This window comes from Aedes albopictus, chromosome 2 (genome assembly GCF_035046485.1).
Source record: "Aedes albopictus strain Foshan chromosome 2, AalbF5, whole genome shotgun sequence".
Lineage (NCBI taxonomy): Eukaryota > Metazoa > Arthropoda > Insecta > Diptera > Culicidae > Aedes > Aedes albopictus.
In genome coordinates, this window is record NC_085137.1 from 498991923 (window position 1) to 499259055 (window position 267133).

General features: G+C 39.4%; 6 protein-coding genes across 20 annotated transcripts; 2 read left to right on the top strand and 4 right to left on the bottom strand.

Annotated features, from left to right (window-relative positions):
* Positions 1-1653: 1653 nt before the first annotated feature.
* Positions 1654-22487, bottom strand: LOC109622510 (uncharacterized). Of its 4 annotated transcripts, none has more exons than XM_062854374.1 (5): positions 22426-22487; positions 16436-16588; positions 12449-12655; positions 12086-12190; positions 1654-5835 (listed from the first exon to the last, which is right to left on the bottom strand). In XM_062854374.1, exons 2-5 carry the CDS (start codon positions 16579-16581, stop codon positions 1704-1706), a joined length of 4590 nt encoding a protein of 1529 aa, XP_062710358.1. In that variant the 5' UTR covers positions 16582-16588; positions 22426-22487; the 3' UTR covers positions 1654-1703. The 4 variants fall into 4 exon arrangements, with proteins under 4 accessions (XP_062710358.1, XP_062710359.1, XP_029716635.2 ...); XM_062854375.1 differs by having other exon boundaries at positions 22348-22468; XM_029860775.2 differs by having other exon boundaries at positions 22296-22453.
* A 2581-nt stretch (positions 22488-25068) lies between these two features.
* On the top strand, positions 25069-90749 carry LOC109410295 (uncharacterized). 6 transcript variants are annotated; one of them, XM_062854379.1, is made up of 24 exons: positions 25069-25374; positions 52207-52375; positions 52449-52643; positions 52738-52968; positions 53097-53249; positions 58599-58778; positions 58833-59030; positions 59088-59225; positions 59364-59423; positions 59481-59567; positions 59636-59824; positions 59889-60086; positions 75424-75612; positions 75676-75864; positions 76620-76808; positions 76870-77058; positions 80867-81055; positions 81119-81307; positions 83710-83898; positions 83962-84150; positions 84241-84586; positions 84644-85096; positions 90368-90556; positions 90620-90749. In XM_062854379.1, exons 2-21 carry the CDS (start codon positions 52230-52232, stop codon positions 84380-84382), a joined length of 3429 nt encoding a protein of 1142 aa, XP_062710363.1. In that variant the 5' UTR covers positions 25069-25374; positions 52207-52229; the 3' UTR covers positions 84383-84586; positions 84644-85096; positions 90368-90556; positions 90620-90749. The 6 variants fall into 6 exon arrangements, with proteins under 6 accessions (XP_062710363.1, XP_062710362.1, XP_062710364.1 ...); XM_062854378.1 differs by having other exon boundaries at positions 52750-52968; positions 59277-59423; XM_062854377.1 differs by having other exon boundaries at positions 25070-25374; positions 59277-59423.
* Positions 90750-90752: 3 nt separating this feature from the next.
* Positions 90753-91742, top strand: LOC134288708 (uncharacterized). Its single transcript, XM_062854383.1, has 3 exons — positions 90753-90805; positions 90896-91120; positions 91184-91742. Exons 1-3 carry the CDS (start codon positions 90774-90776, stop codon positions 91482-91484), a joined length of 558 nt encoding a protein of 185 aa, XP_062710367.1. The 5' UTR covers positions 90753-90773; the 3' UTR covers positions 91485-91742.
* A 10723-nt stretch (positions 91743-102465) lies between these two features.
* On the bottom strand, positions 102466-214839 carry LOC109622511 (uncharacterized). Of its 7 annotated transcripts, none has more exons than XM_062854384.1 (6): positions 214709-214839; positions 157988-158334; positions 128964-129096; positions 124723-125546; positions 103002-103283; positions 102466-102936 (listed from the first exon to the last, which is right to left on the bottom strand). In XM_062854384.1, exons 2-6 carry the CDS (start codon positions 158023-158025, stop codon positions 102558-102560), a joined length of 1656 nt encoding a protein of 551 aa, XP_062710368.1. In that variant the 5' UTR covers positions 158026-158334; positions 214709-214839; the 3' UTR covers positions 102466-102557. The 7 variants fall into 7 exon arrangements, with proteins under 7 accessions (XP_062710368.1, XP_062710371.1, XP_062710369.1 ...); XM_062854387.1 differs by having other exon boundaries at positions 157988-158318; positions 214709-214828; XM_062854385.1 differs by having other exon boundaries at positions 214688-214811.
* LOC109408862 (uncharacterized) lies at positions 180481-185781 on the bottom strand. Its single transcript, XM_019682234.4, has 2 exons — positions 184864-185781; positions 180481-184783 (listed from the first exon to the last, which is right to left on the bottom strand). Exon 2 carries the CDS (start codon positions 184770-184772, stop codon positions 180537-180539), a length of 4236 nt encoding a protein of 1411 aa, XP_019537779.4. The 5' UTR covers positions 184773-184783; positions 184864-185781; the 3' UTR covers positions 180481-180536.
* Positions 214840-261550: 46711 nt separating the features above from the next.
* On the bottom strand, positions 261551-262349 carry LOC109622580 (Golgi-associated plant pathogenesis-related protein 1). The gene is made up of 3 exons (XM_020076972.3): positions 262015-262349; positions 261705-261943; positions 261551-261632 (listed from the first exon to the last, which is right to left on the bottom strand). The coding sequence occupies exons 1-3, from the start codon at positions 262234-262236 to the stop codon at positions 261551-261553; spliced, it is 543 nt and encodes a 180-aa protein (XP_019932531.3). The 5' UTR covers positions 262237-262349.
* Positions 262350-267133: the final 4784 nt, after the last annotated feature.

Sequence of the window (267133 nt, forward strand, 5' to 3'; positions counted from 1 at the left end):
GAGATGTCATTTCACGAACTAGTGGGGTCGGAACCTGCTAGAGGCACCGGCCATCCTCGTTGTCGATCTCACTAATGTCGGTACTACAAGCATCGTTAGGTGGAACGGAGCGGAGTCGATCATCGACTTAACTTTTCCTGGCTTACAAGTTATTCGAACAAGAGGGTAACGTGGGGTGTGAACAAAGATTAGTGACATTCCCTTTGAGTGTCCTTCCCCTTGCATGCGTCGATGACAGCGAGCATCAAGACGAGTTGCGCAATGTGATGCTACCTTAATGAGGAGTGGAGCTTTGGCGGAGCAAGTCGCCTGCATCGCGAGGTCCCATATCACGCCAAGTGATTCTATTGTAGTTTGCTAAGATGGCTGGGAACGGATTGTTCCGGTGAGTTATTGGCGATTGGTAAAGCAAAACTTTCACGCATTTGAGCCACCCGCGAGCATACGCGCACACTTGTTGTTGGTAGGCCGCGAGAGTGCGGGAGATTGGCATCTAAGAGCCGAAAGAGAGATAAAGTTGTGAAAGACGGACCCGGTTTAGGGTGGTGCTTCGAATCCAGTTTGACTTTCTATTCTGCAGAGTTGTAACTTGTTCTGTAGCTTAGTTGGTTAAAGCGCCGGACTAGCGATAACGGAGTCGTGGGTTCGAATCCCACCAAAACAAGTGGTAATTTTTTCACAAATTTATCTCTCAATTTGCCAATTAAACGTACTTTGCCTAAAATACTTCAAGTTTTTACGCCTATCTCAGTGCGTGGAAAATTCAGGCAAGGAATCGCTCAAGAAGTAAGCAAGCGCTGCATTTTGCTTGATCCCAGTGCGGAGCTGAGAAGAAACGTCGAATCATATGGAGTCTGTGCAAAATTTCTTGATCATTTTGGTCCAGATAAAATTAAGAATGCACTGAACGGAAACTATTTGAGCTATTGACCTAGCATTAAGGATGAGCATCTATGGATTGAAGCAATCGGACCTATGCTGGAACCACTGGCCACATTCCCTTCTCCGACGCATCTAGATATCGACGACACTTCAAGTCTTGCGAAAGTTACAGCACAGGTGTTATTTGTTTTTTTTTTTACGATTACAGTGGGACCATCAAAGATAAAAAAGAGCAATATCGTGGATTTGGGGCACATTTTGGAAGCAAATAATAAGAAGATAACAAGACTGCTAGTAGGAATACTTTTTTTTTCGGGGAAGAAGGAGAATTTTGGGTGTGAGCAAAGATTAGTGTTATTCCCTTTGGGTGTCCTTCCCCTAGCAAGCATCGATGACAGCAAGCATCATGACGAGATGGGCAGGGTGATGCTAGCTCAATGAAGAGTGGAGCAAGTTGCCTACATCGCGAGGTCTCGTGATTCTATTGTAGTTTGCTAAGATGGCTGGAAATGGATTGTTCCGGTGAGTTACGCAATATTCACATGTAGATAATGCCCTCTACGTTGCTGATAATTCGCTACAGTATACAATTAGGTCTAAGCGGTGATCAACTGGTAGCGGTGACCAGTTTGTAACGGTGCTCTCGTGTGGCGGCAAGGTGGAAAGTGAGGGGTTTTTCTTAAGGTGTTTAACCCCCAAAACCCCTCCCTTGTGAATGGGCTTGATCCAACGTACAAACTCTGAATTTCTTTCATAAGACAAATATTCTAATAAAAGACAGATTTATAATATTTATTTCTCTTAAACCCTCTTCAACGGCTTCAAACGTCAATGTTCATCCAGAAATCAACTGACTTCTGATGCGCTGCATTCGATTGTTCCCATTGCTTAACTCTTACAGCCACGCTCAACTCTGCTAGCCGTTTTCTGGCCTTGTCCAGTGTTCTATAGTCCAAATTCCCTACGTCCTTGCTTATCAACTGTAATGCGATGAGATGTGACCGGCAAACGATCAGCTCGTATGTACCCGGGATGCCAGAACGTGTCATCCGTTCCTGAATAAGCGATTCTTCCTTATCGTCGAGTCCGAAGAAAGTCTGAATAACGTGAACTCCACCATTCGACTGCACCGACATGGCACACCGGAAATCGACGACGGTTATCATTTCACGCGTAAGAAGATATGCAGAGCTGCTTGGCAAAACTATATCGATGAAGTATTTGACCTGGGTAGGAGCCAGTCCGTTGAAGTTAGCTAGCTGGAACTGGAAGCACTTCCTGAATTGAGCAATCTCCGCTTCGTTCTGGAAAAATACTACAACGGAACGGTTGGCACTGGCAACAGTGATAATTTGATCAATTATCGCCTTTCGCCATTCATTCACGTCTGCGTGACATTCGAACTTTCGATGATTATCAAGTTCGAGACTTGACTGCCCGCAAATGGAAGGCATGACGGTCGTATGGGAAATCCCGAATTGCTGTTCCAAGACTTTGTTCTCGTACGGATCAAATTCTGTGTGCAGTCCAGCAACCCCTAGGATAAATGGATAGTTTTGCAGAAGTTTCCCATATGATAATGATACCACTTTAAGCTTTAAATAACCAAAGTTATCAGAGCCGTTGAAATGCTGTGTAAAGTTTTCTCCACGTTGTTTAAAGTAAACAAATGTGTTGATGTATTCCGTAGCTTCACCTGTTTGACAAATTGTTTGGTTTTCGCCAATCGAGTGATTGTGAACATATTCAGCTGCCTTTATCATAAGCTTAAAATGGATTGAAAATAATTTTTCGTTGGTGTACTGAACAGCTGAAGGATCAGAATCAACATCGAGCAATTTATAGGACTTCTGTTGGTGGACTAACGATCTGAGTTGAACGATTTCAGTGTCTTCCGAATAGCGTATGAAGGAGTAAACACGTTGCTCAACATCATGTATGTTTTCTTGAACAAGCTTCCAAATCATTTGTTGAACTTGACCCAACCCTGGAACGACCGGTGGATACCAGTGATGGAATAAGTTTTCATGCAAAGTGTCCACGAAGAATCTGTCAAACTCGTCGATCAAAAGAACTGTTTTGCTTGTATCGTTTGAATCCTCAATGATGCTGTCCTTCGCAAGTACAAGACCGATACAGCTACCGATATGTTGCTCGTAATTTCGCGTATAGTTCTGGGTCATATATAATGCCATTTTTTCCAAGGTTTTGTAACTTATTTTTGAGTCAACCGTCAACGATCTGTAAAGCATGCGAGTTTTCGTATGTTCACGTTTTGCGAAGTTTTCGTTCCGGCAAATTACGACAACCTTGTATCCAAGTAAAGCTTTTACCGCCGCTATCATACCGAGAATAGTGGTTTTTCCTTGACCGCTACCAATCGTCGCGAGATGATTTTCAGCAAGGTTCTGATCTACTCCCAACAAAGCCAACGCACTGAGCACTTGCTGCGCATGTGGTTTCAAATCTACTCCTGAGCTGCAGACGGCCTCATTAATTCGGATGGACCACAAGGCTCCCACTACAGCCAACAGATTCGGTATCTTTGCGCAATTATTCTCATCCAGAATACGTTTGACTGTTTGTTCGATCTTAGCGGAATTATCAAACTTACTCAAAATAAGCAGAATGTCTTCAAACTGATTGTTGTATAATTCAAAGCTTGTCTTCAAATGCTCTGCATTCAAATGCTTATTCTTTAGACAGAACGACTGTAGTGCCTCTTCATTTTCAGCCGGATCGATAAAGCGAAAATACCAGCACGACTCAACGATTCGTCCTATTCGAAGGGAAAAGTTCTCCGATGAGTGACTACGCATAACAATTCTGGCAAAAGTTTCGACGCGTTCTTTGTAAATTTGTTCAAAAATGAAATAATTCGGTTGCTCTTGGAGATACGGAAGGGAAACTCGCACGGCATCAACCAGTTGTGTTGTGGCATCCAGTTGATCTTTCTCGGTTAATACGTCATTGCTGTTCCACTGCTTGATTTTGGCCAACTCGCCGATGGTATCAAGAAGCGCTTTAATTATTTCCACTAGATAGTATTTTGGTATGCCGTATGGACCACATGCTTCAACAAACCTGTCAAACATTCCATTTTCTACTTGATAGCATGCACGTTTTGTACAATCGACCTTGTTGTATGCCCATTTGATGATTTGATTCTTAGTAAGAACGAATCGAAGTTTTTCATATGGAATCCGCACGAACCAAACAAACGGTAAATGGTTTAGGTCAAGCAAAAGCTCATTGAATGATCGAAAAAAGCTTATGATGTCTTCCAAATGAACCTGTTTGTTTAGTATATTCGAAACAACAGACAGGATTTTTTGTCGAAGGTCATCTCTAAACGGTTTGCAGTAGTCTCCTTCGAGCTTCCTGGAAAGTATTTGTTGCAGATCATCGAACCGGCTACAAAATTGTATCAATACATCCGTGGCATCTTTGTATTGGTTGATTTCCAAATGTTCGTTAAGAAATGGCTTTGAAATGAAACACGCTCGATGCAGTTCTAACTTCTCCAGTTGAGCTACGAGATCCAACATATTGTGCGTTACTATGCGGAGACACTCATGCGATGCTGTTGGAAGATTTTTGGACGTCATAAAATTTATGAAAGGCTTCAAAACTGTCTCGTAATCTGCTATACGTTCACGTTTCCCTAGCAAAATGTCCATCATTGTTGAATCTGCCAAATAAAGCCACAAATGTTGTTCGCATTGGTCGAAATACACATCTTCAAACATGTTCAGCTGGAATTTATAGACGAATTTTTCCCTTAGAGTTGATTGACCGGGCTCGAAATGGTTTGCGAATTCAATTAGCATTCGAAGCTGACTGGCGAAACTTCTTTTCACAAGCGTGTCGATTTTGCTGTTTTCTATATCCACCATTTCCCATTTGTTTAGCTTGTACTCAACAGCTGTCATCAGAGAAAACTCCATCTCAACACATCGGGCCACTTGGCTTAAACTTTTACAAATGTACATGTATATATTGCTTACAACCGGAAGCGATTGACAGTAATCAGGTGCTTCGCGATCGGTAATCTTCCTGAAGAAGTTGCTTCTAATGCTGGACAATACGGACTCAGGAAGAACACCTTCCAATTCCATGAAAAGTCGTATGTCGCTCTTTCTCAGTTGCATAAATTGGTGTAGTTTCAAGTTTGTCAGAGAAGGTTTCATGGCAGATGAACAAACATCCATCAAATTTTGTTTATGCTTCTCAAAAATGTTTTCCAAACAATCTTTCATAATGTTTCTTTCGGTTTCGGAACTATCAACACTTTGAAATAAATTTCTCCTTCGTAGTTTTGTCGATGTTTCATCAAACTCGCTAAAAGCACGTTGCAGCCGACTGCTTTCCACGAATTTACTCTCACGAAGTTCTTTGAAAAAGTTGGTCTGCTTGAAGTACTTGCAGATTTTTCTTATTTCAAGCAAGCATCTTGCACTACTGGAATCTGTTGCACATTTCGATCCAAGCTCTCCCAACTCCTCCTCAATCACTTTAATGATGCCAGACATTACCCCTTGCAGCTCATCTCGCCATACTTCCACAACTTTCAGATTCTGGATCAATATGTCCTTCCCCATGTCAAAGTCAGTTGCATTGTCTAGTTCAGCGATTCGTTCTATGGTAACCTCGGCCACATAGCCAGATCCGATTGTCAGCAAGCGTGTATCTCCGTGTAACTTCCAGCGCGTATCGTTGACGTTTAACAGTGCCGCATACGGTAATCCTGCATTATTGTCGCCACTTCGCAGCCTGATATAACATTTACCACGAATCAACTTCGTTGCATCTGTTAGAGTTGATTTCGAAACGCCTTCAGTGCTATTTCCGGGAGGGCATGCCAACGAACATAACTCTCTGGGGCTACGATCCGAAAATACACTGGAACTGTCCGAATCGGTACCACGGGAATTGTTGGGCCATTGCGATTTACTGGAAAACGAAAACGATTAACTCATTCAGTATACATTTATAAAGTAATTTGAGCTCTATTGAATGAAGAATATTGCAGCAGAATCGATTGACATATGCAAAGTTCAAAAGTAGCAAGTATATTTTCGCACGTACACACTTACAGACATACAGACAGATATTTGCTCAGTTGATCTAGCTCATTCTAGCGATTCTTCAACTTCAGCATAATCAACTTGCACAGTCCTCATAGGGCTGCAAAATGGTGAGTCGATAAGGAGAGCGTCCAACATAGCTCTGGCCATCACAAGTTCCTACCTCATGTTTCCACGGGTCAATCGATGACAAAGACCGTCAGCTAAGAGTTATGTGCTTAGCTGGTAGTGTAGCCGGGGCCAGGCCCGTGCACAGACAAGGCGACAAGGGAGGGGTTTTTCATAATTTTGGCCAAGGGCGGAGGGACGCCTAGTGTATGGAACAACGACAATGGGAGGGGTTTAACTTCATCCACCCCCCACCCCTCCCTTCTGACTTCAGCTAGATTGAGGAGATACGTCCTGAGCGTCTGTTCACCAAGGAGTTGCGGCTCAAACAGCGTCTGTACTGGCATCCAGCGGCTTAATATGAAATGCTCCTCCACCGGAAGCTATACCTAAGATGGAAGCCCCACCACGGTGGATAGGGGAACTTAGGACAACAACCTACTGCCCCCGAATCTCTACAAACAGTTCAAGAAACCAACAGGGAAAGATCACAAACTGATTTAACAGTAGGTATCGACTTTCAGCATGAAACAACATAGGGGCCGTTCATTAACCACGTAGACTTTATGGAGGGGGGATCTGGCCAAAGTCTACGGTCCATACAAATTTCAAAATTATTGTATGGCCGAAAGTCTACGAGGGGGAGGGGGGGGGGGGGTGTCTGAGATTTCCAAATTTTGGTCTACGTGGTTTATGAACAGTCCCTTTACAAGAATTGGAACATAGAATGTTCAGCCAAGCTAAGCAGGCACAACTCACCACTGAGGCACGGTGCATGAAGCTCGAAATTCTGCGACTAAGTGAAATCCGTTGGCCAAATTTTGGATAACACAAGCTTTCCAGGTGCCAGCCCCAGTACAACCTAGTGAGCGACTGAATCAACCGGATGCCGCCTCAGAATACGCACAGAATCTCGAAGCAGCATTGCCAGACGAGAGCGAACTCGATGCGGCTCCTCTAGAGGACTGCTGGAGTGCATTGAAATCAGCTATCAACAATGCAACCGAGAGCGTCATCGGGTACGTGGAACGTACCTACTCGACGAATCGAATGCTTCAACAAGGAGTGCAGAGCGATTTTGAGTGGGAAAAATGTAGCGTGGGTGGCGATGCTTCAGCAAGGATCCTGACAGATCATGGAATGATACAAATAGAAACGGAAACAGTAGACCCACCATTTTCGGAAGACAAAAGAAATGCCACCTTGAAGAGAGTTCGTGCGAAATTATCAAGCCGGCTTCATTGATGGCCGGTAGACAATAGACCAGATCTTCACCGTATGGCAAATTTTCCAGAAATGCCCTCAATACCAGGTCTCCATGTATAATATTTTCATCGATTTCAGGGCGGCATACGATAGTATCGACTGCACAGGGAGCTCTGTGCAGTCGATACTATCGTATACCGCCCTGAAATCGATGAAAAGATTATACATGGAGACCTGGTATTGAGGGCATTTCTGGAAGATTTGCCATACGGTGCAAATCATGAACGAAACCGGCTTTCCTGAAAAGCTTTTTTTTTTATTTCTTTGTATTTGTAAGTTTTAACTTAATGCTAATTCTTCACACCCTGAAAAGCTGACCAGACTGGTCTCAGCAACAATGAACAACGTATAAAGGGTATTTGATTCGTATCTCATTGCGGGATCTGTGAAAAGATGACGCACTCCCATGCCTACACTTCAACTTCTGGAATATGAAATGCGACGAACTGGGATAATCAGCCGGGTCAATCTTCACGGAAGTTTGCCGAGACAGTTAGTGTTATATACGAATGAGATATAATTTATGCACGGTAAAGGCTGGGTATGCTGCGCAATTCAGATCCCATTGTGATCCACTAGCCTATGCCCAGCAACTCCTATCCCTACCTCCTCGCGGTACCGGCCGGAAACTATGAGCAACCTTAGGGAAGATCGGGAACTTTGTTCGTAGGCTGACAGGGAAGGGGGGGGGGGGGTTTGCTTCGCCAAACCTGAGCGTCTGTTCTCCAGGAGGAGCGGCTCACAACAGCGTCTGATTCCCATGTTAGGGGCGGCTGATCTACGTCCGAGTACCAGGGAAGGACTCTAAGCTCAACTGTGCACTATGGTCCTCCGGAAAGTAGTGGGTTGGTGCCTACGAGCCAGCCATAAAAACCCATTGTAACGGAAAATCAGCAACAGAATAATATGAACCGAGACCAACGGCAACGACCCCAGCGAACGAAAAGGACTTGCGATTGGAAACTCGGTACGTGGAACTGCCGATCTCTCAACTTCATTGGGAGCACCCGCATACTCGCCGATCTACTGAAGGACCACGGGTTCGGCATCGTAGCGCTGCAGGAGGTGTGTTGGACAGGATCCATGGTGCGAACGTTTAGAGGTAATCATACCATCTACCAGAGCTGCGTCAACACACGCGAGCTCGGAACAGCTTTCATCGTGATGGGTGATATGAAGAGGTGCGTGATCGGTTGGTGGCCGATCGACGAAAGAATGTGCAGGTTGAGGATCAAGGGCCGATTCTTCAACTTCAGCATAATAAACGTGCACAGCCCACACTCCGGAAGCACTGATGATGACAAGGACGCATTTTACGCGCAGCTCGAACGCGAGTACGATCGCTGCCCAAGCCACGACGTCAAGATCATCATAGGAGATTTGAACGCTCAGGTAGGCCAGGAGGAGCAATTCAGACCGACGATTGGTAAGTTCAGCGCCCACCAGCAAACGAAGCATACGTAGCACCTTTTTCCAACACAGCCTCCCTTATCGTTACACATGGAGATCACCACAGCAGACGGAATCTCAAATCGACCACGTTCTGATTGACGGACGGCACTTCTCCGACATTATCGACGTCAGGACCTATCGTGGCGCCAACATCGACTCCGACCACTATCTGGTGATGGTCAAACTGCGCCCAAAACTCTCCGTCATCAACAATGTACGGTACCGGCGACCGCCACGGTACAACCTAGAGCAACTGAAACAACTAGATGTCGCCTCAGCATTCGTGCAGAATCTCGAGGCCACGTTGCCAGACGAGGGCGAGCTAGATGAGGCCCCTCTAGAGGACTGCTGGAGTACAGTGAAAGCAGTCATCAACGACGCAGCCGAGAGCACCATCGGGTACGTGAAACGGAATCGACGGAACGAATGGTTCGACGAAGAGTGCAGAACGGTTTTGGAGGAGAAGAACGCAGCGAGGGCGGTAATGCTGCAGCAAGGGACTCGACAGAACGTGGAACGTTATAAACAGAAGCGGAAACAGCAGACCCGCCTCTTTCGGGAGAAAAAGCGCCGCCTGGAAGAAGCGGAGTGTGAAAAAATGGAACTGCTGTGCCGTTCCCAAGAAACACGGAAGTTCTATCAGAAGCTCAACGCATCCTGCAACAGCTTCGTGCCGCGAGCCAAAATATGCAGGGATAAAGACGGAGGCCTCTTGACGGACGGACGTGAGGTGATCGAAAGGTGGAAGCAGCACTTCGATCAGCACCTGAACGGCGTGGAGAACGTAGGCACGGGAGCCCACGGCAACGGAGGAAACGAAGACACCAGCTCAAAACCAACAAAGCAGCTGGTAAGGATAGTATCGCAGCTGAACTCAGCAAGATGGGCCCAGAAAAGTTGGCCACCTGTCTGCATCGGCTGATAGTCAGGATCTGGAAAACTGAACAACTACCGGAGGAGTGGAAGGAAGGAGTAATCTGCCCCATACACAAGAAAGGCGACCATTTGGAATGTGAGAACTTCAGGGCGATCACTATTTTGAATGCTGCCTACAAAGTGCTATCCCAGATCATCTTCCGTCGTCTGTCACCTAAAACGAATGAGTTCGTGGGAAGTTATCAAGCCGGTTTCATCGACGGCCGCCGGTCGACAACGGACCAGATCTTCACCGTACGGCAAATCCTCCAGAAATGCCGTGAATACCAGGTCCCAACGCATCACCTGTTCATCGACTTCAAAGCGGCATACGACAGTATCGACCGCGCAGAGCTATGGAGAATCATGGACGAAAACGACTTTCCTGGGAAGCTGACTAGACTGATTAAACCAGCGATGGATGGTGTTCAAAACTGCGTAAGGGTTTCGGGTGAACTATCCAGTTCATTCGAATCTCGCCGGGGACTGCGACAAGGTGATGGACTCTCATGCCTACTCTTCAACATCGCGCTGGAAGGTGTGATGCGACGAGCCGGGCTCAACAGCCGGGGAACGATTTTCACAAAATCCTGACAATTTGTTTGCTTCGCGAACGACATGGACATTATCGCTAGAACATTTGGAACGGTGGCAGAGCTGTACACCCACCTGAAACGCGAGGCAGCAAATGTCGGACTGGTGATGAATGCCTCAAAAACAAAGTACATGCTGGTAGGCGGAACCGAACACGACCGGATCCGTCTGGGTAGTAATGTTACGATAGACGGGGATACCCGAGCAGAGGAGAATATCAAAATGATAACAACGGAATCACAAAATCTGTGTTTATATCTTGGTTTGTTATTATTAACTTATTGAGGCATTACCTTTCCATAACATGTTTTATTGGACAAACTTATTTTGTTATGATCGTGCTATTAATATATATTCTTCAAATAACATTTCAATAACATGTTTTGTTGTAGAACAAATTCAGTTGTCATTGAATTATTGGGACTTTGCAAATATTTGATCATCAGTAATACATCAATAAAAAGTTTTGCAATATTGCGTGCGAGATTGACGTTGTTCATAGCATTTCGCAGGGAACTGTTGAGAAAATCATGTTTTCTTGTCAGTTCCTTTTCCTCTTATTTCTTACATTACATTCTAACTGTGTCAGTAGGGAGCATCCATTGAGTACGTCACGCTAAAATTGGGGATTTTCGTCCCCCCTCTCAACTTCGTACGGGGTTTTCCTATACTTAACACATTGCTTGTCATATTTTCACAAACCCCCCTTCCTCCTTAGATCTTTTGACACATTTTGCTTTAAAATTGTTATCAATAACTTGTTAATTTCAAAATTTGTTATTGAAATATTTTACAAATTCACTATTATTAAGTTGTTATTGAAACAAACAAAACGTGTTATTCAACTGGTCTTCCAGAACATTTTTTTGTTATGATTTTTGTTATTTTGCCGCTTATGACAGACAAGTATATAACATGATATGTTATGTTAATAACACAAAAATAACTCTTTCCGTTTCTCAGTTATTTTGCCAAAATAACATATTTTGTTATGCTGTAGATATTCTCTACTGCTCGGGTACCTTCGAGGTGGTGGAGTCTACCTCGGATCCTTAATGATGGCTGACAACAACGCTAGCCATTAAATACGAAGACGCAAGTCGGGCCCCAGAAAAAGCTGCAGTCTTGAAAGATTCGCCCACACCAAATGAACCATGTATAAAACGCTAATAAGATCGGTGGTCCTCTATGGACACGAGACTTGGATCATGCTCGAGGAGGACCTGCAAACACTCGGAGTTTTCGAGCGACGCGTGCTAAGGGCGATCTTCGGCGGTGTGCAGGAGAACGGTGTGTGGCGGAGAAGGATGAACCACGAGCTCGCTGCACTTTACGGCGAACCCAGCATCCAGAAGGTGGCCAAAGCCGGAAGGATACGGTGGGCAGGGCATGTTGCAAGAATGCCGGCCTGCAAAGCTGGTGTTTGCAACTGATCCGGTTGGCACAAGAAGGCGTGGAGCGCAGAGAGCACGATGGGCGGACCAGGTGGAGCGTGACTTGGCGAGCATTGGGCGCGACCGAAGATGGAGAGCGGCAGCCACAAACCGAGTATTGTTGCGTACTATTGTTGATTATGTCTTGTCTTAAATGTGATGTTGAACAAATAAATGTATGTATAATTTATGCAATGGATTACTGTCTGCTTACTCTCACACGAAATTTGACGTTTTAGCGGTGTCGGCACCTCTCAAACGTCAAAATTTCTGTTAGAGTAAGCAGGCCAGCATAAATTCGTGCCGTGGACCATATTCAGTAAATTTTAAAAATAACGTCTCACTTACTTGATGCAGTTTAAAGCTGAAGGAACCACGTTCTGCGGGAGCTTCGGAGAGTTCGTTTGTTCTCCATGTATTATAGCAGGAGCTTGAGCTTTAACGGAACTATGCCTGTTATATAAAAAAAAGAACAATTTCTCAAGATTTTACTGGGCTATTGATAATGCTTTCCAAGGAAATTGAACTCTCAGTCGCAGAAGAAAGTCAATTATTTCAAATCATTGCAAACGTTTTGATCCACTGGTGCATCTTTAGCACTCGGTTCTGAATCAACCATGGTAAATGTACGTAGATCATACGCTTCGCTAGTAAAGCCGAATTTCCGAAGAAAGCATTAGAATCAGTTCGATATGCGTGAGCAAGATTTACCTCTGCAAATACGCAGACAAACTGGAACTGGTCTGTTCTGCAAGTTTTTTGATTTCGTTGTTTTGGAGGGTCTGGTATTTATTAGTTTGAGAATCCGCATGTTTTGATACAATGAATTCAGGTGATTCTTTAGATGTGATAGGATGGTGTGAATATATAGTTCCGTCCTGGTGTTGATGTATGCTTTTACCACATGAATCAGGTTTGCTGGAATGTAAATTTAAAGGTGGATCATTGGGAATTTTCTCAATGATTTATTTGAAACTAAGCTTTCATCGTGATGTGCGCTGCCGGTGGATGCACAAATATTCCATGTGCATTTTTAACCCTTATGTGGCCGACAGGGTACCCGGGTACAGCCCAGACAACCAATTTGCACGTATAATGAAGTTTATGTTCATGTTATACGAACTTTTATGCGTTAAAGTTACATCGCATAAGATGCAGCAAAAGTGGAGGCGCTATACGTGCACTGACGGAACAATAATAACGCTATATGACTTGATGTGATATCTTATGCGATGCACCGTGTGCACTATTGCGACGTAATTCAGCATCTTATACGACTTAATATTATTTAAAAAAAAAAACAATTCTTGCAAGATCTATATCGAACTGATGACCTCTGGATAATCGAGCCACACTTCACACACAACACAAAACGCTACTTTTGAAACAAGTTGATTAATTTTAATTATATTCTAACTCACCTCAATGTTTGATGGAATGCACTAGACTAACTTGAGCTGTGCGTGTTTGGCAGGCTAAAAACGACGAAACAACATTTCCCACACAGTTTTCACTACCATTCTTCGGCTAGCGCCTTCCATTGTTGATTATCAGGCCAACAAAGCAAATAATGATGACTTTGTAACCATAATTATGGCTGTTCACTTTCTTGTAACTTTTTGGCAATGCATCCAAAGTCCAACAGAAACTTTTTAATTGTTATCACATATCAAATCGCATTATGTCAACAATAACGCTTCTAGCTTATGCGAGTATGTATGCACGCTTCAACGAGTTTATTTGTACTTTTATGCGATTTCATCCATACACCAATGCGAGTTAAACTGACACAACAAGAAAAGCACCAAGCGAAATCTTATAATCATTGCAGTACGCAATTATGCAAATTCATTTGACACTTTGCGAGTTCGCTCGCACGCTTTTGCGATTAAGTAAAGTTCATCGCAATAAAACATCAGAATATCATCTACTACGATGTACCCATACCTTATGAAAGTTAATTTGTAATCTTATATGACTTTACGTGATACTTCGTAATAAGTTCAAAAAATAACATCATATGTGATAAAAATTGTCAGTCAGCCGTACATATATGCGATAGTGACTTAAAATAGTACTTTATACGATGTACAGCGTGGTTTCTTATGCGACTACTGGTTGTCTGGGAGAAGAATGTCGATCATTTCAAACCAAAGCCGACGTTTCGATCCGCTGCGCTGGTGCTTCTTTAGGACTCGGTTCTTATTCAATCACGGTAAGTGCAGACTAAATAGTATGAAACAAAAATCAAATTATCGCTCCAGTTGACTGTTTTGATTCCATTTCGGTCCCATATAAAGCGTGCAAAATTTCAGCGCAATCGGTGAAAGTATAATTTAGCGCAAGCGTTTCAAAGTTTTCATAGGATTTACTAAATATGGGAACTGTTAAACTTTCAGATAAAAAATCTCAGAGATCGCCCATTGTCTCCTTAATTCAAATCGATCAAGAATTTATGAAACTTTCCTTCGAAGACCGCAAATCAATTGGATGCTTGTGGAAAAAGTTATTGATTTATTACCGATTAGTGATCCAACGAACGGCTTTTTATTTTGTTTTATTTTATTCTTCAATCACTTAACCTAATTTACAGCTCTTTTTGTCCACTGGGGCACTGCGTCAGAAGAGGGTCAGTGTCAGCTGCTCTCAGGGTGAAAGAGCATCTGACGAAAGTGCCGGGGCTGGAATGACCATTTGCTTATGAAGCAAACGTGTGAACAATTGCGCCACGGGCCCCGGCCATTTTTGTTTTATTGGCAGCACTGTAGCTGCTGCCTTGGCTACTGCTGTTTCTGGAGGTGGTGATGCCTCCCGCCACCCCTTGCAACAACGGCAGCAGCAGTGCTGCTGATAAAACAAAACAAAAAGCCGTTCGTTGGATCACTAATCGGTAATATGTAAATCAATATCCTTTTCCACAAGCTTCCAATCGTTTTGCGGTCTTCGAAAGAAAGTTTCACAAATGATAGTTCTACAAGATGCATTGATCGATTTGAATTAAGGAGACAAAGGGCGACCTCTAGGATTTTTTTGTTTGATAGTGTAAATTATAGTTTCACCGATTGCGCTGAAATTTTGCACAGTTCATATGGGACCGGGGGTGTTCAAATGGAGTTCAAAAAGTCGACCGGAGTGAGGATATTTTTTTTTTCATACAAGCGTGTCCCATACTAGTGTACACTTCGCTAGTAAAGCCCAATTTTCGAAGAAAGCATTAGAATCAGCTGCACGTGCGTAAAAAAATTTTTTGCAATTTCTCATCATTTTAGGATGTTTACAGCACTGATTTGCGTTGCGTAATAAACCATTACAGCTCTGTTTTCAGTTGTGATCAACTTCGGGATGTTTTCTGGACGCCGGTTTGAAAAATGGTGACAACTGCACACTAAAACCTGCTATGATCATACTTTCTCAAACATGGCTGTGAACATCAGTGTGCAGTTACTGCAGTTTGAGGAAAAATTTTGTATAAAACTGTCCTCAAGTGGTAATTTATGAAATTGTAAAAAACGTTGCACGCAACTTGGCGCAGAACTCGTTTTTTTTTTTAAATCTTCCTTCTGCACCTTGTTGCGTAAACTACTATTACCTCTGCATATTTTGAATCGGAACTGATCTGAGCAGCAAGTTTTTTTTTTCATTTCGTTGTTTTGGATCTGGTTTTTATTAGTTTGAGAATCAGCTGGTTTTGATTCAATGGCTTCAGGTGATTCCTGATATCTACTAGGATGGAGAGAATGTGTAGTTTCATCCTGATGTTGATATATGCTTTAACCACATGAATCACGTTTGCTGGAATTTAAATTAAAATATAGATCATTGGGAAAACTTTATGAATTTGTTCCTTCTGAAGATCTGGCTTTCTCAGACTTGAACTATTTAAAACGGTGTGTTTTGCTTTGCCCGACGTTTCGGCTCTTTTATTGGGCCTTTTTCTAGGTGATAGCTGTCAATAAAAAAAATTCGTAATTTTCGTTACAGCGATACGAAATAAGCTATTCCCACGGCGACGGGAGAGCTTATTTTCATTATTTTGAATGAGAAACACTTTTCCCCTTCAGCACTTCTATCAAGAGTAGCGATTATTGATAACTGAAAATCGCTCCAACTTGCGGATAATTTCTTTTCGTTCTGTTAAATTTTCACTCACCAGATTCTCTCGAAAATCTTTTCAAAGCAGATTAACAAAAATTGTACCTGCGACGGGATTCGAACCTGGAACATTACTAAAAACAACCGCGACACGCGTACTCTGTCCACACCACCACTCCTACCACACAGAGGGAGTAGAAAATTTACTGCGTAAAGCCAATCATCGTCGGTGTCATAGGAGTCAAGAGAAGACAACATGATCGGCCGACGAAGGGCAAACGAAATTCTCGCTGCTTTGGGAGTGAGTGAAAAAATATTTTCACTCTCCTTTTTGTGCGGGAGAATTCTCAAGCCAGATTCTTGATGAAAATTGCCGTGAGGGAGAATACTATTTTCGTAAGAATAAGCAAAAGTTCCGAACGCTGGATGTATCACATGATGGCGTATGGTTCAGTTGTATGTATGGTCAGTTTCACACAAAGTAGGAGGAAAGGAACGGTCTAGAGATTGAACCCAGGACTTTCTGCTGTCCGTTAAATTTTCAAATTCAATAGCTATTTTCAGACATTTACAGCCAAGTCATTTATCTAATGCTACAGTACTTACCCAGCTTTCAGGATCTCTAGTCCATTTTCTTCATTGAAATTTGTTTGGATAAAGCCCATAGAGGTCTGTTCGTCACCAGGTTCTGCATGTTTAATTCTTCCTTTGTCCTGCTTATATCTAGTGATATGGTTTTCTCGATTGTACATCTTGGCACTGAAGTAAGAATATGATTAACAAAAACATACCGATAGATAACACTTTTATTTTCGAATGTTATTTGTTTATTATCAATACAAAAAAGTTATGAAAATGGATTCTTTCCGAAAATACCATAACCATAAGTGGGAAAACCGCTACTATTGAGTTGCCTCAATAGCGTATCTGCTACGAGACTCTACAAAAGTGGTATGTACAAGACTCCCCCTTGGGGGCATCCACAAACACTCAATTTCCTAATCGCCGCTTGACGTAATGTCGAGAAGAGATATCGGTTTTCGGTGAATCCAATTAGCTTTTGGTGATTCCAATTGGAAATCATTGGATATATACCATGACCCCGTGCGACTTCCAATATGGCATCGAAAGGCACGTCGTCAAATGCACCCTCGATATCTAAAAAACACCCTAGCAGGATCGCTTTTGAGCGAATGCCTTCTCGATATCTTAAACAACTGATGATAAATCGACTGATTTGGTGGAATTGATTATGTTTGGCTACGCAGTCATTTATTGAACAAACGACGTTCTTTATTTGCCCGACGTTTCGACACGGGGATTGTGTCTTCCTCAGGGGGTAAATATTTGTGTCGTTATTTGTCCTATGTTTAGTCTAACTATAACTGTCGGGTTTAGCGGTTTTTGGTACATGACTTTGAAATTTCTAATTTTTTCCCGCACAACTTGTACTGCTCAATGGCGCAATCTTTCAGAACTGGATTCTCCTGCGTGATAGCCTGCCGACATACCGTTGCGCTGCTAAAGACACTTGACAAAGTCAAGCTAACTTCACTACTGTACAAATGTGCAAAACTAGCTGCCGACAGAAAATCGATTCAAGTTAGACTTTACCTGCTGCTCACTCTATCGCATCTGCAGTACTGTGGTAGAGCGTAGGGTTCTCACGCAGCGACTATCGGTTCGAATCCGAAGGGTGGCAGTTTTTTCTTGCTCAAGCTTAGTATTCATTGATTTGATAAATTCATATTTGTCTTTTTTTCGTTTATGCTTAAACAGTTGTTTTCTGTAAAAGAAATAAATTTAATCCTCATTGAAACACTGATCGAGCAAGTGGTAGGTGGATGGCTCGATTCCGTACGGCAAAGACATTAAATTCACAATAGTTCACATATTTATTTACGTAAAAACAACATACAAAAAGAACGTGTCAAACTAGGTCTACGTTGTGTTACTGATTATTAATTGTAGTGGTTGATGATGGTAGGGCTCTGCACCGGTAACGTTTTGCCCGAACAAACACAATGCTACTGAACTGAACTTCTATGAACTTGAAAGTTCCGACAAAGTTCCGAGTAGCATCTTAAGCAGCTTTAAAGTTCCGCTAAGTTCAGATAAAGTTCCGAATGGAACTTTCTGGCTGCTTAAGAGGCTAACAGTGTGCCTTGCCGGAGCTTCCGACCGAAGTTCCAGCATGGCTATGGCTCATCTTTAGCCTCTTAAGCAGCCAGAAAGTTCCATTTGGAACTTTATCTGAACTTCGCGGAACTTGAAAGTGCATTTTGTCAAGGGAAGCGGAACTATTGGTTACTTGGAATATCCCGCCATGATTTGGGAATTAACCCTGTAGCAATACTGCAAAAAAGTAGTTTTTTTTTTCAAAACATGTTTGAAATGATCAAGCAAGGAGGGATTTAAGCAAAATTGGAAAAATCACAGCTGCCCCACGAGATTTCGAAGGAGCATAGCTATTTAGCGCCCACTCAATCGATTCTAACGTTATGATACTCCGAGCCGAAGCCAGAGAGTCATAACTGCAAGAAAAAACATCAGGTTCATCCGAAGATCTAATATCCACACATCCGGGGAAGTGTATACTGAATAAACATTCCAAAACTTCCTCATCAGAGGAAGTCAGATCGCCATTTGGCAAACGAAGTTCATTCACTTGAAAATCCTTAGATTTTGCAAGGATTTTGTTCAACCGACTGACTTCACTCACACTGGAAACATTTGTACAAAGGTTTTTTTTTTCAGTCGGATCATTCAGCAGACCGAAGAGCTTTCTGGTAGGCCTTGCGAGCCGACCTGAAAGCCTCCGATTCAGCCAAATGTTGTCTGTTCCAATTCTTTATACATTATTTTCTGAGCTTCGCCAGATCGAAGTTTCACCTTCCTCTTGTAGTTTTCACAGACCGCCGAGGACAAGCTTCTTAGAAAGCTTCCATGATGAAGGTTGTTGTATTATCAAAGGCATCATCTAAATCACTTGGAGTGTCAATGGATGGTGAGTATCCATGAAATTTGGCTGCAACAAAATCGATGAAGAGATCCCAGTTGGTTGACCGGGGGTTCCCGAAACGCGAAGTTTGCGAAACAACATTCAAGTTTTAATAAAGAGATGTAGCGATAGTCCGATAAATATTTTTCTTCTCGCACATGCCAATTGGTCAACTCGTGACTTATTCTGCTAGAGCAAAGCGTTATGTCTAATATTTCCTCACTAGCAGATGCCAAAAAGATTGGGCGGTTGCCTATGTTAAGTAATCCAAGTTCTGTACTACTTAAGTATTCCATCAAACCGGAGCCTCTCAAATTAATGTCTGAGCTGACCCAGATGATATGGTGAGCATAAACGGCACTGCCAACAATTAGCAAAAGGCCTTTTGGAGTGCAGTATGCGATTACTTGCTTGAAAGCATTTGTAGGGGATGGTTCATCATGCGGTAAACAAACCAAACAATAAACGTATTTCCTGTTGAGGTTTCCAACAGATACACCGAATGTGATAACACTTACATCTCTAGTGGTTAGTTTAGAGATGAGTGTAGCAACGATTGCGTTGTTGACAAACACACATGCTCGAGGCATGACACGCGAGTTTGCTATTGCCTTTTTTCTGAAAGTAACAAACAAGTTCCCCTTACGAAAGTAAGGTTCTTGGACTAACGCCACTTGGGCTGTACCATTTTGCATAAGTCTGCAAGTATTGATCGTTGCTGTTGTTTTGTGCTGAAGATTGATCTGAGCTATCCTAACCGTAGCCACTACCCAAACTAGGCAAGATTAAAGTCTTAACAAACACAGTACAAAAAAGAACAGTAAAATTTAAACTTCATAATCCCGCCCTTATTCAGCCTCAAGTATGAGATTATAGAAGGGCAGCTAATTGTCTCTGAGAAACACAAGTTCCACCGCGCTATTGCTCCGGTTAGCGTAGTAAGGGCAAACTACTGTGGAGGGTGCCCTGGTACTCCACAGGCTCCGTTTACGATTAGATTTTTTTAAGACCCCCTAACCATTCTATCCCAGGCTCGGTAAGCATAAAGCCACATAACAACTTGAATTAGGGGTCACCTGATTAGTAGACTCCTACCACTGGAACAGGCGGTCCATAGTACTATTCTAAGCCAGTTGAACCAACCACTACCGACTCTACACAGCTATCTAGGCTGGTCGGGAAAGGAAATTAATATTGACGATCAACTTCATACGGGCCTTAAAAGCCGACAAGAAAGGGCCTAATGCCAACTCGATACAATGGATAGTTTTATGAGGATATACTGCATCAGACAATTTCGGTATACTGTGGAACCTCTTTTTATGCACATGGCTAGGTCTGCATTAATTAAAAATGTGCATAAATTTTAAAAAAAGGAAATTTAAGCATAAATTGAGTTTGACCTTTAATGAGGGAATCTAGTTCGCGAGAACAGGTCTTGCACCTGGGCATTTGAGGTGGGGCTAAGGGGGTTTCCAGAAAGTACCCAGAGTGCCCAAAAAAGGGGGTTCCAACGGGATTCATGGGCGTTTTAAGGGGTTGTTTCAGGGAATTTGATGAGACTTCTATGGGCGTTCTGCTTTGTTGGCGTTCTAATGGGATTACGGGGAATTCAGGGGTATTTCGATAGTATTAAGGGGGTTTCAAGGAAGTTTTAAGGGGCTTTAAGGGATCTCAGGAGCCTTTAAAGGGTGTTGCAAGGGGTTTGAGGCACGTTTCAAGGTATTTAAGAGTCATTTTATAAATGTTTGCTGTGTTTCAGGAACATTTTAACACTTCTTGGGCATTAGAGTCATTTTTGACCCAAACCGTATACTACGCCAGCGAGCTGTTGCCAACGTGATGCAATAAGAAGGTTAAAGTTGTTCTTAAAGATTGTAGGGGCGTTTGATACCATTTCAGGGGCGATTCAAAGGGTTTTCAGGTGTGTTTTAGGGGGTTTCTGGACCTTATTTAAGACGTCCACAGAGGTTTAGAAGGCATTTCAAATTGAATACGATGATTTCATGGCGTTTCAATGGGATTACGGAGGTTTCAGTTGCGTTTCGAGACATTTTAGGTCAGAGTCGTATAAAGGGGTTTCCACAACACCTTCAAATCAAAGGGTATTTCCGTAAATCCCCCTCGGACCCCATGTAATGCACCTGAGATTCTCCGTGAGTCCTTCGGAAACCCCCGCAAACGTACCTGTAACGCCTACAAAATCCGTTGGAAATCCTTTGAAACTCTCTACAATGCTTTTGTAAACCTCTCAGACCCTCGAAACCACACCCCCCACCCTGACATCTCCTGGTACCCCACTGTAACCCCTTGAGACGCCCTGAAACGCCCCTGTAACCTTTCTTTTCTCTTCCCTATGAACGCCACCAAGCCATCGTTGCAATAGTTCCCATCATTAGTAAATATTCTTATGCAAAATATTGGCCCTTTGTAGCTTTCCCTCTTTTTATGCAAGGCATAAAAAAGTGCATAAAAATAACATGCATAAATAGAGGTTTTAATGTTATAAAATATATGGCTTTCTATGATCAAAAAATATCTCAAAAAGTACAAAACGTACATCGCTACATTGATACAATACACTAAATTTTCTGAATTCAGGTTTCTGGTTTCGCTACCATAAAAACGTTCAAAAAATATATTTACATATGTGTTGCAGCTAAACACGATAAGGCCATTTTATTTATTTTTTTTTTCTGAAAATGACAATTCAATATTATTTTTTTTATATATATATCTGTATTAACGAGATTTTTAGCCTGGTGGAGCGGACCTGGTGTGATGGTTAGAACACTAGACTATCACGCCAAAGACCTGGGATCGAATCCCACTCCCGACAAACTCGGCCTGAGGCTAAAAATCTCGTTAATACAGATAAAAAAAAAAAAGATTTTTAGCCCTAGGCTAGTTCATCTCGGGACCCACGCTTTACTTCCCTTCCGAAGGAAGAACTCACATTTTGTGAGTTTGTCGGGAGTGGGATTCGATCCCAGGTCCTCGGCGTGATAGTCAAGTGTTGAAAACACCAGTTCTCGTACAATTCAATATCTTTTCAACGATGAAAAAACCGGTCAACTGATTCAGAAGTATTTGATTTTTGAAATTAGTAAAACTTGGATTTCTTGGATCACCTTATTATAAGTTAGTCACCCTAATGACGAAATAAGAAAGATGCAGATCTAATTTTCTTCGTTGAATAAAATATTCGGTGTTCCATTATATCGGTTTTCTATGGAATCGTTGTATATTGAAAGAAAGTCAAATGGTTCAAAAGCTAGGAAATAAAAAAACTTTTTAGAAACATGTTTTTCAAGCACTCGATTATGGAATTTTTCACCCTAATATTTTCTTTTCTTAATTTTTATTATTGTGTATTTAAACTTATGCTAATTCTACACTTGGTATTCACCCTAATACCCAAACATACGAATTGGATATTGGAATACTTTCCGACGGACAACATACCCACCAAGTGTCACAACAATATAAAATCCACTACATATATCAAATTGCTTACAGTTATACAACACCAAAACAATTTTTTATTATATGAGCAATCGAATAAAGAGCGAGAAAATTAAATAAAATCACTTACTCCAACCGTACGTCAAAGCTGAACTGAAATTCAGCAGCTGACGGAAAAGAGTATCAAAAGCCAGAATAAGAGATCACTAAGATAAGTCAAACCTGTGTTGGAAGGCATACCTGATAAGGTTTCAAAGTAAGAAGTAACTGTAAACCTATGCAGAAAAAGCTGATATAATACTGTGGTGTAACTCGTTTATCAGCAAACATCTTCCGTGTTGTGAATTCAACTTATATCCCGTTATTGTTTTTATTTTTCAATTTTATGATACATGCGTCAAGCCTATTGATAACCGGCAACGGTTGATAGTAAGATTTCTTAGAAATTTCGGCACTGACTAATATTTTTCGGCGGTAGCTAATCGAGTTCGCAAAACATCCAACAGGTAAGGTTTGGGACCATTTGGGAATTTGCGGCTACAACTCACTCAATTTCAATCCAATTGACATGAATTTTCAATCATGGCTAGATACTGTGCGTATCTGATTGTGTCCCAACAATCGAGTCAATCGGTTAAAAACCGACTGAGCAAATGCCCAAAATAGGTCCCCCTGCCCAAAAGGTCCCAGACCCTAGTATGTGTAATTCAACTCCGACTAAAATATAAACGGCACATGAGAAAGTGCTTGTTTCCCAGAACAAAACTGAAATTGCGAATGAGAGCAATCGAGGTAGGGGTAGAAATAGGGTAACATAACATAAAAATTGTATAAACAATTCGAAAATTGTTAAATAACTCGTTAATGATTACCCTAGTTTACAAAATAAAACGATAGTCGTGAACTTCTGTCAAGGACCAACATTTTTGAAGCATAATTTAGCGCTGATTTCGAAACCGTACTTCAAAAATTTTAAAGTAGAACAGTTTTTGAGTTCTACCTCAATATCGAGTTTCACAACTTTTTAAAATATGGAATTTATTAAAATTCAAATATCTTGCGTTTTGTTCAACCAATTTTAAAATCTTTTTCCATAAATTAAAAGCTGAATATAATACCATTCAATCATCAGAATGCAGGTTTTGCATCAGATTGATGAAAATCAAGATATTGGCGAGTTTTGGGGGCAATCTGCTTATATTTTAGTAAAATTTCCAAAAAATTATGAAGAAATGTATTTGTTTCAATAAGAAAAAACAAATTTAAAAAATCTTTCTCAACGTTTATTTGACGTATCATATGTGGGTGAGTAACAGTAAAAAATTCAGCTCAATCGGAGTATTGATTACGGAGAATGAGATGTGTGAAGTGAGCGAATTTGCTTAAAAATAGAACATAAATCGATTTCATATCATCAACCTTGTATGGAAAGTCGAAAAAATGTCCGCTCTACTGTATTTGTTTTCCTTCGCATTTTCGAACTCAGGGCATGATTCTACACCAAAAACGATCATCAGCTTACCGAGTTCAAAAATGCTGTAAACTAGTGTTGAATTTTAAGCTAAGAGCTAGAAAATAGTTAGCATATATTTTCAGAATATGAAACAAAGTTTTTTCCCCTAATCTAGTAACAAATCGAGCCTGCATAACTTTTAGAAAGGTTTAACAAAAAAAAGACAAAAAATCCAAACACCAAAGCCATCTCCAACCACCTCCTCTCCGCCCGTAGTCTCATATCCCCACAAACACCTCAAAATTTATGCTGATGAATCTGAGCGTGTTAGTAGAATACAGTGAAAGTAAAAAAAATCTGGTAAAGTACTGTTTCTTCTAATTCCCTGTAACTTGAGTTCGAGTTTGAAACACTGAAGACGACCTTAGAGTTGAGGTCGAAATACGTATCTGTCGTAGGATGCAAATACTTAGTTGGAATTGAAAGGAACAGTACTTAACCCAATTTTGTTTTACTTAATTAAATATTTGTTTGGATCGTCGACTCTGGTTCTGTTTGATGATATGTATATTATTCTTACCCGATCAGAAGCGCATAACAAGATCATAACAAAATTATGACAACTGTTGTTAGAAATAACAATAGTTAATATAATTCTGTTATAAGGATTTTTCCATGTAAATACCCATAACAAAATCATATTAACATTTGTTATAATTTTAGTAACTAAATTATAACAAAATTTGTTTCATTTATTCAAACAGATGTATAACAACATTTGTTAAATTATGCATTAGAATATAATTGCCTCTAACATAATTGCGTAACAGGTTTATTGCAATCTTTGTAATATTTTTTTGTTACAATAACATTTCTAAATTTATAAGATTACTTGAGATGTCGCGAAAGATATTGATAATGTTTGTTATTTTGGTCACTCGAGCCAAGAGATTAATAACAAAACTTGTAACAAATTTGTTCTAATATATATATATCAGAAGTTGTGATAATTTTGTTATGATTTCGCAAGCTAAGTCTAACAAAATTTGATATAATCTTGTTATGATTATATCTCAACTTGTTATATTTTTGTTTTAATTGAAGCGAGTTTGTTAGAATTTTTGTTATTTTAACCACTAACGGTACACGATTTATAACAACCGTTGTTACAAAGATCATTGTAACAAAATAACACAACCTGTAATAACTGTGTTTTTCCCATCTAGTCGGGTAGTGCATATTTGTATTGCGTAAATGTCCAAGATTATTCAAGATGGCGAAATTACACCCCGATACGGGTATTTCCCGACGGCAGAAATATAAATGTGACATATGTTGTTGGCCAGACTATAAAAAATGTACATATTTGATAATTTTCAATTATTGCAATTAGATGCATTTTTATAAAAGTCATTAGCCTAAATAATGTAATCAATTTCAAGTCCCCAGGCATTTTTGTGGGCTGTTTTTGGGATGACCGTTTGCTCTGCATTGCGCCGTTTTTGCAACCTAGATATCATTGGTATTCTTATCTCTCCTTTCACCGGGGCTACCACAGTCGGCATTGTACCAAACGCTTTTCAACCTTTATTGGATTCAGTGCATATGTGAACTGCTCCGTCTAAGGTATGTAGTAATTGAGCAATTTAATTGCAACAGTGCTTAGTTCTAGATGTTTCTGTAATGCTTTGACCAGTACTTCAGTCTTACTCATTGCTTTATATTGATGTGCCCAATAGATATACATTGGATTGCAAATGGCGCAGATCTCCAAAGGTTGATACAGTGTGTAACGAATAAGCTCAAGTTAAAATTCACAAATAAAAAAAATAAAAAAAAATAATCATTTAAAAAAAAAGTTACAGTACATTTAGTAGTGAAAGTGTGTAATGATTTGTTCTTATCACTAAAATTTATTGGCACATATTTATTAGGTGCACTGGTAGTTCAAAATTTGAATAAAATCGAGGAAGAAGAACGTGCAAAAGTTGAGTTTCGAAGTCACGGGGCTATAATGTCACTTGTCTGATTCAAAATATCGTACGTGACTTCGACACTACTGCAACTTTGCTGGTATTGTGTACGACCAACGTGGATGCGATGCCAAATACCCGTCAACTTAATACAGGAAGTTTTAAATTTTATTGTGTGTTTTTTTTATGAATATAAACGAGAAGTCAAGCCCAAGGCTGGCTCATCTCAGGGCCCACGGCTTTGCCTCCTTTCCAAATGAAGAACTCACATTTTAAAGGGATTGCCGACAGCGAGATTCGATCACAGGTCCTCGGCATGAAAAACATGCGCTTCAAACCGGTCCCATTTGAATGTTTCCACATTCATTAGAAGGGTGAAATATCGCTTGGAAAACCCACTTTCGATTCAAGGTGCAAGAAATAAAAAAAAAAAGTGCTGGAGTTTTCAACATCGTACAGGTATGAAGCTATTCATGGCAGCTTATCGCGATGACAGCTTAGCCAAGCTTAGCTTATCATAGACTGACTGCGCATACCGGGGATAGACAAAATGATCGAGACAAGCAAAATTTTCACTTTTCAAAAAATGCTCAACTTGCTGTAACTTTATGAAAAATATATAAAAAATCTCAATGTTTTACTGTAGGTTGATCAACTAGTTGTCTATCAATGGTGAAAGATCGGACTATTCTACAAGAAGTTCGAAAAATTCTGGTAAAAGGCATAATTATCCGATAGCCAACTTTGAACTGTTATATCTCCGTGTTCGTGTGATGGATGTTATTGAGGGTGAGATTATTATACTACTACTAGCGCACTGTTAAGTATTTGGAAGCTGACCTCTTCGGTCAGTATCTAGCCGGACGGTAGAACACGACTAGTAGTCCTCCTAAGAGGTGGCGCGTGCATAAGCCACTGGTTTGAAAACTGACCGGAAGTAGAAAACAGACTCCAAGCCGCCTTATGGCCGCTACAATCGCATGGTGATCGCTGTGGAAGTACTTTTCACTAGAGATAGTAGAGTAAACATAGATCCGCGGAGATGAATCCGTTGTATCCAAACGAACTGTCAACATCTGTATCCAAACGAGCATGACCTCGTGATTCCAACAACACCAATGGACCGGATGACGTCATATTCAACCGTCGCACTCTTGAAAAATACTATTCACACGCTTGAAACATTTCACCCAGCGATGTCCACGTATCTATCTGTACTCTACTATCTATACTTTTCACTGGCTCTTCAGTACATGTCCTCCGTTAACTACAGATTCCAGAACGTGACATCTGTTAAAGATTATCAGCCATCTCTGCGGAATGTTACGATCGTTACATAGCCCTACATCCAGCTATGCCAGAGCTTGAAGTCAGCAGTAGCCACTTGATTTTTACAGGAATTCCTTCAAAGCTTCCAACAGAAATTCATCCAGAGATTCATCCAGGAAATCATCCAGGGATTCCTGCAGGGAATTCCTTCAATGCTTACCGCAAGGATTCCCCCAGAATTCCAGGAATATTCCGAGAACTCCTCCAAGGATTCATCCAACAATTCCTCCACTAATCAGAAATGTTACACATATCGTTTTGCTCTAGCTGAATTAGCCACGAGTTGAAAATTGGCATGTGTCGGATGAAGAATCTTAAGATAAATTTATCTGACCATCGTTGCATCTTTTTTGACCCAATCGGTCTGAGTTCACTACCAGCTATGCCAATGTGTATTCTATTGTAACATTGTGACCAGATTAACTAAAAGTCCCCTTTCCACTGTATTCTTACAGGAAATTCTGCATGAAGTCGACTCGAAACACTAATCGTGGTTCAACCACGTACATGCCTACTGGCGACAGAATTCCCAAACCTCTGCCAGAATGCATTGGTCCATCTTTGAAGCAGTGCAAGATGTTGACGGATGGTACCCAGCATCAATTCATCAAACTTCATGGCCCCGGTGCTAGCGGCTTGCCCTATTCAGCAAAATTTCGACGCGGTCACTTGTTTTGGAAGCTACACGGTGAGGAGTGCTTGGTGACTATCGGGTCCAGCTATGTAGCGCAAGTTACGATCGACAACATTCCTGAGCTGGATGACCAGACTAGCTTCGTCAAAGCAAAACGGACATTAATGAGACGTTTGAAAATCAGGAGGGTGTTACTGGATGAGTATCAACAGGAAATAGGGAAACTTATCGATATGATTCATGAACGACTGGAAGAAATAGGCGAACAAAGTGCGTCTGACTTGGAAAAAGCCAAATGTTTGCTAGAAATAATCAGAATTGCCGAGAAGCATAACCATCATGCTGGATTCAACTTTTGTAAAGATTTATGTAAGAGCAAATTCATCTACGATATTCAACTGAAAAGAGCGGTCGTCATGTATGTTTCAACCAAATCCTACCTAAGAAGCACACACACTTATCAGCGAAAAGCTAAAATGTTTGACGAATGGAACAAAAAGAACAGCTTTTTGCAGAAGTTGCTAAACAGAATATTGGACCAACACAAGAACAAACTGTTGGATAGTCACTCACCTAGAATTGTGGATTTGACAATACTTGAGCCAGGACACTGTTTATTGATCAGAGCTGTTGACATAAATCTTTTCAGTAGTCTGGATTCTGTACTTAAAGAGACCATTTTCGTAACAGTGCTACCCGAAATAGCAAATAATTTTATCAACCGAATTACGGCCTTCAAACTGGAAGACTTTGACGAATTACTGCCCGTAACCAATGAGATCTACTTTTATGTGTGCAGAAGTTTAATGGAGATTGCAATGCGTGTTGAAACGACCTTAGGTATTGTAAACGTCATTAAATATGCAGGAGATCATTGGGAAATAACTGTCTCAGTAAACCATTCATCACAGTCTGCAATGGAAAAGTGCCTGAAGAAGCAACTCCAAGTGCTCGTTGAATTGGCAAATCATTTCGAGCCCGGGAAGGCAACCGCTAAACAGAATTACCCTTATCGGTTCCAAAGCAAGCTGTTTCAGAGTTCAGACGCTGTCCACTACGGGCAACACTTATGGATGTGTTTGGCGGACGCAACTATGGTTAGCATTTTCGAAAACAATGTAGCTAACATGGAAAAGTTTTCGACAGTTTTTGACATGTTTTGTAAATTCTTGACATCTGAGTGCGTAAGAGATAATTCGCAAGAATCTTGGCGTATTTTGACCCATAACATGCTGGAGTTTGTAGCTCAAGTCGAGCAATCAGAATTTACTACCACCGAAATGGAAAAGAAGATATTAATGATGCAGATCAACTGCATGAAAGATGGAAGCGCAACGTTTGAAATGTTTCGTGATGCTATGGACGTTTTCAAAGAATATCAGAAATGGATCAACAAAATTTTATCCCAACTTCCTCTTAAATTAAAGGGGAATCACATGGCGAATATAGTCAAAGAGCTTCAAAACAGGCTCCTAGATATACCATTTCTAGCATTGCAAAAGAAAGTTCCTCTGAAAGTTGTCACAAGTTTTTTTAGAGCTTACAGTGAGCTTCTAATAGATTTAGAAGGTCTACCATTGGAGTGGTATGTGCGAGTTAGCGATAATGACAACAAAAAACGCCTCATCGAAAATGAATACATTGAAGGTGTGCAAAATCGCTTGAAACATACGGTCCATGAATGTTATTCAGTGCTTGAACATGATGTTTTTGCGCAAATACACGAAGCAGAAGGTATACCGCAACACTATCAAGCAGAAACACTGATGTCGTTATTCAAGTATATTGCCGACTTGATAGAAAAACATAGATGGAAACAACACGAAACCTTGTCAGAACAGCAGCAGCTGCAGGTTTCGATACTTCTGATCAGTGCCGTTAGAAGTACGCTTCCGTATGTTAAAGAGCAACCAGAATACTTGAACTTTGCCAAGTATTATGAAGAACGCACCACTCCATTCCACAGTGTTATCGAGGAGAGTGCATCGCTGGAAAATTTCACAAAGCGTGTATCGCAGATCAAAAAATCATTCCGTTACAGTCGCAACCAGAGAGCTATTGGAATCGAAAAAGCATTGGATCTATCCAACACAAACAATACGGGCTTCAACGAACGGTTGTTGGCAAATATTTTCAATCGTTACAACGATCAGTATGAGAAGTACATGCGCGATTACGCCGACAAGGATGATACCGACATGATAGACCTTATTTTTCAGGACACTCAGAACAAAGTATACAACAAACTGCACCCTGAGTGGTCTCCTGAATTCAAACGGAACGAAATACCGAACATTCTGGCCGGTCCGGTGGCCGTGTGGTCCATCTTGGTGTCGGAAGATGTCTCTCAGACTGGTCAGTACCTTAAACCACATACTATTCAAGTGCTCAGCATCCTGAGATTGCTCTCCTTGGACAACTACAATGTCGGCGTAGAAAATCATCTAGCACAAATACTTACCGGTCAGGGAAAATCGGTCATCCTTGGACTGACGGCAGCAGTTCTAGCATTATTGGGACACAATGTAGAGATTGTATGCTACAGCGAATACTTGGTTGAACGAGATGCGAACGATTTCCGAAGCTTGTTTCAAAAGTTTTCAATTGATAAGAAAATTTCGTACAAGACGTTTCATGATACGGCGAGTGAACAGTTTGAACCACTGTGGAAGAAAGCAGAGCAACACGTTGCGAAATCCATAGGAATCGAATACGACTCTAAGTCAGTACATCGCGTTGCAAATGAATTTGGCAAAACTGTGCTGTTGATTGACGAGGTAGATGTCTTCTTTATGGACAAGTTTTATGGGATCACTCTTGATCCAATATGCAGTCCGTCTATTCCTGGTCTGGGAATAGTGCAGCAATGGATTTGGAAACGAGTTCAACAAGCTACGGTAATCCCAGACGTTGTGTCTGAGGTAGAACATTTCATCAACAATTCGGATCATCCGGATGTGCAGAAATTGAATGCACTCATGGAGCGTTCGGACCGATACAATTTATTTGATAAAGAATCATTTATTGTGGGTCATACCAATAGAACACTACTTCTAGAGCATTTTAAGAGCATGCTAGACACGGCTGTGGACATACGCAGTAGACTGAAAAACGACGACTGGATTTCTGAATTCAGAATTGATCCCAGTGGCATCATTACAATGAAAGATGATGTAGGGGTCTATCAAAGAAACTTGCTAAGCGGATATAGCAACATCTTTGTCTATTTTAAACTACGAAAAGCACATTTCAAAGAAATAGTTGATGGGCATCGTAATTTTGGTTATCTGAATTTACCTCTCGCGGCATTTTCCTACGCAAAGATGCCGGAAAAGTATCCCCTAATTCTTGGTGTTACAGGCACACTGACAAGTTTGAACGATTATGAAAAAGACGTAATTGAAAACCAATACAAAATCTACCGTAAATCCATCATGCCATCATTTTTTGGTAGTTCTAATCTGAAGTTTGATCCGCAACTCAATTTCCGCTGTGTTTCGGATGAGGCAAGTTGGCGGCACGCGATATTCACCAGGATCAACAAAATTGTTCAAGACCACAGGTCCGTAATCGTATTTTTCGACGAGGACAACGAGCTATCTTCGTTCAAGCAAGAATTCAAGTCGAAATTAGATCGGTTGAATGAAATCACAATCAATACCGACAACGATACTAAGAACCGTTACATCGCTGATGCAGGTATCGCTAGAACGGTCACTTTGGCCACCAGCGAGATGGGACGAGGCGTTGATTATAAGTCGTCCACGGTGGTGGAGATGAATGGTGGAATACATGTGATTCAAACGTTCTTCCTGACTGACGAGAAAGAGGAGACACAAATCAAGGGACGCACCGCTCGCAAGGATAACCACGGAAGTTACGAGCTGATTGTTTGTCGTTCCCACCTGGTGCAGTTGAAATTGATTGAACAGAATGCCATACACGAAGAAATTTGCTATGAAATGCTACACAAATCCAGAGTACGCTTGGTTGCAGATACCAGCAAAGAATTGGCAAAGAGAGTTGAATTGGCTAATCAGCAACACGAGGAGTGTATTAAATTTTGTAATGGTTTGTAAGTTAGCAATGAAATTATTATGTATAAGATATTTTTTTGTTTTCATACTGGAATAAATAGTTGTAAAGAATAGAAAATGAATAAAAACGTTTATTTAAAAAAAAAAATCAAGATATTTCACACGAGAAGGCAAAAGTCTACTGTGTGGCCCGGGGCCTTCCAAGGAATATCACTTCCTACTCTGCTGATGATAGAACTTTGAGCACGAAGATGATGATGTAAAGATGTAAAGAAATCCGGATGGTAAAAGACGACGTGGAGCACAGCGGACAAAGTGGGCTGACCAAGTCGAGAGTGATTTGGCAAGTGTAAAACATTCCCGGGGTCTCCCAGCTAGCCTAGTGGTTAAGGCTATGGATCGTCAGTCCGGAGACGACGGGTTCGATTCCCATTCCAGTCTGGAAAATACTCTCGACTCCCTGTGGGCAAATGTAGTGTATCATAGTGCTTGTCTCACAATAAACAACTTCATGCAATGGCAGGCAAAGAAAGCCCTTCAATGAATAACTGTGGAAGCGATCTAAGAACACTAAGTTGAAGCGCGGCAGGCCAGGTATCAAATATCAATAGGTCGGCTGCAGAGGCACGTTCTCCATTTAAGAAAATTTGTGCCATCGCCATGAACACGAGCCTATTCATCATTTACCTGAAAGAGAAAAGAAGGAAAAGAAGATGGGACAGGTAAGCCGAGCACAGTCTGATAGCAAATTGAAAACTAATTTTGATGTTGTGATATTGCAAATTTTTATAACTCAGGTTGTTGTCGTTTTGGTCGTTCTAACGGTTAAAACATCAAAAATGAGAGCAGAAAAATGTTCCTGTTACAACAAATTGAAAACAATTCCTGCTATCGATGATAGCAAATTGATAACTGTTTTTGTTATCAGCGCAAGAAAAATGAAAAATCGTAAAATGTAGAGTTTTTCGGTTGATATCAAATCATGAATGCAATACATAGTATAATTGCACTAATGATATATCCCTAGAATTGATTTACATACTTTACTAAAAAGAGTTAAAACTATTCTAACACTAAACATTTGCATTAATTTAAAATGACAGCAAACTGAAAACAAAATTTGAAATCAAATTAAGTAAAGATCAACTGATATCAAAATGTGATATCAGTTTGTTGCTAAATACAAAACATGTTTTCAATTTGCTGTAATTTTGTTGTTGGACTTTGCTCGGGAAGGGAATAGGATCGTCATACACACATAAGCGTGCCACAATGGGTTCAAACAGCGTCCTGAAAGGGCACTGTAATAACACACAAAGCGTAAAGAGAGCTTATAGCTCTTTACCACAGCAGGTCAAGAACAACAGAACATCCTGAAGATTCCGTTTCTGAAGTCTATTTCACTTAATAAGTGTTTACCGAGTACTCGGAAACGCAGTTGGGCAAAAACTGAACAGTTACATATCGGATTCACAGCTATCACATACAAATAAATCAGCTTGCTGAATATTCGCCATGTGATACCTGAGTCGCCAGTGACCAGTCAATGCTTTGACCAGCATGCTGCAGTTCTGCAATTCGCCACCCCTGGAGATGGCTCAGTACAATACAATTTTGTTTGACGGTATGACTCCAAACTATTCCAATATTGTCTGTGCCGAGTGGCAGCCCAGGTGCCAATCTGAAGCTTCACCTATTTTTTTTTTTCCTCCCCTGTTGGGGAAATTGAGCCAGTGCGTCCAACAAACTGAACATTTGTGGCATGTCCGGTTTAGATATTCGCATCGCCTAAAATTTCCAAAATCACATTTTATTGTATCGACAATATTTGCGCCAATACTGAACCGATTTTGATGAAATTTTTAGGGCATTAACTACACATAACATGCTATCACATAACATAAGTGGAACTCCATAGTCAGATCAAAGGAAAAAGTTGTATCCTTTTTCCAGCACGCAAAACTGTTATATCTTTTATAGAAGGCGTCGAACTGTCATGTATTTTGGTAAACAAAAAACATCTGATCCAACCGGTATTCCAGTTTTGGCAAAGAATACAGGAACGAAGATTGGCATCTGAGACATGCGCAAAACTAGCTGCTGGAAATTCACTTATTCATTTTGTCATGAATTTATTGAAATCTTCGAAATAACGCATCCACGTTTCACATATCGATCTTCCTTTATAGTTAAGGCTAGAAAACGTGTTTTTAACTTGAGGTTACATAATTTCATCACAATTTATGTCCTTTTTTACATCTCCACGTGCTGCCAGTCTAGATCTTTGAAGTCTTTGTTTTACTTCACAGCCATGAAAAATGGTATGGCAATAATGTTATAACGCATTTGACATTTCGATGCCCTGTATACCAGTGTACGAAATCGGAAAGGCATCAACTTATTGAGCCAGAGTTCCACTCATGTTATGTGATGCTATTCCTGGTTAAAAAAATCAGCTATTTTTGTGAACGCAATCAAAAGTTATACATTATTTTGAGTGTCTCATTTTTTTTCGAGTCCAGCCTTTAGCCAGCTAATTACCATGTGTCAAGTAATCAGCTTCTGCCACGACGCGTCGTATCCCAGTCAGGTGCAATGGAATTTATAAACTCCAAGATCTTGCCAGGCTCTGCAGATCAAATCTCACTGGGTTTAGAAATCTTCGCCTGCGCATGTATAAAGCACCACAACTGCAAAGCATATGTTCTAAGGTTTCACGTTCCGTATTACATAAACGACAGATATCACTCTGAATCTGGCCAATATTATTCAAGTGATACCTGCTCGGTCAGTGTCCAGTTACTAGGCCAGTGTATGTACAAAGAGCACTCTTGTTGAGCTCTAACAGCTTTTTGGTTTTATAAGCATTTGGTTTATGAATAGTTTTGACTGATTGCAATTTTTGACATCCATCCAATTGGATGTCACCCTCTGCTCAGCCTAGCATTTCAGGTCCATTTTTATTGTACAGTTTGATATACCGCAGAAAGGTTCTGGGCCAGCAAACTGTAAATAAGAACCACTTTTAGCAAGCTCGTCTGCCATTTCATTCCCTTTAATTCCACAGTGACCTGGAACCCAGTATAAGTTTACTAAGTACTCTTGGCACAACCTGCGCAGTGAAAGAATGCATTCCCAGACAAGCATTGAAGTACATTTGTAAGTGCAGCTTGACTATCTGAGAAAATCTGTATTTTCTCTCAAGGCAGATATTTGCGCAAGAATCTCTGCTGTAATATAGTGTCCCATCGCCACTGAAATTTGTATTCCAGGGCCGTAGATTCCTGCTCCCGTTTTTATTCCAACTTTTGAGCCATCTGTATAGAATTTGATTGATCCTTGACGAACAGTGGGACCTCCGACTTCCCAATCTGCACGAGTTGTTTCGTGCAACTTGTAAGGAACATTATGGTTCTCCACAGGTTTCATCCAGTCTTTAATCATTTTCATTACTGGCCTATTTTGAAAGTATTGTGAAATGCTCAGGTGACCTACAAGATCACCTGACATAAACTTTTCAACTCGTTGAAGTCTCAGCAATTCCTTTTCTGCTTCTAATTGCACGTACTCGTGCAAAGGTAGCAGATTGAGAATCGCATCTAAAGGTTTTGAAGGAGTACTTCGCATCCCTCCTGTAACAGCAATGGACGTCTTACGTAGCCTCTTTTGTTTTTGGCCACCAGACAACCGAAGCATACGTCACTTTTGAGCAGATTATGACAGTATAAATCCACATTATCATTTTTGGTTTCAAGCCCCACTTTCTGCCAATAGCTTTGGAGCATAACTAGAACGCACTTGTTGCCTTAGCGATCGCGGACTCAATTTCAGCATTCCAGTTCAGTCTGGCATCCAGAATCAAACCTAAGTATTTGACTTCATCACTAGGATGAATTTGTATCCCTCCAAGCCGAAGAGCTCTTAAGTTGATCTTCCTTCTCCTAGTGAAAGGGACAATTACGACTTTTGACGGGTTGATGCTAAGGCCCTCCTTAATCCCGAGCAGAGGAAAATATCAAAATAATAACAACGGAATCACAAAACCAGTTTTTATATCTCGGTTTGTTATTATTAACCTATAAAGTCATCACCGTTCCATAACATGTTCTGTTGGGCAGTCTTATTTTGTTATGATCGTGCTCTTGGTATATTTTCTTTAAATTACATTTCAATAACATGTTTTGTTGTAGCACAAGTTCAGTTATTATTGTGTCATTGAGACTGTACAAATATTTGATCATTGATATTACAACATAACTAGCTTTGCAATCAAAACTACACCATTCGAGATTTTCGTTGTACACAGCATTCCGTGAGGAACTGTAAGAGAAAATATTATTTTGTCATCAGTTCCTCTTCTTACTGACATTACGTTTTAACTGTGACAGTGCCAACTTATCAGCCTTTTTGTTTTATAAGCGCTTTGAAAAGTATACCTGTTTTTTTTGTCCCAGTTTCAGTAAGATATGAATACGAAAATAGAAAGTGTAATAGAGTGTTAGGCATTTTATGAAACATTTTGGATCAACTGGTGGAATTCAACGACGAACAACACATTTTCGACAAAAATGTAAAAATATAAGTCATCAAGAGCTCCATTGATTATTTTTAGACATTTTATTTTTATTGATTTCACTGCCCTATTAGATTCACTTGGATAAATGTGTCAATAAATGAGGTAATAATGTAAATTAATCTTATAAACAATGAACCACCTAATAAAGGGTTTCAAAACGACGGCAGTTTTTCATCGTAAGTTGTTTGGAAAATAAACGAAAACTATTGTTTCTCTCTGTTTTCGATAATAAACCGTTTGCGACAACAATAGCGTCCCAATTATGAATGAAAAATTTAACAATAAATCCTATTGTTGCGTATCCCATTGAATGCATATGGGACTTTGGAGGAGTTCCTATCCGAATCAGAAAAAAAGCAAATTTTGTTTTCGGATTGTTATCAATAACGTAATCATATCAAAATTTGTTATTGAACTATTTTAAAAATTCGCTATTATTAAGTTGTTATTGAAACTAACAAAACATGTTATTACACAGGTCTTCCAGGAACATTTTTTTGTTATAATTTTTGTTATTTTGCCGCTTATGACATACAAGTTTATAACAGGATGTGTTATGTAAATAACATGAAAATAACTCTTTCCGCTACTCAGTTATTTTTCCAAAATAACACATTTCGTTATGCTGTTGCTATTCCCTTCTGCTCGGGATACACCATGAATGTGTATAGTTTAGGGCCCTTTGCATTCTCTCCGAAACAACTTCGCCATACTTTCCTCTCACTATTATGACTATATCGTCTGCAAAGCCCACAACTTGGAAACCACTTTCCTTCAAGCTTCTTAGAAGATCGTCTACAACTAAGGACCACATTAGTGGTGAGAGGACTCCTCCTTGAGGGGAACCTTTCGTTGCCTTTACTGTTATAGAAGAACTTCCCAGGTCAGAGGTGATTTCTCTTTTTGCAAGCACAGTATAAATCCAATGTATGATACATTAGTCGAAGTTTTTGTTCTCCATGGTACGCTTCATAGATGAATAGGAGGCACTATCAAATGCTTCTTCTATGTCTAAAAATGCGCATACCCGATCAGAAAGGCATAACAAAAACATAACATAATTATATCAACGGTTGATATCTATATCAAGGTTTGTTATATTTAGATATATTTGTTGGAATCGGTACGAAAACTAGTTTGCATTATTTCAAGGTTCTAACTAAGTCAGTTACAATAAATGAATATGTGATTTGATCATCATTACATCAACATTATAACAAACTCAGTAATAATTTTTAAAATGGAATGTGTAACTAATCAATATTTTTTTGTAGTGCTTAGTGCATAAATTAACCGCTGTATGGCGCCATTGTGTTAGAAAATACACAATTCTAGATTGAGTTTAAATAAGGGCGAAAGTAACAGGAGAGAGTTCTCTTCATCGACTCTCTCTTTTGCAAATTAAAGTGACAAGATGCAAATTCAATCGATCTTTTTTACACTTAGACGCTACACGGTGTGTTGAAACAGGATTATTATCGCACTTTCATGAACCTAAAATATTTTTTCGTTATAAGTTAGCCTTACCTGTATATATTAAGATTCTGGAGGTTAAAAAATCTTTCATCGGGGAAAATTAAAATAAATTCGATTTTAGTAGTTTACCACTTTTCTCATATAATATGGTATTACGCAAAACTAATAAACCTGAACTCCGCTAGAAAAAGTCCCCTTCCTAATAATAAATTTGAAACCATTTGGAGAGAAACAAATGCAAAAGTCTTTACAACGAGTTTAAATTCATTTGGCGTTCGTTTCATGTGTCCAGCCCACTACAGTCTGCCGAAAGTCATAAATCATAAAAGTCAACATTAGATATTTGTAATGGAGGTAAACAAATACTTTGCACTAATGCGACTCATACATTGGAAGGAAACATCATACACCTGTGGCTCGCATCTTTTGCAGCACATACTCTTCATGAAATGGCGGGTATTAGTTGCACATACTTTGCATGCCAACCCATGTAACGATACACCAAAACGACGATCACACGGACACGAAAGATGCTTCGATTGTGACATAATTAAACAAATATAGCATAGCATAGCATAGCCGACCGTACACATCCTGGGGTGGCTGTCGATAGAGAAGTTTAATGCGCCAGAAAAGTTGCCTGGGACTTGACAAACCTTTCATTTAACGAACTCTCGACACCTGGCCAGGTCCTTACGATCAGCGGGGATGGGGAGGAAATGTTGATTAGATATCTACTCAGAATATGTCCAAGAACTTGGCCCACTTCATAGATATCTGGAGTTGGAAATTGGATAGGGTTTAATGGGGTGCTTTCCTTGGCGAAAAAGCGTACGAGAAATTGTCTTGGTTTAATCATTTACCTGGTTACCACTGAAAAAGTAAAAATAAGCATTAATCAAGTCGCACAAATTTCGTAGGTAGTACAGCCATAGACCACAGTTGTGAGGATTGCCTCCTTCCCGTCGGATATCAAACACAAAGATTGGAGACTTCTCTCTGACTTCTCATCAAGACTGACGCAATCCTCCAACAGTCTAGAGTTGCCCTGGCCTCGTTCTTGCGACTGCTGAGGAATATGAAAGGATGGTTAGTTAGACACCTAAAGAAAGATGTAGAAAGTTCTACGACCTCTCGGGCCTAGGTGTGAAGGGGATATGGGTGTTGTTCTAGGTGTTGTTAGTGGAAGGGTACTCCAAAGGATGCGGTTGGTCAACGTTCAGGTACACCATTATTAGACTGCTCCGAAATAGTTATCTGCCGAATACGTCTTGGTTTCCTCGTCATCTTAATGGCATTTAATTGTATTACTTGAATTTTCGGTTGAGAATCTGAAATCTATATATATAAAAATGAGTTTGAAGTTCCTTTGAGGCAACAAAACTCACGAACGGCTGAACCGATCAGGATGACTCTTGCATGATTAGATTCGTATTCGTGGTGGCTGTGTTTATATGTACAAAAAGTTACGAAAATCGTCTAGAAAAGTAAGAAAATTGATGAAGTACTGATTTTTCATGAGCTGGGAAGAAAAACAAAACGATAGAAATAAAACCAATCTAGAGCGCGGTGCTATTTTGAGCTCAACAGTTGTCAAACAGCCACAAGAAGGCAAGAAAAAGTTTGCCGGGACAGCTAGTATTACATAATATTAACATTGACGCCGAATAAGCTACATATTAGTGATACGCTCGCCACAGTTACACATTTGTACAATATAATTTGTATCATACAATAAATTGACATGAATCCTGCTGAAATAAAATATTGATTAGCAGCAAAATTGAAACAAAAATATTACATAATTAAACAAATATGGTGACTTAATCACGCGTATTTTTTAACATTCATGTTAAATGGAAAATAAGTTGTTTTGAGCTAGTTTAGCCGAAATACTGATAGCTCTTCGAATATAATGAGAACTTTTATGTATATTATGCTCTGAATTTTGCAATGCTCGATGTTTTACTAAGTGAAAATTTATCCTATGAATACTTTTATTCGCATGTTGGACACATAGGGCCGATTTCTTTACCCTGGATTAAGTGTTAAACTTGGTTTAACTATATGGATAAGCCTGGTTTACCAGTTAACCCGAGGTGAATAAATCAGCCCTTAGAGAATACCTTTAAATTACTCTCTCGACACACGCCCTTGATATACGTACTTTGAGGGAAGCATATGTAATCATTTTTTTTATTGTGAAATCAATCAATGTTTAATTGAAACAGTTTTAGATATGATGGTGATTGAATCATGTATATAAATATGTACGTAAAAAGAATTTCGGATTAAGTACGAGACACTGAAGATGACCTAACAGTTGAGGTCGAAATACGTGTCTGTCAAAGAATGCAAAATCGTAGTGCAATTAAAAGGAACAGTACTTAACTCTATTAACTTTTAACTTAGTATAATATATGTTCATTGTTGTTTATGCTGAGAACAAATTCAACTAAATTAACAGATAAATAAAAATTGAAAATGTAGATCAAGATTCAGAAGACATCAATATTATGACAACATTATATAAACAACAAACAGTGGTGTGCAAAATAAGGAAAGATTGACACAATTTGAGCTTTCACTACAACTTTTTAAGTTTTTCTCAGTTATTTTATTCTTAATTTCGGAATCATTGAATAAATTTTGATTGCTAAATAGTTATAACACATAGAAGATGGTTGGAAGGTATCGAATGCACGGGTGACTTTTTAAATCAACTCTAATGGATAGTTTCCACTTTGTAAGTACAGTGCAGTGGTTTTTCAGTTTTATTACTAGTCGTCTTTATCACTTTTGCTTTTCATTTCGTTTTTATCACGCTCTGCAAGGACAAGTGCCATTTCTCCCCATACTGAATCTTTTGTCAAACTCACTTTGCAAAAAAGAAGGAATTTTACTTGTTAAAAAGAATGCTTATATTATGCAATCATAACATTGAAACCATTAAAATGCATGATGCTTTTATCAAGACCAAAGTGTCTTATAAAATAAAACTACAGATAACCCAGACGATCATAGAAAAATCTCTGCACGAGATTACTATTATTGTTTGTTTGTTTATTTATTAACGACCCTTTAATTAAAAATGATCATTCGGGTCGGACTACTATTATTGAAATATAAGAGATTCCTTGAAATTGATATGTTTCCAATATAGTTTAGGCTTATACTATAAACTGTCATTGACATATATTAAGCATGCGTTGCATTCGGTAAGGTCAAGTCTTAATAAAAAAACTTGAGATGTTTTGAAAAAAAAAATCAATACAATTTGTGTAATTATTCTTGACCAAATGATTGTTTGATTGAAAAAATGTTATGACATTGAAATAGCTTTTCATGACTAGATAAAATCACGTTAACCCGCTGTTTCATCTTACCCCACCCGTTTCAACTTGCCCCTGTGTACCTTATTTTAAACCAAATGTTGAATAATCATTTTTGAATGCATTAACACAACATGACAACGCCAATCTTATATATTTTGTGTCAACTTTTTGTTATTTGAGACTCAAAAGTCCACTGAAACCTTAAGGTATTTAGGTATTTTATAAGTCTTTGAAACTTTTAAAATTTTGTATGGACAAAAGTCCTCAACAGATCACAGGCAGAACTTTTACAAATAATTCACGCTCGCTCAGTATAGTTGACTCATACTTTTTGGCAAATATCCATGTGGATGTGGTTTGACATGCAAAGTATGTGCAACTAATACCCGCCATTTCAAGCAAATTAACACATGCAGGGTATGTGCTGCAAATGGTATGAGTCACAGGTGTATGGTGCTTCCGCAAATGTAGCACAAATGTATTCGCACTAATGGGAAGTATTTGTTTACCTCCATAACAAATATCTATGTGCCAGACAAATGGAAGGAATGTAGACTTTTATGATTTATGACTTTCGGCAGACTGTAGACTCGCTGTAAAGACTTTTGCATTCGTTTCTCTCCAAATGGTTTCAAATTTATTATTAGAAAGGGGAATTTTTCTAGCGGAGTTAAGGTTCATCAGATTTGCGAAATATCATATCATATGGGAAAAGTGGTAAAATACTAAAATCGAATTTATTTTAATTTTCCCCGATGAAAGATTTTTTAACCTCCAGAATCTTAATATATACAGCTCAGGCTAACTTATAACGAAAAAATATTTCAGGTTCATGAAAGTGCGATAATAATCCTGTTTCAACACACCGTGCGCTAGATTGCATTGCAACTTAGCAATTTATGATCAAAAAGTGCAATCATACTTGCATCTTGTCACTTTAATTTGAAAAAGAGAGAGTCGATGAAGAGAACTCTCTCATGTTACTTTCGCCCTTATTTAAACTAAATCTCCTTTATTATATGAACTACCAAGAAGCTCATGTCTTCATCAAATTTGTACAGAAAGCTTATGATTTTGGAAGGTGGAAAATGAGGTAAGCAACTCCACCAATACGTGATGATATTGGGTAATTTTAAATGTTTCTTATCATGATCCAGATCACTTGCACAATTCGTATGTTCAGCAAAGTTGTTCATGATTCTGAAATTCTCGTATGGTGTAAAATTTTATGCACAATTTCACTACTGCGAGATATTTGATATGTTAAATCTCATTATTCTGCTGTCCTAGAAAGTTCGGGTCATCACTCATCAGCGAAGTTGTCGAGAAGTCCTTGGCTCTCAAGTGGAAAATGTTATATGTAATTGAACCGAGGCGTTTACATTTGTTTACAGGATTTTGTACATGTCTTACAGGTTGTCTGTTTATTATGGATGACCACGAGGTACTTTCAGAGAATATTCCTAGAGATATTAAAAGTATTTCTCTTGTAGGTATTCTAGGGAGCTCACTAGAAGTTCTTCCAGAGATCTCTCCGAGAGTTTTCTCAACGATTTCTACGTGAATTCTTACTGACGATCCTCCAGTCAAATATTCAAATATTTCTCCAAAAGTTCTTAAAGAGATTTCCCCTAGAGTTCCTCTAGAAATTGTGGTTGGAGAATTCCTCAGCAACTTCTCCAAGGATTTCTTAAGAAAGGCTTCCGATGATTCCTACAAAAAATACTCTAAAGATTCTTACGGTAATTCCTCCAAGGAATTCCTCTAGAGATTTTTTCCAATATTTTTCAAAGGATTCCTCCATGAATTTCTGCAAAAAAAATCATAAGAAAATCCTCCACGTATTCTTCCGGGTAATCCTCTAAGGAATTCGTCAACAATTCCTCCATGATTTTTTCCATGACCTCTTCTTTGAATTCTTCAAAGAACTTGGCCCCAAGGATTTGTTGAAAGATTATTTCATATACATGTTGGAATCCCAAGTAAACCACTCCTATGAACCATCATCTCTGATCATAGATCACGAAAACACTTTCCAATTCACCAATTATATTTCACCAACCAGATCTTTGTCGCCTTTGATCTGTCGGAGCTCTCAACTTAAACTACTAATATGAATTCAATTGTACAGTATACAGATCATTCGTGATAAGGATTTTCCGCAAGGTTTAACTTAAGTTTAAAATCCAACATACATTTCCTCCCTTGAGAATTTCTTCAGAGAATCCAAAAGGGAGATTCTTTAAGACATTCTTAGCAAATTACATACTTAAGCCTATGCATCACAAATTCCTTAAAGGATTCTTCATCAGGGAAAATCAATTAGAAATTCTGAAGGATCTCAGTAATTGATTATTAAGTTCTAGTTTTAGAGTTAAACTTTTCAATCCAATTCTAATTTTTTCGAAATTTCTTAGTATGTGGTCACTCAGTCTCTGTTGTGAATATCACTACAATTTCCTACAGCTTTTTACCGCATAGATAATCTGTGTATGCAAATCATAGTTATGTACTACCAAATGAAGTGTAGTTGTTTTGTAAGAGTTATTAAAATGTTTAGTTCAACAGCGAAACGAAGTGTTTTGATACCCCTTTGGATTACTTGAACGCTCTGTGTTCGAAAACAAATTACTTCCAGTATTTATCAAAAGGTTTCTTTACAAATTTTATCGACAATTACACCAATGACTCATGGAAATGGTTTTTTCTAAGCTTTTAAAAATTCATTCATAAATACCTTCAAGGGAATATTCCTGCAAGAATTTGCGGTGGATATTCCTACCGAAACATTCACCATTTAAGCGCAATAATACTACTGGACAACTTTGCAGAAGGCATATCATGAACGCATAACATGCGTAACAAACACTTTAAACATTTAAATAAACGCTGGCGCAACTAGTGCTTAGTTCCACACTTTTCACTATTTGAAAGTCATTAGCTATCTGTTCACGTTAGTTAATAACACGAAGATATAATTGCTATCAATTGTATTAGGAACAGTTTCGTGTGACGTCCATTCGCGTAAGTACAGCGATGCGAGCTCCAACTCCGAAGTAGTGAACGCTGGCTCTAGTGCACAACAAGCGCGCACGACATTGAAGCTGAGGAACCAAATGGGCAGTAGTAACGTGCATGGTGACGTCATAACTGGATATGGTGACGTCATACTTTCCCTCTCTGGTTTGTTGGATCAGCGAGTCTATTTATAGAGGAGCTACCAATATGAAGAACCATTTCAGCTTATATCGCCCCTCACTTCAAGTGCTGCGATGGCCTCACTGGTAAAAACGACGAGCTCCTGTTCTAGGTTCTAGCCGTCGTAGGTTCGAATCCCTGGGTTTTATGTATACTATGTGGAGAAGTTTTTTGATGCCAGTAACTTTTTACTAAAAATAAAATTTCACTCTAAAAATTGACTACCCAAAAATGAGTTAATTTTTACACTACTTAATTTTTACCCAATATATTTATAACTGCTTTATAACAACATGTGATATAATTTGATTGATTTTTTATATCTCATTTTGTTATAAGCTTGTTATAATTGTATCAAGACCTGTTATAATTATGTTATGACTAGAGCAATTTTAGTTATAATTTTTGTTATTTTAACACCTAACCGGCGAATTTTATAACTCATTCTGTTATGAAAAATCTTTGAAATAAATAACTTCGGTTATAAATTTGTTATGCCTTTCTGATCGGGTAGAGCTATTTATTTTGCTGAACACGTTTTTTCCACCTTTGTTACTTGCGAATGAAGTGCCGTAACCGTTGACTTACCAGATTGATGAGCAAACTGAAAGTCAGATAGGGGATGCTCTTTTATGTAAGAAGAATTGATAAAATCCTTCAAAACCTTTTCCATAGTCTTCAACAAAACTGAAGAAAGACAAATTGGCCTGTATGCTTTCGAATGTGTCTTGTATCGCTTCCACTTTTTTTGTATAAAGATAACTTTTACAAGTCTCTATTTTGATGGAACGTAATTCAATCTTAATCTAGCCTTTAACATCTCAATTAGTGATGGAACCAACTCCGCTTCTCGGGCTGCAAAACGGTGAGTCGATAAGGAGAGCGTCCAAAACATAGCTCTGGTCCTCACAAGTTCCTACCTCATGCTTCCACGAGTCAAGCGATGACAAAGACCGCCAGCTAAGAGTTGTGTGCTTAGCTGGTAGTGCAGCCTGGGCACTGTTGTCCTTCTGACTTCAGCTACATTGAGGAGGTACGACCCGAGCGTCTGATCACCAAGAAGGTGCGGCTCAAACAGCGTCTGTTCTGGCATCCAGCGGCTGAGTAAGAAACGCTGCACCACGCCCAGCCAGATCCAAGGTGGTAGCCCCATCAGCGTGGTCGTCCCAGTGTTGGTTGGGACGTTAAACAGAACTGGCACGATGGCCCTACGGTGAGACAGGAGTGTTGGCGTAGGCCCAATAAGCCACCCGTAAAAATCCCCATTGCGAATAACATAGGAGAAAATACGACTCGATACAATCGACAGAGACCCACGCGACGAAACAAGGACTACGATTGGAAACTTGGAACATGGAATTGCAAGTCACTAGGTTTCGCAGGATGTGACAGAATAATTTACAACAAACTACATCCCCGCAACTTCGACATCGTGGCGTACCAGGAACTTTGTTGGACTGGACAGAAAGTGTGGGAAAAACGGGCATCGAGCGGCTACCTTCTACCAAAGCTGTGGCACCACCAATGAACTGGGAACAGGATTTATAGTGTTGGGCAAGATGCGACAACGTGTGATCGGGTGGCAGCCGATCAACGCAAGGATGTGCATGTTGAGAGTTAAGGGCCGTTTCTTCAACTACCTACCTTGCCTTACCTTGTTGGCTACAAAGTAACTTTACTCCAATGCCGAGCGTATAGTAGAGCACCATCTTCGTCGGTCTTGGGCGATGTTCCTCCAGTTTCCCCGAACGTGTAGGGATCGTAGATCTTCTTCAACCGCGTGCAGCCAGCGAGTTCGCGGCCGCCCACGAAGTCGCCTACCTCTACCGGGTTCTCTGCTGAATATTGTTTTCGCTATTCTTTCTTCCGACATTCGCACTACGTGTCCAGCCCACTGAAGTCTGCCGTATTTTATACGTTTCACAATATTCGCATCTTCGTACACTTGGTACAACTCGTGATTCATGCGTCTGCGCCACACTCCATTTTCTTGTTTCCCACCGAGAATTGTCCGCAGCACTTTGCGCTCAAAAACTCCAAAAGCTTTTCGGTCTACCTCCTTTAACGTCCACGCTTCGTGACCGTAGAGGGCAACCGGAAGAATCAGCGTCTTATACAGAGCGAATTTTGTTTGCGTTTGCAAGTTACGGGACCTAAGCTGGCTACGCAATCCGTAAAAGGCCCTATTCGCAGCTGCAATACGCCTTTTCACTTCACGGGAAACGTCATTGTCACATGTCACAAGTGTTCCAAGATAAACAAATTCTTCAACAACTTCAAACACTTCCCCATCAATCACTACCTCAGCACTAACACCACTAGGCCTGCTTCTGTCTCTACCCGCTATCATGTACTTCGTCTTGGTAGAGTTAATCGTCAAGCCTATCCTCGCTGTCTCTCTCTTCAGAGGAGCATAAGCTTCCTCCACTGCCCTACGATCGATGCCGATGAGATCAATATCGTCCGCAAAACCGAGGAGCATGTGCGACCGTGTGATGATAGAGCCATTCCTCTGCACGCCTGACCTCCTAATCGCTCCTTCGAGTGCAATGTTGAACAATAAATTTGAAAGAGCATTTCTTCAACTACAGCATCATTAACGTCCACTGCCCACACGAAGGGAGATCCGATGACGAGAAAGAAGCGTTCTACGCGCAGTTAGAGCAAACATACGATGGTTGCTCGCCGCGTGACGTGAAAATCGTTGTCGGCGACATGAACGCGCAGGTAGAAAGGGAGGAAATGTACAGACCGGTAATCGGGCGAAACAGCCTGCACGCCGTATCGAATGATAACGGCCAGCGATGCGTAAACTTTGCAGCCTACCGTGGTATGGTAGTCCGAAGCACCTTCTTCCCCCGTAAAGATATCCACAAAGCCACCTGGAGATCACCCGACCATCAAACAGAAAACTAAATCAACCACGTTCTAATCGACGGTAAATTCTTCTCGGATATAACCAACGTCCGCACATACCGCAGTCACATAACATAAGTGGAACTCTGGTTCAAAAAGTTGATGCCTTTCCGATTCCGTACGCTGGTATACAGGGCACCGAAATGTCAAATGCGTTATAACAGGTTATAACATTATTTCCATACCATTTTTCAGCATGTATACCATTTTTCATTGCTGTGAAGTAAAACAAAGACCTCATAGATCTAGACTGGCAGCACATGGAGATCTAAAATATGATATAAATTGTGATGAAACTTTGTAAACTCAAGTCAAAAATACGTTTTCTAGCCTTAAATATAAAGGGAGATCAATGTGTAAAACGTGGATGTGTTATTTCGAAGATTCCAATAGATATATGACAAAATAAGTAAGTGGATTTACAGCAACTAGTTTTGCGCATGTCTCAGATGCCAATCTTCGTTCCTGTATTCTTTACCAAAACTGGAATACTGGTTGGATCAGATGTTTTTTGTTTACCAAAACAAATGACAGTTCGACGCCTTTTATAAAAGATATACCAGTTTCGCGTGCTGGAAAAGGATACAACTTTTTCCTTCGCTGTGACTATGAAGTTCCACTTATGTTATGTGCCGCAGTGTTACGTACGACAGTTATCACCACGCGTCGAAGTCGACCGCCGCGGCTCAACATCGAGCAACTTCGTAACGTAGAAATGGCTCAAGACTACGCCCAGCAGTTAGCAGTGGCCCTACCAACGGAAGAGCAGCTTGGCGCAGCTACACTTGAAGATGGCTGGAGGGACATCCGATCCGCCTCGGCTACAGCACTAGGCTTCGCGACTCCGAATCACAGAAACGACTGCCTGGTACGACGGCGAATGTGAACAGTTGAAAAACGAGAAGAATGCAGCATGGGCGAGAATGCTGTAACACCGTAGGGGAACTGGGGGTAAGACGCCCACGTTAAGGAAGAGTCCAATTTTAACCACGAAACACTTTATAATACACATTTTTTTGACACTAACATGAAGCACCAACATATTTCCTTCCAAATGGAAGAAACCATAAACCAGTTTTATGTATTACTACTGAAAAATTCAAATTTGAAAAAAGTTAGATTTTCAGAATTTTAGTTTTAATGCGGGGTAAAACGCGCCACTAGCCGAAGCTAACGCCAGGATGCCAAATTATGTCTATATACTTGCGCGCCTGGTTTATTGTCAACTGTTATTGTTCGTGAATGGTAAACAGACATTACATAATTATGGATCACCTGTAATTATGGGTCTATTCCATGTAAACGTCATAGTGAGCTGTTTTATCAATGATTACCACAAAATGACGCATGGCTGTGTGATTAGTGAACTCATTTATAGTAAAAATGTGCTGTTGCTTGGTTCCAACTTGTGTTCTATATAATTTGTGCCAGAATTTGGATCTAAATGGCTATTTTAATGTAAATAACTAGGGGTGGGCATTTTACCCCACATATGCCTCAGAAGTTTGGACTCTTGTAAAAACGTTGTAAGGGTCAAATTCGATACTTTTTCCGCTTGGTATACAAATAATGGGAGTGTGCAAAACAGTATGTGGGGATAGCGAGAAAAAAATCTTTTAAATTATGTAAAAAAGTGCAAACATTTGACAGGCTAAAATTACATCAAAAGTCTAGTCTAGTCTAGTCTAGTCTACACATACACAGCCATTCATTGAAAGAATCCTGGAAAATGATAGAATCGACTTATTCTATCATTTTTCTTGTCATTATTAATGTTTGGAGCACATCGGAGATGTATTTCAAACATTAAAGCGGCCAGGCCTACTGTGCAGCGTTGTTGATTTTTTTAAGCCATAGAACGGGGACATCTCGTACCAACCGTTCAGCATATATAGTTTGGGTTATAAATATTCGATATTCGTTGGGAGTGACTTGGCTAAGAGGGTTAGTGTACACTCCATGAGTTCTCCTGGGAAGGGACACAGGTATTTCCCCCTTGTGCCCTGGCTAATGTAAGCCTAGGTTTAAGCGCCATTACTCGCCCTCTGAAACGAAACAAAACTAAAGCTTATCCCCAACAAATAATGCAAGGAAACAATGTTCAGGGAAGTTTTTGCATTAAGTATGTTTTGAGTTATTTAATATGATACGATCTCACCAAATCCATCCTCACGTCCACTCGATTGATGTCAGCTGCTTTCAATAATCAGAAATTTGTTAAATTTCTACTGCTTCATGATTCAGCACCGTCACTAATAAACCCTTTTCACAATAAAAAAAATATATCACAGCAAGCCATATGTGGTTGACGACAACTGTCAAAACGCTTCTAGTGCGTTGGTACCCATTAGCCAAAGTCTAGGCCAAAATAACACTTGCAGTACCTCGAATGAGCTACGTAAATTTTCACCATTTTCGTTGCATAAGCACCACTACACCACACTCTTAACCCTACTACACTACTCCTCAGCGCAATAAAAACGATTTCGGAAGCATTTGTGATGCACCTATTCATACAGGTTCTTCACTCACTATTAACTCTTTCTTCATGCACAACTTTTTGAACCGACGAACTGCAAGCAACGTTTAAAACTCACTAGAACCACACTTAAACCAATTTGCAATTTGAAATACGTAATAAAATTATCCAGATTGCAGTTATTTCATCAGCCAAAATTTGGAAAATTGACGGACAGCGCGAGAAAACACGAGGAGCGAAAATTTTTGCGACCGTCTCGGGCGCAGCACACTACGATCCATCAGTTTATCTCACAGGCTAAAATTACATCAAAAGTAACCAAAATCTTTTTTCGATGTTTTTGTACAATTTTTTAAGTAAAAATATGTAAACTCAAATGTGAAGAAGCATTTTTATTCCTATTTTAGCGATTGCAATTGACAAAAGTACTGAAAATAACGTGGTTTGCCTAAAACAAGGGTGGCGCAACTTGCCCCCTATGGGCGTTATGGCCGCAGTTCCCCTACGAGAGCGAATGAGGCACGTTACAAACAGGCGCGGAACAGGCAGAACTCAGTCTTCCGGATGAAGAAGCGCCAGCAGGAAGAACGAGAACGCGAAGCGATGGAAGAGCTGTACCGCGCTAAGGACAAACGAAAGTTCTATGGCAAGCTGAACCGCTCGCGCAGAGGCTTTGTGCCACAAGCCGACATGTGCCGAGATAATCACGGGAATATTCTCACGAGCGAGCGTGAGGTGGTCGAGAGGTGGCGGCAACATTACGATGAGCACCTCAATAGCGACGTTGCAAGTACCGAAGGTGGCGTGGTAACAGATCTTGGAGTATGTGCACAGGACGAAAGACTTCCGGCCCCTGACCTTCAAGAGATTGAGGAGGAGGTTGGCCGGTTGAAAAACAGCAAAGCCGCTGGAGCTTCTAAAATACGGTGGAGAAGCACTGGTGAGAGCACTACACTGGGTCATTACCAAGATTTGGGAGGAGGAAGTATTACCTCGAGGAATGGATGGAAGGTATCGTGTGTCCCATCTACAAAAAGGGCGACAAGTTGGATTGCGGGAACTACCGCGCGATCACACTACTGAGCGCTGTCTACAAGATACTCTCTCGAATTTTATGCCGCCGTCTATCACCGATTGCAAGAGAGTTCGTGGGGCAATATCAGGCTGGATTTATGGGTTAACGCGCTACAACGGACCAGATGTTCGCCATCCGCCAGGTGTTGCAGAAATGCCGCGAATACAACGTGCCCACACATTCACTTGTTCATCGATTTCAAATTGGCGTGTGATACAACGATCGAGAACAGCTATGGCAGATTATGCACGAATACGGATTCCCGGATAAACTGACACGGTTGATCAAGGCGATGATGGATTGAGTGATGTGCGTAGTTCGAGTATCAGGGATACTCTCGAGTCCCTTCGAATCTCGCAGAGGGTTACGGCAAGGTGATGGTCTTTCGTGCTTGCTGTTCAACATTGCTTTAGAGTGTATAATTAGGAGAGTGAGTGAAACGATTTTCACGAAGTCCGTTCAGCTGCTTGGTTTCGCTGATGATATTGATATTATTTCTCGTAAATTTGAGATGATGGCGGAAACGTACATCGCGAATCGGATTAGTCATTATTGTGTCTAAGACAAAGTACATGATGGCAAAGGGCCAGAAAAGCCTGGAATCAAAAATTCCACATTTCAGTCACATAGATTTCGGAATCATAGAGACGCAAAAGTCGAACGACATTACGGTTTCGCCTTTCCGTAAAAAGAATAATAGATGTTTAACTCGGCCATATTGACACTCAATTTCCTAATCGCTGCGTGGCGTAATGTCCAAAAGTGGTGTCGGTTTTTGAGCATTTGATGAAACCAACAGCAAATCATTGGAGATATACATACAATGAATCCGTGTGATTTCCAATATGGCATCGAATGGCACATTGTCAAAAGCACCCTCGATATATTAAAAAAACATCCAAGCATGATTGCTTTTGAGCGTGTGCCCTCTCGATATCGTAAACAACCTTGTGTAAAAGAGTCACAGTGGACTTACCAGATTGGTAGGCATGTTGGTTCACATAAAGAGACAAGTTGGCCAGATGAACATCACGGATATTATGATCCACAATGCGTTCTAAGCATTTCATATGTATTCATATGGGGCATATGTAGTGTATCATTGTGCTTGCCTCACAATATACAAATGCATGCAATGACAGGCAAAAAATGCCCTCCAATTGATAGCTGTGGAAGTGCTCAAAGAACACTAAGCTGAAGCGAGGCATTCTAAGTCCTAGTAGGGACATATAACCATAAAGAAGAAGAATAAGATGAAGGACATTCGCGAGGTTGAAGTTAAACAATAGTGAACAGAAAAGTATGGCGTACAGTTGAGGACTCTGCCTTATCTATGTAGAAATGTCGAACTACATAAATGAAATCAATAAGTTAATCAATCACCAACCATTAAGCTAACATGATTATGCTTGATTTTGTTTCTCTTGCAGACATGCAATCCGATCGTTGAGCAATGGCCTTTTACAACCGAGATAATGTGTTCACAAGAGCCAAACAAGCGAAGAAGCGAATTCACATTGATTTTAAACAAGATGACCAAGCTGCGGACATTTTAAGCGCTCCTCACATACCACACCGCGAAGCAGAAAGCGAAAAAGCGTGAGTTGTTTCTCTGATTTCAGTCAAATTTGATCGAAACGGGGAAAAAATAAGCGAAGTGTTCTTATTTTAGGCTGAACCATACACCCAAGCATGAAGCTCTATTCGACACTGATGACCCGATTCATTGCAAACGGAAACGAGGTGAGGACACCACAGTGAAGCCCGCGGATGATTCGAGTGAGGATTTAAAAAACTCATTGCCAACTTCTTCTCATCAAGAGGAGTATTTGGAACCAAAAATTGAAACGGTTATCGAAAGCACAGTGTAAGTTCCAAAAATGTGTGGAAATTCAATTGCAAAGCGTGTTGCATATGCTATTTTATAAAATACAATAAAAAATACTTATTCTTCAATTTAGGGAAACAATAAGACCATTTAACGATAATTTCGAAGTTCGGGTCCAGTTCAATCAGGAAAATGTTTTCACGAAGATCACACAGGCGATGAAACGGAAAGAGGATGATTCAAAACAAGATATTCAACTACTACAGCAAAATGCTGACACAGCAACCAGCACAGAACTGCATCTACGTGCATCAGTCATAGGAAAAAATTCCGAGGACATACAGTCGAATGTTCTAAGGGCCGGGTATGTATGTCGTAACTGCTTTAGATCACATTTATTTAAAAAATACGTCATTTGGTTGTTCTCTTTTTCCGTGACGGTATTTACTTCGTAAGTCATGACGCTCATTTTAAAATCCATCATTCTTCTAGCTCAAGCACAGAAAAACGAGTCGAAGGCATCGCTCACAGGCCTGCAGAAGATTCGGTTCAAGAAACACTGCCGACAAGGATCAATCCAAATAGTCGATTACATCCGCCAGACTCAGAAGTTCATAGTACTACACGGACAACGTATGGCAGCGGGTAAGTATGATCAAACTCTAAATGTAGATAAATCTCTGAAACGGGTTGGGTCGATCCACACAGACGGGCTTGGTGGTCTTGTGACTACTGATTCCCATGCAGAATATCCTGGGTTCAATCCTTGGAGAATTTCTCAAGCATTTTTTAAAAGTCTCAAATTTGTTATTTTATTTTGTAGCCGTTTCTCTGCAATTTCTTTGGTAATGGCTTTAGTAATTAATTCGACGAAATTGCGGAAATGTCTATAGCAGTTTTTTGGGAACTCCTTTGAAATCTTTTTCGGCATTTTCTTAAGCTTTTTATACTTTTTATTTTCGTGAATTTTAACTAGGTGAATTTTACGCTAGTTTTTCAAAAAAATATGTCGATAAACTCCTTTGGCAATTCTTTTGGGAATTCATTTGGCAAATTCTAGGGAAAATTCTTCTGTAACTCTTTTGGAAATACCTATTGAAAATTCTATTGAAATTTATTCGGAAATTCTTTTGGAAAGTTTATGAGAAATTTCTTCTGATTTTCGTGTGAGAATCCATTTGTTAATCTCAATTTCAGTTGACATCGGGTATTTGTTTGGATATCATTTTTTTATGCCTTTGTGAATTCCAGTGAATCTTTTTAAATACTTTTGCCTGATAAAATTACAAATGAATTTCAATGGGAATTGCGGAAAATATAATTATTGAAAGTATTTTACTTTTAAATTTCAAAAGCAATTTACAAAAAGATAGGGTACTGTACCATTTGGGCAAGTGTACCTACACACCCAGAAAAAAATACGTAATTTTAGGTGTCCTGAACCTGACATATACGAGCGTCTACAAAGACACAAATTTAGAGGTCAAAACATGTAAATTTACGTCTTCGAGGACATCCCAAAATAAAATGTATTTGTTCTTAGCGTCAAGCAATCACTAGAACCGAATCGATAGATAAAGCATATAAAAATAAAATATTGAACTAGATTTGAACACAAGTCCTCTGATTGAGAGGCACGGACTACTATACCTCTCGGCTATGTCACCAAGTTGAGAGTTATATGATAAATTTGAAACTGTTTCTGCGTACCAGGTCAACTGACATCTTGTGCAACCAATTCGAATTTACAGGATAGATGTAAAATTGAGGCATATTCGCCATCCAATCTTGGAATGTTTACGTACGTTGATAGTTTAAGTCACGTGGAAATTTCAGATTTTTCATGTGTGTATTTTAGGCACTTGCGGTTATAACTAAGCCAAGTTTATACCTAATAACCTAACTTTTGGTACACGGTGAGATACATACAGTAGCTTGATCTATACAAAAATTGAAACTGCCACAATGGTCAACTTGGACAGTGAGAATACTCAAGTTTTCAAGAACACCAATCTTGAAAATTCGTAAACAAATGTGCTCCACTTGGAAAAGCTGCCTCCTTTTGCTAGTGAGCAAAGCCAGAATAAACAAGTGCGGCTTGGCTCGATGCTTCGTTCATCAGATTCGTGCCTCTAAGTTCATATGCAAATTTGCAATGGGATTTCTTGATGTTTCACCTTAAGGACAAGGTATTTGGAGTACATTGCTCAAAATTTCTAGAGCACCGTTTTTTAGAACCGTTGAACGGATTTGGATGAAAATGCATCGCGCTAATTGTTCAGTGGTTGTCAACAGCGTGATGCATTTTAATCCAAATATGTTCAACGGTTCTTAAAAACGGTGCTCTAGAAATTTTGAGCAATGTATTCCAAATACCTTGTCCTTAAACCGTACGTCAGACGTACGTCGGGCATAGTGCGCTAGATAGAGGGCCAAATCCACCGTCCAGCGCACTACGTCCGACGTTAGGTTTGCCATATGGATTAAGATTAGATTAAGAGAGTAAAATCGAATATCGCGTGTGGGGTAACTTCGCGTTTCAACCACGACATCAACAGCACAAATTACAATTGCCTCCGTCCTAAAAACGATATTATCAATCATCACTATCACAATCATCCTCATTTCCAACCACCTTCTTTGTCATTTTTAATTAAGTTTTACATATTGGTTTAACCTTCACCACAGTAATACCAATCTCTCATTTCTCATCATAAAAATCATCATCATCATCATCATTATCCCAAGAGACGAACCAGCCCCAGGCTGAAAGTCTCTATAATAAAGACAAAAAAAAAAAAAAAAATCATTATCCCTCGAGCAGTCGCGTCTTTGACTACCTGCAATGGCACTACGTTCACGCTGTGTATCACAAGCGTGCATTACCATGAAAAATGCGCAGTACACGACGCGACCGCTCCCGGGTTATATTTCATCTCTCATGCCTCATCCCGCATGTCTCATCTATCATCTCTTATCTATCATCTCTCATCCCTCATCTATCATCTCTTATCTATCATCTCTCATCCCTCATCTATCATATATCATCGCTCATCACCATCTCATTTTGATCGCTCATCTCTCACCTCTCATCTCTCATCTCTTACCGGTCATCTTTCATTACTCATCACCATCTCAACTCTCAGCTTTCATCTCTTACCTCTTCTCTCTCATTTCTCATCTTTTATCTCTGATCTCTCATATGTCATCTTTCATATCTCATCTCTCATCTTTTACCTCATCACATCATCTCATCGCTCATCATCATCTATCATATCTTATCTATCATCTCTCACCTTTCATCTCTTATCTCTCATCTCTCATCACTCACCTCTCATCTCTCATTCCGAAACTCTCCCGTCACCTCTCATCTGTCATCGATCACCTCTCATCTCTCATCCTTCACCTCTCATCTCTCATCTCTTACCGCTCATGTCTCATTACTCGTCTCTCATCTCTCATCTACGATCATTCTTCTCTCATCTCTACTCTATCATTACTCATCACTCTTTATTATCTCATCTCTCATCATCATCATTTTCAACATCCTCATCATTATCTTCATCATCATCATCATCATCATCATCATCATCATCATCATCATCATCATCATCATCATCATCATCATCATCATCATTATCATCATTAACATCATCAGTTTAACCTCTTGGGATTCGAGTGTTCGCTATTTATGTAAAAAAAATCTTATCAGTGTTATGATTTTTTTTTTCATACATTTTTGCATGAAAAAAAAAAGATTTTTCTGAAAAAAAAACAGTCCTCGTTCGAAAACCAAAAACACTTTTAAATATTCTGATCGTTCAAGGACACGACACATAAATAGTGAACACTAAAAAAAAATGGTTGCAATCGGTTGAGAACTGTTGCCGCAATCGTAGTCACCGCATCGACGTTTTTGAAAAACATAATTCCGCGATAATCACGTTTAAAGTTTAAAGTTTGCACTACGCGCCTTTAAGGGAGCGAGGCGCAAAACGCTACATCTTTGCTTGTACTGCTTGGATCTCTATGCAAATTTGGCATAGCATTCTTAAGAACCCATACTTCAAGATAAAAGAATGAATAAAAAATCGGTTTCGTGCTCGACCTCATCATATATAACCCCTTAAATCAGCAACTGTACAATAAAGTATGTAGTTGGATTCTTTGCGTTCAATATAAGAAATCCTCAAAATATAATTTTGTAAGAGCACCGTTTCTTGGATTTTCAGGTATCCAGTAGGTCGGCTCAAGAGGCACGTTCTCCTCCATTTGTGAAATAATTCCTGGATTTTAGACCGCCATGTTGGATATGCTGGTCGCCATTTTTGGACTCTGGACAATTCCCCCATACAAAATATACCTAAAACTCTATTTAACAGAAGCCACTGGTGGAATGAAAATTGAATGTTGAGGCAGAGCAATTCGGCTAGCTGCTGCGTTGGTGTGCTCTCGTCGTACGCAAACCGAGTAAATTTAAGTAAACCTGAAATTTAGTTTAATTATTCGGTATACAGTGCCAAAGAGGCTGGTTATAGATAATGTATATCTTTCTGCTTCCAGCTACACTGAAATAAATTTTGTTGTTGTTTCCACCGAATCCATGGTAAAATTAAGAACTGTACCAACAATTTTCAACCGAATGCAAAATTCTGTTAATTGTACTGAAACATTGTCAATATTACCATGCGTGAAGTACCATTGATTAAAAACATTCTTGATATTAGGTACTATTTTGACATTGTATATTTGACCATGTTTATTTAAGACGCGCAACATATGTAGACTTGAATGTCGAAATTACAATGCCCAAATAGTAGAACCAAGAATGTTTTTAGTCAACAGTAATACACGCATGGTAATATTGACAATGTTTCAGTACAATTAACAGAATTTTGCATTCGGTTGAAAATTGTTGGTACAGTTCTTAATTCTACCATGGATTCGGTGGAAACGACAACAAAATTTATTTCAGTGTAATAAGGTATTGGCAAAGGTAAGTCGGAATATCTGTAATAATTGGGTATTTTCCGTCTGATGTGACAGGAATTACCGCAAATGACGAAGTCAATTTTTACCCTACGTTCTCAACAGTAATATATTTTTAAAAATTGTGTTATACAATAAAGTATCATGGACCTCCAGAAACCGAATGTCCATTTGCGGTTCAAAATCGCAATTATCAAAGATAATTGGCAAAAACAAATTAAAATACACTGCTTTTGAGCTATTTTGCTCTAGAAAACTTAGTTATTTAACTAAACCAATCGATTCAAAGATGCCATTCGATAGAAAATTCAATAATCTTTCGAATAAGGGTAAAAAAAGCTGCGATAAGTTTGACCATTTTAAAGTTATAGCAATAATAATCAACAACATGGAAAGTTCAATAACTACGTAACGGTTGAGATTTGACCATATGCGTAGAACAATTTTTTTCACCATTTATGGTCCACTATCACCCTTTAAAAAGTTTGCACTCAGAAACCTAACACACTGTATATGAATACTGGATCCTAGAATGCTCTTACATTTAAAGCAACCAAGCAGAAAAACAGCTGGATCAAATTTTAATAAGGTTAGGGTCACCAAGCTTATAATCGCACCATGATATGGGGTGAGGGTTCGATTCCCGATTCGGGCGTTGAAACTTTTCGTGAGAATAGTTTCTTCCCCGTTTCCACTGGTGCATGCTCCGTTGTTTTTTTTTTAGATCTTACGCCGCAGCGTAAGGTGATCTACCAGTGTTACGGGATTATGTCAACATCATGGTCCACTGCACAAAACAATAGATGGTGCCATTATCGTATCGTATCGTTATCGTATCCACATAACTATGAACGACACATTCATTCAAAATGGCACAAATGTCCCAAATGGAGGATAACGTGCCTCTGGAGCCGGCCTTCTGATACCTATATATAATGTTCAGTTTGAACAGCTGCATCTTTATCACATGCTACTTCAACAAGAAAATCTTCATTTTTATCTTAGGGAAACAGTGGGTAATACTTACGTCAACCGTGTCTCGTACAACCGTGACAATGTTTTCACAAAGGCCAAACAGGAAAAACGACGGAATCAGAGCAATTTGGAAGGAAAAGATCAAATACACCACCGACCTGTTGACATTCCAACTGGTTCAGGGTTGCACCTCGATGCGGTTGCCAATGAGTAATGCCTGACAAAGAACTTATTTCTTCGCATGAATAATGTTGTCGATTTCAGATTAATTCATACTTCTTATCTGGGAATGCAATATGACATTGATAACCAAACATCTTTGAAGAAACAAGCATGCGAAGTTGACGACTCGGTGAACTCTGTTGATTCAAGGTTAACTTTTTCCTCAGTAGTACCGACAGATCCAGGCTTAAAGATAGTTGCTAACAAAATGAGTTCGTCTTCCGATACCCCCAGTACCATGTAAGTGACAATGTTGATCAGAATACATCTTACTAATTTTCGAATTTGCTGATCCAGACATGAGCAGATAGTTGATGGATGCGGGTACAGTTACAAGAAAACGGAAAACTGCTCACTACACGTATCGGTTGAACCAACACATTTAGAGAACAGTCAAATATGTGATGATTGGTCCCTCATCTCATTAAGCAACGTGTAAGTTGATAAACATTTTCGTTTTCATTTACCCAAGGAAACTAATTGCAGACCTTCCCTGTACACGGAACGAATGGATACTTCAAAAACTGTGGATTCGTTAAAGCCAGAAATTGAAAACGTTGACTATTTTATTAGAACGACGAAATCGAAATGCCAAGATCCTACGGATATGATTGATTTTGAATCGGATTCTAGGTGAGCTGATTCCAAATATCTGGTAACATCCGATTTTGTAAAGTCTTTCATCCGTAGTCTGCAACCACAAAACACTACTCCTACTTTGAACAATGCAGAGACGCAGCTCCAGATACGTAACAGCAATGTGTTTGGCGAAGAAACGTAAGTAAACAGTAATCTAGTTTTACCCGGCAAATAAGGAGTTTTTGTGGTAATTTTTTTCACCTTAGGAATACAACTATGTCTTCAGGAAATACTAAGGCCAACCGTGTTTTATACAACCGTGACAATGTTTTCACAAAGGCCAAACAGCAGAAACGACGGAATCAGAGCAATTTGGAAGGACAAGATCAAATACACCACCGAATTGCTGAAGTTCCAACTGGTTCTGGGATGCACTTCGATGCGGTTGACAATGAGTAATCCCTTTAAAAAAACTTATTTCATCGCAGAATGGACAATAATCATGTCTTCATTTTTTAGATTTAAACATACTACTTATCTGGAAGGGCAATATGGTATCAATGGTCGATCATCCATGACGCAACATGCAAGGGAAGTTGACGACTCGGCGAACACTGTTGGGTCAAGGTTAACTTCTTCCTCTGTACTGACGAAAGATCCAGTCGTAGTGAAAGTTCCAAATGATATGAGTTCGCCTTCCAACACCGCCAATATCATGTAAGTAACAAAGTTGAATCTCAGACTAGGGACACCGGCCTGGAACAAACCACACGCATATAAACGAGTACCAAGAGTCATGACACAAACACTAACACTAACCCGACACTTATCTCCTACATTTAAAAATAATGAAACTTACGCCACTTACCGTTTTGAATCTACTTGGAAATCTTTGAATACAAAATTAGCAGAGAACTCATCGGGTCATGTAGGCACGTTCGGCAGAATCGGCATCTCTGGTAGATTCCTGTGGGCTTGCAAGTTCGATTCGACTTCGCGTAGTGGTCGATGTGACGCTTCCATACACGATCATCGTCCACGTAGTGCAACTTTCCCAACTTCTCTATTACCTTAACATACTTCCATTTCTCAAGCTCCAGGAAATCACGCCAAGCGACTCTTCCTTCCTCTTATTCTTCTTTCTGGCCAACTAGCACCGTTCAGCGCCAGTTGTGCATTGGCGTAACTAGGATTTTTTCCTGGAGGGGGCCCAGGGGGGGCCTGACTTGAGATGAATTTTAAGCGGGATGGGCGCCCGATATGTGAATATGCAAAACAGTATTGTAGTTTTAAGTAATAAAAATGACTGTTTCAGATTTGTTCATAGTTTTGTAAACTATATGAGTACGAACAATTCCTTCAAGATTTTTTTCCATAGCTTAATTCAGTGATTCCATCTTGGCTTCTTCCAGAAATTCAATCAAGAATTCATCTAGGGATTCCACTAGTCATTTTTTCGGGGATTTGTCCTGGGATATCTTTAGAGGTTCCTCCAGTAATTGTTCCAGTGCTTTTTTCGAAGTTTCCTTCAGGTATTTCTGCAGGTATTCAGAGATTTCTACAGGGATATCTCCATATATGCCTTCCAAAATTCCACTATAGATTGCTCCAATAATTACATCTGGAATGATTCGAAGTATTTCTGCAGGAATGTATTCCAGAAATTCTTTTAGAAAATTTTACTTAGAGATTCTTAAAAAACACTCCAAGAATTGCTTGAAAAATTTGTACAAAAAACCTTTAGGGATCCTAGTTTTTTGTTTTTTTTTATGTGTATTAACGAGATTTTTAGCCCTAGGCTAGTTCATCGCGGAACCCACGCTTTACTTCCCTTCCGAAATAAGAACTCACATTTTGCGAGTTTGTCGGGAGTGGGATTCGATCCCAGGTCCTCGGTGTGATAGTCAAGTGTTCTAACCATCCTACCAGGTCCGCTTCACTAGGGATCCTAGTATTCCTTCAACAGTTACTGCAGACATTGATTTCTTCATTTTTTTATCCAGGAATATTCCTACAAAAATTCTTCCAGGTATTGGCTAAGAAAGCTCTCCTGAGATTCCATAAAGAGTTCCTAATGGGGCTTGCTTCCGGAATTCCTCATCGGGTTTCTTCAGAAATTACTTCAAGAGTTCCTCCAGGGATTCACCGGAAATTTCTTCTGTTATTCTTACAAAAACGAAATCCGAGATTATTTTAAACATTTCTAGAAGAACTCTTATTGGGATTCCTTCAGAAACTCCCGCAGGAATTAATCCAGGATTTCAGGATTTCCTCAGGAATTTCAGCGGTTTCTTCAGTAGTTCCCCTAAGAGTTCTTCAGAAAATCCTCCTGGAATTCCCTCAGAAATCGAACTTTGTATTTCATCAGGAATGAATCTTGAGATTGCTCCAGGAACTCCTTTTGAAATTCCTCCCGGATTTTTTTTTTCAAGAATTATTCCAGGTATTCCTTCTGGCATGCCTCTAAGATTTCATTCAGGCATTTCTCCAGAGACTTCTGCAAGAGTTCTACCAAGAATTTCTCCAGGAATTACCCCAGGTATTTCCTCAGGAATTACTCCAGGAATTTTTTCAAGTTTGGATCCAGGAATTCTTCCATGAATTCCTCCGAAAATTCTTCCAGGAATTTCTTCTCTAGGGTTTCCTCTGCACATCCCTCCAGGATTTATTTCATGGATCCCTCCAGGAATTCCAACGATGATTCCTGCAGTAATTCCTTCAGAAAATCCTCCTGGAACTCCACCAGAAATTCCTTTCTGAATTCCTCTAAAAATTTCTCCAGGAATTCCTTCAGAAATTTCTCCATGGATTCCTTCCAGAATTCCTCTAGAGATTCTTCCAGGAATTCATTCAGGGATTTGGAGTGGAGATGAACCAGCCTCGGGCTGAAAATCTCCCTAATAAAGCTAATAATAATAATAATTCAGGGATTCTCAAGATATTCATTTAGGGATTCCTCCTGCAGTTCTTCCATGAATAGATCCACGGATTTTCCCCCAGATTTACTATAGAGATTTGTCCAGGAATTCCTCCTGAGGTTCTCCCAGAAATTGTTTCAGGGATTCCCCCAGGTTTTTTTTTTCAAGAATTCCCCCAGGGATTCTTCCAAGTAATTCTCTAAAAATGCCTCTAAGGATGCCTCCAGGAATTTCTCAAGAGGTTACTTAAGTATTACCCCAAGAATCCCTTCGGAAAGTCCTCCAGGAATTGATCCAGGAACTCCCATAGCAATTCCTTCAGAAATTACTACCGCAATTCCTTCAGAAATTACTACCGCAATTCCTTCAGGAATTCCTCTACAAATTTCTCTTGGATTTTCTTCAGAAATTTCTCTTGAAGTTTCTTCAGAAATTTCTCTTGGAATTTCTTCAGAAATTTCTTTTGGAATTTCTTCAGAAATTCCTCCATTAACTGCTTCCAGAATTTCTCTCGAGATTCCTCCAGGAATTCATTCAAGAATTCTTCCAGGGATAGTTCAAAGGAATTTCCACAAAAATTCCTTTACAGATTAATCCAGGAATTCTTCCTGGGATTCCGCAAGGAGTCTATCCAGAACTTCCTGCAGGAATTTGTCCAGAACTTTCCAGGCATTCCTTCTGAGGTTTCTCCAGAAATTGCTTCAGGGATTCCTCCAGGGATTTTTCAAAGAATTTTCCCAGGGATTCTTCCAAGAATTTCTCTAGAAATTTCTCTAAGGATTCCTCTAGGAATTTTTCAAGAGGTTTCTTTAGAAATTTCTCCTGGGAGTTTCTCCAGCAATTCATCTAGAGATTGCTTCGGGAGTTTTTCTAAAAACTCCAAACTCCACTAGATTGCTCCCAGAATTCTTCTGAAAACTCCACCACGAACTCATCTAGAAATGTATCCAGAGATTACTCCAGGCATTAGTCCAGGAATTTCTCCAGGGATTTTTAAAGGAAATTCCCCAGGGATTTCTTAAGGAATTTTTCGAGATTCCTCCAGGAATTGATACAGGCATGTCTCCAGGAATTTATCCAGGGGTTACTCCAGGCATTCCTTCAGAAGTTCCTCCAGAGGTTTCTATAGGGATTCCTCCAGGCATTAATCCAGGATTCCTTCAGAAATTACTACCACAATGTCTCCAAGAATTTATCTAGAAAATCCTCCAGGGATTCATTTAGAAATTACCCCAAGAATTCCTCCCGGAGTTTATCCAAGAAATATTCCAATAGTTCTTCCTGGGATTCCTGAATGATTTCCTCCTGAGATATCTCTAGGAATTCCTTCAAATATTTTTTCAGGAATCCTCCAGGAAATCCTCAAGGGTTTCTTTTAAAAATTTCCCCACAAATTCTTTCTGGAATTTATTCAAGAATTATTCCAGGTATTCCTCCTGGCATTCTTCCAGGATTTCATCCAGGCATTTCTCCACGGACTCCTCCAGGAGTTCTACCACGAATTTCACCAAAAATTACCCCAGGTATTTCTTCAGTAATACTTTCGGTAATTTATTCAGGAATGGATCCAGGAATTCCTCCAGGAATTTCTTCGGAAATTCGTACAGCATTTCCTTCAGGAATTGTTCCAGGAATTCCTCCAGAAATCCTTCCAGGGTTTCCCCCAAGAATTAATCCAGGAATTTTTTCTCCGAGGTTTCCTCTACACATTCCTCCAGAAATTATTTCATGGATTCCTCCAGAAATTCCTCCGATGATTTCTCCAGTAATTCTTCTAGAAATTCCTTCTGAAGTTGCTCCTGTAAGTCCTCTAGAAATTCCTCTGGAAATTTCTCCTGGAACTCCATTAGAATTTCCTCTCTGGATTCCTCTAGGAATTTCTCTAGGAATTTCTTTAGGAATTTCTCTATGAATATATTCAGAAATTTCTCCATGGATTGATTAAGGGATTCCTCCTGGAATTCATCCATGAATAGTTCCATGGAATTTTCCCAAGATTTCCTATAAAGATTTGTCTAGAAATTCCTCCTGAAATTCCACCTGGAACTTGTCCGGAAGTTCCTCCAGGAATCCCTCCTAAGGTTCCTCCAGAAATTTGTTTCAGGGATTTCTCCAGGGTTCTTTCCAAGAATATCTCCAGGGATTCTTTCAAGAATTTTTGTAGAAATTTCTCTAAGAAATTTTGCGGGAATTCCTTATGAGGTTTCTTCAGAAATACTCCAGGAATTCCTTCAGAAAGTCCTTTAGGAATTCATATAGGAATTCCTTCAGGAATTCCTCTGGGAATTCCTCAGAAATTACTACCGCAGTGTCTCCAGGGGCTCCTCAAGAAATTCCACCAAGATTTACCGTAGGTATTTCTTCAGGAATTTCTTCAGAAATTGATCCAGGAATCTCTCCAGGAATTTCTGCAGGAAATCCTTTAGAGATTGCTTCCGATATTCTTTCAGGAGATTCTTCAGGAAATTCTATAGGAATTTTTCCAAGGGATTCCTCCGGAAATTGTTTCAGGTTTCCTCTAGGAATTAATCCATGAATTTCAACTTCAGGGATTCCTCTAGAAATCCGTGCAGGAGTTATTTCACGGGTTCTTCTAGAAATTCCACCAGGAATTCCTCCAAGAATATACCAGAAATTCCTGCAGGGATTCCTCTAAGGATTCTTCCCAGAAATTCCTCTGGGAATTCTTCTAGAAATTTATCTTGGAATTTCATCAGAAATTTCTCTAATGCTCCAGAAATTTATCCATTAACTTTGGAGCCAAGGGCTGAAAGTCTCTTTAAAAAAGACAAATCAATCAATCAATCCATTAACTTTTCCAGGGAATCCGCCAGGAATTTGTCCAAAAAATTTTCTAGGATTTCCTCCAGAAATCCATCTTGGAATTGCTGAGTAAATTTGCTTATGTTTTCACAAAAAAAATGTGCCTATGATGCTTCGTTCTATGATTTTTCACAGTAGGTGGTGTCTGTGGAAAATGTTTGATTTTCACTGGAGTTTTCCGGAAATTAGGCGACCCTGATTTTTTTCAATTTAGTTTTTCAAATATATATGATCCCTACCTAATTTCATTAACCTTCAGAAACTTCATACCAATTTGTACGATAATAAAAAAAAATCCCCTAATGGCATTAGTCCAGGAACTTTTCCAGAGATTCCGCATGGAATTTTTCCAGAAGGTTCTCCCGGATATCCTCCAGAAATACATCTAGGAACACCTCCTGCGATTTCTTGAAGAATTACTCTAAGGATTCCTCCAGAAATGCATCCAGAAATTCCTCAAAGGATTCATCTAAAAAAATTTCTAGTAATTTCTACAGGGATTTCTGATGCAGATTCTTCAGATTTTTTTTCCTGAAATTCTCTGAAGGTATACATTTACAAATAACTCCAGGGATTCCTGCAGGTATTGCTCCGAGAATTCTTGTAACGATTTCTTCCGAAATTTCTCTCAGGATTTTTTTTTAAATTTATACAGCGGTTAGTTAAACAATTACAGTATTCCGTTAATAATGTTTTTCAGGGATTCACCCCAGGGTTTTTTTAAGATTACTTGTAGATTTTTTGAATAATTTGAAGGATTTCTAGAGGAATTCCTCCAGCGGTTTGTATTGAAATTCTTTTAGATGATTTTAGAGGTACATAGAAGCCAAGAAATTCTCCAAGAAGTCATCCAGGAACTCTTTCACAATTATCTCATGAATACCAAGTCTTTTACAAGCCCAATCATGAATACCTTCAAACTTACGATTACATCTTGCAGCACCAGCTTTTGAATATATTAAAACTTCCTCAATGACCATTTGAATTTGTGCGTTGTTTGATACACGCAAAAATACCCCTTCCCCACGAAATAAAAGAAATTAATAGTGACCGACTAGAAATCACTTCCACCATGGTTTTAATGAATACACTCGCGTTTACGTTTCAGCTACGTACATCTATTCTCACTAGGAATTCACAAACTTTTGCTGGAATTCCATTGCAAATTCAACCAGAGTTTTTTCCCACATGATACTTGATTTCCATAAAGAATCACTTAACCATATTTTGCAGTAATGTTGCTAGAAAATTCAAAAATTCTTAAAGATACCCATCCAGGAATTCCTGGAAATTATCATTTAGATTTAATTTCTCAACGATTTAAAAAAGAAGATGTACAAAGTATTGCTTTTTATATAATTCTGATTAAATAATATTTCCAAACAAAACTAACTAATTACATAGACCATTTTGGACAATGATCTGGTAAAGAGTGACAAGTTGAGAATTGTCTCCAATAACTGCCAATTTAAATACATATTATGCCAAATAAATTGCTATTACTGTACGTGCAGTTGAAACCCGGAATTTTTGACTAGCGAAGTTGGATTTTTCTCCAAATCCAACTTCGCTAGTCGAAAACTCCGATTTTCAACTAAATTAAGAATATAGATCTATGTTTGTCACCACGACAGTGGCTTTCAGATTTTTTTTTCTAATTTCCATATATAAAGTCATGAAAAATTTCTGGGGGGGGGCCTGGCGGATTCTGGGGGGGGCCTGGCCCCCCTGGCCCCCCCTCTAGTTACGCCAATGGTTGTGTTTTACGTCGGCTGGGTCTATGAGCTAAGCCTTAAATTCCGACGCACAGAGAGGCAGCCACCGTACCTGGGACCCTACATATCGAACCCATCTACACATGGGCCGGGACATACGGCTTAACTTCCTATCAGAGCGATGTCGTGATCACGGATTTTATGTCTCAGAAAATCCCATCGCCGTTGCCGGGAATCAAACCCCGACCGAATAAGGTTAGACGTAAGAGGCAACCACGCTTACCACCACCGACGCCAACCTTCCTCAGGAATCGAGCGAACTTTGTGGTTGACCTTCTCCGAATACTTAGGGCCAGGCAACATCAAATCAAGACGGTAGCGAATTTGGCGATTAAAGTGCATCGAGGAAGGTGACTTCAATCTTCCCCATTGACCCCTTTTCGTTTCCTGGGACTTCGCAATGTCCAGGGATCCACGTAAAACTGTGTCAACGAGCGCATACTCCAGTATTCCCTGAATCCAACTATGGGTCGGGTTTTCAGAGTGTAGTGCTAATATTATGCTAGCTGAGTCAGTTAGAACTAAGATGGACCCATCAGAAGGGGTTGTAGCTGCGATGAAAGCTGCTGCTGCTTCGGCTGAGAATACTGAATACTGTGGGGACAGTGTCATACTGACTTCCGGGATACCGCCTATCGGCTACCCCTATGCAGACAGCGGAGCGAGAATCGAGAAAGAAATCCATCAGAGTATCGAGTAGCAAAACTGGGATAAGATGTTCGTAAAAGTTCAGCGACTGATCGTTGGAGGGCAACAGAATTGCTGCCTGCAGGAAGCTGTTTTTATCCTGCTCCTGTAATTTGGTGGAGCGGAGCTCCAGCTTTTCGCTCCATGCCAATGGACCCTGTTTTGCAGCAGATGAAGTAGCGAATAAAGATACGAAACGGAAGATGGACTGCTTCCACGAAAGCAGAATCGGAAGGTGCAAATCAGATATGACCCTGAGGTCTGAGGACTTCGATTCACCCCAGGACTCGATTAACATGGCTATTTTTGTTTTCTTTTAAACCATAGGGGAGAAATCTGCTCAACAGACCCAAACCCCCGGGTAGTATGAGGTTAAGGCCGTCTTCTACAACAAAAGTAAAAGCCAAAACTACTCTATCCTCGACCCACTAAACAACATTCCTATGGTCGCCAAACCCTTCGTCTCTCCGGAACCACCAAGAAGGCATTGCTTCAGAGAGGGGCTAGTGCATCCTCAAGGATAGCTACGTAGCCTGCAGCAACGAACATCGATAACTCGCTTTTTAGAGTCCATCAGGGGAGCACCCTGGCGCTTAGTCAGTTTCCCGAGTGGTCCTCACCACTCCCTTTGTCCTCGAAAGGCGGGCAGAGTCAACCCCACGCCCGTGCCCAACTGTTTTGCAGACATCAAGAACTGAGGCCTACGTGCATCCAGATCTGACCTGCTGAAGGCTAGGGTATCACTACGATTCAGCTGCACCAGAAGCATGCTGACAGTAGGATCTCCACCTGCCCCGGTCCTTACCGGGGACCCCTTTCCAACCGCGGGTTTGGATCCAATCCAGTAGACCGACACCACGACAGCAACGCTATCAGAACGTTCTCTTCGCGGCCACTTAATCGCAGTAAGGGTTGATTTCGACCGCAGGGCATCGGCATGACCTACGAAGCCGACTCCAAACCCCTGGACCATCTCTTGTACCGCATCTGAACTAACCATTCTCCGAGTCCACGCACCACCTCCTCTGTAGCTCCAAGACGATGTGGGTGGTAGCCGTTGATACGGCATTCTTCATCCCTATACATCCTCTGGACAAGATTATCCGGAGTTGTGTCCTCCCTGTATGTAGCAAGCATGCGGTCACGCATTGTGTTCCGACGTAGCGACCATGACCTGAAAGGACCTGTGTCAGGTGGAATGTAACTTCCCCATGACGCCTGTTAATCCAACTATCTACCCTCGGAATCAACCTATGGGTCCACCTCCTTTCCGCGCTACCATTTGACCATGGAGACCATCAGGGCAGTCCTGCGTATGCCTCTTGTGCAGCGCTTTTCGAAGCACTGCATGTCCTCCTTGATAAGGATGCCAATTGGCACCATACCAGTGATGACGCAGAGCGTGTCGTGGGAGACGCCCAGACAACCAGTCATCGTATAAGATGTTGTATAAGATGATAAAGTGGAGGCGATATGCGTACATTTTACATGCACCTGAATGGAGGCATACACGCATATGGCCTCCACTTTATCATCTTATGCAACATCTTATACGATGACTGGTTGTCTGGGCGGTACGGTACGCGCTCGTAACCCTCAGGCAAGTACGTTCCAGCTTACCACGGTTGCTTTCGATGCTTAGCGCGGTACCCTATGCCGGGCCTCCATACCTAATAGTACGGACGTAGCGACACTAGCCAGAAGCTTTTGTTTATTGGCGTACACCGCAGAGCTTTTGGACATCATCCGGGACAGTGCCGCAATAGCTGTGGAGGCTCTTTTACAGGCGTTATCATCGTGGCTCCTGAAAGTGAGCTTATCGTCGATCATCACCCCAAGTGTTTGACGAAGCGCTTCGAAGTTATAGTGCAATCGCCTACATTGATCATTGCTTGCTGCTCCGACTTCCGGTTGTTTACAACCATCACCTCATTGGAGTTGTTTCCTGGTCCTCAACCAAGCCTCCACAACCTTGATCGAGTGGGTGGTATTCACTGCACTTCTTCGATCGACTCACCGTAGACTTCGAGCGTAATGTCGTCAGCAAAGCCGACAATCTCTACTCCCACCGGGAACTCTAACCTCAACGCCTCGTCCTACATGACAATCCATAACACCGCACCCAGGATGGTACCTTGCGGGATTCCGGTGGTTGTGTTAAAGCATTTCCGGCCCACCTCTGTGTCGTAAACTAGTACTCGATTCGGAAAGAAACTTCCGAGAATCTAGGTACCCCAGACGCAAGAGCGCATCGGCAATAGCTGGCCAACTGGCGCTATTAAACGCTTTCCTTACATCCAGAGTCACTACTGCACAGTAGCGAATTTCCCATCTCTTAAGCTCCAGTGCTTTCCCGGCGGTTCTTGTAACCGACAGGATAGCGGCTACGGTCGACCTCCCCTTTCGGAAGCCTTATTGGCTACTCGAGAGACCATTTACACCCTCGGTGTGCCTCGACATTCTATTAAGGATGATCTTTTGGAGCACCTTCCCTGACGTGTAAATCATGCATATTGGTCTATATGCCGACGGGTCTCCGGGTGATTTCCTCGCCTTTGGCTCTGCCTCTTGCATACTTCTGGGAAAACTCCCTCGTCCAAGCATTGCTGCATAGCAGACCTTAACATCTTGGGAGCCTCTGCTATAGCTACTTTTAAGGCCAGGTCCACAATCGCGTCAGTTCACCAGTAAGCTGGTGGCCTCCCATTGTTAGGGTGGACTTGCCTAGGCATGGTCGCATCGTACGCACGCTTTGTTGGTTAAGAGCTGTCCATGTCCTATTAAAAGACTTAGACATGTCGAGTAGAATGACTTCAGCATTTTTATCGTAAGTCACATTAAGGACAAATGTCTTGACATCCCGCTTCAACAGTGCCAATCAAAATTTCAAACGCACAAATCTCAAGAAGCAAGCTTCACTCAACAAAGCATTTTATTATTCTGTTTTTGCTCACTTGTAATATGATTAAAATAAGAAGATCAGGTGCGCTGGTTTTGTTTACGAAGCGATTTGTGCCCTCGAAACCGTGGGTAGGTACCAAAGTCGGCCATTGTGGCGGCCATTTTGTGATTCTAACAAGTCTGTCCTTAAGAACATCACTGAGACTAGCCAACTATGTGGACTGTGAAGATTCTATAGCCTTGGCGATGCGCATGCTAAAACGAAACCGATCAGGCTAAGGCCGGGGTGGCCTCTGCTGTACATAGTAGCCGCCCAGCCAGCAATTTGGTTGCTATATCCAAATTGCAACTGAAATAGTCACACATATATAGCACCAAACAAATCGTATTCAATGCACGAAACAGGCATATACATACTAAAGTGGAGGCCATATCGAAACATATATACGATTACTGCGATTCCATGCAACATGATTTACGATTTCTCGAAAAATTGCTACGATTTCGCCGATTTTATCCGCCTAAATATACGATTATGCATGATCTTATTACAATTGAGTGTTCCAATATACGACTCAAGATTTCCAAATAAAAAAAAACAATTGGCGTTCAGTGGGAATCGAACTTAGGTCCTTTGATTGAGAACTGCGCGTTATTTCTATTGGCTGTATTGCCAAGTTGGAAGTAGAGAGTTCAAAGTGAATGGCATGAAACGAATAAAAATTAGCATTATACGGTACGAGACTTGTGGTGGGAGCGATGTTGTTGTGCATTGAGTGGCACCAAAAGTGGTGCCGTGCAAGAGGCCCGGAATTGACTTCGTTGTTGGAATCTATGCATCACTTATTGCAAGTGATCTGCTGTATATAAATAGTATGAAAACCTATATATTTGGTTGAATTTATTGCTGCCATGGTAGGAATGTATGAACAGCAACAAAAATACAAATTTGTGATGAATACCATGTTCCCTTTTTTTCCCCTCATACAAATATGTAAACAAAACCATTAACGATTTCCGAGATTAAGATACGACTATTAAAAGTGCAGTAACAATCATATGCGACTGTAAACATGAATATACGATTTCTAAGATTTCGTTCACTTCGTATACGATGCAACTATGACGCAAACGATCAATATACAACATTGTTATAGTTGTATACGATTTCACCGATTTTCATCATACCTTTAGGTAGCAAGCTCTATTTAGCAGATTCATATACGATGTGAAGCGACGATTTCCACGATTCAGAGAAATCATATAAACGATGCTAGCGAACTTGCAGCTTGACACTAAGAATGTATTTTTTTTTCACGATTCTATACGATTCTACCGATAGTATCTCGCACCTTTAATGATCGGAAACGACTATATGAAACAAAATCGCAATTGAATCTTAATTTGGCATGAAATGCGATTTTACGCAATCATTGTCAACAAATATACATATTCACACAATTCTGATTGAATATATGAAAATATACGATTTTTTCCACACAATGATTTACGATATGTGGTTGGCTGGGCGTCTCCATTCCACTCGGCCCATGGCTGTTTGTCTCCAGTTCCGCACTCTGCGTAGGGTCCGCAGATCGTCCTCCACTTGGTCGACCCACCTAGCTCGCTGCGCTCCACCTCTTCTTGTACCGGTCGGATGATTCTCGAGAACCAGTTTAGTCGGGTTGCTATCCGACACCCTGATGGCGTGACCCGCCCACCGTAGCCTCCCGATTTTCGCGGTATGGACGATGGTTGGTTCTCCCAGCAGCTGATGCAGCTCGTGGTTCATTCGCCTTCTCCAAGTCCCGTCTTCCATCTGCACTCCGCCGTAGATGGTACGCAACACCTTCCGTTCGAAAACTCCAAGGGCGCGTTGGTCCTCTGCACGTAGGGTCCATGTTTCGTGCCCATAGAGGACGACCGGTCTAATCAACGTTTTGTAGATGGTTAACTTCTTGTTACGGCGAACTTTATTCGATCGTAGAGTTCTGCGGAGTCCAAAGTAAGCACGATTTCCTGCTACAATGCGCCTCTGAATTTCTCTGCTGGTTGTTGTCGGCGTTGTCGGCGGTCACCAGTGAGCCCAAGTACACGAATTCTTCAACCGCCTCGATTTCATCACCGTCGATATGAATTCGGGGTGGCGGGCGCGCTATTCCTCCCTAGAGCCCTTTGCCATCATGTACTTTGTCTTCGACACATTAATGACTAATCCGATTCGTCTGGCTTCACTCTTTAGTCGGATGTACGTTTCCGCCATCGTCTCAAATTTACGAGCAATAATATCAATATCATCGGCGAAACCAAGCAGCTGAACGGACTTCGTGAAAATCGTCCCACTCGTGTTTATCCCCGCTCTTCTTATTACACCCTCCAAAGCAATATTGAACAGCAAGCACGAATGACCATCATCATGCCGTAACCCTCTGCGAGATTCGAAGGGCCTCGAGGGTGTCCCTGATACTCGAACTACGCACATCACTCGATCCATCGTCGCCTTGATCAACCGTGTCAGTTTATCCGGGAATCCGTATTCGTGCATAATCTGCCATAGCTGTTCTCGACCGATTGTATCATACGCCGATTTGAAATCGATGAACAAGTGATGTGGGGACACGTTGTATTCGCGGCATTTCTGCAATACCTGGCGGATGGTGAACATCTGGTCCGTTGTAGCGCGTTAACCCATAAAATCCAGCCTTATATTGCCCCACGAACTCTCTTGCAATCGGTGATAGACAGCGGCATAAAATTTGAGAGAGTATCTTGTAGGCAGCGCTCAGTAGTGTGATCGCGCGGTAGTTCCCGCAATCCAACTTGTCGCCCTTTTTGTAGATGGGACACACGATACCTTCCATCCATTCCTCCGGTAATACTTCCTCCTCCCAAATCTTGGTAATGACCCAGTGTAGTGCTCTCAGTAAAGCTTCTCCACCGTATTTTAGAAGCTCGCTTGGTGGTTGATCTGCTCCAGCGGCTTTGCTGTTTTTCAACCGGCCAACCTCCTCCTCAATCTCCTGGAGGTTAGGGGCCGGAATTTTTTCCCCCTGTGCACATACTCCTAGATCTGTTACCACGCCACCTTCGGTACTTGCAACGTCGCCATTGAGGTGCTCATCGTAATGCTGTCGCCACCTCTCGACCACCTCACGCTCGCTCGTGAGAATATTCCCGTGATTATCTCGGCACATGTCGGCTTGTGGCACAAAGCCTCTGCGCGAGCGGTTCAGCTTCTCGTCGAACTTTCGTGTGTCCTTAGCGTCTTCCTAATGGCGCTTTTTCATCCGGAAGACTTCGTTCTGCCTGTTCCGCGCCTGTCTGTAACGTACCTCATTCGCTCTCGTGCGGTGTTGCAGCATTCTCGCCCATGCTGCATTCTTCTCGTTTTTTCAACTGTTCACATTCGCCGTCGTACCAGTCGTTTCTGTGATTCGGAGTCGCGAAGCCTAGTGCTGTAGCCGAGGTACTACCTATGGCGGATCGGATGTCCCTCCAGCCATCTTCAAGTGTAGCTGCGCCAAGCTGCTCTTCCGTTGGTAGGGCCACTGCTAACTGCTGCGCGTAGTCTTGAGCCACTTCTACGTTACGAAGTTGCTCGATGTTGAGCCACGGCGTTCGACTTCGACGCGTGGTGATAACTGTCGAAAGTTTTGAGCGCATGCATACAGCGACTAAGTAGTGATCCGAATCTATATTCGCACTGCGGTATGTGCGGACGTTGGTTATATCCGAGAAGAATGTACCGTCGATTAGAACGTGGTCGATTTGATTTTCTGTTTGATGGTCGGGTGATCTCCAGGTGGCTTTGTGGATATCTTTGCGGGGGAAGAAGGTGCTTCGGACTACCATACCACGGGAGGCTGCAAAGTTTACGCATCGCTGGCCGTTATCATTCGATACGGCGTGGAGGCTGTTTCGCCCGATTACCGGTCTGTACATTTCCTCCCTTCCTACCTGCGCGTTCATGTCGCCGACAACGATTTTCACGTCACGCGGCGAGCAACCATCGTATGTTTGCTCTAACTGCGCGTAGAACGCTTCTTTCTCGTCATCAGGTCTCCTTTCGTGTGGACAGTGGACGTTAATGATTCTGTAGTTGAAGAAACGGCCCTTAACTCTCAACATGCATTGCACATCCTTGCGTTGATCGGCTGCCACCCGATTACACGTTGTTGCATCTTGCCCAACACTATAAATCCTGTTTCCAGTTCATTGGTGGTGCCACAGCTTTGGTAGAAGGTAGCCGCTCGATGCCCGCTTTTCCACGCTTTCTGTCCAGTCCAACAAAGTTCCTGCAACGCCACGATGTCGAAGTTGAGGGGATGTAGTTTGTCGTAGATTATCCTGTCACATCCTGCGAAACCTAGTTACTTGCAGTTCCATGTTCCAAGTTTCCAATCGTAGTCCTTATTTCGTCGCGTGGGTCTTTGCCGATTGTATCGAGTCATATTTTCTCCTATGTTATTCGCAATGGGGATTTTTACGGGTGGCTTATTGGGCCTACGCCAACATTCCTGTCTCGCCGGAGGGCCATCGTGCCAGTTCTGGTGCAGCGTTTCTTACTCAGCCACTGGAAGCCAGAACAGACGCTGTTTGAGCCGCATCTCCTTGGTGAACAGACGCTCGGGTCGTACCTCCTCAATCTAGCTGAAGTCAGAAGGACAACAGTGCCCAGGCTGCACTACCAGCTAAGCACACAACTCTTAGCTGGCGGTCTTTGTCATCGCTTGACCCGTGGAAGCATGAGGTAGGAACTTGTGAGGACCAGAGCTATGTTGGACGCTCTCCTTATCGACTGATCGTTTTCCAGCCCCGATGCGCATGCTGGCGAAAACCCAATAGTCCGTTTGCTGTCAAGTGTTGCTTCAACCTCCGGTTGACCATCCATTGCTGATGGTTCCAGTACAATCCGTATTTTTTCACTTTTTTAAACATTTTTTATTTTAGGAATGCAACTACGTCATCCGGAAATACTTCTGTTAACCGTGTTTTATACAACCGTGACAATGTTTTCACAAGAGCCAAACAGGAGAAACGACGGAATCAGAGGAATTTGGAAGAAAAACCTCAAATACACCACCAAACAGCTGACATTCCAACTGGTTCAGGGTTGCATCTCGATGCGGTGGACAATGAGTAATGCCTAACAAAGAACTTATTTCATCGCAGAAAGGACAATGGTTATGTGTTTTTTTTTAGATTTATGCATACTTCATATCTGGGAGTGCAACCTGATATATCATCCATAAAGAAACAAAAAATGGAAGTTGACGACTCGGTGAACTCTATTGACCCAAGGTTAAATATTTCCTCAGTAGTGCCGACAGATGCAGTCTTTGATAAAGTTCAAAATGAAACGGGCTTGTCTTTCGAAACCGGCAGTATCATGTAAGTTATAAAATTGATCGGAATATGAACTGTAGATTTTTCAGCTGGATACGCATGGACTCTTACTATTTTGGATGTTTATTAAACCAGATAGTTTTCCATATATTTTCATCAACCATGCAAAGATAGACTCGATAAAATCCTCAATGGAGTCCATTTTTTTTATTTTTTAAATGCAAACGTTAAGAGGAATTCCTCGAGGATTTTCTGAAGGAATCCCTAAAGGAATCTCAAGAGGAATTCCTGAAGAAATCCTTTGTATAATTCCTGGAGGAAGCTCTGGAATATTCCTAGAGAGATATCTGATAGAAACCCTGGAGATATTTATGCAGGAATTCGTGAAGGATCTTCTGAAGGAATTCATGAAGGAATCACTGGACAAATCTCTTTAGGAATTCCTGGAAGTATTTCTGTAGGAGCTCCTGAAGCTCTTCTGGAGAAATTTCTGGAAGAATTCTTTGAAGAATTTCTACATACATTTTTGAAGCTTTTCTAAAGGAATTCCTGTCGGGTTCTTGTTCCTTCGGCGACCGTTCTAATTCCAGCGGTCAGCCAGAATCCGTATTTTTATTTCACTATCTTTATTCACTAACACAAAGCAACGCGGATCGACCATATATTTGAACTGTTATTTCGTACTGGCTATTTACGATATGCACATCTTCTCCTACCTACTCAACAGTCCACAGAAAGTGGACAAAGACTAATGTGCGCGAGATGGGTCCGGCTCCAACATCTTCTTTTTTTTATTTCAGGAATGCAACTACGTCATCCGGAAATACTTCTGTCAACCGTGTTTTATACAACCGTGACAATGTTTTCACAAGAGCCAAACAGGAGAAACGACGGAATCAGAGGAATTTGGAAGAAAAACCTGAAATACACCACCAAACAGCTGACATTCCAACTGGTTCAGGGTTGCACCTCGATGCGGTAGACAATGAGTAATGCCTGACAAAGAACTTATATCATCGCAGAAAGGACAATGATTATGTTTTTTTTTAGATTTATGCATACTTCATATCTGGGAGTGCAACCTGATATATCATCCATGAAGAAACAGAAAATGGAAGTTGACGACTCGGTGAACTCTATTGACTCAAGGTTAAATCTTTCCTCAGTAGTGCCGAGAGATGCAGTCTTTGATAAAGTTCAAAATGAAACGGACTTGTCTTTCAAAACCGGCAGTATCATGTAAGTTATAAAATTGATCGGAATATGAACTGTAGATTTTGCAGCTGGATACGCATGGACTCTTACTAATTTGGATGTTTATTAAACCAGATTGAAACAAAATTCCTGGAAATTCCTGGGGAAATAACTAAGAAAATTCCTGAAGAAATCATCGGAGAAATTCCAGGATGTATCCCTGTAGGAAATTCAGGAGGAGTCTACGGAGGAATTTCTGGGGGAATCTGTAAAAGAAATCCTGGAGGAATTCGTAGGGCAATTTGTGGATGAATACGTGTAGGAATTTAAGAGGACTTCCTCGCGGATTTTCTGAAGGAATCCCTAAAGGAATCTCAAGAGGAATTCCTGAAGAAATCCTTTGTATAATTCCTGGAGGAAGCTCTGGAATATTCTTAGAGAGATATCTGATAGAAACCCTGGAGATATTCCTGAAGGAATTCGTGAAGGATCTTCTGGAGGAATTCATGAAGGGATCACTGGACAAATCTCTATAGGAATTCCTGGAGATTTCATCGGAGGAATTCCAGGACGAAACTCTGGATAAGTTTAGAAGTTTGGAGTTTTGGAGAAATTTCTGGAAGAATCCGTAAAAGAATTCTTGCAAGTATCCGCGGAGGAATCCGTGAAGGAATTTCTTGAGGAATTCCTGGAGGAATCTCTGGGGGCATTCTTTGAGGAATCCCAGGAAGAATTCCTGAAGGAAGGCGTGGAGGATTTCCTGGATGAATTGCTTAACGATTTCCTGGAGGAATTCCAGGAGGAGCTCATTGACGAATACGTGTTAAAAGTTCAGGAATTACTGAAGGGATCGCAGAAGATTTTCCTGCAGAAATACTTGCTGGAATACCTGGAGGTATCCGTATCAGGTATCAGAAGGCCGGCTCCAGAAGCACGTTATCCTCCATTTGGGACATTTGTGCCATCGCCATACATATAAGCCTATTTCATCATTTACCTGAGGGAGCATGGGACAAGGGATGAGAATTAGGAAATTGAAACGGAAAGGTGATGAAATAGGAAGGAGTACCCTAGAAGAGGGAATGAACGCATAAGCGCAACGAGAGCTCATAGCCCATACCACAACGGGTTTAATCAATGCCCTGAAAAGGACAGTGTAAAACGCATAAGCGTAAAGACAGCCTATACCTCATTGGAGGTAGCTTGTGACGTCATGCGACCTTCAATATGACATTGAAAGGCAGGGCATCGAAAGCATCGTCAATTTTCAAGAAACCACCCAAGCACAAACTACGTTTGAGCGAGAACTATCTTGAAAACGTATACAACTTTGTGTAAAAGAGTCACTGTGGACATCCTAAATTGGGAGGCATGTGAGTTCACATGAATAGCCATGTCAGCCAGACGAACATCACAGATGTGATAATAATCGACAATGCGTTTCAAGAATTTCAGAAAGAACGAGATAGCCAGGAACTCATTCCTTCTTTATACAACGCACGCACCCTTTCGGGATAAAACTACGTGGTCATTTCACGCCATGAAAATATCCCATAGAAAACTATAAGAGCTCAAAACATGTTTGAAATACTCAAATCCCTCTGGAGAAAAATAAGACGTAACACCATTTGCTCCTGGAGATTTGAAGTAAACAGAGCATTTTAGTGCCCACTAGGTCAATTATATAGCTATAATTCTCTGGCGAAAGCTAATGATCCGTAACTATACAAAAGACTGGTGTATCCGAAGATGTTTTGAACTTGAACAGATCAGAGTTCCATTCAGGAATACCTCTTGCGGTCCGCACAAACCGCAGCAGGACAAGCTTCTTTCAAAGCAATAGTTATGGTATACCACAATAATGGTGGGCGTTGTAGGTAAAAAAACCACAATGAAACTCTCTTGGAGTAGCAATGGAAGCGAGTTATCTATAAAATGTCGTCGCAACCAATTAGTACAGGTTCCCTGAGCAGGGACGCCTGAATAAGCAAATTTTGCGAAGGTTAGTGTGTAAAGTGCAAAGAAGGTCAAATGGAGACTCCTCATCTGACACATGCCATTCAGTCAACTCATGACAAATTCTGCTAATGCAAAGTTGGATTAGGTGCAATGCTATGTTAAGTTATCGATGAACTGTACTATGTACCTAAGTAATCCATCAAACTGAAGCATCTCAAATTTATGTTTGAGCTATTTCAGATGATGTAACCATCGTAGCAATACTGCCAAATATCAGCGAAAAGATGCTGAATACAAGAGCTTGCTTGAAGGCATCCATAAGGAAACATACTAAGATATAGCATGCTCGAGGCACGACACTTCATTTATAATGCAAGAAGCAAAACTGGGTTCACAAGGTAAACTATACAGAAGTTACCTCACGAAAATGAACTTTTTGAAGTAGAGCCACTTGGGCTACGCACGCTTTTTACGCAGAAAATTGATCTGAGGTTTCCTAGCCGTAGCCACTACCCAAACTAGACAGGATTACACTCTTCACAATCACAGCACAAAAAAGAAACATCAACGACAAACCAAATCGGTGTCAATTGAAAAACGTCACTGGCGAAAACGCATTTAGCGAACCCATATAGGTGGTAATGTGAGCTAATTTACAACATTTGAATAATCCCGCCCTTATTTAGCCTCAAATTTGAGACTTAAGAAGGGCAACTGATTATCTCGGAGAAACGCAAGGTCCACTGCACTATTGCTCCGGTTAGCGCAGTAAGGGCGTAATACAGTGGAGGACGCCCCAATTCTCCACAGGCTCCGTTTGTGGTTAGGTTTTTATTAGACCCCCCCCCCCCCCTAACCATGCATTCCTTGGCACGGTAAGCATAAAGCCGCATAACACCATGAATTAGGGGTCACCTGTTTAGTGGACTCTTACCACTGGATCAGGCGATCCGTAGTGTTATTCTTAGCCAATTGAGACAGCCGCTACCAACACTACACAGCTATCTAGGCTGATCGGGAAAAGAAGTTAACATTGATGGTTAACTTCCAAGCGAGCTCGAACAACCCAGGAGGTATCCGTGGATGAATTCCTGGAGAAGTTCGTGCAGGAATTCCTGGAGGAATTCTTGGAGGAATTCCTGAAGAAATTCCTGAAGAAATCATCGAACGAATTCCAGGTTGAGGAATTTCAGGAGGAATCTACGGAGGAATTTCTGGGGGTAAAAAAAAATCCTGGAGAATTCCATATAGCAATTCCTGGGGGAATTTGTGGATGGATTTTATGGATGGATTTTATGGAATCCCTAAAGGAATCTCAAGAGGAAATGCCTAAAGACATGCTTGGTAGAATTCCTGGAGGAAGCTCTGGAATATTCCTAGAGGAATATCTGATAGAAACCCTGGAGATATTCCTGAAGGAATCCGTGAAGCATCCCTGGAGGAATTCCTTGAGGGATCTCTGGAGGAATTTCTGGAGGAATTCTTGAAGGAACTTCTGGAGGAATTCATGGAGGAATCACTGGACAAATCTCTTTAGGAATTCCTGGAAGTATTTCTGTAGGAGTTCCTGAAGCTCTTTCTGCAGAAATTTCTGGAAGAATTCTTTGAAGAATTTCTAAATACATTTTTGAAGCTTTTCTAAGGGAATTCCTGCCGGGTTCTTGTTCTTTCGGCGACCGTTCTAATTCCAACGGTCAGCCAGAATCCGTATTTTTATTTCACTTTTTTAAACACAAAGCAACGCGGATCGACCATATATTTGAAGTGTTATTTCGTACTGGCTATTTACGATATGCACATCTTCTCCTACCTACTCAACAGTCCACAGAAAGTGGACAAAGACTAATGTGCGCGTGATGGGTCCGGCTCCAACATCTTCTTTTTTTTATTTCAGGAATGCAACTACGTCATCCGGAAATACTTCTGCCAACCGTGTTTTATACAACCGTGACAATGTTTTCACAAGAGCCAAACAGGAGAAACGACGGAATCAGATGAATTTGGAAGAAAGACCTCAAATACATTACCAAACAGCTGACATTCCAACTGGTTCAGGCTTGCATCTCGATGCGGTAGACAATGAGTAATGCCTGACAAAGAACTTATATCATCGCAGAAAGGACAATGATTATGTTTTTGATTTTAGATTTATGCATACTTCTTATCTGGGAGTGCAACCTGATATATCATCCATGAAGGAACAAAAAATGGAAGTTGACGACTCGGTGAACTCTATTGACCCAAGGTTAAATCTTTCTTCAGTAGTGCCGACAGATGCAGTCTTTGATAAAGCTCAAAATGAAACGGGCTTGTCTTTCAAAACCGGCAGTATCATGTAAGTTATAAAATTGATCGGAATATGAACTCTAAATTTTACAGCTGAATACACATGGACTCTCACTAATTTGGATGTTTATTAAACCAGATTGAAACAAAATTTCTGGAAATTCCTGGGGAAATAACTAAGAAAATTCCTGAAGAAATCATCGAAGAAATTTCAGGAGGAGTCTATGGAGGAATTTCTGGGGGAATCTGTAAAAGAAATCCTGGAGGAATTCGTAGGGGAATTTGTGGATGAATACGTGTAGGCATTTAAGAGAACTTCCTCGAGGATTTTCTGAAGGAATCCCTAAAGGAATCTCAAGAGGAATTCCTGAAGAAATCCTTTGTATAATTCCTGGAGGAAGCTCTGGAATATTCCTAGAGAGATATCTGATAGAAACCCTGGAGATATTCCTGAAGGAATTCGTGAAGGATCTTCTGGAGGAATTCATGAAGGAATCACTGGACAAATCTCTATAGGAATTCCTGGAGATTTCATCGGAGGATTTCCAGGACGAAACTCTGGAAAAGTTTAGAAGTTTGGAGTTTTGGAGAAATTTCTGGAAGAATCCGTAAAAGAATCCTTGCAAGTATCCGTGGAGGAATCCGTGAAGGAATTTCTTGAGGAACTCCTGGAGGAATCTCTGGGGGGCATTCTTTAAGGAATCCCTGGAAGAATTCTTGGAGGAAGGCGTGGAGGAATTCCCGGATGAATTGCTAAACGATTTCCTGGAGGTATTCTAGGAGGAGTTCATTGACGAATCCGTGTTAAAAGTTCAGGAGGAATCTTTGAAGGAATTACTGAAGGGACCGCAGAAGATTTTCCTGAAGAAATACTTGCAAGAATACCTGGAGGTATTCGTATCAGGAATCAGGTATCAGAAGGCCGGCTCCAGAGGCACGTTATCCTCCATTTGGGACATTTGTGCCATCGCCATACATATAAGCCTATTTCATCATTTACCTGAGAGAGCATGGGACAAGGGATGGGAATTAGGAAATTGAAAGGGAAAGGTGATGAAATAGGAAGGAGTACCCTAGAAGAGGGAATGAACGCACAAGCGCAACGAGAGCTCATAGCCCATACCACAACGGGTTTAATCAATGCCCTGAAAAGGACACTGTAAAACGCATATGCGTAAAGAGAGCCTATAGCTCATTGGAGGTAGCTTGTGACGTCATGCGACTTTCAATATGGCATTGAAAGGCACGGCATCGAAAGCATCCTCAATATTCAAGAAATCACCCAAGCACAAACTATGTTTGAGCGAGAACTATCTTGAAAACGTATACAACTTTGTGTAAAAGAGTCACTGTGGACATCCTGAATTGGGAGGCATGTGAGTTCACATGAATAACCATGTCAGCCAGACGAACATCACAGATGTGATAATAATCGACAATGCGATTAAAGAATTTCAGAAATAACGATATAGCCAGGAACTCATTCCTTCTTTATACAACGCACGCACCCTTTCGGGATAAAACTATGTAGTGATTTCACGCCATGAAAATATCCCATAGAAAACTACAAGAGTTCAAAACATGTTTGAAATAGGTACTCAAATCCTTCTGGAGAAAAATAGGACAATTTACCATTTGCTCCTTGAGATTTGAAGTAAACAGAGCGTTTTAGTGCCCACTAAGTCAATTATATAGCTATAATTCTCTGGCGGAAGCTAAAGATCCGTAACTATACAAAAGACTGGTGTATCCGAAGATGTTTTGAACTTGAACATATCAGAGTTCCATTCAGGAATACCTCTTGCGGTCCGCACAGACCGCAGCAGGACAAGCTTCTTTCAAAGCAATAGTTATGGTATACCACAATAATTGTGGGTGTTGTAGATAAAAAACCACAATGAAACTCTCTTGGAGTAGCAATGGAAGCGAGTTATCTATAAAATGTCGTCGCCACCAATTATTACTGGTTCCCTTAAGGAATCCGTGAAGCATCCCTGGAGGAATTCCTTGAGGGATCTCTGGAGGAATTTCTGGAGGAATTCTTGAAGGAACTTCTGGAGGAATTCATGGAGGAATCACTGGACAAATCTCTTTAGGAATTCCTGGAAGTATTTCTGTAGGAGTTCCTGAAGCTCTTTCTTGAGGAGTTTCTGGAAGAATTCTTTGAAGAATTTCCAAATACATTTTTGAAGCTTTTCTAAAGGAAATCCTGTCGGGTTCTTGTTCCTTCGGCGATTGTTCTAATTCCAGCGGTCGGCCAGAATCCGTATTTTTATTTCACTTTTATATACACAAAGCAACGCGAATCGACCATATATTTGAACTGTTATTTCGTACTGGCTATTTACGATATGCACATGTTGTCCTACCCACACAACAGTCCACAGAAAGTGGACAAAGACTATGTGCGCGTGATGGGTCCGGCTCCAACATCTTCTTTTTGTATTTCAGGAATGCAACTACGTCATCCGGAAATACTTCTGTCAACCGTGTTTTATACAACCGTGACAATGTTTTCACAAGAGCCAAACAGGAGAAACGACGGAATCAGAGGAATTTGGAAGAAAGACCTCAAATACACCACCAAACAGCTGACATTCCAACTGGTTCAGGGTTGCACCTCGATGCGGTAGACAATGAGTAATGCCTGACAAAGAACTTATTTCACCGCAGAAAGGACAATGATTATGTTTTTGCTTTTAGATATATGCATACTTCATATCTGGGAGTCCAATCTGATATATCATCCATGAAGAAACAAAAAATGGAAGTTGACGACTCGGTGAACTCTATTGACCCAAGGTTAAATCTTTCCTCAGTAGTGCCGACAGATGCAGTCTTTGATAAAGTTCAAAATGAAACGGGCTTGTCTTGCAAAACCGGCAGTATCATGTAAGTGACAAAATTGATCGGAATATGCACAGTAGATTTTGCAGCTGGATACGCCTGGATTCTTACTAATTTGAATGTTTATTGAACCAGATTGAAACAGATAACTGTTGGATGTGAGGGCCATTACAGGGAAGCCGAGAACTGCTCACAACATGAGTCATTTGAACAAGCAAATTTAGAGAACAGTCCAAACTGTGATGATTGGTCTCTCATCTCATTAAGCAACGTGTAAGTTGATATATGTACATTTTCAATTTCATTTACTCAAGGAAACTAATTGCAGTCCTTCCCTGTACACTGGACGAATGGATACTTCAAAACCTGTGGATCCGGTTAAGCCAGAAGTGGAAAACTTTGACTCTTTTGTTCATATTAGAACGACGAAATCGAAATGCCAAGATCCTACGGATTTGATTGCATTTGATTCGGATTCTAGGTGAGCTGATTCCAAATATCTGGTAATATCCGAATTTGTAAATTCTTCCATCCGTAGTCTACCTTATGACATGAATCATCGAATCAAAGAAAACCTTCGAAGCAACGAGCAAGAAACGCCTGAAAAAATGGATTTTTCGCAGATCTACATGCAACAAACAGAAAACCATACCACAATCGCTGCAGGAGTAATAATGAATTTGAACTCAGTACCTATCATAGGACATTTTCAAACGGAGATCCTGGCTTTACCCCCTACTCCTTACAGACATTTAGTTACACCACAGATCGATGTTACCGAAAGTCAGGTCAAATCCAACAGCAATAGTGCTTACACGAAAGTCAAACAGCAGAGAAATCCAAATCATTCCAATATGCCGCCGATATGGGACTACGGACTACATCCGCAAAACATTACTGCTACTTTGGATAATGCAGACACGCAGCTCCAACCGTCAACCGCAGAAAAGCGTACTAATGCGGTACGTGGCACAGTGTTAAGCGGAGCAACGTAAGTAATTAGCACCTGCAACTAAAGTGGAAATGATCATCGTTGCAACTGAGTTTTCATGAAACAAACAAAATTAAAACCTAATAAAATCCTGTTGTTTATGACAAACTGAGGTATAACATTTTTATAACAGCTAGCGAAATGAAAACAAACATCATCATTAGTCGAAACTTGCGAAACCAATTTGTAACTGAAGTATAATCTTATTGTTTCAGCGAATCTTAGTTACAACCGTTTAAAAACTAAATCAACCAAAACATTGATTCTGATTGTTATAAACATGTTGCACCTGGAACTTATTTAGAACATAACGAACAATTTTGACAGGAGAGGTAGAAGTTCCAAAATGTGCGGCAAAATGTTTTTGTGATCATGAAAAATATAAAATGCACTATAAAAAACCAAAATGTTTCAAAAATTATGAAATCATGTACAAATAAAATGTAACCTTTTCTTCATAAATTTATCGACATATTCCAAATTTTATAAAATTTAAGGTGTAAAATAGAAAAATAAATCTGATTGGAAGTATATTATTGACCCAATGGAAAAAAAAATCTGCCTCATTTTCGCAGTACTGAACGACTGGTACCTACCACTGGGAATATATGAGGCTTTGAGAAATCTAACGTAACATACAAAAATATTAGAAGTTTCCCACGAAAAGTTTTACAATGGGTTTACTTTTTTTTATAAAAAAAACCAGATTAATCCACCTAGTGGTGATAGTGCCTTTATCGTCGAATATGTACTCATGAACTTTTCTTCGACGTTAGCCAAAATGTTCCTGAATCCTGACAACACTTTACATAGAAAAGCAACAATTTTAACAAAGCCATCATCGATTTTCGAAACTTATTAATGATACATATCCCGATGCTATGTTCAACAACAAAACAGATATCAGACCTCTCAGTTGGCTGCTTGACCACCTTAACCCTAGTCGTGTATTGGGGTCATTATGACCCCATTCTATCCACTACGGTAGCGGGGTGAGCGTCAGCTCATGCGTGAAGAAGGTTAACTTTATTCACAATCACAAATCACTTTGTGATCTTCGCCAATGTTTATTTCAGCACACTTTAGGCTATATTTTATTATCATTGGTAACACGATTCATGTAAAATTTGATCTTCTCTCGAAAAAAAATGCAGAAAATGTAAATTTTCCATTCAAATTTCAATCGCAATAAGAAGAGTGAGGACTCAACCAGCCGCACCCAAATTGTGAGTAGTAATTTTAGAAGCATAAGGAGATTGAAGATTAAAAAACTGTATAAAGTTGAAGCGATTAAATTATATTTTTCCATAAAACGTTGATCCTTCCTACTATACATTTACACCGCAGGAATCTGAAATGGTGTGATTTGAAGAGATCGCTTTGGTCACGATTTCGTTCTCTTGCATATATGAAGACTTTGACCATTTCTTCACTTATAATCTTACCCAACGTTTACCCAACGCTTTAACATTTATTTTGTTCACTTTTATAATTTCGCTATTTGATGTGCAGTTTGCATGGGTTTTGTTAAATTTTACGTTTGACCACTTCCGGCGGGACACCTGGAACCGATTCCGGTTGTCTCAAATATGGTCTTAGACTATGTTTTTGTCAACTGTTCATCACGTTACCTGAAAAGCCGAAAATTAATGTGATTTGAGACTATTTTCTTGCTAACCGCTCGGCAAATTTTTGAAATACATGATTTTGGTTCACTTCTATAGACTGTTTCAGAAATAATAAATACACTAACGATCGACTGCCATTTCAATTTGAGCACAATATTTAAAAAAGTTTCTTATAGCTCTTATAGCAAACATACTAACGAAGTAAATAATACCAATTTTGTTGATGTTTCATGTAAAAGTTTAAAAACAGGGCTCTGTAACCTAGATGATTAAAATGATAAGTTGCACAAAGTGTCAAAAACTGTAGCATAGTAGAGAAGAAAAAAATCTCACAAATAAAATATTTAATTTCCCAACATAATAAAAATTACTGTATCGATAAGAAAAGATGTTTTTCGATTGGTAATAGTAATTTTCACTGGAATATGTAATCAAGAAACACCATTACGGGCCTTCTCAATGCAAAAGTTTTTGTTTCAAATTTCTCAACAACACCAGTAGCAACTAACGATAAATAAGCGAATGACTTAATCACTGTTTAATGCATTCGTTTATATGGTATAACAAGCTTTGCTATCTGAAGGATCGAATAAGCTGAAAAAATAAATTTGTTTTAATTAAATGCGTTCCGGAAAGCTGAGAAACTGTGTGGTAGTTCTTATGTTCCGTAGAAAATCTTAAAAAATAAGAAACATGAACTCAGATAAAATGTTGTGGAACTGCCTTTATCGATTTTTCAAAGATTTTGATCAAGGCATTCCTTAGATAACTTGTTAAGAAAGCAAATGTGATAAAAATTTAGATATTTTTTGGTATTTAGTGATATACAATGTTGAAATCATTAAAAAACACCTTTGTGCAAATGCAAATTTGGAGAATGAAGTTAATTGTTTGAGAACTCGACCGTTCTTCAAAATATCAAGACAATTGAAAGGAAATACAAAAATATGTAGTACAATATGCTATATTCTGAAAGAAGTTGGTAAAAATCATTAGAACAGTTCATTTTTTTTAATAAACAAAGTGTATTTATAATTTCTGAAACAGTCTATATTAAATCATTTCCGATGGAACACCCGCAACCGATTCCGAAATATTATTACAAGTTCTAGATGGGGCCTGAGACTTTTTTCTTGTAAACCGTTCATCAGATTATCAAAAACTCCGCTATGGTTTAGTTCCCTTCTAAATTTTACCACTTCCGACGCGTTACTCGTCTTGTCACCAGTTCTGGAACACTACCGGTTCTCCCAAATATGTTCTGAGATTATTTGTTGGTTAACCGTTTATCTTGTTACTGAATAAGTCATTGATATGTCGCATGTATTAGTTCTCTTTTACATTTGACCATTTCTGGCGGGACACCCGTAGTCGGTTACGTAACACACTGATAGAGCTTGCGTCTATTTTCTTGCAAATGTTCATCATGTAACCTAAAAAGCCGTGATTTGAGGTATCGCATGCATGGGTTTGGCGTCACTTCCGGCCTGGAACCGGTTGCGGAACACTACCGATAGTCTCTAAAATAGTCTGAGCCTATTTGTTTGCTAAAGTTCATTAGGTTATCAAAACAGCCTTGAGTTTAGTTCAATTTTATTATTAGCCGCTCCCGGAGGGAAACCCGGAACTAGTTTCGGCACTACTGACAGTCCATAAAGTGGTCTTAGCCTACTTCCTCAATAACCGGTCATCAAGTTGTCGAAAAAGCCGTGATTTGATGTGCCGCATGCAAAAGTTTTGTCAACTTTTATATACGGCCACTTCCGGCGGAACACCCGGAACCGGTTCTAAAACACTATCGGTTCAGATATGGTCTGAGACTGTTTTCTTGCTAACTGCTCATCAGGTTATCGAAAATGCCGTAGTTTGATGTGTCACATGCATGGGTTTGGATCACTTTTATATTTGACCACTTCCGGCGGGACTCCCGGGACCGATTCAGGAACACTATCGGTTCAGATATGGTCTGAGACTGTTTTCTTGCTGACTGTTCATCAGGTTATCCAAAACGCCGCAATTTGATGTGTCGCATGTATGTGTTTGTTACATTTTTATGCATGGCCCCTTCCAAGGGTACTGGTCCGGAACACGTAAATGGCCATAACTCCGGAACGGCTAGACCGATCCGAACCATTTTCAATAGGAAACAATGGGACCAGATTCCGCGTCGAATGAACCGTCGGTCATTAAAATCGGTTGAGGTTTACTGCCGAAAAGTGATGTGAGTTTTTTTGTACACATACACACATACACACATACACACATACACACACAGACATCACCTCAATTCGTCGAGCTGAATCGATTGGTACATATGACTCGACCCTCCGGGCATTCTATTAAAAAGTCGTTTTTGGAGTGAACATATAGCCTTTCCAGTACACTTTGTGTACGAGAAAAGCAAAAAACGTGAAATTTTCCTTACGTAATAAATGGACAGCCTCTTGTCGACGTAAATGGGAAGTACACGTCCAAGTGTCTGCTATTTTCGTTACTTTGAAGCCAATAAGCCAATTTTAGGTAAATATAAATTTACCCAAATTTGAGTTAAATGAAGGGGGTCTTGGGTTGAAGTTACCTACTCTTGAGTAGGTTTTAAACTGGAGGTAAAGGCAATTTACCTAGCGTAAGTTTATTCGATTCACTTATTGTCAGATTTCTTGAAACGTAAACATCGCGCGGTCGTTGAAATGTTTCAAAAAGGGGCTTTGCACAAAAGTTCACGCGGTCTATCGTTGTCGAAAGGAACAGCCGCACCGTAGGAAACGCCGCAATGTTATTTCTCATAAAGATGAAGTAAACAGGGAGTGAAAACCGCGGCCGTACCTTTCGGAAGCGATAGGCCGCGTGCACTTTTGTGCAAATCCCTCAATACATATTGGGCCAAGCTATGGGATTGCGTCAAAACAATCCAATTTTGGGTAGTTTGGCGGTTCCGTTTACCGCGTGCAGCATTGTTGTACTTTGTCAATACGGATTCCCATAGACATGATTTAGCAAATAGTATCTTTCTAAATTTTAGAAATAACTTTCAGCATTTTACGGGTGCATTAAACAAGCTGCTGAAATGTACTCCGTCAAATCAATATGGCGAGTTAACTTTTATCACAAATGCTTAAATTTTCACTCGCAAAATGATAGGTAGACTGAGGCGCGTTGGGAATACGGAGCCAAAATGCGTGACTTACCGATAAATCTGAAGCGGCACACAAATTAACGTTCTCGGTCAGCCTTATTTGCGGTACATTTGTGCACACAATTATTGATCACATGAACGAAACTGTGGGTGTTGTCACTGGCAGTGACGAATGTGGTGACTAGCTGACTAGTTGTCGAATCGGTCACAGTTTGTAAATCGACTATAAGTTATATCTTGGTCATAATTCGATTGCGTATTAAAACCGTTTATATCACGAACGGATGTTTTATATTGGCTCCACCTCTTGCGCTTTTTTGGTTGTAATTTAGTCGTTAAGATGACGATTGGTTCAAATGGCATAACTTTCAATATAGCTGCATACAAATTACAGGAACTTATTAATGTCCAAGTGTGTTGCTTGTTTAAACAGTAATGAAAGTTAGATGTACCCGAAAGTTAAGATAAGCGCAAGTGCAAGTAAATATTCATTTTTTTTTATTTTAGGAATGCAGCTATGCCATCGGGAAATACCTATGTCAACCGTGTCTTATACAACCGTGATAATGTTTTCACAAGAGCCAAACAGGAGAAGCGACAAAATCAGAGCAATTTGGAAGGAAGAGATCAAATACACCACCAAACTGTTGACATTCCAGCTGGTTCAGAGATGCAGCACGATACGATTCACAATGAGTAATTTCTGATACACGACTTATTCAACCACTGAATGGGCTATAATAATGATTGCTGTTTTAGATTTAAGCATACTCCTTATCTGGATGTGCAGTATGACATTGGTGGCCGATCATCCATGATGAAACCAGAATGGAATGTGGACAACTCGATTAAACATAACAGCTCACTAACGTTTTCCTCAATGGAACCAGCCATAGATAAAGTTCCAAATGAAATGGGTTCGTCTTCCAAAAACGCCAGTACCATGTAAGTGACAATGTAAACCGAGAATGTGAACAGTTGAATTCTGAGTATAAACAGCACTATACTCAATCTTACGTGTCACGGCTTTTCCAGAAACTCAGTGGCGCTACCGATCAATGTTAACGACAATCAGGCCAACTTCAATCATGATGTTGGCTACACGAAAGTTAACCAGCCAAGAAATCGATATCCCAATATGACGAAATGGGACAACAGACTACAGCCACAAAACAATGCTATTACTTTGGGTAATGCACAGACGCCAACCGCCGGACAGCATACCGAAGGAGTGCGTTCCAATGCACAAGGAGAAGCTACGTAAGTAAACTGTAACAATAGTTAGATTGCTATCAGAGTTGACTTACATTTGGATCTTTTCAGGTCAACTAAACATATTAAAATACGAGATAATTGGACATCCGGAGCCAAATTGGAACATCCACGCAAACAAACGGACATAACGAATGCACCCCGACCGCAACAACAACCATCACCAAGTAGGAAAATACGCTCCAACGACCCACAATCACGGACCCGTCTGGATCCCAACCGTGGCCATGCAGACCAGAATCGTCCTTCAAGTTCCAGTGTTCCACCCAGGTCAACGAATTATATAACGGAAACCAGGGCATCGAATCGAGAGCGAAGGAAAGTGGGATGCTTTCAGTGTACTATTTTATGAATGGAAACATTCGGAATTGTCAAACTTGTTGATGTTTTAGATATTTTAATAAATGAATTTGAAAATAGATAGTAATGCTCCACTACTGTTCTACAATCGATGCCGATCGTCGTTCACAAAGCCGAAGAACATGTACACTCCCGATCAAAAGTTTGGGGTCACCCCCTCAAAAACGTGTAATTTTTTTAGGCCCATATCTCCGCCAATTTGCGTCCGATTTCAAAACCCTAGGCTTCATTCAAAAGATAATAAGTGAAAGAAGCTTTGAACATGATTTAAAAGAAACGTTTTTAAAAAAAATTGTATGTAAACTTAACCCAAAGTTGCCAAATTTTCGAAAAAATGAATATAATCTTACGGCAGTGTCGCTGGAAATTGGGTCGACCAAATATTAAGATGAGAGCGGTAATATGACCCATTAGCTATTAGCTTTCAACTGCTTTTTACAGAACTTAGCTTAAAAATCTAAAAAAAAAAGTTATTAAGTAAATTAACTCTTCATGTCATCGACCAAAAGTTTGGGGTCACCCCTCAAAATGATGTATCAGCCAAAAGTTTTGGGTCACTTTCGTAAAACATGGAAAAGTGATTTGATGATATCTTCGTCAGCTATAGTTCAATTTTAATTCTTTTTGGCTCATATCAAACACAATTAACTGTATTTACGTTTGATCTCTTTAACTTAACGTATTTAACGATTTTTGTATATAAAAATGTTATGCAAAATTTACATATTTCACCACACTTCATAAAATGAGGCAACTTTACGTTAAATGTCAGTATGTAAATTTCAATATGTGTGGTTCAATGTCTATGCAGTAAGTATCATTCATTTTGTTTCAAATAAGCCAAGAAGAATTAAAATTGAATGAAAGATGACAAAGATATCAACAAATCACTTTTCCATGTTTTACGAAAGTGACCCCAAACTTTTGGCCGATACATCATTTTGAGGGGTGACCCCAAACTTTTGGTCGATGACATCAAGGAATAATTTACTTAACAACTTTTTTTCTAGATTTTTTAGCTAAGTTCTGTAAAAAGCAGTCGAAAGCTAATAGAAAATGGGTTATATTACCGCTCTCATCTTTGAATTTGGTCGACCCAATTTTTAGCGACACTGCCGTAAGTTTATATTCATTTTTTAGAAAATTTGGTAACTTTGGTTTAATTTTACATACAATTTTTTTTGAAAAACTTTTAAATAATGTTTAAAGTTTCTTTGACTCATTAGCCTTTGAATGAGACCTAGGGTTTTGAAATCGGACGCAAATTGGCGGAGATATGGGCCTAAAAAAATTACGTGTTTTTAAGGGGGTGACCCCAAACTTTTGATCGGGAGTGTATGACCGTGTGTTGATAAATCCTCAGATAAGAGACACTCCCTAATCGCTCCTTCGAATGCAATGTAGAACAGTAAATTTGAAAAACCATCACACGACTTTAATTTATCCAAGGTCACAAATGAAATAGGTTTTTTTTATTATCAAATTGGTACGAAGGTTGCAAATCTAGTACTCCAGCGATCGTGTCCTTATACAGCAGGCGAATTGTTTTCGCCTTTGGGCTTGCCTTTGGGCAAGTTTGCAATGCTCAGATTGCACATTTTTAGGGCTTTGTGGTCTACTGGTTACCGCTTCTGATTCATAAGCAGAAGTTCCTGGGTTCAATCCCTGGCCCGTCCATTTCCTTCTACGTGGTATCTTTCTATCCACTTTCTGTATACTCTCCTCTCTCTCTCTCTACATATACAACTCATGTATATTCATATGTTCCTTCCTTCCAGCTTTCACAGCACAGTGTCAATCTATCAGATAACGCCTACGAGCTATGCAATCAAGCGAACTGTGCCGCTTCAGCTTTATAGTAATATCCGCACTAATCTATCACTTTACGCCTGGCCTCTACGCACCAATGTGTGAACCCTCTACCAACCATATCCCACCAACTCTCCGACATCCGCATGAGTTTGTGCAGACGCAGACGTATATTCGATTTGATATAGATACAAACGATTGTAATTATTACTTCCTTCCTCTTCCCCACATTAACCTGAGACCTGACGACTATAAATTGAAGATCACCAACGCTCACACACTGAATATGCCTGCTAGTTCCCAGCAGGTATCTCATTGGTTCCTTGTGTTAGTGTAGCTGGTCTGGCGGTACTGGAGTAGCATCTACGGGCGGTCAATCAGTCAGCTCAAGCTCCAGCTCAGTTTACACATTTTAGGGGATTATAAAAAAACCTTTTTTTTTGGTTTCTACACATCAACTTTATTGCTCTACACATTAACTGCAGATTGCCTTATTCTACACATTAACTTCAGATTGTTCAAATACATACTGTTTGAAAAGATAGAAAATTTGTTTGATCATTGCTTCTACATCCGCTGGTGCACCGGGCCCCAACAATCCTTAATCTGGGCCAAACAATATTCAACATTAAAGAATCAGAGTATTTAATGCAAATGCTTCACTCATGAATCGTTCGGTCACTTCTGCCAAACCAAGCAGATTGTTTTGTTTTGCAAAGCATTTACTACTATGCAAATGCTGGAGAAGGGATAAGTACCAAAAGGTAACCTTCCTCAAAGGACTTCTCCGAGAATGACTCCTTCCTAAATTCCTCCATGAACGCCTTGCGGGGTTCCGATAGTGATTGTAGCAGTGCTTGTTCCACGAAATGCTTCAGGAATTCCTCCCACGATTCCTTCAGAAATTATTACTGATACTTCTGCAAGGATGCATCGACGAATCCGGGAATATTCCCATATTTCCCTTCAGTGATACCAGTATGGAATTCATTGCTACAGATTTCACCAGACATTCTTCCGGAATTTCTCTTGGGATACCTTTTAATTAAAAATTTAATTCAGGATTTCCTCAAACATTATGTTAAACATATCTTTAAGAAGTTCATCCAATGATTCCTTCAAATATTCCTCCAGAATAAACTGCAGATATGGATTCCTTAAGATTTTTTTTTCAGGAATTCCTACAGAAATTCTCCCAGGAATTCGTTCAAAAAGCCCTCCTGGGATTTCCTAAGTAATTCCTCATGGAATTGATTGCGGGATTCCTCAAGGGGTTTCTTCAGGAGTTCCATCTATGATTCTTTCAGAAACAAACCCAGGGATTATTTTAGGAATTCCTCCAAGGATTCCTCCAGGAACTCTTCTTGGGATTCCTTCAGGAATTCTTCCAGGAAATCTTTCAGGAACTCCTTCATGAGTTAATCCAGCACTTTCTCCAGGAATGGGGCACGTTCGGTGTAGTACTAGATTTGTAGTAATGAGCTGAATTTTAGTATGGTGAGAAGGTCAGTTCTCTGTTTCTGCAATGAAATGGTACAAAAAAGTGGGTATTATGATTCCTTGCCTAATTTGATGCTGTTTGAGCAAAACTTTGGATAACTATATTGTTTATGTTGCAAGAAATGGAGAAAACAACAACACTGTTGCCCAAAGTTTTGCTCAAACAGCATCAAATTAGGCAAGGAACCATAATACCCACACTTTTTGCACTATTTTATTGCAGAAACAGAGGATTGACCTTCTCACCATACTAAAATTCAGCTCATTACTACAAATCTAGTACTTCACCGATCTGTTCTATTGTCTAGGGATTTTCTTACAAATTCTTCTTGGGATTGCTTCCGGGATTCCTCCTGGGATTTCGCCAGGGATTCCTTCAGGAACTGCTACAGCGATTCCTCCAGGAGTTTCTCAACGAACTCTTTTAAGGATGCCTTCGGGATTTCTCCAAGATTTTTTCCTGTGATTTCTTTAATACTTCTTTCAGGGATTCGTTCAGATACTCCTCCTGAAATTTCCTCAGGAATTCCTACTAGAGTTCATTCAGAAATTATACCTGGAATTCCTCCAGTGATTCCTTACGGAATTTCTCAAGAAATTCATACTGAAATTCTTTCGTAGATTCCTCCAGGAATTTCGTCGAAGATTCCTCCAGGAATTCCTCTAGAGATTCCTCCGAGAATATCTCTAGAGAATCCTCCAGGAATTTCTCAAGACATTCCTCCAGGAATTGCCCCAGAAATTTGTCCAGGGATTCCTCTTGGGATTGCTCCAGTGATTGTTCGAGGAATTCCTCTAGAGATTTATCTAGGGATTCCTCCACAGATTCCTCCAGTAATTCCTACAGGGGTTCCTACAAGAATTTCTCCAGGTTACCAACATGAATGTATGCCGAAATTTTTCGGGCAATTCCTCCAGAGATTCCTCCATGCATTATTCTATAAGTTCCTCTAGGGATTGCTCTATAAATTCCTCCAGCATTCCTCCAGAAATTTCTCCAGGAATTCCATCAGGCTTTATTTTAAGATTTCTTCCAGGACATCCTCCAAAAATTTCTACAACAATTTCTCCAGTAATTTTTCCAGGAAATCCTCCAGAGATCCCTTTAGAAATTTCCTCAGAAACTCCTCCCGAAATTTGTCCAGATATTCCTTCAGGATTTCTTCCAGAGATTCTTCCTTCCTTCAGGTATTCCTATAGGAACACCTACAGGAATTCCTCCAGGCATTCCTCCAGGAATTTCTGCAAGTATTCCTCGAGGAGTTCTTCCAGGATTTCCTCCAGGAATACCTTCAGAGATGCCTCTAGGGATTCCTTTAGAAATTCCTCAAGGGATTTTTCTAGGGATTCCTCCAAGGATTTCTCCAGGGACATCATCAGGGCATTCCGTCAGGAATTCTTCCTGACATTCCTCCAAGAATTCCTCCAGAAATTTCCCCAGAAATCCTCCATGAATTTCTCCAGGAATTCTTCCTGGAATTACCCCAGGAATTTCCCCAAGATTTTGTCCAGGAATTCCTCCAGGAATTTCTCCAGAAATTCCTACAGCCAATCCTGCAGGAATTTCTTTAGAAATACTTCAATGATTTCTTTCAGGAATTTCTCCAAGATTTTTTTTTTTCAAAGATTCCTTCAGAAATTCCTGTATGAATTCTGGTAAACAATTATCTCAGAAATTGCTCCAGGGATTCCTCCACGAATTTCTTTACAAGCTCCCACAGCAATTCTTCCGGAAAGTTCTCCAGAAATCCTCCAGAGATTTCTTCAGAAATTATTCCCAGAATTTCTACAGGAACTCGTACAGCAATTCCTCCAGAAATTTCTCCAGAAATCCTCCAAGGAATTCTTTAGAAATTCTGCCTTGAATTTCTCCAGGAATTCCTCCAGGATTTTTCCAGGGATTGCTCCAGGAATTCTTTCTGAAATTCCTCCAGGGATTCCTTCAAGGATTTCTCCAGGGATTCCTCTAAATCCAGAAATCCACCAGTTTCCTTCAGAAACTCCAGTAATTTCCCCAGGACTTTTTTCTCCAAAGATTCCTCCAAGAATTCTCTCAGAAATTCTCTCAGGAATTGCTCCAAGAATTCCTCCACGAATTTCTTTAGAAGCTTTTACAGCAATTTCTCCAGAATTTCCTCACGAACTCTTACAGCAATTCCTCCAGGAATCCTCCAGGAAATCCTCCAAGGATTTCTTCGGAAAATCTGCCTTGAATTTCTCCAGGAATTCCTTCTGGATTTTTTCCAGGAATTCTTCCACAAATTTGCCTGGGAATTTCTCCAGGTATGTTTAAGAAATTGCTACCACAAATCCTCCAGGAATTTCTCCAGAAATTCCTACAGCCAGCCCTGCAGGAATTTTCCAGAAATTCTTCAGAAATTTCTCCAGGATTTTTTTTCTTCAGAAATTCCTCAAGGAATTCCTCTAAGAATTCTTTCAGAATTTTTTTTCAGGAATTACTCCAGGAATTCCAATACAAATATCTTTAGAAGCTTTTACAGCATTCCTCCGGAATTTTCCCAGGAACTATTACAGCAATTCCTCCAGGAATTTCTCCAGATATTCTCCAGGAATTTCACCAGAAATCCTCTAAGGATTTCTGCTTATAAATTCTGCCTTTATTTTCTCCAGGAAATCCTCCTGGATTTTTACCAGGAATTTTTCCGGGAATTTCTCCAAGAATCTCTTAAGAAATTGTGACAACTCCAGAAATTTTTCCAGGAATCTGTTTAGAAATTACTACAAGAATTTCTCCAGGAATCCTCCAGGGATTCCTTCAGAATTTTTTCCAGAAATTTCCCCGGGAATTCCTCCAGAAACGTTTTCAAACAATTTGACGGGAAATTCTTCAGGAGTTCAAAAAATCTTCGGCCGGGTTTCCACTATGTTCCACTGGAGAAAACGTTGAAGGAAATCCTGTAAGAATATTCTGGATTAGTTCTAAAAAGAGTACGTAAATTCCAAAAGAGTTCATCTAAGATTTCTTACAAAAGCTTTGTAGATATTAACCATAAAAATATTATGAGCTCCAGCAGAAATAATGCACGAGTGAGGAAAAATCCTGAACAGGCGAGCTTTTCCCAACCAGCAATCATTCATTTTACGATCACCTTTACGACGAATTGATTCAGCACGATGCTGAATAACATTTGGATAATTTTCAGGCACAACCATTGTTCGGGTTTTGTTATCACAAATTTGGAGAAACTATCAAGCACAACACAACACACCAACTGAATTGTTTGTTGTTAAATCGTTTTACAACTATATAGTACAGCTGTTATTTAGCTTTAGCATAAATGATTAAAAATAATAAATATGCAAAAAATTTCAATTTCCACGAGAGTTTATGATTGGAACTTAACGCTGTGAACTAATATTGTGAAATAATAACTACATTTAAATTTACCTAAATCCAGATTCGAACTCGAGACTCGTCGATTGCCAGCCGTATGCCTTCCTATCTGCGCCATCCTCGAGATGATGAATTGCATAATAATAATGAATTGCATGAATATGATCAGACTTCGACTCCAATTCAGCAGTGGTGAATTAGCATAAAATTATGGTAAACGACTGAACAACAGATTAATTCAGCTGTTGTTCAGTAAAAATACGTGTTTTTCATCATGTACTTTGAGTCGAAATGTGATGAAACGACAGCGCTTATTTGACTTGTGAAAAACACATTATACAGATACATGTCCTAATTTGTATATGAACTTAACAAGAAGCAGAAAAAAGTCTTGTTAAACTATGTTGTAAAGGAAGTACTGCGAGCCGAAAAAAATCTTATTAAACGCTAGAAAAGTCTTGTACCGACTTTTCGAACCCTCTAAGCAGAATACCCTCTTCGAATGAGTGTAATCAGTTTCGTACCTTTTAATTCCGCCCTATGTTGCTTATCCTTGGACAGATACGCGTATTTCGACTAATACTTGTAATCTTCCTCAGTGTCAGTTATCCACTGATATACTGACACTGAGGAAGATTACAAGTGGTAGTCGAAATACGCGTATCTGTCAAAGGATAAGCAACATAGGGCGGAATTAAAAGGTACGAAACTGATTACACTCATTGGAAGGCTAGAAAAGTGTTTTACATTGTCTTTGTGAATACCAATACGAAAAGTTGAACATTGGCTACTTTTTCCATTGAAATAGCATTTGTACAGTAATGTGTACAACATAATTTTAGTTTAGCTATAATTACTATTATAAAACAACAACTCAGCATGCATGCTTGTTTGCGGCTGGCGATTGTTAGTTGGGTTTTCAACGTATTGTACAAAAAACAATAGGGTTACTGTTGAAGAGTTAAAAAAATGCTTATAGAATATAATGTTTAGTCTTTAAAGTTAGTACAGATCAGCCTCGATTATCCAGAGTCAGGTTCTGAAGCATCCCAATTTATCAGGCAAACGAAATGATGTACAAAGCTGAAATTTTTACTGGATACTAACCAAAGTTAGCTTGACAAAATGTCAAAATTTCAGCTTTATACAGCAACTCGTTTCCGAGATATATGCTTACAAAGCTTCATAACCCGACTCCGGATAATCGAGTTCGACCTGTACGTATAAATTAGCCAAAGGTGATTGCACCCAAAATACAAACCCCCAATGAAACACTTTAATCATAAGGTACGTATCTTTATTCAAATTTTACACGAATTTGTATGTAGGTATGTAATGACACAAAATGTATGGCGAATCAAGTGCTACGTCATCGTATGCGTTTTTTTGTTTTCAATAAATATAAACTGGTAACCATGGCCAAGAATGTTACGAACTAACACTTATTTGTATGTATGCTCTTTAAGTTAAGTATTTAAGTGGATCAAATTCATCAATATAAAATTATTACCATTCAAACGCGAAGCGCTTATTAAGTCTGGTCGAGATGTAAACTTTACGAAATTTTAGGTACACTGAAAAAAGATGTGCTTGGCATTTTACCGTATGTGAAGCTTTCGACGGATTATGGTGATTTCAGGATAGCTGAAACTTTTTCGCTGCGGTTTAAAAATGCTACGGTAAAATACGAAGGCGCATGTGCCAGCTTGTATGCAGCATTTAGCTTTTGTCGGTACAAACGAGGAGTTTTTTTCTATGAGTGAAGGCAACTTGTCTCAGGTTGGTGTGAATTTGTTCGTTATGTGCGTGTAATTGTAAGTGATGTACATGTACAAACGTTTGGGGGAAGGAATAGTAGGGTAAAAGCCCCCTTCTTCGGCCTAGTACCTATATTCATCTCATTTTGTCTCAAGGACTAGAGATGTGCGCCGTCGAGATTTATTACTTCACGCCGCCGGATGTTTTGATTTTCTAGCACGCCGCCAGCTTAAAACTCACCACGCCGCCGAACTTAGAATTTCCCCAATAATCTTCAGAAAATAATCGATTTAAGTTTAAACGCTCCCAAAATGAATGCATGTCATTCATTGCCGAATAAACAAAATATTTCGTTCAATGATCCTGTTGAGATTTTAGTTACTTTTTAGTCACTTATATATCATCATATAAAAATCCTAGCAAATATCATATTCTTCACACAAGGTGTATAAAGCATGCAATGACAGCATGCATGATTTTCCCCGCGTGACGTCATAACGACGTTCGTTTATAATTGAGGGGGTCAATTTTTCATTACATACATACAAAATGTGAGGAATTTCAAAATCAACCCAATTCTCTCCGATGTAATGAAATCTGAAGAATTCAGGTTCTAATAATTCAATTCATGCCATAACTTAAGAATTATTTAGGCAGCATCCATTTATTACGTAACGCTAAAATTTATATTTTTGCGACCCCCCCCCCCCTCCCCCTCCGTAACGCTTTTTTGTATGGAAATCCAAAAATTTTTGTATGGGCCGTAACGCTTGGTCATACTACCCCCCTCCCCCAAGAGCGTTACGTAATTTGTGGACTGCGCCTTATAGATTTTTTTATTTATTATGGAACGTTTAATTGTCTGCCGCACTATATACGAGTGCGCAATTACAAGTTACTACACTAAAACCTCAATTTATGCACATGGCTGGGGGTGCATAAATTAAAAAAAGCATAAAATGAGGGAAATTTGTGCATAAAAAAAAACGCTTCCGTAACGCCTCTGAATCCCGCCGAAAATGCTCTGAAACTTCCTGAAATGGCTCCAAAATTCCCCTTAAACCGCCTCGTACCCCATGTAACGCACCTGCGACGCTCCGAAACCCCCGAAAACGCCTCCATAAGGCCTCTGAATCCCGCCAAAAATGCTCTGAAACTTCCTGAAATGCCTCCAAAATCCCTCTAAAATCCCCTCGGACCCAATGTAACGCATCTGAACCCCCAAAAACGCCTGCCTAACGCCTCCGAATCCATCTAAGACCCACTTGCACCCGTTTAACGCACGTGATATCCTCGGAAACCCCCGAAAACGTACCAGTAACGCCTCCAAACCCCGTCGAAAATCCTCTGAAACTCTCTGCAATGCTTTCGAAAATCCCCTCAGACCCCCGAAAACCCCCCGGAGATCTCCTGGTATCTCGCGGAAACCCCTGGGAACCCCCTGAAACTCCCCTGTGACTTCCATTTGCTCATCCTTATAAACACCCTTTAGCCGCCGTTGCAATAGTTACCGTCATTATTAAATATTCTTATGCACAATATTGGTTCTGAGTAGCTTTCCCTTAATTTATGCAGGTCATAAAAAAGGTGCATAAATTAAAAAGTGCATTAAAATAACATGCATAAATTGAGGTTTTAGTGTATTTACATTCTCATATGCAAAGTATAGTTTGTTAAAATGTTTCGCTATATGAGATGTAAAAGAGCGAAATATTGAATTCTCATTTTTAACGCCGCCGCCGCCGACGACCAAAAATGATGTTTTAACCGCGGCGCACATCTCTGCCGAAGCACCAAAGCAAGCATCACAGCGGTGCCAGACATCAAGAAACAAGTAGTTAATTGAATGAGATTTGGTCACTACAAATACGATGTTTTTTCAATCAGAATATGGTCGTTTCTTGGTTTAACATCTTGGTAATCGAACTTCTACGCAAATCGATCAATAATTTCATTTTCCAACGCCATTTCTTTCAAAATATTTGGTTTGGTTTTCATCTAAATATGCTGCTACCGCTCAAGCTTTACGAACTATCATCCAGTTCGGCAGCACTGATTTGCCAATCAGCTGTGAATGTATGCGAGTGCAAAATGTGGGGAGCGAGCATAGACGATTCGTCGCGCCGCACATTGTTATGACTTCTCCTTTGCGAGAGAGAAAAACAATCACAATGAAACTGTCACCTGCTAGGGAAAGGGAGTGCGTTAGTGGGTGAGTGCAGAATGCTCTACGATGAGAAAATGTGAGAGTGGTTGTGGATTTGCTGTAAATACTGTTGAGATGAATAAGGGGCCACCCGGTGGACCGCGATGAGATGAAAATTTTACGGTGTGCTGAAGATAGGTGCGAGTGGCTCGCGATTTGTGATCGCAATTAAATCAAATATTGAAGGTAAATCCCACTCTAGTGCATCGTAAGATCAACAGTGGAAGTGAGCACGTGTGTTAAAGGTTTGTATCATTAAGTTTGAAGCGTATACATTGCGCTGTGAGTGATTTTTCATGTTGCACATCCTTAATGAGACTAAGATAGGCACAAATACCCTATGTTCGAAGGCTTCAATCGAGACCTGAATGCTGCGTTGCAGTGTATCTAACTAAGCGTATGTTCAAAATGGGAAAGTTATTCTGTAAATATGCACTCTAAATGCACCGTTTTTGAACGTTCGCCATGAACTGTCCCAAAACGTTACCCCTCGGATAATACGTGCAAACCACTATGACTTTTCCGCTCCGCGTTTGTCCAACGCCCACGCCGAGCTCTTTGGTGCCCTTCCAGACCATCTGGGTGAACTGACCACCCTTGATCACTCCCCGAGGTTCCTGGTTGAAGGCGTACTGTTTTACCTCCTCGTACCAAGACCGGCAGACGTCTTTGGCGCTCGGCTTGGCGTGTCTATCCGACGACCACAGACAATACAGATTCTCGCCGTACTTGGAATTCTGCCGGTAGGTGAACCGATCGTCCCGCGCCAGAATTTCCGCCCACTGTTGCGCATCCCGGACCAGTTCCTTGTGCAAACTAAAATTAAAGGATTGCGTTAGTACAAAATCCGGATCGAAAAAAAGCCCTAATTTCACCCTTACACTAGATCGGGAGCGCCATGCCGGCGACGATGTTCATTGTGATGTCGGAGCATTGCCTGCGAAAACTCATCGAACTGATCCGGATCGTTTTCGTCCACTATCCGGACATGTTTCTCCACCTTGGTGGCCGTGGTCTTGCCATTCTCAGCACCGGCCGCCGTCGGTTTATCCACGATTATCTTTGGTATCTCGAAGCCTCCCGGTGGTGGCACATTCTTCGCAAAGCTACCGATGTAGTTTCCCGGGGGGTCATAGTTGGCCACCACGAACACCTGGCCGGATCTGAAAAATGACATTGAAAAAAATGCTAGATTAATTATATTCAGTTTGGACATATGGAATTTATTCTACAAACACCTGGCCTTTAGCCCCACAGTCTAAGGGGGAATGGAAAATGCTAGCTTTTTATTTTTTCCTGACGTTGCGTTTTGTTTTGGAACTTTTTCAAGGGTTAAGGAACAAAAACCCCTTATTATTGAATCCTTAAAAATGATTCAAAACGGACCGAAACGTCTAAAATATTCATTCCCCTTGGGTCTGCTAGGCCAAACAATTATAATACACATAACCTCACACGGGTCCCAGAAAGTATGCATGAGAAATGTTAAAAAGAATTTCTGTGGATATTTCTAGGAAATATTTCTGGACAAATTTCGAAATGAATTCCTGCTAGAAGATAGATTGCTTCAAAAATGTCTGCATGGATTTCTTCAGTAATCCTTCAGATATTGCTTCAGTAATTCTCCGTGAAATTTCTCCAGATACGTATCAAAGGATTCATTTGGCACACTTTCCAAATTCCACCATGGACTTCTGTAAAAAATCTTCAGATTTTTTTCCCAGCTTTTCCTTCGGATGGTCTTCCATACAATTTCTAAGAAATTCAGCCAAATATTTCATCGGTGAGATTTCTCTGATAATACTTACTGAGAATCCTCTAGTAAATCTTTTTTTTTTTCTTTAAAATTTCTCATTTTTTTAAGTTTACTTCAGAAGTTAATTGGATAACTGATTTTGCTGGGACTTCTAGAGGTTTCGGCTTGCACTCACAGAAATAAGCGTTAACCTTCCGTAACTCGCGCGGTTGACCACCACCGTCAGCACCACGCTATTGCTGAGTACTAAAACCGAGATTTTTTTCAACGTGTTGTACAAAATACAACAGCGCGATCGCTCGAGGGTTAATTCTTTTAATTCACCGCCAACGTTTCGATCCTCGGGGTTGGATCTGTGACTGCAAACTTCATAGAAAATTGCTGCATGGATTCCTTTAGAACATCCTCTTGAAATTAAATCCAGGAAGGCTTTCACGGTTTTCTTGTGAAAATGCATTTAGAACATCGTCCATGCTGCAAAAATTCCTCTAGATTTTCCTTTAGAGGATCCTCCAGAAATTTGTCAAAGAATTCCTCTAGAAACACTCCCATGGATTACCTCAGAAATTCGTCCAGGAAATCATGTAAGGATTCAGAAATGCTTTCAGCGGTATCTACAGATAATCAAAACTTCAGAATACGTCAAGAAAATACACTTAAGGGTTTCTTTAGAAAATAAGCCATAATTCTTCCAAAATTCCCTTCAGAAATTCTTCCAGGGATTCTTTAGGACATTTCCCTGGAGATCCCTTCAAATTTTTTTATAAGATTGCTCTATAAATTTGTTCAAGGATTCCTTCTAGCACTCTGCTGTGGATTCCTTCCACAATTGCTTCATGGGTCCCGTCTTAAAATTTACCAAGGTTTTTTTCAGAAACTTATCGGTTTCTTCAGAAATTCCTTCAGGGAAACGTTAGGGAATTGTTCCACGGCAACCTTCAAATATTCCCACAAAAATTCTCCAAGAATTCCCATAGGCAACTTCACCAGGAATTATTCAAAAATTCTTCTAGGATTTGTTCAGAAAACCCATTGGGAATTTCTCTTAAGATTCCTTCAAAGGCTTGTTTCAGAAGTTCTTTCAAAGCTCCTCTAATAAGTTCTTCTAGCGGTTTCTTCAAAAAATCTGCATTCCTTTCTTCCTTCATTCTTTTCTAATTTGTAAAAGAAGTCCATCAGTGCAGTGATTTGCTCAGGAATTTCTCAGTTACACAGGAATATGTCCAGGAGCTTCTTAGGAGTTCATTCAAAAGTTCCTGCATTGGCGTAGCTAGGGGGGTTCCAGGGGCACCCCCTAGAATTTTGCCTTGATATTAGCCTTGATATTCGTTGATATGAAATTAAAACTTCACACGATATTTCCAGTATTTATTGATGGCGCATTTAAACAAAACTAAAGCTACAAACGCAATGACTTCATTTATAATTTTACGTATATTAGCGTTTTGGACTTATATTCTATAATTTAAGCACTAAAAATATGGTTTTTCTGATTAATTAGTTCAAGACCCTTCAAATAGGATTATCCTAAGATGCTATATGAAATGTGTTTCAGTTTTTCGATTCTGGCAGTGGTTTGGGTGATTAATTTTAATTTAACCATTGACCCAAAAACTGCACCACGCTCGCGCTGTATGCGACGAGCTTGGTTTTTTGATCAGCAATTTCATTGGAAATTTCTTCTGAAATTTCAATGGCAACTCATCTAAATTTCCTTCCACAATTCCTTTTTCAGTTTCTTTGCAAACTTCTTTGGCAATTCGATGGCAATTTCTTTTGTTGTTATTTATGATTTCAGTGTATTTATAAATATTGCTTCCGAAAATTGCCTCGGCAATATGTCTATAATTTTATTCTACATTGATTTTTTTTTAATTAATTCAGAAATTTCTTAAGGAATTCCTTTGGCTGCATCATCGATAATTTTTTCGGCGATTCCTTTGTGAATTACTTCGGTGTTCAGCACTTTCTTTGAGAATTCCTTTTATTATTTATGTGCAAAATCTTACAGTAATGCCTTTCAGATCTTCGGCAATTTCATTGGAAGCTTTTTCGGTAATTCCTCTGAAAATTCCCTTGGCAGTAAATTTGGAAGTTTCGCAAACAATTATTTTTATAATTCCATGGGAACTCATTTCACAATTTCTTTTGTATATTATTTGGGGATTTTTCGGCTATTTCTTTGCGAATCTCTTCGGCCATTCCTTTGCAAATTCTCTGATAGTTCCTTTGGAAATTCAAAAATTCATAATTTACAACGAAATTGTGATGTTGCGGAATGGTGTTGCCGAATCAATTTGCAAAGAAAAACTCAAAAAGATTCTCAAAAAAAACCATTAAAAATCCAAAAAAATCCTGAAAAATTCCCAGAGAAATTGCAGGATACATTTCCTTCAAAATTAAATAAGAAGTTTCCAAACAATTGGCAACTGTTTTAGAAACTTCTTAGGTAATTTTGATTGCAATTTATCCAGAATTTTTTTGGGAATATATTAGGAACTCTTAGAAGAACTATTAAAGGCATCCTTGAAGAAACTATGGAAGCTTTCCGAAGAAAATTTCCATGAAACTTGCCACAAGTAATAAAAACATTTTTTTTTCAAAGGGGTTCTCAAAAAATATGCTAAAAAATTTTTGAAAAAAGTTTTCAAAGAATTGCTTGGGTTTTTTTCTAAGAAATTACCGAACAATTTTCCAAATACCATGCCGGCGAAATTCTTAAAGGAATTATTGGCAAAATCATCAAAGAAATTTCTGATGGAATTTTAGAATGAGTTCCAAAAGGAATTGCCGAAGGAATTTTCAAGCAAATTCTGAAGGGATGTTCGAAATAATTCTGAAATAATTACCGAAGATTTTTTCAAAGAAATTCCTGAGGGATTTCTATAAGGAATTTGCCGAAAAAGATTCCAAAGCAGTAACAGAGCCGTAGCGTGATCCCATGGAAATATTTCACTAGCGCACCTTTAATTTTCCTACTCAGAGACTGTGCTGTATTTGCTCAAATAACAAGATGTTCATGATTATTTCACTAATTCAACAATAAATTTTGAGAAACCCATTGATAATTAGTTTCACCAATTTCAATTAGAAATGAGTTGAGCAACAATACAATTATTGTTTTCCTAATAAAACCAACACATTTCCTCGGTGGAACTATACTGGGCTGCACACCTGGAAACACTAGCGCCAAAAGCAAAGCAATGCCAAATTTGTACCCCTATTCGTAATGTGTCAGCGCCGCGTAATGGCCACTTTCCCAGTTATTTCAAAACAACCGTTTCAATGCTTTACACAACCGCACTGCTTGAGTTTGGACGTCTGTTCTCTGTGTTTTTATGAAGAAATCCCTGGAGGAAGTTTCGAAGGAATCCATGAAGAGCTTTCAAAAGAAACCATTACAGACATTTTGGAATCAAAGGCAGACCCAGTCAACCACATATCGTAAATCATTGTGTGGGAAAAATCGTATATTTTGATATATAGAATCAGAATTGTATAATAATATGTATATTTGTTGACAATGATTGCGTAGAACCGCATTTCATGCCAAATTAAATTTCAATTGCGATTTTGTTTCATATAGTCGTCTCCGATCATAAAAGGTGCGAGATACTATCGGTAGGATCGCACAGAATCGGATAGAATCGTGAAAAAAACATACATTCTTAGTGTCAAGCTGCAAGTTCGCTAGCATCGTATATACGATTTCTTTGAATCGTGGAAATCGTCGCTTCACATCGTATATGAATCTGCTAAATCGAGCTTGCTACCTAAAGGTATGATGAAAATCGGTGAAATCGTATACAACTTTAACAATGTTGTATATTGATCGTTTGCGTCACACTTGCGTCGTATACGACATGAATGAAATCGTAGAAATCGTATATTCATTTTTACAGTCGCATATGATTGTTACTGCACTTTCAATAGTCGAATTTTAATCTCGGAAATCGTAAATGGTTTTGTTTACATATTTGCATGATGGAAAAAAGAAAAAAATGGTATTCATCACAAATTTGTATTTTTGTTGTTGTTGACACATTCCAACCATGGTAGCAATAATTTCAACCAAATATATAGGTTTTCATACTAGCAGGTGACTTACAATAAGTGATGAATAGATTCCAACATCGATGTTAATTCTGGGCCTCTTGCACGGCACCACTTTTGGTGCCACTCAATGCACAACAACAACGCTCCCACCACAAGTCTCGCACCGTATCCTGCTAATTTTTATTCGTTTCATGCCATTCACTTTGAACTCTCTATTTTCAACTTGGCAATATAGCCAATAGAGATAACGCGCAGTTATCAATCAAAGGACCTAAGTTCGACTCCCACTGAATACCATCTGGTTTTTTTTATCTGAAAATCTTGAGTCGTATATTGGTACTCTCAATCGTAATAAGATCATGCATAATCGTATATATAGACGGATAAAATCGGTGAAATCGTAGAAATTTTTCGAGAAATCGTAAATTATGTTGGATGGAATCGCAGTAATCGTATATATGTTTCGATATGGCCTCCACTTTAGTATGTATATGCCTGTTTCGTGCATTGAATACGATTTCTTTGGTGCTATATATGTGTGACTATAACAGTTGCAATTTCGATATAGCAATCAAATTGCTGGCTGGGGATTTTCTAACGGAATATCTGGAGAAATTCTGATTGAATTTAAAATTTACGGTTTTCTGGTAGAGTTTATTACGAAATTCATGAAAAATTTGTTAGCGGAATTCTAGCAGAAATATGTGGAACAATGCTTAGTAAGCATGGAAGAATTTCGGAATGGAAGACTTTCTAAGCGATGTGATAGTTTTTTTTTTAATCTATAGCTGACTTTCAGAAGGATACTTTAAGGACTGTTCAATTTATAAAACGGACAACTTGCTTGTGCGATATCTTTTTTATTTTTCAATAAAATCATTACCAGTTTTTTGCATACCTTTCTATAGCTGTTCTCAATTGTAGGAAAAATATAACATTGAGCAATATGTTCTTTATTGTGTATCTGTAGCGGTTTTCGTAAAACTTCAATAAAAACCCATTTCTCAAAATTCGACATATTTTTCCACATACTAAACATGCATATTTTCATGAAGTTTTTAATGTATTGGAATCTTATACTATTCTACTAAAGGTAAAGCTCAATAGTTGGTCAGTAATAATGGACCAAGCCAGCCTTCAGCTTGATAAAGTGAGTTGCCTTGCTTACAAAGAAATTATTAAAAAATCTTTATTTAAGCCCTGTGATGCAATAGCACAACGGATTCGGCTGAAAATTTGTCCAGAGTAGTAGAAGTGTTAGTGTTTTCTGAATGATGCTGAAGAAAAAAATACTTTAATTGCATTCTTCATAAAACAAATATTCCATAAAGATGGTCATTGTAAAAAAATTGCATTCTTTTTGCTCCATCGATGCAAATTTTTGACTCTAGCGAATCTTGTTATTATTTATTTTCAACAAAGTTGATCCTATGTTATTGTACACCTTATTTAATAACAATCGGATGAAAAAAAAATTGTTTCCAACATCAATGTTATGTAAAATTTGCATTAGGCTGCATTGTTATTTGGAAGAACCTTCAAAGAACGAAACTGTTTTGATTACTGTGCCTGTAATGGCGCACAGTAACCAAACCAGCAATGCTATTAAGAATCAGTTTTCTGCATTTGAATCCACATCATTCCTACTTTCGACTGGATGCATAAAAAAATGTTTATTGAATATTTTCATGTCCTTTTTGCTTTACAATTGAATTTTAATCAAAAAATCGAATCTCACTTGAGACTTTAATATTTCAACAACTAATTTTCCAATTGAGTTTAAACTTAACCAGAATGTATATTACTCATGCTGCTGCAGCATGGCACCTACTTATCTGATATTAAAAACGATATACCATATGTGAACAGTAATTTTATATATATTTTCAATTTTCAGGAATCGTAAAATCCACCGCATTTATCACCTGGCCGATTTTCTATGAATTAAAACTATTTTTATTCGATTCAAAAATCATTACTATAATGAAAAATGATGTACTGAACAACGATGCAAGGGTGGTTAAATTTGAACAACGCGTCTTCTTTTTATAACCTTGTAAAGTTGTCCGTTTTATAAATTGAACAGTCCTTAGTGGAATTCGTAAAGAAAGCTGTAGAAGATTTTCTAAAAAAAAAACCTGGAAGAATTTCTGACGGAATTCTTTGGATTTCTTACGGAATCTCTGCAGGGTTTTCCATAGGAGTTTATGGAGGAATTACTGCAAAAATCTATTGAAGAGTTTCTAGGTACCTAATCCTTAAAGATACTTTTGCAGGAATAGCCATAAGAATTCCAAAGAAAACTTTGGAACTCTGAAGAAATTGTGGAAGATTATTCAATAAAATTCTTGGAAAGATATCGGGACAATTCCTATGACTAATTTCTGAATAAACTCCTAGATAACTGCCTGAAAGACTCCTTGGAAGAATTTCTGATGGAATTTAGAAACTCCGAAATTTCAAGAAAAGCTGGAGAAGAATTTATTTTTTTAAGGATCCCTAAATGAGTTTCTGAGAATTTTTTTAAAGTAATTCTTAAAGAATTTTTCAAAGAAATCCCTTGAGAAAATTTCTGAAATATTTTTTGAAAGATTGAAAGATTTTCTGATGGCAACCTAGCAAAAAAATCTAAAAAAAATGCTTGGTGAAATCGATGAAGTAATTTCTGGAATACAATATTTTATTTGGGGAAGAGGAATAAAAAAAACACTCAATGGTAGTTTTTTTGGTGAGAACGACCTAAAAATTCTGCTAGATTTGCAATAGATTAAGCGCAAACAAAAATTAACTGGAAATAACAGTTGTATGGACTGAAAGATTTTTTTTTCAAAGGAATTGTTAATGAAATTCCAAAAAAAATACTCGAAATAAGTAACATTGGAATTGGCGAATGTTTTCTGAAAGAATCGGCTGTATGAATTCCTTAAATAATTACTGAAGAAATCTTGAAGAAAATACCGAAGTAAAACTGAATAGCACATTAAAAAAGTTCCGACGAAATTCTCGAAAAAAAAATAGATGGAATTTCCGAATATATTTGCAAAATAATTCGCGAGGAAGTTGTTAGAGTCATTGTCGAATGAATTACCAAAAAAAAAACTGCTGACGTAATTGATAATGTTTGAGAGACTACTAAAAAATTCCGAATAATTTGTTGATGGAATTAAAAAAAAAACGCCAAACAAACTTCTTAAGGGATTGCCGCAGAAGTTTTCATGGTAATTACCGATGAAATTGTCAAAAGATGTGCCGATAGTTATTTTGTAGTTAATTAAAATAAAAAAAATAATTTAATTAAAATTTAAAAAAAATCTAAACGTATTACCGAAGAAATTCTCAAAGAAATTGCCGAAGGGAGTCCAATGAAAATGCAAAAAAAATTATCCAATTCCAAAGAAATTACTGATAAAAATTTCAAAATGTATCTAAATTGGCGTACAAATGGTAATACAATTTTCAAATAAATTGCCGGGAATATTCCCTGAGGAATTGCCGAAAGAATGTTTTGCCGTCAACAAAAAAAAACTCGATTATCCGGTCGAGTTTTGGAACTTCCGAAAACATGTTTCTTGCTTACAGAATGCTGTTAGAAGTTGAAATTTCGACACTGATTACTAATCAAAGTTTCACGAAAGTGAAAATTTCAGTTTCATACAGCAATTCATTTACCAGATATATGTTTGTGAAGCTTGACAACGCGACTCAGGATTGATTTAAATTTGGTGTCTTTTACAAAAAGTTTGTAATTTAGCTCAAGAATAATGCGTTGATGTCCTCAACATGATTTGCCGCAGTCGTGCACATCTGTTTATGATTGCGATTAAATTAACGGTATAGTCAGGGTTAGTTCTTCCCGCGCCGCAGTATATTATTAAACTAGGAAATTGAGGGTAGATCGGTATTCCTTTAACAAAAAAAAGCAAACTCGAAGCTTCTGAAACTGGCACCCCTATAGTGCGGAAGTAACAACACGTATCATCAGGTTGATGGTTTATTACAGAATGATCGTGATGATTCCTACGTCAGTCTACTCTCAGATGTCAATGACTACTATGTTAAGTATGTTGATGTGATGTGGGAGGTTTAGTGATATACTCTACTTAATTACTACAACCCCCTAGGCACCCCTTAGGAAAAAATCCTAGATACGCCAATGAGTTCCTGCAGGAATTCCTCCAGAGATTCTAACATTATTCTTTTCAGTAATACAGGAAGGAATTCTACTAGAGATTCCTTCTGTTTTTCCCAAAAGCTTTTCTGGCATTTCCTTTAATTAACTCAGAAATATTTCTTAGGCATTTCCACAGGAACTCCTTTAGAAATATTACATGAGTTTTTTCTAGGCATCTTTACGGAAGCTTATCTAAGACATGTCTTAGATTCCGTTTGAAATATCTGCACTGAGCGATCCAGGAATACTGTAAGAAAATAATTTAATTCATGCAGAAATGCCTTCAATAGTTCTTTTTAGAAATCGCACCTGCGATTCCGTTAGAAATTTCTCCTCGGATTCCTTCAGAGATTTCTGCAGAATATGTTTCAGATATTCCTACAGGGATTTTTTTTTTCAATACTCTCGCAGAAATTGCACAACCATACTGGAAGAGATCTTGGAAGAATTTCTTAAGGATTTTTAAGAAAATCTCAGGAAGATTATCTGAAGAAATCTTTTAAAAATTGTCAGGTGTTACTTTTGGAAATTCCTAGCAGACATTTTTTAAAAAATAATCTGGAGGGAAATCCCTTTTTTATCTGTATTAACGAGATTTCTAGAGGAACATCCGCAAGAATTTTTGAAATAAGGCCGTTACAAATATTTATTTCACTTTTTGTCCCACCACTCTTTGGCTGGTCGAGGGGGGGGGGATAAAAATAATAAAGCATTTAATCTGAAAAATATTTAAAACTCATCGGATTTGTTAAAGAATTTTCACCAATCCCCGAAATTTTGATAAAAATGTTTTAATCTGCCCTCTCAAAATGCAAAATCCAGCCAAAAATTTTAGAAGGGGGGAGGGGAGACAAAAAGTCAAAATATAATTTGTATCAGCCTAATCTCTTAATCTTCGTGGAAAAAAAATTCCTTGAAAATCATAGCATATTCTAAAGAAATCCTGGAGAATTACCTGGAGAAACCGCTGGAGTAATTTCTACAAGAATGTCTGGAGAAATCCCAAAGGAATACTCCGGGCGAAAATATGAAAATATACCTGGAGGAATTTTCAAAAAATATTTGAAGAATAACATGTAAGAATGCATACACGAACTTCTGTAGCATTATTGTAAGAATTCTGCTAAAATTGGTCTAGAAAGTTTGGCGAAAATCTTTTTTCTTTCCAAAATTAGGAGAACGTTTGATAAATCCTTCAAGAACCCCAAATGCATTTCTGGCGATATCCCTTGAGGATTTAAATAAGTAAATAGGAAGGAGTATATTCTAAACCCGTTTCACACAAACTACGTGAACAAATAATTTATGGAGGGGTTTCACTGGAATAGTTTTTAATTTAGCGCAATGTTCGAGTAATTTCTATGGCGGCGTTCTAGTAGAGGGGGCGCAGCTTTTCGAAAGCTTTAAGAAACCATGATTTTACTATGGCAGCACTGGTCTCAGAAGGAGTTCGTAAATCTCCACAAAAGCAATTCCCGAAATAATTCTTGGAAGAGTTTCTTTAAAAAAATAATCTTGATGAATCTCTAGGAATTTTTTTTATGCGATTCCGGCAAGATTTTCTAAAGACATCCCTAGAATATTTTCTATAATAATCATTGGAAGATTTTAAGAAAGAGTTTCTGGAGGAATTTCTAAAGCAATCCGTTAAACAATATTGCATTGGCCGCAATCAATAGTAGGTTTTCTACAGGAATCCTTGCAAAAACTTCTGAACTCTGAAGGAATTCGTAGAAAATTTCTTGAGGAACTTCGGAACCATTCGTTGAATATTTTCAAAAGTAAACTCAGAAAATAATATGAAAGAAGCTTTGAAGAATTTTATGAAAGAATTCTGAATTTCTTATTGATAGGGCAGGATCGTGGCTTCCGGCTGGGATTGGGATCACACACGGGCAGAACACTACCGGGGCCGGTCACTATCGGCGGAACTGGGCACCACAAGAATTCACCACACAAAAACTACTAGTTTTACACTTCTGGATCACTTTATTTAGCGTTTTGGAAAAGAACTTTATTTCTCGAAGGTTCGATTCTTACTGACTAACTTTATTCTATTTCGTTCTAGTTTTACCCTACGTTGTGTGAAATATTTCCATTTGAATGTGCTATAAAAAAACTACTATAAAATTAAACATTTCAAATTGCTACCAACTAAACTGACAGCACGGTTACTGTAGCGTACCTGCTTTCGACAGCTAACAGTTTGAGAACTGTCATCGCCGCCACCTGAAATTCAACAATTTCACTACCACTACTACAAACTTAATCTTACGAATTCAATGAGCTTGAAACAAATGTTGACAATTAACTTTTAGCATTTCTAGATTTCATTAGGACATTCCAGGGGTAGCAGGCAAATTTTCGTTATTGGTCGACGGATAATCCCTCTGCTGGTTCGTAGATCCACGACTCGGATGAGCCCATCTGGTCCAGGGATGACATCGACGATTCTCGCTAACGGCCACTTCACAGGAGCGAGAAACTCATCGACCACGACGACCATTCTTCCAGGTTGTATTTCGGTGTTCGGGATGATTTGTTTGGTTTCCTTCTGCAGCTCTTGCAGATACTCAGCCTGCCATTGATGCCAGAATTGTTGGATGCGATGACGTAGCCTCCGATAATGATCCAGCCGGTTGATGGGAGTCTGACTACAGTCGTCTTCAGGGAGAGCGGTTGCTGTAGTCCCAATGAGGAAGTGTGCCGGTGTGAGGACGGCCAAGTCATTCGGATCCTCGGTGAGCGGTATCAACGGACGGGAGTTCATTGATGACTCGATTTCTGCCAGCGCTGTAGTCATTTCTTCAAAGGACAGCCTTGAGTCACCGAACTGTCGGTGCAAGTGTTTCTTCGCGACCTTAACTGCCGCCTCCCACAATCCACCAAAGTGCGGAGCTTTCGGAGGAGTCATGTGCCATTGGATGCCCTGATTCGCACAGTAGGTGGCCACATCTCCGGACGATTCTTCCTCCTGTAGCAGCTGGTACAGTTCGCGAAGTTCGTTGCGAGCACCTTCGAAGTTTTTTCCGTTATCGGAATGGATATGTGCCGGACAACCTCGACGAGCGATGAATCTTCGAAGTGCGGTGATGAAAGCTGGGGTAGATAAATCGCTCACAAGCTCCAGATGCACTGCTTTTGTGGCGAAGCAGACAAACACGCTAATGTAGGCCTTGGTTGGAGACGCTCGTTTGTGGATCGCTCTGATGTATACTGGTCCGGCGTAGTCAATGCCGGTGACGGAGAACGGACGACTTGGAGTTATTCTCTGTATGGGCAGCTGCCCAATCTGCTGCCTGGCAGGAACGGGAGAGGCACGAGCGCATCGGAAGCAGTTTCGCATGACGCTGTTGACTACTCGTCGACCTTGTATGGGCCAATATTCTTGACGGATGGCTGCTAGAGTCACACGGCCGCCACCGTGGAATAGTCGCAGGTGGTAATGTTTGGCAACTAACCGTGTAAGTGGATGGGAACTGGGAAGGAGGATGGGATGTTTGGACAAGTAAGGCTGCTCGGAGAGGCGCAATCTACCACCGACTCTTAGGATTCCGTCCGAGTCAACGAAAGGACTCAAAAGGCGCAAAGTTGAGTGTTTGGATACTGATTTCCCCTTCCCCAAGTACCTTATCTCCTCTGTGAATGCATCGGCTTGGGCTAATTTTATCAGACGCATTCGGGCTATCGACATTTCATCCACAGTGATCGATTTTGTAATCGTTCCCAACTCGGGCTGTGACGACGTTGACGTTTTGCGACGACAGGCGTTGATGAAGCGAAGACAATATGCTGTCACTCGAGACAAACGATTGTAGGAGGATGACGTGCTGAAGATTGGGTTCGCTTCGGGTTTGTTTTGGATCGCCGCCACCATCTTTCGCCGTTCTAGGACATCTTCAGGTGTATTCTGTTGCTTCGCTGTTACAGGCCACTCAGTTTCAGGTTGTTCGAGCCAGGATGGTCCCCAGTAAACCACATATCGTATTAACATGTGTATCTAATATCGCTTATCTATTCTTCAAAAATCAGAATCGCAAAAGATGTTATAGTTTGTCAACGTACTGGCAAATACAGTTGTATATTGATCATCATTGCGATTCGTTTACAACAGTCTGAACCATAAACAAAACAAGCTGTAAATATCGTAATAAAAACTCGCTTCAAGTTGTATAGATTAACATCATATATCATGTCAGAGAAGTTTTGAACAAAATCTCAACGACTCGTTGCAAACTACCACCCAAACTTGTATTTAAAAATAAAATCAACACCTTTAGGCTGAAAGCATGAAGGCAAGTGCTACCACAAAAAAAAACCGTAAGTGCAATACAGTCTACGCTGTCTCTACTGGCAAAATTAAACATAATATGATTAATCTAATTGAAGCACCTTGCTACTACCATTCCTCAATAATTCAAATAGGCTATGTGGCGTTTGGTGCCAAGGCGGTGATTGAAATTAAAGGACATCATGGTAGTTTCCCCTTGCCAATGAAAGTCGGTTATTCAGGATTGATTTAGACAAGCTTCCTTGCCTTTCCGTTGGGGTGTCCGTTGGGGATGACACCAAAATGATTGTACTTACTCTTTGTGGTATTTCCAGGAATACAAATCCACCAGTACTGCACCAGCAAGCAGCACACATTTTTCTGCATTGGCCGTTTCCCAGTACTCGCGGTACGATGTATGCCGCTCCGTGACCACTTCCTGTTTTTTGGCACCCGCTGGATGTGTGCTATAGCATTGTAATTTCAAGCTATTCCTGTTCCGGGATGCCTTCTCTAGCTCCGGATTGGTATCGATCCGTCATCTACCTGTACGAATCGTTTCCTTCTGCACGCTCCTAGAGATGTTTCAAAAAGATGTTTCGCATATCTTGGCGTTCGATCCGATTGTTTTCCTGGTGGTTCAGAGCTGATGTCGAACGAAGCACTGGGTGATATACCCATATCGGAACACATTACCACCGACCGGACAACGCAATAATTCGCGGTCAAAGATAATTTCGCAAACTTTATTTCGCGATGGCGGCGGCGGCGGCGGCGACGACGACGACGACGATGTGAACGGGATATAACTAAAATGTAAACAAGGCTAGTCGGAAATAGCGTGATTCAAACTCACTACAAGTTGTATAATGTGACAGTTCTATGGTATTTATATATCAGTTCAGAAAGATAACAAATGAAATCGCAAGTACTTAGGAAAAATTGTCTCCAGTTTTCGTATCAGCAATGGTATAATTACAATTCAAGTGTCATGAGCCAAAGAGCTTGAGCTTTTATTGGACTGAAATTATTACCTACTTAAGCAAGATGAGTTAGTCCAGTAGTATGATAGCGATCTTGAGAAACACGAGGTCTCGAGTTCGAGGCTGGATGTCAACTTTTTTTTATTTATAGCAAAAGTTTGAATCATCGTATTAGCAATCGGAAGAAATCATTGTTTGATTTTTCTTTGGTTATTTTGGACATCGTATTACTGATCATTTGAAGTCAAGCATTGTCGCCAGAAGTACGTATATGGCCTCCACTTTGGTACGTATATAGCAGTTATGTGCAGTTTATACGATTGAATTGGTTTTTATATGAAGATGTATATCAAAAATTATACAGACCAAAATGTTTACTGGGTCCACGATGCCACAGTTCACTACCGAGAAAGTCGTCCACCTTCATCCCTCTGGTGATAAGGTCCGCAGGATTGTGTTTACCGGCGACGTGATGCCAACGAGATCCCTGGGTGGTGTTTTGTATTTCCGAGACCCTGTTCGCAACGAAGGTGTTCCAGGTGTACGGGGGTGAACGCAACCATTCCAAAGTGACGGTAGAATCAGACCAGAAATGCGATTCGGAGATAGGCATATCGAGTGCAACGACAACCTTTTGGTGCAATCGTGCAGCGATGACGGCAGCAGACAGTTCCAGGCGGGGGAGAGAAATTCGTTTTAGTGGTGCTACCCTCGATTTCGAAGCCATTAATTGAACCTTAGTTCTGCCCTCGGTGTCGGTGGATCGAGCATATATGCAAGCGCCGTAAGCTTGCTGGGATGCATCCGCGAACGTATGCAATTGGACGGTGGAATTTGGTAGGAGGGCATAACGGTCAGTTCGGTAGGAGGATATTCTAGGCAATTCGATACGGTAGCTTTCCCATTTCGCTCGTATGGTATCGGAAACTTCCTCGTCCCAGCCGCAGGGTTGCAGCCAGAGCTCCTGTAGTAGGATTTTCGCTCGTATGATGACAGGTGCAGTAAGCCCTAGTGGATCGAAATGTTTGGATACTGCAGACAGAATCGATCTTTTTGTGGGTGGGCCGCTGCTGATATCAGGAGTGGAGTCGAAGAGCAGCTGATCAGTTCCGGGTTCCCAGCTCACTCCCAGCGCCTTGGTACATTCGTTGTTGTCGAACTTTAGGGTTGGCTGAGTACCAATTTGTGACGGATCCAGTCCCTCAAGCACATTTGGGTTGTTCGATGTCCACTTTCGCAGTTGGAATCCCCCTTTGGCCAGCAGCTCGTCCAGTTCTTCTCGGGTTTGGATTGCCTCTTCCTCTGTGTTTGCTCCCCCTATGTAGTCGTCCACGTAAAATCCCTTCTTGACCGCCGGTCTACCAAGTGGGTAGGCATCTCCCTCGTCCGTAGCCAGCTGCTGCAAGGTACGGGTGGCCAGGAATGATGATGGCGCTAGCCCGTAAGTAACCGTGGTCAACTCATATGTATCGATGGGGTCGTTTGGGTCAAATCTCCATAGAATCCGTTGCAGTGGAGTATCGTCAGGATGGAGTAACACTTGTCGGTACATTTTTGCAATGTCCGCTACTAAGGCAACGGGATATTTCCGGAAACGGAGGACGAGGGTCAGTAATTCTTCCTGAACGATCGGACCAACTTGGAGGGCATCATTAAGGGAATATCCGGTGGAATTTTTGGCTGATCCATCAAATACCACACGGACTTTCGTGGTAGTACTGGCCTCTTTTAGGACAGCATGGTGAGGTAAGTAGTGGACCTGTTGCGGTTCTGGTTCGCTTGGTGGGACAAGTCTCATGTGGCCAAGTAGAAGATACTCTTCCAGGAAGGTGTGGTATTCTTCTTTCAGATGCGGCTCTCTGCTCAGCCGTTTCTCAAGGCAATGAAAACGACGAAGGGCCGCGGATTTCGATTCACCAAGCATGTGGTCGAAGTTCGGATGGCGAGGCAGACGGACCACATATCTCCCCTCGGGAGTGCGGGAAACGTGGGAGGAATAGTGAGATTCACACTGCTGTTCTTCCACGGAGTAGCTTGGTTGCTTTTCCACTTCTTCGATGCGCCAAAAGCGTTCCAGTGCTTCTTGGAGGGGATCGGAAAGTGAGACGTGGCAAGCTACGGGGGGCAATGTGATGGGTTTTTGTTTTCTACCGGTCACAATCCAACCGAAAACGCTTTCGACAAGGACGGGATTTTCACCTTCTTCGACTCGGGTACCAGGGTTAATGTAGGTGAAAAAGTGCTCGGCTCCGAGTAGCATATCGATAGCGCCGGTCTTGTTGAAGGTGGGGTCGGCTAGGGACAGATCTTTGGGGGCATGCCAGTCATCGGCAGAAGAGGAAACCACAGGCAAGTCAATCGTAATACGGGGCATGACCAGAAAATCTAATCCGATTTCGAAGTTCGAGGTTCGCGATCGGATGGTGGCACTGACGGAGTGGTTCACGTTGGAGGAGGACTCACCGACACCGAACACAGGGATGCTGATCTTTCTCCGCTTCAGTCGTAGAAGTTGGCATAGCCGATCGCTGATAATATTGGATTGCGAGCCATTATCCAATAATGCTCGGGCGGGATGCGCTTGCCCATTGCAATCAATTACCATCAACACGACCGTCGACAACAAAACATTCGCGTTCGATGTTTGGGACGAATTGGTTGTCTGAGTAGTGACAGCATTCGTGGATGTGGGTGATCGTTTGCTGTTGTTTGTTATGGCTACCTGCTTCGTGATGGGCTTCGTTGAGCATGATGCGATGCTGTGTTAGACGAGGTAAACGATTGATCGGCGTTGAGTGGGTGGTAGCCGGGGTGGAGCAATGAATGGTGTCGTTTCTTGCAGTGACGGCAGGAGAATTTCGACTGACAATTGCGAGCGAGGTGGTCTTGGCGAAAACAATTGTGGCAGAGATGATGTTCATTCACAACTTGCAGTCGTTCGGCAGTGGACATTTTCTCGAATTTCGGGCATTGGAAGAGTGGGTGATGTTGATCGCAGGAGTGGCATTTTCGAGGGGTGGCTTCGGTTACAGCATGGGAAACGGTTTTGTGGAACGATTGACGACGAAACATTGGTGGTTGGTGATTCGATGCTGGCTGTGCTTGGTGGTTCACAGACATGGATTCCAGCACCCTGATGCGACGTTGGAGGAACTCGATAAGACAAGCGTAATCGGGGTTGTCGGTGGTTGTAGCGAAGTCTTCCCAAGCTTTTTGTGTAGCGTCGTCGAGTCGGAGGCATAGAAGATGCTCCAACATAGTGCTCCACGAGTCGATTGGCTCACCAAGTTGGCGGAGGGTTTTGGTGTGGCGCTCATACTCGTCAACGACGGAATGCAGTGCGGCGGCGGATTCTTTCTTCATTCGGGGGCAGTCGAGAAGGGCTTGTAGGTGACGTTTCTTCAGAAGGTAGTCGTTAGCATAGCGAGAGACGAGTGTTTGCTATGCAATGTTGTAGTTGGCGGAGCTGATACCGATCGACTCAATGAGTTGAGCTGCTTCCCCTTTCAGAGCAGCGCGAAGGTAGTGGAATTTCTGAATGTCGTGAACTTCGGGATTAGAATGAATGAGGGCGACGAAGGTGTCGTGGAATGCTAGCCAATTATTATAATCGCCGTCGAATTCCGGCAAAGTGATGGTTGGCAACTTGATACCGGAGAGCCCGGAGAGAGACGATTGGGGGATTGCGCTAGTAGATGTAGGTACATTGGGGAGGAAAGATTGGAGAGCAGCCTTGATTTGGAAGTAGCGGGTTTCGTTGTGGGAACGGAAAGCTAGGTTCTGTGCCATACCTTGATTGGTTACTTCCATGTCCTCGAGCTGGGTCTGCACATCCTCCAGTCCCATCCACACGGTATCGAGGTTCTCGAGTCGCAGTTTCACCTGGCCTTGGTCCCGTTCCGCCTCGTACTTCTCGACGAACTGCTCGGCTCGTCCCAGTGCAGCGATGAGGGTCGTACGGCGGTTGATGAGCTGTTGCCTCGAGCGATCGTCCGCCATTGCGGAGGCAGGTTATCGTTGGTCGCACTTCTCAAGGCTAGGTTTGAGCCTTGTATTTTATTCAAAAACGGCAGTTGGCTTGCGGATTCGGCGATTTGGTTTCACGGTTGATACTCTGTTGGCGGTTGGCAATGGCGTAGGTCACTTGCTAGGTGTAGCAGTTAACGGTTGATCACACTTCCAGAAGGTTCGAGATTCTCCGGATCGGACACGTGGTTGGAGAAAAAGAGGAAAAAATCTCAAGGCACCCGCGGTAAACTTCTGCGCACTTCGGAATTATACGTACCGAGTGCCTAATTAGATTAGGCCTTGTATTAAAATTCAAGCGGGAACTCCGGAGAAGCTTCTCGATGGCGTCGGAGTACAAAAGGCTCCGGGGAAGATGGCGATCTTGTGAATACCCTTGGGGCACACAATGGTGCGGAACGATGGCGGTAGATAGCGTCGATGTCCGTTATGCGATGGCGGGAATTCTGGGAGGAAACCTGATCCTGGTCACGGCACCAAGATGATAGGGCAGGATCGTGGCTTCCGGCTGGGATTGGGATCACACACGGGCAGAACACTACCGGGGCCGGTCACTATCGGCGGAACTGGGCACCACAAGAATTCACCACACAAAAACTACTAGTTTTACACTTCTGGATCACTTTATTTAGCGTTTTGGAAAAGAACTTTATTTCTCGAAGGTTCGATTCTTACTGACTAACTTTATTCTATTTCGTTCTAGTTTTACCCTACGTTGTGTGAAATATTTCCATTTGAATGTGCTATAAAAAAACTACTATAAAATTAAACATTTCAAATTGCTACCAACTAAACTGACAGCACGGTTACTGTAGCGTACCTGCTTTTGACAGCTAACAGTTTGAGAACTGTCACTTATTTTTTAAAATGAATTGCTGGAGGAATTTCTGAAAGAATTCGTGGAAGATTTTCTGAATTGAGTCCCTACAGGCTATTCCAGAAGTATCCATGTGGAAATTCTAAAAACAATCCATGGGAAATATTTAAAGACGTTCTGAAAGATTCTGATATCAAGAAGATTTTATGAAAGAAGACATTAAAATTGTTTAAGGAATCTGGGATCTCCAGTTAGCCTAGTGGTTAAGAATATGGATCGCCAATCCAGAGACGGCGGGTTTGATTCCCGTTTCGGTCGGGAAAATTTTCGCGACTCCCTTGGCATAATGTATCATTGTACTTGCCTCACAATATACAAGTTCATGCAATGGCAGGCAAAGAAAGTCCTTCAATTAATAACTGTAGAAGTGCTCAAAGAACACTAAGTTGAAGCGAAGCAGGCCAAGTCCCAGTGAGGACGTCGAGCCATAAAAAAGAAGAAGAAAAACCTTCAAATACTAGAATAGTATTTTCGTTTTATTTTTTTTATTTTCCCTCCCAAAATCTGCCCAAAATTCTTAAATATACTTCTTAAAAATAAGTTATAATATATAAAATATCTCTTAGAATTCTACCTGGAACTTTTCCAGGGTTTTCATATCAATGTAAAGTAAATCATAAAAGATTTCTCCCGAATAAATCACATTTCCAAAAGCTATGATTGGACAAAAGTGGGCTAATAGTCAAATCGAACTCAAACTGGAAGAAGACAAGCACTTCGGGTTAAAAAAATCAAATATCTAAAAAAATTCGATTTTTTATCTATTTTAATGTACTTTTTGAACAGTGATGGGCCGTTTTTGTTAGTCCCTGGTTTTATCGACCCCCAATTTTGTCAGCCTTTTGAACAAAAAAAATGAAATTGTTGCTGTGAGTCCTCTAGGAATTTTCACTTCGATTTTTCAAGGGATATCTAATGATGTCCCTTCTGGAATTTCTCTGAGACTTCCTCCATAAAATCTTCCAGATATTTCTATAAGAATCGTTTCAAATATTTCACTACGATTTTTCAAGCATTCTGCCTGCAGTACCTCCGAGAGTTTTTCTTAAGATTCCTTCAGGAACTCTTGCTGGAATTCCTCTAGAAATTCTTGCGGTATTTCTGCAGGATTTTTTCCAGAAATTGCTACAGGAGCTCCGTTAGGAATGTTTACAGATTGATTGTAACGATTTCTTTAATACTTCCTCCTATGTTCAAGAATTTATCCTAGAATTTTCCAAAAAATCCCCTTAGGATTCCTTAAGAAACTCCTGCTAGGGTTTCTCCAGAAATTCTACAGGAGATATATCCAGGGATTTCTCTAGGACTTTCTCTAGGGATTTCCCCAGAATTCTTTTATAGATTTACATGTGCGGCTTCCTCTATGGATTTCCCGGGGTTTCTTCTTATGAATGTTTCAATATTTCTTCTTGGTATTCTACTTGGAATATCGTGGTATTGCTTCAGGGTTTTCTCTTATAATTTCAGAGTTCTTGAATTAATGATAGATTGCCATTTCTGCTGGGATTCCTGGAGGAAGCGCTGCGGATATTTCTCCAGAACTTTTGCAGGAATTCCTCCAACTTTTTTAGAAATTTTGTCTGAAATCCTAACAGGGATTGACTCAGAGATTTTAATAGGTAGTCCTCCAATGGTTCTTCTAGTAGTTACTTCAGGGATTTATTCAGGAATTCCACTAGGGATGCCTCTGGAAATTTCTTCGGATATTGCAATACAGATTCATTCAGTAATTAGCCAAAGGACTTATCCGGGAATTCCTGTATAGATTTCTGCAAAAAAAAACTACTTACAGGATCCTTCAACAAATCTTAAGAGGGTGTCGTCATGTAACTCTCCAGGAATTCCTAATTGCACCAAGGTTTTTCAGGGGTTTCTGTTGGGATTTTTAGAGCACTATCTAGGAATTGTTCCACAGAGATTCTTTCAAGTTTTTTTTCTTCAAGGATTTCTTTAGGACCAGGACTATTCCAGAAGTTTCCTCATGAACTCCTCAAGGCATGTATCCGGTAATTTTTGTAGGCAATAATACTTCCCAAAATTACATCATGGATTTATCCAAATATTTATCTTGGTGTTTTTCTCTAGGAATTCTTCTAAGGATTCACTCTATGACCAGCTCAGAACCATTTTTATGAGTAAAGAAGTAATTTTGAAAAATGTACCGATTTTGTCAGTCTCAAATTCTACTTGGGGCTGGAAAATAGGGATCTCACTGTATTCTGATCTTGCGTTAAAGGCGATCTTAAACTACCTCCCAGTCAACACACGATCGCATATGATGTTGGATAGGATGCTAAAGTGGAGGCGATATATGCACATTTTACACGTGGTTAAATGGGAGCAGGTACGCATATGGCCTCCAGTTTAGCATCCTATTCAACATCATATAAGCCTTTGTGTTGACTGGGCTGAGCCTCCATAAAAAAAATCTCTGCTACGCCTAACTATGCAGACATAACTTACCGATTTCGCGCCACTCCAATGCCCAGCTCTCGACTGTCCTTCCAGACGACCTGCGTGAAGTGGCCAGTCTTCAGCGTGGACGGCTCCTTCCCGTAGACGTGCGTCGACTCCTCGCTGTACCAGTTCTCAACCGGTTCCCGCCCGGTGATCACTACCGTAGCGTTAGGCGAGCTCCACGAGCAGAAAATGTTCTCCCCATACTGTGAATTGCTTCGGTGAACCAGGACCCCCCGTGCCGCTATGACCTTGGCCCATTCTTCGGCGTACCGGCAGAGGCGCTTGTTCAACTTCAGCGGCAGTACTCCGTGCTTGGTTCGGTACTCATTGTGGGCCTTCAGACACTCCAGCTCGAAGTCGTTGAACAGCGACCTCCGCAGGGAGCTTTGGGAAGCCGACAGGGACGGAGACTTGTGCCGCAGGTTACCGATTGAGGGACTCTTGGAGCACCTGGTCGGCTTTGGTGTGGACGATGCGAACTCCGTGCGATTGTTATTGCTCCGATCCAGCGATTTGTGCCGCTGCTGTTCCTTCAGTATCGAATGGCTTGTGACCGTGGTGGTCGTGGTGCAGTTGTTGTTCCGATCGCTCTTTGCCGAGGAAGTTGCCGAGGCAGTCTGCTGTTCCAGCTCGGTCGTGGTAGTGAGAACCGTCCTAAGCGGGCTTATCGAGAGCCGAGGAGATCCCATCAACTTGCTGGTGGAGAGCGATTTAGTCATATCGTTGCCGGTGAGGTCGAACTTCTCCTTGAAGACCACCGTGCGATCGGGTTTGTGGCCCTTGTACGTCTGGATGGTTTCCATCGTGATAACCTCGCATAGTGGGTCCTGGGGAGTTGGAAAAAATGAAATACCCATGATAGTGAGGAATGAAATTATTGTGCACTTGGTGTTCCTTCAATTCTTTCTTGACGTAGGATGTGTTATTCTTAAGAGTATCTTTATACGGGGATAACTGGCTGTTTGTCTATTTATTATATAAAACTTTTTTATATATTTCCAATACCCTTCTCATGACAGAAAGTTAATTTTGTACGAATAACGGAGAAATACAGTAACTAACGAGCGCCAAAAGAGCCGTTCATAAACCACGTAGACTTTTCGAATAAACAACGATATCTACATGACGGAAGGGGGACCAGAAATGGGTAAAAGTTGATCTGCGTGGTTTATGAACAGCCCTAAAGCCCTTTATCCCCATAACTTTGCTGATTGCTTACTAAACCATTTGAAGCCGGAATTTTCCCACGCGTTATTATAGAGTATTTTCTACGTAATGCTGTGGTTTTGGTGCGCAATAGCGTGAAAAGGGTAGAATATGAGGCAAAATATTTTTTTCTGGATTTCCTAGGTCATCCAAACTGTACTTGAGTTTAAACCCTGAAGTCTACGGGTGTGACGGGGATTTCTGTCATTATACAAAGCTACGATTTGTAATCTATCATGTCCAGTAAGTCTTCTGAATGTTCAATAGACAGTATCAGATTTGTCGGGATAATCTAGGTCATCCAAATTACTCTTGAGTTTAGATTCTAAAGTCTTCGGAAGTAACAGTAACTTTTTTCATTATATAAAGCTACCATTTGTGTTCTATCATGTTCAGTAAGTCTTTTGAAAGTTCAATAGTCAGTATCAGATCAGTCAGAATATCCTAGGTCATCCAAACTGTTCTTGAGCTTAGATCATAAAGTCTACGGGAGAAACAGTACCTTTTTTCCATTATACAAAGCTACGATTTGTATTCTATCATGTCCAGTAAGTCCTCTGAAAGTTCAATAGAGTAGTTCAGATCTGTTGGGATATCCTAGGTCATCCAAACCGTTATCTATTATGTCCAGTAAATCTTCTAAATGTTCAATGAACATCATGAGATCAACTGGGGTCATCTAAACTATCATGATGTTTAAAATTTAGCATCTACAACAGTTGAAGTTTCTGCTTTGGCTATATAGAGTTTATGTTTCTATTATCCTCACTGGAACTTACAGAATACAATCAGAGACTATGACATAGTTTCAGGATATTCAGAATCGTACACACTGCTCTGTGATAAATTACATGGAGTCTACAGTAGAGTGGGTCATCGTTTATATGGAAAATTGAAAAATTCAATGGCATCCCATCAGATCAAAGCTAGTTTGACCCCATTTCAGGACCCAAATAAGTGTGCAAAATTTGGGCACGATCGGTTATGTCTACGTTTTGTGCATCGCGTTTGAAGTTAGTATGGGGTTTTACATGGGAAAACACACTTTTTTGCATTTCTCTCATAATAAGCTCGAATTTTCTAAAACCATGTAACCGATAAAGTAAAAAGATAGCCTAGGGTGTCCTGAAAAACTTTGTCAAAGACCGCAAAATCGCTTTGCGGTCTTCAACAAAGTTTTTCAGAACATCCTAGGCTATCATTTTACAGTATCGGTTAAAAAGTTTCAGACAAACTTTTTCAACTTATGACAAAAATGCAAAAAAGCATGTTTTCCATGATGTTTTCCCATACAAAATCCCATACAAATTTCAATTGCAATGCGTAAAGTGTAGACGCAATTGATCGTGCTCAAATTTTGCACAGATACTCAGGACCCTAAACGGAACCAAAAAAGCTTTGATCTGAGAAAACGGTTCCGATGACCCACGCTAGTCTACAGCCGTAATAACAACTTTTTTGCTGTTTTGAGTTACACAACATTACCAACCATTTCATTAATTTAGCGTTGATTACAATTATATTAAAACAGAATCAACAATTCTTCAACACAACAATTGATTCGTGGCTGCAGTCCTTATATTCGGTCGCGTCACACATTTGCCTTCAGAGTTGTGCTCGAGATGTGGATTCGTCATATCTTCACCTTAGATGGATGTTCTTAGTTGTAGGGAAGTTTAGTAATCCTGAAATAACTCAAAGGTATTTTGGAATGGCTCTGAGTTTCACAAAAGTTCACGGATCTGAGTGGGTTAGACTAGGTAACGTAATTTTTTATTGCATAAATAATGCCTACAACGAACGCAAATTAAAAAAAAAAGTTTTATAAAAATTCGAGCAAGCAAAGGTACAGAACAACACCTACAAATCTTTGAAGAATATTAGTAAACATGATTCATTACACAGCGTAACAAAAAATAACTTTTGGTCTGTCTCAAGAGCCAACTTATGTGTCACTGACAGCTATACCCCAATTTATAGGGCAAAATATGCAATTTTGGGCTTTTTTGACTGCCAGCCAATAAGCATGGAAATATTTTTTTAAGCTATCAAAAGGTTAATTAGTCAATTTAAATCTATATTAACAACTCATGTAAAATATTTTGTTTGTGAACATCTGTACTCCAAGGTAGTTTGGCAGAACTGGAATATCCCTATATTGTCTATAAATAGCAATCTAGACTTCAAGAGCTTCACGGATTCCAGTAGATCATGCAATGCTATTATTTATGGCAAAAACACATAAAATTATTCTTGTATATTTGAAGGATTTCATTGTTGGACAGTTTGGACGATCCTAAATGTCCCAAAGGTTTATAATAATATTTAGCATACTTCATATTGGTCCAGTAACCGCGATTGATAGAGCAACGTTACTCAGTACAGCAGATATGGCTACTATTACGAGTGTAGGCCTGAAGTTCTGAACTCCAAAACAGTTTGGCTGACTTGGAATACCCCTATAGTATCTATAAATGGCATTATAGACTTCAAGAGCTTCACGGATCCCAGTAGATTACGCAAGGCTATTATTAATGGTTAAACCACATAAAACTATTTTTGTAGATTTGAAGGACTTCACTCTAGGAATACCTAGAGCATCTCAGACTACAAAACACCTTTCGATATTCTTGACGAAGGTTAAATGAATACATATGAACGTAACCCATATTCAAATTCAGCTTTTAGACCAAACTTTATGGTGTTCAGGATGTTCTAGGTTCTCGATAAAGTATCATATACAAATTTTCCCATTTTTTCTTAATAGAAGACTCAATTTACAACAACATTGCCGAAGACAGTGTTCTGGTTTATTGAATGTGTGAATTTATGCATCCGTTTCTATGTTAGGGTCATATGTATATGACCTCTCCGAAAGAAATCAATTTAGAACCATCTGGAAAGACGACTTTTGATTTATGCCTACACAACTTTCAGGAGGAAATCTGAGTTAGCTCTGAGACTAAAAACCATGTCACGCTCATTGGTCTGCACGTCTGCACTATAACTATCACTGTCAATCGATCGAAAACACCTACCTTCTGGCTGCCCTTGTGATTGATGACGCGTTGATCGGTTTTCCGCACCATCACGACCCGGGACAGTGAGCCGCAGTCGTGCGAGGAGCCAGCCGTCGCCAACTGCGTGATGTCCTTGATGGTTCTGGTAGGTCTGGAAAAACAGAAAATTTAGACAGAAAAAAAACATAGTTACCATCATCAGTTAGAACCTAGGATGATAGAAGCATGGTTAGAGGAGTTAGAGCATAGGGTATGTGTGCCATCCGTAATCTCATGCTCCCATATTCATCCTATTCGAAAACAAGCGATTACAGCATTGATTGATTCCGTTCTTTTTGTTTTCATGGGTGCTCACTTCTAACAAAAAATATAATAATAAGAAACAAAACAAACAGCGCTTCAATCCTTTGTTTTTCGTAGGATGAAAATGGGAGCCACATGCTTAATAAGGGAACCAATACCCTATATAAAATGGTGAGCTCCCGCCGAAACCGCACGCAAAACTGGAAATAGCATATGTAGGGTCTGGGACCATTTGGGCAGGAGCACCTATTTTGGGCACTTGCTGCTAGAACTCAGTCAATTTCAAATCGATTGACTTGAATTTTTGTTCACGGCTAGATACTGTGCCTAGCTGACCGTGTCTCAAAAATCAAGTCAATCGGTTGAAAATTGACTGAGTTATAGCAGCAAGTGCCCAAAATAGGTGCTCCTGCCCAAATGGTCCCAGACCCTACATTCACGATTTTTCATTCAGTTCCAAAAGCTGCAAATGCGTTTAAACTCAAACCTGATAGCACGTCGTTGCCCGGAATCACTCCGGAAACTGTCTAACTTAAAAGGACGAAGCTACATATTGCCAAAAGTAGTAGTGTGTCAACCGTGACTGTGTTGAAAGAGAGCTGTTTTTTACCATTTTCCACGATATTATACGGTGATTACAAGTGGGCGGAACGTGTCCATCAAATCTGAGTTCGACAATGGCCCCAGTTCAGAAAACGTTGTGGGTTTCGAAACCGTTGTATCTAGGCATCAACTGCTAAACCAATGTAATGATAGACTTCCCTAGAGACCGACAAACAAGCCCATGTTTGTTTCACCCGTTAAGCCGAGCTTTTACAGCTTTTTGACACGTTCGTCCATTATGCTAATGCAGGTGTAACGATAAGTGACAGGTTGTAAGAAATGTGTGCATTGAGGTTTTAGATAAACCCCTTATGACGAATAGAGCAACGCTATAAAAAATAGGATGAGATACCCCTATGTTCTTCCATTCGTCGAGAAAAATCACCAAAATATTTCTCAAGAAGCATTACAGGATCATATACGTACATCTCCGGGGTTTTCATCCATGCGATGTGGGCCTGCGAATCACTGCTTCAGAGAATCCACCTGGGATTCCCTCAGGAACTCCCCTGGGATTTCTGGAGAAATTAATTCTTTGTTGACTCATTATTACTCTTGGAATTTTTTCGGGATGCCTCATGGAATTTTTTTAGAAATTCTTTCAGGAGTTCTTTTTGGGACACCTCTAGCAGTTCCTTTAGGTGTTCCAGGAGTTCCTTCTAGGATTGTTGCAGTATAGTAGTTCTTTCAAGGAGGATTCAGGAATGCCTCCCGGTGTTTTATCAGGGATTCCTACAGAAGTTCCCTCGGTTATTTCAAAAGGAATTCCCTTAGGTATCCCTCCAGAAGCTCTTTTGAAAATTCCTACAGAAGGACGTCCTTTATAGATTAGCCTAGAACAGTGTTTCCCAAACTTTTTAGTGGCATCGCCCCCTTGGAGCTGAAGAAAACTGTTTTCGCCCAAAACTCTAGGAGTTCCTCTAGGTGTTTCAGGAATTCGTGTAGATGTTTCTTCAGAGATTTCTGCTGGAATTCCTCCAGAAGTTCTCTCAGAGATCTCTCCAGGAGTCCCTTCAGAGATTCTTCCAGCATGATCCAAGGATACCTCCAGGAGAATTCAGGGATTCTTCAGAATTTTCTTCTGGGATTCCAACACAAGATCATTCAGGGGTTAGTCCAGGAGTCCTTTTTAAGAATCGTTCAGGAGATTTTTCAAGGATTCCTACAGAAGTTTCTTAAGGGAATCTTCCAGGAGTTTTTCCAGGGATCGCTCCTGAAGTTCATTCGAAGATTTGCCCGGAATAATTCAGGGATGCCTACAGGAGTCACATCAGAGATTTCTCCAGAAGTTGCTTTAGAAACTCCTACAAGAGTTCATGCAGGGATTCTTCTAGGAGTTCCTCATGGAGTTTCTACAAGAATTCCTGCAGAATCTTTGAAGATTCCTCCTGGAAATCCTGGATTCCTCCAGAAAACTTTCAAGGTTTTCTCCTAGAATTTCTTCGGAGAATCCTCCCGGAAATACTTCCGAGTTTTGTTCTGGACAACTTTCAGGCATACCTCCACAATTCTTTCAGGGATTCTTCCTAGAATTCCTTCGGCGATTCATCCTGGCACTCCTCTGGGGATCCCTTCTGGAATTCCTTCAGGGATTTCTCCTGGACTTGCTTCGAAAATTCCTCTTGAAAAGTCTTCGAGGATTTCGCCGGAAAATCCTTTTAAGATTTGTCCTGAAAATCTATTGAAGATATGTCCTGGAAATTCTTTGAGGATTTGTCCAGGATTTTCTTTGATAGTTTATCCTGGAATTCCTTCAGGGATTAGTCCTGGGGTTCCTTCGAAGGTCCTCTTGAAAATTCTACGGGGATTCCGCCTGGGAATCCTTCGGAGATTTCTCCTGCAAATCCTTTGGGATTCCTCCTGGATTTTTTCCTGTGATTTCTTTAAGAATTACTCCAGCAAATCTTTCAGGAAATCCTCCAAGAAATCCTTCGGGGATTCTTCAACGGAAATCTTTCGGGGATTCCTCCTGGAATTCTTTCAGAGATTCCACCTAGAACTCCTACGTGGCCTCTTTCGAGGATTTCTGAAACTTTCGCTGGAATTCATAAGAGGATTCATGCTGGAATTTCTTTGAGGATTCCTGCTGGAGTTCTTTAGAGGATGTTTGCCGGAGTTCTTTCAGGGACTCCTTCAAGAATTCCTCCGGGGTATCTTCCTGGAATTTCTCTTCAATTCCAATCAGGGATTTCTTCGGAAGTTTCTGCAGAGATATTTCTCAGAGAGATTGTTGAACCAGGGATTCCTGCAGAGCTTCCTTCAGGGTTTCATTAAGAAGTTCCTTATGAGATTCCTCCACGAGTTTTTTTTTTTTTAGAGATCACCCTTCAATGACAATGAAGTAAAGATGATCAATTTCTCACGTCCATCGTTTTTCAAAATCTCTAGACCTCCTACCCCTTCTGTAACGCCATTTTCCTATACCTATAATATAGGGTGTCCCAGAAAGTATGGGCACAACTTTGCAGTTCTGCCATTTGGGAATGGATGCATAAACAAACTTTATTTTCACACATATCCTGCCTTAAATGCCAATCATTAAAATTTGCATTTTACACTTCGTTTGGATGTGGTGGAGCATTCCTTAAAAGACCATTTAAAGCTTCTGCACAAATTGCTATATTTTTCAATATCATCGCTTAACAAATTGTTTTCTACGCATGAAATAAGGCTCAATAAAAATTTCAAAAAATATATCCGTGTATTTCAACATGCGTATCTATTATACAATCCTTAGTTTGAATTGAAAACATATATTTTTGAATCTGAAAAATAAATATAAACACCAAAATCGATATTTATGAAAACCCGTTTTTCTAATAGTTGAAAACAAGCTTCTGAATATCTATCACAGCATGCAGAAAATTGCTATTTAATTTCACGATAAATAAAACAAATGCTCTAGCTTTATGAAGTGTAGTATAAATTATTTTTATTCTCCTTAAAACATGTTTCAAAACTCGAATATCTGTGGGCACGTCTTATCCAAAAATACACGGAGACAAATTTCGTTCGATTGAAACAAAAATATTCATGTTTATGCGGTAAACTGATAAAATTTTTAAAACTAAAATATTAATTTTTAAAACTAACTCAATTACATATTGATTTTTACAACACCCATTGAAGAGCCCCCCGTTCCGCCGTCGAAAACATAAACAAAACTCTCAAGTTCCAGCTGCAGCACCAACCAAGATTTCCTCTTGCAAAAAAAGGCAAGTTTCACCAAAAGTTTCCACGAAATCCCATTGATTTCGGGAGCGTATGTTATCTACATGATGCTGGCATTGAAAGTGCCACGCGGGAAGTGGGCTTTCCTAGAGAACGAAATGACTTTGTAAATTTAATTGGAAAACAAATATTTCCGTAGGGCCGACCTGCCACAAAAAACAAAAATGTTTACATTTGTTTCTAACATAACCTGTCAGAAGATGCATGTTTGTTTCAAAAATGGATTGAATTTGCTTCAAATGTGACGTTCGATTTGCTCCAAACAGTTTTATTTTTGTTGCCAGAACAAATTGACAATTTATTTGAGTTTACCTGAAATATTTTTGATTTTACCATGCTTTTTTCTGCGTGTAGAAAAGGCGAATTTTTCAGTTTTCTCAAAATTTTAAAATACCCAAACGCACAGGCAAAACATATTTTTATGAAAAATTCAAATCAACCATCTGAGGAAACATGTTTTCGAATATATCATGCGAAAAAAATTCAAAAAAATTGTTTCGAATTGGGGTATTTGGCAAAACCGTAAAAAAGTAGTTTGTGCAGAAGTTTTAAAAGTTGTTTTTTCATTTCAAACATTCTGCATATAAAAACCTTTTTTAATGTATAAACTCTCTACAGGTATCAATGAAAATACTTTGAATATAAGTACAAAAATATAAAAATTGTCGTTTGTTAAGAAAATCCTTGTATTTTCGCTATACAAAGTTGTGCCCATACTTTCTGGGACACCCTATACACATTCCTGGGCATTAGGGCAGTTCAGACTTCAAATATGTTAAAAATTCAAAGCTCCCATATGTTCATTGCAATCCTTGGTGCAAAACTAGAGCCCTGGCAAATTTTCAGCCATTTCGGTGGTGATTTAATGGTGGCCCAAAAGCAAAAAAGGTTTATATGGGAATTACTATGGAGAATTTTTGAAAAAGGTTCTACACGCTGTAGAGCATTAACACGTGGATAAAGTTATAGGGTCAAAGACAAATTGAATTCTTCAGATCTCAATGATGAATGTTGCTGAATACCGCAACTCATTTCGACTCATGAAAAAGAAGTAATTAATCAATATTCATCCATGCATGCTTGAACAGAAGACCACAGCTCGACCGACATGCTTGACACACAATCATAGTACATATGCGTGTTAGCTTCTTGCACACCTTGAAGGACATCATGTATGAAGATGCTCAATCGAGTGAAAATTTGTTAAATATTTTTTTGCCAATTGTCGAAATAAGTTCCGGTCTTCGGCAATATTCATCACTGAGATCTGAAGAATTCAATTTGACTTTGACCCTATGACTTCATCCATGTGTGAATGCTCTACAACGCGGAGAGCTTTTTTTGAAAATTCTCCATAGTAATTCCCATACAAACCTATTTTGCTCTTGGGCCACCATTAAATCAACACCGAAATGACTGAAAATTTGACAGGACTCTAGTTTTGCACTAAGGATTGTAATGAACATATGGGAGCTTTGAATTTTCAACATGTTTGAAATCTGAACTGCCCTACTGGGCATCCTTGTTCATTGGAATTTAACATCATTTTCCATTGAAATTTGTTCGTAGAATCTATTTTCGATAACAAAAACAAAATAAAAAAACTGCTTCCATCTGCTTGTTTACAAAATCGACGAAAAATTAAAATTTTACAAAAAATAGTTGGAAGCATTTGACCAAGCATTTACACTCAGTGTATTTTTAATTTTTTTTATCTGTATTAACGAGATTTTTATCCCTAGGCTAGTTCATCTCGGGACCCACGCTGTACTTCCATTCCGAAGGAAGAACCCACATTTTGTGTGTTTGTCGCGAGTAGGATTCGATCCCAGGTCCTCGGCATGATAGTCAAGTGTTCTAACCATCACACCAGGTCCGCTCCATTTTTAATTTAAAAGTTCAAAAGTTCAAATGGTTCACGAAATCCAGTGCATGAAAAATATCATTCAAATTGAAAAATATCGAGTCAATAATGACATATTTTTTCGTGTTTTATGCTGGAAATGCTCTATATGACTTCTAAGAATGTTGTGAAACTTGGCAGGTTCGAAATTCATAGCTTCTGGAAGAGTCATGGTAAATATAGTCTTAAACACTATACCAAACGAACTTAACCCGTTGTTAAGGGGAAACATCAAAGAATACAAATATGGCTGCCACAATGCACAATGGGAAAAAAATAGATATAAAACACCAATAAATTCAATATCTCTGCTCGGAGTGGATGGATTCGAATGAGTTTTTGACACAAACTGCAAAAATCTCTACAGTTTCAGATAAGGAGGGTGTCATTCGCCGCACAATGCTGTAAATCAGTGTATCGGGCCCGTTTTACCCCACTCTCTCTATGTTTCACCTTTTAAGAAAAATCCTGGAGTGTAAAATAAATGATTTATTATCTTCGTGCTTGTGTAAAAACTTCCGTAGTATCGAATGGAGCTGGTTTGGCTCACCGTACGGCCTTAAAAATTGAAATATCTGTGGAGCGGACCTGGTGTGATGGTTAGAACACTTGACTATCACGCAGAGGACCTGGGATCGAATCCCACTCCCGACAAACTCACAAAAAACGTGAGTTCTTCATTCGGAAGGGAAGTAAAGCGTGGGTCCCAAGATGAACTAGCCTAGGGCTAAAAATCTCGTTATTACAGACAAAAAAAATTGAAATATCTTCAAATAACCCCGACATCCCCTATTTCTTTGAAATTTCACATGCTACTTCGCCCGGAGTGGAACGCATTCTAAATACGAGTAAAATGAGTCATTTATTTTGCACGCCAGTCAGAAATTGATGAGGATTTACTTAAAAAAGTGTGTGAGAGTGAGATAGCGGGGTAAAACGAGCTCAATGCACTTATTTTCAGCATCGTGTGGAGAATGGCACCCTCCTTATCTGAAACTATAGAGATTTTTAAGTTTGTGTCAAAAATTCATTCGAATCCATCCACTCCGAGCAAAAATATTGAATTTATTCGCGTTTTATACTTCTTTTTTGCCACTGTGCAATGGCCGACTTGGTCCCCTACTCACGTTTTCAAGAACACCAATCATGAAAATTCGTAAACAAATGCTCTCGATTTGGAAAACTGCCTCTTTTTGCAAGTGAGCAAAGCTGGGATAAACAAGTGCGGCTTGGTTCGATGCTTCGCTCGTCAGATTTGTGCCTCTAAAGTTTGTATGCAAAATTGCAATGGAATTTCTTGATGTTTCACATTAGGTACCCACATCTACTGCGATTCACTATCAAAGACGACAAAATTGTCAAAAAAGCTTCTTTAACATGTACCTTATTCCCAACAAAACATCGAATGACCGCTCAATACGACTTCCCGAGTTGTTTGACTTGAGCAAATAAGCACATCACCGAAACGCACTATCAGCCGACCAAATATTTGTATTTGCTTCTTGACGCTGCTGTTGACACGTTGTTATGTCTCGTGGAAGCACGCCCGCCGGCTGCCGTCTCAAGTGCCAACACTTGCCGGTTAATCAGCCATCAGACGAAACGAAACGAGCAAACATTCTGTCCTTGCCCAACTATGGGTTTTTTCATGAATTTTAATCGATCTCCGAGCGCATATAGTAGGTATATACGAATGCCTACAAATTGCTACACAGAGAACGCAGGAGATTCGAGCGGCCCCTTGGGCTGCCCTCCGATGGAAACATTATTCTCGTTCGGTGTTTGCGCTTGTCTTTTTCCATAATTGAACTCTCACTCGTATCGTTCTGATCCGCTAATAATTAATTCATCAATTGAGGTTGGCCATTTATTTTACGGGCCAACTAACGACATACATACATATATGCCGGACCGTGTTGATCAGGCTGTAAACGCACAGCAATATTATGCACAGCGCAGAGTGGCTGGGTTCGAAGCCCTTAGGAGCTCTCGGTAGCCTGCAGAAGTGTCCATTGCACACTCAGTTGAGAAACAGTCTAAATCTCAGTTGCGGTGTAACGCCACAGAGGAAATATAGCATACACGGCGTTGAGGTCGGGTTGTACCCCGTCTCGCAAGAGAGAGGACCGAATCAAAGCCACATGTTGACACCGCGCGCACTTGCCTGGTCGACATGTGGCTATGGCGAAAGCGAGTGTACCCGCTGGTTTTATTCGCAAACGCACTGCCCAGCTGCTACAAAGCGCACATAATTATGGTCGTCCGTCAGTCCATCAGTGCGCCACTGCTGCGTGTGGGGAATCCACCGACTTGACGACGCTCTGAGCATAAGAATCATGTCATGCTGAGGCTGAGCACTCACTTTTTACTCCTTCAGTACATATTTAGCAAAACGGTTCGGATCAATGCCATAATGTGCGGTGCGAGGAAAGGAGTGGCTCCATCCATATTACTTATTAGGGAGATTTATGATCGATAATGATGGGTGCGGCAAGACGGTATCCGATTGCATGTGGATTTGCACGAACCGTTTCCACCGAAGGATTGGTAAATCTTCTAATGTGCATTAGTTGGCATAGGGAATGAAAATTGCAAAAATTACCTACAAGAAAATTAGTACGATGTTTTCATGATCTGAATAGATTTGTATAATTTATGGAGCAATCGAAGTTATTCTCGATGACCGAACAACCCAAACGAAAACGGCCTACGATGCATCGATTTTGCCGCCTTTAAAAACATGGCCATTAGCATGGGACAAACATCAAATTCTCGCTCCAGTCGACTTTTTTAATTCCATTTAGGTCCCATATGAACTGTGCAAAATTTCAGCGCAATCGGTGAAACTATAATTTAGCGCAAGCGGTTCAAAGTTTTCATAGGATTTACTATGGGAAAAGTTACACTTTTAGATAAAAAATCCCAGAGGTTCCCTTTTGTCTCCTTAATTCAAATCGATCAACGCTTCTTGTAGAAAAATCATTTATGAAACTTTCCTTCGAAGACCGCAAAACGATTGGATGCTTGTGGAAAAAGTTATTGATTTATTACCGATTAGTGAACCAACGAACGGCTTTTTGATTTGTTTTATTAGCAGCACTGCAGCTGCTGCCTTGGCTGCTGCTGTTTCTGGGGGTGGTGATGCCTCCCGCCACCCTATGCAACAACGGCAGCAGCAGTGCTGCTAATAAAACAAAATAAAAAGCCGTTTGTTAGATCACTAATCGGTAATAAATCAATAACGTTTTCCACAAGCATCCAATCGTTTTGCGGTCTTCGAAAGAAAGTTTTATAAATGATTTTTCTACAAGAAACGTTGATCGATTTGAATTAAGGAGACAAAGGGCGACCTGTGGGTTTTTTTGTTTGAAAGTGTAACTTTTCTCATAGTGAATTCTATGCAAACTCTGAACTGCTTGCGCTAATTTATAGTTTCACCGAATGCGCTGAAATTTTGTACACTTCATATGGAACCTAAATGGAATCCAAAAAATCGACTGGAGTGAGGATTTATTTTTTCCATACAAGCGTGTCCCATACTAATGGTCATACGTAGTATCTTTTTCCAACACAGCCTTCCTTATCGTTACACCTAGAGATCACCACAGCAAACGGAATCGCAAATCGACCACGTTCTGATTGATAAGCGGCAGCTGTCCGACATTGTCGATGTCAGGACGAATCTTGGCGGTAACATCGACTTCGATCACTACATGGTGATGGTCAAACTGCGTCCAAAACTTTCCGTCATGAACAATGTACGATACCGGCGACCACCACGGTACATCCTAGAGCGACTAAGTCAACCGGATTCACGCAGAACCTAGAGGCAGCATTCCCAGTCGAAGATGAGCTCGAGTGGAGTAGAGTAATAGCAGCCATCAACGACGCAGCCGAGAGCACCCTCGGGTATGCGGAACAGGGTTGACGGAACAAATTGACGAGGAGTGCAGAGCGATTCTGGACGAGAATAATGCAGAGCGGACGGTAATGCTACAGCATGGAAACCGGCAGAATGTGAAACAATACAAGCAGGAGCGGAAACCCGTCTCTTCCAAAAAAAAATCGCCGCCTTGAAGAAGCGGAGTGCAAGGTAATGGAGCTGATGTGCCGTTCTCGAGAAATACCGAGGTTCTACCAGAAGCTCAACGCTTCTTACAGCGGGTTTATGCCGAAATATGCAGAAATAAGCGTGGAGGCATCTTGAGGGACGAACGTGAAGTGATCGATAGGTGAAAGCAGCACTTCGATGAGTACCAGAATTGCGTGAAGCACCAAATATCTACCGGAGGAGTACAAGGAAGGTACTATCTGCAACATTCACAAGGAAGGTGACCATTTGGAATGTTAGAACTTCAGAGCGATAGCAATTTTGAATGCCGGTTACAAACCCCTATCCCAGATCATCAGCGAAAATCATGGCGAAAACCGAATGAGCTCGTGGGAAGTTCTAAAGCCGGCTTCATCGACGGCCGGTCGACAACGGACCAGATCTTCAAATCCTATGTATTTACGGCATCACCTATCCGTCGACTTCAAGGCTGCATGCGACAGCATTGGTCGTACAGAGCTTGGAAAATCATGTACGAAGAAAACGGCTTTCCTTTCAAGGGAAAGTGTGGCCTTCATCTCCGATCCGCCTTGAACACGCTTTGTAAGATTGCTTCTGTCAGGGCTTTAACTTTACCACGACTTGTGTTCAGCTAGATCGGCCAACCCTGAGACTCCCTACTTTTACAGACTTTGGCGAATGCCACAGGTAGGTAGATTAACCAAGGTCAGCTGTGTCTTTGCTAGGCCTTTTCGTAGATAAACAGAGCCACGGTGGTCACCTGCATCTCACACTCTTCGTCTTCTTCTTCGACTTATACTTCTTCTTTGTGTACACTACAGTCCACGGGGCTGCCAAGTAACCAAAAGTTCTGCTTCCCATGACAAACTGCACTTCAGAAGTTCAGATAAAGTTCCGAATGGAACATTCTGGTTGCTTAAGAGGCTAACGATGAGCCTTGCTGGAACTTCGCAAATAAGTTCAATTTTTGTAGAAAACTCAAGCATGCTCAAATAAAAGACAAATATAAATTTATCAAATTAATGAATTGAGATGTGCGAGAGTTCGACTGTTAGATCTATGTTCTAGGTTATGCACAATCGTTTCCGAATCGTAGGGACGAATCATAAACGTTTCGTTCTAGAAAGTCAAGAATTGATAAGCCGAATTTCCTATCCTAGAATAACCTAGAATTTCGCGGAAGCCGCGAAATCCCCGAAATGAGACCATGGCCGCGAAATGTCGCAAAATTTGACAACATTGAGAAAATACTGAACAAATTTCCAACAATTTCATAGTCTCCAGCTTGAAATGGTCTTATCGACAGTGTACAGTAGGCTGCGGCTTATTTTTGAAAAGTTGTTGAAACCAGGAATTCGTGAGCTCTTTTGGATTCAAATGACACAAAAAGAGAAACCTCTGAGTTTAAGCCAAAAATATTGTGATTTAGAGGTCGCGCAATCGCTTCAAAGTTGAATTTTCGAGTAATAAAAAGGTGTTTTCACTTCAAGTGCCATAACTTTCTCAATTTTCAATCGATTTTCAATCTTTTTTTATGAATTTCTCACAAATTAAATTTCGAATAAACTCGTAGAACATCATTTTTTTCCAAAGTCACGCAAAATATGAGTTTTTGAAGATTTAATTCATTTTTTTCTTCTTTTTATAAAATTTTTTGACTTTAGAGTCCTATAACTATAATTCAATGGTATCCCATCAGATCAAAGCTTTTTTGATCCCATTTCAGGACCCAAATAAGTGTGCAAAATTTGAGCACGATCGGTTATGCCTACATTTTGCGCATCGCGTTTAAAGTTCGTATGGGACTTTACATGGGAAAACACACTTTTTTACATTTCTCTCATGACAAGCTCAAATTTTTCTAAAACCATGTAACCAATTAAGTGAAAACATAGCCTAGGGTGTCCTGAAAAACTTTGTCAAAGACCGCGAAGTGATCTGATGCTTATGAAAAAACTTATAGCGTTGGCATTGCTTGGCGAAATAGCATAATTTTGTTGCTATTGTTATTCCTTTATATGTTAAAACATAAACACATGCATGCGGTTCGTTGGTTATAACTATTTTCACAAACATCGGATCGCTTTCCAGTCTTCAACAAAGTTTTTCAGAACATCCTAGGCTATCATTTTACAGTATCGGTTAAACAGTTTCAGACAAACTTTTTCAACTTATGGCTAAAATGCAAAAAAGTATGTTTTCCCATACAAAATCCCATACAAATTTCAATTGCAATGCGCAAAGTGTAGACGCACCCGATCGTGCTCAAATTTTGCACAGATACTCAGAACCCGAAACGGAACCAAAAAAGCTTTGATCTGAGAAAACGGTTCCGATGACCCACACTATTGTACAGCAGTGAAGATAGCTAGTTAGCAGTCTATCACGCAGGAGAATCCAGTTCAAATCTACATAGCAGGCAATATGTGTGAAAATATAGTTATCACAGGCAATTTTAGACATGAATCACAATACCAACTAGGTTATGATAAATCTGAAAAATTTTTTTTTTTTGTTTCTGCATGTATTTTGGCAAAGCTCCATCAGAAGCTGCTAAGAAGGCTATCCAGCTACCTTATGTGAAACTTTGAATAAGCTGCTTAGCTTCGGCATGACTTGCGAAGCCTCAACAAGGCCTGTTTGATGTCCTTTCTGAAATTCGACTTCGATGACGCAAAGTCGACGATGTAGCTGTAGTCAAGCAGCTGTGCAGCCATCTCCATGGCAGAAAGCCACCCCTTTTTATATTTACGGCCCTCATCTACCACGCTCTATCTATGAACACTTCCGGCGTTATTTTTTTTTTCAGATATTTCTCCAATGATTCCCTCAAGAAACTTTAAGGAACCTCCAAGGATTCCATCTGAAGTTCTGTCATGTATTCTTCCAGGAATTTTTCCACAGATCGCTCGAGAAATTCCTCCAGTGATTGCTTCGGCATGGACTTTTTTCCAGGAACTCCTCCAAGAATAACCTCAGGAATTCTTCCATATAATCCTTGAAAATTCCGAAAATCCCTCTAGCCATTACTCCATATATTTCTTCAGGAATTAGTTCAAGGATTCCTTCAGGAATTTCCTATAGGTTATTTTTAAAATTCCTCCAAAAATTTACTCGAAGCAGGATTCCTGCTTCCCATTCTATATCTTAAATTGGAACATATTCAGCAGCGAACGGTTGTCGCTTTTGTTCGTGTGCCTGCTTGTCAGTGACGAAAGAAACCTTCGGCAAATAGTTAGAAGTCACTCTGGGAAATTATTCATTCACATATTCGCATCACAACCGATCAACCGGCGATGCGATTCGTGAGTAATAGGAGTGATACTGTGTATACGATTCATTTATGTTTTTAAAAGATATGTATTATTTTTATTTTATTTTTTTTGCTTTTCCAGAGTTTTATTATCAATACACTAAAAATCTACGCATTATCGTTTCCTATCAACCTTCGCCATTTATGACAACAACAACAAACACAATGAATAACGATGCCAAATGACTAGCGCGTCGCAGCACATTGGGATACGGTTTTGCGTGTTCTTTGAGTACAATCCGCTTTCTGCATCTTTCTCGACTCGCCTCAGCAAGGGGGAGTGAATATGATTGAAATGAGGCGGATATACTGATCCTTGCCTCGAAGTGTTGTTTTGAAAATTCCTTCAGTAGGAATGAACCAGTAATTCCTTCAAGTATCCATCAGAAACTTCTCCAAGTGTGCTTTCAAGAATTCTTACAGCCATATCTGCACCAATCCCTCCAAGGATTTCTTCAGGAATGCTTCCAAAGCATTCCATCTAGAATGCATCCCAAGGTCCATTCTGGAATTCCTTTAAAGATTTCAATCAAAAATTAAACCAAAGATTCGTTCCGAAATTTCCTACCAGCATTCCTTCAGATATTTCTCTAAGGAGTCCTTAAGGAATATCTCCATATGTTCATCCATAAATTTCTCCACGTATTCTGCCAAGAAGTAATTCATAAATTCTATCAGAAATTGCTTCAACAATTTACTCAGAATTTTGATGAATTTTTTTACATTTTATAGTATTTTTTTTTTTATTTACAATGTTTACAATTTTTCAATGATTCTTTCGAAAACACGTTCAAAGATTGCTTTGAAAATTCCTCCAAGGGGTCCCAAGGGGATTTTCTAAAATTCCTGCTTTAGGAATTCCTCCAAGAATTTTGTTTTGTGTTACTAATTTTTCTAAGGTTTCGGTCTTAAAATCTACCAAGGTTTCATACATGACTCTTTTGAAGATTTTTTTTTCTGAAATTATTCCAGAGATTTTTTAAGAACTTCATAAAGGAGTTCCTAAAGATATTCCCTCATGAATTCCTACAAGAACTCTTCCTGGTAAATTTCAATGGGATCCTTTTGAAGTTTACCAGGAATAACTTCAGGATGGTAGAACTTCGGGATTTCTTCGGGAAGTTCATCAGAAATTTGTTAAACATTGTCCATTAAACAGCTTCCAGAGGTTTTTTTCATTACTTATTACTTTAGTGATTCAGGCAGGAATTCCTCCAGGGATTCCCACAGTATTTCATACAGAGATTCCTTCAGAATTTCCTCCAGATATTCCTCAATGTACTATCCCAGAAATTTATCCGGTATTTCCTCAAAGATAACTCCAATTCTTAGAAAAATTTATTCAAAATAAATACGTCATAGAAATGTCTACGGAAATTTCTTTAGAAACATCTACAGATTTTATGCAAAAGAATTTTTGATGACGCTGGATTTCTCCAAGAATACATAAAAAACATCCAAAAATTTAATTCAAAAAATTATCAGAAACTTTCCTATAAATTCCTTGAAATTTGTTTTCTCAAGGAATTTTACAAATGGTTTCCTGAGAAGTTTCTCCAGGTAGTTCTCAGTAAATTCCTCCTGGAATTTCTTCAATAGTTTCTCTGATACTTTTCACGGATATTCCTCCAGACATTCATTCAAAAGTGCATCCTACGATTTCTACAGGGATTCTATTGAAGATATCTTTAAAAAATCTTTCAGGGTTTTTCTCAGAAATTCCTGCCGAGTTTTCTTCCAAAATTTCTCTAACGATATTTTTTATATTTCCAAATACTTCTTCAGAATCTTAGGCATTCAGGCGTTCGATTTGAATAGGTTGGCTCTACATAGGAATGACAGAAACTTCGGACCTTTTTAAATCGAACGCCAGGATTTCTTTAAGAATTTCAGCAAGGGATATCTTTAAAAGTTCTTCCATGGAGTTATTCAAAAATTCTTCTTAAAAATTTTATTCAAATCCTACAGGGATTGCTTTGAAACTACTTTCCAAGGTTTCTCTAAAAATTCTTTGCAGAATTCATTCAGTGGTTTTTGCAGAAAGTCATGCAGATATTTTTTGGACAATATTCTTGCGGAATGCGTAAAGGAATCACTTGAAAATGTGTGCAGAAATTGCAGACAAAGATACTGGTGGAGTTATTGAATAAATCCCTCAATAAATTTCTGAGGAATCCCTGGAGAAATCCTTGGAGAACTCCTAGAGATACACCTAAAGAATTCTCAGAAACATATCTATATATATAAAAATGCGTTTGAAGTCTCTTTGAGGCAACAAAACTCATAAATGGGTGGACCGGTCAGGATGATTCTTGCATGGTTTCATTCGTAGGTGACTGTGTTTATAAGTAGTAAAAGAACTTAACAACTAGAAAAGTAGGAAAATTGTGAAATTACTGATTTTTTATTAGTTGGGAAGAAATTCAATACGATCGAAATACAACCAATCTAGAGTGCGGTGCTGCAATGACCTCAACAATTGTCAAACCACCACAACCAGGCAAGACAAAGTTTGTTGGGACAGCTAGTTTTACATAATTTCTGAGTATAAACACAAATATCCTGGATGAGATTCTTAAACAAATCCTGAAGAAATTCTTCAGTGAATCAATGATACATATTGCCCATTTTACTGGCATTTTACCAGATTAGCTGGTATGTCTGAAACATACTGGAAAAACTTGTAATTAAGAAGGCACGAAAAGTTGCTAATTGGCAAATTGGGAGATGAAATTTGTGAAAAAAATCGCGTTCTGGTGGGATTCGAGCCCACGACTCCGTATTCGCTAGACCGGCGCTTCAACCAACTAAGCCACAGAACAGGTAATGGTTCTGCGGAATAGAAAGCCAAACTGACTCCGAAGCCGCACCATGAACACTCCTATTTCACAAACTCATCTCTCTTTTCGGCTTGGATGCCAATCCACAACACACTCCTATTTGTGCCCACTAACTACAAGTGCGAGCGAATTATTTATATGAAGCCGAGACTTATGTCGAATTCGTTTATTTGCACCGCCTGCACCGCTTTGCCACCGGGTGTAGCAAACTTGCACCGAAACCGTTCGTTTATTCGCAGGTACTGTTCTGTTTTGACACCCGATTGGCACCGGTGCAAGAAAATGCTACACCCAGTTTGAGCACGGTGTAGCAGGTACAAAGCTAGTTTTACCAATACATGCATATCGCTGAACTTGTATCGTGGTTTTGTTTTGGTAGGAATGATGATTTTCTTTTCGGTATTAGGTAAACAGTTTTCTTGGATATTGATTTAACAGCAAACAGCAAAACAGCAAATCAAAATTATTTAAACTTGATCGATGATTATCACGTCTTTCAATCAACTTCTGAGGAATCTTCAAAATTTATCGGTAACATGAATTTTCAAAGAATTGATTCAACGTATATTTTTCCCATTACTTTTTTTTTTTTGATTATCGCAAATATGTGGATTACTTTCAATGATTTTAATCATTAGAATTTTCTGTCGCATAGTGAACTATTATTTATGAAAAAAATTGACGTAATAAAGTTTTGATAAGCGCAGAATAGAATAAAAATTTATTCATTTAAATTGGACTGAAATATTACTGAAGTAACATTTTGTAGGTACAAACAGTTTCAAAAACCGTAAATTCTATATTTTTTTTCTTACAACAAATATTGAATTTTTGAATTATATCAAACAAATGTCACTTAAGGATGGTTAAAGCGTTTTTAATATGAGTTACCTTTCAATAACGTTATCTTCTAAAAAGCATTTATTTATTTTTCTTTTTACGTTGTAGCTAAACGTTTTCTATTGAACTGCCTTTAACATTTTTTGTGTTAAATTTGTGCACGCAGATCGCTTACAATTGTATGTTAGCATCCTTTTTATTGGTCAACGGAAATTGTTGAATTCTAAAGAGTTGCTTTTTATTGAAAAATTATGATATCACGAGAATTTGAAGAAGATAAATAATGTAGGAGTGTTAAAACATTGGAAAACTATTTTCAAATAATATTTATTATTACAAGTTTATCATGTACAAGTAGATTATTGAAAACTTTTAAAATTGTTAAATTGGATATAGAAAGTATAAAATAAAAATAAATTAAAATAATCACGGAAATCATGAAAACATTGATTATGTTTATTTTTGTTATCCTTTATTGTTTTCATTGACGCTCTCACGCGCTCTTACTAATACCATCATAAGCTGTCAACAAATTGCACCTAAACCATTCGTTTTTCCGGTGTCAATTGCTACACCGGTGCAGTGCACCGTCGGGAATAAACGAATTCGACATTACTCTCGCACTCCGCATACCTAGCCACCAGGCAGTTTGTTTTGCTGGACCCCCCGTTAGTTGGAGCCACAAAAATTTCTGCAGACCCCTTGATTTTGGTCAAATGGTGGTTTCGAGTTATAACGGTTCAACTGTTATAACTCGAAAGTTTCTCGAAAAAACATCTCAAAACTAAATGTTGTTGAAAAGAGGAAAGATAGAGCTACTATTTACAGTTACAAAAAGTTGGGTCGGCCATATTGATTTTGGCCGCCATCTTGGATTTTTATACTGAAACACTTTTTTCACCATGTTGGCAACCATCGATTTTCAAAATTTATGCATCAATTGAAAGCCAAGACATTTATACACAACATATCAAAAAATTAGAGATGTCTTTTTTCCTAGCAAAAGTTATCTGCCTTTTTGTAAATCATTGCCACATGGTTCAAATGAACCACCATTTGACCAAAATCGAGGGATTTGCAGATATAAATAAATAAATAAATAAATAAATAAATAAAATAAATAATGATTACTTTGAGCATTTTTAAAGACAAGGTGTAAAATAGTGGGCCGAGAATTACCCAATACAAACACAAAAATCCTGGAGGATTTTCTGAAGTGAATCCTGCCGAAAAAAAGAAAAACCCTGAAGAAATTCTTCAGAGAACGGCTAAGGAAATACAAAAAAAATAAATAATAAATGCTAATAAATAGACTCTGGTGTAATTGTTGAGAGAATACTCAAAAAAAAATCTGAAATGCAGGTCTGAATCAATTCAAAGCAATGCCAGGAGGAATAGTAGAAAGGACAATTGGAGAGACCTTTTAAGGATTTTTCAGAGGAATATCCAAATAAATGCCCAAGAAAATCCCGGAATAAATGGAATAATATCTGAAGGAAACTTTGGAGGAATTCTTGGATAAAACACGAGAACCCATGGCATGGCAAGGATCTTAAAAAGTTTTCAAATAAAAATCCCAAAGAAAAACTCTTGAAAAAGTGTGCAGTAATCGCAGACAAAGATACTGGTGGAATTATTGAAAAAATTTCTCAATAAATTTCTGAGGAATCCCTTGGGGATTCATTGGAGAAATTCTTGAAGAACTCCTACAGATGCACCAGATACAAGGAATTCTCAGAAACATTTTTTATATAATTTCTGATTAAAAAACACAAAAATTCTGGAGGATTTTCTGAAAAAAATCCTGTCGAAAAAATTATAAACCCTGGAGAAATTCTTCAGAGAACGACTAAGGAAATACAAAAAAAGGAAAAATGCTAAGGAATAAATTCTGGTGTAATTGTTGAAAGAGAATAAAATCTGAAAGATTCACTGAGGAATGTCTGGATAAATTCAAAGCAATGTCTGGAGGAATACCAGAAAGGATAATTGGAGGAACAACATTGACAATTGGAGAGTTTTTTAGGAAATTTCCAAATAAATGCCAGAGAAAATCCCTGAATAAATGGAATAATACCTCTAGAAATAAATCGTTAAAGAAATGCATGAAGCAATGCCAGCATCAACTTATGTAACAATCCTTGCAATAATTTCCTATAGAATCTCTTAAGAAATCTCAGGAGGAATTACGAAAGATATTTCTGAGGAAACCAATGAACCAGTTTCGAGATGAACCTTTTGAGAAACATCTTGTGAAAATCTTGTATGTATATTGTATATTTTGAGAAATTTTTGGCCAAAGTATACGCTCCATACAAAATTTCGATACATATTGCCCATTTTTTACTGGCATATTACCAGGTTTGCTGGTATGTCTGAAACATACTGGGAAAACTTGCTTGCGTCACATGGCGCAGTTCGGTCGTCCGAGCGTCCGACCGTGCCGAGCTCTCGACGCATACTAATTAGACACCAGCAAAACAAACTGCCTGGTGGCTAGGTATGCGGAGTGCGAGAGTAAGTCTCGGCTTCATATAAATAATTCGCTCGCACTTGTCGTTAGTGGGCACAAACAGGAGTGTGTTGTGGATTGGCATCTAAGCCGAAAAGAGAAATGAGTTTGTGAAATAGGAGTGTTCACGGTGCGGCTTCGGAGTCAGTTTGGCTTTCTATTCCGCAGAACCATTACCTGTTCTGTGGCTTAGTTGGTTAAAGCGCCGGTCTAGCGAATACGGAGTCGTGGGTTCGAATCCCACCAGAACGCGATTTTTTTCACAAATTTCATCTCTCAATTTGTCAATTAGCAACATTTCGTGCCTTCTAATTACGAGTTTCCCCAGTAGGTAACAATCATCTTTTTCAATTTTTTATTATTTTTTTTATTATTTTATTGTAAAGCGATTTTGAACGACTAATGGTAAATGGGTCTAACGTGGCGTTGTTGATTTCGAGTTTTTGCTAATTGTCTGAAAGTTTCAGAAATTCAAAAAGTTTCTCCCATTTTACGAAGTATTTGTAAATTAATTTCAATAAATCACAAACATTTTTTTTGCAAATACCCTGGCACAGCTCGACTTGGCAAGAACCGTTCCAATAAATCAACCACGACGACCTGTAACCAACTCGACACCGTATCTGTGCATATAATGCCTTTTTATATCCACATTCATCGCCCTGTTGATGAATTGTTGTGTCAGTCAGCCATAGCCCTGCACCCGAACGATTGTTATCTGATAAATGAAGCACTACGACGTTGTTGACGACGACAACGACTACGTCTACTATGTTAGCATATGATGAACAGACAGATTCAGGCAGTGCCTACTGTAGAGTAGAACCGCGTAGAACATGTCATCTAGGTATGTAGCCTACTGCGACGACGAGAGCGATCTATCAGCTCAATTAGATCTGGTTATTTCCCCAGAGCTTTACAGAGCTGCGATCATCCACTGCAATACGAACGGAGACTGTACGATGATTCTATTTCTATATTGTCGCGTTTGATGGGCCCAATTGGCGATCAATTATCTTTTGATTAATAAATCGATTGCACCATGAGAGTAGGTCATCGGTAATGGTCTTCCTATAGCTCACACTTCGAAATCCAGTTGCTGATTTGCAAAAGAATTAGATTTGATTACACTTTGACATGCAAAGCAAGCTCTTTAGCTTGCTGTGGCATCATGACACAATTTATTGGGGCGATTGTTAGTTAGTAGTTGAAGTGCCATAAAACAAGCTTGTAAAACTAGCGCCATTAAACCAAATTTCACTGGTCGCTAACAAATGGATGCGCTCTGTCCCACCGTGTTGAGGTGAAAAATGGGGAAAGAGTACGATGTTAATTTGAAAAATCGTTTTATGATTGTTTTCAGAATAAATGTTAAAAAAATTAAAAAAAAAACAGGTTACGAATTTTTAATGAATAAAATGTTTTTCCGTGAATTGAATTTTGGAAGATTCCTTGTTAAGAGTGCATTGCTCGTTGTGTAAAATAAACAGTGAGCAGAGCACGATTTCATCGAGAATCGAGAATGATTTTTGCCCCACATTACCTTACACAACTTTTTTACCTCTACTGCCGAACAAGTGGAAAGTCCCACGGGACGGATGAGTAGGTTGGTACTTATGCGCACCGGAACATGAATGCCAAGGTCAAAGGCGAAGCTTGTTTCCACCGCACCGTTGTTGTTGCATTGTTCGTAGCTTATCTGTCGCAAACAAAACATCCAAATTGTTTTCGACGTTCCCAAAACAAAGTTGTATTACCTGCCACATTAAACGAATGCCGTGACAAGATAGCAAAATAAAAAAACACATTCCCTTCCAGTCGAGCTGCCGTTGAATCATTTTACCTGTTTGGGAGGGTAGAGAAACAATTTTCCGCGAGCGCACGGACAGTGGGGAAATCGTGATTTACATGCTTTGCTGAGCTGTAGATAGTTACCCACAGGCTGGCCGTTGTTGAAACGGTTTCGGGTAATTTGCTTACTTCCGGTCAGCTTCGACCTTGAACGCGTTACGCCCTGTAGCCGTATAGTGTGGTCTACCGCTGGACAGTACCGGAAGTTTTCTCTCCGCGCGTTAGAACACCTATAGATATAGAGTGCACTGGAATCCACGTTTCTATTAAGTGATGAAATAGCTTCGGAAAACATATGACCCCCTGGGGAGAACAGAGCTAATTGTGGTGTGAATTGGATCGTTCTGATTTGTGTTTATGAGTTCAGCTTCTGGAATTGCTCGAACACAAAATTTATTTAATAAGGAAAACATTAATTGTATGTTATAATCAGGGATGGCTCATGAATTTATCGAATGCTATTCAAACTGTAATTTTGAAACTTAAATTAAATAAAATTACTATTGTTTTTTTATTCTGCTGTCATTTTCTCATGTTTCAAAGGATGGTTCACATTGCTTGTAGTTTTGTTTTTTCGGAACTAATGCCGTTTTTCTTTTTGATTCAGTTCCAACCTGGGTTGGAACTGGATGAGATCACAGTTTCAACCCCAACCCGACTTCAGTTTCGCTTGTACTAAAGTTTGTTTGAGTTTGTTTGACGTTTGTTTGTTTACCCATTTTCCGCCAATCCAGTTCCTACCCAGGTTCAAAAAGAAAAACGACATAAGCAAAGAATTTGAACTAGGCTCTGTTCAAATTGAGAAATCTTTTTTTCTTCCTCCAGTTTATTTAAAAGTACAGCTATGCTGTATCAGTCCCTGAAGGAGTTACTTTGTAAATCATTCCCAGAATTCCTTAAGGAATTCATTGAGAATGTTCTACAGGAATTTTATCAGAAATCTTTCTAGAAGACTCAGGAATCTCTTCCAAGAGTTTCTCTAGAAATACCAGCAGGAATTCAAGGCAGTCAATCCGGAGATCTTCTGCTGAAAGCAGTTTATTAGGCAAGTCATCCACAGATTGCTACAAAAGCTCATACAGAGATTACTTTAAGAGTTTCCAGAAAATCCCCCAGAATTAACTTCAGGAATTCCTTTGAGAGTCTACATCAATATCGTTCCTGCAGGTGTTTCTTCAGCAGTTCTTTCTGGAATGTCTCTAGAATAATTTTGAACTTTTTTATATATTTAAACCACCGTCGTCGTCGCTTTGTTTGTAGTCGTGCTTCCCCGTTTGCAGCTTGTAGCAGTTCCGTATGATTTACTGTTATGATGCCAGTTAATAATATTCTTATTTTATTTTTTTTTTTGCATTTTCTACATATTTTGAACGAGTTCGTTATCTTAGGTGTCGAAATGTGTTATATTCTTATTAAAATAAAACATAGCGTTTTGATTTAGATTGTGGTTGTATGAATCACACACATCCCTCATCAAAGTGAAGACAGCCCAATGTTTGCACTGTTAAACTTATAAGACGATCCATGAAAAGTTGCCCAATGATCCAATGATAACTTTTCAAACTTCTTTATAGGGTCTTGTACCATTTGAGCAGGTGCACCTATTTTGGGCACTTGCCGTTATAACTAAGTCAATTTCAAACCGATTGATTTGAATTTTTTTATAGAGTTAGGCACGTACATTATCTAAGTCTGTACAAAAAATCAAATCAATCGATTTGAAATTGATTTGGTTATTGCGGCAAGTGCCCAAAATAGATACACCTACCCAAATGGTGCAAGACCCTATATAAAAATGCAGTGGCATACGTGGGACCGCGCATAACTGGAGTGCGGAATGTCGGATTTGAAAATTTTCTATGTATTTGGAACGGTCAGAGTGAAAAAAAAGCAGTAGGCAAGACAAAGTTTGCCGGGCCAGCTAGTATTCCATAGAAGCGTACCTGCAAACCATAAAGCTGTCGTTTGGATCCATGAACCATTGTCAAATGCTCCGTCGTCAAATGCCTTTCGTAAAATTTAGCAATAAAAAATCCAGAATTTCATATACTACTCCTTGAAATGATTGGAATGATCCATAAAAAATAGGAAACAATCCATAGAAAATATGGAAAATGATCCAAAAAAATAAGAGAACGATCCATGAAACACGCTTTATGTTTCCCAATTTTATGGATTATTTCTTATATTGTATGGATCGTTTTCCAATTTTCTATATTTTATGGATCGTTTTGATATGTGTTATGAATCATGTTTCTATTTTCTATGGATCATTTTTGTATTTTAGGGATCGTTTCCTATTTTTCAAGGATTATTCTATGGATCGTTTCAGCCATGTCATGGTGCGGTTCATGAAATTCTGGATTTTTTATTGCTAAATTTTACAAAAAGAAATTCGACAATGTTTCATGGATCCAAATGATTGCTTTATGGATTTTTGGTACGCTTCTCTGGAATATTGGTAAGTTATCAATGGATCATTTGGCAATTTTTCATGGACTATTCGTGGCTTTTTATATGAAGAAGAATATTTTCCCTCAAATTGAATACAAATCATGTGAGTTTTCTCCAGTCATGTGGGTCTTCAGTTAGCCTCGTGGTTAAGGCTATGGATCGCCAATCCGGAGACGGCGGGTTCGATTCCCGTTCCGGTCGGGAAAATTTTCTCGACTCCCTGGGCGTAGTGTATCATTGTCATTGCCTCACAATAAACAAATTCATGCAATGGCAGGCAAAGAAAGCCCGTCAATTAATAACTGTGGAAGTGCTCAAAGAACACTAAGTTGAAGCGAGGCAGGCCAGGTATCAAATATCAATAGGTCGGCTGCAGAGGCACGTTCTCCATTTAAGAAAATTTGTGCCATCGCCATGAACACGAGCCTATTCATCATTTACCTGAAAAAGAAAAGAAGGAAAAAAACCTTCGATCTTTTGGTTATTTTTTATATCGTGCACTAAGCCGAATTGGCGATCGAAAAACCTCAAATATTTTCAACTTTTCAAAATTTTAAACCAATGCCCCGCTCCTCTGCCAGAAGAGAGGTAAAAACTTCAGATTTATGAGTTTATAGTCGGGATCAATCAGAAAAGGTGAGCTGGGCAGAAAATTTGACGAATTGGTTTAAGAATGTAAATTGAAATTATTCTCGCGTTTATTAATCCGAAGAGAAAATCTATGAAGAGAAATCGATCATTGTAGATACGCCCGAATGATACTAAACGCGAGAATTGTAATTGAAAGTAATTCTTGATGTATTTCACGGAAGAACTCATGAAAAAAAAATCCATAGCAACTCCTAGTTTAACTCCCGAAGGATTTTTTTTCGAAAATACTTGGTAGAATTCATGCAGAAACTCATTGTTAAGTTTGTGGCGGAAGAGATGAAATTCAATGAAAAAAAAATGAATGCATATCTTGGGAAACTTTCATAAAAATAATGATAAAATCTTAGAAGGTATTCCATCAGAAATACCCAAACAACCTATTCGAAATGCTCTCGGAGGCATTCCTGAAGCTCTTGGACAAACCCCTGGGTAAATTTCTTCTGGAAAGCATCTGGAAGAATTCAAGGGTTTACTGGAAAACATCTGATCCTTTGACATACTTTGACTTTTGTTGTTTTTTAAAGAGTTCTCATTAAAATCACAGGAAAAATAAACGATTGAAAAATGTCTGTAAACATCATTAAAGAACTTCATGGAGACGCACCTATTGAAACAGCAGTATTAGAAGCTGCTCTGCAATTTCCTGCAACGAATTCTCACCTGAATTTTATCCAGGTTTTCAGAAAAGAACCCATTTGCAGGGTATTGTAGAGCCACAGACAAACAGACGTATTTTCCATCGACCACGCTGTTATCGATCATAACATATTTATAGTTGTGGCTTTCACAACCAGAGGCACGCGCATCGTTTTTCTTTGCGTTTGACGTTTCACATGAGCGCCTTCTGTTGACGATATTGCACAACGCAGTGTTTCGTGAAACATTTGCACCAGATGATTGCAATGTGAAGTGGGCGATGAATTTTCACGAAAATTGTTCTAGGTGTTACGTCTGTTTGTCTGTGGTAGAGCTGTTATTAAAGAAATTCTGAGCGATTTAAAAAAAAGATTCTTCGGCATATCCCTGATCGAATTCCTGGAAATTTTCCATTCATATGCCTGGAGTAATTTATGAAGCACTCTCTACACTTTGTTTTCAATTTAGGAAAACTTGAAAATAACATAAGTGAAATTTCAAGAAGTACTCGTAGAAGGTATGTGGAGGATTCCAGGGGGCATATTCTTATAAGATCCTGGGGAACAATCCTTGGAAATTCAATGCAGAATAAGCTGCATCCTGGGGTATGTTTTTTATTTAATATTACATTTCCGAGTGTGACAAGTTTGGGGAAAACGATAACACTGGACCGGAAAAAAAATTCAAATATTATTTGGAAATCTCAGGGGGTTATTTCTGAAAAACTTCCCAGTGAAAATTATAAAGCGAAGATCCAGAAAAGTGTTTGTGGCAGAATCACAAGAAAAATTGTCGCTCAGAATCCAAAAATAATCAATATTTAAATAATGTTATACTGGCAATTTCAATTAAAAAAACCGGTTATTCAACTGAATGTGCTAGAAACGTTCTTGTGGGTTTCGTTAATTCGCTATAAAAAAATCCTCACACACTTGAGGGAGTTTGCACGAGACTCATTTCCTCGTTGAGACATTATTTAGCTGTAATCACAAAAGTTCGCCAACAAAGCCAAAATAGACATGTTGGTGTTGGTATGCCTTAAGTAGCTTTTCAAAAACATCCTTCAATAATAGCACTAAGTTTTGAAAACTCTTAATTGAATTTTTAAAATCAAAAATTTGTTCACAAATATGAATGTTTTCAAATTCAAGACATGCCTTTACATCTGCCGTTAATGGCTATAACTACAAATTCACACAGAGAGTAGATTTCATTTTTATTAGACTGGATGTTTCCAAGTTTTTATTTTTATCAAACTAAGCATGTGCCATAAGACGGGCTTGGTGGTCTAGTGGCTACCGCTTCTGATTCGTATGCAGAAGATCATGGGTTAAATCCCTGGTCCGTCCCTTTCATCCTGCTTTGTATCTTTCTATCCACTCTCTTCTCTTGTACAACTCATGTATATTCATATGTTCATAGCCATCGCTAGAACCAGAAACAAATTGCAAAAACTCGTTTTCCTTCCTTCCAATTTCCACAGCACAGTGTATATAACACCTACAAGTTATGCAACCAAAGCGAACTGTGTCGCTTGACCTTCAAAGTATTCATCACACAATCTATCACCTTACGAACACTATAAATATCCCCTATCGATGGATCGCATCACAGACCCACGGTGACTCCCAGATCTCCCATCCTATCCATCTAACAATTACCCCAGTCCGTGCTGGTTGTGGGGATGCAGATGTGGTCTCGGTCTTTAGTAGCAACAACCAGTACACTCTAACATTCCTTTCCCTTCCCAACTGACTATAAGGACGTGGCCGGCGCCGTTATTGATAAAAAATGTATGAGCTGCTTAAATTGCAATTTGAGAATTAGTGGAGTGTCCCAGCCCTTATTCATTTGGATCTCAGTGCAATTGGTACCAGCTCAGATCAATCTCGGAGGAGCAACCATTGACATGTATAGTCAGATTTGATCGTGATCGTTTTTTATCCAACTAAGCATGTGCCAGTTGCATTGTTGGTAAAGACATTTTACCAGAAAAAAAAACAGTGGCGTAGCCACGAGGAGGATTTAAGGTTGAAACCCCCCAGAGCCAAAATTTGTGGAACTAATTTTCAGTATAAAACGCTTTTTGGCGAACAAATTTGTCACCTGCGTCGCTACTTCAACACATAACGGCTGAAGTTAAATATTAATGCCCTCATTATACATTGCTGTTTACGAAATGTAAGTGTCAAACTATGAAAAGGGTATTATTGATCGTCAAAAACCCCTCACATAGTTAATTTCTGGCTGCGCTACTGATGTAATGTAATTATTATTTAACAATAATTGTTCACAGCATAAGTGCCAGTTTTTAACTCTCGTGGGATTTGAAAAAAATAATATTTTTTTAAATTTTTTATCATTTTTGCTAAAGCTGAATAACAGCTTTACTATAAAGTTGTAAAACAATTTAACAACAAACAGTTCAGTTGATACACAACACTATGCTTTATAGTTTCTCCAAATTTGTGTGAGCAAAACCCGAACAAAGGTTGTGTCTGAAAATTATCCAAATGTTATTCAGTATCATGCTGAATTTTAATTCGCCGTAAAGGTGCTTGTAAAATGAGTGATTGTTAGTTGGGGAGTACTACTAAAAATGCACCCTGAGAATTCTAGGTTGGCCTTTAAAAGGTTGGCCTTTTTGAGGCCAACCAACCAAGAAGGGTTGAAAGCCTCATCAATGAAAACAATAATAATAACAATATTCTGGACCAACATGGACAACCGCTGCACAAATCAGCTTCTTTTTTCCCTCCTAGGCGCATTTCAATTTATTTATGCAAACTATTCCCCTTTTCAGATATAGGGAACTCTGCTCTATTTGTTACTCTCTCTCTTCTTGGCGTAACGTCCTCATTGGGACAAAGCCTGCTTCTCAGCTTAGTGTTCTATAAGCACTTCCACAGTTATTAACTGAGAGCTTCCTCTGCCAATGACCATTTTGCATGTGTATATCGTGTGGCAGGCACGAAGATACTCTATGCCCAAGGAAGTCAAGGAAATTTCCTTTACGAAAAGATCCTGGACCGACCGGGAATCGAACCCGTCACCCTCAGCATGGTCATGCTGAATACCCGTGCGTTTACCGCCTCGGCTATATGGGCCCTCTATCTGTTACTGTACAGATTAAATACATGAATAATTGCAAATACGCCTAGGAGGAGCAGAAGAAGCAAAATTTCGCAATGGTTCTAACGCCTTTTCGCATGTTGGTCTACAATTAGTCCCAACCCCTATTCAATTGGATAAAATCCATACCAGCTCCATATCATGCCAGAAGTATTCCAGGAATTTCTTTTTATAAATTTCGCATAAATCACTTCCTGAAAATCCTACAAAAATTCATCTGAATTCCAATCAAAAATGTTATCGAAACCCCTAGGGAATTCTTAAAACCATTCTGACTCTTTGTGGCCACTGAAAGTTGTTGCATATATTTAGTTACCCTTAAAATACTTCTTGAAGTTCCTCTTGAATTCTTCTGAACATCAGGAACTTGTCCTACTAAGGGGAAACGGAACGCCTGCAAAAGATCTCAACATGCACCACAATCTGTCCAAAAGTCGTTAGAATTCTTTCACAAACTTCTCGTAGCAAAACTTTCAGAAAATATCTCATGCGCACATTGTCTTCATAAGTCTAAACTTCCAGGAAAATCTAGCAGGAAAATGTACAAATAAACCAATCAATTCTACTGCGTGTGCAAACATGTTATGATAACCATGTGTCGTTTTGAATTGGGCACTATTGCTTGACCACCACGAGCACCGATTACCGGCTCTGATTTGTCACTAAAAATGTTTTTGGAGCAAAACAAAACCGTTACTCACCTGCATCTGGATGCCATTTTCAAGCAGCACACTTCCATCGTTGATATCCTCTAAAAACGTCTTAACGGCTTCTAGTTGCCTCTTCTTCGGCTCTTATTCGTCACTTTTAATCCAAATGAAACAAAACAAAAAAAAATCACTTCAAATTCACCTCCAATCACTTTCGATTCAGCAGTGGTCTAGTTTCGTTATCCTCTTCTCGGTGATAGCAGCAGCAGCAGCAGCCCTGACACACTTCCACCATGTTCACTGAATATTTCACCTGCCTGTCTGCTTGCCTGCAAACCGATGCGTTTGCGGAAGAAGTCCACCTAGTAGGTATACCGGACGCCTACGAGAAACGTGTTCTGTTTTGACAATTAGCAATTCGCCGGTGCACATTCAAATAGAACAAATCGACAAATCGGCGGCACACTACCTATCACTAGTACGGGCAGGCACTACTGGCTGGTTGCGAGTGGATGGGGCAAGATGAGCTTCAAAGGACAAAAGGTCGAACGACGACAAATCGTCGCAAACGAAGAAGCTAAAACGTCATAAGATTGAGAAAGTCGCAAGACGAAATTGTGAAAAAAGAAATTTATTTGCAGTTTCCATTCCATAAAAAATGGTCGACACCTAGGCAGTTTCGACCTTTTCTCTCATTTTATATTACCATACCAATGTATTTTCGTTTTTTTTTGTGTTTTGTTTTTTTTTTCGCATGTATTTTTCTAAGAAACCGATCAACTCCTACGTTGGTAATGATGACTTGATGGTTTGTCGGTCAGAAAAAATAACACATGAACCCTTTGGACGCTCATCTTGCCCCATCTTCCCCATGGCAGCTTTACGCAAAATCAGTCCACGGTACCACATGTGTGCGTTTTTCGTCTCAATACGGTGTGCGACCGACATAATCGGGACTGGAGACTGGGACCCATCGAGTTTCCCTAATTCGATGCACGTGCTCGGCGGTTTGAATTTGGATTGGATATTCTTGCGAGTGAGCTAATTACCGATTCACTCACGGTGGTGCGAGGATCGAGTTGGGATAATGCGGCGAGTGCTGCACACACTGCACTGCACTGAAGACGGACGGTTAAGCAGGTATGAGCTATATGAGGTGAGTAGACAGTCCAGTGCGCTGGATTCCGAAATTGGGTGGATAGACGGTTTGCGGAATTTATGGTGATAGATTGATGTTTATTACTCTGTGAAGTACGGGAGAATCGTGACCGAAAAAGGGGATTTTATTTAAGTTGGAGGGCATTAACCTCAAAAGCAATGGAACAGTTTGTGGAAATAAAAATTGGATCGAGGATTGTAATCAATTTTCTATCATCTATCATCTGTCTTCTATCTTCTGTCTTATGTCTTCTGTCTTCTGTCTTCTGTCTTCTGTCTTCTGTCTTCTGTCTTCTGTCTTCTGTCTTCTGTCTTCTGTCTTCTGTCTTCTGTCTTCTGTCTTCTGTCTTCTGTCTTCTGTCTTCTGTCTTCTGTCTTCTGTCTTCTGTCTTCTGTCTTCTGTCTTCTGTCTTCTGTCTTCTGTCTTCTGTCTTCTGTCTTCTGTCTTCTGTCTTCTGTCTTCTGTCTTCTGTCTTCTGTCTTCTGTCTTCTGTCTTCTGTCTTCTGTCTTCTGTCTTCTGTCTTCTGTCTTCTGTCTTCTGTCTTCTGTCTTCTGTCTTCTGTCTTCTGTCTTCTGTCTTCTGTCTTCTGTCTTCTGTCTTCTGTCTTCTGTCTTCTGTCTTCTGTCTTCTGTCTTCTGTCTTCTGTCTTCTGTCTTCTGTCTTCTGTCTTCTGTCTTCTGTCTTCTGTCTTCTGTCTTCTGTCTTCTGTCTTCTGTCTTCTGTCTTCTGTCTTCTGTCTTCTGTCTTCTGTCTTCTGTCTTCTGTCTTCTGTCTTCTGTCTTCTGTCTTCTGTCTTCTGTCTTCTGTCTTCTGTCTTCTGTCTTCTGTCTTCTGTCTTCTGTCTTCTGTCTTCTGTCTTCTGTCTTCTGTCTTCTGTCTTCTGTCTTCTGTCTTCTGTCTTCTGTCTTCTGTCTTCTGTCTTCTGTCTTCTGTCTTCTGTCTTCTGTCTTCTGTCTTCTGTCTTCTGTCTTCTGTCTTCTGTCTTCTGTCTTCTGTCTTCTGTCTTCTGTCTTCTGTCTTCTGTCTTCTGTCTTCTGTCTTCTGTCTTCTGTCTTCTGTCTTCTGTCTTCTGTCTTCTGTCTTCTGTCTTCTGTCTTCTGTCTTCTGTCTTCTGTCTTCTGTCTTCTGTCTTCTGTCTTCTGTCTTCTGTCTTCTGTCTTCTGTCTTCTGTCTTCTGTCTTCTGTCTTCTGTCTTCTGTCTTCTGTCTTCTGTCTTCTGTCTTCTGTCTTCTGTCTTCTGTCTTCTGTCTTCTGTCTTCTGTCTTCTGTCTTCTGTCTTCTGTCTTCTGTCTTCTGTCTTCTGTCTTCTGTCTTCTGTCTTCTGTCTTCTGTCTTCTGTCTTCTGTCTTCTGTCTTCTGTCTTCTGTCTTCTGTCTTCTGTCTTCTGTCTTCTGTCTTCTGTCTTCTGTCTTCTGTCTTCTGTCTTCTGTCTTCTGTCTTCTGTCTTCTGTCTTCTGTCTTCTGTCTTCTGTCTTCTGTCTTCTGTCTTCTGTCTTCTGTCTTCTGTCTTCTGTCTTCTGTCTTCTGTCTTCTGTCTTCTGTCTTCTGTCTTCTATCTTCTGTTTTCTATCTTCTATCTTCCATCGACAATCTTCCACAACCCTAGTCACGATCTCCACCTGTTCATCGTCACTTTTCCCATCTACCTGGCTGCACACACAACTGTGACAAAACGATAATGCGCTGATGCTGATGTTGATACAGTGACGTGTGCCAGCAGCAGCAGTTAAGCCCAAGCCGAGAGAGCCTTCACACGGTAACTCAATTAGCCCAGCTGACGGGCGGCGCTATCTGATAACATCGCACTAAATGCGTCTCTGCAGTCGGCCCTATAGCGAGCAAGCAAGCAAAGTAAGCAAGCGATCGCCTGTAACTGATATGAGCATGTAATTATTGCTCTCGATGAACTGTGTCGTCGTCGTTGTCGTTGTCGTCGGTTTAAACGCTGTTCAACGCAAACTTGTTTCGCGTCTCGCTTCGAGTTTCGTTTCTCGAGTTGGTGCTGGGAACGATATGTGTGGTTGGTCACGATTCAGAATTTGAATAATTGAAGGGAGTTGATGAAAGACACGTGCACGCTCATGGGTAGACGACTTGAGAAAAAACTAATCTAAATCTAAGCATTTTACTTTTCATGATCTTGGTACAGATGCTATGATTAGAATCTTTGAAATGTTGAAGTATTCTCCGTAATTTTTAAGTTCTTAATGTTCTCTGTCTTCCCTGTGTTCACCGTTCCTTCTATATGTTCGGTGTTCTCAGATTTTCTTGTCTTCTCTATGTTCTCAATGTTCCCAGTGTTCTCTGTGTTCTCTGTGTTCTCTGTGTTCGCTATATGTTCTCTGTGTTCTCTGTGTTCTCTGTGTTCTCTGTGTTCTCTGTGTTCTCTGTGTTCTCTGTGTTCTCTGTGTTCTCTGTGTTCTCTGTGTTCTCTGTGTTCTCTGTGTTCTCTGTGTTCTCTGTGTTCTCTGTGTTCTCTGTGTTCTCTGTGTTCTCTGTGTTCTCTGTGTTCTCTGTGTTCTCTGTGTTCTCTGTGTTCTCTGTGTTCTCTGTGTTCTCTGTGTTCTCTGTGTTCTCTGTGTTCTCTGTGTTCTCTGTGTTCTCTGTGTTCTCTGTGTTCTCTGTGTTCTCTGTGTTCTCTGTGTTCTCTGTGTTCTCTGTGTTCTCTGTGTTCTCTGTGTTCTCTGTGTTCTCTGTGTTCTCTATGTTCTCTGTGTTCTCTGTGTTCTCTGTGTTCTCTGTGTTCTCTGTGTTCTCTGTGTTCTCTGTGTTCTCTGTGTTCTCTGTGTTCTCTGTGTTCTCTGTGTTCTCTGTGTTCTCTGTGTTCTCTGTGTTCTCTGTGTTCTCTGTGTTCTCTGTGTTCTCTGTGTTCTCTGTGTTCTCTGTGTTCTCTGTGTTCTCTGTGTTCTCTGTGTTCTCTGTGTTCTCTGTGTTCTCTGTGTTCTCTGTGTTCTCTGTGTTCTCTGTGTTCTCTGTGTTCTCTGTGTTCTCTGTGTTCTCTGTGTTCTCTGTGTTCTCTGTGTTCTCTGTGTTCTCTGTGTTCTCTGTGTTCTCTGTGTTCTCTGTGTTCTCTGTGTTCTCTGTGTTCTCTGTGTTCTCTGTGTTCTCTGTGTTGTCTGTGTTCTCTGTGTTCTCTGTGCTCGCTGTGTTCTCTGTCTTCTTTTACATAATCATAACTCAAACCAAAAAAACTGCATCATAGTTTCTCACAGGTTCATTTCGAATAATCTAGGACAAAATTTCAACCACACGAACGACTTTTCTGGTAAAAGAAAAACGAAGCGACAATCCTATGGGATTGCAATGTTCATCCCTGTCTCTGCCAGCTCGTTTGTTACAGACAGTAGCAGTAGTGTGCATGCGGAACATAAACACCAATTGTTCCAGTTTGGTACCGGTGCCGGTCCCGGTGCCAAAGGGATGTGACCTGTCGTCGACACGAGTTTCAAGCCGTCTGGAACGTGCCAAAAGTGTCGCCGCAAGGCAGAGAACCATAAATCGACCCCAATGATGACGGCAGTTTTGCGGTGAAAAAGTTTCTCACATCTCTCCAGTCGCCACTACAGATGGTTCACTGGTTGTCACTAGTTCTTTTCGCCAGGAAGTGGGAGCGATTGTGGGCCATGGGTGGATGCAAACCAAAAAAATATGATAATCATGGAGATGAAACATTGGATGAAAAAAATATCGTTTGTCAGAAAGAGATAAAAATATCTACAAAAAAAGACATAAATTAAACACCACACATAGGAATCCTGCATTTGTTACGAGATGAACCAATAGAGCCAAAAATCTCTATGATGAAGATAAATAATAATCTACATTGGTATACTTTAGCTCGGAGTCTCATATTTTCGTTGTTAGTTGTTAGTATTGCAAAGTACAATGAACGATCTATTATCTTCTGAAGCTTCTCTGGCAAAATAGAAAATAAAAAGTGTTCAAACTGACACCATAGCCGCAATAGATAAAAATAACACTTAAATAGATTGATTCATTAGAACGCAACTGCTTTCACTTAATACTAATCAAACTCCTCATCCCCCTAACAAGCAGCTTACGAAGCAAAATGCAACGCAAATCATAATCACCATCTCATTCCCATCAGCTTATCGCCTCTGAGCCATCATCGTTCTCCGTTCTCGAATGCTGCCGTCTTGGTCGCGTGTCTGCCGTCATCGAGAACAAAATACCGCGAAACAAAAGCCAGTAGTCGTGCCAGCGAAGAAAACTCTCATCGACAAAGAATAATTTGCCACACTAACTGTTAGTTAGTTGATGTAAAGAACAGAACAGTCAGAGCTCTAGCTAGGTGGTGGCGTCACGACCCCATCATCCGCACCAAACGGACGATGAGAATCAGAAACAAAAGCCAACACAACACTTTACAAATTAGAATTAATGGCACAACCCCAAATAGATGGCCCTGCTATAATGCGGGTCAACCCGCGCGGGTAAGCTGCATTCCGTTCGGCGGTGGTGGTGACCGAAAACAATTGACTAGCTGAACTGACCTTGACAGTGGCATTTCGATACAGTTTACGACGTGTTGGTAGTCTTTGTGAAGTCTTGTTCATAAATGGGAAAAGCAATTCTTTTAATATCCAGGAATGTCCTAGGTCGTCCCAATTGTTGTGCAGATCTGTCCTTGACAACTTCATACGAAAAATTGGATGTTTTTGATATTAGCAGTAGTTTTCAAGCATTCATAAACGCTTAGAATTTACAAAATTATTCAAAGATATTAGTCACGCTACTTAACCAACCAAGTTCACAGAACCCTCTTGTAGATTAATAGGCGCTGTCCATTAACTCCATTAACTCCGTAGACTCATTTTGGTCATCTCAGACCTCTCTCCTTCCTCGTAGACTGTTGTTCATACAAACTTGTCGAAATTCGTATGGAGCGTAGACTTTGACCAGACCTCCTTCCCCTAAGAGTCTACGTAGTAGAAGAACGGCCCCTAAGTATTGTCATGTACTTTTAAGATATTCTGATTCACTCAAAATGTTTTGGAGTTTGGTCCTTGAATTCTTAAAATCCATGACCCTTGGAAAAACTCAGAAAACATTTCAAGTACAGTCTGGATTTGCTGGTTGGGTCATGACCCAAGTATAGATGACAGCTCTAAGGTATGCTAGATCGCCATTTTTTCCACCTATACATCAAAAATAGTTATGAAATCCCATTTGAGCTCTGTGCAAAACTATTTACCACTACTGATGCAATGTAGGATCTAGCACACCTAAGAGAACTGTCATGCATACTTGGAGGTGATGATTGCGCCCCGATTAGCGAATCGAATTCGCTCACATACACTACCCGCCATAAATATGGAATCGCATCGTCTAGTATTGCAACACCCCAATTGAATATTGCAGCACCCCCCAGAAAATTTGGCATCACCTGAAGACTTTATCATTTTCTAAACTGTATCGCAAAAACCGTATCCCCTGCATAGTTTAGAGACCTTCAGCAAAGTTGATCAGTAGGTTTATGGCTATCAAATGGTGGTAAGTTTAGTGCGTAATTCCGCCGCTATGTGGCGCCAGTGTGCATTTAAAACGAAGTACTTTGACATGCTTTATCTCATGATTCTGACCACCTAGGCCAGCCTAAGTCTGCATAAAGTTGAACTAAAAATTCCTCACGATCACTATCATAAGAGTTTTCATCATCGATTTTCTTATCTGTAAAGCCTGGAGGCATCCCTGATGAATTTTCTGGAGGAATCCCTGGTGGATCTTCTGTAGGCATCACTGAATCCTTCTAGAAAAATCTCTGAAGAGACTTCGGGAGAGATATGAATGATGAATAATGAATTAAATTTAATGAAAAGTGACAGGAGTACCTTCAGAATTTCTTTCAGAAGATTTCCCATAGGAAGTCCTTCAGAGATTAATATGAGGTTCAGAGGGATTTCTTCTGAAATTCCTTCAGGAATTCGCATCGCACAGGAGTTTCCTCTAGAATTCCAAGAAGGGCTTTCTCCTGACATTCTGTAGAGTTCGCTCAGGGAGATCCTTCAGGGATCACCCAGAGAGTTTCATCAAGGTTTGCTACAGGAATTCCTTCTAGCATCCCTCCTAAAATTTATTTAGGAACTCATCCTGAAATTTCTTCGAGAATTCCTCTTAGAATTACTGCGTTCCGAACTAAATGAAAGTTTTCAAAGATTCTATCAGGAGTTTTTTCCTTCGGTGATTTCTCCAGGAGTTCGTTCAGGGATCTCCCGAATAGCTCCAGGAGGGATGCCTCCAGGTGATAATTAGCAATTCCTTCAGAAGATCCCTAAGCTATTTCAACAAAACTTCGCTTCCAGAAGTCCCTTCAGAGATTTTTTCGGGAGGATTCATAAATGCCTCCTGGAGATCCATCAAAAATTCCGTAAGAAGCTTCTTCAGAAATTCCTGCAGTAGTTCTTTAAAAACCAGTCTTTGAGCTTCTGCAGTGATTTATTCTGAAATTTCTTTAGAAATTCCTACAGAAGTTCTTTAAGAAATTAGTCCAGGAGTTTTCAGGGATTCTTGCAGATGTTTCTTCAGAGATTCCTCCTGAATATCTTCAGAAATTCCTACGAAAGTTTCTTCAGAAATCTCTCCTGGAGTTCCTTCAGAGAATCTTATATGAGGATCCAAGGTTACGTTCAGTAGAATTCAAAGAATCTCCCAGAAAATTATATAAGAGTTCCTTATAAGATTACTTCAGGTATCCTTAGGGGATTCCTTGTGAAGTTCCTTTATGGATTCTTTCAGGAGTTCTTCAAAGGATCGCACCTGGGGTTCTTTCAGATTGTAGATTGAGATCGAGATTTTTCCAGGAGGACTCATGGATGCCTTCACGAGTTAGATCAGACATTTCTCCAGAAGCTCATTCAGTAATTTCTACAGGAGTTCTTTCAGGGAATCTTGTAGGAGTTCCTTAAATAATTTTCTTTAGGATTATAATCATGCATATCTCCTGCATACACTTGAGGGATCCTTCATGGAGTTTTTACAACAATTCATCCTGGATTTTCATCCGTAATTTCTCGAGAAATTCTTTTGGGGATACCTCCTGCAAATCCTTCCCCCTACTCGAAAAGATTTTTTTTGAGAGATTCCGCTGAAAATCCTTCGAGGATTCCACCTGAAATTCCTTCGGACATTCCTACCGGAATTCTTTCGGGAGTTCCCCATGGAAATCCTGCAGTGATTTTGCTTTTAATTTTTTCAGGAATTCTTCCTAGAGTTCTATCGGGAAATTCGCCTGGAATTATTTCAGGGATTCCTTTTAGAATTCCTTTGAGGATTCTTCTTTCTTTCGAAGTTTCCTCCAACGAGGATTCTTCCTGAAAATCTTTCGGGGTTTCCGACGGATTATCAGTCGTACATTAATCCTGGATTCTTACGCGGCTTCATCCTGGAATTCCTTTGATGATTCCTGTTCCAGAGGTTCCTCTTGTAATAACTTCGGGGATTCCTCAAGGAATTCATCCGAGGATTTCTCCTGGACTTCCTTTGGGAATTCTTCCAGGAATACTTTCGGGGATTCCTTTTGGAATTCTTTCGGAGATTCCTCTTAGAATTCATTCTGGAATTTCTCTTGGAATTGTTATCGAAGATTCCACCTGGACTTCCTGCAAAGATTCCTCTTGAATTTTTTTCGGGGATTTCTCCTAATATACTGTCGTGGATTTCTCCTGAAATTTCCTGAGAGGAAATTACATTTCAATTTCACTGGGCAAAGTCAAGTAACTGTATGTATGTATACAATTCAACACCCCCTGTCTGTGTTGTCTGTGCGATTTTTACTGAATTTCACACTAAAACTGAAATCATCTATAGCCCGGGAGTAGAAAGGTGAAAGCTCTGTTGGGATCCAGAGACCCGTTTCAGAATGCCTAGTTATTTACTCGCGACCATTCCGAAGTCACTTTCACTTACAACAAACCCCGCGTGAGTGCTTTACCATTATTAAACGGATAATGATATTGCAAACACACTTCCTGCTTCAAAGATAATCTTCAAAGCTGGCGCGTATTTAATTCAATTTGTTGTAGTAATATGTATGTAGTCAGAACAATCTCGCCAGAAATTATCCAAGGTAGCGCTGCTATCGCCATGGAAACGTCTTTACAGCATTGGCGTAACTAGAGGGGGGGCCAGGGGGGCCAGGCCCCCCCCAGAATCCGCCAGGCCCCCCCCCCCAGAAATTTGTCATGACTTTATACATGGAAATTAGAAAAAATCCAAAAACCACTGTCGTGGTGACAAACATAGATCTATAATAGACATTTATTTGACATAATATGTGTTTAAATTGACAGTTATTGGAGACAATTCTCAACTGAGAAATTAAATCTAAATGATAATTTCCAGGAAACCCTGGATGGGTATCTTTAAGAATCTTTGAATTTTTTAGCAGCATTACTGCAAAATGTGGTTAAGTGCTTCTTTATGGCAATCAAGTGTAATGTGGGAAAAAAAATCTGGTTGAATTTGTAATGGAATTCCAGCAAAGCTTTTGAATTCCTAGTGAGAATAGATGTACGTAGCTGAAGCATAAACGCGAGTGTATTCATTAAAACCATGCTGGAGGAGACTATTAATTTCTTTTATTTCGTGGGCCAGGGGTATTTTTGCATCTATCAAACAACGCACAAATTCAAATGGTCATTGAGGAAGTTTTAATATATTTAAAAGCTGGTGCTGCAAGGGGTAATCGTAATCTTGAAGATATTCATGATTGGACTTGTAAAAGACTTGGTATTCATGAGATAATTGTGAAAGAATTCCTGGATGACTTCTTGGAGAATTTTTTGGCTTCTATGTCCCTCTAAAATTATCTAAAAGAATTTCAATACAAATCGCTGGAGGAATTCCTCTAGAAATCATTCAAATTATTCAACAAATCTACAAGTAATCCTAAAAAAATCCTGGGGTGAATCTCTGCAAAACATTATGAACGGAATACAGTAATTTTTTAACTAACCGCTGAATAAATTTAAAAAAAAATCCCGAGAGAAATTTCGGAAGAAATCATTACAAGAATTCTCGGAGCAATACCTGCAGGAATCCCTGGAGTAATTTCTGAAAGTATACCTGGAGGAATCCCTGGATGAATTCCTGGAGGAATCCGAAGAGCAATTATGCTAGGAATTTCAGGAAGAAAAATCTGATGAATCCGCATCAAAAATCCCTCTAGAAATTACTAGAAATTTTTTTAGATGAATCTGGATGCATTGCTGGAGGAATCCCTAGAGGAATTCTTCAAGAATTCAAGAAATCCTAGAAAATTTTCTGGACAAATTCCTGGCGGATTCCCTGGAAAAGTTAATGGATAAATTTCTGAAGGAGGCATCCCTGGAGAAGTTCGTGGAGTAATGCCTGGAGCATTAGAGAAATTTCTGATGAAATTCCAATATAGATTTTTAGAAGAATTCCCAGAGTAATTTCTGGAGGAATTCCAGGAAGAATTCTTGGAGGAATCTCACGGAAAAATCCTTAGAGGAATCCCTGCAGGAATTTCTGGTATATTCTTGGAGGAATTCCTGGTGGAATTTCTAGAAGAACCCGTGAAATAACTCCTGGACGGATTTCTAGAGGTATCCCTGGAGTTGAATTTCATGGATTAATTCCTAGAGGAAACCTGTAAGAATTTCCGGAGGAATCCCTTGGAAAAATTTCTATAGAATTTCCTGAAGAATCTCGTGAAAGAATATCGGAAGCAATCTCTGAAGGATTTCCTGCAGAATTTGCTGAAGGAATGCTGTAGGATTTTCCGAAGAAATTACTGGAGGGATTCCTGGATCAATTTCTGAAGAAATTCCTGTACGAATTTCTGAAGAAATGCCTGCGGTAAATCTTGGTGGAATTTCTTGAGGAGCCCCTGGAGACATTGCGGTTGTAATTTCTCAGGAATTCCAAGAGGAATTCCTATATGAATTCCTGAAGGACTTTCTGAAGGAATTCCTGGGGTATGTGTGAAGAAACCTCATAAGGAATTCCCGCAAAAATTCTTAGAGAAATTTCTACAGAAATTCTTGAACGAATCCCTGGAGATATTCTTGGAAAGAACCCTGGAGAAATCCCCGAAACAAATTTCTGGAGTAACCTTAGGAGGGATTCCTGGAGGAACTTCCGGACAAGTTCTAGGTGGAATCTCAGGAGGACAAATCTCTATAGGTAATCTTGGGGAAATTCAATGGAACTATTCATGGATGAATTCCAGGAGGAATCTCTTAATCAATTCTTAGAGGAATCCTTCAATGAATTCCTAGAAGAATCTCTAGAGGAATTCTGGAAGGAATCCATGGAGAAATTTCTGAATATATTCCTAGAGAAATTCCTAGAGGGATTCTGAGAAGAATTTCTAATGGAGTTCCAGGAGAAATTTCCAGAGGAATTTCTGGAGGACTTACAGGAGCAATTTCAGAAGGAATTTCTGGAAGAATTACTGGAGAAATCATCGGTGGAATTTCTGGAGGAATCCATGAAATAATTCCTGGAGGAATGTGTAGAGGAAACCGTGGAGAAGAAATTCCTGGATTAATTCTTGGGGGAAACCCTGGAAGAATTTCTGGAGGAATTCCTGGAACAATTCCTAAAGTAATTGCTGTACGAATTTCCGAAGAAATTCCTGGAGGAATTCCTGAAGAAAAACCTGGGGTAATTTTTGGTGAAATTCGTGGTAGAACTCCTGGAGGAATCCCTGGAGTAATGCCTGGATGAAATCCTGGTAGAATGCCAGGAGGAATACCTGAATTAATTCTTGAATAAATTCCAGAAAGAATTTCTGGGGAAATTTTTAAAAGAATAACTTGAGGATTTCCTGGAGGATTCCTGAAAAATATTTGAAGGAATTCCTAGAGACGTGGTCACCGGTGTGGTCACCGGCAAAATCGATTGCAGCTGTCTTCTTAGCAACTTGCACTTCCACGCTCCAGCCCGCCGCCTTCGTAATTCAAGATAGCTGTGGATTCCCATTGATCGTTCGGATTACGGATATCACAGCCCGTTTGAATCGTGTTGTAGGTTGTTTAATGATGTGTGTGACTCGTTTGAATTTAATATAAGTAAATTAGTGTTTAAAAATATAATTAAGTCTAGCTAATCAGTCTGTGCGGCATTCAGCCGAAGATGTTGTCAAATAAATAAATAAAAATAAATAGATATCTCAGGAGGAAATCATTCAGGAATCCCAGGAAGAATTATTGGAATATTTCTTGGATAAACTCCGGGAGGAATTCTTGGGGTAATTTCTAAATGACTCCCTGGAGGATTTTTTAGACAAGTTCTTGGAGAAATTGCGGTGATAATTTCTGAAGGAATCCTGGATTAATGCCTGGGGGAATCCCTATAGAAATCTCTGGAGGAACTTCTGGAGGAATGCCTGGAGGAACCCCTGGATAAATTCCTGGAGACATGCCTGTATCAATTCCTGGAGGAATCTCTCGAAAAATTCCTTAAGAAATCCCTGGAGGAAACCCTGGGGAATTTCCTTGAAAAATCCCTGGAGACATTCCTGGACTAGATGAGTTCCTGGTGGAGTTTTCAGAAGAATTCTGGGAGCAATCTAGTGGAGTTTGGAGTTTTTAGAAGAACTCCCGAAGCAATCTCTAGATGAATTGTTGGAGAAATCCCGGGATGAGTCCATGGAGAAACTTCCAGGAGAAATTTCTAAAGAAAACTCTTGAAAAATTCCTAGAGGAATCCTTAGAGAAATTTCTAGAGAAATTCTTGGAAGAATCCTTGGGAAAATTCTTGGAAAAATCCCTGGAGGAATCCCTGAAGCAATTTCTGGAGAAACCGCAGGAGGAATGCCTGGAAAGTTCTTGAATGAACTCCTGGAGGAATCTTGAGAAAAATTTTGATAGCAATTAATGGAGGAATTTCTTAAGAAATTCCAAAAGAAATTTCTGAAGAAATTCCAAGAGAAATTTATGAAGAAACTCCAAGAGAAATTTCTGAAAAAATTCCAAGAGAAATTTCTAGAGAAATTCCCAGAGGAATTTTTTGATGAATTCCAGGAGGAATTCCTGAAGGAATTGCGGTAGTAATTGCTGAAGGAATTCCTATGGGAGTTCCAGGATAAATTCCTGGAGGACTTTCTGAAGGGATTCTTGGGGTAATTCTTAAGTAACCTCTTGAGGAATTCCTGGAGGCATCCTTAGAAGAATTTCTAGAGAATTACTTGGAAGAATCCCTGGGGGAATTCTTGCAAAAAAACCTGGAAGAATCCCTGAAACAATTTCTGGGAGAACCTCAGGAGGAACTCCTGGACGAATCACTATTGGAAATCTTAGGGAAATTCCGAGGAACTATTCATGGAAGAACTCCAGGAGGAATCCCTAAATGAATATCTTGAGAATCCCTGAATGAATTCCTGGAAGAATCTCTAGAGGAATTCTGGAAGGAATCCATGGAGAAATTTCTGAAGGAATTCCTGGAGAAATTTTTAGAGGAATTCAGAAAGGAATTACTGCAGGAATCATCGGTGGAATTCCTGGAGGGATCCATGATATAAATCCTGGAGGAATGTGCAAAGGAAACCCTAGAGAAGAAATTCCTGGTTTAATTCTTGGAAGAAACCCTGGAAGAATTTTTGGAGGAATTCATGGAAGAATTTCTGGATCCAAACTTGAATAAATTCCTGGAGTAAATCCTGAGGAAATACCTGGGGTAATACCTGAAGAAATTCCTGGAGAACTCTTGCAGAAGTCTCTGGAGAAAGCCTTAATGAAATCCTAGAGGCATGCCAGAAGGAATACCTGGTATAATTCTTGAAAAAAATCCGGGAGGAATTTCCGAAGGACTTCCTGGAGGAATCTCAAGATTCATTCCTGATGAAATACAAAGTTCAATATCTGAGGGAATTCCAGGAGGATTTTCTGAAGAATTCTCAGGGGAAATACTGAAGAAACAGCTGAAATTCCTGAGGAAACCCTGAAATCCTGGATTAATTCCTGCGGGAGTTTCTGAAGGAATCCCCTTTATGAGTTCTTCTAGAAATGTTTAAAATAATCTCGGAATTCGTTTTTGTAAGAATAACAAAAGAAATTTCCGGTGAATCCCTGGAGGAACTCTTGAAGTAATTTCTGAAGAAACCCGATGAGGAATCCCGGAAGCAAGCCCCATGAGGAACTCTAAATGGAATCTCAGGAGAGCTTTCTTAGCGAATACCTGGAAGAATTTTTGTAGGAATATTCCTGGATAAAAAAAATGAAGAAATCAATGTCTACAGTAATTGTTGAAGGAAAACTAGGATCCCTAAAGGTTTTTTGAACAAATTTTTCAAGCAATTCTTGGAGTATTTTTTTAACAATCGCTAAGTAAAACTTTCTAAGATAATTTCAGGAATACTTTTCTGCAAAAATACTTCGAATCATTCCAGATGTAATTATTAGGGCAATCTCTAGTGGAATTCTGAAAGGCATATATGGAGAAATTCCTGTAGAAATCTCTGAATACTTGCAGAAATACCTTAAAGGATTTCTGGTAAAATTCCTGAAGGAAACCTCGAAAAAAGCTCTGGAACAATCACTGGAGGAACCACTAAAGATATCCCAGGAAAAATCCTCGAAAAAATGTCTAGTGGAATCCCTAGATGAATTCTTGATTGAATTTCTGGAAGAAGCCATGATGGAATCACTGAAGCAAGCAATGGAAAAAAATCTTGGAAGAATTGTTCGTACTCATATAGTTTACGAAACTATGAACAAATCTAAAACAGTCATTTTGATTACTCAAAACTACAATACTGATTTGCATATTCACATATCGGGCGCCCATCCCGCTTAAAATTCATCTCAAGTCAGGCCCCCCCTGGGCCCCCTCCAGGAAAAATCCTAGTTACGCCAATGCTTTACAGCGCAGTCACGCTTACTCCTTGCCTTGGGCAAAGTCAAGTACAGTATGCGGCAGGAAAAAAATGCGAAAGTGTTTTTCAACTTCAAGCCTCATTTTTGTCCATTAGACGTTAACCAATTTATGTTGCAACGTTCCATGATCTCTAACATGCTAATTTTCTGAAAAGTTTTTTTTTTCAAATCCCATTTTGGTCACTGACGTTTACAAGACGGTGCCTGAAGCTGAAGACAATTAGAATTTTCAAACCAATAAAATGTACGCGGCCTGTGTAAATTTCATATGCGATGAAACAAAAATTTTAATTTTCTCTATAATATCATAAAATATATGTGCTTATTTCATCTGGTATGTGAAACTACATTGCTCTGGATTAGTATGGCCTGTTTGGTCATCGAATTATAGCAAATTTTTTGCAATTTTAGCCATTTTCTCTTATGACCATTGGGCGTGCAGTTTATCGATACCAACTTTTAAGGCTTGCATTATCACATGTTAAAAATCAAATATGTTCATTTTTATTCTGTAGTGCTAGAATATAGACATTGACTGATACACTGTCTTGAAAAAATAGTCATATATCCCATATTTAACGTGTGATAGCGCCTTGAACTTTTCGCATTTTTTCCTGCCGCACCCCGTAACTGTTCGAAAATGAATTTTTCAGAGGGTTTACATAAGCGGCTTTCTCTGGACTGGGTAAAAAAGTAAAAGCAGGACAAAGTCCAGTTCGATATAGTAGAAAGCACAATTCAGGAGCGGTACAAACTGTAAGTGCTGAAGCTACCAGTAATCACTCTCGCAGTGCTGCAGTGGATAAACGAGCTGCAAATTAGAACGAGTGGTTAACCCTTCAAAGTCCTAAACGAACTCCTTTTTTTTTCAAACGATTACTACTCAAAGACTATACAATCAAAAAAATTGAAACCAATTTTAAATTAAATGCGGTAGTTGGTCTTACAATATTTGGGTATGGCATCCTCCCTGATCCCTCCTCCTATTTTTCGGCAATTTGGCCATAAAATGATCGCTATGTGCTATGAACATGCCGTCGCTACGGAACCGGTTCCGGATGTTCCGGATTTCGGTTCTACGTAGTCATTTAGAAGCGTGGCGGCCTGAGTCAGCACAAACGAACTAAAAATCTCGTCGTACAGAAGCGAATATGGAACGAATTTAAATAATTTGTTTACATTATACTCGAACACATGTATAGTTTGTAAAAAAGGACAGAAAACTTCGGAATGGTTCCAAACGTTCGGTGGGTCACTGGGTCAGATTCTCATGAAAAGCTGTTTTATTTTTGGTACATAGAGTGGTTTTCATTATGATCCGCAATCAAACTCTCTCTCTATTTCTATTATAACTTACACGCAGAAATTCCTGTAGGAATCATGCAAGAATTTTTAAAAGAATTCCTGGAATGATACTAATACTCCTCCAGAAACTATTGCAGAATCGCTCATGCAATTACAGCTCAAATTCCTACGTACAAAAATTAGTGCTGTGATTTCTACGAGGATTCCTCCAAAAACTCTTCTTAGTATTTACCCAGTAATTTCTGCCGGAAATCCACTTGAGATTCCTTCAGGAATTCTTGCTGAAATAACTTCTAGGATCCATTCAGGAAATCTTAGCTGATGCTGTTTAAAAAATTCCAGCAAGAATTCTTGAAAAAAATTAAGTAGAAATATCTGTAGGTATCCTGGCAAGTATTTCAGTTGATGTTACAAGAAAATCTCTCCAAGAAAAGCTTCAGGAACTCCTTCAGCAAATACTCTAGGAGGGCCCACAGAGATTTCTGCAGAAGTTCCTTTCGTTATTTTTACAGGGATTTTTCAAAAGACTACACAAACTCCACTTCAAATTTCCCCAAAAATATCTGCTGGGTTTTCTCCAGGAAATCCTCCTCTCGTTGATCTAGTAATACATCTTGGAACAATATACAGTAATACAATCTTGGAATCCAAGAATATTCCTGGAATTACGTCTAGACATTCTTGATGGGATTTCTCGAATTTTCTTGATAGGCTTCATCCGGCAACTACTGCTGTCACTTCTTTATGGGTTCTTCCAGATATTCATCCGGAGAATTTTTTTTGCAGGAATTCCTTTCGAATTTCTCTAGGGATTCTTCCAAGAATGCCTCTAGGGATTCTTCTAAGTATTACTCTTCGTGTTCTTTGAGAAGTTATGCTGAAATTGCTCTTAGAATGCTGATAGGATTTCTCCAGGAATTCGTGGTCGGAATTCTCTAGGAAGTCTTGCTGGGAATCCTCACACAATTCCTGACGTAAATTCTTAAATAATTCCTGGAGGATTCCTAAGGACTTCAATAGCTGCAAAAAAAATCTGGCGATGCTTGTGAAATCCTAGCAAGAATGCTTGAAAAAATCCTAGTTAGTGTCTTGAAGAAATCCAGCGAAAATTCTCGAAGGTATTCCGAGATAAATTACTGGAGGAATCATTGAAAAAATCCCTAAAGGAATCATCGGAACCATTTCTCGAGAAATCTCTTGCAGAATTTCATCAGGCATTCATGAAGGAATCCTTGCATGAATCTTTGAATGAATTCCACCTGAATCTCAAGAAATATACGTAGCGAAACTCGTAGAAAAAATATCTTAGAAGGAATTACTGAAGATTTTCTGGAAAAATAACAGCTAGAATTGCTGAATAAATTCCTGAAGGACTGTCATCAGAATGTCTTTGAAAAACCCCATCAGATATTTCTGACGAAATCCCAAGAGAATTCTTGGAGAAACCTCAGCAGAAATCTATGAAAAAAAAACGCAAATTTAGTATTTTTACTGAGATAATATCGTACTTCTTACACATTTTAGTGCTGAGTGGTTTCAGCGAGAAAGGTAATTTCTCAAAAAAGCTGATAGAACGGACAAATCAAGCCTAACTTTACCAAATACCGTATATAACATATGTAAACAAAAAAGAAATTTTCACATCGGGCGCTGAATTGCGATAAGGACTACAATTTGTTCTTTGGGGATGATTTGTTAAAAAAAACATCCGGATTTTTTTACGTTTCTGAAATGCTCAATGTACGAGTTGCAATGGGAACAGCGATCTTTCCCTTCGATTTCCTTTGTTCGTGTATTTTGTTAGATATGGTGTTTGGTAAAGTTAGGCTTGATCTCGAACTAACCACTCCGCATAGAATACGATATAAATATTAACCCTCGAGCAGTCGCGTCTTTGACTACCCGCAGCGACGCTCCGCTCACGCTGTGTACCACATGCGAGCATTTTTCATGGTGGGTGTACCCAGTACACGACGCGACCGCTCCCGGGTTAAGCAACACTATCGGAGGTGGCGTTGCCAAGAAAATGAATGTCACTCCGTTGAAGCACTTCTTCTGGGATGGAACGCATGATTCATAAGTTTGTACAGTATGCGGCAGGAAAAAATGCGAAAGTGTTTTCCAACTTCAAACCTCATTTTTGTCCATTTAACGTTAACCAATCTATGTTTCAACGTTCCATGATTTAACCTTCCAGGACGCGCGCCATCAATCGACCAAAACTGCACCGCGCTAGCGCTGTATACGAAAAGCGAGTTTTTTTGGTAGTGTTGTACTTTTTACAACAGCGCGCGCGCTGAAGGGTTAAAATAAAATAAGTTTTTTGAAAAAGTAATTAAAAATTATCCTATTTTGATTACTAACCTTTACAGGACAGTGCCTGAAGCTGAAGACAATTAGAATTTTCAAACCGCAAAAAAGTACACAGCTCGTTAAATTTCGTATCTGATAAAACAAATTTTTTAATTTGCTCTACAATATCATCAAATATATGGTAAGTTGGGGCAGGATGGGTCACCTAAGAAATGGATCCCTATAACATTCTGAATATAAATAGCATTTCTCTGTTTTCTATCACGACTTCCAGATACACTAGTCAGCTATGATATAAGGGTATAGAAAGGTCATACAGTTTGAAACCTGCTTCTTGACAAACAATTGTCAAAACATGACCCATCTTGCCCCACCTCATTTCTACGGGGGCAAGATGGGTCAGCTATCAGAAATTCGATTTTTCTCCAACAAAAAATACTAGATCTTCTATTTTTTCTCTATACATCTAAGCTTCACATACGTACAGATTACATGAAAGAAGTGTTGAAACATATCGGTAGATTATTCTCAGAACTAGAAGATTTTTATTCAGGTAGCCATAAAAAAACTTCGAAAACTTATATTTTTTGTAGAAAAATATTAAAAATATGTTCACAAATTTTCAGCGCTCTAGTCGCTTTGATAATGTAGGTCACATAATAGCCTTTCTATGAAAAATAAAACATTTTTAAAAACTATGCAAACATACCGAAAAATTAGGGTGACCCATCTTGCCCCGTCTACACATTAGGGGCTGTTCATAAACCACGTAGACCAAAATTTGGTCATCTCAGACCCCCCCTCCCCCCTCGTAGACTTTCGTCCATACAAAAAATTTAAAATTTGTATGGATCGTAGACTTTGGCCAGATCCCCCCCCCCCCCAAAGTCTACGTGGTTTATGAACGGCCCCTTAGACGTAGTTATATGAAATGTATAGCATAAGGAGTATAACGAAAAAAAATTTTTTTTTTCTGCGGAAGGAACGTAAATAATTTTAAAAACAATATAAGGTACACCGGGGCAAGTTGAAACGGGTGGGGCAAGATGAAACACGAAGTTTTGAAATAGTTTTCATTTTAATTTGGAAAATTTTCTAACGCCAAAAGATTGTTTGAATCAAAAACTATGTGTTATGGCATTTAAGCTGTTTACCATCATTAGATAACATCATGTTAACCCGCTGTTTCATCTTGCCCCACCCGTTTCAACTTGCCCCGGTGTACCTTATTACTTTTTTGTGTATCCACGTCGTTCATCTGGGAAAATTATAGAAAGATTCAAAAAATAAATAGTACGGTTGAAAACGGTACTGACCCATCTTGCCCCCTGACCCATCTTGCCCCCACATACCATATGTACAGGGGATGGCCAAAATGTGTGGGATAGGCAACTTTTTTTCTCACACAAAAAAATTCAACATGCTATAACTTTTCGTAGAGTGCATTAAAAAATCTCAAATTTTGACTGTTTATCAACCTGTTAGGGTAAACAAGTATAATATGCCCCCCCTTAAGCAGAAATGGCAATATATCTAAAATTGGCGCCTTATTCCATCTATTGTCCACTGCAAATCGTTGTTTCTAAAGTCAGTGAAGTGTTGCATGAGAACTTTACCTCTGGAGGGGCGGCTATGGAAGCTTTGAAACGTTTTCCGAAAACGTTCCAAAAGTTACCTTATCAAAACAAACGGGGCAATACGCCCCATCAAAAGAAAAACGTCCAGCCCCGTGATAAAACTGTACCAGGGGATAATTCTACCACATGCTTACCCTAGGAGGCCCTTTTAACAAGTGTTTAACTGCATAAAAGTAGCAAAATAACATAAGCGAACAGAACTAGCTTCGTTTACAATGAAGCCAGCTTGCAAGAGGTAAAATATTATGCCAAAAGCCTCGATTTCAGATTTTTTGATATTTTTATTGCTTTTCTATACCAATCAACTAACGGATCAGCTTGATGGCAATTAATCATCAATATTTAAGATTTCCAATCGATCCCGCATGCAAAAAGCGCTTGAATCGCTAGAAAATGAAGGGGGGCGTTTTGCCCCGGTGGGGCGTATTATACCCTTTTACCCTATATGTGCATCACTGGTACAAATTTGTGCTCGATTGATTAAACTTTCGCAAAGTTATAACCGTTCGGGTGAAACACTATTTTTAGACAACTCATTTTTGAGCTGTCATATCTCGGAAACAAGTGAACCGAATTGAATGAAATTTTGAACGTACACTAACAATATATAGATGCTTCACAAACTATTAAAACATAGATAGTTTTTGAACGTTTGAAAAAAGTTATCATGGATTGACACTTTTTGGATTTTTCTCGAAAAAAGGCAATTTTTTTACGTCAATGTCAATAAATTTTAGTGTTGATGTCCAAAGATTTTCCACTTCTGTTCTCAAGTTATCTCTAATCAGATATATTAGAGCCTATTTAGATTGAAGAAAGAACACATTTAGCAATTTTTGTATGGTATTGTAAATTTGACTTATTTTCCTCTATATGGGTAAAAATTTCAACCCGGTATAACTTAATTCGTCATGAGAAAATATTACATTTTATAACGTTGTATATTGTTCATAAACGTTAAAAAAATTCATTCAATTCGGTTCACTGGTTTCCGAGATATGACAGCTCAAAAATGAGTTGTCTAAAAAATAGTGTTTTACCCGAACGGTTCTAACTTCGCGAAAAATTATTCAATCGAGCCCAATTTTGTACCAATCATGCACATATAACAGGTTGACGAACAGTCAAAATTTGAGATTTTTTGATGCACTCTATGAAAAGTTACAACATGTTGAATTTTTTTGTGGGAGAAAAAAAAGTTGCCTATCCCAAACATTTTGGCAACCCCCTGTGCTTATTTAATCTAGTATGTGAAGCTACATGGCTTTGGATCAGTGTGGTGTAGTTGTTCATCGAATTTAAGGACAAACGTATTGAAATCCCGCTTCCTCAGTGCATCAGAACTTCAAACGCACAAATCTCAAGAAGCAAGCTTCAAACAACAGTGCATATTATTATTCTGTTCTTGCTCACTTGTAATAAGCTTAAAATAAGAAGCTCAGGTGCGCTGGTTTTGTTTACGAAGAGATTTGTGCTTTAGAAATCGTGAGTAGGTGCAAAAGTAGGCCATTGTGGTGGCCATTTTGGGATTCTAACAAGTCTGTCTTTAAGCTATTTTTTTATTGTTATAGTCATTTTGTTCAATGACCATTGGGCGCGCAGTTTTTTGATACCCGCTTATTTGGCTTACATTATCACATGTTAAACATCAAATATGTTCATTTTTAATTTGCAGTGCTAGAATATAGACATTGACTGATACACCGTCATGAAAAAATAATCAAAAAAAATAATCCCATATTTAGCGTGTAATAGTGCCTTAAACTTTTCGCATTTTTTCCTGCCGCACCCTGTATTTTCCGGAAAAAAAACCGGACCCTTCATTCTCTCGTTGTTTTCAAACCAACATCAATAACAAGATTTTGTTACAAAAACGCATCATCTCGTTTCTAATTATATGAATATGTTCATTTCTAGCTAGGTATAGAAAAGGAATATTCATATTTGACACAGCAATTTGACACATGCAAATTCGTAGAAAAGCAGAAATTTGTTTGTCTACAAAAGTGTTAGGTCCTTGTCAAATGTTAGACGAGATTTTCGTAAGTAAACTGTATAAGCCACCAAAAGTAATAAACTTGAGTTGATTATGTTAAGCAAACGCTCAGTACATCACTTTAACTGACAGTACAGTATATGAAATTAAAAAAAAAATAACCAAACGATGTAGTCAGTATAAGCATTCGATAGAAGGAAATGCACTTGAAATAAAGTCAAATTTTAACAGAAATTCAAGGATTACTCAATAAACAATATAAGACAATTCGTTCAATGTTACACTCTAACACATTTATCTAGTTCATCATTTATTTAGTTCATCAATTTAAATGGTTTCATAAAAGTTTTCCGCCATAGTATGCTTCTGATTAGCCGACCTGAGATAATCAGCTCTCTGTTCATTAAGATTTTTCGTCATGTTCTTCCTGTACTTGTCCAGCTGCGCATAGCTGAGCACACTGTTCGCCGCATCGTTGCCCATCAGACACGTAAACAGATGCGGCCTGGCGACGATCAATTCGTAACTTCCGGCGTTACCCATCCGGGCGGTTCGCCCCCTGTAGCGAGACTCCGAATGTTCCATCAATGAGAAGAATGTTTGAATCACATGAATTCCACCGTTTTCCTCCACTGCCAGACTGGGCTCGAAGTCCACTGCACGTGCCATTTCACGGGTCGCCAGGGTGACGGTGCGAGGTACGCCTGCTTCATGGACGTAACGTTCCCAGTTCGAATCTTCTGTTATCACGGTGAGCTCGTTTAAGCGATCAATCTGCTGCTTGAATTCCAGGCTGAACTGTTTCAATACGGTATAGTTGCCGAAGAATACGACCACCGATCGGTTTTCCTTGATAATGTCGTTGATGCGAGTGAATATCGCTTTTCTCCACTCGGATGGGCTGGAGAGACATTGGAAATGTTCCTGCTGATTGAACTTCAGCTTGGATGATCCAAAGAAAGACGGCAGTAGGGTGTTTTGCGTTATTGGTTTGAAATCTTCCAACCTTTCCGTGCAACAAAGAACGAGGGGGTAGTAATCCAATATTTTTGCGTACGAAAATGTTGAGAAATCCAAGGGCAAATATCCAAAGTTGGCGAAACCATTTACATTCTGCACGAAGTTATCCTTTTTCAGTTGGAAATATTTGAAAGCGTTGAAGTATTGGCAGTAATAGTTGGAACAAAACTCGCCCAGTTCCTTTTGACATTGAAAAGCACCGTTGGAATCAAGGTTGCAGTTTGGGGAATATTTGTAATCTTCATGTCCGCTGTGGACGTCTTTGGCAGTTTTCACCATTTCACTTAACTGAAGTGCAAAGAACGTTTTATTGGTGAACATTAACTCCTTCGGGCCGTGATGATCAATTGAGAGCAGTTTATAGGAACCTGGACGCTCGATGAGAGCCTTTAGTGTTTCGATATCTGGATCGCTCGATGACTGCACAAAGGATTCTATTTGACACTCAATGTCCTCTCTACCAGCTTGGACAAACTCCCAAATTTTTTGCTGGATCTTTCCAAGTCCTGTGATCTCCGGGGCGAACACATTATAATTCATTAGTCCACAGTGCTTGTCCAAAAAGACGTCAAACTCGTTCATCAACAAAACGGTATTACTCAGATCAGCACTGCCTTGAGTGTCGATGCCTGCCGATTCGTAAGGGATTCCAATACATTTGCTCACATACAGCCACGCCTTCTCGGAATAAGAGCGCATCCGCTCATCCGCCAGGTCGTCGATAGTTCTATAATAAATCTTCGATTTGATAGCAAATGCGTCATATAAATCTCCGAGCTGAGCAGCATCGCGTTTGGCCAAATGTTCACTGTGATACGCTATTTCCACTTTATGGCCAAATAAGGCCAGAACTGTTGCAACCAGCCCCAGTACCAACGATTTTCCTTGTTCGGTCAATACTTGCGCTAGGTGATTTTCAACGCCAAGGACCTTATTGTCCACACACAAAAGTCTTAAAATGGTGAGAATTTGAAGCGAATGTGACATCACAAACTTTCCTGTGTTGAAGGAATCCACCGTTGTTAGTACAGACCACACAGCTCTTACACCAGCAAGGATCAACGGAATAGAGTTCTGCTTAAATCCCGCAGTCCACTTGGTAGTCTCCATAGGGCAAATCTTATCCTTAACGTGGCGGACTATGCGCTTGATCTTGTCGGCATATTCCAAGTCATTGCACTCACGAATGTGCTTCTCGAATTGTCCAACATACAGCTTGAAAGCATTCTTCAGTAAATCCTCTTGGCAGTTTTTATTAAGAGTGGTGAACAGACCAATCGCCTTATCGACATCGATGATGTGCTGGTTACGAGTGTATCTGAATGATTGCTTCAAGAGAGCCAAACGCTTTGTAAGGCTAGAAATCGAACCACATTCCTTAATGATGCTTTTGAACGGCTTCGTCCTTTCCTTGTAGAACTGCATGAAGTTTGGATAGTTCGGTTGCTCCTTTAGGTGAAAAAGAGAAGTTCTGATGGCGTCGATCAATGCTATTGAAACATTCAATTGGTCAGTTGCTGTTAAAGGTACTCCGTTGTTCCAACTACGCTTTTCCAGACTAAGAGCAATGTAATCCAGGAGCGTTTTTACGATTTCCACCTGATAATGCTTCGGAATGACTTCATTGGTACAAATTTCTATGAATTCATCGTATTTATCTTCGATCACCAAAAAGCAATCGTTGTCAGGTCCACGTTGTGCTTGGATCGCTTTCTTCTCGAATAGCGTTTTACAAATCTTCTCATTGTGCACACGTACGTACCATTCGAAACTAAGGGCCTCCAAATCCATGGCAAGTTCGTTGAATGCTCTGAAGAATGTGGTTACTTCGTCCACGGAAACATCTCTATCCAAAGCACACAAAACAATGTGAAGAAGCTTCGATTGCAGTTCATTCAGATGGACAGCAAGATACTTTCCGTTCAGCTTATTCATCAGTTTGGAAAATCCACTTTTGCTCCAAGTCCAGCAGTCCTGGAATACACTTGCCAAATCTTTAAGTCCAGCGTAATCTGTCTGACTTTGTCGGATTGCTTGGCATATGAAGGGTAACTGTTTCCGAAGAATGTCTTTACCAATCTCGTCTTGTTCTGCTCCGAATTTGTTCTGCTCAACCACCGCTGCAAAATCCAAAATGATGTGCGCTACCATGCGCATGGAGTCCTGCACTTCCGTTTGTTGACCGATCGATACAAGAAACTGGAGGAATGTTGTAAGCATTTCTGAAAACTCATCGATGCGCTTAAAGTCACGCCGAAAGATACAAATCATCCCTGCGTCCACCATACATGACCATACGGTTTGTTCACTTTGAGAAAATGTAAAACTTTTGAAGAGCTTGATCTTGCGGTCGTAGATTGACAAGGTATCAGTTGGATTTCCCGGTTCAAAGCAAGCTGCAAAGACAACCAGCATGTGCAGTTGATTGACTAAACATTTTTCTACGGGAGTTTTGGTGGTAATTATTGCATCCGGTGAAATTTTCCAATGCGTGCGTTCAAATGCGATGGAGTTTTGTATAGCTAGTTTTGATTCAACACGGGTTGATATCTCAATTAAGCTTTTGCATACATAGAAATAGATTTCATTTACTGCTGGCAACGATTGGCTACAATCGAAAGCTCTTATCCTTTTTATATAATTTCGGATGATGACTGGCAACGCTTCTTGCAGCACTTTTCCTTTCAGTTTGAACTCCATATCACTGAAAATTTTCACGTCAGCCATTGTAAGCAATAAAAAGCGATCAGCGTCCATTTTTTTCAGCTCGTTTTCCATTAGGGGTGAACACGATCCCAGCAGAAGATTTCTATGTTTCTCCATCACTGCTTTGAAAAAGTCCTCCAGCATCTGCTTTTCTTTATCCAAACCAATCGCCCATTTATCATCCCTAAGGAAGATGCTTCGATCCCTCAGGCAGTTTTGCATAGCAGAATACATCACGATGTCCACTTTTAAGCTTTTGCAGAACATAGATTTATTGGAACACATTTCTTTGCAAAAGTCAAAACCGACGTCATAGCAATGCTTTTCGGCCAGACGTCTTATCTCAAACAATTGTCCACTTTTAGAGCACTGTCCACATTCATCACCATGTTCAGCAAGCTTCTTTTGAATAGAGCTTGCCAAATCACAAATTTTTCGTCGCAGTTTATCTTCATGTACTTTTTCAGTTATCACTAGTCCTAACAGAATCTTCTTCGCCTGTTGAAAATCACTGACACTGTTCAGCTCGGCGGACGGTTCAACCGATACCTGAGCCACATAGTCCGACCCGATGGTGACCAAACGTTGCTCCCCGTGCAACTTCCAATAAGTGCTTCCGTAGCGAATCTTGGCCGAATACGGTAATCCTTCGTCACTTGAACTTCGCAACTTTATGTACTGATCTTTGGTAGGACTCATCAGCATTTTGCGCTGCATTAAACACTTGTCCGGGCTAGCTTCATTTGTAGAAGCTTCCATATCCGACTGCAAAATGGTCCAATTGTCGCCCGACGTTGTCCCATCGGGGCTTTGAGCATCGCGATCAACCGAAGCCATTGTTATGTTATCTGGAAGCGCAGAATTCAACTCGTTATGAGCAAGTTCGAGCATTTGTTTTGATTTTAAAAGGTAAACAACAGCAACCTACCGTCAGCGTTTTCACTGGATTTGAAATTGAAAATGATTTTTTTTCTTTTGCGTATCACACTCACTCCGTACGATATGTTAATCAGAACTGATGCCGAGAAGCGCAGACTCGCCAGTTATATCCTTTGCACTGTTTATACCCATACAACTTCAAAAAGGTACCCCAAGTCGGTAGAGAGAATTTGTTGTCGCTTTCTCTGCCCTGTTCTTCTTGTGATTCTTTCTCTTTTTGTTTGAGGCGAAACGGTTGGTCCTTACGCAGATACCTATCCCGCACAAAAAGGCACCTATATACGAAGGGTGAGCGAGCAGTACCTACACAATCTGGACTTCACTGGAAATAAAGATTCGAAGTGAAAACGACCATTTTGCTTCTTATCTGCGCGGAAACACCAAGAATGACAGAATGAAAATGCCCGTTCCGGAGTGTGTTTGGAAGTCTGAATTCTTGCTGGATGCCAAACTCAAATCCAATTCGAATTCCAACTGAACGCACACTATGAAGCGAAAGCAGTCGTTTGAAGATGTTTGCAACTCATCAGTGAGACCCGCGAGAACGGGAGCTTCTTTTTTCCATGCTGGTAGTCGTCTTCCATTTTCTGTTTCGGTCAATGTTTACGACCAGATGATAGGATTCGCGCGCAATCACTTTGGCGCATATTAATTGCGCTAGTGTCGTATGCTGAAGTTTGCGTTTGGGGGTTACTTTCATGATGTCGAAGCATTGTCGGCTTGTATCATTTTGTTAGTTTTAAATGGTGGACGTGACTCGTTGGGTAGGACATTTCTCATTGATTTGCATTGAATAGAAGATTCCAATCGGATAATACTTCCAATGTATATGTATGACAATTTCTTGTTTAGATCATTGATGCTTTAGGCCATTTTATTTGCGATACTTTAGAAGTGCCTATGTCTATGAGTTTTATTAGTACAGGTATACCTCGATTTAGTGGACATTTCAATTTTTGAAATGTCTATAAAATCGAATTTTACATAAAATTGAAGCATTTTTTTTAATTTTATTTAAATTTTATACCAAAATGTGCCAAAACATATAAAAACTGCATGAAAGTTGAGTTTTCGATAAAAGGCTCGGAGTTTTTGGCATATATTAGTAATTCTCGCTAAGTAACGAATAAACCACTATCTCGCTATTTTGTTACGATCGAAATCTTTTGTCCAAAACTACGTGGGATATAGACAAAATGATCGGGACAGGCAAAATTTTCACTTTTCAAAAAATGTTCAACTAGCTGTAATTTTTCGAAAAGTACATCAAATATTCTCAAATTTTCACTTAAGTTGATCAACACTGTAAGTTGATCCATTAGTGGTCAAAATTTGGAAACGTTCAAGCTATTCCGCACGAAGTTATGAAGTTTCTAGAAAAAGGTAGAATCAGCCGATAGCTAACTTTAAGCTGTTATATCTCCGAATTCAATGAACCGAATGCAATGATTTTTTTTACCATTTATGACTCATAAAATGAGCTCTGAAAAACAAGAGAAAAAGTTATAGCGATTTCATTTATTTCATGGTTTCTTTCCTTCAAAACATAGCTATATTGAAGTCAATTGGAGGGAATTGGAATGAACTATAATTAGCATCTTGAAATTTGAAACGATTTTGAAATTTTGGATAATTTGGTGTTTTATGAGAAAAATAATCTAATCGTTATAATTTTCTTTCGTGTCAAGAATTTTATTGTAAGTCAAAAGTATTTTAAAGCTTATTCCTCTCTCTCCTCTTCTTGGCGTAACGTCCTCACTGGGACAAAGCCTGCTTCTCAGCTTAGTGGTCTACGAGCACTTCCACAGTTTTTAACTGAGAGCTTGCTCTGCCAATGACCATTTTGCATGTGCATATCGTGTGGCAGGCACGAAGATACTCTATGCCTAAGGAAGTCAAGGAAATTTCCTTTACGAAAAGATGCTGGACCGACCGGGAATCGAACCCGTCACCCTCAGCATGGTCATGCTGAATACCCGTGCATTTACCTCCTCGGCTATACGGGCCCTTCACTATATTATTATATAAGTCATATACAGGGGATAGACAAAATGATCGCGACAGGCAAAGTTTTCACTTTTCGAAAAATGTTTAACTAGCTATAACGTTTCGAAAAGTGCATCAAATATTCTCAATTTTTTACTGTAAGTTCATCAACTAGTTGTGTATCAGTGGTTCATGATTGGAAAAGATCGGACCATTCTTCACGAAGTTATAAAGATTATTGGAAAAGGTAAAATTATCCGACAGCCTACTTTGAGCTGTTATATTTCCGGATTCAATGAACCGAATGCAATGAAATTTTGACCATTTATGACTTATGTAATGAGCAATGAAAAACCATTGACTTAACTGAATATTCTTGACACGGAAGAAAACCATAACGATTAGATTATTTTTCTAATGAAACACCAAATTATCCAAAATATCAACATCGTGCAAATTATAGTCTATTTAATTGCCCTCTAATAAACTTATATATAAATGTATTTTGAAGAAAAGTAACTACTTAGCCGCCAATAAATTGAAAAAGTAAAGGAATGCATATTAAAAATATACCAATTTATTAAAAAATCATGAAAGAAATAAAATCGCTATAGCTTTTTCTCTTGTTCAAAATTTAACAGCTCAAAGTTGACATAATTAAATTAATTAATTATCGATTTTTGCGGCTTAACCAGCCGAATGAAAGTTTTACTTTATTCCAAAAGCTAGACTTTACATATACTGGCGTGAGTGAGAAATGGACAAATTGAGGTGAAATTTGCGAAAAAGTTACTCGTCCTCTCGGTGAGACTCGAACTCACGAGTAGGAGTCGTGAGTTCGAGTCTCACCGAGAGGACGAGTAACTTTTTCGCAAATTTCACCTCAATTTGTCCATTTCTCACTCACGCCAGTATATGTAAAGTCTAGCTTTTGGAGCTCAAAGTTGACTATCGGATAATTTTACCTTTTTCAAGAATCTTTATAACTTCGTGGAGAATGGCCCGATCTTTTCCAAATTTGAACCACTGATACACAACTAGTTGATGAACTTACAGTAAAAATTTGAGAATAATTGATGCACTTTTCGAAAAGTTACAGCTAGCTGAACATTTTTTGAAAAGTGAAAATTTTGCCTGTCCCGATCATTTTGTCTATCCCCTGTATGCTCAAAATTTCATTGCAAAATTCATTGAATCCGGAGGTATAAAGTTGGCAGTCGGATAAGTCTACCTTTTTCTAGAACCTTCATAACTTTGTACAGAATAGCCCAATCTTTTCCAAATTTTGACCGAAAAGTTACAGCTAGTTGAACTTTTTTTTATCCTGGAGTTTCTTTACGAATTTATTCATAAATTCCTCCAAGGATCCCATCTGAAATTCCTCAAGGGGTTCGGAAGTTTAGAGATTCTTGACAAGCACTCGATAGAGCGTGGTTACTGGTTGTGCTATATTTGCCGAACGATCTTTCTGTATGAGTAGTGTAGTCTGCTCGGTCGCCTTTTGTTACAATTCTGAGATGTTTAATAAAATTAGGTGAACCCAGAATTATCAACTCTACTACGGCGGTCTCCAAATAAAACTTTCCACACCGATGATATGTTACAGAATATTTAAGAAAATCTTCCATGTGTTCCTCCAGAAGGGTCACAAAGAATTATTTAACGAAATTTGGCAAGAATTGCTTCAAAAATTTCTACATGATTTTTCACAAATCATTTCAGAGATGTTTTGAGCAATTCACCCAGGCATAACTTCAGAAACTCCTCTAGTCATTTATTTATAAATTTCTCTAGGCATTCGATTGGAGAATCGTTTGGAGATTTCTTTGGAAATTCTTCCTAAATTCTTGTAAATCATCTTTCTATTTTTGTTTGCAGAAACTTGTCCGAGTATTCGGCCGAAAAATGCCTTAAGGATTCTTTCAAAAAATATTCCATGGATTTATTTGGAAATTTTCTTCAGAGATTTGTTTAGAAATTCTTTTTATTCTACATTTATTCAGAAATTTCTCCAGAGATTCCTCAAATAAAAATTTCTGCGATGCCTTCATATACTATTTTTCAGAAAGTGTTTCAAAAGTTGCTTCAAAAATATGAACTGGGGTTACTTTGGAAAATCTGCGAAGGATTTCACCAAAAAATCCTACAGCAATTTCTACCGAAATTCCACTAGTGATTTCTCCAGAAGTTTCAGAAAGAGTTGTGTATGATTTTTTTTGTAGAAGTTCTTCCAGGGATTTTCAGGATTTTCAGAAATTTTCCATTTTTCGAGACTTTTTTAGATTTTTTCCGAACAGTCCTACGGAAATTCCTTTAAGCATTCTCTCAAACGATCCCCCTAGAATTTATTTCAAAACTTTCTCCGAGGTTTGCTTCAGAAATTGCTCTCGAGAGTTTTTTTTTAATCTGAATTTCTGTCAGAAAAACTTCCTGGGATTTCTCTAGAAATTACTCCAGGGACTCTTTAAAAAATGTGAAAATCCCTGAATGGGTCGATTTTCTGCTGGGATTCCTGTAGAAACTACCCTGAGGGTTCCTTCAGAAAATCTCCCATGGCTTTTGTCATAAATTCGACTGGTATGCAATTTCTTCAAAAATATCTCCAGATTTTCCTCCAGAGATTTCTTTACAAATTTATCCATTACTTTGAAAAACACTTCCACAGATTTTTTTGATAATTCTTTCATAGAGCCTAGCTGAAATCCGTCCAAGGATTCTTTAAAAAAATCTTTCACGAGTTCCTAAAAAACTTTTTAAAACTGCTCATAGATTAACTTCACAAATTCATCCAGGAAATCCGAAAGAAATTCAGTCAGATTTTTTTTACAAAATCTTCTAGGGATTCCTTTAGATTTTAGAATGTCATTTTAAAACTTTTCCAAGTACTCCTAAAGAAAGTATCCATGCAGTTTCCAAAAATGTTGCATGGGTTCGAAAAATCTTGCATAGATTATCCCAGAAATTCAGCAACGAATTTCTTCGGATTGCTTTAATAGAGATTCCTTCAGATATTTTTCAAAGCATTCGTCTAGAAAACCTTCCATGAAGTTTTTCAAAAAAATCCATGAATATTTTTATAGAATATGATTCAAATTTTGAAGAAGTTTTGAGTTTCTGATTCTCAATGTACAAGAGATTATTAAGGAAATTCCTTAAGTTTCTTCACATTCTTTTAGATATTGCTTCAAGACATTTCTCTTCCAGAAATTGCTCCAAGGATTTCTTAAAATAAAAAAAGGCTTAGGAAATATTCCAAGGATTACTTCCAAAATTTTTCTACAAATTTTGCAGACTTCTACAGAGGATTGCTATGGAAAGGCTAGACACTCGTGCAGAGATTCCTGCAGAAATTGGCACAGAGTTTTCATCAGAAATTCCGCCTGGTGTTCCTCTATATATTTTATCAGAAATTCCTCCAGGATTTTCTCCGAGCATCTCTAAGAATTCCTCTATGGGTTTCTCATGAAATTCATTTAAAAAAATGTGATGTAAAATTTTGTTTTGGGGATTTCTCCAGGATTTATTTTTTCAAAAATATCTCAAAGGTTTTGTGGATTATTCCAGCAGGAGTTTCCAGGTATTCCTTCCGGAACTTCTTCAGAAAATCCATCCTTGAATTTGAAAAAATATTCCTTTTTTTAAGAATTTATTTAGAATTTTCTTCAGATTTTTTTTCAATGCCTCTGACATTTCTTCAGCGATTCTTTCTGAATTATGTTTAGATACTTGTTCAATGTTACTAGAATTACTTCAGAAATTTCGGCAGGGATTTCTTCAAAAGTTGTTCCATTATTTATTTTAGATTATTTTAGAAGTTTTTCCAACAGTTCCTCAAGAAAGATTCCTCCAGGAACTCATCCTTGGGAATGTGCACCTGAAGGGACGCTGAAATCGGGGAACCTCTTGACTAACTAGCTCTGATTCTACCATGACAGCACTGGAAATAATTTATCACACATCTTACCAGTAATCAGCCGAAGCATTACAATGACCTTTTTGTGGAATTTGCTACAAATTTTGGAATTCAATCAGCAGGCATCTACCAAAAAATCTCAGGAATATAGTACAATTCTCGGTGAGGAAGTCATTCGAAATGTTGAAAAAAGTTTGTTAGAAATTTTTGAGGGAAGATCTGGTGAATGAGCCGTTAGCATGCATCCGCCAAAAATGTTGTCATTTCTAAGAGATCTGGGAATGATCTCCAGGATCAATTTAAGAAAGAACTGCTGGAGTCTTCCTATACATCCTAGAGGAATTCAGGAAAGAATTCCTGGAAGAATCCCAGAAGGTACTCCAGGAGGAATCTCGGAATTTTAAGAAGAAGGAATCTCAGAAGAAGCTCCTTGAAAAATCCCAGAAGACTCTTGAAGAAATCCTAATCGGACGGAGTGAATTCCGAAAGTAACTTCTGGAAGAATACCGGTAGAAATTACGGATGAAATTTCTGAAAGGGAATATCTTTGAAGAACTCTTGGATAAATCCCATAAGCAACTCCTGGTCAATCTTAGAAAAATTTGGAGGAATCCCAGAAGAAACTCCGGGAGGTATCCGTGAAAAAAGACTTCAAGACTTCAACACCTTGAGGAATCTCAGAAAGAACTCCTCAAAAAAACCAGAAAAAAACTTTTAAATAAAAAAAATAAAACTGCTGAAGGAATTCTTAAAAAAAGGGAAATCATTAAATGAACTTCTTGACGAATCCAAGAAGAAACTGCTTTAGGATTCCCAGAATTAATTCCCGGAGAAACACCTAAAGAAACTGCTGAATTAATTTCAGTAGGAGCTCCTGGGAGTCGTCGAAGGAACCACCCGAGAATCTTAGGAAGAACTTTTAGATTAATCTCTGAAGACACTCCTGGAGGAATTTCAGAAAGAGCTCCTAAATGAATCTCAGAAAAAAAACTCTAAGAAGAATCTGAAAAATAATTTCCGTAAGAAAATAAAAAGAAATTTATGGGGGAGTTCACAAGGAATATCTGAAGGGATGCCTGACGAAATTTATGGAGGATTATCACTCTGCAACAGGCGAATTTGCTACTAGCTGAAGTTCACCTAGTTGCCTATGGCTGTATATATAAAAATAAATAAACAAAAAAAAAATTATCAGTTATTTTATAGTGATGAAGACGTATGGTCATTACATACAAAAACGGCTTGAAGAACATTTCTAATTTTTCGATATGTTAGATTTGTTATGTAAAAATAGTTCAATAGCGGATGTTTTATGTAACTGTCAATGAAGCACGGCAAAAGATTACGCCAATGCATTTCATGTTCAATAACAGGGAAGGAGACTTGTTGACTAGGTTGCTAAGAATGGCGAGATCCTGATCGAACTTTAACACTCCTACGATGTTACCTAGGGGCACCATTATGATGTAGCGCACGTTCAGTGAGCCTATCTGGGTCATATTAACCGCAAAATCTTACTTGAATTAAACCTAAAGTGACCAGACGTTCCGCGTTTCGCGGGACAGTCCCGCATTTTGACCAAATGTCCCGCGACAAATTATGTCCCGCGAAATGTCCCGCGTTCGTCTCAAATCGTAAAAATGTCCCGCGTTTGAATAAAATTCAACAAGCTTTCAAAATATTGTAGTAACTTCAAAGCCAAAATAGTCAAACCGGTTTTGTACAAAGCACAAGTCACATCAAACATATTAACGAAACTTTCAACATCAGAGTTCAAAAACTGAAAGATTTTTGCAAGAAAGTACATAAAGATTCTGGGTTACAGTAAAGTTTGAACTGTTGAAAGTTTTTATTATCGAGCGATAGCAGTCCAGCATTTTTTTTATTTTTAAAGAAAAAAATTCGAATACATATTTGGTTGGTTTTTATGCACAGTCAGGCAGCATCATTATACAGTTCGGTGAAGAAAATAGAGAGTGACAAGAGTACAATTACAAAAGTAGTAGACGAAACTGTCTCAAGTTCAAACTTCAGGGTAGAAAACTGCTTTCAATACTATGTAAGTGCGCAATGCGTACAGTTAGATGAACAATCTGGAGGGATATCGTTGCCCAAAGTTAAAATCTTTCCAAGCTCATAGTAAACTTTTATCGGAAATTTATTTTGACTGTGTTATTTTTTTTTTTTTCAAATGGGTGAATATCTAAACCTTCATTGACTGGCAGGCGGTTCAAACGAGTACGCCCGTAAATTAAATTCATTCAAAAAGTTAATCAATGTTGACAGAGAAGCATTCGTGCTACTAAAGGAAATAGTACGCAAATGACAAAATTGGACAAGCAGAAGCTAGATTGGTTAACATTTTCAGACACTTTGAGGGTAATAATAACCTCAAAAAATTGTAGAGTTCTCGTCATGCTTGTCAGACAAAAATGCTGTAATAAACGATTTTTGTTTCAGTTGTGTACGAAGTTCGAACCACCTTGATTTTAATTTTTAAAGCAATTGAGAGTTGAAAAATTAAATCCATGATTAAATCCATTTTTGACAGCTAGATTTGATTATCAGGTTTCTTTTAAAGACTGTAGAAAAATGTTTATGAGTTCCACTTCTGCGAAGCTCACAACGCAGAAAAATATGCTTGGTAGAAGAAATGAGTGCTTCGTATTCTACGAACAAAAAAAAATCGCTATGTTATTCGTTAACAAAAAAAAAAAAAGATCATGATTTCACCTTACCATCTTTCCAAATCAATGTCCCGCGTTGGAGCTCTGATCATCTGGTCACTTTAATTAAACCATTAAACTGTGCAACCAAAACATGCGCAACAGTGACTCTTCTTGTACATGTTGCTTGGGGTAACGCTATAACACGGTTTTCCGGTGAAAGTATTAAGACTGAATTAAATATTAAGTGTTCGGATCACAAACAAGATCCCAACTAACATTTTCAGCGCTATAAGCTTCAGCCATTTGCTTTCTGCTGTGTAACAGTCGAATTAAAGCAGTGAACGATGAATAAAAATGAAGCTAGTCAAATATAAGCCATAATGTAATACACAGCTGCAAAGCAAGGACCATACAACTACCCAACTCGGTTTTCTGAAACCAATCACTAGTTGGTGGAGCTGCTTTTACTATACTCTATTATAACTCCGGAAAATGTTCCGGAAGATATTAAAGTTCGAACTAATAGATAGAAGTCGCCACTAATAAAAATAGCTGCTACTATACAGTACAATGTGTTATGCTGACAAATCCACAAACCAACAGTGCCGTTATGCGATATCATTACAGCTAGAAGCTGTAATAAAGAAACTGTTGGTATACCAAATCGGCATGTCGGATGTAAACATTATTGTCAAAACAAACTTTAAGCGGGACATATAGCTACTACACAAATATTTTACTGCTATCCATCTCTTCGCTGTGGAATTATTTGGGTTACTTTTATTGCTCTTTAATCCGGCTCCGAAAGATTTACCGGAGAAGTGCAAATCGAATAAGAGTCCCAACCTAGGTCCCAACTGCTCATAATCGCATAGTTGACGTAACCACCATTGACAATGGCAGCACTCACAAGCTAATATCTATGAAATGTGCATAATTTTGACCAGTTTTATTCAATAGAGCACAATTAGATCACTATACACTCAATCCTGAATTGCTTGTTCAGCACTTTTTTGACGAAAATAGAACAGCAGAACTATTTCGGTAGCTTTGGTAATCGATTTTACTGAGGCTCAGTACACAAACTGTCAAAACCGGGTGCAAAAGGTAAACAAAGCAGTTTAGCTGTATTGAGCTGTTCTATTTTTGTCAAAAAATTATCGAACACGGTATTCCAAATTAAGTGTGTAGCTAGATATCAACGTAAAAAAATCAACTTTTTATTAATCATTGTTAAAATTTAAAAAGTGTGCTGAAAACTACAGTGCGCTTACGTCAACTATGCGATTATGGGCAGCCAACCAGCTGCTTTTATTCAGTACGTTTTGTAAAGTTGCCAAATACACAAAACAGCAGCACGCCGTAGCTGTTTAAAGAACATTCTTTCAGCTAGAAGCTGTGACGAAGAACCTGTTCACTGAAAAGCGGCTTGCAGTAATGACAAGCATAAAAATGTTTTTAAATTTACCATGGAAAAACATTATCATCGACCCACCAACGCTTCTTGTGTGCGTTTTGTTTCTTCTTACATCAACCGGTTCGATAGCCGTGTGGTAGCATGCGAGCCTGGTGATGTCAAGGTTCTTGGTACGAATCCGGTTGCCAACAGAAACTTTTTTTAATTGAAAATCGAGTCCATGGTAAAATTGAAAACATAATTCTGTTGAATTGAAACGAAATTCAGTCTGCAGAAATTTAGTGGCGTTGTGTATTTAAATTGAGCCTCAGAATAGTAATTTTCACCGCAAGCTGCCGTTCAGTGTTGGCGCAACCACACAGCTTGTTCAATGTAAACATAACTGCGTATGACGATTCACAAGCTTTTGCAGCAAGATCATGTTGGGTGAGGTTTCTTGTGACACAATTATAAAGCCTTGTCTGGAGTTAAAAAAGTACTATTTTCTATGATTACATACAGCAGATCGGGAGTTCGATTCCAAGCAGCGGCAAGTACTTCAAGCAATAGTTCCAGTTCCACATGTCGTGTCACGGTATCCATAACCTAACTATATTTAATCGACTAATTTGGGGGTGCCGTATGACTATTATTTAACAACTGAGAAAAGGCTGAAAAAGCGCCTTCTCAAGATGTTATTCAGTTAGCGGTTACATAGGGGTCGAGAAAAGAGCTATGATTCGGTGGCATAGAAGCTCGCACAGCATTATACATACATGTGGATTAGGTTCGCCAGATTCATTGGCATAGGTCTTGCATAGAAGCTTCCGTCCATATGTACAACACAGTAACTCAGCATCAAGCCGTATTGAGGACGCTTAGTTGACGTTTGCATTCACAATAAATGTTAGTTGGGTTATTCGTGACCTTAAAAGGATTGAAGCAGCTTGAGGCACTTATATTTACTGTTTAAAATGTCCCTCGAAGTAACAATTTGAAGATCTAGCGTACTGAGAAACGGAACTAGGGTGACGATGGGTATTATCGGTAGGTTTGTTCTCTTCGTCATGGGGAGTTTGTGTCGGCCAAATTTTCTGAAACTTGGTCATATAATTCAACTTGGTTGGGAAGTATTTGAGGCCAACTCTGAGTTCAATAGCTTAAAAAAAAACCATGACGAAGAGAACAAAACTGCCGAAAATAAACATTTTCCCCTATTTCCACACAATCACGTATGCTCTTTGGCTTGACGGACGAAATAACGTAGGACAGTGGAGGAACCTGCCCTTGAGCTCCGACAGTATTCAGTAATTCCTCGCATGGTTCAAACAACTATTCTCCCGAAAATGTAAACAATTTGAATGTGCTGCACCATCCACGGGAGGCAAAGTGGGTTTCCTCCTCTCGGGATCCACATTGCAATGCAGCAGCGTAACGAACAAACGAACTCCCCCAGCCCACCAACCATCACCCACCCGGTTTTGGGATGTAACCGCATTCCGTATTCATATTCAACCTTGGCCCCCAACCCATTTTTCAATGCATGGTACCTTGCTGGTTCATAGGGTAAGGGAGGTATTTTGGACCCCTTTAGGAAGTGGATGAACAATTCAGCGAAAAAAGAAGGTTCCCACTTCAAAATATGGATAATTTCAGTAGGCATTACGTAGAGCAACAAGTTTTCTGTCGAAAAAGGCCAAACAGAACTCAAAATTGGTGTAGTAAATACAAGAAATATCAAAACTCCTGAAGGATCTCGGGCTTCTATTTTGGACCACCTGATTTTATTTTGGACCACCAAGTGCACATATTTTGGCCCACCAAATTAAACTTCAATTGATTCATGAAATGAAAGCCACCTCAGCAAAAATTTAAAAATAGTTAAAACTACGTGAAGTTTACATCTTTTCTATTAATTTTTTGAGGCAGGGAACGTTTAAAAATTACGTAACGGTAAAAAAAGATGAAATTTTGTTGCAATTGCCAGTTTTTACGCATTGTACTATTATGTTTCATAAAAAAAATGTGACGCGAAACGTGTATTTATTAACTATTGCATGACGTCAGTCACTATGTATAAATTACGTAACGCTTAATAGGAAGTGTGGAAGTCTAGTGATTTTGCTAAGTATAAAGACGTTCCACACATATTTAATGAGTGGAAAGGCCATCAAAAATAAAGTAATTTGAATGATACGTAATTTGTCAAACATACATTAGATAACACATTGTCGCAGTCATCAACTGATTGCCGAGAAGGACAACTTTTCTAAACTGGATGTCTAAACACCTGAAAATTTCAACTTGTCGACAAGTTGTTAGGACACAAACCGAATCGAAATTTTTAACTTGGCGAAAAGTTGTTAGAACAAATCGAACCCACAACAATCTCATTGTAAAATAAACGTATAATAACCCAGATCACGGGAGGTCCCAACTTATTCTATTTATATGTTTTTAGAGTACATTACATTGGCATGAATATTTTGTCCCTTAAGGAGGAACTGGAGAGATGGATCTGACAGGTGGTCCAAAATATGTCCACATCTGATTATGTTGAACATATTTTGGCCATACCTCAAACCACCATTTTAGTGAATATTATCACTCCACCGAGGTTAAGAACAGTTTATTTTGAGTTCTTACAAGGCCCTAACTACATTCACATGAAATAAATATTTACTTGTAAAATTTAATACCTCTTAGAAGCCGACTACAAATTTGTCACCTTCTTTGTTTTTGGTGCTTTTCCGTGCGTTTCATTGGAAGTGAAAACATTTTCTCTATTTTTGATACTGAACAGCATATTTAACTGACATCCAAAATAAAGGTCATCACATAATTGAATACTTTTCGTGTTCCAATAAAAAATACCAAGATTTAGTAGAGATTATGTGATAAATATCATAAAACTCCCTAGGTGGGCCAAAATACCTGCCCGGTCCAAAATACCTCCACTACACTGAACGGCGGCATGCGGTGAAAATTACTATTCTGAGGGTCAATTTAAATGCACAACGCCACTAAATTTGTGCAGACTGAGTTTCGTTTTAATTCAACAGAATTATGTTTTCAATTTTACCATGGACTCGATTTTCAATTAAAAAAAGTTTCTGTTGGCAACCGGATTCGAACCAAGAATCTTGACATCACCAGGCTCGCACGCTACCACTCGGCTATCGAACCGGTTGATGTGAGAAGAAACAAAACGCACACAAGAAGCGTTGGTGGGTCGATGATCATGTTTTGCCATGGTAAATTTAAAAACATTTTTGTGCTTTTCATTACTGCAAGGCTCCTTTCAGTGTACCCTATGCACTCAAAATGTTCTCTTGCTGCGAAAGCTTCACCATAATTTCGTGCCAGAATCTCAGCGAAAGTATAAATCACTATTTGGGTGGATTTGAGTGGGGCCTTGAGCGTTGCTCGTATCCATTATGTTACGGCTTTTTATGATATAACTAACGATGCGATTGCACTTTCATTCAAAATGAGTAGGACCGGTGGAAATGGGGATGGGTAACCTTCTTTTTAAAGCTTTCATGACTATTTAAAGAGACCACGTGGCTTGTACAGCACTTCACATTGGTCTATTTCCAAAAACGCTGATGGTCAGAAATACGAACTATCAATCAGTAGAACCTAAACCACAATATTTCGCCATGATACAATGTTCACCGAGTGCTCACTAGATGCGATCTGTCCGTCCAGACCCACAATCCACAAGACAACAAACTCAAACATCGCCCGGTAAGCTAGAGGCAGAACGTGAAGCTCAAATAAACAATCTGCTAATTGTTTGAACACGTCTGTCATCAACGCGAGCGGTGTTCGCTCGTGGTTATCTCGCCGGCTGGATCGGTTTCTTCGGTTTTCACCTCGTTCTTGTCGTGCGATCTCATGATGATGATGCACTAGTACTACTACCTTCTATCGATGGGGTTACCAACAAGCTGAAAGTGAAGCCCGTCTGCATCGCACAATGTGTGTTTAACCCACGAGCGATCGCGCTGTTGTATTTTGTACAACACGTTGAAAAAATCTCGCTTTTTGTACTCAGCATTAGCGTGGTGCTGACGCAGGTAGTCAACCGCGCGAGTTACGGAAGGTTAATAGAAGCAGGTGGGTCAAATGTGGTTGTGTAGTTGTTGTATTCTTCTTTCAGTTTCATGGTCCAACTCAAAGTGACTCGAGTATACCAAAGTGGCGATTCCTTGTCGTTTTGACCATTCTCCTCGGGGACGACACAAGTTTTCACAAACCCAAAAAAGTCTTTCTTGTACACTAAGTGTACTAAGTTCACTCAAAAAACGATTTTTCGAAAAAAGACTCGGAGGATCAAGTCGCATATAGTCTAGTCTAATCTACACATACACAGCCATCACTTGGAAAACTCGGAGGATCAAGTCGCATATACCAATAAACTCACTTCGACGAATTGAGATTGTCTGCATGTGTGTAAGTATGTGTGTATGTATGTATGTCTGTGCGCAAAATAAGTTCACTCATTTTTAAGGCACTTCCCATTGGCCGATTATGACTCGAATCGAACCGGAATTTTACCGCATTGTTTGCTATTGAAAATAGTTCGGATCGGTCAAGGCGTGCCGGAGTAATGTTAATTTCAGTGAGCACTTCCACAGTTATTAATTGAAGTGCTTCCTTTGCCTGCCATTGCATGAATTTGTACTTTGCGAAGCATGTACAATGATACACTATGCCCAGGGAGTCGAGAATTTTTTCCCGGCTGGAACGGGAATCGATCCCGCCTTCTCCGGATTGGCGATCCATAGGCGGCACTAGGCTAACTGGAGACTCGGCGTGTTACAAAGAACAAATTATGATTTTAATTATCGTCACAGAAACTTGAGCGCTCAATGTTGATGATCACGCTATATTTTTCAAAGGTGGTGGTAGTGAGCAAACGTCAAATGACGACAAAAACGATGCGGGTGTTGTGCGTTTTTTTTTAACAATAGAGTATTTGAACATACAGTTAAGTTAAAAAAAAAAACGATAAGAAAGGTGTAGAGACGTCTGTTTGTCTGTGGCAGTAATACAGGAAATACCTTTTCACCACTTTCACCTCAGATTGCTCCCATTGTGCATGGCTTCTGGTTGGATGCCGTGAATAATTTAAGAGGCAATGTAAACATAAGTAACTTCTCGAGTTAGCTCCCATAGAAGAGGCAGGCAATCACGCCCGCCGCCCAGCTCGTTTGTCACAGATTGGCGATTGGCTGGAACTGAGCTGCGATTGATTAATTCAGGATGCGCACAGTAATTTGTGAAGGCTTTATCGAATGCGTGTGAGATGTTGCTTATCCTGACATTTGTAGCGTAAGATGGATTACCTTTATATTCGTAATAAAAACCAATATGAAAATCGCATAAAGGGTGAGTCGATCATTATTGTGCCATTTTCAAACTAACGTAACTTTTTTCCTACTTCACCAAAATCAACCAAACTTTGCACAGTTTCTCCTTATAGTATATTGTTTACATATAATTAATTGAGCAGTTATCGATGAGATTCCGGTCGATATAGAAAAAATTTAGTTAACAGTTCTAAAAAAGATGTTGTACAATCACATGCTAAAATAAAAAATCATGGTACTACGCCAATTAATGATTATACATTATCAGATCTTCTTAATGTTCGTCAATAGGTTTCAGGAACGGTTGTCAGTGAAACATAAGCTTGGAGCTGGGTGAAAACCAGGCACGATACGCATAAACAAACCAGAGAGCTTTAATTATTTGTTTCAAGTGGAGCCTGAACATGTCCACATGGAGGGCGTTAATTGAAAATGTCGTGAATTTTATCAAAACGGATCCAAAATTTGAACCTATACCAAAATGTTGAAATACATACATATACTAAAGTACTGTAAAAATTTGGTTTCATTTCGTTAACTGTAGACAATTTGCGAGTCAGTTGAAGGTAGGGTGGCACAATAATTAACGACTCACCCTTTAATACACGATATTACAAGTGATTCAACCACAGACAAACAGACACTACACTCAGTTCTCGCGATTAGTATCATAAGGACGTTACAGTAGTGATCAACTGCTTTTCGTCGTTTTTTTTTTGTTATTTTTTGTTTCTTCCAAGTATTGGGCAATAATGGCCAAATCGGCAAATTTCAATTTAAAGGCCTTACACTTCCAATGATAAACCCAAAACATTATCATCAGTTCTCTGTTTGGGGATTTTGCTCATAATTGAGCTATTTTACCATTCACTTCGAGAAAATTTGATCTAAAGCCTACCTATGACCAGTTAATGAGAACATATTTCTCGTTAGTAATTACCTGCTCATGGTTATAAGTATTGATCAACCGCTCATTGATGCAGAAATTTACGATGTTAGAAATTCTACGCATAGAGTTATGAATACAAGCTATCTGACACGTGATTCGACATGTTTTTCATAGGTCGGATAGAGCAATCCCAAGAAGTTGTTTCGTACAGGGTGACTTCGGAAAATGCCAATTGATATTCACCATGAATATCATTCGTGTTTTTCGAAGGTAATGCGTGACATTTATATTGAATATTCGAAAAAGATCGGGGTTTCCGTTGCTTTCTTGTAGAGTTGATCTAGCCGCACAAGTTTTTCATATACCATATTCTCAGAATAAGCTTCTAAAATGAGCTGGATGTGGTTGAATTTAGAAATGTCAAAATTATAATTTCAGGACTGCTGGTAACTAGTGTTACTCCCGAGAAGAGGTGAAGGTAGATTTCACTTCACATGAATGTTTTTATTTTTGGTCAGCCCATGTTGTGTGATTATTATACGTTAATGTACGTTAATATACGTTAGGCACAAATATGTCGAAAAATGGATAAATTGAGTTAAAAATGCGAAAAAAAAGTAGCGTTGTTCTTGTGGAAATTGAACCCACGACTCCCATATGAGCTAAACAGAGCGCGTTAACCATCTATGCCACATAACAGGTAACGATTCTGTAGGCAGAAATTCAACATGATTTTAATGAGCACCACACAACATGCTTTTCTTCGCAACTCTTCATCTGCTTCTGTCCTAAGAGCTCATTAGCAGTCTGAAATTAGACGGCATCAAATTCTTCCTTACTTGCGTCTCTGTAATCCTGGGGTGGCTGTCAATAGAGACGTGCGCCTGAAAAGTAGCCTGGGGAGTTGACAAACCTTTAATTGAACGATGTTTTTGTTTGACACCTGGCCAGGTCCGTACGATCAGCGTGGATGGAAGGAAATGTTGGTTAGATATCTATGATCAGATAATGTCCAAGAACTTGGGCCACCTCGAAGGTATCTGGAGTTGGAAGATGGATGGGGAGGTATGGGAAGCTTTCCATGGTGGAGATGAACCAGCCTCGGGCTGAAAATCTCCCTAATAAAGCTAATAACAATAATAATAGCTTTCCATGGCGAATAAGCGTATACGCGTTGTTGATGAACATTTGAGAATTTTTATTTTTCTAATTACCGCTCGAAAAGTAAACATTTGTAGCACAAAATAAGGGTTGTTCAATCTCATATCAATAATAATTAGACTACGCTAAATCGTCATCCGGAACGATTTGGCTTTGAAGGACCAACACCAGAATATTAACAGCACTGAGGAAAGTTCGGAAAACGAGCTCATCTAATCAAATATGATAATAATAAATATTGATAACTCCTTACTGATTAACTGTACAGATGGATGTGTGAAATTATGAAAAAAAACCACAGCTCAGAAGAGATTTGTGCTCACGGCCGTTGTACGCTAGATGAATGCTTTACCAAGTAATCAACTAAGCCAATCAATGACACAGTATCTTAGTTGTTAAGGAAATTCAAATCTCATCAACCATTCTTCATGTTCCCATAACCGGGAAAGCTATCCGAAATAAATGCAAAATAATCACGATACTGTGGGTTTTAGATGGACAATCTCGTGTAACTTATAAAATAAGTCAAATACGAGTTGTTTTCTTAAGTTTTTATTTTAAAGTAAAGTAAAGTCGATGACTAAGAGTGTTTTAAATGAAACTTACTGTTTAATGAATGCGGCACTCGTGGAGCGGACCTGGTGTGATGGTTAGAGCACTTGACTATCACGCCGAGGACCTGGGATCGAATCCCACTCCAGACAAACTCGCAAAAATGTGAGTTCTTCCTTCGGAAGGGAAGTAAAGCGTGGGTCCCGAGATGAACTGGCCTAGGGCCAGTTAATACAGATAAAAAAAAATGCGGCACTCTATGTTCCCAAAACGTGTTTTTTTATCCCCATCGGGTTCCAAGCTACCTTTTTTTAGTGAATTGGAACGAACGCACTTAGGACCATTGAAAAAATACTTTTAAGTCGATTTTTTTCATTAGTGGACCTTTTTTTGGTTCCTTTTTTTAAATAGGGTATGAGTAACATCTGTAATCTCACGCTCCCATGTTCATCCTATTCGAAAACAAGCGATTACGGCACCGATTGATTTCGTTCATTTTGTTCTCATGCGTGCTCACTTCTAACAAAAAAAAAAGAAACAAAACAAACAGAGCTTCAATCCTTTGTTTTTTGTAGGATGAAAATGGGAACCACATGCTTAATAAGGGAACCAATACCATATTTGTCATCAAGTTTGGTCGATCCGTGATTTGGCGTCGAATCAGTCTTTAGTTAATATGTTGACGATTGGGTGAATTTCGGAAAGTATACCTGGAGGAATTCCTGGAGAAATCGCAAGCGAAATTCTTAGAGAAATCCCTGGACAAATGCCTGGAGCAATTCCTGGATATATTCCTGGATGAATTCCTGCTGGGATCACTAAAGGAATTCTAAGGGGGACCTCTGGTAAAATTCCCGGAGAAATCCCTAGATGAATTCCCGTGGATGAATCCATGGAGGCATTCCTAAAGGAATTCCTGCAGAAATACCTGAAGGAATCCTTGAAGGTGTTCCAGGAGAAATGCCTGGAGGACTTTCTGAAGAAATACTTAAAGAAATTCCTAGCGGAATTGCCAGTGGAATTTCTGGAGGAATTCCAGAAGAAATTATTAGAGGAATTTCTGGATGAATCATCGGAGGAATCTCTGGAAGAATCCTTATAGGAATTCCAGGAGAAATTCCTGATTTCCAGGAAGAATTTTTGGAGGAGTTTTTGGAGGAATTTTTGGATGAATTTCTGGAGGAAGCATAAGAGGATTCCTGGAGGAATCTCTGGAAGAATCCTAAGAGGAATCCCTGAAAAATTCTTTGATTTCTGAATAAATAGCTGTAGGAATCTCTGGTGGAGAAATTCCTGGATAAATCCCTGGATGAAACCCTGGAAAAATATCCGGAGAAAGAATTCCTGAAGGAAGCCATGCGGGATTTCCTGGAAAAAAACCTGGGGTAATTCCTGGAGAAGTCCCTGAAGAAATGCCTGGATGAAATCTTTGAGGAATACCTGTAATAACTACTAAATAGTTTCCGGGAGTAATTTCTGGGGGAATTTCTGGAGAATTCCTGAAGAAATCTTTGAAGGAATTCCTAGAGAAATCTCAAGAGGAATTCATGCTGGAATCCCTGGAGGTATTTTATGAATAATTTCTGGATAAACTCCGGGAGGAATTCCTGGGAAAATTTCTGAAGGAATCTCTAGAGGATTTCTTGGAGTAATTGCTGTGGTTCTTCAAAACAATCCTTCAGGAATTCCTTCAAGGACTTCTCTAGGGATTCTTCCAGGGATTCCTCATGGAATTAATGAAGGGATTGCGCCAGGAATTCCTCTAGATATTTCTCAAGGAATTTCTCAAGAGATAGCACCAGGAATTCCTACAGGCATGTCTCCAGGATTTCATTCATGAACTCCTCCAGAAATAGCTTTAAGAATTCCATAAGGAATGCCTTCAGAAACTACCACAAATAATTGCAGATGGAATTATTGGAGCAATCTCTAGCGGAATTCTGAAAGAAACCTCTGAAGGAATACCTGCGGAAATACCTTTTTTTTTTATTTATTTATCAAATAACTTATCGTAACGTAAGGCATTGCCTTTTAAAATGTTACAATATGAAAATAATAGATTTTACATAACTCTTAATACTTCTTACAACTACTGTAACTTGTAAACCTGTAACTGTACTACCTTAAAGGATATCTGGAGAAAATCCAGGGAAGTTTCGAAGAGGTTTTTGGAGGGGGTTTCAAAGGGTCTCAAGACATCCCGGAAAACCTTTTTAGAATGTTTTTCATGGTAATTTCCATATAGACCAATTTTGCTTTTGGACCACCATCAAACCACCATCGAAATGGCTGAAAATTTGACAGTACTCTAGCTTTGCACCAAGAATTATTATGAAGATATAAGACTTTTAAATTTGAATGGGACCTCTGAAATGCCCTAGTGGACACCCTTTACGGAGGGTATTTTTTCAATGGATCACTAAAATAACTAAAACAGCCACTATGGAATGAACAGATAGCGCCACCGTAGCCTTATGTGTTTGACGATCAGAATAACTAGCCACAGAAGTCCAGTGTCGTGATTGTTCGTGTGACTAACATCTAGTGTGCCACGCCCTCATTGCGTCAGTAGTGGTACTAGAAGTGTCAAATAAATTTTGTTTCCCAAAACAAAAGATCACCTACAAGCTGGTTACCTTTAAACAATCAATAGTTACAATAAGGTGGCATCCATTAAATACGTCACGGTCCTAGGGGGGAAAGAGGTTTGTGAAACCGTGACAAGCAATGTATTAAGTATAGGAAACACCCGTACGAAGGGGGGAGGGGGGTCTAATACTCCCAATTTTAGCGTGACGTACTTAATGGATGCGCCCTAAAAGATATTAATTTAAATAAATAGGAAAAGTGACTACAGCGCCATTGGAATTCTAGTGTATTTCTACTATCCACTGATGTTACAATGCAATTTTTTTTATATGTATTAACGAGATTTTTAGCCCGAAGAGATGAACCAGCCCCATGCTGAAAGTCTCTATAATAAAGACAAAAAAAAAACAAAAAAAAAAGTTTTTAGCCCTAGGCTAGTTCATCTCGGAACCCACGCTTAAGAACTCATATTTTGTGAGTTTGTCGGGAGTGGGATTCGATCGCAGGTCCTCGGCGTGAAGTGTTCTAACCATCACACCAGGTCTGCTCCACACAATGCTAATGTCCATATACGGTGGCGCCTTTGCTTACATGCGGCGAACGCTAGAAAAATTTGCTTCATTGATCCATTAAATAAAAACCAGATATAAGTGCTATCACACTTTTTCTCAAAATTGAATTTTATCTGTTTTGAGGATCATAACGATTTTGAGACTAATTGCCCAAATTTCATTGGCTTTTCCTAGTTTTTTTTTGTTTTTTAATGCTATATTTTCCACAAAATGCATTTATCCCATATGTTCAGTAGTTAATGTGTATTTGTTGGTCATAGTAACCCTTGAATTATTTAAGTAAAATAAATCATTCTAGTTTGTCATTCCGTTGCAACCACACGTGTTTTCCTTCAGGTTATGGGCCTGTGGCACCATAGCAACGGACAAACAATTGAAGAAAATTTTTCGCCGATGTGAAGAACTGAAACTTTCAAGATTTTTATACAAGAAGAAAATTGATGTCGCTCCAGAGAACTCCAACACGAAGCATGAACGGTAGCAGCTCAGAAGCACTTCCAGGCGCCGGAGGTCCGGCCGGAACAGCAGGAGCAGGAAGCCAGCAAGCGGATTTCGTTGGAGGAGCACCGGTGGCGACGAATTCAAGAATCCTACCAGCGGGAGGAAGCCTATCGTTGCCATTGACGGAGCGATTACGAGGGCAGGAAAACTACAGCTCCTGGTCCTTCGCAATCAAAATGGTGATGATCCGAGAAGGTACATGGGCAGCAATCAAGACACCAAATCCGTCGGAAGAGCTATCGGAGCGGGCGCTCGCAACAATTTGTCTGAGCATCGACCCGACGAACTACAGTCTCGTCCAGAACGCAGCTACAGCCAAGGAAGCATGGGACAGTCTGCAGGCGGCTTTCCAGGACAGCGGATACATCCGGGAATTCGGACTACTTCGGCAACTGACCGGAGTAAAGTTAGTGGATTGTGCTACGGTGGAGGACTACGTCAACCAGCTGATGTCCACCAGGCACAAACTGTCGCAGATTGGCTTCGAGGTGAACGATCGGTGGATGTCCAGCATTCTGCTGATGGGCTTGCCGAAACAGTATGAGCCCATGATCATGGGCCTGGAAGCGTCCGGGATCCAGATGCGAGCTGATACGATACGGGCGAAGATTCTCCAGGACGTGAAGTGGCCTGACGACTCTGTTGGAAGCGAGTCGAGTCGGGCATTCTATGGACAATCCAGGACGAAGCCGAAGTCATCCAAGCCGGACAAGAGCCATGTGAAATGTTTCCGATGCAACCAGCCGGGCCATTACGCATCCGAGTGCCAACGAGAAGGCAAGTCGGAGCCAAAGGGAGAGCGTAGAGGCAGCCAGCAAGCACCGAAGAAATTCGACAGACACTCGGCCTTCATGGTACAGCACCAGCGCGCCAGTACAGATGAATGGATTTTCGACTCTGGCACGTCGTCCCACATGTGTCGGGACAAATCGGATCTGAAAGAAGCAGAAGAGGTGAGTGATAGTGTCATAGTTGCAAACAACATGGAGACACCAGTCGTTGCTAAGGGCAACGTGGTAATCAAAGCCGACTTGGGTGATGCAACCGAAGTGCTCGATGTTTCGGAAGTGCTGTGCATTCCGGAACTGGCGATGAATCTTTTATCCGTGCACAAGATCTGCAGTCGTGGTCATCAGGTGGTGTTTTCCAAGGACGTGTGTGAAGTTTTCGACCAGACCGGTCGGATTGTGGCTGTTGGTGATCAGCAAGGCGGACTATATCGTCTCCGCCAAACCGGAAGAAATGTATCGTGCATCGCGACGCCCAAGGAGGACATCGGATTATGGCATCGCCGCATGGGGCACTTGAATGCACACAGTTTGAAGCAACTTCGCAGTATGGTCTGTGGTGTGCAATTCGACGAATCCGATATGCCGGCGTGCATTCCGTGCTTGGAAGGGAAGCATCAACGTCAACCGTTCAAATTCAAAGGGGCCAGAGCAGCAGAGGTGTTGGATCTCGTCCACAGTGATCTGTGTGGTCCCATGGAAACGACTTCCGTAGGAGGCAGCAAGTACTTCCTTACCTTCGTCGACGATTGCAGCAGGAAGTGCTTCATCTACTTCATTCGATCGAAGACGGAAGTGCTGGAATGCTTCAAAGATTTTCAAGCGTATGCAGAGACCCAAACAGGTAGGCGAGTGAAGCGATTGAGAAGTGACAACGGGACGGAGTACGTGAATCATGACATGAAGCGATATTTGCGGCAATGTGGAATCCGACACGAAACCAGTGTGCCGCATAATCCGGAGCAAAATGGTCTGGCAGAACGGATGAACCGGACCCTCGTGGAACGTGCTCGTTGTCTACTATTTGATGCAGGATTGGACAAATCGTTTTGGGCCGAAGCGGTTGGAACAGCGTGCTACCTCGTGAACCGTTCACCATCGAAAGGTCTTCAAGTGACCCCGGAAGAAAAGTTCAGCGGAAAGAAGCCGGACCTATTCAATCTGCACGTTTTCGGTACGAGAGTGATGACGCACATACCGAAGATAAGAAGGAAGAAATGGGATCCGAAATCGGAGCAAGGCATCTTTGTCGGATACGCAGCGGGGACGAAAGGCTATCGAGTCTACAATCCGAAATCCAGGAAGGTGTATGTGAGTCGGGACGTTGTGTTCCTGAACGAAGGCAGCAGCGAAGAACGACTGGAAGCTCCCGAACCAGAGATGCTACAGTTTCGGATGGCATCAGTGGAAACCGACCCAGAATCCGAGCAAGGCGGAGAAGCTACCGTAGCAGAACCATTACCAGCGAATGAAACTGGCGGCGAAGTGCTGTCGGACCCATCACAAATTGCGCTCCCTCCACAACCAGAGGACCCCCAATGTGTGGTAAGGCGCAGTGGCAGGGAGCGCCGTATCCCAGGCAAGTACAATGATTTTCAGTTGAGCTTCAGTGCCGTCCCTCAAAGCATTTCCCCATCTCAGGTATTTCTTGATGAGCCGAAAACGTTTGCGGAAGCAATGCAGCGTGACGACAGCAACCGGTGGCATGAAGCCATGGAGGCAGAGATGAAATCCCACAGCGACAATGGGACCTGGGAGCTCTGTGCCCTACCGGCGGGGCGGAAAGCCCTAAAATCGAAATGGGTGTTCAAGCTGAAGACGAAAGCGGACGGCTCGATCGAGCGGTACAAAGCGCGATTTGTGACGAAGGGCTACTCGCAAATCAAAGGAGTCGACTATGGAGAAACCTATTCACCAGTGGTCCGATACTCCACGGTCCGCTACCTGATGGCAGTAGCAGCGAGATTAGGATTGAAGATCCACCAACTCGACGCAGTGACGGCCTTTCTTCAAGGCGACTTGACGGATGAGGAGATCTACGTGGAGCAACCAGAAGGCTTCGCAATTCCCGGCGGCCAGGTGTGTCGTTTGAAGAAAGCGCTCTACGGACTCAAGCAAGCGAGTCGCGTATGGAACAAAAAGCTCGATAATGTACTCAGGGAAATCGGTCTGCAGCAATCGAAGATGGACTCGTGCGTGTATTTCCTGATCGACGGCGACAAGATTCTCATCGTGGCCGTGTATGTGGACGATATGTTGGTGTTCGCCAACGATGATGAAATAGTCGACGCGTTGAAACAGCAGCTAATGGTCAGATTCCAGATGAAAGATCTTGGCTACGCGGAGCAGATCCTCGGAATGCGGGTAACACAAGTTGACGGGAGGATCACATTGGACCAGGAAAAGTACATCGAGCAACTGCTCGAGCGGTTTGGAATGAATGACTGCAATCCCGTTTCCACGCCGTTCGATGCAAGCCAGAAACTGAGCAAGGAAATGAGCCCGAAATCGCCCGCTGACGTCGAGAGGATGGCGAATGTACCTTTTCGCGAACTCGTCGGTGGATTGCAGTTCGTGGCTCAGTGCACCAGACCGGATATAGCATTCGCGGTCAATGCAGTCAGCAGTTTCAACAGCAACCCGGGAGAAGCTCACTGGACGGCAGCCAAACGCATTCTGCGGTACCTGAAAGGAACGAAGGATATGAAGTTAATCTACAGTAGCGAAAGTGAAGAATCGTTCCACGGGTATTCCGATGCAGACTGGGGAAACGATCCAGAGACCAGACGATCCGTAACAGGCTACGTTTTCAAGCACTCGGGCGGTGCAGTTGCATGGAGCTGCAGAAGACAACCCACCGTTGCTCTCTCCACGACGGAAGCAGAGTACATGGCGATCGCAGCCGCGGGCCAGGAAGCTCTATGGTGGCGCTCATTCCGAGCAGAGCTCAGTGGCCTCACTACCACAGTTGAAATGCGTTGCGACAACAGAAGTGCAATGTGTTTAGCCGAAAAAGAAGTCGGTTACTCGGCGCGGACGAAACACATCGATCTGCGTCATCATTTCGTCAAGGAGCAGTTGGAGCAGAAAACTATTGCCCTTCAACACGTTCCATCCGAAGGTCAACTGGCGGATGTCCTAACGAAGCCGGTTCCGTATCCGAAACTCCGAGAAGCAAGAAAATCACTTGGGGTTTCTCAAATTCAGGGTTAAGGGGGGATGTTGGTCATAGTAACCCTTGAATTATTTAAGTAAAATAAATCATTCTAGTTTGTCATTCCGTTGCAACCACACGTGTTTTCCTTCAGTATTAATGGTTGGTATATGAGTTTTGAGGGGAGTAAGAGTTAAAAAGCAATTTAAATATCTATGCAAGATATATGTTGTGGAAAAAATAACATCATGCATTTTTGTTCTAAAATTTCTATTTGTTTTTTTAATTGGCCTTTACAAATATTTATTTCACTTTTTGTCCCACCACCCTTTGGCTGGGGATAAAAATAATAAAGCATTTAATCTGAAAAATATTAAAAACTCATCAGATTTGTTAAAGACATTTGGACAAGAGCCGATATAGGTCGGACTCGATTATTCGGGTGACTCAAAAATTATTTCACCCCGGATAATCGAATCACCCGGATAATCGAGCCATGCTTCTTTTCCTTTATTTTTGATGTTCTTCAATCAAAAACTGTTCGTAAAACATAGAAGCTAACATACATGACGTTGTAGTGCCTAAACTCAACGACTGGTATTATTATCACCATGTTTTTTGAAAATGAAATTTTAGCTGAAAAATGTGAAAAAATAAAAGCAATTTCCTAATGGGCTAAATTCTATTTACAGGTGTTGTATTTGATGTTTATCACGTTTTTTGTAAAATGGTAATCTAAAAATTTGTAAACAAAGCAAAAACAAATTTTCCCCGGGTAATCGAGCTATTTTTTCCGGATAATCGAGCCCCGGATAATCGGGCCCCCGGTTAATTGAATCCCCGGATAATCGAGTCCGACCTGTATTTTGATAAATATTTTTTATCTGCCCCCTCAAAATGCAAAATCCAGCCAGAATTTTTTCATGGGGGGGAGACAAAAAGACAAAATTAAATTTGTATCTGCCAGGCTGATGCACATATTATTTTTCATTTATATCCGAGACATTCTTATCAGGCACGAGGAGGAATGGATAAAAATTTATAAGAAACAAAAAAACGAAAAAAAATATTGAAAAATGAATAATTATGTGCACAATTGAAAAAAGACAATTTTTAACTATTGAAGTTGTTTTAAAAAGACACTACGCCGTCTTCAGCCAAAGGCTGCACAGACTAAACACCCATCAATATTTTGGGATTTTCAAATAGATGAAGACATAATTTTTATTAAACACTAGCTGTCCCGGCAAACGTCGTACTGCCTGCCTACTTTGTTTTCTGACATACTGCTCTATAGGGACGCTCCCGCAAGGTAATCTGTGTGGGACTGGGAGAACATCTCAGGTGGAATTCATCCCTAATTCTTGAAGCATAATTTAGCGCTGATTTCGAAACCGTGCTTCAAAAAAATTTAAGTAGAACAGTTATTAAGTTTTAGCTCAAAATCGAGCTTAACAACTTTTAAAAATATAGAATTTACTAAAATTCAAATATCTTGCGTTTTTTTTTTTTTTTTTCAACCAATTTTAAATCTTTTTCCATAAATTAAGAGCTGAATATAATACCATTCGATCATCTGAATGAAGGTTTTGCGTTGGATTGATGGAATTCAAGATATTGGCGAGTTTCAGGGACAATCTCCTTAAATTTGAGCAAAAATTCCAAAAATATATGAAGAAATGTATTTTTTTTTTCAATAAGAAAAAAACAATTTAAAATTTCTTTCTTAACGTTTATCACATGTAGGCGAGTTACAGTAAAAGAATCAGCTCAATCAGAGCATTGATTACGAAGAACGAGATGTGTGAAGTGAGCGACTTTGCTTAAAAATAGAACAAAAATCGATTTCAAATCATCAACCTTGTATGGAAAGTCGAAAAAATTTCCACTCTACTATAATTTTTTTCTTTCGAGTTTTCGAACTCAGGGCATGATTCTACACCGAAAATGATCATCAGCTTACCGAGTTCAAAAATGCTGTAAACTAGTGTTATTAACCTGCCCGTGCATGAGCTAACGAGGGTCAAGAAGTATCTGCAGTGTTTTTATTTCTCAGCAAAATGAGCGTTTTTACTGCATAGATCATATTCTGGTCAATATACTTGAAGTGCGAGGAAAGCAAAACAACAAAGTTGAACAACTTTCAATCCAAATAATAACTTGTTTACTCATCCAATCGACAATGAATCTAAACAAACCGTTGAAACAGTGTAATAAAGTCTTACCAACCGCCACCATCATCGTCGTCATCGTCATCGAGTCAAGAGCCCTCCAGTCAAGATAATCCCAAACCCCAAACAAATATGAACTCACGCCAAGCTCAATGTCGCTTATCGCCCATCGATAATTGGGTATTTCAATTTCGTCATAACGTGCTAATACCAATCCGTCTCTGCCTTCTAGTGCACACCTGAATATCCAACGCCAAATATCAACACACACCGAGACAAAACACTGCTGGCTGCAATCAACTCATTATCACTGCGGCATCTTCTACCAACAACCATCATCATCACAAGCATCAACGCCGCGCGAATCGCCCATCACCGGCTGCGTTATCAGTAGAAATCCCACGATTTGTCCACGTCAATATCACACCTATGGGTTTGATGAAACCGTTTCTATGTGGTGATACACAGCACTTCTGAATCACCTGGTGAAGAATCCTGTTTGTTCTTAGCTGCGAAACACTTTTTATTCACGTAACTCTCCGGACGTTCCGTGCATTACAATCACATTACGAAAATCTTCCTTGTTGCATCCGTTTTCCGCCTGCAACACAGTATTGGTCAAAACATTAGTAACATCATTGAGTATTCATTCAAAACAATCAACTTGGGAGCAGAACTTGGATCGTAAGACTGCCAAATTAACCCTCTAATACCCAATCCCGCCTTTAGACGGGGTATAGTTTGAGCATTTTTGTAATTTTTGTTTCGTGGAAAATCAATTTTTTTTATATTTTTGGCTGATATTTAGGACTGTTCTGTATATCTTAAAAAGGTTTTTGGTGTATTTTAAAGCGTATTTACATTTTTTTTAAAATCATTGAAAATTTGATGTTTTAGTCACCTTTTAGAAGTCATTGTTTATTTTGTATTGAATCGCTACAATTAACATATTTTAAAATTTTCCCAAATCATTCTATCCTTGTTTAATAGTTTAAGGGAATCGAATACACTCTAAAATTATTTTCCTTGAAATAACACGGAAAATAAATTTTTCTGCGAAAAAAATTTTAAATAATAATATTTCAACAAGAATCATAAAATCTCAAAATGTTTTCATCTCAAAAAATCCGTTCCCTAAATAGGCTTCCAGGAAAAATATAAAAGTGTGGGGATGTTCAAAAATAAAAATTAGAAAAATCAGAAACTGAAATTCACGAAATCGAGAATTAAAAAGAATCATCTACCAAAACATGTTTAAATCGATTTTAGATGACGAAAAATGATATTTAGATCAAAATCAAAAATTTGGGTATTAGAGGGTTAAACACTGTGTATGTCTACCTCGCTCTACTTGTCTTCAATAGAGTAGTAAATTTTAAAAGTATGGTTTACAATTTTCGACTGAATTATGATCACTATTGAAAGAATATTTTCAACTATTCAAAAGAAACAATATGAATGTAAAATATCTAATTCCTAATATCCTGTTATAATACCCTTGAAGAAAGTGCAATAAACATTGAAACGTCGGATGTAGAGCAATATTAAATCGTGTGATAGTTTTTGGTGACTGCCCAAAAAATTCTTCGGTTTTTTTTAATATCATAAATGACCATTTGTAAAGCTATTTGCAAAAATTAAAGTAGTTCGAAAACTTTTTCGTGGTAGCTTAGCAGTCTTGACAACAACAAAAAAAACTATTTATTTTATTTAGTCCGACGTTTCGGTCCGTTTGGTACCTTCTTCAGGGACTCTATAGTTACAATGTTCTAAACTACTAAAACTTCTAAAACAATAACTAAACAGTGTTTTGACCAACACTGTTGAGTAGGCAATAGTCCCGATAAAAAACACCCTCCGACCAGCACGGCACTAACTTTTCCTCTCCCCGTATCAATTGCCGATTATTAGACAGCAATGTTTGCCTCGACGAGCCCATAAAAGTGATAAAATGACTTCTTGCCAAAAACAAATTTCACACACGAAAAAACACCCGCGGAATTTCTTCCTTCCCGCCGTGCACAAACATTGTTCCGGCGGCGGGGGACCTTCGTCGTCGATAGAGGAGGAAAACTTCGAACGACGAATAGGTACGATAGCGCAAAAAATACACACCAACAAGATATACAAAAAAACTCTCGTCACTGAACCTCGAAGCGAACGGACTTCTGCCACCCGAAGCGCGCAAATGCTCGACGAGCACTGGCTGGCTGGATCCAGAAGTTCGCTACCGGACGACTGTGCTAAACGGCAGCGGCAGTCATAGAGCGTCGTCGCATCACTGATGCTAATGGCGAAAGGTTTTTGCGACAATTGAATGGCTTTTCAATCACTATAACAAATCGATAATAACTTCTTAGAAGAATTTACGAAGGATCCACAGGAATTGCAATACAGTCAAGTTTTTTTTACGCGGGGGATACGTAGCGCGTAAAAAAAAACTCAGTTCAAAATTCAAAAAAACCGCGTATAAAAAGACCTGACTGTATGTATTTTTCTCCAAAAAGTAAATCTTAGATAAAAAAATCTCATAGAAACTTGTCTAAGACTTGTATGGTTGTGCAAGGAATCTTCGTAATTCAGTAAGGACTCGATTTTGTCAGCCCCTGGTAGCCTTTTGGGCGGAACAAAATCGGGTACCTGACAAAATCGGGACATTTTTTAAAAGCATTTTTATTCATGAAAAATTGTTCTGAGCACGACAATCTCAATGCCCAAATTTACTACGTTTCCGCTGCATTTCCACTTTAATTTCTAAAAAAATCTCAGGAAAAATCTTTGAACAAATGTATGGGGGAATTTCTGGAAAAATTACCCGAGAAATTTCGGAACGTAACCCTCACGGCATTCCCGAAGGAATCCCGTAGGTAGTTTCTGCAAAAACTTTTACAGGAGCTTTGGATAAATCCCGTAACCTTTCGCTAGTCGCGTGGTTGGCCACCGCCATCAGCACCACGCCAGCGCTGAGTACGAAAAGCGTGATTTTTTGAACGTGTTGTACAAAATACAACAGCGCGATCACTCGAGAGTTAAGTAATTTCTGAAAGAATCCTTAATCTCCGTAAAAATCCATAGAGGCATCCCTTGAGGGATTCCTGGAGCATTTCCTGAAAAAATCATTGATAGAATCCCTATTGCAATCTTTGAAGAAATCTCCTTGAAAAATCCATGGAGGAACTCCTGAAAAAAGTACTGTGGAAATATCTGGAGCAGTTTAGGGAGAAATCACAGCAGAAATGGGTTGACCTAAATTCCAGGAGAATTTCTATCGAGATTTTCTTAAGGAATTTCAGAAGCAACACCAAGAGATTTTCGAATAGGAATACCAAGAGGTAACCCTGGAAAAATCTCAAAAGGGACCCCCGAGAAATCCATAGAGCATGCCCGCCCAATTGGGAAATCTAACAGAGGAATCATAGTGAAATCTCTAGAAGAATTCTATTAGAGTAATAACTGAAGGCATTAAGGACAAGGTATTTGGAGTACATTGCTCAAAACTTCTAGAGCACCGTTTTTTAGAACCGTTGAACGGATTTGGATTAAAATGCATCACGCTGTTGACAACCACTGACCAATTAGCGTGATGCATTTTGATCCAAATCCGTTCAACGGTTCTAAAAAACGGTGCTCTAGAAATTTTGAGCTATGTACTCCAAATACCTTGTCCTTAATAGAGAAACATTTTGAGAAATTTCTAGAAGGATCCCTGAAGGAATCCCAAGAGGAATTCTTGAAAAAAAAAACATAGGAAAATCGCTAGATTTATTCATCAGTAGGTTGGTTCCAGAGGCACGTTCTCCTTCATTTAAATAAATTGTGCCTTCCGTAGATTTATTCATGGACTAATAGTTCTAGTCTAGTAGTTCATATAGGAATTATTGCAGAAATATCTACGGAATTCTCTGAATACGTCACTAGAGAAGTTTCTGTGGAAGTTACAGGATAAAGTCATACAGAAATATTAGCAAGAATTCCTGGAGGAATCTCTGCAGGAGTAACTGAATAATTCTTAGGAAAATATCTGAAAGGGTTCTTATAGAAATTTCCAGAAAAAATCTTGGAGGAGCTCCGGCAGAAGTCCGATCAAGGAAGATATGTATGGAGAAATCCCAGCAGGAAAATTGCTAGAAAAATCCCTGGATAAATCCACGTATCAATTGTAGGTAGGAGGAATTATTGGAAAAAATCTTGGAGAAACCCCTGGATACATCGCTGTAAGAGTTCCGGTGGAATTCACCAGCAAAAATACTTACAACAAACGAAGCAAAAATTCTTGAAGGAATCGCAGTAATTTCTTAAGGGTTTCTAATGGATAAATCTCTGGAAGAATTCCGACAGCGATTTATGAAGCAATCCAACCAAGAAATCTACAACACAAATCTCTTAATAAATATCTGGAGCAATCCTAAACCTAGAGGTGTCCCAGAGATGCCGAAAAAAAGTAAATTGGTTGACTTGTAATGACAACAACAACAGGCAGCGCTTATTGTTTTTCTGTTCCAGACAAAATTCAGAAGAATAGTCTTTAAGCCCATATAGCCGATTTGGTAAGTGCTCGTGCAATCAGCAAAACCATGCCGGCGGTGGCGAGTTTGATTCCTGGTTAGTCCAGAATCGTTTCAAAATCGACATTTCTTTTTCTACCTATTGTATAAAATATCTTCATGACTAGGGCCCATATAGCCGAGGCGGTAAACGCACGGGTATTCAGCATGACCATGCTGAGGGTGACGGGTTCGATTCCCGAGTATCTTCGTGCCTGCCACACGATATACACATGCAAAATGGTCATTGGCAGAGGAAGCTCTCAGTTAAAAACTGTGGAAGTGCTCATTGAACACTAAGCTGAGAAGCAGGCTTTGTCCCAGTGAGGACGTTACGCCAAGAAGAGGAGGATCTTCATGACTACCACACGATATACATACATATGCAAAATAAACATTGGCTGTGGGGGATCTCAGTAAAAAATGGTGAAAGTTCTCATAAAATAAGCTGAGGAGCAGGCTGTGTCCCAGTTGAAACGTTACGCCAAGAAGAGCGAGAGCGGGAATCTTTTAGCAATTTAAACAACATTGGTTTAAAACATTTGATAGAGTTGGGTGCTAAAATGGTATAAATGTGTTTGTTTGCAAAAAAAAAGTTAGGCCGTTTTCAAAAGTTACACGAGCTATTTTCGTTGCGTAATTTTTCTATGACGCCTAAAGACATCAACTGCATCAATATTGATTATAAAATTGAAATTAAAATTGAAAAGCTCATTTATTTTTCTATTTCAAAAAAATGCTGACAAAATCGGAGGCTGACAAAATCGGGTCCCCACTGTATCCCATTGTGAATTCGTTCAAAGTTCGCAACAAACAAAATTTACGCTTATCCAAAAATTTTGCATGTCACGGTTTTCAAAAATCATACAGATATTTCGACTTCACTCTGAAAATCAAACATGGCTCTATTAGGGAATTTTTATAACAATCTTTCTACCATTTTTTTTTTCGAGAGTCCATTTAGGAATTCCTTTTGAAATTTAAGCAAATTTAGAAACATTTATGATTATTGCTTTGATAAGTTCACCAGATTTTTTAGATTATGTATAGAAAAAAAATAATTCCAAGAGGAATGCTAAAATAATAAAAAAGCTTGCCTACTTGCAAGAATCTTCTTTTAAAAAAAAATCTTTCATCGAGTTTACTTAAAAGTTCTTTTGCTTAAAGTTACATAAAGATTCCTATTTTTTAATGTCTTCATGATTTATAGAAATTTTCGTAGATTTTCTTCAGATTTTTTTTTTCTTTTTTTAGATTTTTTTTTTTAATTTTTAAACAAAAACCCATAGAGTAATTTCTGACCATTCAATTAGACGAGTGCGCCGCCGTCGAATAAAATTTCCCACGTCGATGTGAAAACAACAAAGTTTTTTTTTCTTTTCTCGCCAGCACTTTACGAACCACTTATTCATTAGTTTGTATTTTTTTTTCTTGTGTATATAAGGCGTATTTTTTTTGAGTTCTTTTTGTGAATCATTAGTAATATTTTGTATGATTTCTTATGGGCAATATGTACTTTGAAGCCCTTATGCTTTTTTAAGTACTAAGCGAATCTCTTTTGTAAACCTTAACTGATTATCAACGAAATTCTGGGCGGTATTCTCATGAGGTTCATATTCGCACATTATCGTACATATTCTTGGTATATCTCTTGGAAGATTTTTATGGAAATTTACGAATGAAATTTTTGGATTTTGGATACATTCCATGAAATGTTCTTCAGAAATTCCTATAGAGGACCCTTCAGAAATTTCCTCAACTTCCAGAAAACCTTCGATTCTCAAGAAATTCCTCCTTATGAAATTGAATATTAAGAAAATTTCACCGGGGATTCTTTTAGAAAACCATCCACGGATTCCAGACATTCTAATTGTGTTTTATTTTTAGAAAATGAAGAGTCCAGAATTCCTTCAGAAATTTCTCCAAGGATTTCTTAAAAAAATCCAAATATTCCTTCAGTGGTATTTTTTGGAGATGCAGTGCTGAAAATGTCATATCGATATATCTAATTTCAATCACCTACAGTTCATTCCAGAAACTGAACCTGAAATATGGTAAATGAAAAAAAAAATGAATATTATTTGGCATTTTTCGAAGATAGTCTATCGAAGTTGACCTTAAATATTAAAGTGGGAGCGGTTCCTATGATTTATTTGTAGAACTGGTCTAGCTTCACAATTTTTTTTTTCAAATACCATATTATCAGATTCAGCTTCACAAAAGGAGCTGCAGATGATTGAATCCAGATATGTCGAAATGGCATTTTCAGCATTAGCCATAGATTTTCTAAAGAATTCCTCTACATAACCACCTGAAGTGGCTTCATGAATTTCGAAGAAATTCCACAAATTATGTCACACAACAAATGTCCATTCCCAACAAACACTTGACTATCACGCCAAGGACCTGAGATCGAATCCCATTCCCGAAAAACTCACAAAGTGTGAGTTCTTCCTTCGGAAGGGAAGTAAAGCGTGGGTCCCGAGATGAACTAGCCTAGGGCTAAAAATCTCATTAACACAGATAAAAAAAAAGAAAAAAAATACAGAAGTATCTGTTCTTCCAGGGTTTGTTCCAAATCATCCTCCACCGATTCATTCAGAAATTTATTAAGAGATTTATTAAGGACAAACGTCTTGAAATCCCGCTTCAACAGTGCATCAGAACTTCAAACGCACAAATCTCAAGAAGCAAGTTTCACACAACAGTGCATTTCATTATTCTGTTTTTGCTCACCCGTAATAAGCTTAAAATAAGAAGATCAGGCGCGCTGGTTTTGTCTACGAAGAGAATTGTGCCCTCAAAATCGTGAGTAGGTGCCAAAGTCGGCCATTGTAGCGGCCATTTTGGGATTCTAACAAGTCTGTCCTTAAAGATTATTTTCAGCACCTTTGTCAGTAATTCCTAAACGTATTCTCGAAGAATATTTTTGGAAAATTCATCAAGAAACTTCTTCAAGATATAATTCAGAAATTCCTCCAGGATGTCCTCTAGGAAGCCTTTCAGGAATTTTGTCAGAAACTCCTCAATGTTTTTTTCTTTAAATTTCTCAGAAAATTACACATAAAATTCGTCTAGAAATTCCTCCAAAGCCATATTAGAAGTTCCAATTCACTAAAAATAAAAAAAATTACAAGCTCACGCCGATTACGCCGCCAAATTACTGTAAACGCCGCCGGTAAAATTTGCTTCGGTGCCCACGTCTACAATCAATGTACATGAAAATTAGTTGTCCATATTTTCGAAGAACCAAACTTTCTTTTTACTTTACTATTACTTTAGAGCTTTTAGTAGAACTTGTTACTTCAGACTCTAGTTTAATTTAAAAACACTTCACTAATACTTTACTTTTGCAAAAGAAAATGAAAAATGAATAACTCTTTTAAAGAAAAACTAGAAAGGACGAGCAAATTCCTTTTAATTCTACTACTGTGCTTATCTTCGGACAGATAGGCCTATTTCGTCTGTGACTTACAGACTTCTTCAGTGTCAAGTGCTCGACTGAAGAAAACCTCGCATTCGTTGTGGTATTTATACTAGGAGTGTATGTGTAGGTAAAAGTGTAGGTATAAAAATGTAGGTACAAAATTGTAGGTACATATTTGTAAAAAAGGGGGTGTATCTGCCTGTTAGAAAACAGGGTGTCAATAAGATACCTAAAGCTAGGAAAATTCCTACCGATTTGGTAGGTAGTCAATTGGTGTTTGTTGTGTTATTTTTTCCTGCCGATTTGGTAGGTAGTCAATTTGTGTTTTGTGTACTGTGTAATGTTTTGTGTGTGTTAGGTAAAAATTTAAACAGCCACGTGTACCCATTGCCCTGATCCTTGTTAAGTAGTTTTTTATTGTTTTGTTTGTAAATTTCTAAACTTTCTGCAACATCAAGTTTCCATGGGTTTGTAATGTGTCGTAAGAGTTTAATATTTGAAGTATTCATAAAATGTCCTTCATTGAAAATATGTTCAGCAACTTTAGATTTAAAATGATGAATGAGTCCCTTGTCTGTGTCTTTGTGTGCTTTTGATACTTCCGTTATGTGTTCTTTGAATCGTGTGTTGAGTGTGCGTTTTGTTTGTCCTATGTATATTTTGTCACAGTGATTACATGATACTTTGTAAACACCAGATTTTGTTAAGTTGTCCAACGGGTCTTTCGTAGATCCTAAGAGAGTTTGAAGTTGGTTAGCTTTGCTTGTGAAAACTAATTCAAAACCAAACTTTCTGAGAATTGGTCGGAGTTTTTTGGTGTCATTGTTGTAGTTCACAGTTATCCGTTTAAGTGTAGGTTCTGTCCGTGTCAGTGTAGTCAAAGAACGTCTGTATTGTTGTTGTGTCTTTTTGTTGATGATCTGTTGTATTGTTTGTTTTGTGTAACCGTTCAACTGTGCTGTTTCGAAAATGTAATTAAGTTCTTTCGTTTTTCCTGTTTCACTAAGTGGAAGTGTCTGCATTCGGTGTATCATGTGATTGAAGGATGCAATTTTGTGTTGATGTGAGTGATTTGATGAATTTGGAATAGTGCGTTGAGTGTGTGTCGGTTTTCTGTAAATTTCGAAGGAAAGTGTTGATTCTTGTTTTACGATGAGTATGTCCAAAAATGGTAGTTGGTTATTCTGTTCAATTTCACAAGTGAATTCGATGTTTTTGTGTGCATTATTGATATTGTTCAAGATTTCAGGTAAAAGATGTTTCTTAACAATGCTAAACACGTCGTCAACGTATCTCCACCAGACTTCAGGAAGCTGTTTGTTGTTTTCTAAGCGTTTTTCCAAATTTGCCATAAAAATTTCACTTAAAAATGGGGAAAGTGGATTGCCCATGGGGGCACCATTAAGTTGTTTGTAGGTTTCATTTCTGAACGAAAAATAATTTTCTTCCATACAAAGTTTGGTTAATTTGATGTATGTACGAACTTTCTTAATCCAATCTGAATTTGAATCTTCATATTGGTTCAGAAGCCAATCTTCTAGTAGGTTAATGGCCTCTTTAACTGGAATGCTTGGAAATAGTGATTTAACGTCGAATGAAACTAAAATTTCATCGTCGTTAACGGATAAATTCTGTACTAGTTCTGTGAATTGTTCGGAATTCTTGACAGATCTACTGTGAAATTTTTTAGGCATGTTTTGGAATTCTTGTACTAAATATTTGGCAATTTTGTGTGTAGGTGAACCAATGGCTGAAACAATCTCACGCATTTCATTTCCAGGTTTATGAACTTTGGGAAGTCCTTTTATTCTTGGCAATGAAGGGTTAGATTCTTTCAGGCTTTTAATGACGCTTCCTAAAACTGGTGTAGACTCTTTGAGAGTTTTGTCAACACGTCTTACTAATCCTGGAAGAGGATCAGTACGTTGTTTTCGGTAAGGTCCATTTTGAATCTTGTTATTCATTATTTCATCATAGTCCTCTTTGTTCATGATTACTGTTTTGTTTCCTTTGTCAGCTTTCAGATAGAAAACTGGTTTCTGGTTAAGTTCTTTGATTATTCGTTGTTCTTTCAGGTGTTCTTTGTTCAATTTGTTTTGTTGTGTGTTTTGAATAGTGTTAGCTGTTTGTGTTCTGATTTCTTGAATCTGTGGTGTCTGTAAATTGTTCGTGTTGATAGCTGTTTCAATGTCGATTATGGTTTGTGTTGAATCTGGTTTAGAGTGTACTGCGTAGTTAAGACCTTTGTTCAGAAGGGTCAACTGTTCTTCCGTAAACTGTTCGGAAGAGCGATTGACCACTAACCCAGTTAGTTCTTGTGTTGTGTTTTGTGGTTGTGTAGAAGAACATGTAAACTTCGGATTTTGCATCTTTAATGCTTTAAGTTTTTTATCTAGTAATTTCCTTTTTCTTTCTGATTCACAAAATTCTGCAACTTTTACTTTTGTTAGAAAATTAGGGAAAGATTCAGGATAATCTTTCGCTAACTTTAAATGGAGAGAATAACATTCCAAAGTTTTCATGTTGATCTTGCTGTGTAGTTTTTTGATGCTTTCTTTGGCCTATCTGTCCGAAGATAAGCACAGTAGTAGAATTAAAAGGAATTTGCTCGTCCTTTCTAGTTTTTCTTTAAAAGAGTTATTCATTTTTCATTTTCTTTTGCAAAAGTAAAGTATTAGTGAAGTGTTTTTAAATTAAACTAGAGTCTGAAGTAACAAGTTCTACTAAAAGCTCTAAAGTAATAGTAAAGTGAAGATGGCAACCAAGCCAAAGTCAGAGCCGAATAAGTTCATCGAGTTGAAGAAGACCATCGCAGGATTACACAAGGATATCGCGTTTCTCAAGAAGTGTATAGAGTACAGGCTTACTCCCGTAAGTCACAAGGTAAAAGTTAAAACAGCCACAAACCCCAACATAGTAAAGACACTTGAACAAACACTCATCAAAGAAAGCATCAAAAAACTACACAGCAAGATCAACATGAAAACTTTGGAATGTTATTCTCTCCATTTAAAGTTAGCGAAAGATTATCCTGAATCTTTCCCTAATTTTCTAACAAAAGTAAAAGTTGCAGAATTTTGTGAATCAGAAAGAAAAAGGAAATTACTAGATAAAAAACTTAAAGCATTAAAGATGCAAAATCCGAAGTTTACATGTTCTTCTACACAACCACAAAACACAACACAAGAACTAACTGGGTTAGTGGTCAATCGCTCTTCCGAACAGTTTACGGAAGAACAGTTGACCCTTCTGAACAAAGGTCTTAACTACGCAGTACACTCTAAACCAGATTCAACACAAACCATAATCGACATTGAAACAGCTATCAACACGAACAATTTACAGACACCACAGATTCAAGAAATCAGAACACAAACAGCTAACACTATTCAAAACACACAACAAAACAAATTGAACAAAGAACACCTGAAAGAACAACGAATAATCAAAGAACTTAACCAGAAACCAGTTTTCTATCTGAAAGCTGACAAAGGAAACAAAACAGTAATCATGAACAAAGAGGACTATGATGAAATAATGAATAACAAGATTCAAAATGGACCTTACCGAAAACAACGTACTGATCCTCTTCCAGGATTAGTAAGACGTGTTGACAAAACTCTCAAAGAGTCTACACCAGTTTTAGGAAGCGTCATTAAAAGCCTGAAAGAATCTAACCCTTCATTGCCAAGAATAAAAGGACTTCCCAAAGTTCATAAACCTGGAAATGAAATGCGTGAGATTGTTTCAGCCATTGGTTCACCTACACACAAAATTGCCAAATATTTAGTACAAGAATTCCAAAACATGCCTAAAAAATTTCACAGTAGATCTGTCAAGAATTCCGAACAATTCACAGAACTAGTACAGAATTTATCCGTTAACGACGATGAAATTTTAGTTTCATTCGACGTTAAATCACTATTTCCAAGCATTCCAGTTAAAGAGGCCATTAACCTACTAGAAGATTGGCTTCTGAACCAATATGAAGATTCAAATTCAGATTGGATTAAGAAAGTTCGTACATACATCAAATTAACCAAACTTTGTATGGAAGAAAATTATTTTTCGTTCAGAAATGAAACCTACAAACAACTTAATGGTGCCCCCATGGGCAATCCACTTTCCCCATTTTTAAGTGAAATTTTTATGGCAAATTTGGAAAAACGCTTAGAAAACAACAAACAGCTTCCTGAAGTCTGGTGGAGATACGTTGACGACGTGTTTAGCATTGTTAAGAAACATCTTTTACCTGAAATCTTGAACAATATCAATAATGCACACAAAAACATCGAATTCACTTGTGAAATTGAACAGAATAACCAACTACCATTTTTGGACATACTCATCGTAAAACAAGAATCAACACTTTCCTTCGAAATTTACAGAAAACCGACACACACTCAACGCACTATTCCAAATTCATCAAATCACTCACATCAACACAAAATTGCATCCTTCAATCACATGATACACCGAATGCAGACACTTCCACTTAGTGAAACAGGAAAAACGAAAGAACTTAATTACATTTTCGAAACAGCACAGTTGAACGGTTACACAAAACAAACAATACAACAGATCATCAACAAAAAGACACAACAACAATACAGACGTTCTTTGACTACACTGACACGGACAGAACCTACACTTAAACGGATAACTGTGAACTACAACAATGACACCAAAAAACTCCGACCAATTCTCAGAAAGTTTGGTTTTGAATTAGTTTTCACAAGCAAAGCTAACCAACTTCAAACTCTCTTAGGATCTACGAAAGACCCGTTGGACAACTTAACAAAATCTGGTGTTTACAAAGTATCATGTAATCACTGTGACAAAATATACATAGGACAAACAAAACGCACACTCAACACACGATTCAAAGAACACATAACGGAAGTATCAAAAGCACACAAAGACACAGACAAGGGACTCATTCATCATTTTAAATCTAAAGTTGCTGAACATATTTTCAATGAAGGACATTTTATGAATACTTCAAATATTAAACTCTTACGACACATTACAAACCCATGGAAACTTGATGTTGCAGAAAGTTTAGAAATTTACAAACAAAACAATAAAAAACTACTTAACAAGGATCAGGGCAATGGGTACACGTGGCTGTTTAAAAATTTTTACCTAACACACACAAAACATTACACAGTACACAAAACACAAATTGACTACCTACCAAATCGGCAGGAAAAAATAACACAACAAACACCAATTGACTACCTACCAAATCGGTAGGAATTTTCCTAGCTTTAGGTATCTTATTGACACCCTGTTTTCTAACAGGCAGATACACCCCCTTTTTTACAAATATGTACCTACAATTTTGTACCTACATTTTTATACCTACACTTTTACCTACACATACACTCCTAGTATAAATACCACAACGAATGCGAGGTTTTCTTCAGTCGAGCACTTGACACTGAAGAAGTCTGTAAGTCACAGACGAAATAGGCCTATCTGTCCGAAGATAAGCACAGTAGTAGAATTAAAAGGAATTTGCTCGTCCTTTCTAGTTTTTCTTTAAAAGAGTTATTCATTTTTCATTTTCTTTTGCAAAAGTAAAGTATTAGTGAAGTGTTTTTAAATTAAACTAGAGTCTGAAGCAAACTTTCTTATTTGCAAATAGTTTCTCATTTACAACGGGTTTTCAAATGCTCAACAAGTGTTTCTTGGGTGACTTTCATAAGAAACTGAAACGGCAAAAGCCACAAAACCGATTTTTCTTGAACCACCCTAAGCTGATACACAAAAATATCATAGATCGGTCAATTTTCAAGCAACATAAAAACTGTCTTCAGCAATTTTGCTCAAAATTGATAGATCTATAACTTTGACGAATAATGTATATAGATATTCTAGCAAATAAAAAAGTTTGATTTTCAATTTCTTCGAAAATAGAGCCCACCCTAGTTTTCATGTATATTGGAAAGAGGTCCTTATTTTTAGAAACAATTTTGTAGAAGTCGATAATTGTCTAAAAATCCATTTGAGTGCGCTGAATGCATCTTTTCTCGTAAATCCAGATCGTGGACCACTGTGCATTTTTAAGCATTTTATGAGCGCATGCCCTAAGCTGCCGCAGCCAATAGTCAGCGAGCGAGTTCTATGTGTGACCCGCTACTGATCGCTCCACCGTGTAATCAGCAGTCTGCCCCGGCTGGAGCTAGTAGATACGGCGGGGCAATCAGCGAGATCCAAATTGCACCACATTGCTGCTTCTGCATGGGTTGGATTTGGTTACTCACTTTCCGCGCGTGAGAGAGTAACTCACGTCGCTCCGTTCCGTAGGTATGATTGTTTTGCGCGCGTGATCTGCTGCAGCAACTCTACACCACGTTGCGTTGGGATATCGCGATAGAGAGGGCGAAATTTTGCGGATGCGCCTCCGTTTGCGGAGGAGATGTATGCTGGGGAGAACTTCCTATCTCTTACGAGAGAATCATTGATTGCTGCTGCTGGGGAACCGGACCCACCGGGATACAATAGCGGGTGAGTCATCGGAGGGAGGAAAACTGGGCGGTTTGTTGATGTTTGTTTGTTCGAGGGGTCACCGAAAAGTATCTATTTGTCGGCGTAACATCCTAACTGAAACAGAACTTACCACTCAACTTATAGCGTTCGCTGAGAGTTATTGTACTACATAGCTGAACGTTTCCTTTGCCATTAATGATGTTTTACATCAGCAGGCACGACAACACTCTGTTTAGATAATCCGAAAAAATCTGATGCTATTGCTATAAGTTTCAAAACGAAGATTTCTCCAGCACGAAAGTTAGACGATTGTTTTTGTTGTTACTGTTACTGTTACTGTTACTGTTACTGTTACTGTTACTGTTACTGTTACTGTTACTGTTACTGTTACTGTTACTGTTACTGTTACTGTTACTGTTACTGTTACTGTTACTGTTACTGTTACTGTTACTGTTACTGTTACTGTTACTGTTACTGTTACTGTTACTGTTACTGTTACTGTTACTGTTACTGTTACTGTTACTGTTACTGTTACTGTTACTGTTACTGTTACTGTTACTGTTACTGTTACTGTTACTGTTACTGTTACTGTTACTGTTACTGTTACTGTTACTGTTACTGTTACTGTTACTGTTACTGTTACTGTTACTGTTACTGTTACTGTTACTGTTACTGTTACTGTTACTGTTACTGTTACTGTTACTGTTTGGAATTGTAATCACATTCACAAAGTAAAGAATTCTTCAGAAATTTGGAAAGAATTTCCCAGATTTTTTTCTAAATCAATTGACTTATCCCCCGTCACATGGTGACCTTAACCTCTGTTACGCCTACACGTTATACACTGAATTGTATTTTGCCGCATCCATTGAATCATTCATTCAGTATTGTGTTTGGCTGGGAGTGTGTGACTCTCATCATTTTGCTTTTCCCCCAGTCCAGCTCAGTCCTGAGGTACTCTTCTCTCAACTGCATCCCACTTGAAAACTTCTCTCCCACAACGGAAGCATCCTTTTTTATAAGTTTATAGCTCGTCCGCAATCACTTCTTCACAGTTTCCGCTGCCGCCACGCATCCGAGTGGACTCCAAAACATGGCAACCCTCGTCGTTACTCACCTACCTCAGACCTCGGAGTTTCCACTCCTGGAAGCTTTCACTCGTAGCAGACTGACAGGTTTCTCAAACACAACTTAGAAACAGTACCAAAAACAAAACAAAAATAAACCAAACATATTACTTGTTTTTCGGTTTTTTTTACGCGGAGGATACGTACCGCGTAAAAAAAAAACTCAGTTCAAAATTTAAAAAAAAAAAACTCAGTTCAAAATTTAAAAAACCGCGTAAAAAAAGTCTCACTATTTCTCGACGAATCATCCAAAAATAAGACGATGAACTTTTTTCTGTAGGGAGTTTTACGCAGCCGCGTAAATGAAATCCGCGTAAAAAAATCTGATTGTATCACAAAACTATGTTATCCAAGAGTAACCGTTTTCATTTCAAGCTCACTGCTCCCATGTTCACCCTACAAAAAAAAAACAATAATTCATGTTTTCTATGTTTCGTTTCTAAGTTTTTGCATTTGACGATAGAAATGAACAAATATGATAACTTGCTAATTTTAACGTTATGTTAACGTAATGGACACATTCTACGGGCCCCGTATCATCAATACCGATTTTTCAAAGTTGAGTTATGGCATATTTAACATTTTTATCACATTCTACATTACTTTTGTCATCCAAAAATGTATTCGATATGATATTAGTGTGACAATAAATATAAATTGAATGTCGATTAAGATTAACATTAAAATCGTGATTTTAAGTCTTTTAGGCACACTTTTCATCCAAACTATCGTATTTTAAACACCAACACACTGATTTTTCAAAAGTCTTCCATCATTTGTAGATAAATGTATGTAGATTTTTTAGCATAAAAAGATTTTTAATCGGAAGACTTTACAACTCTGAAATATAGCTGATCATAGTATGGGTTTTTATTGCGTTGTAACGTCACGAAAAATCAACATTTTTAAATTTTATTCAACTACGGAAAACGTTACAAATAAGAAATTTTGTATGCTCTTTGTACTCGAAAAGATCTTTCAAATGAGACTAAAAAAAAGAAAATCGGTTCACGGAAGCCTGAGTTTCACCTGGTTGAAGTTTGCGTTGTAACGTCACGAAAAAAAGTTCTGTGGAAAAGACCAAATCTTTCTGGCTTGGACGGCTTCTGAATTGGACAAACGTAGTTCTATATTCAAAACAGTTTCGTTCTCGTTGTGTATGAGCTCTTTTTCGAGATATCGTTTATAAATTGCATACCATTGCCGGTTAATAAACTACGTAGACTTTTGAAAAACGGAGGAGATGGCGTTTGGCCAAAATCTACGATGTAATTGTGCTGCGATATAGTAAATTTTTTTTAGTCGTAATATAATACCACTCAAACCGAAAATTTCTGTGATATGAGTGGCCAAAAGACGAAGCACTGACGAAATGACAAAGTTATTAAGTTGGTCAAAGACTTACAGTTGATGAATAGTTTGATTTAAAGTTCCACCAACAGACGGCGCTAGAGAACTTACAAATTTTAAATGTCATACATCTCAGGATCCCTTTTACATAGAAATACGATTTCTTCGGCAAAGCTGTTTGGTAAGTAATGAACTTGCAGTTGATTTACCAATAGATGCGAGATTTTGCCACTAGAAGACGTTAGTTTCCATTTTGCAAAAGCAGGCAAGGGATTAGAATTTCTTGAAAAGTATTCTACAAGCTGGAACTTTTTTCACTTTGGACATATTATATTCAAATCAAATTGTAATCAAAGATCAATATATAATTCTTAACTTTCAAAATTTTATTTGATTTGATTCACTTATTCCTTAGAAATAAGAGTTAATAGAACACAGTCAAAAATATGAATCTGCTTAAAGCGCTCCATCTTTGTGTAGAGCCAACCAATCAAGTCCAAAATTGTAGAAATTACAGATAACAAGATGAGGAACTATGAAGCAACCATCTTTCCAATTAATCACGATCCTGAGATAAGTAAAACTAAAATTGTGTATGCCCTCTAGCGCCTCCTAGTGGAAGGATTTGAAATCATACGGCCCATCAATTGAAAGTTCTTGACCAGCCAAACAATTTTGTCGAGGACACCAACTGTCTAAATTTTAGGATCTTGAAATATATGGGATTGATATTACATACGTTAGTGTTATAGTGTTATTTTTGATATAACAAGAATCACCGACAAATAGACGTAACACCTACGAAATTGAAACTCATATGTATCTCGGGATAATTATTTAGACTTTAGACTTTTAGAATGTTGATGTCTTTGGAAAAGTTGTTTATCTTGTCAAGAATTTTCAGTTGAAGACGTTTGATTCAAGTTTCTAACTGACTAGTGGTAGTTGAAATTTTGAAAAATAATGTACTTTATATTTATTCAAAAAATATTCAACATGTTGTAACTTCTTATAAAGTGCCCAAAGATTTTGCCAAAAAATAGTTTCTCAACTAATCAAAATTTGTTGAAAACTTTTTGAGAAATTCTTAACTATTGTAAACTTTTAATAAGCGTCACCCAGTGTGCCTGAGTCTCACACCCAATAGTAAATCAGCTGTAAGTTTTTGACTTATCAAACAATTTTGCCAAAGACACTAATTCTCTAAGTAATTATGACTCTGAAACATATAGGATGGATTTTTTTTGTCAGAATTAGGTCTATTTGTCTCTGGAATCACAGAAATTGATGCCTTTAAGTGGTATGCAAATCCTATGTATGTCTTTGGTTCAATAACTGCTCGCACAGCGTTTTCAATTGAATCAATGACATTGCATAAATTATTGAAAAAATGTTTAATTCGACGGCGTGATTAGTTTTATGCTGCAAAATCTAAATATCTGGCGGTGCGAAGTATTGAATATCAACGGTTTAGTCTTTGGGACAATATTAGATGAATATGGGTGGTACTAGGCCGAAGATGGGTACCATTAACCTTCATTAAGGAGTTTTCATACTGCTGATAGCAATAACTTGGCCCTCCGAGCCATTTATCACAAAACGGATTTTCAATAGAATAAAGTTCCCCTTGAAGCAGTGAAGATGATGCAATGATATATTCACAAATTCGGGCAAATTTGGCTGATTATTCTGATTCTAACATGATGTGCATTTTCGTGACGTTACAACGCGAGCAGAACCCTGTTTGAAACTGAACGGGCGTTGTAACGTCACGAAATGTAAAAGTCGATTATTCAAAAACAAATCCGAAATTTATTGCTGTGTGCGTTCAAGATGCAAACGGTGCCCAAATGCGCTTCAAATGCGGTAACACATGTTACCAAAGGCAACGTAGCAACCATAGCCAATATCACCGCCAACCTAGGATTCGAAAGCTCCCACTGACATCGGGTTACTTGTTAGAAAATCTTACCGCATTTGGTGCTCCCGCATTTGATATTTGCATTTTGAATGCACACAGCAATAAATGTTTTATTCCATTGAATTGAAGAACAAACCAATAAATTTCAATGGTGGAAAAAAAAATCAGAATATCATAAAAATCCGAGCAGATTTTTCAAGATGTCGGTAGCGCGTTAGAGAGGGTCGGATTCTAGCGCGTTGTAACGTCACGCTACAAATACGCATTTTGAACACGTTTTTCTAATGAAAACTAAATGTTCAATAGGTCAAATATATCAAAAATTTTACAAGGAATCCGAATATGAAAAAATATTTTGCGGTTTACGCTCGTTTTCATGAGTTATAGAGGAAAATCTGACTACGAATGCGTCAAAACGTTGTAACGTCACGGTAGAATGTGTCAATGTAATGAAAAATAGAAAAATTCTGACATATTATTTCCTGATCACACAGCGCAACATTTTTTTGTCTCAAGAGCAAACTTATGTGTCTCCGAAGGATTTTGGGCCGCTGAATCTGAATCCGGGCTCAGATTTGCTCTAACACGTCACAATTTTGAGCTATACTTCAATTTATAGGACAAAATATGCGATTTTGGCCTTTTCTGACTGCAAGCCATTAAGCAAGGAAATTTTTTTTTTAAGCAATCAAAAGGTTAATTGGTCAAATAACATCTAAATTAACAACACATGCAAAATATTTCGTTTTACCTAATCAAATTTGATAGATTTAAGCATTTTATGTTAGTATGAAAACTTGCATGCAACTTTTGGAGGATGACTTGTATGGGAAATATCGTACCTATCATAAATCGCTTAAAACTATCAAATTCGATTAGGTAAAACGAAATATTTTGCATGAGTCGTTAATTTACATAGATATTAATAGACCAATTAACCTTTTGATTGCTTAAAAAAAATATTTCCTTGCTTAATGGCTTGCAGTCAAAAAAGCCCAAAATCACATATTTTGCCCTATAAATTAAGGTATAGCTCAAAATTGTGACGTGTTAGAGCAAATCTAAGCCCGGATTCGGATTCAGCAGCCCAAAAACCTTCGGAGACACATAAGTTTGCTCTTGAGACAGACAAAAAGTTATTTTTTTGTTACGCTGTGTCATTTGAATTAAATAACAAATAATTTAACAAAATTAGTTTTATCTCACCTATTTTGATTTCCAATTAAAATCAATTGGATTCCATGTATGTAAATATTGCAAATTGAATGAACTTGTTCTAAAAAAACTTCCAGGATTATTATAAAATTTATTTTCAATTCAAAATAACACGAAACCAACTCTCGTTATTGTTTAGGAACCACTACTGGGCGGGCTAAATTCAACCCGCATCCAGTCTCTTTGGAGGCCAATCCCATAATAAAACTTGAAAAACAACCATCATCACGATATGCAATCAGCATCGAAAAGATGACGCCAAGAATGGTGGCTAAGAATAACTGAAGTCTGACTATTATGGAGTAAAAAACATTGAAAATAAAACAGCATAGTGAAATTTGAACTCTTCGAATGCACATCGGTGCCGCATACTATAAATTATCATCCCGCTAGTTGACAATACCTACAAATGCCAATCGACTAATAACCAACTGCATTCTGATGTAATGAAACTGAATCCGTAGCATCTGATGACATTCGATCCCATCGGCATTCAGGCGCCGCCTCATGCCACATCAGAAAAGACTTACACCTAATGCTGCCTCGAGGGATGATATACAAAATGTGAATTCATTCAAGCAAATCCCCCTTCTCGAGCGAGCTGGAAAACAGGTTGCTTCGTTTGCTCTGGGGGTGTCGTCACCAGCCAGCAGACTGGCGCGAGATAAAAATCGAAGCAAGCCTCCGCAAAAGCCAATATCAAATGTCAATCCCGAGATCAAGTGTTGTTGTATCAACCAACACCCTATCGAATGGGGATTAACCGGTCATTTTCGTCAAGCTTTTGACATCGGGATAAGAGCGTCATCATTGCTTTGATTGAACAATTTCCGATGCCGTACACCGGATGGAAGAGAAATTATTGAAAGGAAAAGGGAAATGAAAGACGGGGTTATAGTCGCCATTGCGAAGCGTTCGTAGTATTTTATCACATCACGTATCTGCTGGTGTATACGTAGTAGGCGTTCGCCGTATTTCGTCCCTCTCTTCTGCAAACCATCTAACAATCATCTCCCTACGAATCCGTATGAAAAAATAAGATACGCCGGAGTAAACTAAAAAGTTATTATGGATGATTAAATTGCAATTCACTAACTGGCAACACTGCATAATCACATGGTAACAGAATTCACTTATTTTCGACCTTCTTACCTAAGGGGGTAAGCCTTCCCCACTTTTTCAAGATGGATGTTGAAGGCGCGCTTTGCTGAAAAATATTGCAAATGCCTATAGATTTTGTACAATGATTACAAAAATATTGCATACGTTGTATACCGTCGTTGGGGGTGAGAATGGGTCAAAAAAGGATACTCAAAGATTGTTTGTTAAATAACAAATGCAATTAAAGTCGGAATAACTTTTTATTTGGTATGTGTACTCTTCTATGTGGTAATGATAGTTTAGCAAGAAAGTATCACATTATATGAATTGTCTACTAAACTACAAATGATTGAAAATTGACCCAATCTCACCCCTTAGAGGGGGTGAGAATGGGTCAAAGTATTCGAAGTCGCCTATCTAAGAATACAAGTTAATTTTATTGATCATATCTATTAAACCTACTTGAAATACAATGTAACCATGACGAATAAAAACATAGGTAATTTTAAAAGATGATTAATCCACCTAAAAGGGCTAATACAATCGAAAAAATGGTTGAAATTTGATAAAATAAGGTTTGTATGTTGTATCGCCATTTTTAGCCACCATAACCATCCTGATTTAAAGTTTCAACCTCCATGGGAGGAGGGGGGTTTTCAATTAGGGAGAGGCGCATTGAAAGAATTATTGAAAAAAAAATCATGATATTTTTCGTTGTTCTTCGTCTTCCGATATTTTGTCATGTTACCGGTTTTATGGCCCCAGTATTTCCTGAAGGCCACTACCGTCTGAAAGTTTCACGATATTTACCTAAAATTTAATAAATGAGTGGAGGAGAAAAACACTATCAAGTCTATTTTGTGAGCTTACGATATTGCAGTACACTAGAGATTAGCTGATGATCAGAGGAGCTGTCCAAACGCATGGGTTTATTGTTATAAATGATTTTAGGCACCAAACGTATGAACAAACTCGCTTGACACTTCCTCGACATATTTTCGAAAAAATCGTGCATTTTTGAAGATACGGCAAACATGTTACCACTCTAACGTCAAATAACATATTGATGATAACAAGTTGAATTTTTAGTTAAGCTTATGTGCACTCGATATTTTGCTTGACCCAATCTCACCCCCATTTTAAATATTTAGACATAGGGTCGAAAAAATTGAATTTTTAAATAAAAAGTGCATTGACAGCCCGCTTTTTTCGTTGCATCAACCAGGTAATACCTACAGCTAACCACTTTTAAGATAATTTATGGTTGGGTACTTGTGTGAAACATTATGAAGGAGAATTTTTTTCAGAATGATTTACTAGTAGTTTCATCATATAAGTTTAGCCACAAATTTAACAAAAATACGATTATTGATAAACATCTTATTCTGCATTATGACGTGTAAAAACATCTTCTCTTCGAAATAATATAAAGTTATCAATATAAATTAGCGATAGTTGATGAGCTATTTCCAATTTTATGTTTCTCCGTTTTGACCCAATCTCACCCCCCAGACCCATTGTCACCCCCATCGACGGTACTTATGGTACTTGGATTGAATCAGATTTCTATAAGTAATTGAATTATATATCAGTATATCTTAAACGATCATTTACCATTGGTATTTCTGTAAAAACAAGAGACTAGACCCTTGTGTTCACCACGTCAATCTGACTGTATAGAGATGAAAAGCTACTGTATGTCTCTAGTAAAGAGTTTAAATTTTCTCCGCTATGCCCTAAACTCCTCCATACAATATTACAACATCATGACTCTAACTGGCAGGCACCCTTTTCGCCAATTTAACATCCGTCCCGACTCAGTGAAAGTGATTCAAACTCAGAACTTGTCTGCCCCTTCAGCCGGATTCGAAAGCCCATTCCACCAAATCAAAAAACCTCGCTGGTAGGGTCTGGGACCATTTGGGCAGGAGCACCTATTTTGGGCACTTGCTGCTTTAACTCAGTGGATTTTGAACCGATTGACTTGATTTTTGAGACACGATCAGATAGGCACAGTATCTAGCCATGTTCAAAAATTCAAGTCAATCGGTTTGAAATTGACTGAGCTATAGCAACAAGTGCCCAAAATAGGTGCTCCTGCCCAAATGGTCCCAGACCCTATTAGTATTCTAGTGTGGTTTTCACCATTTCTTCTGTTTCTTCCGTTCTTTCCCAGCGCGTCCATAGGTACCTATTGCAATGCGAGGCCACAAACTTTATGTACGATTTGCGGAAGTTCTCGTTGTGTTCCATTTGAATAAGACTCATGAACCTACAGGGAATGGGGATAGACGGTGCAGCACACGAAATGCTTCTGCCGGCATTATTCGTCATGTGCATAGGAATGTCTGTCTAATTATACGAAGAATTAAAGTTTGTCCAATGCCAATGCCATGGTCATACTCGAACAGAAGTGCATACCTTACAAATACCATGCGAAGAGCAGCATGTACTGTAATACCTAAAATTGTTATTGCTTCGTTATTCTACGAAATGTTATGGAAACATCACAATAACAGTTGGAGGTATTAGAGCAGAGTTTGGTATTGATGTAGTATTTGTTGGTTTAGCAGTGAAAATAACCAAAGAACAAGATTTGATATTAAATTATGAAGTTATCGAATAAATGAAACATTTAATAACAAGAAATGTTATTAGTTTGTTATTCAATAACTTTGGGATAACAAAAACAGCACTTGAAATTTTAGGTATGCATTCGTTATTGAAATAATAAGACTTGTTATTTTCTAGGTGTTATTTAAACAAAATTTTGGTATTCGTTGTTGTTATTTTGCCTCTTATTACCACCTAATGAAGGGCATACCAAGGTATGGTAGTATTTAAGATAAATACCTTGATATGTTATTCTCTTGTTATTTTCTTCTGCTCGGGTATGCTGTCTGCTCGCTGGCTGCACCAACGACGACGACACCGCGGTGTAGTATAGTTTGATCAATTATTTGGTTGGGATTTGCCAGATTGTTGGATGGTTAAATTCTGGATCTGCAACGAATGTTTTGGTGTTGTCGTTATGAGAGGTTCGTAGATTTTCATTATCGGTGTCGCATAGCGTCGTTTAGTTATGGTAGGAGTTCAGGTATTCTGTTCGACAGAATGGCAGGCATTCAAAAAGCATTTTAGAATTTTAAAGCAACTGTTTTTGATGGCCTACACTTATATAAAAAAAAACATAAAATTTCCTCAACGGCACTCAACAATCTCGAAGTTAGTATGGGAATACTTGGCCAAATGTATGCAAAAATCACAAATTTTCAGTGAACAAAAAATAACATATGGTCTGTCTCAAAAGCAAACTTGTGTGTCTCTGAAGAATTTTAGATTGCTGAATCCGAATGTGGACATAGATTTACTTCAGCACATCACATTTTTGAGCTACACCTCATTTTATATGACAAAATGTATTATTTTGGACGTATTACAGTCGACTCTCCATGTCTCGATCTTGAAGGGACCATCGAGATAGGGAGAGATCGAATTGAAGAAGCAATTCGTAATGCACGCTAGATTAAAAAATCGTCCGTAACTAGGAAAACCGGCAACAAACAGATGTCACATCGCCTTCGCAGAATGTTTTGCACCTAGGAAACGAGATCAGGGCATATCGACATATAGAGAGAAATTCTGAAACAAAAACGAACGCGATCGCATCGAGATAGGGAGATATCGAGATAAGGAGATATCGAGATATACAGATATCGATGTATGGAGAGGAAAAATGTATGCAGATGTAGAACATCGAGACATGGAGAGTCGACTGTAACTGCAATATTTCGCATATATATAGGGTGACGATGGGTATTATCGGCATGTTTGTTCTCTTCGTCATGGGGGATTTTTGTGGGCCGAATTGTCTGAAATTGGGGCATATAACTCAGCGTGGTTGGGAAGGATTTGAGGCCAAATTTGAGACCCACAGGTTTAAAACAAAACCATGACGAAGAGAACAAAACTGCCGAGAATACATAAGTTCCCCTATATATATTTTTTTTGAATTTTATGGATCACTAGCTGTTCTGGCAAACGTCGTACTGCCTGCCTACTGTGTTTTTAGACATACAGCTCCTAAGGGACGTCCCCGGCGAAGTCATCTGTATGAGAGCCCCTTCCCCGGCCCCCAAAATACCCACATACAAAATTTCACACCGATCGGTTCAGTAGTTTCCGAAAGCATAACGGTCGTTAAGAAAATTTGAACAAATGATCAAAGGAGTTTGTTAAGAAATCCTTGGTGGAATTCCAAGCAAATTTTTAGAAGAATTTCCGGGAGGAATTTATGGAGAAATTAATGACGGAGTCCTCAAAGATTTTTTAAAGAAATATCGTGACGAATTTCTGCAATAGTTATCGGAGAAATTTCTGAAAAAAAAACATCAGCGGAATCACTGGAGAAAACAAAAAAAGGATTGCTGACGAAATGCATAGAGAAAGCGATGTAGGAATTTCAGGAAAGAAATAGAGGCGTGGATACGATCGTCCGACGAAATGGCACTGATATTTCCGACGAAATGGCACTGAGATATTTCTGATTAATACTTTGTACACTATATTGTTACAGGGGATAGACAAAATGATCGGGACAGGGACAGGCAAAAATTTCACTTTTCAACAAATGTTAAACTAGCTGTAACTTTTCGAAAAGTGCATCAAATATTCTCAAATTTTTACTGTAAGTTCATCAACTAGTTGTGTATTCAGTGTCCGCTCCACATTTCCCCATACTATTTTTGCCCCCAGTAGTCGATATTTCCATTACTCGATGCCTTCTTTGAGGTTTCCAGTGCATTTTCTCAATGGTGCTCTCAATGGATGTTGAGTGGGGTGACGAAACACAGGTATCTTATTCAGCAGAAAAAAAGCAGGCGGCAATGGTCGGAATTTGTGACAACAAGCATGTCACTTGGTGACGTATCGATCAGCTGGCGGTTTTTGGGGACCCCGGGAAACGGAGATGCTCCGGCTCACAGCTGGTTGTTAGATAAAGGTCCAACCAAGATAGTCAATTCCAGCAATTCCATTTGGCGACGTTCATGGTGGGCGACCTGATTCCCAGAGTCGTAGCGTGAGGTTGGCCCACGTCAAGGGCGCTAGCCGTAGAGAAGCGCCGACAAGGCCTAAAGGTAGTAGGAAACAGGAAGATACTATTGTTTTCTTCAATGTTATCAAAATTTCATTATTTAATTATTTTTAATTATTTTGTAATTCAAGATTGATCATGTGATTTTACATTCATACAGGGAAAGGTTATTATTATTAGCTTTATTAGGGAGATTTTCAGCCCGAGGCTGGTTCATCTCCACCGAAGGGAAAGGTCTTGAGGCTACGTCCGAGGATTTTCTTTGCATTTAATGAAATATTTTACAGTGTTTAAAAAAGTGTTTTAAACGTAGAAGAATTCAGACGATGCTTTTTCAGTTCATCCAATTGGTATTTCCAATATTTTCTTCTAGACATATCTGCTTTAAAGTCATATCACCAAAACAACTACATGTGATTAATTTTTATTCTTATTTCCCTTAAACAAATTCAATATTCCAGAAATTTATCAATTGACCAGGCATGTTTCAAGAATTTTTTGCTGCTTTATAAAAAAAATAAATAGAATTTCCGAAGCTCCTCAAGAGTTTTCTTTGAAGAAAATCTCTAAGATTTATTCTATAAATTATCTTAGCAACATTTTTTGGGATCCCATAAAAAATAAAAATAAAAAGTTCTGATGGTTCTTCATGAAATTTCTTGACGAATTTCTAAATTGTTCCAGAAATTTCTCCAGGGAGGTTTTCAGGTAGTTATCTAGGGATTAACTCAGAAATTATACATAGGATTTGTTCGCGAAAATGCGCTCCCAACGTGGGCAGCAGCATACTGATATGCGCAACCAAGACCAACCATCGCATCGGAACCGTCATCGAAGATCGTTACGAAGCACGCGCACTCACCCGAGTCGACGGGACAGCAGCGACCAGCAGCGAGAGAGTGAGTGCCGTGAGAGCCAGCTGCGAGCGCCGCCGCCGTAGCCATCATCATCATCATCGACTCTCGTCGTCGTCGCCCTGCAGGTAGCGTACTGATGATGATTTGTTCCATACACGTCGCGTGGGTTCTACGCGCGCGTAGAACCTTCCACGTGGTTCTGGTACGTTAGATTTTGGGTATATATATGCGACCCGTTCGCGGTCGCAAGTCAGTTGTAATTTAATGCCGTTTTTCTTTATTATCCAGTTCAAACCTGGGTTGGAACTGGATCAGATCACAGTTTCAACCTCAACCCGATTTCGGTTTCGCTTGTACTAAAGTTTGTTTGACGTTGTTTGTTTACACATTTTCCGCCAATCCAGTTCCAACCCAGGTTAAAAAAGAAATACGGCATAAGTGTGGAATACTTACGAGCGTTCGCGTGGCTCGAACAACGCGAAGTGTAAAGTGAAATTATCAAAGTGTAAATAGTAAGCAAAGAGAGAAATAAAGTGTTAAGTGTAGTGAAAGTGATTTTTCCCTCGCGGTCCGAAATTCCCCGTTCTCTCTTCTGCCGTGTTATAACCCCCCCGATACAGTCCAGTGTTCTACGACTTAAGCTCTTGTGTTCATTGCCGAACAGGATTCGTCCCGAATTTTTTCAAGAATCTTATTTAATAATCATCCACAATTTCTTCAAAGTTCCAAAATTTTCTTTTAATTTCTTCTAGAGGCTCAGTAATTCCTCCATCGATTCCTGTGATAAATCCTACAGAGATCCCGTTTGAAATCCAAAGAGTTCAAAAATTCTTCCAGGGATTTTTTTAGAAAATCTTCTAAGGATTTCTTTAGAATTTCGACCAAAGTTTCTTCAGAGAGTCATCTTTAGATTCTTTTAAAAAGAAGAAATCTATCATATGTATCGCTTTGAAACTCTTCCATTGATACCTTCCGAAATTGTTCCATGCTTACTAGGGATTGCTCCATACACTCCCGTTCAAAAGTTTGGGGTCACCCCCTCAAAAACATGTCATTTTTTTAGGCCCATATCTCCGCCAATTTGCGTCCGATTTCAAAACCCTAGGTTTCATTCGAAAGATAATAAGTCAAAGAAACTTTGAACATGATTTAAAAGAAACTTTTTTCAAAAAAAATTGTATGTAAACTTAACCCAAAGTTGCCAAATTTTCTAAAAAATGAATATAAACTTACGGCAGTGTCGCTGGAAGTTGGGTCGACCAAATTTTAAGATGAGAGCGGTAATATGACCCATTTTCTATTAGCTTTCAACTGCTTTTTACAGAACTTAGCTAAAAAATCTAGAAAAAAAAGTTATTAAGTAAATTAATCCTTGATGTCATCGACCAAAAGTTTGGGGTCACCCCTCAATATGCTGTATCGGCCAAAAGTTTGGGGTCACTATCGTAAAACATGGAAAAGTGATTTGTTGATATCTTTGTCATCTTTCATTCAATTTTAATTCTTCTTGGCTTATTTGAAACATAATGAATGATACTTACTGCATAGACATTGAACCACACATATTTGTTGAAATTTACGTACTAAAACTTAACGTAAAGTTGCCTCATTTTTTGAAGCGTGGTAAAATGTGCTAACTTTACATAACATTTTTATATACAAAAATCGTTAAATACGTTAAGTTGAAGACATCAAACGTAAATTTAGTTAATTGTCTTTGAAAATGATGCCAAAAATGAGCCAAAAATAATTAAAATTGAACTATAGATGACGAAGATATCATCAAATCACTTTTCCATGTTTTACGAAAGTGACCCCAAACTTTTGGCCGATACATCATATTGAGGGGTGACCCCAAACTTTTGGTCGATGACATCAAGGATTAATTCACTTAATAACTTTTTTTCTAGACTTTTTAGCTAAGTTCTGTAAAAAGCAGTTGAAAGCTAATAGAAAATGGGTCATATTACCGCTCTCATCTTAAAATTTGGTCGACCCAACTTCCAGCGACACTGCCGTAAGTTTATATTCATTTTTTAGAAAATTTGGCAACTTTGGGTTAAGTTTACATACAAATTTTTTTGAAAAAGTTTCTTTTAAATCATGTTCAAAGTTTCTTTGACTTATTATCTTTTGAATGAAACCTAGGGTTTTGAAATCGGACGCAAATTGGCGGAGATATGGGCCTAAAAAAATGACATGTTTTTGAGGGGGTGACCCCAAACTTTTGAACGGGAGTGTATATATCTGCTAGAATTGCGCTAGGAAACCTTTCAAGAATTTCCTTAAAAACTGCTCCAGAAAATCATGAATTTGTAATTTATTTAGGAAATCTCTCCAGGTATTCCGTTAGAAAATCTGCCATTGATTTCATTCAAAATTTCTCTAAAAGGTTTCTTTCGAAAACCTTCCATGGATTCCTGCAGAGCTTTTTCCAGGGAGTTCTTCATAAAACCTTCTCGGACTTTTCTTCCAAATTCCCAAAAGATTGTTCAAGAATTCCTTTGAAATTCTTTCAAGCATTGTTTCAGGAATTCCTGCAAGAGTTACTCCATGGATTCCATTGGAAATTCTTGCGGAAATTTCACCAGGGTTTCCATCCAGATATTTTGCTCCAGAGATTCTTAAATAATTTAATCCAGTGGATTCAGCAGGAATTCTTCAAGAGATTCCTACAAAAATTTATGCAGATTCCTTCAGGAATTCCTTCTGGTATTCGTTCATGTTTATGGTTCGTCTAATAATTACTGAAAATTTTCTTACAGATCTGCTAAATAACAATTTATTAAACTTAAGAAGAAGCCTTTGGTAAAGTTATTAAAAATTTCTGGTAAAACCAGTTAACCAATTAATCTCCAGAAATTGGTGAAATTGGTGAAGGATTCCTGAAAATCCGTGAAACTCAAATAAGTACAAACGAGCAATATTTTGCTAACATTTTCCACCTCAAAAAAATTCAGAAGATACCTTGATCCATACTCTACATGTGCACGAAAACCGATTTTGAAAATATTTCTTCGTTATTTAATAAAAAATCAAAACCCGAAAAAATGAGAAATTGCTTCCAGTTTCGCCTTAACAGCAACATGTGCGATGCCAACTATCGCATACAATCAGGTCACCCTTCTGAGTACCTCTACTACTGTGTGGTTCTTCCTCCAGTCGATGGATCCTGGCAATGCGCAGCCGGTTCTCGCCGATTAAGAGATGATGGTCGGACTCAATGTTGGCACTTCGTTTGTTCCGTACATCAAGCATGCTCCGTCTCCATTTTCGGCTGATTTAGATGTGGTAGATATGATTTTCTGTGCTGCCATTACGGATAACCCATGTCACTTTGTGCACTGGTCGATGGAAAAAAACCATCCCCCAATCACTAGGGTAGCGAAGCACTTGGGCAGCGGCCGGTATTTTGGGCGCTCTTCGCTATAACTCAGTCAATTACAAACCAATTGACTTGACATTTTGTACACGGCTAGATACTTTACGTATATCATCGAATTCCAAAAATGATGTCAATTGGTTCAGAATTGGCTGAGTTATAGCAGAAAAGTGCCCAAAATAGGACCCCTGCCGAGATGGTTCCACTTTCCTATGTCATTGTTGCCACAAAACTCTGCAACAGCTCTCCGTTTTCGCTCATTTCCCCGTACTTCTGTAGTTCTATCAATGTGAACAATAACATGTGTTGAAAACTCCCTATTCAATTCAAAATTATTATGAATATCTTTAATCACTCCATAGACCACCTCACGGCGAAATTCTATCTCTTTTGCTCCTTCAGAGAGTTTGAAAACAACAGGACCAGTACCTGTCAAATTTGACAGGTGTTGGTCCTGTTGTTTTATAATTTCCCGTAGGAGAGAAAGAGAGCGATTTCTTGATGACGTCACCGTGCAATGGGCAATAGCTGAAAAAAATAAACATAGAGTGACAAAAAATTTAATCCGTAGAAGAAACGATGAACGAGAATGTTAGTGCAAAGCCAAATGCACAGAGGTCACTTGCCGTTTCCCCAAAAGAGAAGCTCTAATTTATGTGAGCTTTGGGTATTTCATTCGACCAAAGTAATACTTAGGGGTTGAAGACAATAGCGTCAAAGCATAAATCTACTGGTTGACAGTTCACCAGCATTATCTATCCACTTCCTGTCTGCATTGTGTATATTGCGACGTATGCGGAAGTCTAGACTGGGGACGCTACGAATTCAACTGATGAATAAATAAACTTCTCCCCATCCACGTTGAGCCGCATAGTAGCTCTTCCCGAATATTGCCCGGGTATTACACCAACTCCCTACGAAAATGTGATGTGATGGCGCAGCAGCAGCAGGAAACAATCTGTGGAATAATTATCATGCACGAGTCTCTAATTGCCACCACCTCGTGGCTTACATAGGTAGCTACCGCTATACATGCTGCATATCTCCATAGTGCACAATTCGTTTCGCTTCAACGACAATAAACTGAAATCGCGTCGTTTCTCCCACGCTTGTTTTTCGCAATTTCTGTTATCATCTCCCGCGAAACGATAGCCAGTTGTCCATTCCTACCGTCAGCTAAATTGTTCCCCGTTGTAGCGGTGACCGCTTCCCCAACTTAAGTGGCGCTATGTCCAGGTCAATTAACTTCGACCCTACTGTAGCTGTAGGTATTCCCGACGTATAGCGTTCAGCTTGAGTGACCACTGCAGGTCAGGAGTGCACATGCAAACTGTAACATGCGACAGTAGCAAGACGGTTCGATTGCTTCCGCTTCTTGAAGTTGAGGGTCAACGAACGACCCGCATGCACAGTGTGTCACAGCAGGTACGACGACGACGACGACGGATGGAAAGAACTGCAGGGTCCATTGTTCTATAGTGTCGCTGGCCGAAGAATTGCCAATTATTGTGAGGTGTGGCAAGTGCACGTAAAATGTGGATGAACGTTCGTATTGCTTCTGCTTCGTTACATCCCAAAATGGGACAGAACCTATTCTCAGGGCAAAGTTTCATTTCTAGGGCAAATTCTGTTCTTAGTCGCTAGTATTCTTGCGGGACTGGGGGTCAAACACTATGGCTTTTATCCCAATCAATCTAGATTTGCGATTTATTACCATTATAAATATTGAACTGAGATTGTGTCCCTACATTAAAACTAAAACCACAGACAAATAGACGTATCACTTCGAACAAATTGCGACAGAAATCAACTGAGAATTTCCTCTGCCAACGGTCATTTTGCATGTGTAATCTTGTAGTAGGCACGAAGATAATCTATGCTCAAGACAGTCAACGAAATTTTCATCACGAAAAGTTCCAAACCGCTAAGTAGATGGCGATAGTAAGCAGACGTCAAAGAAGTGCAAAAACGATGCGAGCGACGTGAGCGAGCGATTTATGAACTGAAAAGTATTTGAGCTGCTATTGCTAAGAAGAGGAGTAAAGCTTCCTTCCATTCTATAGTTTCACCCAGGTCGACTACACTACGGGAGGTCCCACAGGTTAGGTGATATTATGCAATTATGTATCGATTTTTCAATGCCATTCAATTATTTAAACATTATGCGAAACACTTTGTGCGGCGGCAACAATGCACCGATCGTATAACAGACGGTGGTGGCGCTGTGGTTCGGGACGCGCATACACGCGATACGGTTCAATGACAACCCTTTATTGCTCGTAAACAAACGGCAATCCATGTATGAATGCATAGAATTGAATTCTTTTCATTTCACGAAATACGAAACTAAGCATAATGATTGTTTGGTTTGGTTAGGTTCTATTTCGCAGTCGGGTAGAGTTAGAGTTGGCTGAACCGTAGAGTAGGTAGTATGGCATACGGGGTATGACTGGATTACGTAAAATTTACGGCTCTCAATCACAAAAAAAGCATTGATTATTTTTGATCATCGCCAACATTTTTCTGAGCTTGAAAATACAGTTATATGTTTTTCTCATTTTTAATTTGAAATCCATGGGTTCTAACGTTAAAGAAGTCATTATCGGTATCTACCGACATCACTCTAACTCACTCATGTACATAGGGTCAACACAAGGGGTCATTCAAATATGACGTCCATCGTTTGGGCCCATATAGCCGAGGCGGTAAACGCACGGGTATTCAGCATGACCATGCTGAGGGTGATGGGTTCGATTCCCGGTCGGTCCAGGATCTTTTCGTAAAGGAAATTTCCTTGACTTCCTTGGGCATAGAGTATCTTCGTGCCTGCCACACGAAATACACATGCAAAATGGTCATTGGCAGAGGAAGCTCTCAGTTAAAAACTGTGGAAGTGCTCACAGAACACTAAGCTGAGAAGCAGGTTTTGTCCCAGTGAGGACGTTACGCCAAGAAGAGGAGAGAGAGAGAGGAGTCCATCGTGTGGGGAGAGAGGTGGTCTGAGAAAGTGTGACACTCCATATAATAGGCATGCGAAAAAGCGTAACAGACGGGGGGAGGGGGGCCTAAACATCTTGAAAAATGATGGATGTCATTGTATTTGAATAGTCCCTGAAAGATCTGCATCCGCACTTGGGCAGTGTCGGTCATCCACATCTGGATAACTGACACTGAGGAAGATCACAAGTGGTAGTCGAAATACGCGTATCTGTCAAAGAATAAGCAAAATAGGGCGGAATTAAAAGATAAAAAAATTGATGACACTCATTCGAAGAGGGTAGTCGGTTCAAAACCTGAAGCAACTCCTGGAGGAATCTCTGGAAGAAATCCTGGAGTAACTTCTGAACAAATTCCTGGCGGAATCCTTGGAGAGATTGCTGGCGGAATCCCTGGAAAAATCCTGGAGAAGTTTCTGAATGTATACATGAAGATAGTCCTGGAGAAACCACTAGAGGAATTCTTGGAGAAATCTCTGAAGAAATAATTTGAGAATTTCCTGGAGGCATCGCTGGAGAAATCCCTGGACAAATGCCTGAAGTATTCCCTAGATAAATTTCTGGAGAAAACCCTGGAGGAAGCCCAGGAGGAAACCCTGCAGGAATTCCAGGAGAAATTCCTAGAGGACTTACTGCAGAAATTCCTGCATGAATTCCTGGAGAAAATCCTGGGAGAAAATCTGAAGGAATCCCAGGATGAATTCCTGGAGTAATCTCTAGAGAAATTCTGGTATGAATTCCTTTCATTTTCATTTTGCAGCATTTGGTGGGGCAATAAGAGCGCAAGTCAATCCAAAGCCGAAGATCAGGGAGGGGTAATGGCCGTAATAGTCCGTGCGGACGACATGAACACCATCGGAAGGGTAAAGGTATAGGTTGGGGAAAGGAATTGGATTAGACTTGTGGCACAATTTAAATAATACTGCGAAATTTGATGAAACATAAGTTTAACAATGTAACTCATTATCATCGAATCCAATCATAAAATACTAGTAAAAGTTAAATATGAAATATTGAGTTTGTTGTTTAGATGACGAGATCCGTGCTTTCGGTATTTGCAAGGCAGTCATTGAGACGGCCATCTTTGGATTCGCTCATATATATCCTTAAATTTGATCGTAGCAACCCGGAACAAAGCTTTTTCAATCTATATTAGCGTCCAAAACAACAAAATATGGGAGCGATTGGTAGCTTCCCCGTATTCCACATTGCGATTGAAATTTGTATGGAAGTAAGCATGGAAAAACGTACTTTTTAGCATTTTATTCATAAGTTGAATTCTTTTGTTTAATACCATGTAACTAATGACGTTAAAATATAGCCTAGAAAATGCCGAAAAACTTTGCCGAAGACCGCAAAGTGATCCAACGCTTGTGAAAAAAAATATTCGCCTGGTAACTTAGGCCAAAAATTGAGATTTTATTATTGATGTTATTCCTTTACATGTTAAACATTAAGCACCACCGGGCAATCTGTACGTTATAACTTTTTTCACAAGTGTTGGATCACTTCGCAGTCTTCGGCAAAGTTTTTCGGCATATCCTAGGCTATACTTCAACGTCATTAGTTTGATTGTTTTAGACGAAAAATTTCAATTTATTAGAAAAATGCAAAAAAGCACGTTTTTCCATACTAAATTTCATACAAATTTCAATCGCAATGCGGAATACGGGGAAGCAACCAATCGCTCCCAAATTGTGCACAGTTGTTTTGGACGCTAGAAGGAATCGAAAAAGCTTTGTTCCGAAAAATCGACTTTGTTGACCCAGTCTAATGGTTACTAAAGAACTCCTAAAAAAAATTCCGGAACTATTTGTCAAAAGCAGGCCCTAAAATTATAACAATTATGTAATTGAAAAATAAGAAATGAAAACAAAAAACAATTGGAAGCCATTAGGTTTGATTACAGTTTGATGTAGAAATGGGGGTTGGGGTTTCATAAAATGTCAGGATATAAAGCAAGGAAGAACTGATCCTTCGAACACTGGCAATGTTGGCAGGTAAAATGCTTTCCAGCAGTGTTGCAGAGATATCAAACAGTAATAGACATTCGTTTAGCCGAGAACAAAAAAAGTGTCAGGAAATTCATACAAAAAATTTTATGATAAAACTTTTTTATCGTAGTAATAGTATATCTAAGACAGTTTTATAAAAATGTGATACAATTAACTTACACTGAAACAAAACCAAGGGTAAAAGCCCTTCAAATTTCATTTTTTGCCTAGACATTCGTTCAGCCGAGGTAAATGAAAAATTGGTTTTCAATGGATTTTTTGCAATTTCGTGAGTATATTTCGAGAATATACTCCAAGGCATTTAGTTTATGACGTGTTAGCAAGATATTTGACCTTAAAAGTTTATTTATTTGTGAAATTCAGAGAAATATTATAAAAAATAACCCGATAAGGAGAAGCGACGATTAACAAATTTATTTAAGAAACCTGATTTCTGTAAACACTCAAACGTAAGCTAGATTAGCAGTTTTGAAAATATGGCACAGAATTATTGTCAGAAATGTTCAAATTATTGCATAAAATGTCATGAAAAAAATAAGTATATTGGTTTTTAGTTGGTTAAACTTTAAAATGGGATTGATAAAAGCTAAAATAAATAGTTCTGCATTGAAATAAAGTCGTGCCCTAATGCCTGTGGAGTATACCTGTTTGATACTACCATTACTAAATGAGCTAGAAGACTGCAAAGTGAAAGAACTGCAAGAAGTGTCAGATTTTGTGTACCCTGTTTATTCAAAAGCAGATGCTCATACAAAAATGCAAGATTTGGTTAAATAATTGGCTTATTTCATTCAATCTGGAGAAATATATTATAAATGAGTCTTAGTTGTGAACCACATTCATTTTTAACATGATTTATTTGAAAAGAATGTCTAAATTATGAAACAAGTAGTTTATGCTAGAAATTTGAATACTTTCGGTGCCATTTCTCGAAATATGAGCCGTCCAATGTATATTATTTCAGCCAGAATACAGTCTAGAAGATATTGGGAGCTATAAGAAGACGTAATAGTAGTAAACGCTGTGATTTATGCAAGTGAAACCATCATATTTCATCAAAACAATACTTGAATACGTGATTTTTTATGGTTTGTGTTATTTTTTTCTGTTAAAAACGTTGTTTTTCGCAAAATTTCAACCTGTTTTGGTCATGAAACTTTCATTAGATTATTTTGAAACACTTCCGATAAAAATAACTACATCAAATCTCAATTGAGAAACATTTAAAATATTATGACATATTTATATGAGATGCATACAAAATTAATATGGCAACACTTCCAAAAACGATCTAATTCATGATTTACAAGTCGATCTGTAATGCAGATCACCATATAAAATGACTTTGTTGGATATTTTTCGAAATTTGATAGTTTTTCATTGTGGAATTCTAAAAATTGTACAATTCGGCTAAACGAATGTCTAGGCAAAAAATGACATTTGAAGGGTTTTTACCCTCGTTTTTGTTTCAGTGTATATGTAAGTGTGATGTATCACATTTTTATAAAACAGTACTAGATATGCTATCACTACGATAAAAAAGTTTTATCATAAAATCTTTTGTATGAGTTTCTTGGCACTTTTTTTAATTTTTTTTTAGCTCGGCTAAAGGAATGTCTATCACTGTATACGTAAACATCGTTTTTATTTTTAATCACTTAACCTAATTTACAGCTCTATTGTCCACTAGGGCACTACGTGAGCGAATTCAATTGACAGCTGCACATACAATTTGTACAGCGCCTAGATGTATATAAGTATACATGGTAGAATGATGAGCACAAAGATGATGATGGATGGTCGTTGTTCCTTTTCCAGTCCGATTGGGGGTCCATTATGAGTAGCAGTTTGCCGACGTCCAGGTATCCAGGTCCATTTGAGCCATGGGGCTCAGAAGAGGGTCAGTGTCAGCCGCTCTCGGGAGAAAGGCTACTGACAAAAAATGCAAGTGCCGGGGCTGGGAATCAAACCCATGATCATCCGCATATGAAGCGAACGTGTGACCAACTACGCCACGGACCCCGACTACCTGAATATCGTTGACATAGTTCTTTACAAATTTGAGCCTGTCACGAGTAAAATGCAAAAAAAAAGTATGTTTTTCCATACTAAAAAGTAACTTGTTTTCCCATACGAATTTCAAAGAGTTAAATTTTTTCCTGTCACGGTATTTTGATTCTCGATAATCAATTATTTGTACAGCCAGATCTCATTCTGCTTAAGGCATGTTACCAGTTTTATTTTTCTGTTACATGTTCGATTTTAGCTTGTGAATATTCTACTAATTTTAATGTGCGTTTATAGGGTTCTTCCATCACTCAAGAGAAATATAGCCCTAGCAACCGGAGTGGTTGCATACATTAAGTTCATTCCTGGCGACAAATGACTGCAAGACAGGCAAACCGCTCCCTAGCAGGGACATCAAAATGCTGCTGTCTTGCATTAAAACCCGATTCGGGATTGCCAATTAGGATTAGTTTTCCTAAACACAAATAAGCTATGAAAACAGAATAAATACTGTTAACAAAAATGGAATCAGCCAAACAAAACACTGATGGACCAAAACCAATAAATGAAACCTCGTCATCCTGTGATCGTAAATTGTTTTTCTTTTGAGGATAACTGGCCACTTTTATGTTTTGTGTTGTAAATGTGAATTCGTGTAGTTATATTTTAATGTACATTTGAAATGTTCTATTTATCTGTCGTAATGAAAAATGAAATAGAGCATTTATAGGGTTCCGTCATTGTTTGTCCGTAATTTGGCACCCAACGCGGGCTATTATTATATTTTTTTTATTTGTAATAGGCACTGAATATCCTGGTTTTTAATATCTAATATTCCTCAGCTGGGAACGCAAGGAATTTGCTGAGACAGTGCGCGAGTTATAGTTTTGCTTGTGTGTTGATGTTATTGGTTGGCTGTAGAACTCATTAGTAAATGGATATCTTGCCAATTCGAATGATAATGTACTAAATTGTTGTGCTGGGGTGATTGTGTATCTGAAATAGGCAAGCAAATTATTATCGTTTGGCGGAGAAGCTGCTGCAAGGAGTAGTCTGCTGGACCTTGGACGTGGAGTAAATTCGGAATTACACGCTCGTCATGATGATGCTGTTGGAAAGTTGGGATCAGGATTGATGTGTAGCCGTTTTCACACCTTTTGAACTTTCATCAGTATAACCGGTGAGATCTTTCTGATTTGATTCTTTTGATTTGTGTTAAGTAACATAATTGTAAAACATATTGATAACACATAATTTCTGGTCAACACGGGGTGGAAACACCTTGCTGGTTGTACACAGATGTGGCGTGTTGCTGCTGATGGTTATAGAACACGCAACAGCCGGTAAATTGTTTTTTTTTTAAGTTCATCGTGGTGTTATGATTTTTTCTACAAATTTTCTGTAGCGATTGTGTTTCTTATGTAATGGGATATTTCATTCTGTACTACAATCGTGAGGGGATCATCATATTTTATCTCGTTTATGAGAGCGAGTAATGGCGCTTAAGCCTAGGCTTTCGAGCCAGGACACAAGGGTTAAACTCCTATGTCCCATCCCAGGAAGAAAGCTCCAACGAAGTTACATTAATTTTCTTAGCAACGTCACTCCCAACGTATTAACTTTGCATTCATACCGCAACTATGTATACGGAGCGGCTGACGAGATGTCGCCGTTCCTTGGTTTATTCCAAATGTATTAAATGATGTTGGCCTGGCCGCTTGAATACTTGTAATGCATCTCCGATACACTGCAAGTATTGACAATGACAAGAAAAATGATAAAAATAGCCGAGTTTATCATTTTTCAGGATTCTTCCAAGAGATGGCTGTGTATGTGTAGACTAGACTAGACTATACTAAATCCCATACGAATTTCAAACGCAATGCGGAATGCAGGGATACAACCAATCGCGTCCAGATTTAGAGCAGTTGTTACAGACCATAAAAGGAATCGAAAAAGCTTCGTTCCAAAAAACGACCTTGTTGACCCAGTCCTTATATCGAACGTCAAATAAACGTATAAATTACAATAAAATATGATGTAGGTTCATGCAGACGATTATTAAACTACAGTAGCAAAACAAGGGAGATGAAGACCCCATTACACATGAACAAATATTTCACATCAATTCAAGATTGCCATAATTTGCTTTGTGTTGTGTATACAGTGATAGACATTCGTTTAGCCGAGGCCAAAAAATTTTCAAAAAAGTGTCAGGAAACTCATACAAAAGATTTTATTATAAAACTTTTTATCGTAGTGATAGTATATCTAGTATTGTTTTATAAAACATGACACTTACATATACACTGAAACAAAAACGAGGGTAAAAACCCTTCAAATGTAATTTTTTGCCTAAACATTCGTTTAACCGAATTGTACATTTTTTGGAATTCGAAACTAACAAATTTTGAAAAATATCCAACAAAATCATTTTATATGGTAACCTGCATTATAGATCGACTTGTAAATCATAAATTAGATCATTTTTGGAAGTGTTGCCGTATTAATTTTACATGCATCTCATATAAATATGCCATAATATTGTAGTCCTAGATATGCTATCACTACGATAAAAAAGTTTTATCATAAAATCTTTAGTATGAGTTTCCTGACACTTTTTTGAAAATTTTTTGGCCTCGGCTAAACGAATGTCTATCACTGTTTGATAAGCCTTCAATAAATTAAATCGTTCACGACCTGCATCACCTACCGGAGTTTGTTGACACCCTAATCCCATCAATCCTCAATAATTGACAGCAATGTGTCCGAAAACAGTTGATAAGAATCAACAACGAAAGTGTCCCTTTGTATCATAATAGGCATCATTTAACTTAAGCCAATAAATAACTGTTACTAATACCACCGGTAAAAAGATAAGACTTCAAGTTGTAGGTAACGATAACACTTTGATTGCTTCTAATCAATTCTTGTGTCAACAGTCCTAATCAGTCACTGTCTAGTTTTTTACTCTTCTACTCATATGTATTGGCATCCATACTTGGCTGTTCTTCATTGATGAAAACGAACTTGTCCGAAGGCTTTGAAAGTGTTTTAACTCTCTTATCGTAAATTGATACGCGTCGCCGTATCTTAAAATAAGTCACGACGGCCTTCTAATCTTAATTGCACTGATTTGAAAACGTTTGAAGTACCTACGAACAAATGCCAGAAAGCCGACACAACTTCCATGAGTGTGGACGCGGATTCGTCATCTCCCGCAGGTGGTATTTGACCAACTTGAATAGGAACAATCGATCCACCAAAGTTCCCACCATTATTGTGATTCATTCGATTCATTTGATAACGGTCCACTCCGTATCTAATGCACAACAACGGACGATGACGTCGGCGACGAACCGCCAGTGATAACAAAGTCCATACACTATGGTTATTTGTACGAAAAAGTGTCGCCAGTAATGGTCCCCACCTACTCCGGTTCGCGTGTCATCGTTATTGTTATTATAAGAGGAGAGGGCCAACATCTGTTTACAGTGCTACCCGCGGTCAGTGTCGAATTCATTTTTCAATTAGAAACACTGGTCCATCCTGGGACGTGTGCTGCTGGCCTTTTGGGGAACAGCTACATGCATGCTGCAGTCGTGTGCAAAATTAATATAAATTTATGGTTTTATTCGATGGGGGTACCGTGAAGTGGGATAACATTGAAAGCAATATGAGGCTAATAGTATTCAATTGGAGATTCATAGAAGATCTCGTATCTAATTTACATTCATATTCCAAAGCATAAGCAAAAATGCACGGAAAGTTCTCCTCCTAGGTACTGCTACTTTTCCTACTTTTTACCCTTCTTACACCCATAAGAAGCGTATAAATATCGCTCGAAAAACCGACTTTCGATCCGAGGCCCGGAGGGCCGAGTCTCATATACCAATGAACTCAGCTCGAAGAACTGAGCAAATGTCTGTATGTGTGTGTGTGTGTGTGTATGTGTGTATGTGTGTGTGTGTGTGTGTATGTGCGTTACAAAAAAAGTCACGTACGTTTCTCAGTCGTCTGTCAACCGATTTGAGTTCTCTTGAAAGCAAATGAAAGCTACTACATCCTAGTAGAACGCTATTGATTTATTTTTTGATTGGACCTTTGGTTACCGAGATATCTCTTGAAGAGTACTTATGAGTCATACATCTAAACTTTTTAAGATTTTTGACCAAGTGTATCATAATAAATATTTTGGCCGTTTGTCGATCGATTTGGGTTCTCTTGGCACCAAATGAAAACTACAGCATCCTAGTAGATCGCCCAGAAATTTTATTTTGATTGGACTTTTGGTTACAGAGATATCTTTCGAAGAGTACTTAGGATTTATACAACTAAACCTTTTGAGATTTTTGACCAAGTGTATCATAATAAATATTCTGGCCGTTTGTCTACCGATTTCGGTTATCCTGGCACCAAATGAAAGCTACAACATTCTAGTAGAACCCTATACAATTTTATTAGGATTGGACATTTGGTTACCGAGATATCTTTCAAAGAGTACTAGGGAGTAAGGTTAACTTTTTGAGAGACTTTTGACCAAGGGTACCATAATAAATATCTGAGCTGTCTGTCAACCGATTTGGGTTCTCTAAGCACCAAATGAAAGCTACAATATCCTCGTATAAGGCCCTGAAATTTTATTTCGATTCGACATTTGATTACTGAGATATCTTACGAAGAGTATTTCAATAAATTCTTTTTTATTAATCTATTCACTTACTTGTTATCTTGTATGAGCTTTTGACCAGTCTATGGGAAATTATTTTTCAATAAATAATGCTTTTTTCAATCAAATTATAAATAACAAATTACAAATACACAGGAATTTTATGAAAACTAACAATATGTTAAATGGAAGCTTTGAATTTATATATTGTGGAAAAAATGCAAGAACCGGACAGCGAAAATAACTAGCTAATGCCAAAACTGATTATCTTAGTAGATATATCATTTTTGTCCTTTTTGCACCACAACCATGAATACCAAGTACTTCGGAGCTAAATTAATCGACTGATTAAGAGATACAGTGACCCCACACCGATGAATCACCTTAATTTTGTACACTATTTATGAATCACCGTGTTGAGCAAATGAGTGATCCATAAACTGTGGTCATTTTTGCCGATTCATAAATTGTGGGGTCACTGTATTAGACAAAGTGTATCTCGCTGATTTTCTTACCCATTTGTTAATCGATTCAAGATCTTTTAGCAGTTAACAAAAGATACAATATTCCATATGTAAGCTATTTTTTAAACATTCCATACAAGATTCTGGCAGGAGGTGTCTGGCATTTCTGGTAGTATAGTCCATGGTCTATGATGCTATTTTGAAAACCAATCCACTAGATGCCAAATCCACAATATTTTCTAGAACTTTTGGTCAATAACACAAAATAAATATGTTAAATACAAATAATACAACAATAATTTTAATAAGTGTAAGAAGGGTTCTGTTCACCATAGGTGGATTAAATCGGGTTTTTTTTACTCTTTCTACTTTGCTATGTTTTCTTCTTTTTTCTACTTATTTTTCTTTTTTTTTCTTAAATATTTTTTTCCTTTTCTGCTTTTCCTTCTTTTTTTTCTTTTCCTTTCTTACTTCATCCTGCTTCTCAGCGCTCCATAAGCAATTCCACAGTTATGAATACAGTCTGAATTTGTTATACACGGTGCTACCCTGTGCTACCCACTTTACGTTCACCGCATTGTCTTTGTTGTTTTTCTGTGGAATTTTGGAAGGAGATAAACCATGCATAACGAATTTCGGCTATATTTTTTATTAACTAGGCTCAGTTATATTCAGAAAGCTTAACTCAGTTCATTATGATATCTTTAGTATTGCCATGGGTGTCAAAGTTACCCCTAATACGGTACACTCAATGCTCCTGTTTTGAGAAAAAACGATTGTCGAACAAGGTACGTGTTGCCATTCAATGTGTTCATATTAGACATCCACATTTCCACATCTGCCAGTTGCTGCCGCGTGCATAAAATATGGAATGGATGAGCAGAAAAACTTGGACCGAAACAATTGATGACAATTGATAATGACCGGCCGGTATTGTCTGTCCGCCGATATCGTCGCCATTGAGGCTTGTAATTATATGAAAATGTGTGGGCAACGTGCGCTGCACATAGTTCAGGAAGTGTAAACGATCAATCGCTGTGAACAGGTGGATTGAACTGTAACCGCGTATCGTGCGCGACATGGTTGGTTATGTGGGACAACCATTTTAGTTTTAGATAAGGGAAGTTGGGTGAAACTACTTTTGCCTAGTTTCGGACCTGGGCAACTGCAATTGGAGGTATGTCATTACGTCAAAGCCAAATGACGCACGTACTTAAGCGAAAGCATTGTTTAATTTGAAGTTGCTACATTGACTTTTAGATTGATGTGAATTAGGTTGCCTTTTGCTGCGGCTTCACACGTCCTTAGTAATTGAAAATGATGAGCTCTATAATGGATAAGAAAATAGCTCTATAATAGATAGGAAAAATCTCTGCTGATATTTTTAGTAGCAAAGTATAACGCCAACGATCTTTTACTTCAACAGCATAACTTGAAAGAATAACCTATGTTTATAAAAGGAGAAATTTTCGATTATAATACTATTTGTAGTAGATACAGGTAGGCCATGACTTAGGGCATAGAATAGTTTGACGTTAGACTGGCTCATAATGTAATAAACTCTTGAAGCAGAAAGACGTTGGCTTATTACTTCTACACTATTTATCAAAGGTTCCTCATTTTTTGTCTTTCCAGCCTTATTTAATGATATTTTAATAAAAGCATTTTGTGTTCAGTCTTACGAGCACTCAGCCTTTTGATATTCACCCTTTTATTAGCATCTCGGCTTATAGAGACGAAAAGGTCAAAATAATGCAATTCATTATTAGACCACGAAACCTAACCTCCAAAATGTTTGGCAATGCTCAGGTCATTTGATAGACCACACACAAGTAAGATAAAAACAAAAAATATCTCTCTACTTCACCGACCTTGTTTACGTCTTCATTTTGCTCATGTTTTTTTTTTTTTTTTTTTTTTTTGTAGGGTTACTTATCACTGCGACCATTTCTCTGATCTATTGTGATACACCACCCACTTTAATGTTTAACCGTATCTCAAGGCGATAGGTCACTATGAGTAGAGACCCTCTGCACATGATTGTCGGTATCTTCCCAGCAGGGAAGAATATATCGTATAAAATGAACTACCTTACAAGGAAATAACGACCATATATCAGAGGGCTGTAAAAATCCCTTGTCAAAATACTTCAGCCTTGTGCTATAAAGCACAATACAGTCACATAGCAAATGTTCAGAGGTCTCAGTTTCCTCATTGCAAAAACGACAAACATCCTCTTCGACTATTTTGATAAGCCTTAGGTGATATTTGACTAAACAGTGGCCTGTTATTAGTTCTGTGTATGTACACAGGTGCGGCTCCGTGGTCGTGCGGCTAGGGTCACCAAGTTCTTAGGCGCATCGTGCTGAGGAGCGCGGGTTCGATTCCCGCCGCAGCTGTCAGGAAAAGTTTTCGGCTGTGCCACTGGGCGTTGCATGCTAGTCCGTTGTCTAGTGTCGTGCTTCCTTCAAAGAGCGAAAAGCTCACTGGAAGCATTAAACGTGTCCGTGTCTTTTTTTTTTTTTAAAGAAGTTTTTGTGTAATAGAAATATTTGGAGTAATAAACTTTTTGGATTGTCGTGCACCTTGGGTGTTATTCCAGTTGGTTATCATCATGACCTTTTCCCAGTTCCTGAGCTCCATTTTTATGGAACATGGAGACGTCCCACAAAAAGGCTCTGGCCCTAGTAGAGGTTTAGATGATCCCATTCTTGCAAGTTTATCTGCTTTTTCATTCCCATCTATTCCATGGTGACCAGGCACCCAGTAAACGTTAATGGAATTGTTAGCAGACAACTGTTGCAGCAAGAGGACACATTCCCATACCAACTTCGAAGTACATGTGTATGATTTCAAAGCTGCTAAAGCTGCCTGACTATCCGAGAAAATGCATATGTTTGAATGTTTGTATTTTCTTTTTAAGCAAATAGTAGCGCATTCTAGTATTGCTTGTATTTCAGCTTGGAAGACGGTTGGCCATCTACCCATAGATACTGACAAACTAACACCAGGGCCAGTAACTCCAGCTCCAACTTGATCGTTTTGTTTCGATCCATCAGTATAAAATACGATTGATCCTGGACGAATTAGCGGTCCTTCTTCGTCCCAAACTGTACGATCCGGCTCTATAACATTATACATGCGTTTGAAATTGAATTGTGTTTCCATCCAGTCATTATTGACTGTAACTAATGGATTGACTTGAATTTCTTTTAGAACACTCAAATGTCCTTTGATGTCGCCATCATATAAGACCTTGGTACGCTTAAGCCGAATTGCGGTTTTTTCGGCTTCCAGCTGGACATATTGATGTAACGGGAGAATATTTAGCATAGCATCTAATGCATTTGTAGGAGTGCTACGCATTGCACCTGTTGTTGATACAGCAGCGAGTCTTTGTATTTTTCCCATTTTTTTAATCATTTTCATTTTCATTTTTATTTTGCAGCATTTGGTGGGCCAATAAGAGCGCAAGTCAATCCAAAGCCGAAGATCAAGGAGGGGTAATGGCCGTAATAGTCCGTGCGGACCACATGAACACCATCGGAGGGGTAATGTTATGGGTTGGGGGAAGGAATTGGAGTGGACTTGACACAATTATGCAAATAATACGGCGAAATTCAATGAAACATGGGTTTAACCCTCCACTTCCCATGGTTGTTCTAGCTAGAGAGCACCATCGATTTTCGACGAAATCGGGACAAACGGAATTAGATAAATATGATGCAATAATTTTTAGAATATGACTGTAACCTCATAAGTTGAACCCAACTACTAACTACTTGTTTCAATAGTAGAACTATTGATAAACAATCAAGGACCTATTGGTTTACAACAAAACAAAGTTCATTGATTTCGAAAAATTCAGCCAATTTGAAATATTTTTTGTTCAAGCGCTTCTTTCGGAAACGCTTTTTTGGCATAGAAATAGTCGTTTAAATTCGTGGGAAGGGAAGGGTTTGATTGGTTATAGATGAAAAATATGCAAATTAATTTTGACTTGAAAATAAATAAATAAAAAAACAATGAAATCATTTTAGCTGTCTAAATTCAAAAATAAAAAAAATGAAAATTCAAAGACTAAACCTTCTTTTCTAGACCCAAGAAAATTCAAATCCCAATTTAATTGAATGTGTTGTAATCCTGGCATGTCGTTAACGTCTTTATATCCTAATTCCTACCTGTTACGTTATCGGATATCTTTGGTTATGCCACAATAAGAACTAGGAGATAAACAAAAACACGTATGGTCTTTCGGAAGGCTATTACGCTGAAAATTACTGAAAATACAGTACAGGTCGGACTCGACTATCCGGATTCAAACTCTGAAGCCTCCTAAAACCACATCTGGCAAACGGAATGATGTACAAAGCTGAAATATTTACTGGATACTAATCAAAATTAGCTTGACAAAATGTCAAAATTTTAGCTTTATACATACAGCATTTCGTTCCCCAGACACACGTTTCCGAAGCTTCAGAACCCGACTCCGGACAATTGAGTCCGACCTGTACAAACGTATTACGTGGTATTACTAACACTCAAAATGGGAGCTCCTGCTCAAACGGTTCCAAATTCTATGCACCCGTTTGGAAGATATGTATAAATAATAATGAAAAAAATCCATGTTTAATACTGTTATCCTGCCCATAGTTTCCTATTACTAGCTACTTTTGTCTAGGCTCAACTGGTAGTTTCTAGCGTCAATTGTCTTCTATAGAATAGATTCCTAGAGCAATAATGATGAGTAGTAAGTGTAACGTAGATACCACCCACACCCAATTTTACGTAACGCTCCTCAAAATCTAACTGCAATTCCTAAAATATTGGGGGTATGCAAGCTGAACTATGACATTGCTTTGGAAATTGTGATAGGCTCTCTGCGGAAACTCCTCTGGTCCCCATTAGTATTTACGGCCGATTTTTTCACCTCTGCAGGCTGAATCAGAAATGAATAAATTGGCGCGCAAAGTGCTAATGGGTTAAGCCCTCCCCTCGCGTCAAGATCGAATATCCATGAGGAGGGTATTTTTCCCAGTTTTTTAATCGCACATTTTTCCTTAGTTTTTGGCCACCACACCAATGAAGCATATGTAATTCTGGGTCTTACGATAGCCGTGTAAATCCAAAGGATCATAGCTGGTCGCAGTCCCCATTTACTACCAATGGTTCTTTTACTTATCCACAGTGCATTTGTTGCTTTGTCTATCTATGGCATAATTCAAGTGTGAATTCCAGTTTAATTTACTATCCAAAATAACTCCCAAATATTTTACTTCTGATGAAAGTGTCATTAAAGTCCCTTTCATATGAATATTGGAAATGTTGAATTTTTTTCTCTTAGTAAACGGAATGATGTTTGTTTTATGAGGGTTGATGTCCAAACCTTCAGACATACACCATTTAATCGTATATTTATTTGTTTTATTGATGTTTCTCGGTGAGCCAATGAAAACTATTGGTTTAACGTTGTGACGTTTCGGCTTACTGCTTTACTTCAGCCATCCTCAGACAATTTCGATCACCGCAGCAACTTTCACCTTCTTTACTGCTGGGCGATCACGTACCTAGAGAAGGTACGTGATCGCCCAGCAGTAAAGAAGGTGAAAGTTGCTGCGGTGATCGAAATTGTCTGAGGATGGCTGAAGTAAAGCAGTAAGCCGAAACGTCACAACGTTAAACCAATAGTTTTCATTGGCTCACCGAGAAACATCAATAAAACAAATAAATATCAGTTAACGGTGATTAACACATCCAATTAAAACCATTTAATCGTGTGGTTCAAAGCTGTTTGCATTCTGCTCGCAATCACACTGTCATATTTTCCCCTGACAATGTCGTCGGCAAACCCAATTACTTCAAATCCTTGTGATTCTAAACTTGTTAGTAGTTCATCCACCACAAGAGACCAGAGAAGTGGCGATAGAACGCCTCCTTGTGGACATCCTTTCACTGCTTTGATTGATATGGTTGAACTACCTAGAACTGACGAAATTACACGTTTCGATAACATTTCATTAATCCAATTAACGATACATATGTCGAAGCCACGCTTCAACATTGTCCTCGTCATGGATCTGTAGGATGCATTATCAAATGCTCCTTCAATATCAAGAAAAGATGCTAGTAAAATATATTTCGTTTCATACGTTGCTCATGTTACATTCGTCAAGTGATCTGAGAACTGTCATACATTTTAGAGGTTAGGTTTCGTGGTGTAATAAAGAATTCTCACCTTGTGGATACAATAATTTAATCGTTGAACATTATCAATTTAAAAAATTACCTTCATCTAGTTTCGAGTAACATTCACTGGGTATTGACCATTAAAGTTCCCGGGTGGATCATAGTTACAAACTACAAATATGGTATTGCTGAAATTAAAAAGTAGGTTTCAACATTTAAATATTTAACATCATATATACAGATACGCAATGCAAACTCACCCATTTCGAGCAAAACCCACTCCTAGTTCCTTAGTGTTCTTCCAAACCACCTGAGTGAAATGACCAACCTTACTGAAATTGTTCGGATTCACTTCTCCAAAGCGGTAGTCCTTGATTTCGTCGTACCAGCTACGAACCACCTCCTCACCGGTGAGGTTCGGCTTTCCAAAGCAAGCATACAAATTCTCACCATAGCGATTGTTCGATCGATGTTGCATTACGTTGCGGGAGGAAATGTCCTGTAAGAAGTTAAATCTTAGAATCTCCACCAACCGTAGATATTCTTTCTATTGCATTGAGGGACACTTACGGCAGCCCATTCCTGCGCATAGCGGCTAATGTCTGGATTTAGCTTCAATGGCGAAGCAGAGTGTCTGGTACGTAAGCGATTGTGTTCGGTTAAAACTGCAGTAGCGAAGGTCGTTGAATCCGTTACGTTGCTAACCTCTATTGACTGAATGGAACGATTGACTACGATTCGATTGTTTGCGCCCGCTTCTGCTCTTTCATAAACACTGCTACAGACACCCATAAGAGCCGCAATCAGACAAAACTTTGAATTATTTTGAATTGATTGATAATGATAGTGTCAGTTGTTTACGTTTTTCCAGGTTCGTCTCATGTTCTCGATTTAGAAACCCAGCATACTACGCTCTCATTAAGTTCTAACCTGTTCTAACTACGTTATTCTAATGAAGTTTCAAAGGGCAACATCAAAACTGCAAAGACCAAGGCAAAGACAACACACCTTGGGTGTAATTTTTTTTTGTTGTATTTATACTTGATGAGGAAATCTAATCGAAGATAGCTGTGAATCGGCCTTTCACTTTTCTATTGGAATGGGGCGGATTACCCCCTTCCGTCCAGTTTCCCAGATCCTGACAGACATGTGACAGGCTTTGTTGTTTTTTAGCTGTTGGATGGCATCGTTGGGAAGTTATCAAGCCGGCTTCATCAACGGCCGGTCGACAACGGACCAGACCTTTACCATACGGCAAATCCTCCAGAAATGCCGTGAATACCAGGTCCCAACACAGCACCTGTTCATCGACTTCAAAGCGGCATACGACAGTATCGACTACGCAGAGCTATGGAGAATCATGGACGAAAACGGCTTTCCTGGGAAGCTAACTAGACTGATTAAAGCAACGATGGACGGTGTTCAAAACTGCGTAAGGGTTTTGGGTGAACTATCCTGTTCATTTGAATCTCGCCGGGGACTGCGACAAGGTGATGGACTCTCATGCCTACTCTTCAACATCGGGAAGGTGTGATGCGACGAGCTGGGCTCAACAACCGGGAAACGATTTTCAAAAAATCCGGACAATTTGTGTGCTTTGCGGACGGCATGGACAACCAAAACATTTGGAACGATGGCAAAGGTCGGACTGGTAGTGAATGCCTCAAAAACAAAGTACATGCTGGTAGGCAGAACCGAACACGACCGGATCCGTCTGGGTAGTAATGTTACGATAGATGGAGATGGGATACTTTCAAGGTAGTGGAGGATTTCGTCTACCTCGGATCCCTACTGACGGCTGACAACAACGTGAGCCGTGAAATTCGGAGGCGCAACATCAGCGGAAGTCGGGCCTACTACGGGCTCCAGAAGAAACTGCGGTCGAAAAAGATTCACCCACGCACCAAATGCACCATGTACAAAACGCTAATAAGACCGGTGGTCCTCTACGGGCACGAGACATGGACCATGCTCGAGGAGGACCTGCAAGCACTCGGAGTTTTCGACCGACGCGTGCTAAGAACGATCTTCGGCGGTGTGCAGGAGAACGGCGTGTGGCGGAGAAGGATGAACCACGAGCTCGCTGCCCTTTACGGCGAACCCGGCATCCAGAAGGTGGCCAAAGCCGGATGAATACGGTGTGCATGGCATGTTGCATTAATGCCGGACAACAACCCTGCAAAGCTGGTGTTTGCAACTGATCCGGCTGGCACAAGAAGGCGTGGAACGCAGAGAGCGCGATGGGCGGACCAGGGGGAGCATTGGGCGCGACCGAGGATGGAGAGCGGCAGCCACAAACCAAATATTGTGGCGTACTATTGTTGATTATGTATTGTCTTAATGGTGTTGAACAAATAAATGTATGTATGTAATGGCATCATTCACTTCGTTCAGCGTAGGAGTAGGTTCATTCCCACCCTTTTGAGTTTCCTTGTCCTGTCACGGTCGCCATGTGCCGGAGTGCCTTTGATGGAGAATGATCTTGAAAATGATCGTTCAGTCTGTGCAACCTCTGGTTGAAGACGGTGTCTTTTTTTAAACATAGCTGTCGTATCGCAGCGAAAATACACAACACAAAAAGTAGCCGGTAATTCGAACTTCTTCAACTTCCGGAAGCCTCCGAATTCAGTAACTTCTCCATGCACTCTTCGTCGATCTGCTGATCCCACTCCACATCCTGTACGCCATAGGCCCTCAATGATACAGTGAAATCGGACAATAGTCCTAACGGCTTGAAAAATCTCTTCACGCAGCTCAACAGGATCCTTTCGATCTGTAGCTGTTAGCTGTGAGCTTGGCAAATGAGTTCGGGCCGAACTCCACACGATCCTCAATACTGGCTCGGACACGAACTTCTTATCCTTGTTGAACCACACACATTGAACCTCTTCTCTATCTCCCTCCTCCTTTTCTTTTTGGCGTAACGTCTTCACCGGGACAAAGTAGGCTTGTATGTCTGTGGGTATGTACACTGTGATGCATAATTAATGGCCAAGTTTGAGATAATGTAACTATTATTGTTTTGTTTTTTTTTATGTGTATTTTAACGTTTGTTAATTTTAAACCAAAATTCAGAATTATTTGTAGTTCCGTGTTTAAAAATTGAGAGTAGTGGGTTTGGATGAATAGTAGGGTAGAGTGTAGGGTAAAGAATCAGGTGAGGAGAGAGGATGGTGTAGAGGGTAGAGTAGGAGGTTAGGATAGAAGGTAGGGTAGGACAGAGCGTTAGGGTAGATGGTAGTGTAGGTGGTAGGGTAAAGGGTGAGGATGAGGGTTAGGGTAGGGTAGAGGGTAAAGTGATGGGGGACAGTTGAACACAGTGTAGGGTAGAGTAGACGGAAAGGTAGAGGATAGGGTAGACGGAAGGGAAGAATGTAGGGTAGACGAAAGGGTAGAATGTAAGGACGAAGGGTAGAGTAGAGGCACACCACTCTATGGAAGAGGATTGGGCCGTGCCGTACCATGCCACGGGGTTGAGGGTTCGATTCCCACTCCGAGTGATGAAACCTTTCACAAGAAATGGTTCTTGCTCGTATCCACTGGTGCTTGTAATGTCTGTTATGTCCGTTGTCCAGTGTTTAGATTCGTTCAGTCAGTTCGTAGGTACAGCCTCTAGCTGAAAATGGTGTCCGTGTCTTTTCGAGGTAGAGCTTATGGCAGGGTAGAGTAGTGATCGGAAAGCAGATGAAGCGAGTTATTCGGTGGAAGCCGATAAGCAATCGAATCTGTGTGTTGAGGATGAAGGGCAAATTCTTCCTGATCAGCCTGATCAGCATCTATGCGCCAACGAACTACAAACCCGATGACATGAAGGATGAGTTCTATGAGAGCCTTGATAAGGCCTACGGAGAGTGCCCAAAACAAGATGTCAAAATAGTCATCGGAGATGCAAATGCGCAGATCGGCAGAGAAAGTTTCTTTCGGCCTGTCATTGGAACGGAAAGCCTTCATTCTGTTACCAACGATAATGGTCTGCGCCTTGTGACATTCGCTGCTGCTAGAGGGATGGCAATCAGCAGTACCTACTTCGCACGTAAGAATATCCGAAAACACACCTGGCGACACCCGAGTGGTGACACTTGCTCCCAGATAGACCACGTGCTGGTCGACGGGCGACATTTCTCGGACGTCATACATGTGAGGTCCTACAGAGGCCCGAACATCGACTCGGATCATTATCTTGTAGCCGCTAAAATTCGGGCGCGATTATCCAGCGTCACGAGTTCAAGAAACAACAGGACGATGCGTTTCAATATCCTGCGCTTGTCCGCTGAAGGGGTTGCTGCACAGTACCATCAGAAGCTAGACGAGAGGATAGGAGAGACCAACGGATCTAGAGATGTCAACAGCTTATGGGGAGTTATCCACGAATCAGTGACAACAACAGCGCAAGAGATGATATGTAGGTACTGCTCAGCGACGCTGTAGCAATAAAGTACTTTATCATGGTAGGCTGTGAGACTGACTTATGACGTACAACACTTGTACGAATGTCCTCGTTAATAAACCAAGAAAAGAATAAAGAAGTCCAAGTCTTTTACTTCAGACGCCAACGTAATGGTTGCTTTGACGAGGACTGCCAACAAGTGACGAACGAAAAGATTGCCGCCAGAAGTCGAATGCTAGTGGCCGGTACCCGGCAGAACAGTGAGCGGTACAGGGTGGCAAGAGTAGAAGAGAAACGAATCCACTGCAGAAAAAAATGGCAACACGAAGAGAGTGTTATTGCTAAAGCGCTGGAAAGTATGGACAGGAACGATATGCGGAGGTTTTATGCAACTGTCAATGGCAATATTTTCAAATTCGTTTTTCGTAAACATGAAGAGTATGGATCAAGGTATCTCCTGATTTTTTTTCGTGGTGGAAAATGTTTTTCGTTTTTTCAGAAACCATTTTTGAATAAAATATCACAAAAAAATGGTTTCTGCAAAAATGGAAAACTTTTTCCACCACAAAAAAATCAGAAAACACCTTGATCCATGCTCTACATGTGCACGAAACCCGATTTTGAAAATATTGCTTCGTTATTTAATGAAAAAAAAATCAAAAACAAAAAAATTAGAAAATGCTTCCAGTTTCGCCTTAAAGAGCTGAAAAACAGCAAGGCTGCTGCGAAGGACGAGATCCCGGTCGAACTTCTTAAACACGGAAGCGAGCAGCTACATCATTCAATCCACCAGATTATTATAAAAATTTGGGAGGATGAAGAATTGCCCACCAGCTGGTTGGATGGCCTCATATGCCCAATCTACAAGAAAGGGCACAGACTGGAGTGTGCCAATTACAGAGGGATTACCCTTTTAAATGCGGCGTATAAGATACTGTCGCGTGTCCTGTTCAACAAACTGCGACATCTTGAGGAGTCCTTTGTCGACGAATACCAGGCTGGTTTTCGAGAGGGCCGATCAACGACGGATCAAATGTTTGTCCTGCGGATGATCCTAGATAAATTTCGGGAATATAACTTGCAGACTCACCATCTGTTCATTGATTTTAAAGCAGCGTACGATACAGTGAAAACAAATTAGCTTTGGTAGATAATGTCAGAACATGATTTTTCGGCGAAACTAATTAGGCTGATACGTGCAACGCTGGATGGATCAAAATCAAGTACTCGGATCACGGACGAAGTTTCTACGTCGTTTGTGACCTTGGGTTGAAGCAGGGGGATGCTCTTTCAAATTTATTG

Bases quoted from the DNA above. Each gene is read 5' to 3' on its own strand.
- LOC109410295 (XM_062854377.1), top strand. From the start codon at position 52,230: ATGGCCTTTTACAACCGAGATAATGTGTTCACAAGAGCCAAACAAGCG. The intron at 53,250-58,598 runs GTAAGTATGATC...TTTTTATCTTAG, and splicing joins CGGACAACGTATGGCAGCGG to GGAAACAGTGGGTAATACTT. The intron at 59,825-59,888 runs GTAATCCCTTTA...TTCATTTTTTAG, and splicing joins TTCGATGCGGTTGACAATGA to ATTTAAACATACTACTTATC.
- LOC109622510 (XM_062854374.1), bottom strand. From the start codon at position 16,581: ATGTACAATCGAGAAAACCATATCACTAGATATAAGCAGGACAAAGGA. The intron at 12,191-12,448 runs GTAAATCTTGCT...TTTATATAACAG, and splicing joins TTGTCTGCGTATTTGCAGAG to GCATAGTTCCGTTAAAGCTC. The intron at 5,836-12,085 runs GTAAGTGAGACG...TTCGTTTTCCAG, and splicing joins TCAGCTTTAAACTGCATCAA to TAAATCGCAATGGCCCAACA.
- LOC109622580 (XM_020076972.3), bottom strand. From the start codon at position 262,236: ATGGGTGTCTGTAGCAGTGTTTATGAAAGAGCAGAAGCGGGCGCAAAC. The intron at 261,944-262,014 runs GTAAGTGTCCCT...AACTTCTTACAG, and splicing joins ATGCGCAGGAATGGGCTGCC to GACATTTCCTCCCGCAACGT. The intron at 261,633-261,704 runs GTGAGTTTGCAT...TTTTAATTTCAG, and splicing joins GTGGGTTTTGCTCGAAATGG to CAATACCATATTTGTAGTTT.
- LOC134288708 (XM_062854383.1), top strand. From the start codon at position 90,774: ATGGGTTCGTCTTCCAAAAACGCCAGTACCAT. The intron at 90,806-90,895 runs GTAAGTGACAAT...CGGCTTTTCCAG, and splicing joins TCCAAAAACGCCAGTACCAT to AAACTCAGTGGCGCTACCGA. The intron at 91,121-91,183 runs GTAAGTAAACTG...GGATCTTTTCAG, and splicing joins AATGCACAAGGAGAAGCTAC to GTCAACTAAACATATTAAAA.
- LOC109622511 (XM_062854384.1), bottom strand. From the start codon at position 158,025: ATGGAAGTGTGCTGCTTGAAAATGGCATCCAGATGCAG. The intron at 129,097-157,987 runs GTGAGTAACGGT...CTGTTTTTCCAG, and splicing joins AAAATGGCATCCAGATGCAG to ACCTACCAGAACCATCAAGG. The intron at 125,547-128,963 runs GTAGGTGTTTTC...CCAACTCCCCAG, and splicing joins ATCACAAGGGCAGCCAGAAG to GACCCACTATGCGAGGTTAT.
- LOC109408862 (XM_019682234.4), bottom strand. From the start codon at position 184,772: ATGGCTTCGGTTGATCGCGATGCTCAAAGCCCCGATGGGACAACGTCG.